The sequence below is a fragment of the Euleptes europaea genome, chromosome 1 (assembly GCF_029931775.1).
Source record: "Euleptes europaea isolate rEulEur1 chromosome 1, rEulEur1.hap1, whole genome shotgun sequence".
Classification (NCBI taxonomy): Eukaryota; Metazoa; Chordata; class Lepidosauria; order Squamata; family Sphaerodactylidae; genus Euleptes; species Euleptes europaea.
Genome location: NC_079312.1, coordinates 113,334,000 through 113,621,214, shown reverse-complemented (window position 1 = coordinate 113,621,214; position 287,215 = coordinate 113,334,000). Strand labels below are relative to the sequence as shown.

Here is a 287,215-nt window from a genome sequence, read left to right as displayed (position 1 = left end):
AGAACCTTTCCGGGACTCTGTTCCCTGTGGCTGTGCCTGGCTCTGCTGCTGCCTTTCCCCCGATAAGGCCCTATATCCGTCTCGGTTTTTATGACAGTCTGGGGTTTAGTCCAGAGCGGGTTTGTTTATTTCCTTTAAGAGACTGTTCCAGATTCAGCCTTCATGTGCACTTCCGATGCTGGGAGGACAGCTTAGGGCTGCTGGAGCTGGGGCCTGGGTACTAGGCACAGTTGATCCCCTTGTGGTTGCTGGGTCCATACACAGGTGCCAGCTGTTGCCTCCCACATCAGAGAAACTCCTCATGTAGTTGCTTCATTCCCTCACGCCCTCTGACAATCTGTGTGCAGACTGAACTTTATGAGCTAAAACTCCAGCACCCCATGCACAAGATCACACCCTTCCATTCTATGTTAATCTGATCCGTGTGGGATAACTACCACACCCTCATTCTGTGCTTACAGCTTTCCAGGCTGGGGTTCCAGAAATGTCTTTGCTGCATAGTGAGAGAAGCCCTGCCCTTTTCAATGCTGCAGACCGCAACTTCCCCAGGCCACTTTATAACTCTTTCTCAGTGGCCCAGGTCTGCTTCTGAACATCGAGTCTGGTCCTCGTTAAGAAGATTAGAATCCCCATTGCACTCGGTGTTACATTAGAAGAGCAGGGGCCTTGCTCGCCACTCGGATCAGGTGTGGTTAACAATGCCAGGTTTAGAGTGTCCAGGGAAAACTAATCGACATTAAACGATGTTGGGTATGAACCCACAGAATAGGTGTTTCCACCTCCCCATGGAAATCTACACAGAACGGAACCCTATGAAGACAATCCTAGTGGAGACGTAAATGCATCCATGGTAACAGGGATCGTAAATGGTCACATAATTAACACGTAACGGTGGACACTTGTGGCAGATCATTGAAAACAAATTTTAGAATGGACGCTCAGTAGGTAGATTTATGCAGGGTCGGCCTGTAAATATTTGACCCTGCAAAATGGTCTTATGCGTAAAATGTTCCTTTTGTAATCAATTTCTGTGGATCAAATCCACATTTATTAAGCTTAAAATACTTTCCATATCGGGAGCTGAAAAATTCAGAACGAAATACCACCTTTAAAATGGTTGAGTTTGGCCTCAGAAACGAAATGGGATTCAGTCAGTGCTTTAAACTTGGGGGGGTTAGGCTCTTAATTGTTTGGTTATTGTTGCCTATTTATGGGAATGTTTTGTGACTGAGAAAATAAATTAACACTTCTAAATGAGTTTTGATCCTAAATATCAAATATAAAGTGACATTAACTACCAGAGCCCAACCCTAGAACCTGTTTTGAAAGAATTTGATGGGGATGGGGTGTGTGGCTGGCAATGTATACAGTCAGAGCAAAGCTACTATGGTAATACCATAAATAATAACAAATTAATTTATTTTTTAGCTTTATTGATCATCTGGTGTATTGATTGCTTTTTTCCCCTTATTGTAAGAGTAAAATCAGATACAAAGTGAAAAAAATAAAAAGGTGGTACGCATGAACATGTTCAGAGTACAATTGTTGTTACATTGAATAGGCAGTGTCAGCCCTCTTACATTTAATATCAGAGGCCATTAATTTCTGTTTTCGGAAAAAAACTTTTCCCCAGGACCCATTTAAGAAAGGAAAACAAATTAAGCACTGTCAGGCTACTGATGCCAAACATTAAATATTGTTGTAGGAGATCTGTGGGTTAAAAGTTGGGGGATAAATTGTGGGAATGAATGGATAAACTACTGAATAGTAAAACATAGTAGCAAATATCCTACATGCTGTCAAATATTACATGAACACCTGAAAGTCAAATATCAGAAGTGAAATATGAAATCCTATCATTTGTCAAGTATCTAATGCAAACAGCACATGTGTGTGCAATCACCAATGTCTTAACTGGCAGGAGATTACAGATATACATATATAAATGAATATTTGCGAGGACTGTTCTCCTACAGAAAACAAATAGTAATGTTCTCTTAGAACCAAAGAGACAAAGGGTTCCAAGCAATGGCTAAAACTCTTGTGAGATTTCTTTGTGTAAAAGCAATTTCAAATATGGTGTTTTATTGGTACCTGCTATGTCTCTGGAGACAACACAGTTATCCCTATCCTAATGATTTTCCATGCTTTCTTTAAATAATTCGGTGGAGGGTGGAGGTGGGTGTTATGTTTAGTTCTTCCTAACCGATTATCCCAAAGGGCTTTCCACAGATAGGGAAGCTGAGGCTACGGTGGGGAAGTGAGTCAGCTTCACATGCTGAATCAGCAACAGGCCCAGGAATAGAACCCAAGAACCCTGACACCAAACTCTCCCCAGACCTCGCAGGCCATCTTCTCTTAACAGAGAGAAAAGCATTTTAATTCACATGTAACAAATCCTTTGTTTATGTGTGTGTGTGTGTGTTCATTAGTTTGTTTGGCAGAAGTAAATCTCAAATAAGACTACAGTCTTGTGCTGACCTATCTGGGAGCAAACCCAATACAGGGAGACTTGCTTCTGAGTAAGCATGCATAAGATTGAACTGCATAGCTGTAATCCTATATATCTTTACACAGAGCTCTGCTGAAATTAGTGTTTACACACTGCATACTTAAATCATACATTATTTCAATGGGATTTAGGCTCACTAATTTTTTTTAGATTATACTAGCTTTTAGGATTGGTAGATTATCTTTACCGGTATTTATCTCAAAGTAAGTCTTACTGAACTGAACTCAGTAGGGTCTGCTTCTGAGCCAACTAGGGTTGCCAACCTCCAGGTACTAAGGGAAAAAAACAGCACGAGGCTCAAATAAAGACAAACAGCTGAATGGGTATGTGTGTAAAGTTCCGTCAAGTCGCAGCCGACTTATGGCGACCCCTTTTGGGGTTTTCATGGCAAGAGACTAACAGAGGTGGTTTGCCAGTGCCTTCCTCTGCACAGCAACCCTGGACTTCCTTGGTGGTCTCCCATCCAAATACTAACCAGGGCTGACCCTGCTTAACTTCTGAAATCTGACAAGATCAGGCTAGCCTGGGCCATCCAGGTCAGGGCAAATAGCTAAAAAAAGCTCAATAAATTCTGTATGATATGGTTCATATAATAACCACTTTTTTACAATATAGTACAAATTCAAAGTAAATATGCAACAACAACCTAACAATTTTAGGATTGCCATCTTAGAACTCTAAACAATGCAACCATCATTTTAATTTATAAATGGGGTCAGCAGGAACTTAGGTAATTAGTACGTTGTATCATAAAGACAAAATTTAAGATTTATTAATGAGTTCGCTCCTGCTAAGGCCTTGCCACCCCCCACCCCCGCACAGAATATGGAAGGGTTGAATGTTGCCAAATAAATGGTCAGTAATTTAAATCTGATTTTGTGAAAAGCCAGAAATTGCCTGTTCAACAGCTAACTGATTGATACGGGATAGATGATTAGAAAGTTAGTCTGTTATTTTAAGCAGAATGATGAAGTTGTATTGATTGTAATGTATAGAGGCTTGAAATCCTAATGAAGAGCAATTCAGCAATGTAATGAATACTGAATAGCAGATTAGCACACAAATGATATTAACCAGGAAGCCTGCATTCAGGCCTTAGTGTTGGGAAAGTAAAAATAATTAATTCACCTTGCACATAATGGCTGCTGCCCAACTCCATTAAAAGCAGAAAATGTTTTGCCACTTGATTCAGCAGAAGAATTGCACTTTTCACTTGTAATGCTTAGAAAGGTCAATTTGCAAGCAATGTTGGACTGATATTTGATTCAGTTCAAACAGTAACTGCAGCCTTAATGATGGACAAGAAAAACAGAATAAATAATGTTCTTTCTTTGAATCACACTATTAGAAAACCTGAGGGGAAGCCAGAACATAACCCCATGCTTTCTGTTAAGCGACACAAAACACATATCCTCAGATCTATACTGGTTCCCTACTTCCTAAAATTCAACTCAGTAAGTAGGGTTGCCAACCTCCAGGTATCGGCTGGAGATCTCCTGCTATTACAACTGATCTCCAGCCGATAGAGATCAGTTCACCTGGAGAAAATGGCCGCTTTGACAATTGAACTTTATGGCATTGAAGTCCCTCCCCAAACCCCGCCCTTCTCAGGCTCCGCCCCCAAAACCTCCTGCTGGTGACGAAGAGGGACCTGGCAACCCTATCAATAAGGGAGCTCCTTCTTGCTGCTATTGACAGTGCATTTAGACTGACAGGAGCTGGCTTAGTGTACTAGTTAAAGAACTGGACTGGGATTGGGATGACCCAGGTTCAAATCCCCATTGTGCCAGTAATAGAGTTGCCAACAAGCCTGAAGAAAACCGTCCTGTCCCATTAATAGAGGCGAAATGGGATGTTATTTACCTCTAGGCCGTAAAAAGGTTCAACTGCCCATTGCTACACATCAGTAAGCCTCTATTAAAAGTACAGGGCATTTTTCTCCAGGCCTGTTGGCAAGCATAGCCATGAAGCTTGGTGGGTGAACTTGGGTCAGTCACTCATTCTCAGCCTAACCTACCTCAAAGGATTGCTGGGAGGATAAAACGGAGAACAGCAGAACCATGCATACCGCCATGAACTCCTTGGAGGAAGGGTGGTATAAAAATGTACTAAACGAATTGTAATATATATGCACGGCAAGTTGAAATAGATTTTTTTTAAGTGTCTGTTACAATTTTGATATCTTCTCCAAAAGCACAAGCATGGTTAAATAGGGTTGTTCAGATCCCTCTTCGCCACCGGTCGGAGATTTTGGGGGCGGAGCCTGAGGTGGGCGGGGTTTGGGGAGGGGGAGGGACTTCAATGCCATAGCGTCCAATTGCCCAAGCGGCCATTTTCTCCAGGTGAACTGATCTCTATCTGCTGGAGATCAGTTGTAATAGCAGGAGATCGCCTGCTACTACCTGGAGGTTGTGAGAACAAAGCAGACACCACTGTACCAATACAACAAAGGGGGTTACCACATTATGTATTCCCAGCGATGTATTAAGAGTTTGAAAATGTTATAAAAAACATCGCTTTAAAAGGGTTTTTGGATGATACAGCTAAAAAATGGTTGGAAGACTTCTTCACAGCTAAAGGGGCCAAACAAAGTGCGAACAGTATTTTTTATAACATTTCCAAACTCTTGATACATCGCTGGGAATACCTAGTGCAGTAACAGTCAAAGTTAGGAAATCGGTACAAGAGCGACACAATGTAAATTCAAGGTGCAAAAATGGTCTATTCAAAAGCTACCATATCTCAACATGTCACATAGATAAACAATCAGTACAAAAAATCCTATACAAATTCATCTCAAAATACAAAATGCTTCTTCAAAAGTGTGATGCTCCAATAATATATGTTTCAGATGAAAGGGGGATACGGCCATTTCAAAATTCTTCAGTATAAGTTCTTCTTCAGTCCCCACTAGAAACATATAATAAATATAATAATAAGAGCTCTCAAGGGGCCAGATCCGGTCCTCAGTTTGACACCCCTGGTCTAGCTAAACCGGGTCCTTCCTTTTTCCTAAGCAACAAAGTAGTTGCCTCTTGCTTGGGCTCTGGCTTTTTTTGCGTAGGAGTTTCAGCTCTTCCTGGACCCTTATCTTCCAGCTTCTATTCAGTTTCTGGCTTCCTTTGCCGTACCCGCCTCTTCACAGAGTCTGGATTGTCCAGGATGAAGGTTTACATTTAGCTATCAACTGCCTGTGTCCTGAGTTTCCTGGATCATTTTCCTCAGTCCGGTTCTGATGGGGGCTGGCTGACACAGAAGTGGATAATCCAGTCTTCCTTTCACATACATGCACCTGAGTCCTCCCTCTGCCTTCAATTCCTCCCCACAAAACCTCAAAAAACTATTTGATGTGTTCAGACTTTTTCTTTTTGTTTTTAACGGTGTCATGCTGTGGAACAATTAACAATTATGCTTTTGTCTTGTGTTTTACAAGACAGAAACTTAAACAAAAATTTAAAAAATCCCCAATCGTGCTAATGTAGTATTTTGGAAAAACTCACACTACTGCTTAAATTGTATTTGTGCTCCCCAGATCTTATGTAGTTTTAAGAAAGTGATCACCCCCCCAATACCAAGTCTTTTGATTGCTTCAGACCTGGATATAAAACGCTGAAGATGCAAATCATACATTTGCTTATCACAAACAACTGTATGGCGCAATCGTCTCCTTAAAATGCTGGAGAAGTCTAAGAAAAACTGAGCAAAGCCGAGCAAAGTATTTGAGCGCCATGCTGCAAAGGGGTAGCAATACAGGCTGCCTGATGCTGGGGAACTGGTCGGCTATTTCTGTACTTTCTTGCTAAGCTGCCCCAGACCTCCTTAGTGTACTACTTATGCTGCTGGTCTTTCCCCCACCCCCATTATGCAAACTCCCCAGAGGCTGGGTACCTTTTCCAGGCTTGCCAAGCAAGGGCGTGTTGCCTGCCGCACCCTAACCTTCACCCTCCCACATGATGCCTGGGTTTAAGCAGCCAAACAAAGACAGCGATTAAAGGGCAACACCAGAGGCTGTCACTTCCTGCTATGGTGCCAGGGAGGGCGAGATCCAGAGCTGACCGCCTTTACCGCCTGGGTTTGCCCATTCTGGCAGACAGCCCATCCGTATTGCCTCCTTTCCTCGCTTTAGATTTCCTCGCTGCATCTGCATCATTACTCTTTCTTTTTTTAAAAATGTTTAGAGCATGGGTGTCAAACATAAGGCCCGAGGACCGGATCCAGCCCCTTGAGAGCTCTTACCTGGCCCGCGAGCCAGCTGAAGCAGCCACCCACCCACCCACCCCCTCGATCTGGGCTGGCGAGGCCTGGCCTGGCCCAACCAAGTGACATTTATGTCATATCTGGCCCTCGTAACAATTGAGTTCGACACCCCTAGTTTAGAGTTTTATTTCAGTACACAAACAGAACATATAAATGTGAAACATAGGCTGTTACCGCACTAGGTATTCCCAGCGATGTATTAAGAGTTTGGAAATGTTATAAAAAATACTGTTTGCACTTTCTATGTATTCCCAGCAATGTATTAAGAGTTTGAAACTGTTATAAAAAATACTGTTCGCACTTTGTTTGTGGCCCCTTTAGCTGTGAAGACATCTTCCAACCATTTTTTAGCCGTGGCATCCAAAAACCCTTTTAAAGCGATTTTTTTTAATAACATTTCCAAACTCTTGATACATCACTGGGAATACCTAGTGCAGTAACAGCCATAAACAATCATATTCATACAGTTTTATGTGGAACTTTTAAAATTTATATTTTAATAGTTCACTTTTTTTTAGTTACATTATCTTGTCATACCCTGCCAGAAATTTTGTTAGTCTTTAAGGTTCTACTGGACTCTTGCTCTTTTTTATTCTCAATATCTAATAATACATTTATTGTGAAACATGTATTACCTAAATCTTTCGTTTTCTGTTGTGATTTAATTTTGTTCTTAATTTTCAACTATGTAATTAAAAAAGACATTCAATTTTTCCTGAAATTCTGAAATTGGTCTAATACGTATCATGTTAGTTTTGCCATAGTCGCATATTCAGTTAACTTATTCATCCATCAATTCAAATCTGGGAATTTCTCTGTCTTCCATTTTGCTGCATATATTACTCTTGCTGCTGTCACCATGTACTTGAATAATTCACTATGTATTTTTAGAATATTACTTGTTAAGATATTTAGCAGCATATATTTCAGATCCATCACAAACTTAAGTTTTAATATCTGTTGCATTTCATCATGTATCACTATCCAATATTTTCTTGTTTTCTTACATGTGAATGAAAATTGGCCATTGGCCATCATGACTTCCACACATGATAAGATGTTGCATCTGTGTTCTGACATTTCCAGCACTTCCCATTATAGTCTTTGATAGCTTTTGCTATATCATTAGGTGTGATCTACCATCTGAAAAATGTTTTATACCAATTCTCTTGTGTCATTATTCTTAATAACACAGCATCACTTGTTGTATTGTGGTTCCCTTTCCTCTGAGGTCTTCCCCCCCCCCCCCGCAATTCCCCCATGCTTTAGTTCCACACAGAAGAACCACCCCCATTTGAACAGTCTGTGCACACGACAGAGTCTGGATTTACACCAAGGTGCGATATTGTAATACAGGGACTGGAGGGAGAATTAGGGGCCCTGAGCTAGGGCAGTAGCAATAGAGCTACCAAGAGCTAAGGCAGTTTCCCTGAGGAGGCACAGGAAAGGCAACTGGAGGGCAAGGTGCATGTATATGAAGTAGGGTTGCCAGGTCCTTCTTCGCCACCGGCAGGAGGTTTGGGGGGCGGAGCCCGAGGAGGGTGGAGTTTGGGGAGGGGAGGGACTTCAATACCATAGAGTCCAATGGCCAAAGCCGCCATTTTCTACAGGGGAACTGATCTCTATCAGCTGGAGATCAGGTGTAATAGCGGGAGATCTCCAGCTAGTACCTGGAGGTTGGCAACCCTAATATGAAGTGAGCCATTAAGAGGTCTGCCAGTTTACATCCTCCCAATCTGTCGCTTTGGCCTATGTGTAAACAGTGTGGATGGACAAAGGGAAAACGGCACGGCTTTGTTTTCGTGACTTACACTTCTCTCAGGTTTCTTTATGGACTCATCTAGGCCCACAGGCCTTTCTTCCATCCCAGAGACCAGTCTTGGGATGTGTAAAATAACGAAGAAATAAGCAGGCTCACAGAGAGCCTTTTGTTCATTGCTGCGTAATTATAATTAGCTTCCACACACGGTAGGCTACAAAGGACTTCAGCCACAGCACCCCCTTAAAAATTAACCCCTGGTTAAAATATACCGAGGTGAAGCTGCCAAGAATCACCCCCCCCCCACTATGCTGTACACAACCCACCATCTCTGCCCCTCGTCATGCCACCCGGCCCAAACATCCTATGAAACAAATCACATGACCTTCCGTTGACATAAATAGGCTAATCGCTGATTATTTGTGTAACGTACCCCCCCATTCTATTCCTCATCTTTATACTGTACTTTTCCTCTGAGGATCTCAGGGACCCCCCTTTTATCCTCTCAACAACCTTTTCAGGTAAGTTAGCTTGAAAGACTGTGACTCACCCAGATCACACTTTTCTCCCTACAATAAAGGAGCAACTAAATATATGCGCTGCTCCCCGGACCCCTAGGCAGCAAGGGCCCTCTGAATTCCGTCCCCCTCCCCAGCCACTGCCATCTGAGACCCTCATCCCACCTGTTCCTTTTCTGCCCCTTGATTATGGGCCAGATATAACAGTGGTGCTTTCTTTTGTTTGCTCTGGTTGCATCGGAGGAGGCTCAAGACAGGGCGTTTGCTTTGTTTTGTTTTTTGAGCAAGAAATATCTCATTATCAAACTGTGTATGAAAATCTCTGGTCTAATGGGCTATAGTTTTTGGAGACAGAAGAAAGGCATCACTGGAGAGAGAGAACAAAAGAACACGATCTTGTTTATTAGAAACAGCTGCTGATGTTCTAGACAAAACTATTAACCATCTACCGTCTGTATTAATGGCTGAAGTGCAGCCCATTTATCACGTGCACTTGAAAGCAAGTTCCACTGAAGCCTATTTATGTAATGTATTTAGAAGTGGGATCTCAAGATCCTATCACTTGTGCTAATGTGTCCAATATTTAAAAGGTTCACTATATTTGGCTTATTGTACGTAGGGTGGAATGCTATTTGGAGCTTCCTTTCGGTGTGGTGTGGTTACATTTGAGGAGGCTCAAGCCAGTATTTCGTTGAGCAAGGAAGTCTTGTCATCACACTGCATACAAGAATCTCGTGTCTAATGGGCTATTGTTTTTGGCGACAGAAGAAAAGGATACCTTCTGCTAATGGCAGAAGAGAATCTTATGTCAGTGGAAGGAGGAAAACTCTGATATTAGCAGAATGGATCGTAGGAGCCCATCCATCTATATATAATGACCTGGCTACTGCCTCTGTCGCCAAGCCAAATAAAATAGGACTATAGGGACATTTTAAATACTAACACAATTCATTCCAGCATAAGGCAGCATGGTGTAGCCCGATCTGGGAAGCTTAGCAGAGTCTGTACTTGGAAGGGAGACCAAGGAAGACTCTGCAGAGGAAAGCAATGGCAAACCATCTCTGCTTAAGCACTTGCTTTGAAAGCCCCTTGCTGGGGTCGCCATAAGTCGGCTGTGACGTGACGGCACTTTACACACAAGCTGTCGTGAGTCACAGCTCTCTTCATCAGATCAATTGGAGCGAATATCCACTAGGTTTATGCTTTTATATTCCCAAGGTTGTGAGGGATGTTACAAGCCAGTTTAAAACAAGATCCAATGAAGAGAATAATCAGTTCACTCTGCCCTCATTCCCATTTTTTGTGTTGTGAATATAAAAGCATCCACCTAATGCACGTACACTTCAGCGCATGTGATGAAGTGAGCCCCGTCCCACGAAAGTATATTCTGGAATAAATGTTGTTAGTCTTTAAGGTGCGACTGAACTCCTGTTTTATTTTGCTGCTGCAGACTAACGCAAGTACCGATTTGGATCTGTCCTCAAGCCAGTGTGGAAATGCCTCCTGTCTCATGATTTACAAATTTATAGTTGTTGGGGCAAATCCTGGATATAATTAGTATGATCATCTCCTATTATGCCACGCGCACGCACAACCACACACCCTTTTCTCTTTATAATTCAGTCCCTCTGGAAATGTATCTGTGAATTGGTGGTGGTGGTGAATTAGAGCTCAGTTTGCTACACGTATTAGACTAAAGCAGAATAACATTTTTCTGAGGTGGAGATAGTGCATGTACATGCCCATGCGTGTATAGAAGAGCAGAAAATTTAGAACTGAATAGCATGTAATATATACTCCTGTTTGCAAAAGAGAGACCCACCCAAATCTTGTCCACTGGACTTGATTATCACTTTGCTCCTTGTACTTCTAACTGTGGGCGTATTGGGTTAGTCAGAGGAGGTATATCTGTGTTGTGCATACGAGAGTTTTCAAACTCACCTTTCCCATGAAGCCTTTAATTTAATCCCTAATTCTTACCTCTCTCAGATATAACCAGTCCTACTATGCGTAACTTAATTTGCTCACATTCATCCCTTTTTACCTGCATCTCTCTCTATTCTGTCTCCTCCCTTTCCTTCCCACTGTCAAAATTTATACTGGAAGCTCCTTGGGCAGAGAACTGCCATTTTTTGCATATGAACCTCTGTAGAGTGCCATATGCCCTGACCTGGCTGGCCCAGGCTAGCCTGATTTCATCAGATCTCAGAAACTAAGTAGGATTGGCCCTGGTTAAAATTTGGATGGGAGACCACCAAGGAAGTTCAGGGTTGCTACGCAGAGGCAAGCAATGACAAACCATGAACACATGAAGCTGCCTTATACTGAATCAGACCCTTGGTCCATCAAAGTCAGTATTGTCTACTCAGACCGACAGCGGCTCTCCAGGGTCTCTGAGTGTCTCTTGCCTTATGTAGGATAGATCTATCAGTGGCTACTAGCCATGGTGACTAAAGGGAACCACCACATTCAGAGCAGTAAACCTCTGAATACCAGTGTCAGGAGGTAACATCAGGGGAAGACTTCAGCCTCTATGCCTTTTTGTTGGACCTCCAAAACGAACTGGTTGGCCACTGTGTGAGACAGGAAGATGCTAGACTAGATGGACCACTGGTCTGATCCAGCAGGACTCTTCTTATTTTCTTATACCTTGAAAACAGCATGGGGTCGCCATAAGTCGACTGCAGCTTGAAAGCACTTTACATCATACACATACACACAGTCCCATATACATTGATGGCGCTGTGCAAATAACAACAGCATGGGCTTTTGAGTTGTGGTTGTTAACTTATTTGGTGAGATTTTCTTTGGGAATAGATTGTAGTATGCATGTCTCGCTAAAGCTGTAGATCAGTTTTATTCTGAATAGGACAGGGTATAGCTCTATGGGTTAAGTTTTAGCGTGGTATTTAAGTGTTTGTGGTTTGTACATTTAACATTTACATTTTACTTAGTGATTATTCTGTACATCTTTCTGTGATATGTATCTGCTCATGTACTTGTGTTGGGGGGGGGGGGGCGTGCATTTATATCTCCGCATTGGGTGAATTGCATAAGTTATGTAAAAAAGAGTGTTTTGTGCCCAGTGGTTAATTGCAAATTTGGAATGAGTCCTTATAAAATCTGCTTCATGTTACTAAACTTTTCTGTTTGTTAAGCACTAATGGACATGGACACTAATGGACATATACAGAAGTATAGTGTCCAGATCACGCAAAGTGATGGTATTGCTTTACTTTGCTCTGGTTAGACCTCACCTAGAGTATTGTGTTCAGTTTTGGGCACCGCAATTTAAAAAGGATGTAGACAAGCTGGAACGTGTCCAGAGGAGGGCAACAAAGATGATGAGGGATCTGCAGACCAAGTCCTATGAGGATAAGTTGAAGGAGCTGTGTATGTTTAGCCTGAAGAGGAGAAGACTGAGAGGGGATATGATAACCATCTTCAAGTACTCGAAGGGCTGTCATATTAGAGGATGGTGCCGAGTTGTTTTCCGTTGCCCCAGGTCGGACCATAACCAATGGGTTGAAATTAAATCAAAAGAGTTTCTGTGTAGACATTAGGAAGAATTTTCTAACAGTTAGAGCAGTTCCTCACTGGAACAAGCTTCCTTAGGAGGAGGTAAGTTCTCCTTCCCTGGAGTTTTTTAAGCAAAGGCTAGATGGCCATCTGTCAGCAATGCTGATTCTATGATCTTAGGCAGATGAGAGGGAGGGCATTTTAGCCATCTTCTGGGCATGGAGTAGGGGTCACTGGGAGTGTGTGGGGGGGAAGGTAGGTTGGAATTTCTTTCATTGTGCAGGGGGTTGGACTAGATGATCCTGGTGGTCCTTTCCAACTCTATGATTCTATTATTATATTCAGGGCACATGCTAATTCTTACAAAGATATGCATTCCCTGAGTTCTGGCAACAAGAAGCTCTTCTGATTCTTCAGAATCATTTGGGGCTTTAGGCGTTTATTTAATTCATTTGTATCCAACCCTTCTTCCAAGGAACTCAGGGCAGCAAAGGTGTCCCTCGATTTTATCCTCACAACAGCCTTGAAAGGTAGGTTAGTCAGTAAGGAAATTACTAGAAGGTCACCCAGCAAGTTCTACAGTGAGTAGTTTTGAACCTGGGACTCTTTAGAACATAGTCCAACATTCTGACTACTATACCCTCCCTGTGGAATGTGAAAACGACATGTATCCAACCAGGGCTGGTGCTACCATTAGGCGAACTAGGTGGTCGCCTTGGGCACAGACCTCAGAGGGGCGCAGAACTGGCCTCAGGGGCACAGTTTTAAACAGATTCGTTTCTTGAAAAAAATGCAACTGACAATTTATATATTTTTTATTTCAAGATAAGCACAACGGTGCTATGGAATATAATTAATTATGACATACCTATAAAAAGTTTTGTGGTGTTTTTTTGTACACGTTTTTGAAAATTGGTTAGCAATGGGGGGGGGCACAAGTAGTTAGCCTTGCCTAGGGCGCAAATATGATTGGCATTGGCCCTGTATCCAACCCTTTTAGGGAGCTGCCTTGATCTCTCCTATTCACTTCCGACTTTTCCTCCCCAAAAAGCCCTGGTCAGCATAAAGAGGCATCACTCCATTTCATCCTCATTCACCTGTGTTCTTGGCTGAGAGTGTCTTCCGCAAAGTCAGTTTAGGGTCTCTTTAAACCCAAAATTTCCATACCCCATCTCAACCGGCTAACTGTCAAGAACCAAGCCGGGTTATATGTTGTTGGGCATGATCCCTCCTCAACTTAATTCTACACACAGAGAGCTCTATCAACACACAGTTTCAGCCGCTGGAATCGTATATGCTAAATATTGGAAATCTAACACAATTCCTGACATCATAGAGTGGAATAATAAACTCTCTGGTTTTGCATTGATGGCCAAATTAACGCAACTGGTTAATATGAAATCAACAGATGAATTCATGTTGAAATGGCAGTTTTTTATTATTATTAGTCAGGCGGTAAACAAGCAAGTGAATAAATTAGAAAGCAACAAATAAAAGAATTTACAGTGATACATAAGATGTACACATGTCTAAGATATTTGACAGAAGTTATGGTATTAGAATTCTTTAAGTCCCGCTTACGAAATGGGAAATATACCTTTTTATTTATTTATTTTTCAAGATTATATTATAAAACATACAACATACAACCAAAGGCATACAAACTACACAACGTCACAATTCTGCTGTCAATACATCTCTAGGACAAGTGACTGCTTATGAATAACTGGAATCTTTTTTGTTCTTTTTAGTGAATCTCAAGGGGTAGCAACGTCTAGGATGAATGATAGAATATTCGGTAAAAAAAAATTTCTTTTCCTTTTGAATTTTAATTATTTTGAGGCTCGGGAGACGTAATCTGTTTTATGTTTTTTCCCTTCCCTCTTTTCCCCTTCTGTACCTTTTTTATATAATAATTTTTTTTTTTTAAAGAAGCCAGCCGAGTTTAATAAACACAGACTCAACTGGGTAGGAAAGCCTATTCGCGCGACGTTCCTGCCGTCCGCGCCGGAGTTTCCCAGCGCCCGAAGCACGCGCGAGTTTCTGCTCTGGCGCCGCGTGCGTGATTGCCGGCAGGTCCCCCCCGCTCCCTCCGCCCCACCCCGCTCCTCTGACGCGGACGCCTTACAACTCCCACCCCTCCCTTTCCCCTCCCGCGGGGCTGTTTACTGGGCCACGAGCTGCCGGGCAATGAGCTCAATTCCCCCCCCCTCCCGCTCGCGTGCGCCGCGATGGGCGGAGCCGCTCGGCCTCCCCCAGCCAATGGCGGCGCGCTTCCGGCAGCGCCGCGCGGGCGGCCGGAATAAAAGGCCCCGGGAAGCGCACGATGCAGCTAAGATAACTCAATCGGGCCGTGGCGCGCCGGAGGCTCCCGCTTGGCTGGTACGGTACCTCCTGCTTTTGCTTCTCCGGGGTGGGCTGAGAGCCGGCAGACTCGTGGTTCGGGGCCCGCCTTCGGTGGGGGGCGAGCGTGAATCATCCCCGCGAGCGGCGCTTAGGCGGGGCGGGTGGTGGAAGCTGCTGCCGCCGCCGCCGGAGAGGACGAGCGAGCGAGAGAGCGCCGAGCTTCTTTCCCGCCCCCCCTTCCTCCTCCTTCCCTGCCGCTGCGATCTGGAAGTGAAGCTTGGGGAGGGAGGCGACGCTCGACCCGCGCCCCTAAGGGCAGGCAGATCGGGAGAAGGCCTCCTCGGCGAGCCCCGGACTTGCCCAGCGCGGGTCGCCCCCGGCCCCCTCCCAGCGCGCGGCTGATGTGCACGAAGATGGAGCAGCTTTTCTACCCTGACTCCTTTCTCTCCGGCTACGGGCAGGACTACAAGACGCTGAAGCCGGGCATGGCGCTGAACCTGTCCGCCGAGCCTTTCCGCGGCCTCAAGTCCCAGCTGCCGCACCACCTCCGCGGCCAGGAGGACGGCGGCCCCGCCGGCTACTTCGCCGCCTCCCTCCCGCAGCAGCAGGCGGCGGCGGCGGCGGCCGAGGGCGGCAGCGCCTCGCTCAAGCTGGCCGCGCCGGAGCTGGAGCGCCTCATCATCCAGAACGGCAGCGGCGTGATCACCACCCCGACGCCGGGGGGGCAGTACTACTTCCCGCGGGGGGCCACCGAGGAGCAGGAGGGCTTCGCCGACGGCTTCGTCAAGGCGCTGGACGACCTGCACAAGATGAACCACATGCCGCCGCCCAACGTCTCGCTGGGGGCGGCGGGGGCGGCGGCAGGGGCCCCCTCCCCGGCCGGCTACGGCGGCGCCTCCTCGTCGCTGCCCCAGGAGCCGCCGCCCGTCTACACCAACCTGACCAGCTACAGCCCGGGCGGCGGCGGCGGCTTCCCCAGCGCCAACCTCAGCTACCTGCCGCAGCCCCACGCCGCCGCCCACCTGCCGCGGGGCTTCAAGGAGGAGCCGCAGACGGTGCCCGACGGGCAGAGCCCGCCCGTGTCGCCCATCAACATGGAGGACCAGGAGCGCATCAAGGTGGAGCGGAAGCGGCTGCGCAACCGCCTGGCCGCCACCAAGTGCCGGAAGAGGAAGCTGGAGCGCATCGCCCGCCTCGAGGACAAGGTGAAGAGCCTCAAGAGCGAGAACGCCGGCCTCGCCTCCACCGCCGGCGCCCTCCGCGACCAGGTGGCCCAGCTGAAGCACAAGGTCATGAGCCACGTCAACCGCGGCTGCCAGCTCCTGCTCACCGCCAAGATGCAGCAGTCCTTCTGAGCGGGGGGGGGGCGGGCCCGGCCCCCCCTCTCCCCAAAGACCGGGGGGGGAGGGCGGGAGCGGACTCGTCCTGACGTGCAAAGTTTACACGGAACTGGGTTCGAATGCCGAGTTTCCAGCTCTTCTAAGTTCCGAAGCCCTCGTTTTTGTTATTATTTCCCCCCTTCCTCCTCCCAAACTTATGTCTGTGACTTCAAATCTGGTAGATCCAGATCCCCGACCTGTGCTGAGTGTAAGATATATTTTTTATATATATATTTGTGCGGGTGATGTGTGCGTGTACGTGTTTTCCTTTTTTCTTCTCTCCGCTGCGTCGCTGGATGGTGCAGTGGGACTGGAGGTACTCTGGACAGAGCTCGAAACTGGCCCTCTGGTCTCTTCCTTGTGCCGGTGGGGGGAAAAGGATAAATAACCCTCCGCTTAACTTATGACTGAAACAAAAGGGACCAAGGCACGGGTTGCTAGGGAAGAGATGGACTCTTGGCACCTTTCTTCCTCCAAGGAGGCCAGTATGGACAAAAGGGTCACTGTGGAGAGGGAGGGGGGTTGTTTACTACTCCTGCTCTTATTTCTGTTCTTTTTTGAGTCCTCAAATTCATTTCCCCCCCCCAAAGATTGTATTTGTGTTTTTGACTTTTTATTGAAGCTATTTAAGTAAAAATGTTCAACTTTATCTACGTGCCTCCTTTTTATTGGGAAAAAAAATTACCCACCCTTCTTTCCTTCCCTTTTCCTGTTTGGGAGAGGGGCTTCTCTTTACCGGTCTCTATGAACAGTTTACCTCCCTAGCCTTCAAAGGAGGGGAGATATTTGTTTTTGGTCTACCTTAGCAACAACTTAATGGCTCTCCCGCCTGGTCGCTTAAGACTTCCTGGGCCTTCTCCCTTCCTGTGTTTTGATCTGACTAAGCGGCTCATTAAATTACAAGCCTCAGACAATTAAGCGACGTCATCTTTCCTGCTGCCGTTTTAACTGCGGTCTCTCCTTTTCCTTCTCCCTCCTCCCTAATTCCACACCCCTCCATATGAATCTATTGCCGGGTTGCTGCGTTCCCCCTCTGTGCCTCGCGTCATTCACTTGAGGCTTTTGGAGTTTCTCCCTCCCCTTTGATGTCAAGGGCCAGAGTCCAGTAGCACCTTCAAGACTAACAAAAATATTTTCTGATAGGGTATGAGCTTTCGTGAGCCACAGCTCATGAAAAAAGTGAGCTGTGGCTCAGGAAAGCTCATACCCTACCAGAAAATATTTTTGTTAGTCTTGAAGGTGCTACTGGACTCTGGCCCTTTTCTACTTCTGCAGACAGACTAACAGGGCTACCCACTGTGAATTACTTTGATGTCAAGATCGTGTTTATTTCTGAACTTTGATGCGAAGGGCCTTCACGCTTAGGAAACCCGCTGAACCTTTTCCCCTTCTCTAGCTAGGGGAGGGGGTGCTCAAAATCCCCGAGGGGGGGCCTCCCACACGCCCAGCTTCACTTCCTCGATCTCACAAGTTCTGACTTCAGCTCCAAGTGGGCGGAGCCTGCGGGCCCAAAAGGAGGGGGCCTTTTTTCCCCCCTCTCTGACGCAGAGGAAACAAGACCATATATGGTCAGTTTCTGCTCAGTGACGCTTGCGGGTCGGGTTCCGTTCCGGGAATCCCCGCCCACGTTGCCAGGCATCGAGACTTCGGACGATGTCGGTTTCCAGCCAAAGAAGGAAGGGGGTTGATGCCTTCGGGGCTGGGAATGTCCCTAGGGCGCCGCAAAAACGCAAACCCCAGAAAGTTATGACCCCGCAGTCCGGACAACTGAAATGTCTTGTTCGCACGCGATAGGGCAGGAAACACCAAACCCAAACCTATGTATGAGTTAACAAAACTAACCTTATAACAATGGTTACTGCCTGGAAATGAGAGAGGGTGGATTATCACTAAATCGCAGTTAACTATAGGGGGGGAGGGGAACAATCCAACCTTAACATCCTCAGTGATGGCGCTGGTGGAATAATTACTTCATTTTTCAGAGGCTTCCTGTTAGGATTTGGGTTTTTTAATCTCTTTAAAACCAGATTTCCATTCATAGAAACTTTTTGGTATTAGCTTATAATATGATGCTGCCTTTACTTCCTAAGCTCACAACAACCTTATGAAGTATGGTAGGCAGCTGAGACATTATGACTTGCCTAAGGCAAATGAGTTTCATAGCTGGATGGGGAGAAGGACTCTAGGCTTCTCTCTCCTCCTACCCACCAAAACCCCCTGGACAGTCATTTTAGCACTTTGGCTCGCAAAAAGCTGTTTTCTTCAAAGACCTTACTAGCCTTTATTTATGATGATCTGCCTAGGTTTCAATGCTTCATGCCCCAGTTGCTGGTTTGCTTCAGCCCTTCCGCAATCACTGGCTAATGGTCTATGGAGCATGGCATGAGAAGCAAGTTAAACAACTGTAATCTGAGGCAGGAGTGTGAATGATCAAATAAATGAGCTCTCTTGCTCTGTAGTACAGTTTCTCTCTGATACAGGAAAAAAAGTAGAAAGATTTTGACCCATAAAGCCCATGTCTTTCTGCTCCCAAATACTTAACTACCTCTGATAACTTTTTTTTTTTAAGTGACGCAGAAACCAAACTGGTGGTATAACACCCCATGAGCAGTCTCTGGTAGGAGCCTAAAAAGAATGTTAGGCTGCTGAAGAAATGACAAATCCTTGAAGAAGAAGAAATTTGGTTCTTATACCCTGCTTTTCTCTACCTTTAAGGAGTCTCAAAGCTGCTTGCAATCACCTTCCCTTCTCTCCCCCCCCCCACAACAGACACCTTGTGAGGTAGGTGGGGCTGAGAGTCCTGAGAGAACCGTGACTAGCCCAAGGTCATCCAGCTGGCTTCATGTAGAGGAGTGGGGAAACAAATCCAGTTCACCAGATTAGCATCCATGTGGAGGAGTGGGGAATTGGACCCAGTTCTCCAGATTAGAGTCCACTACTTCAAACCACTGCTCTTAACCACTACACCGCGCTGGCTTAAACGGAATTAGTAGGTCAGTGAGGCTATGCTGACAGATGCAAGCAGATAGAGGGTGTGCTTGGCAGTATAGGTTAACACTCTCAAGGGACTTTCAAGAGGGTTTTCCCCCTGCGTGTGTATTAATATGTGGGGGAAACTAGGGGAGCAGCAGAGTTGCCTGTGCGGCACCAAGGTACTAAAAATCACCCATCTGTAACACATTGGGTCTTGATCCTATGGTCTCATTAGCTTCTCGCTCTGTCGCTTGGCATGAACGCCCATCCCTTAGCAGTTTCTACTTTGGCCATGGCTTTTCCATACACTCTGCTCAACTAAACATTGTGATAGTTTGGAGGATTCCCACTAACTAAGCCAACAAGTAAGCAATTACGACTCTGACGGTCACTGTTACCACAGGTCTGGGGAAAGGGATGGATTCAATCAAGGCCATAAGCCTGGCTATGCCTTTGCTGACATAAAAAGGGATGTGCTATAAGGGACGCTGAGAGCGGAGGTGGATGGAAGGGCTCATAGAAACAGAGCTGGAAGGGACCCCAAGGGTCATCTACTTCAAGCCCCTGAACAATGCAGGAAGTCCACAAGCTACTCTCCCCTCCTCCCCCAATGACCCCTGACTCTATGCCCAGAGGAAAGGAAAAAGCTTCCAGGATCCCTGGGCCAATCTAGCCTGCAGGAAAGTTCGTTCCTGACCCCAAACTGGTGATAGGCATTACCCTGGGCGTATGAGAAAGGGCTACAAGAGCTGAGCACTGGCTCATCCCCTCCTACCCTCCCTCTCACCATCTGCCTAAATTCATAATGTGTCACAGAATCAGCTTTGCTGTCAGATGGCCACCTAGCCTCTGCTTTAAAACCTCCAAAGGAGTGCCTACCACCTCCCTAGGAAGTCTGTTCCACTCAGGAACTGCTCTGTTAGGACGTTCATCCTACTGTTTACCTGAAAACTCTTTTGATTGAATTTTAACCCTCTGGTTCTGATCGCACCTTTGGGGGCAACAGAAAACAACTTCACTCCATCCTCCATATGACAGCCCTTCAAATCCTTGAAGATGGCTATCATATCACTACACAATTGTTTCCTTTGGCTTAACACACCCAGCTCCTTCAGCCTTTCTTCATAGGACTTGGTCTCCAGACCCTTCACCATTTTTGTCGCTCTCCTCTGGACATGTTCCAGCTTATGAACGTCTTTCTTATGCTGTGCTGCCCAAAGCTGAATGCAACACTCCAAGTGAGGTCTAACCAGAGCACAGTAAAGTGATACTATACATCTGCTGATGCAGCCCAAAGCTGCATCACACTACTGACTCATGTTCTGTATATGATCTACTAAGACCTCTAGAACCTTTTCACGTGTGCTACTACCAAGACAAGTCTCCTCCATCCTATAATAATGCATTTGGTTTTTCCTACCTAAATACAGAACTTAATTCTCTGTTAAAATTCATGTTGTTAATTCCCATAAAGCAAGTGGCAGCATGATGTTTGGACTGGGCTCCTCAGGCCACTAGATGATGTATTTATTGTTCCCTGCCTGCAGTACACCTGTGGCCAACAGAGCTCCAACCATCTTGTATTTGGAGCATGACATTGTTAGGCATCCGGTAGATGTCCTGGACTCAACAGGTACGAGTGAAGCTGTAGGCGGGTCAAAACAAGCCCCCACCTCCCCCCCGCAGCAGAGGAATGCTGAACCTCAGATATTCAGCCACACATAAAAAAGTCTCAATGACTCAGAAGAAAGTTAGTGGGAGGAGGGGCGGGGGAGATTGTATTTATTTATTTAGTTTTTTAACCTGCCCTCAATGCCCGGCTGAGGTTGGGCTCTGGGCGGCTAACAGCAATCCTCGATACATAAAACCAATAAGACAATATAAAATACAATATAAATAAAACAATTAACATTTGGCATTAAGATTCCACCAACACACCAATTAATAAGTAGATGGCACATATTAATTAGGGAGTAATAGCCCGCCATGGGTTTGAAAGCAGTCAGGGCTCCCACCTTTAATTAGAATGATCAGTTGGTATCAATGGGGGGGGGGGTAGGGATGTCCAGTACTGATAGAAAACCATAGCTGCCTTCAACTATAGGCCTGGGAGAATAACTTTGTTTTGCAGGCCCTATGGAATTCCTTAAGGTCCCGCAGGGCCCTAGTCTCACTAGGAAGAGCATTCCCTAGAGGACAGCCAGACAAGTTTAGGGCTGGGGACCACCAGGAGCTTGTCATTTGTAGAGTGTAATGCCCTCTGGGGGATATACCAGGAGAGGTGTTCCCGTAAATACGAAGGTCCCAGGCTGTGTAAGGCTTTAAAGGTCAAAACCAGCACCTTGAACCTGATCTGGTGTTCCAACTAGAGTCAGTGCAGCTGACATAGAACTGGCTGGATATGGGCTCTCAGCAGGGTCCTGGTGGCGTTTTGTACCAGCTGGCGTTTCCGTCCCACTGGTGTCCATGGTCAGGGCAAAGTCAGACTGGAAGGGATCCAAAGCAGATGTCTCCTCCAGGAACACCTGAAGCTGTTTGGCTGCCACTTTCTCAACTACCTTGCCCCCAAAAAGATAAATTTGAAACCGTAGTTGGATAAATCCTTAGGATCTAAAGATTTTTTTTTTTCAAGAGTGGATGCACCACTGCCTCCTTCAAGCTCTCTGGGAAGTCCCCTGTACTCAGTGACAGGTTAATGATCTGTTCCAGGGGCTCATACCACATCCTGACTGACTTTCACCAGCCAGGACAGGCACAGATCCAGGAGGCATGTGGTGGGCCTCACGTCCAGCAGGATCCTGTCAACATCGTCTTGGGAGAGCCGACTGAAGAGGTTCAGTATTGGACCTAAAGATGGGCAAGGGGCCTCCAGTTCTTTTACTGTGTCAAAGTTGGCAGGGAGGTCGTGGCGGAGCAGTTACAATCAACGGCTGCTGGTAAGGTGGCAGGCGGACTGGGACACGTTCCTCCTTTGGCTTATCCTGTTCCTGGGCTAGGACTGTGGTGAAAATTCATTACAACTCAACCTTTCACTACTGCACTGATCAGTGTACTGCTCTGTGCCCAGGAGGTTCAGCCATAACATAGTGGGTGGCTCTGATAAAATGTTTTTGACCAGGGTGGGGGCTCTTTGGCATATCACTGGTGATGTCCCTAGGGAAAGAACTGACTGCCATGTAGTTGCTCAAAGGTGTGAAGCACACGTCTGAGTGAAAAACACATCCAAAGCAAAGCACGGCCTTTTGTATTTTATTTTTTCAGCTTTTGATAGGTGAGAGAGCTGTGTGAGGAAATCTTTGTTGGCTGTGAATTAAAGAATTTGGGAGTAGGGAGCCTTGAGTTGAATTTCCACCAGCAGAGGTGTGTGTGTGTGGGTTTCTCCTACATTCTGTCCCCTGCTACGAGAAAACTGCAGGAGGTAAAGGGGCCAATATAGGGCGCTGCAGTAAGAACTCATGTATTTTAAATGCCAGATCAGGGAAATAAGAGGAGGATCTAGTTCAGTAAGGGGTAGGAAATGGCAATCAGGCTTCCTGGGTTCTTACTTCTTGTATTGGTAAAGTGCAGTCTGCTTGAGATATGGGGAAAGTCGAGGACCAGCTAGCCAATGTGGAGTAACTGATTAGAGAGCTGGGCTAAGAGCCAGGGTTCAGACCCTCACCATGCCATCAAAGATGCTGGGTGACCTTGGGCCAGTCACTCTTGGCCTAACCTACCTCCCAGGATGAACATGTGAAGATGCCTTATACTGAATCAGACCCTTGGTCCATCAAAATCAATATTGTCTTCTCAGACTGGCAGCTGCTCTCCAGGGTCTCAGGCAGAGGTCTTTCAGGTCACCTACCTGCCTAGTCCCTTTAACTGGAGATGCTGGGGATTGAACTTGGGACCTTCTGCATGCCAAGCAGATGCTCTATCACTGAGCCACGGCCCCTCCCCATGTTGTTGTGACTGTAAAACAGGAGGGGAGAACATCGTAAGCCCCTTTGGATCTGCATTGAGAAAAGTGGGGGATAAATGTCTACATAAAAGACTTGTTTGTTTTTTGATATTTTCCTCTTCAGCCTTTCCTATTTCCCTGCGCATTTACCAAGAGTGACGCTACATGTTGGGAGCATCAAGGGGTGGGGCCAGGCTTCTTGCAGAACAAGCCTGAGGATATCATCAGCAGTCCGCTGTCGCCGGAAGCAAGTGGCTGACGTGGAATGGAATGTGGCCTCGGTGCATGCCATGGCTGTAGGCCTCATTAGGACACGTGTGACACGCGGCAGCACCCTGGTCTCATGCTGTCCCTTGGGGCCAAAGACAGGGGAAGAGATGAGAGTGTTGTGTCATTGCCTTCCAGTTCATGTCTAGATTTTTGAAATGAGACGGGATGCAGGTGGGATGGATAGGTAAGGCACCAGGGATCCATCTGACATTCTGACTTAAGGGAAACTTAGGGGAGGGGCTGTGGCTCGGTGGTAGAGCATCCACTTGGCATGCAGAAGGTCCCATGTTCAATCCCCAGCATCTCCAGTTAAAGGGACTAGGCAAGTAGGTGAGGTGAAAGACCTCTGCCTGAGATCCCCTGGAGAGCTGCTGCCGGTCTGAGTAGACAATGCTGACTTTGATGGACCAAGGGTCTGATTCAGTATAAGGCAGCTTCATGTGTTCAAGCTTAAAAGAAAGTGGAAGAAAAACTACCAAGTTGTCAGGGGCAAAGCCAGGACAGGAAAACACAACCCAAGTTGTAGCTAGCTAGAGATGTCAGAAAGAAAGGGGGATGGATAGAACAATATCAGTAGCCAAAGTCAGATGGTATTTATACCCTGGCTTTTCTCTCCAAGGGGAACCAGAAGCTGTTTGCATCATTATTCTCCTCCACCACAATACTGTGATACAAGTTAGGCTTTGAGGATGCCTTGCCCAAGGCCAGCCAACAAGTTTCCATGGCAGAGTGAGGATATACTGCTCAACTATGAATAAAAAGGCAGAATGATTGTTTGTGTGTGAGTGAGTGTTTCCGTCTTTACCAACAAAGGAACTGTGATGAGACATTTCACGTTTGGAAAAACAAGGATGGGTGAAGGTTAAAAAAAACATGTTTAAAATACTTGGGCAATCTGAGTGAAGTTGCATCAGTGGATCCTGGTGAGGTTCAGAGAAGGATGTTGAAGGATTTTGTTGGGCAAGTCTCACAAACCAGGCTGTGCTCTGTGAGAACACATGAACAACTGGAGCGGTTGGAGTGGTCCTAGGAAAGTATTCCTTTCTTTCAGTATCCTGGCTCCTTTCTGAGGTCTGAAGACCGGTAATCACAGTTAAAATCAAATAAAAGCAAAAATAAAACTTAAATGCTCAGTTAAATACTCACACCTACTTCAAAGGCTCAGTGCTAGAGCATCTGCTTTACATGGGGAGGGGCCGTGGCTCAGTGGTAGAGCATCTGCGTGGCATGCAGAAGGCCCCAGGTTCAATCCCTGGCATCTCTAGTTAAAGGGACTAGGCAAGTAGGTGATGTGAAAGACCCCTGTCTGAGACCCTGGAGAGCTGCTGCCGGTCTGAGAAGACAATACTGACTTAGATGAAGTGCACCTCATCGGCAATAATCCAATTTTTCCCCCTAAAGGGTAATCAGATGGTACCAGCTGCGATCTGTATTTTTAATGCTAAAGTTCTCTCTCAGCTTCTATACGGTATACCACTCTGGATTCAAGCGTTTAGCAAAGAAGTTGAGCAAATCCAAGCCACCTTCCTCTGTAAGATCCTTGGTGCACCTAAATGTACAAATTATTTAACCCTATGCGCTGAAACTGGCCAACATCTAGTGGAAACCAAAGCTTGGCTAGCCACCATCAGGGTCTGGCTAAAAGTCATCTTCAGAACAAACTCCGATTCATACCTAGTGGACATGCTGGAGGATAGTAAGCAATCTAGCTGGTCTAGAGCAATCCAAGGAAAAATCCATAGTCTGGGCATTGACCTTGATGCTCTGGCAATAAACGAAGAACGTTACATCTTTCAAACTATCCAGTGGCGACTGTATGATCATGAAAGGCAGCTCTTTCACACTCCTCCACGCGAGTGGCGGAGGCTAATCTGGTGAACTGGATTTGTTTCCCCACTCCTACACACAAAGCCAGCTGGGTGACCTTGGGCTAGTCACAGTTCTCTCAGCCTCACCCACCTCACAGGGTGTCTGTTGTGGGGAGGGGAAGGCGACTGTAAGCCGGTTTGAGTCTCCCTTAAGTGGTAGAGAAATTCGGCATATAAAAACCAACTCTTCTCCTTTTCCCCTCATTCTCCGAGAACTTGTTCCCCTGGCACTCTAGGCATCATTTCATCTTATGGCTCTTGTGCTAATTATCTTTACAATTTAGCTTTACCAACCCAGAGAAGAGCTTTCATGCTGGCAAGATTAAATGCCTTTCCATCGGCAGTGACTTCCGGCAGATTCCATCATGTTCCCCATAATGCCCGACTATGCGCCTGTGATGCCAGAATCCCCGACACGGTGGAACATATCCTATTGGACTGCTCTCTCCATAGTGGACCCTGTCATCTAATGCTTAGCCATTTGCCAGATCATTGGTGCACAAGATCAAAAAGGAATTTGACTCGTCTCCTTTTAGCAGACTAAGACCGAAACCTCACGGCTTCAGTAGCTTCCTTCCTAGCTTCATCCCTTACCGAGAGAAGCATCAAGCTCACCCGGGTTAACTTAAAATTTTAATCGATAAATATTTGTTATGAATGGAAGATTTTAACCTATTTTCGCTGACGTTTTGGCGTGTAATGTTATGATGCCAATAAAGGTGTTGTATTGTTGTTGTTGCCCTGACCTGGATGGCCCAGGCTAGCCTGATCTCTCAGATCTCAGAAGCTAAGCAGGGTCAGCCCTGGTTAGTATTTGGATGGGAGACCACCAAGGAAGACCAGGGTTGCTATACAGAGGAAGGCACTGGCAAACCACCTCTGTTAGTCTCTTGCCATGAAAACCCCAAAAGGGGTCGCCATAAGTCGGCTGCGACTTGACGGCACTTTACACACACACACACACACACACACACACACACACACACACACACACACATTGTTGTTGTTGGACTTAGATGGACCAAGGGTCTGATTCAGTATAAGGCAGCTTCATGTGTTCATGCATAAGGTTCTAGTTTCAGTCTTTGGCACCTCTAGTTAAAAGGATGAGGGAGAAGATGAAGTGGAAGACTTCTGCCTGAGACTCTGGGGTGCAGCTGCCTGTCAGAGTAGACAGTACAGACATTGCTAAACAAATGAACTAGCTCAGTATAAGGCAGCTTCATATGTTCAACCCCAATTGTTGAATGCCAGCTGAGAGAGAAAGACCGAAGTTTGGGACTGCGATGGAAGGAAAGGAAATTCCACAACTGAGGTTAGTACAAATGAAACATGTTGCTTTAGTGAAGGCATAAATTATGTTCTCTTGTTAGTACAAATAGGTGTCCAGATGGTTCCGTCAAGTAGGTGCTGAGTTGATCAGGATAGTCATAATGATACAAAGGAATTAAGGCAGCGCCAGAGAAATCTGACATCCAAGCTTTATAGGCAAAACTAGAACCATGGCCAGAGACCATAGGGAAGCAATGGAGTACACCAATAGTATTGCCTGTTTTGAAAAGGAAAGAACAAAAAAAAAAAAGGATTAACAGAACTTTTAAGCTGACTTCTGTCAACTTCCTGGTTGACCTGTGCTTGGGAATTCCTTTGAAAGTTCACAAAGAAAAAGGGGCTGTGGCTCAGTGGAAGAGCCTCTGCTTTGCAGACTCCAGCATCTCCAGTTAAAAGGACCAGGCAGTAGGTAATTTAAAAAACTTCTGCCTGAGACCCTGGAGAGCCACTGCCAGTCTGAATAAACAATACTGACCTTGCTGGACTGATGGTCTGGATTCAGTATAAGGCAGTTTAATGTGTGTTCAAAACTCAGCCATCCTTGTGCCTTTGGTAAAAGCAATTCTGTCACCAATCTTGTTTCCTTATTTGATACAGTACACGGTTTAGTAGAGGGGGAAAGGAATCCGGCTGATACAGGAAGACTTCAAGGCTTTTGACCTAGTCCTCCTAGTAAGCTTAAGCAATAAGGAGCTGAAGAAAGTGGTGTAAAGTAACCACTCACCCAAACAGGTTATTGTGGTTTCACCACATCATCCACCTTACAGCTACTCATTTAGAAGTTTGAATCATAGAATCATAGAGTTGGAAGGGACCACCAGGGTCATCTAGTCCCACCCCCTGCACAATGCAGGAAATTAAAAACTACCTCCCCCCCACACACACCCAGTGACCCCCTACTCCATGCCCAGAAGATGGCCAAGATGCCCTCCCTCTCATGAACTGCCTACCTTCACAGACTCAGCATTGCTGACAGATGGCCATCTAGCCTCTGCTTAAAAACCTCTAGGGAAGGAGCACTTACCACCTCCCGAGGAAGCCTGTTCCACTGAGGAACTGATTTATTTAATTCAGTTCCTGATTTCTTTAATTCAGTTCCTGATTTCTTTAATTCAGCTCCTGATTTCTTTAATTCAGTTCCTGATTTCTTTAATTCAGTGTAGTTGGAGGTGATGGAATGACAGCCAAGATGCTTGGGAGCTCTCCCTTGTGAAGCAATTATGACCTCCTGCCAAAAATTAAGCATGGCAGTGCATAAAGTATAAGATAGGTAGGGAAGGCAGATAAATAGGGTGCACGTGGATTAAAGTTTATGCACTACAGCCAATTTCCTTGGCCCCTAAAAAGTTACACCATGAAAATGCACATATAATAATGAGCTTATGAGGAGGCCTGCATTTCATTGTCACTTCTGCCATGCATGCAAAACAGAGCCCTCCCCCACTTTCTGCCTCCAGCCGTCTTTGTAAATTTCTCCCTCCAGCCACACTCAGGGAAGCTCAATGCATGCCAAGACAGGGTTCAAGACTGTCTGAGAATTCAGGATGCTGGTTCCTACTACGAACTGATTCACCCCTGCCTCGTGATGCAAATGTTTGTTGCAAGCTGTTTTCCTTTTCAGTTAAAAGGCATCCTCTCAGGTCCAGAGCTGCCCAACAGCACCCTCTATTGGTGTATCCATTCCCTAATTTATGCCTTCACTAAAGCAACATGTTCCATTTGTACTAACCAACCTCTACATTGTCAGAACTCCAAAGCAGATAAATTAGGTCATCGGTTGAAATAAATGCACAGTAAAGCAAGGAATATATTGTTTCTAATCAAGATATTAATGTACTGCACAAATTCTGAGTTACAAGACCAATCGATATTGGACAACTGCTTTTTTTCTGAATGGTGGTGAATTGCAGGATAAATGGATTAGATACAGGATCGAGAACTAAAAGGGACGGTTTGGAAATAACTTGCTCTGGAGAGAAAGGAGGGCAGAAAGCAAGAGGGCATCCATAATGCAGTCAAAGATGGAGATATTTTTTTCTACATTCTGTTATCGTCCATAGAAAAATAATTTTTAGAGGATAGGGAAAATAGCTTACCACTTACTTTATACAGTTCCACTTTAGGCTTTCTTGCAGGAGATCATGCCACAACCATATCTACACAGGTTGGAACACTTCAGGCCTCAAACTTAAATCACCAGGACTGCATGAGCTATGCATATAACGGCATGACTGTGGTGGCAGAACTGCCTTTTCCGGCCACTGGAAGGAGTGGCAGAAAGAATAGCTAGGCATTTTGGCAGGGTGGAAGGCATTGGAATTCCCCTGTCCAAGAGCGAAACAGCTGCAATGAGAAAGTGGGGGAGGAAATAGATACTAACACTTTTGTGCAACTCTCAATACGAGGAGGAGCACTTCTAAAACAGGCCTTTTCTAAGTCAAAACCAACAGGGGCCCTGACTGAAGTAGGCTGTGTATTTCTAGAAGCTTAGGCTTCTCCAGAAGTTCAGACAAATCAACAGGCCCTGCAAAATCGGGGTTACTCTTGTAGCATAACTGTCAGCAACATTCCAGTGTTGCTCTTTGGCCTCACTTGTATGCTTCTGAAGAAAGCAAGCACATGTAGGTTACTGAAACTACATCGGCGTTTTGTCCGCATATGCCTCTTCTTGTTAATGCAGCAGAAGCATAAACGCAGGAGTAAATGAAAAAGGTGTCAGATATGGGGCTATGGCCATGGAGGGCTCTTCCTGCATTATTAGCTCCCATTTATTTGACAGGCAACATTTCTCAAGAAGGCAAGGCTCCAGATATAAGGAAAGGCTTACGGCACTAGTCTGTGAGTAGCCGTGTGCTAAGAACTCTTCCAGATTCCAGCCAGAGTGCAAAAAACGCTGGGATAATTGACAAAAGCACAAAGCCTGTAGCATCTTCATTCGATATCAGGCCCAAGGCTTCCTCAGCTGTGGTATTTTGGCTGTCAGCTCTGATCGCCTGGCGCCTAGGGTTGCCAACCTCCACGAGGTAGCTGGAGATCTCCCGCTAATACAACTGATCTCCAGGTGAGAGAAATCAGTTCACCTGGAGAAAATGGCCGCTTTGACAATTGGACTCTATGGCATTGAAGTCCCTCCCCTCTCTCTCCAAACCCTGCCCTCCTCAGGCTCCACCCAAAATCTCCTGGTATTTCTCAACCTGGAGCTGGCACCCCTAACTGGTGCCTGCTATTTTTAGTGTTGGGCACCAAGCAAAGCTTGTTCTTTTAAGCCACTGGCAATAACTAATAAGGGAGCAGAGGAAACGGACTCCCATTACTGGTTTTACGTTTGCTTATATACAGATTTAAAACTGAATGTTGGTGTTAATGAGTCTATGCTGTTGTACTTGAAGTACAGTACAATGGGGTATGCAAACATTTTTTAAAAAATAAAACAGGCCCTTTTAAATTCCAAAAATATTCAGTTGCGTTGATCTTTACTATAGTGAATTAATTTTAAAAGGTGATAACTCCCATTATTATGATCTGCAGTTATTCTGGGTTTGACCAGAAGTGGCTCAATATAGCACTAACCATGCCACTTTCCCCCTAGCACAGGCTGTTATCAAGCCTGGTTTCAAAGAAACCACTTTCCAGCAGCAGCCAGCCTCGCTGTAGTGGGGGAGGGACGGGATACAAGTCTAAAATATAAATAAGTAATTGAATGAATGAAGCTACAGTATCCTCTAGTGGCAAAATATGGGTACTTCTCTATCAAGCGCAAGGACCAGTACTTCAATGGCACAACCAAAATGATCAGGGGGCTAGAACGACTGCCCTATGAGGAGCCGTTGAAACGCTTAAGGGTATTTAGCTTGGAAAGAAGGCGGTTAAGGGGAGACATGATAGAGGTCTATAACAATACGTATGGTATGGAGAGTGTGGACAGGGAGGAGCTTTTCTCCTCTCATACCGTATATACCCGTGTATAAGCCGACCCGCGTATAAGCCGAGGTGCCTAATTTCTCCCCAAAAATGGGGAAAAATTAGGCACCCGCGTATAAGCCGAGGGTCGGCTTATAACCCCTCCCCCCCCAGCAGGCTTACCTTATCCAGAGGCAGGAGGCAGCGGCAGGGCCCCCCCGTGGCCCGGGAGGCCCCGCAGGCCGCTCCTAGGCCGCTCCAGGCCTGGCGAAGGCTGTGCCCCCCCCCCCCCCCGCGGCCCAGGAGGCCTTCCCAGGCCGGTCCTGGCCGGGGGGAGCTGCGCACGCCTGGCGGGAGTGGCGGCGCAGCCCTGCAGCGGCCGCAGGAGGCCCTCCCAGGCCGGCGCTGGCCGGGAGGAGCGAGGCGCGCCCGGCAGCGATCGCGCCCGACCCTGCAAAGGCCCTCCCAGGCCGGCGCCGGCCAGGAGGAGCGAGGCGCGCCCGGCAGCGATCGCGCCCGGCCCTGCAGCAACCGCAGGAGGCCCTCCCAGGGCGCTCCTGGCCGGGGGAAGCCGCGCCGGCCTGGCGGTGATGGCGGCGATGGTAAGTTCCCCCCTCCCTCCTCCTCCTCCCGCCACCGTATTGACCCGCGTATAAGCCGAGGCCGACTTTTTCAGCCCTTTTTTGGGGCTGAAAAACTCGGCTTATACGCGAGTATATACGGTAATACCAGGACGCGGGGTCATCTGCTGAAGCTGGAGGGTGAGAGATTCAAAACAGACAAAAGGACGTATTTCTTCACACAACGCAAATTTGAATTGTGGAACTCCCTGCCCCAGGATGTGGTGATGGCTGCCAACTTGGAATGCTTTAAGAGGGGAGTGGACATGTTCAGGGAGGATAGGGCTATTTATGGCTACTTGTCAAAATGGATACTAGTCATGATGTATACCTATTATCTCCAGGATCAGAGGAGCATGCCTAATATACTGGGTGCTGCGGAACACAGGCAGGATAATGCTGCTGCAGTTGTCTTGTTTGTGGGCTTCCTAGAGGCACCTGGTTGGCCACTGTGTGAACAGACTGCTGGACTTGATCTTGGTCTGATCCAACATGGCCTTACTTATGTTCTTATGCTATGCAGTGAGCTGACAGCCATCCTGCAGGAAAGCATTCCTGCTTCAGACATCATTTTCCTCCTCAGCAGGCGTAACCATTTGCCCATGCCTGTGCCCTCATCAAATCTGCCTCAGAAGCAAGCATCAGAAGCTGGTCACATAACATCCCGCCAGGTCTCTTGTGCCCTCAGTGCCAACAGCAAAGTTCAACAAAACTTCATGCATCACTTAATGTCTTATACCAGGTTTCCCTTTGAGGTGTACAAGAAATTTTAACTCCCCGAAGGACTATAATCTGTGTGACTGTAAATGTATGCATGTTTCTTTTCCTTGTTTAAAATATTAATAAAATATCTTGGGGGGAAAAAAAGAAATTTTAACTCTAGAGAACCTTAAAGTTCTACTAGAATTCATCACACTGACAGCACCAACCACTAGATAACACAGGCAGAGAAGTTAAACCCAGGGCTACCCTGCACCTCAAGGTGAGCCAAACATTTAACTAGTAGTAGAAGAGTCCAGCACTGCCACAAGGCTTGTTTTGACCAATGTGTTTATTGGAGGCATGAACATCAAATTCCCTATCCAGACTTACATTCAAGCTAGTTCTACGAACTACTCGTGGGAGACTTTCGTAGCTCAGCCCCCCCAGCACGATGCTTCTTCTAGATGCTGGAGTGGAAGATTCAGTATCAAATACCCTTTTCACATTTGAACAGATTCTCTCAGTAGCTCAGTGGACAGGCAAGATAAGAGGCCTATTGCTGCTTGGCAAAGTATTCCTTGCTGTCCTTCACGGTGGGCTTGATTGTGTCACCACCAGGTTGCCAGCCAGCTGGGCACACTGTCGGAAGAGCAAAGAGGAAATGTTCAAGTGAGTGACCTAAAATCCCCAAGCTTCAGCATGCGAGAATGCAAACCTAGGGCAAGTAGACAGGACCCCCCTCCCCCCCCAGAACAGCAAGAGGAATGCATTACATCTTACAGGCTGCCTGAATTCAACCGCAATCTACGGAGCAGCCTAAGCAGAATATCTCTAGTACTTCAACCCACCAGACCAATCTCTTTCCCCAAGTGCAATGTAAGACTGTGTACTGGAGTTTCTGGCCAGTACTCCTCAGAAAACAGAAACTCTTATTAACTATTGGAATGGTTTGTTGGTCCCTACACTTGCTTAGCTGAATCCATGCCTGTCACGTGTATCCATTAACTAGTAGATATTTTATAGCAGCCACTCCGCTTTTTCATTGCTCTGCCAGACTCTGGCAACCCCCTGCATGGCAGGGGGTTGGACTGGATGGCCCTTGTGGTCTCTTCCAACCTTGTGAACTTGTGAAGTCATACTGTAATGTGCCAATGGGGTTTTTCTGGCAGCAGCCTCTGCTGAACGTTTATATCCTACTCTTCCTTCCTTCAAGGAGCTCAGGGTGAAATACACGGTTCTCCATTCTTGGTTTTATCATCGCAACCACCCTATGAGGTAGGTTACGCTGAGAGAGAGAGCGGCCCAAGGGTCACCTGGTGAGGTCTATGGATGAAGAGGGAGATCCTGAGCCTCTTTCTCCCAGATCCTGATCTAATACTAATCACTACAGCACACTAGCCAAGTTGACCAATGTCATTCAATGTTCATTATCGGTTTGGATGATAGACACTGAAGACAAATTGGCGGGGGGTGGAGCTGATTTGGCAAAAGCAAGGTCAAGCTTTACGGAAGTAGGGAAGCCAAGAGAAAATGGTGGGAAAAAAACATGAAACAGAGGAAGAAACAATGGTGGGAAAAAAACATGAAACAGAGGAAGAGACAGGCTCAAAAAAATGGCAGGGAAGACAGGAAGGAATTGAAGAGAAAGAATCTGTAGCAAAGCTTCATAGTACCCAAGGGCAGGACAAGCCATATGCTACTGATGGAGGAGAGGACGGTATAGTGGGCAGGAAGACTAGCTGAGAGATTAAGAGGCAATACATAGAAATACGTGGGTGGCAGCAACAGGAAGAATCAGATTGGCATAAGAATTCCCCAAGTACTGTGAGATGCAGAGCCCAGGAGGGATACAGGCTGGCTAGAAGCTCCTTGTACCTTGAAGAGAAGGGGAAATTCTTTAAACTAGATCTGGCAGAGTTTCCCCTTCTGTGCAGCTCTTTAGAAGTAAAAGTCCCTTCAGAGTATTTCAGTTCCTCTTAGAGGACTCTGACCCTCACCATACTTATTTTGTTGCTCGTTTTTTGGAGGCCGCAGAGAAGAGTCAAAAGGAGGTGTTTTTAGAGATGGGTCTTATTTAAGATTTATGGTTTTATTGTTCAAGACCTTGTCTAAGAACAGGGGGAAAGAAAAAGAAAGAAAATCCTGAAGGAAATAATACATTTGAACTAGCTACCAAGCACAAGACAGACTGACTCTGACAGCAGCAAAGAGTGGAGTACGCAAGAAAGGGAAAAGCAGATTATCCAGATACAGCTGAATAGGCAAATAAAGTAGCAGAATATGCAACTATGGCTAAACTAACATCTTTAGCGCTCAACTGATCAATCTCTGAGTTTTATGATAAATGGAAAAAAAATCTTTGGTCACTTAGCTGTTAATAAAAAATAGAATGTAAGAATTTAAGCAAAAATATTGTAAAATATGAAAACATAATAATCTAAAGTTTATATAATCAAATTGAAACTATAAAGTTCCAGTATAATGTAAGAATCTGATGCGTATCTCTGTATGTTTTGTTTATCCATTTGAAAAAAAAAGACAGACAGACCCTAGGCTGGGTGGGTCTAGGCAGCCCCACCTCTAAATCTTTTATCTGTTAAGAGTTAATCATGTGCAGTCATGGATGGCAAATTATCTTCAGGCTTCACTTTGCCTCCCTTCTACTGAAGGCAAAAGCACACTTGCCATGGAGGAACACCAGTGCTATGCAAGCTGTAGATTGTAGCCGAGACGGAGTAACGTGGGTCTCACCTCACTCTTTCAGCACTGTAACCTACAAAAAAAGGTTCCTCACCACCAATCTTAGGTTTGTCGTGTATTATATTGGGCTAAGCCAATTTATAGTAAAGCCTCTTTGCCCTGGAAGGTCAAGGCAATGTTGGCCATATGGCCAGGGCAAGAGGGATGTGCTGCTACACACCTTAGATCTAAGTGCTGGGTAAGTGGTGTTGAATTCTGTGCGCGCATGTCTCCCACAGGCAGAAAAAAAGGAGGATTAGGCCAAATGTTCAAATTGACCACAAACTTAAAACGCTAAGACTTATGAGTCCACAGCATTCTTCTAGAAGGATTTCAGTTGGCCATTTCATAAGGATTTTTACACAGGTATAGTATGTAGACTTGGCCTTTGTCCAATTTAGGGACTATAGTTGATGGACTTCATTCCCTTTACATATAGCCATACTTTCTCTAAATGCTACATACTGGCTCCCTAATAGCTTGTGTTTTCTTAAAATCATCTCTAGCTGCTCATAATGGTATGAGCAGAAGATAAGGGCACCACGTGTAGCTCTAAACAGAAGAAAGCAATGTTTCTGAAGACTCCCAAGAGCAATGATAAAGCAGGGCTACTTCATAGATACACACCTGACCTTCCCCTACATTGGGACTATAGAGGCCTGCCCCAAGTTATCTCAGGTCCTGCCCCTTACCTTCACCATGCTGGTCTGTGAACTGGAAGGCCTGCACCAAGCGCAGTGTCTCGTCTACCGAGCGTCCCACAGGAAGATCATTTACTGTGATCTGCCGCACAATGCCTTTGTCATCAATGATGAACAGACCCCTGGAGTAAGAGGAGAAATGACAGATAATTAATTCAGTGCTCTTCCAAGGGGACAAGAATTTGGCAAACAAGGGGGAGCCTTACACATCACTGGATCTTAGAGTCTATGCCTGGCCTCTCTCTTTTCACTGCCTTTAGCATGCCCATTGTATTAGGTGCTGTGGAACACAGGCAGGATGGTGCTGCTGCAGTCGTCTTGTTTGTGGCTTCCTAGAGGCACCTGGTTGGCCACTGTGTGAACAGACTGCTGGACTTGATGGGCCTTGGTCTGATCCAGCAGGGCTTTTCTTATGTACACCAAGGGCAAATTTAGACTGTGGAAGTTTTGAATATTGGAAGGTATGAACATTGCAAATTAAAGGACTGGGAAGAACTGGGCAAGGCTAAGGGGAGAGGCAGACTCAAGTAGGTTCTCAGAGATGACCAACTGCTTCTAGTAAAACTAAGGACAAAATTCTGCGCCAACTCAACACTGAACAGCTTCTCTTGGCCATGTTACCACTGTTTGGATTGGCTGGGATCTGCTGGATTGGCCATGCTGGTGAGAAAAAAAAAAGTTAGGCATGGAGCAACTCTGGCCAAATAAACCCTTACAAGAAGACTGTGAGATTTGCAGAATTGCAGACAAGCTTTAAACAATGATTTTGAATCAGCCAGCCTGCTCTTTTGCCACTGAAAAGAGGTTCATACCAATCAAAGCACTATTGGCCATAACCTAATCCTTCAATTAGGATTAGGCCTTAAGGCCTTCCTACCTGTATGCGATGCCATCCTCCTCCTTGAGTACTCCATAGTCCTTGGCAATACTGTGATTGATGTCAGCCACAAGTGGGATGCTTGTGGGACCCAAGCCCCCCTCCTTTCTTGGGATATTGATCCTATAAAAGAAAAATCACTGTTTAACATTGGAAGATTCCCGGATTGAAGGAGAGCTGGTACAGGTGCCAGGCAACCTTCCCTCACTAAAACGTTTGCCCAAGGCAGACAAATGGCTGTTTTCTTGATCCATTACAACTTGTTTCTCTACCCCAAGGATGAAAAGGTTATTCTCCACCCTCATTTAGTGCAGAACGTTAGTTAGGCCCCAACTGCTCTGCCTGTGACAAAAAAGACAGTTGATCAAGCACCAACAGGCAGGCTTTTCTAGATAAGATTGGTGGAGGATCTCCACGCCCTTCTAGCCACTGACTCTGGTCTCGTTGCCTCCCAGGGTTAGATCCACGGACATCACTTGTGACTGAGGCACCAACTCCAGTCTCCTGTCTAAACAGGGCCTAAACTTTCTCTGCAGAACATGCAGCTTTCAGCCATTGGTTATTCATGCTTGCCAAGTTAGGGCTTTCTAACACACATTAAGAGAATCCTTGCTTTTCAACAGTGGTTAGGTTGGGGGGGGTTACATGGAAACTAAAAGGGAGAGTCTAGTAGCAAGGTTGTTCAGAGAAGATGCTCCTCTCCCATCCGTAATGTCACACAAGATACACCCCAATGGCCAAGGAGACTGAAATCCAGCTCTAGAGTATACTATGCTTTCTTGTTTATGGATATACAAAACCAGAGGCCATATCAAATAAACGCACCTAGAGATCTTCCTGAGTCTACTAGACCAGACAACCATCCTCTTCAGGATGTGCAAGTGCTCGCAGTTTGTTCCTGACCCTCATTTTCCTAACCAGCCTTTGGCATCAGCCTCCAGCGTGATGGACACATATACCAACATTTGGTTGCTAGAAGCCTCACCAAGCCAGGTGGGTGAACTGGGAGTCGACAGAGGCAGCAATCACCTCACAGTTGATCTTGCGGAACTCTTCAACTCGGTCGCTAAAGGTTGTGATCTCCGTTGGACAGACAAAGGTGAAATCCAGTGGGTAGAAGAAGAAAACCAAGTATTTACCTGAGTGAAATCGGACATTAATCAGAAAAAGTCCCAAGTCCTTTGATCCAGAAGCCAAACCTGCCTAGCTTCTCTCAGGGAGGTATTCGTATTTACGCAGAAGGATATTCTACACGCAGTACATTCAGAAATGCCCCGACTATGGCAAATCCACTGCCTCATCTGTACCTCATCAGAACAGAACATATACATTAGACACTGTGTAAACCACGGTGATTGGAGACTAGAGATTTCTGATTGACACTTGGAATACTCTTGGTGCTCATGCGCCCCAAACCCAGAATGCAATAGGAGGCAGAGGAAAGCTCTTAGTAGCCCCAGGCTACAGATGTAGAGTTTCCAGAAATATTAAAGCGGGGAGCGGGGGGAGAAACTGGTTGTTTGGGGGATGGCGGGGGGGAATAGTTGTGCAATACTTCCCTATAAAACCTAGATGTATTTTGCTGGTCCAACTTAAAAAGGATCATTTGTAACTTAGTTACCATTTAGAATTGTATTAATTGGTATAGTAATGAAATTTAAGAGTATAAAACCCTTCATTTTATACAAAGGAAGCTGGTACACACCCAGTACTATGGCATGATTAAGCTACAAGTTGATGCACCTTATTTTGGGACATTTCACTCAACTACATGCATAGGTCCCCCCACCCCACCCTGGGCTTCCCCGAAATCTTCCAATTTGTCAATCAGAAAAAATGGGGAAAAGTCACTGGGGGGGGGAGAGGAACTTTTTTTCTGCAGGGCCTCCATATCCCTACCTCAGATTCTATTCCTTCTCTGACATGGAGGAGGGCGGCCGCTACATTTACACCCTGTCTTTCTACAAACTCAAGGCAGCTTACAATGCTGAAATGACAATTAACATGCTGTAAGACAACAGAAAACAGCAGCTTTTTACCTCTGTAGTCTGACAACTTTAATTCCTTGAAGGCTCCATCCACCACTGCTATGGCACTGAAATCTGGAGCTGACTTCCCAATGCGAGCTTTACCAGAAGACATTTTCTGAAACCGTAAACAGTGCAATGTTTAGCAGGGCTGCTACAGCCAAGAAGCAAAGAACTGCAGAGAAACAATACCATATATACATACAACATTCTTTAAGTTAAATGGGAAAACACTCTGAAACGTATTCCTGACCGCATGGATTTATCACCCCCCAAAACCTATATACATTTCAAAAGCAGAAATAGTAAGAATAGTGTACATGTATAAATACAGAATACCCCTTTATTTATAAACATGAGTAAAAGACCAAACGTGTTTCAACAACGGTCTTCCTCAGTGGTCATGAGCTACTAGAGCCAGCATGGTATAGTGATTTGAGACTCATAGTCCCCCACTCTGCTATGAAGTTCACTGGGTGACCATGGGCCAATCACGCACTCTCAGTGGGCGACAAAATATTGTTGGAACCCTCATTAAGCAAGGCCAGAAACTGAAAGATCTAATTTGGTTTGGAGAACAGGCATTGCAATATACTACTGTAATAATAAATTCTACCCTGACCTGGATGGCCCAGGCTAGCCTGATCTCGTCAGATCTCAGAAGCTAAGCAGGGTCAGCCCTGGTTAGTATTTGGATGGGAGACCACCAAGGAAGTCCAGGGTTGCTGTGCAGAGGAAGGCACTGACAAACCACCTCTGTTAATCTCTTGCCATGAAAACCCCAAAAAGGGGTCGCCATAAGTTGGCTGTGACTTGACGGCGCTTTACACACACACAATAACAAATACTACTTCACTTTAATGAGTACCAAGCTAACAGCCCCCGCAGTTTTGGTCTTTCCCTCTTGACATTTGCCTTCAACAATCATTTTTTCCCTTCTTATTGCCTGTACTGTTTGCAAAATCAATGAATTAGGCAATGTACAGGCATTGTGAGAACAGCAACAGGTCTTCACTTATGATGAAACTTCATAAAACCGAGGGAACAATTGCCTTCGTGTTTTCAAATTAGAGCTATAATGAGCAATTTATTAAAGGGAAGTGAAACATTTTCGAATTCTAAGAGGCGGTTGGTCAGTCATCTGGAACCATTGCTAAATATATTAATTGTTACCCAATTTAGATGATGCTCTACTAAAATATGCAAGAAAGTGGAAATATCTACAGGCTCCAATTGAAACAGAAGAATGGCTTGGGGATTTGAGGTTGTACCATTCCACAGTTCCTATAGGGTCGTCCCCCTACCCACAGTATCTTAGTCTTCAAACCAGCCTTTATGTATAGAACTCCCTTGGACTTTTACTGGAATTGTGGCTCCTTATCAACGTATTTATTTTATGTTTTCTGGCTATATTCCAAGGTTCAGTGTTTTTAAACAAAATGCTGCTCGGTCTGTAAGCAAAATGCAAAGTTTTTGATCTTACAGCCTGATAAAATCACAATCTAAAGAGAATTATAGGATTGGATGTGCAGCTACCATTAAATCGGCTGTAGCTGCCTACCCGATTTTCCTTTTCTTACCTTAAGGATTCACATCGGACTATCTGAGCCTACAGCTTTTTACCAACACCAGAATTAACTAGAAGTTTAAAAAGCTGATAAGTGATTTCTTCAGAGGAAAAAAACAGCCTCCACTGACCCTGCATAAATCCTCAGTCACATGAGAGTCAGTCAAATGAGATATGGAGTATAATCTGTTGAATGAAAGCAATCCATGGGAAATGCTACATCAAGTAGCCCTTTCATTTCTGTGCTGAATCATACAGCTTCTGGTTGCAAGCAGCCTTTTTTTTTTTAAACAGAACAAAAATCAGTAATGATCCTTCAGAGCATATACGGTAATTAATATCGTTGCTATTCACAATTTAAATTAGGACTTAATTGATACAGAAAAAAGAGCCTTCAGCAGAAGGTTACCGCACTTGTATTCCCAGCGATGTATTAAGTTTGAAAAGGTTATAAAAAATACTGTTCGCACTTTGTTTGGCCCCTTCAGCTGTGAAGATGTCTTCCAACCATTTATTAGCCGTGGTATCCAAAAACCCTTTTAAAGCGATGTTTTTTATAACATTTTCAAACTCTTAATACATTTCTGGGAATACAAAGTGCGGTAACCCCCACAGGCAAGCTAGCACGTTATTTTGGTGGTAGCCTGCTTTTTCCTAAAGGCTATTTCAATTAGCCTGAAAATTATAATCTTGGTTCTCATGGGGAGCATCTTAATGAGGGAGATCAGACGAAAGGTTTAGCACAATGATCCTCCACCATTTAAACGGCACTTTCCCATTTCTTTGGGCAAGATTTTGTGCCTCGTTACACACACAAGCTTTCCCACAACTGTCCCAAACCAAGGTCTGATGCAATTTCTTCCCCATCAGATTTCTTTATAGCAACTTCACACAGTTTTACCTGGGTGCCCATTCACCTAGAAGAGTTGGTTTTTATACGCTGACTTTCTCTACCACTTAAGGGAGACTCAAACCAGCTTACAATCACCTTCCCTTCCTCTCTCCACAACAGACACCCTGTGTGGTAGGTGGGGCTGACAGAGCTCTTAATAGAGCTGTGTCTAGCCCAAGGTCACCCAGCTGGCTTCATGTGGAGGAGTGGGGAAACCAACCTGGTTCTCCAGATCAGCGTCCGCCGTGCCAAACCACTGCTCTTAACCACTACACCACGCTGGCTCTAGTTCGCTAAAATTTTGCAGAAGTGAAGATACATTCACTTGAGTGCCCCCCCCACCTTTTGGCATAAGACACTGAAATGGGGAGCATGTGTGGGCACAGCGATGTAGATGCATCACTTTCTGAAATGAAAACCCAAGCTTCTTTAAAGAAAATTATTTATTTCCTTCATTTATACTACACTTTTCTTCCTCAATGAGGATCTAAACTGGCTCACATCATTCCCACCTCCTCCATTTTATCCTCACAACAATCCAGCGAGGTAGGTGAGGCCGAGAGTACGCAACCAGCCCAAGGTCACCCAGGAAGCTTCTGTGGAAGAGTGGAGATTTGAACCTGAGTGCAAATGGGGAGGTTAGTGTTGTGACACAGGCAGAACGGCAACAAACTGCCAGCAATGGAACCAGGATGCTGCAAGTTATTGCCATACCTGGATTCAGAACATCAGTGATCAACATTGATGGACATTAATCACTTAGTAGGTAGCTTCTTTCCGTTATGCTGGGGGATAAGTACACAGCTTATTTTCTATAACCAATCCCATAGCAGACAGAAAGCATTTCTAAAGCATGTGAAGGCAAATCAAGAAAATTCTTCTCGTCCACTACTTTGGGTCAACTTGACATATTCTTACATGGGAGGAACAGCCAGCAATCAAGCTGAAATTTACCATTTTTTCAAGGAGAGATATATGCCATCTTTTATATGTTCCATGGCAAGCCAGAGTAGATTGTAGCTATAGGAAAGTATTTGACTCAGTATTGACAAAATGGGCCAATTATAACAATTATTTACTCATATAATTCATTTATACCAGGCCTTTCTCCCCAACGGGGACCCAAAGCTTCTTACGCCATTCTCTTCTCCTCCATTTTTTCCTCACAACAACCCTGTGAGGTAGGTTTGGCTGAGTGTGTGACTGGCCCAGGGTCACTCAGCAAGCTTCCACGGCATAAGTAGGGATTCGAACCTGGGTCTCCCAGACACTAGTCACCACTACACCACACTGGGATGATGGTACATTTGTCGCCATCATTCTAGTGACACAGGGCACAGAAAGTAATTGCATCACCAGCAGGTATTCTTATGCATGTGTTAACCAGGCCGTAAATCTGAGGTGGCAAAGCCAAGTAGAAGAAGAGTTAGTTTTTATATACCGACTTTTTCTACCACTTAAGGGAGAATCAAACCGGCTTACAATCACCTTCCCTTCCCCTCCCCACCACAGACACCCTGTGAGGTAGGTGAGGCTGAGAGAGCTGTGACTAGCCCAATGTCACCCAGCTAGCTTCACGTGTAGGAGCTGGGAAACCAACCCAGTTCACCAGATTAGCCTCCGCTGCTCACGTGGAGGAGTGGGGAATCAAACCTGGTTCTCCAGATTAGAGTCCACCGCTCTTCACCACTACACCACGCTGGCCCAATACAGAGGTATTAAGAATGGACTGCACCACTTGAGACTGCTGGCGGTGAATTCTAACTTGGAACATCCCTTCTTCATACTAATAACCCCATGCAAATGGAAAACCAGTGCAACAGAGAAAGCACATCAAGAAAAGAGGGGGTGAAACCTGTTTTTTTTTTAATCTGCAGGGAGTTTTTAAATACAGGGAAGCATTCCAAAGTGTAATCTTCCATGATTTGTTGCCTGCAGTCTGAAATTGTGCAATTTGTTCTACCATCTTCGGTTTCATTCCCCAGCACGGGCCTAATAAGACTGTTATGGGAAACAGATGAATGACCCCAATGCTTTAATATACACAGATACAACAACACCCTGACCTCCATCTGAATCAGGGTTGTGATACTGGGGTAGTTTGTCGTCCCCCCTGGGGGAACAAACTGTCCCAGCACCACAACCCTGATTCAGATGGGGGTCACGGTGCTGTGACTGTATGTGAATATTATAGCAACAGGGGATCAGGGGCATAGTAACTTCAATGACAAATATGACACCAGGACATCTAGGATGCTCACACATCCTTAATGATGCACTTTCAATGCACTTTGCAATTGCATTTGACCATGTGAACAGCAAAATCCACTTGCAAACAATTGTTAAAGTGCATTGAAAGTGCATTATTAAGGTTGTGTGAGAGTGCCCCATGTCAGATCTCTGCACAGGACAGCTTGGTATGTTGTTCCTCATGAAGAAACAGAAATAGGGGTGGGACAGAGCCTGCCTAGAAATAGATCCAGGTAGACCCCTGAGATATGCAGGAAGATACCCAATAGTGAGATAAAGGATTTTCAGCTGTTCCAAGGGATGCTGCTGAATATCCCCTAACAGCTCAATTTTACTTCTCCTTTAAAGTTAATTCAACCCATTTCCACATCATTTTGGTTCCTCACAACAAATCCCCTCGCTCATTAAATGCACACACAATGTAGTGGGTTGTTGTTTTTTTGCTGTCAAGTCAGAGCTGACTTATAGAGACCCCAGGTGGGGTTTTCAAGGCAAGAAACATTCAGAGGTGGTTTACCATTACCTGCCTCATGTTTATACAAAACGGGGTAAAGCAACAAAATAAGCAGCAACAGCCACAATTAAAAATGGGATCTCAACAACGCTGAATCCAGAGAGAGATGAAGAATCCAGAGAGATGGGGGAAGGGGGAGAAGCAATATTCACCTTTCTCCAATACCAAGACAAGACCTAAGTATTATCAGTAACTAATTTACAGTACAGCCTCAATTAAAGCTAAGGCACAGCTGCAGATGTTAAAGCCAGGGTCCTCACCTTATTAGCTCATTTTAAGAGAATATGCTTCATTATAGAGTCTCTCATTACAGAGGGTCTTGCTTTAAAAAAAGGAAGAAAGCTGTACCACAGGTTAAATAAATATTACAAGATAGGTACCATTCCATGAACTAGGTAGGTAAGGGTTCTTTCTGACTTCAGAAATGGTCAGGTGAACTGGGTTGCATGCAGAATGGACCACACCATCACCATTTGCTTAAACCAGGTCGTTGTGCACCCCATGGGAACGGAACTAGAGGCTTGGAATTCTACTCCCCCCATTAGGCAAACTGAGCTAGAAAGGCTGAACGGCAACCCTAGTAAAATGGAGCAGGCTCTTATCATCCATTCTCAATTTTTATAGACCTCTTGGGAGTACTGAACACATGAAGCTGCCGTCTACTGAATCAGACCCACGGTCCATCAAAGTCAGTATTGACTACTCTGACCGGCAGCGGCTCTCCAGGGTCTCAGGCGGAGGTCTTTCGCATCACCTACTTGCCTGCTCCCTTTAACTGGAGATGCGGGGGGGGGGTTGAACCTGGGGCCTTCTGCCCGCCAAGCGGATGCTCTACCCGTGAGCCACAGCCCCTCCCCAGTAGAAGACTTTCACCTTGTTCCCTTTCTCCCTAGTCAGAACTGTATCAGCTGCTGCTCACCCGACCATGAATTAACTCACTTTTTTTAGTAGGCCCCCTGTGTGATTTTCAGGCAATATTACTTTTTGTTTTTTTGGCATGGTCCTGTCATGGGACCCCCGGGTTTGGAATCTCGGTTTACAGAGCTGCTTGCTTCCCCAGAAAGGATGCTCAAGCCCAGAAAATGTATGAGATGGTGCCTGGTGTTATGTAGAAGGAGAGAGAGGCCGACCACGACCCCTGGAGTTGAAAAGTAAGAAACCAACCTTGGCTGCCCCACCCCCTCCCCCAGTTGCCCATAACACAAAGGAGAGTCCTGCTGCTAAGGAGCACAGAATGGGAAGCATGCACAGCGCCTCCGGGAGAAGGAGAAAAGGCAGCTACAAACGGATCACAAGATAACCGACTAAAAGCGCTTCTTCCACCACCCGTTTTCGGTGGATTTTACAGACATTGGCCATTTGTGCATGGGAGCAGTGCCGGATTTACGTATAAGCGAAACAAGCGATAAGCTCAGGGCCCCACTCTCTTGGGCCCCCCCAAAACGTTTGTTTTTGCCAAATGCCAATGTGTTTGCATTATTAAGTTTGTTACGAATAAAAAATCATTTTAAGTTAGAGCTTTATAATTATTTCACTACTGATATACTTCTTAATTGTATTTCAGTTCAACAGTTACTTTGATGAAAATACGTATTTTGTTACGTGCAAATGGCTTTAGACACCGATTAGGTCCATAAATTGCCATATAGCATATATTCAACACAAAAAACAGCGCCAATTTGTTGTCGACAAAGGACAGCGGGACACATAAAGGGCCCCATCACCTTCCATAGCTTAGGGCCTCATCAAACCTCAATCCGGCCCCGCACGGGAGGGTTTCGCCTTGGGTCTGCCGCTCTCGAGCTGCACCATCCGGATGCTTAAAACTCAACAATAAGCCCCCGTGCGGAGTTTGGAGAATTCAGAGGGGGGAAACCCGAGGCAAAACCTCCCGCGCACAAACGGCCCTTTTGTTCTTCAAAAGGCACCAATGCGAAGACCACGGGGCCGAAATCCTTCCCGCCGCAGGAGAGCCGCCTCTTCCCAAAGCATGCATTCCCCACGAGCTGGAGCCGGCAGCAAAGCGCTCCCGGGCCCGTCCGCCACAAACCTCCCCCCGCGTGCATAAAGCCCGTCCGACCCACCCGTCCGCGCACCTTGGTCAAGCAGCGGTCCGGAGCGCAGCGGTCCCCTGGTCGAACGCGGAGGCGTGGCGCCTGCAGGGGGCGCCGCCGCGCTTTATAGGCAGCCGCCGGGGAGTGGGCGGGGCGTTGGGAGGCGCCAGGGCGGCGCGTCGACCCGGTCGTACCGCTCCGACCGGCGGCGCGTGTGCCCTGCTGCCTCGCCTCGCCTCCCTCGTTGGGGCGCGGGTGGGGACCGAGGAGCGCCGCTCCGGCGTCTCCGCGGCTCCCCGCGCGCTCGCAGGCGAGCCTCGCGCCGCCTTTTCATTCAGCCGGGGCAACCTGCGCCGTCGCTTTTCCCCCGCGCTCGCGCCGGGAGAGGCTCCCTGGCTGGATTCCCCGTCTGCCAGGAACAAAGATGGCGACCCGGTCCCAGCCTTCTTTCAACATCATGCACGTGCTGGACCCGAAGGAACGATTGCGCCGCCTTCCCTCCCACCCCCATACACTGCTCTTACCAGTTACGTAGAAAAGGGCCAGAGTCCAGTAGCACCTTCAAGACTCACAAAAACATTTTCTGGCAGGGTATGAGCTAGGAAAAGAAAATGACAAGCTTTTGTGTTTACTCCTCAAACAAGACAGTGTGGTATGAAGCACTGATAGAGAAGTTAACTTTTCTTTTACAATGCATGAAAGATTGCTCACTGTCTTAGTAAAATTCGCTAAATATAGTCAACGTTCTTGTTACATGATGATAAAAGTCCTGCTATTGTTAGACCTACTTCAGCGAAAGCTCATACCCTGCCAGAAAATGTTTTTGTGAGTCTTGAAGGTGCTACTCTTGCCCTTTTCTACTACTGCAAACAGACTAACACGGCTACCCACTGAGAAAACTGCTTTTACCAGTAACGTGACAGGCTGGGGCGGACGGTGCAGGTGGCATCTAATGTACCTGCATGCCGGGGGTGGAGGGAAGATAACGCCTGTTGGATTTTAAAGCCAGGGGAGCTTTGCTAGGGAGAACCGGCAATTCCGCATGAAAACACACGACTCCTGTATTCGCTGCTGACACGAGTAACCATCTGCCATTTATGCATGGGAGGTTTTGCCGCTTAGATGCACTTCCCCCCCCCTCCACATTCTCAAAACTCAACAATTAAGCCCCCATGCAGAGTTTTGAGAATTCGGATGGGGGGAAATGTACGTCTTTATGTTGGGTATTAAGGGGCAAACGACTTTGCTTCTTTTGTGCGTGTGTGTGACTGCACTTTACTTTCAATAAGCCATAACCACGATCCCATCCCTCTGAATGGTAGCAGTATTAATTAATAACCTAACACTGTAGAGCGGCAAATCCAAGGCAAAACTTCCCGTGCCGTTGAGTTTGGGGAATTTGGATGGGGGAAATGTGCATCTCGAGAGTGGCAAACCCTTCCACGAATAAATGGCCGTCATGATAAACCGTGTATCCTCTGAAGCGCTTTATGCTATAGCTGTAAACTCATCCGCAGCATCTCCAGTTAAAATGTACGCGAACCAGGACCTGCGCTTCGAGTTTTCTCCCAGTGCTTTTCAAGAGTCCGAAACCGAAACAGGGATATTTTCTCCTTGCCATAACATAGTATAATTAATTGATGGAATCTCCAGCAACTTTTTCTTTTCTTTTTTGTTTTACCCAATGCACGTTGATAGCTACTTATCAGGGCTGGAGCCCAGCTCTTACAGCGAACTACAATCCCCAGAAGGCTGTGCACTCAAGACTCTTGCTGCGCGCGCTTGTTTCCTGCTTCAGGTTTCTCCGGCGCTTCCCAGGGCGCGCGCGCGCCACTATGGACCTGAGCGCGTTCGAACGGGACAATGCGGCGAATCGCTTGTTGGGGTCGGCGGTGCCTCCCGCTTGCCGGACCGAGCCCTGCAGCCTCGGCATTGACGAGGCAGGCCGGGGCCCCGTGTTGGGTAGGGGCTTGATTATCCTGAGGAGAGGGGAGACTCATTGGGCCTTTAGGGGGAGGGTTGCCAGGTCCCTCTTCGCCACCGGCGGGAGGTTTTGGGGGCGGAGCCTGAGGAGGGCGGGGTTTGGGGAGGGGAGGGACTTCAGTGCCATGGAGTCCAATGGCCAAAGCGGCCATTTTTTCCCAGGTGATCTGATCTCTATCGGCTGGAGATCAGTTGAATTAGCAGATCTCCTGCTACTACCTGGCAGTTGGTGGTAGGTAAATAAAGGTTAGCCTGCTATACAGTTAGTTAGCAAATACAAAATAGCAGAAAAACAAGCATTCAATAAATGCAAAGTATGACTTTGTTCAATTTAGGCATATAGTTAACATACAATTATAATATTGCACAGACAATGATTATATAATTGTGTGTTAACTATATGCCTAAATTGAACAAAGACACACTTTGTATTTATTGAATGCTTGTTTTTCTGCTATTTTGTATTTGCTAACTACCTGGCAGTTGGCAACCCTATTTAGGGGGGTAGCAATAGTCATATATGCACGGGAGATTTTGCCTTGGACTTGCCGCTCTCTAGATGTACATTTTCCCCATCTGGATTCTCAGAACTCTGCATGGGGGCTTATTGTTGAGTTTTGAGAATTTGGATGGGGGAAAGGTGCATCTAGAGAGCGGCAAATCCAAGGCAAAACCTCCCGTGCATAAATGGCCAATATTGAATCTGGACTCCCAGAGCAGCAAAGGCATCGCACCACTTGTGAATCTTGCGCTTTCTTCTTAGGATACAGGGCACTGTATGGATCTCCCCGTGTGGTCTTGGGAGGGGTCCTCTTTCTCAGGCGATTTATTCATGGGAGGCTTTGCCTTGGATTCGCCACTCTCTAGATGCACATTTTTCCCCATCCAAATTCTCAATAAGCCCCCATTCAGAGTTTTGAGAAGCCATGGCTCAATGGTATATGTAGCCTCTGCTTGGCATGCAGAAGGCCCCAGGTTCAATCCCCAGCATCTCCAGATAAAAGGACCAGGCAATAGGTGATGTGAAAGCCCTCTGCCTGAGGCCCTGGAGAGCCGCTGCCAGTATGAGTAGACAATACTGACTTTGATGAACCAAGAGTCTGATTCAGTAGAAGGGAAAATGTGCATCTAGAGAACGGGCAAATCCAAGGCAAAACCTCGCATGCATAAATATCAAACTCAGTTCCTAATATTGTCGAAGGCTTTCACGGTCAGAGTTCATTGGTTCTTGTAGGTTATCCGGGCTGTGTAACTGTGGTCTTGGAATTTTCTTTCCTGACGTTTCGCCAGCAGCTGTGGCAGGCATCTTCAGAGGAGTAACACTGAAGGACAGTGTCTCTCAGTGTCAAGTGTGTAGGAAGAGTCAGAGATGGGTTGAGTTTGAGCTGAGTACTGTCCTGCCGAAATAATGTGCTAATCATTGTCCTGTAAGTCTTACACATTACTTAGCACATTACTTCGGCAGGACAGTACTCAGCTCAAACTCAACCCATCTCTGACTCTTCCTACACACTTGCCACTGAGAGACACTGTCCTTCAGTGTTACTCCTCTGAAGATGCCTGCCACAGCTGCTGGCGAAACGTCAGGAAAGAAAATTCCAAGACCACGGTTACACAGCCCGGATAACCTACAAGAATCAGTTCCTAATCTTTACAATGAGAGTGGCAATGAATAACCTCTCATGATGCTAGTGAGCATGAGTTAAAAAGAAATTGCAAAGAGATTAAAGATCAGGGATATAATAACTACCATGCCGGTTTTGTTCTTAATCTTGCTGTCCCAATTTTGTACCATTATGCCTGAATTATCCCACCCCCATTTCTGTTCTGTCTCTCCCTTTGTAGGCCAGCCAACAGGTTTGGAGTAAAATGTCCTGTTCCATTAAAAGCAATTTAACCTGTGGCAATAGCAACTGAAGCTTTACAAGGCAGGGAAGTGAATCACCTGGTATATATCATCCCATTAAGCCTCTGTTAAAGAGACAGGGCATCTTTTCCCCCTCTAAACCCTGTTGGCAGCTGTGTCTCTAAGCCTGCCTGGTACGTTTTTAATTTAATTAGGAGTTTCCAGATAAAACCAAGATAAAAAATAAAAAAACCTAAACACAAAAAAATGAATTCAGGCCATTTGTTACAAAGAACGCTATACCTGCAAGCCAGTAAACAGAAGTATTAACCCATCGTTAAGTAAATCATACAAAATACAACACTACGTATATAACCATAATTTTAATTAAGGGGGGAGCCTTTGAGGCACTTGATGTTTCCAGTTCCCTAGTAACAGTATCAGTGGGGGGAGGGGGGGAATCACCCTGAAGTAGGTCTAACAATACCAGGACTTTTATCATCATGTAACAAGAACGTTGACTATATTTAGCGAATTTTACTAAGACAGTGAGCAATCTTTCATGCATTGTAAAAGAAAAGTTAACTTCTCTATCAGTGCTTCATACCACACTGTCTTGTTTGAGGAATAAACACAAAGGCTTGTCATTTTCTTTTCCTAGCCAATTTCTGATCTTGCAATAAAAACAAGGGAGAGTGTCAGGTTTTTTATATAACATGTTTGCATTTTACTCTTGAAAACCCCTTAATAATGATAGATGTGGATCCGAGATGATATCCTGTCAGGTTCTCTTATTTTTATATCTTGGTTGAGTCCCAACCTCAGAATCTGTCAAAGAGGGTGGCTCAGTGGGAGACGCTGAGATCACTGCTGGAGGAGAGTCTTTGCTGAAAGAATCCCTGTTGAAAGGCCACCTTTGTGCTATGGCTATCATAATCCCTGTCAATTTTTTGTGCATTGAGAGTGTTTAAGGCGACTCGTATATATTATCTAGTGAGTTTATAGCAAACCTGTGAGATAGGCCTGTATTATCTGTATTCTGTAGTAGGAGAAATGAAGAGTGCGTGGGCTGTGTGGACTTCTCTTTTCTTCCCAGGTCCCATGGTGTACGGAATATGTTACTGTCCTGTGACCCGGCAAGGGGATCTAGAGACCCTGAAAGTAGCAGGTAAAGAAGGGAACGCATGGCTGGGATTGTAATGTAATGATAGCAAAGCGTGACGTGGGATCTGGACAGGAATTGCCTCCACTTCCACTGCGAAAGAGTTTCCACTGAACACTGCCCTATGGCACTTCTTTGTTTTTAAATGTTTTTATTTTATATTAAAATAATACATAAACATACTATGTCACTAACATACATAGCAGACATTACAGAACATACAATCAAGTGTGCCTTGTTTAAATCTAAGTTTGCTGTCAATTACATTTTAAAATATCTTGTCACCCCATCAAAACTATATTTTCTTATTGTATATTTTCTTATTGGGGAGGGGCCGTGGCTCAGAGGTAGAGAATCTGCTTGGCATGCAGAAGGTCCCAGGTTCAATCCTGGACCTCTGCCTGAGACATGCCCCCCCCCCCCCGAAGAGCTCTGCTGGTCTGAATAGACAATACTGAATTTGATGGACCAAGGGTCTGATTCAGTATAAGGCAGCTTCATGTGTTCATGTGTATTCATCTGTATTTTAAATCTTTTCAAAGTGTTAACTATGTTAATATACTCAATGATAAAATCAAGCATCTAATAGGCCCTGTGGCACCTCTTTAGAGTCTGCATCTCTCTGAGTTGGTTTTCCCCTTGCTTCTTTCTCCCTTTCAGACTCCAAGACCCTGACTGAGGTTCAGCGGGAGCAGCTCTTTGAGCAACTGAATGCAGCCAAGGATTTTGTAGGTTGGGCCCTGCATATTCTCTCCCCCAACTTCATCTCAACTAGCATGCAGCAGCGGTGAGCAGGGCGGGGATAAAGCCGTCTGGCCATTTGATGGAGTAACAAGCCACTGTGTGTCATTCCATGAACGTTTCCCCCCAAGAAACAGAAGGCTGGGCCAGTTTAGCATCTTCCTGGAAATGGATCTCATGTAGATCAGATTCCAGAACAGATGACTGCAACGGTCAATTAGCATGAGTCATATTTAATGACAAACCATCATAATTTGTTCGGGGAACAAGGGGAGAAGATTGTTGGGCTCGTGCTTCCTCTCCCCTCATGGACAATTTGATAATGAAACTTGTCTGCTTTCACAGGAAACCATCCTATGCGGTCACATCCAAATCACAGACTATAGTTTGTTCTCTTCCTTACAAACGAGCTTGAAATACAGGTTGGTAGGGAAGAAAAGAAACTACATGAAAGTCTTTTTCAGTTAAGCAGTGTGTGAAGAGAGCATGCAAGACTGACGATCCTGCAGGCTCGTTCCCCTAATCAGAAAACATGTCACTGTGTTGGGAGCCACTTTGCTAGCTTTACAGCACAGTCCTAAGCAGAGTTGCAACCTTCTAAAAGCCATTGATGTTAATGGTCTTTGACAGGGATGATGCTGTTTAGGATTACACTGCAATGATCTGCCCTTTTGGGCCGTTGTGAAATACTGCCAAAGCTGTGTGTGTTGTGAGCAGTCTATATCTGGGAATAGAAGGAAGCTACTGTTGAGGCCTCCCATCATATTCTGGTGATTATCAGAAAGGCTAGGTGGCCGTCAAGGCTGAACTTCCTTAAATGAGAGGCAGCTTTGCCGTGTGTTTCCCTTCTACCCCTTCCCTCCTTCATTCCCCTTCATCCTTCAGACCTGTGCTTACTCATGTGTGTTCTCTTTTCCTCTATTAACTGTCTGTGGCACATTACAGACCTCCAAACATCATTGCCAAGTAATTTGAATTCCTGGTGCTTCACTGTGCAAACAGTAAAGCTATTGTTGTTGTTTTTGAAGTTTTTTATTTTCCAAATGAATATTACAAAACACCAACATATGAACATACACATCAAATTCTTACATTATAAAGGAACTTACTCTATAACTTCTGTTCTATTATACCTTCTTTGAGTGTTATTATTGCATATTCAATTATGTATTTCTTTAAATTTTAACATTCTATTATTGTTATCAGTTAACACCTATATATTCAAGAAACACTTTCCATTTTTCATAAAAGTCAGAGGTTGATCTGTTATTCACTAAAGATGTTAACTTAGCCATGGTTGCATATTCTGCTACTTTATTTGTCCATTCAGTTACATCTGGGTCATCTTCTGCTTTCCACTTTCTTGCATACTCCACTCTTGCTGCTGTCACCATATATTTAAATAATTCATTAATATATTTTTGGCATATTGTCTGGCAAAATATTTAATAACGTACTTCTTGAATCTAGGACAAATCTTGATTTTCAATATTTTTTGCATGTAAAGCTACTGCTGATAGTAGTCTGGGAAAGGTGGCTTCCGCTTTCTCCTGCCTGGGACAACCAGGTCCTGATAAAAGTCCCCTCTCCTTTTCCAGCATCCCTTTTTCACAGTTAAAATCTTTTTGAGTTAGCACCACTCCTTTCTCCTTGCAGAGCGAAGTACAACCTGAACGCGCTTTCACACGACACAGCCATCGGCCTGATCCAGCATGCCTTGGACTCAGGGGTTCAGGTTGCAGAGGTGAGCCACCCCAGCACCTACGCGCCTGTGGAAAGTCACAAGAATATTTCCTCTTCCAAACTCAACATGTTTCCCTTCCTCCTTCAGGTCTTTGTGGATACAGTGGGGCCAGCAGAAAAATACCAAGAGAAACTAAAACGCCAGTTCCCGGGACTGGAGGTCACTGTGAGAGCCAAGGCAGACTCCCTCTTCCCCGTTGTCAGCGCTGCCAGCATCTGTGCCAAAGTGAGTGCCTGGCTTGGAATCCCTTTGTTCCTCAGAATCAGAGTTGGAAGGAGTCAAAGAGGCCATCTAGTCCAATACTCCTGCTCAATGCAGGATCAGCCGAGAGCATCCCTGACAAGTGCTTGTCCAGTCTCTGCTTAAAGACCGCCAGTGAGGGGGAGCTCACCACCTCCCTAGGTAGCAGATTCCACTGTCGAACAACTCTTACTGTAAAAAATTTCCCCCTAATATCCAGCCATTACCTTTCTTCCCGCAATTTAAACCCATTATTGCAAGTCCTACCCTCTGCTGCCAACAGGAACAGCTGCCTGCCCTCCTTGCTCTCTGAGTGCTTGGGGATCTGTAGGGGTGCTCCATCTGATTATGAAACTGCCATTGCTCAGTTAGCTGTTACATCTAAGTGGAACCTCCATGCTCAGAGGGTAAATGCCTCTGATTTACCAGATGCTAGAGGATGGCTGCCCTGACCTGGATGGCCCAGGCTAGCCTGATCTCATCAGATCTCAGAAGCTAAGCAGGGTCGGCCCTGGTTAGTATTTGGATGGGAGACCACCAAGGAAGTCCAGGGTTGCTATGCAGAGGAAGGCACTGGCAAACCACCTCTGTTAGTCTCTTGCCTTGAAAACCCCATAAGGGGTCGCCATAAGTCGGCTGCGACTTGACGGCACTTTACACGCACACACACACACACGATGGCTATCACCACCAAAATCCAAGGGTATCTAGAGGCTAGCCCCTGATGGAGACAGAATGCTGGACTGAGGAGGTCGGATTTCAGGATGATAATTCTTATGTTCTTATTTCTCATGCTCTATAGGTGGCCAGGGACAGGGCTGTAAAAAACTGGAAATTTGTGGAGGATCTGGAAGATGCTGCATTGGATTATGGCTCTGGCTATCCCAATGGTAACCTTCAGCCTTTCTGTTTAGCTGCTGGGGGGTGGGTTAAATGACCCCACAGAGGCGGTGTTTCATTTAAATGAACAAGCTCAAATGTTATCTTGGTAGTAGCTTACTATGTTTTGTTATATTTTTATTCTTGGGTTAAGGGGTTCCCTGCCCCCACATAATATGGGCCTTTCCGCTACAACAGTGTGGTGTTGAGAGTCAGGGTGGTGTAGTGGTTAAGAGCAGTGGTTTGGAGTGGTGGACTCTGATCTGGAGAACGGGTTTGATTCCTCACTCCTCCACATGAGTGGCGGACTCTAATCTGGAGAACTGGGTTTGATTCCCCACTCCTCCACATGAGCGGCAGACACTAATCTGGAAAACTGGGTTGGTTTCCCCACTCCTCCACATGCAGCCAGCTGGGTGACCTTGGGCCAGTCACAGCTCTCTTAGAGCTCTCTCAGCCCCACCTACCTCACAGGGTGTCTGTTGTGGGGAGGGGAAGGGGAGGTGAGTGTAAGCCGGTTTGATTCTTCCTTAAGTGGTAGAGAAAGTCGGCATATAAAAAACAACTGTTCTTCTTTATCCTATCAGCTGTTAAATGTTCTCTGCTTTGTCTCTCAGCCCTGTTAGTGTGGGTGGCTCTTCTGTCCGCTGCTCACAAAATGCCCTGGGGTGGCCTTGACACCTCCATCTCAGCACAGCACCTCCTGTCCCTGAAATTTAGATGACGCTCTAAATTGATGTGTAAGAAATTGATGTGTAAAATTGATGTGTAAGAAATGCAAACAGCAAATGCAAGAACTTGGGGACAAACTTCGAGATAGCCTGGTTTGCCATCTGCTATCCCCATTGCGCTTTTTCCCTCCCAGAGGTGGCACAAGGAACCCGAGAGTCCTGCCTGAGACCTGTTCTTGGCAGCAAGGGGACCCTTGAATGCTCGTGTCCCAGGAATCCTGGCCATCCATCTTTTCTTCCCGCCCTTTAGATCCCAAGACTAAAGAGTGGCTTGCACAAAATCTGGACCCTGTCTTTGGTTACCCACAATTTGTACGATTCAGCTGGAGTACCGCTCAGACCATCCTGGAGAGCAAAGCTGTGCCTGTCTGCTGGTAGGTTGATCTGAGAGTTACGGGCAGGAAGTATATGGCACAGTGGTGTCCTCAGTGTGATTGGCAGTGACCTTGGGCTAGTCACAGTTCTCTCAGCCCCACGTACCTCACAAGGTGTCTGTTGTGGAGAGGGGAAGGAAAGGTGATTGTAAGCTGCTCTGAGACTCTTAAAGGTAGAGAAAAGCGGGGTATAAAAACCAACTCTTCTTGGAGGAGCTGTGGGGAGGGGTAATGATTTAAGACACACAGCAGACCTGCTCACCTGTGAGGTTATTTTTCTTCAATCAAGTCAGCATGGTGTAGTGGTTAAAACTTCAGCCTAGGATCTGGGAGACCCTGGTTTGAATCCATGGAAGCTGGTTGGGTGACCTTGGGCACACACTCAGTCTAACCTCCCTCACAGGGTGGTTGTGAAGAGAAAATGGAGAAGAGAATGATGTTAAGCTACTTTGGGTCCCTAGTTGGGGAGAAAGACGAGATATAAATGAAGTAAATCAATAATAAATATTTATTTGCTCTGAGTAGGAAGGGCTTTGGTCTCACCATATTACCCATCTGATGGGGTGGTTTGCCTTGCTAGGCCCCTCTGTGCCTTGCTGTCTAGCCACTGATGACCTGGCATGGGTCAAGTCCCACAGAGTCCAGGCTTAGTGCCAGAGGACAGTCCTGACTCTCCTCCCTGGTTCCCACTGCTCTTGGGAAGGCCAGCGCCTTCATCCAGGCAGCTCCCCCACTTGCGCTAAAAAGCTGCAAGCCGCATCACCCCCTTCTTTTCAGACTGACCTTGGCAGGCATGCGAGCGGCCCTGAAAAGAGCTTGAGGGGGCAGCCATGCTACTTTCCCTTGACTTAGGGGGTGGGGAGCAGAAACCCAGTGGTATCTCCTTGAGGCGAGAAGGGCTGGATGCCAAAGCACCTGTTTCCTATCTTGGCTATCAGTGAAGGTCAGTGGCTGAGGCAAGCGGGAGAGGTTGGAATCCCCGATAAGTCAGTGCGGTTCTCCACTGGAGCCAAGGTGGGATGTGGCACAATAATGACAGGAGCGTGAGAGATTACTGAACCCGGGTCCCTCATTTCCCACCACCGCTTTGCCTTCCTCTCCAGGGATGACAGTGAAGATGACCCGTCCCAGAGAAGCGCCCAGTCCCTGCTGAGCTTCTTTGCCCGGAAAGATGCTCCTATCAAGCGCCCTCTCCATCGCTTCTTTCACGAACGCAAGCTAGAGACAGCGACCAGCCTCTGAGGGAGAGCAGAGACCCCTTCCCTTCTTGCTGGGATCTGCTACGTACATGCCAAGGGCCATTATTTGTGAAGCGTGATGGATTTGGCTTCACGAGAAACTTTTCTCATTAACTTGTTTAAACCGAGGTTATAACTCCTTTGAGAGACAGTTTAGGGTGGCAACATGGGAGCAGAAGCATCCCCAACAAGGTGTAGAATCTCTCTCACGCTAAACATTTGGGTTTTGTATGTTTTTTACTTAGTTTTAGTTAATAGTTTTTTTTAAATGCATGTTTTCAGTACTGGTTTGTGTCAATTGACCAGTGGGGTGTAAGAAAAGCAGACCGGAAAGAGACCGAGGTGCTTCAATGCCCGAGACACCTGTAACTGAAGGAATACTTTTTTAAAAAATATATGAGATTAGCTTTGAAAACTCACAGCAATTGCATCAAATTTAGTAAGGCCAAACCCCACCCAAGACTTTTGCTTGAGGGGAGAAGGTTGTTTCCTCCTCCAAAAGAGGAGCCACAGTGAACCGGAAGACAGGAAAGGGGATCTCTTTGCTTTTGCAGGGGTGGAATGGCCTCTGGTCTGTGTGGGTGGGTGTCTGAGGCAAAAGTATTAGTACCTGTAATGAATGTGTAAGTGAAACCACTATCAATAAAGCCTTCTTAGATGAGAATTTTCTGCAGTTTCGGTACTGGTCGACACTGTTCCGTGTTCCACCTCTACTTGTAAGCCCTTTTTGATGCTGTCGAGAAAAATGGGGGCGGGGGAATTTCCCTAACTTCACATCAAGGCCAGAAGCATATATAGTAATTCATAATGGCTGAGAGAGGAAAGTCCCTGATTTGAGTCTGCTAGTCACAAAGTCACTAGAAAAAATGTCCTGTTCCTTTAATAGGGGCTTAATGTGTGGAAATGTGCTGCTGGAGCTTTTCATGGCATGGAGGGAAATAACATCCCCTGCTAAATAGCATCCCATTAAGTGTCTGTTAAAGGGACAGGATATTTTTCTCCAGGCCTTTTGTCAACCTTGGAAGTCAGTAGGTGCTTTAAACTCTGCTCCCCATCTGCAGTATGGAAAACATAAGTCTTTACCTCAGTAATCCTTTCAACGACTGTAATGTATGTGAGACGATTTGAATAATTGTAAACATTAGAGATGCTCAAAAGAAAGGTGGGTATATAAATATTTTAAATAAATATCTACACATTAAGTAGGGATATTGGCTGAAGGATTATCTTCTCCCTTGTGAAATTGCCCATTATTACCTGAAGCCCTACCTCGATTCTCCCTCCTTCTGAGGTGACAGGATGACAGGGCCTCTTTAGTGGTGGCATGGAATATGACGTTCAACCATCCTGTCTGACATTTAGGCACCAGGTTAAACCTGTTTGCCAAGCCTTCTCAGGAGTGCTACTGATTTTTGTTCACCTTTATTGCTTATACCGTTTTACTTTGTTTAACAATTACCTGTTTACATATTGGTTCTTTTAATGTGATTTTTTTTGGTAGGCTGCTTGGAATATTTTCCCCAAAAAACTGATATAAAAATGTTTTCATAATTATTCCTCCTAATAGTAAACTTCCCATGCTTAACAGGCCCATCCAGAGACAAAGCAGAGGGTTCTGTATACTTGGAGGAATCCCTAGGTATGTCCAAAAATATTAATTTTGTACATTTTTAAAAAGAAAACAAAATACTTTCAAATGCGCCCTGATGGAGACCCGTCATGCTGATTGGCCTCCCACATCTATGGAATACTGATGGTCAGATGCAAATAAGCGTGTGGGATGTGGGGGGAGGGGCTGGCACGGTTTAGCCCCTAACAGTTTGCAGTGTTCTTTCGAGGGAAGGATTAGGGCTGAGAGACGTGTGCTTTGAGCCATGGTTCTGCCAAACCTAATCCCCCACCCCCAACACACTATAAGATATATAGCTGCTGTAGGTGAACCTAGGAGTTGTGGCAAGGAAGGATTCCATCATGCTGGAGGGAACACACTTTATTTAATCTTAGCTGGCTGTCCTTTCCATGACCCTTTTGTGAAGGGAGCAGAACCCCTAAGCAGCTTAACCCTAAGAGCCAGTGTGGTGTAGTGGTCAAGAGCGGTGGTTTGGAGCGGTGGAGTGTGATCTGGAGAACCAGGTTTGATTCCCCCACTCCTCCACATGAGTGGCAGAGGCTAATCTGGTGAACTGGATTTGTTTCCCCACTCCTACACATGAAGCCAGCTGGGTGACCTTGGGCTAGTCACAGCTCTCTCAGCCCCACCTACCTCACAGGGTGTTTGTTGTGGGGAAGGGAAGGCGATTGTAAACCGGTTTGATTCTCCCTTAAGTGGTAGAGAAAGTCAGCATATAAAAAACAACTCTTAAAATGGGGAGAAATTAGACAAGTATCTCCCAAAGCGGAGAAGGGAATTACCCAAAATCAAAACCTCGTCCTTCCCCATACTGGTCTCAGGTTTTGAGCTAGATGAGTCACTTTGTGCTTACCTAGATTAAAGCCAAAGCAAGATCATTGGGCAATTTGAAGTTAAGGTCTAGTCCAGCTGCTGTTCTAGCCCTGGCTTCAGCAATTCCACCATGGTGGGAGAGGGGGTTTCCTATCATGTATCTTCCCACTCCGATTCCTTTCATTATTATTGCAGGCCAGTGAGAGGAAGCTGCTTCTTCCAAAGAAAGTCTATTTATTTTCACCAAGCTCTTGCCCTTAAAGCTGGCATGCAAGCTCTCTCCCTCTGCCTCAGCTCTATCCCCGCGTTTTCCTTTCATTACACCCTTCCTTGTTTTGCATAGGCTGTGATACTACCCATTCTCTCCATGTTCTTTGCTGGCTTCTCCTGTGGCTTCCTCTGCTGGGAGCAGCCTCCCTTGCTCTGTCTCTTGAGCTGCTTTCCACTTCCTTCAAGGCCTTCCTCGAGAGAGGCTTCTTTATCAACGCCTTTCCTCAGCCAGCCCACCTTTATCCACTTCCCCAGGCTCATCCTCATGACTTATCTGTCAAACAATAAAACTGCCTCTCCCAGCTCTTTGCCCGTTGGGTGGATGAGGGACCGGTTTCTTTTGCTATATCAGCGTTCACCCATAAGGGAGAGTTGCCTGATCAGGAGCACATGAATCTCTTGGATACTTTGGCAACTGAATCTTGCACAGGGGATGGTTAGGTTGGGTACATGGGGGAGGGGGCAATCCAGAAGAAGAGTTGGTTTTTATATGCTGACTTCCTCTACCTTTTAAGGAGAATCAAACTGGCTTACAATCACCTTACCCTTTCCCTCCCCACAACAGACACCTTGTGAAGTAGGTGAGGCTGAGAGAGTTCTGAGAGAACTGTGACTAGCCCAAGGTCACCCAGCTGGCTTCATGTGGAGGAGTGGGGAATCAAACCAGGTTCTCCAGATCAGAGTCCACTGCTCCAAACCACCGCTCTTAACCACTACACCACACTGGCTCCCTTCATAGTCATAAATGTGAAGCGTGATTTGCCATACAGCATCCGTAGCACCATGATGCATACAAGCCACCTTCTGTGATTACTGGGAAACAAGTCTCACTTCTCCCCTGGTATCTCTTCTATGCCATTCAAATTGGCATGGAGAAAGTGGCCTGAGGCCTGAAGAGGGTGCCTTCCTAATTGGGTCTGTTTGAAAGAGGATCCAAACCTAGCCAATAATTTTTTTAAAAAAACCTTTTGCTGCACATAACACTTGTATAGATATAGATTTAATACCCATCCCCAATACACACACAAGTACCGATAGGTTTGAACCAATACAGAATGTACATTTTGCAACAAATGTGACCAAGAAAGGGCATGAAAATGCAGCTCATAAGGTGTTTTGGGCAAGCGGGAATACGTCGTTCCAACAGGAATTTGCAGTGCTTCTACTGGAGCCTATTCAGAGGTTGAGTTTGGGGGAAATTCAGCAACTGTCTCATGAAGATGTAGAGGGTGCTGCTCAAGGTTGGACGTTCTCTTTGCTTACAGCCTCCGTTGCTAATTAGAACAAACACCACGTGATGCTGATCACTTCTAATTGGATGCTGTGCATTTTATACAGAGCACTTGCAGCTTTTCTTTTTCCTGACTCAAATGCTGCACAGAAATAGCTACTAGTAATCTACGATTGTACACTCTTCCCCCTGCCCACACTTAAGTTGCATGAAAGCTGTAACTACTCCTAGGCTGGAGCCTCTATGTCCTGCTACAGCAGCTCTTGCTCCGCTAGGGCTCCACTCACCCAGCTACGCAGTCCTCTGGCTCCACCTACTGGCCAGAGGTTTCTCTAGTGCCTGCTGCCTCCATGTTGCGCTCAAGTTGTGAAGGCTCTTCCATTTTGGCTCAGCCTCAACAGTACCTGAAGCTGTATAAGCAGTTGGGCCTAACTCCTCCTGCCCAGCGTCAGTTACCTCACCTGTTGATTTCAGCCTATACAATCTCTGCATTCTTAAATCTGTTCCACGCCTTAGGGTTGCCAACTTCCAGGTGGTGGCTGGAGATCTCCCGTCGTTACAACTGATCTCCAGATGATAGAGATCAGTTCACCTGGAGAAAATGGCCGCTTTGGAAGATGGACTCTATGGCATTATACTCCATCGAAGTCCCTGCCCTCCCCAAACCCCGCCCCTCCTCAGGCTCCACCTCCAAAATTTCCAGGTGTTTTCCCAACCTGGAGCTGGCAACCCTATCCATGCAGGAGCCTTTGATGGACATACATCTCCCTTGTCCTTTTCTGTACCAGAGGGGAATCTCCCCCTGGGCCAGCTCTCTGAGGCACCTGGGGACAGCAGTAAGACAGGAAAGGTGCTGGGAGTGAGGTTGTCACCAGCAAATGTCTCTCTAACCGTCTTTCAAGCTAGATAAAACGAAGAAAGCTTGGGGGACTACACTGGTCACGGGCAGGCTTACAGGGAGATGAAGGTGCTCTTTTAGGACAAAAAACTGTACTTCTAGAGCATAAGACTCAGAGCCCAGCTACACAGCCAGATCTGCTTCCTACTCCATGACCACACCAAGTTGCACAGAGCTAGACAAGATGGCAAGAAACTGGTAAAGGTGGGACATGACAGATTTGCATAGATCACAAGCGATCCCCCCAAGCCCCAGGCGATCACAGGGGAGGGGGCTGTTGTCCCCTGGAAGGGTGGCTTCGTTGGATCAGAACCCACTCCCGCTCCCCTCCACGTCTTCCATGAAGACGGAACGCTTCCGCAGGTTCTTTTTCAGACGGCGCAGCAAGGGGCTGCCAGGACAAAGCCCCCTGCGGCCGGATCTTCGGCTGTCCTCCTTTGCGGTTTCGGGTTCCTCAGCGCTGTCGCTGTCTTCGTGGCGGGAACGAGGGACTGAGAAGCCTGTGTCGGACGCAGTCAGTGTCAGGCAATCACAGGGATCGGTGCTTACTGTGAAGGAATCATCCCAGATGGTCTCACAGAGCTCCTTCCCATCCTTGTACATCTGAGGAAGGTGAAAGAACAATGTAAGCCAAGAGGCAGAGCTTTGACGCAGCTTTAAGTTGGGAGTCTGGCTAGTAGAGGTCCAAGGAAGAACAGGAAGAAGAAGAGTTGGTTTTCATATACTGACTTTCTCTACCACTTAAGGGAGAATCGAACCGGCTTACAATCACCTTCCCCTCCCACCACCTACCCCTGTGAGGTAGGTGAGGCTGAGAGAGTGTGACTAGCCCAAGGTCACCCAGCTGGCTTCATGAGTAGGAATGGGGAAGCAAATCTAGTTCACCAGATTAGTGTCTACTACTCATGTGGAGGAGTGGGGAATCAAACCCAGTTCTTCAGATCAGAGTCCACAGCTCCAAACCACTGCTCTTAACCACTACACCACGTTTTTCTCTATTCACAGGAGTGAAACGAAAGGCTGAGGAGCCTCTTTGGTAGTGAAAACATGGATTAGAATAGGTGTCGAGGGGACGTGGAAATCTTCATGATCTTGTGGGTGCTGATGGCTTTTACTGAATTTGAGAATGTCAGCATTTCTCTACCCCGCCAGCCAATTCTCATAGCTTTCAATATCTCATTGATGCAAATAGCAATATTCTAAAAAATGTTCATTCTCACAGATGATCTGGTTACACTTATAGAATAGCTGCAGTTCTAATACCATCAGCAACATTTGAGTGTGTAAAGTGTCGTTGAGTCGCAACCGACTTATGGCAACCCCCTCGTGGGGTTTTCAAGGCAAGAGGCTAACAGAGGTGGTTTGCCAGTGCCTTCCTCTGAACACCAACCCTGGTATTCCTTGCTGGTCTCCCATCCAAATACTAACCAGGGTTGACCCTGCTTAGCTTCTGAGATTGGGCTAAACCATGCTGCCTTCCCTCTCCGGTAACATTTACTATCAGAATAAATAGGGAAGGGCTGTGGTCAAAGGACAGAGCATCTGTTTTGTATGCAAATGGTCTTAGGTAAGACTCAGCTTCTGGCATCTCCAGGATCATGGAGCAGGTGTGAAAGACCTGAAACTGAAAACGTGCAGAGCGGGCTGACCGTGATATACCAACAGTTTGCCTTTTAGGGACACCAACACTCAGATTTAAAACTGGCATACAGTAACATGTAAACAGAAGTCAGAGCACATTCCTCAGTCACAGTATGACCCTCGCTTCACAAGTAACATGATAAAATAGAGGCGGCATCCAGTGGCACCTTGAATACTTAAAAACAGTGTGGTGCATCTGATGAAAGGAGCCCTGCAATTAAAGGTATTTGTCTTGAAGGTGCCAGCAGACTTCTGTTTTATTTTGTAGCTACAGACTGACATGGCTACCCATCTGGCCTTTGTAGGACCAGCAAATCACATGACGGTTCAGCTGTCAGTGTTGATCCTCCTCCACCCCATATTTCATGAGGCCTGTCAACTTTAGTTAGCACATGTTTTCTTTATTCCTTCATAGCTTCCTCCATTCTCCCCCCTTCCACTTCTGCCCTATCCGCAGCCGGCATTACATCATTCAAAACCTGCAAAAAATAAATCTACTGAATAGGGCATCATTAACTATGTCAGCATTGTAACTTTTTGTTCCTAAAGCCTTCACAATTGGTATTATAGAAGTGTTTGTTTTCATTTTTCCAGGCCTGTGGGAAGATAGCATGATGTAGTGGTGAGATGGTAAGACTAAGATCTGGGAGACTCATAGGGTTGCCAACTTCCAGGTGCTGCCTGGAGATCTTCCACTATTACAACTGATCCCTAGATGACAGAGATCAGTTCCCCTGGGGAAAATGGCTGCTTTTGAGGGGAGACTCTGGCATTATATACCAACGAGGTCCCTCCCCTCCCCAAGCTCCACCCCCAAATTCTCTAGGTGTTTCCCAACCCAGAGCTGGCACCACTAGCCAGGTTGCTGAACCAATTGCTCTCTTTCTCAGCCAAACAGGGTTGTTGTCGTGAGGATAAAATGGGTGAGGGAAGAACAATGATGTAAGCCCTTTTGGGTCCTTACATGGGACAAAAGGGATCGATATTTACATAAACAAAATAAGGTTGTTGCACCCCCCAGAGATTTAATTATAAGTGAGTCATCACATGCACCACAGGCTCTATTCATTTAGGAGAGGGGGGAAGAGTGTTGTGCGTATGTAGACGTGCGGAGGCTTGGTATAACCCCTTCTCTTTTTTCTTAAATGTTTAGATTTTGTTAAAATGTGTGCCTTTTTATGAGGGCTTGAAAGCATCATGCTGTAAAAGACTGGAATGTTCTAGAAAGCCCCATGACTTGAGATAACAATAGCTAAGTTGCCAGTCAAGCACTTCCATGCCACTTAACTGAGTCCAGGAACATCTGTTCTTTGGGCTGTCTGAATTGTAATTGGTGACTGCCTTCCTGTGGGGAGGGGAGTCCTGAGCCTTGTTCATCCCCTACCTCAGCTTCAAACCATTTGCCCCTCCCTCCCAAGCAGAGCTGCCCACAGAATCAGCCCAGAAGCCACCGGGGCTGTTGGCGCTGAGGAGGTGGCGGCAGCAGTGCGTCTGTTGTTAATTATCATTTTTGCTGCCCTCACCTGGCCATACGAAATGCACTCCTGACTGCAGTTGTTCCCATCAGGCCCCCAATGCCAGTCAGTCAGCCAATTGCGAGCGCAGGTCAGGTCTTCCTTGCAAGCATCGTACCTGTGAGGCGAGAGGAGATGGGGAAGTAAGGAAGGCAGCTGGAGAATTTAATGGGAGAATGCAAAGTTGTGGCCCCTTAAGCTGCTAGGCTGTTCCCAGTCAGGTACAGTAGCTATATGGTACACCTGTTCCCCTTTCCTTAGAAATGTAACAGTAGCCCACAGGTTGCCTTTGAATTGGAAAAGCTGCTTCCTGTGGGGCTGGTCAGAAATAGAAAAGTGACAGGGAGGGTGAGCTCAAAACCCTTTCCCACACTAGGTAAGAAGGGTGGTTTGGAACAGGGATGAACATTCCACCCTTTATTACCTCTCCATTCCTGATTGTGTCTATCAGAAGCGGTTTTTCCATTTTCCTTCTAGTCTTGCTCTGATGCTGGAAGTCAGTTGGTCTGGGAGAAAACTGCTTCAGGCACCACAGTGGGACAAGGTAAGGGGGGGGGGAAGAGCATTTTGTTCTCCTCACCCAAGGATCCATGTTAAGGAGGAAAACTCCACATCGTCGTTGATACACCTACCTGAACCCACTTTGCGATTCAGAATTTTAATTACCTATTAAATGGGGATGTTATCTCCTAGCTGTTGATAGGGAGGATTCCTTTGGCTGTGGGGTACCATCCCCAAGAATTATGTATCAAGTGTCTGGGAGAAAAGATTTACAGCCGTTAATATGTTTCTTAAGGAGCCCCGTGGCGCAGAGTGGTAAAGCTGCAGTACTGCAGTCAAAAGCTCTGCTCATGACCTGAGTTCGATCAGGACTGAAGTCTGGTTTCAGGTAGCCGGCTCAAGGTTGACTCAGCCTTCCATCCTTTCAAGGTGGGTAAAATGAGTACCCAGCTTGCTGGGGGTAAAGGGAAGATGACTGGGGAAGGCACTGGAAAACCACCCCGTAAACAAAGTCTGCCTAGTAAAAGTCGGGATGTGACATCACCCCATGGGTCAGTAATGACCCGGTACTTGCACAGGGGACTACTTTTACCTTTAATATGTTTACTACAGAAAGTAAAAGGACTGAAAACAGAATTCCACCAGTTCCTTTAACTGCATTCATAAAGAATCTAAATTGCAATTTTTGAAACAAAAACAGAAAATGAAAAACCTGTGCACAGTCGTCTCAACATCTTGACACGTACATCAATATATCTAACAGGAAGGGGACCTGCAAGGACTTGCAAAGGGGGGCATCTCATTTCCCTCTCCCCCACCATTTCATCTTTCCCTTCCTTGAAAGCCCCCATTGCCTCTCCCCTTTTCCTGCCACCTCCTCCCCTTCCCACCCACAAGCCAATTTACCTTTATTTGCCCTCCTGCCTTCAGTTTTCCCTCTTTCCCTACACTGTGGCAGCCTCTCCCCAGGGAAACTATGTCCCAGTTGTACGATGCCAGCTGAGCTGGGCCTGTTTGCACTGAAGGGAACCTGTAAGGATTTGAGGGGGTCACCTCACTTTCTCCTACATCGCCTCCCAACGCACTCTTTTTCCCTCCTCCTAGCAACTCCCATACGTGGCAGAGTGGTTAAGAGTGGTGGACTCTAATCTGGTGAACCAGGTTAGTTTCCCCACTCCTCTACATGAAGCCAGCTGGGTGCCCTTGGGCTAGTCACAGTTCTCTCTGAACTCTCTCAGCCCGATCTACCTCACAAGGGAGGAGAGGAAGGGAAGGAGATTCTAAGCCGGTTTAATTCTCCTTAAAAGGTAGAGGAAGTCAGCATATAAAAACCAACTCTGCTTCTTCGTTCCCTACTTCCTCCTCTCTTTCACAACCACCAACCAATCCACCTTTTATCTGCCCCCCCCATCTTATTTATTTACTTCACTTATATCCTGCCTTTCCCCACAGTACAGCTTACATCATTCTCCTCTCTTCCATTTTATCCTCACAACAACCCTGAGAATGTGTAACTGGCCCAAGGTCACCTAGTTAATTTCCACAGCAGAATGAGGGTTTGAAGCACCAGTCTATAACTCTAACCACAACATAACACTGCCTTTATTGGGGTGGTTGTTGCTGAACAGTAGCAAGCAGCCAGGCCTCGGTGAGTCAAGCAATTCGGGTGATGTCGTTGCCTAGAGATTGCTGCCAGGTCTGGCTGCAATGAGTTCTCCCTTAAAGGCCAAAACTGCCCCTTCTCCTGCCCTTTACTGACAGGGGGAAAAAAAGATATCGAGTCTGGAATGCTGGCCAAACTGTTGCAGTTGCCTAGCAACAACCCCTGAGGGCCACTGTTTATTAAAACTGTTTATCATTTGTGGGTTTTTTAAACTGCCCAACTTTTTTTTTTAGATTTCATAATTGTATGCAAACCTGCACATTATGAGAAGGCAAGAGTCACTAGAAAAGACAGTCATGCTAAGAAAAGCTGAGGGCAGCAGGAAAAGAGGAAGACCCAACAAGCGATGGAGTGACTCAATAAAGGAAGCCACAGCCCTCAATTTGCAAGATCTGAGCAAGGCTGTCAAAGACAGGACTTTTTGGAGGACTCTGATTCATAGGGTCGGCAAGAGTCGGAAGCGACTTGACGGCACTTAACGCACACACATGCAAACCTGAGGCACTTTTCAGGTTTGTTAGAAGATCCACCTTGTCTGTTTACTGCTCCAGTCTCTGGATTTAAGTATCCTCAAATATGGCCAACTTTGGGATTAGAATATACAAGTGGGGACCCACAAGAAACTTGCAGAGAAGGTGTATCCCTTCCCTACCTTTGCTTCTTTCCCTCTTCCCCCTTCTCTAACAATCTTTTCCCTCTTTCTCTCCCTCTTATCTGTCAACCTACCTCCATCGTTTTTGCCACCCTCTCCTTCTCTGTCAATCTACTCCTCCTTCTGTCAACATACCCCCTATTTCTCCCCTTTCTTCCAATCCCCTTACCTGTCAACCTACCCTCCACTTCTTTTGCCCCCCATTCCTCCATCAATTTACCCCTCCCCTTTTCTGTCAACCTACCCCCTATTTCCCTTTCTCCCATATCCCTTATCTGTCAACCTACCCCCCATTATTGCCCCTACCTTTTCTCCAACAATCTACCCCACCCTTGCTGCTCTCCTCACCTACCACCAACCCTTGGCACTCTTCTCACCCCCTACCATCGCTGCTCTCCCCACCTACCTTCAAGCAGGCAGGTGGCGGGCTTGTTGGCTTGGCGGGGGGAGCGAGCGAAGACTTCCTTCCTGGCTCAGTGGGGTGGGGGCTGCAAAACTCACAGGAGGGGGAATCCCATTTCTCCCCCCCCCTTTCTCACTGGGCCTGCCACGGTTCCCAGCCTGTACCACCTGAGGTAGGTGCATTCTCTGACCTTGAGCAGAGAATGCTATTTTATTTGGGGGGAGAATTTAAATCCCTTTTTTAATGTCAGATTTTTTTTGCAAACCTAGGGGGTACCCCATGTTTGCAAAGAAATCTGTTTAGTGCAAGCGTGGCCCCGATCCACAGATTTAGATATCCGCAGATGGGGGGAACACTTGGGAAATAGTATATAGATACAAGTGGGAACCCGCAAGAACTTGCGGGAGGCATCTCCCTGCAACTTGCCTTGGCCCACCTGCAGCCTCAGCACAACTTGTGCTACTTTGGCAGGCCTGGCACTGGCCACTACACAGCTCACCTGAGTGACTTGCTTCTGCATGACTTCTGCTACTGGGCCAGACTTTTCCCAGGGTGAGGGTGCCAGTGGGTGGGAAGGAGGGAAAGCTAAGAGCCAGTGTGGTGTAGTGATTAGATAAGGATCTGGGGGACCCAGGTTCAAATCCATGCACTGCCATGGAAGCTTGCTGGGTGACCTTGGGCAAGTCACTCTCTTTCAGCCTGATCTACCTCACAGGGTTGTTGTGAAGATGAAATGGAGAAAGAGGAATGATGTAAACTGCTTTGGGCTCTACTGGGGGGAAAGGTGGGGTATAAATGAATTTAAAAAATAATAAAGCTGAAGACTGGGAGAGGCCGGAAAAAAAGGTTGGTGAGTGAGAAGGATAAGGAAGCAGAGGAAAGGGAGAGGTAGGGAAAAGCAATAGCGTGGAGAAGCGAATTCAGGGGATAATGAAGTGACCCACACAAGTCCTTGCAGGTTCCCCACTTAGAAATAAATAAATGCTAATGTTCCACTGTCTTAAACCATTCTTTCCAATATTCCTTTATATCCCGCATGGTGTTTCCCCTGTGGACTTAACTCACCATTGGTCACAGAAGTTCTGGCAAAGAGGCACAGCCAGTACAGCTGTGGGTCGCTGAGGATGAGGCCACTGGGCAGCAATGGGGGAGCAACGATAAAAACATTCCACTTGCTGAAGATACTCCTCACATCTATAGGGGAGAGGTAAACATAGGTATCAAGAAGACAGTAACTTCCTAAAAGATGGGTCAAGAGTACGGTTGCCGACCTCCAGGTACTAGCTGGAGATCTCCCGCCATTACAACTGATCTCCAGCCGACAGAGACCAGTTCACCTGGAGAAAATGGCCGCTTCGGCAATTGGACTCTATGGCATAGAAGTCCCTCCCCAAACCCTCCCCTCCTCAGGCTCCTCCCCACAAATCTCCAGATAGTTCCCAACCCGGAGCTCGCAACCCTAGTCCAGAGTCACCTATTTAGTACATCATTCTTGAGAGCGAGTCTCCAGAAGATAGTGAACCACAGACTAAAAATGGGAGGGAAAAGTAGGGCCTAAGTGCAACAAACCCAACAAGGCCCTGTAAACTACCAATGGGAGTTTCATAAGGAAGGCCACCTCCTGCCACCCAGATGTTACAACCCTATGGCTGCAGGTCTATGAAAAAAGGAGTGCAAATAGCTATAGTAGGCAGCTCCCTTTTCCTCTGGAGGGTTGAGGCTATGCCTGACCTGCTGCTGAGGCCCCCACAGCGATTCCAGTAGATGTCGTTGGCTTTGGAAAGGTCCTGGATGACATCTGGCGAGCAGCAGGCATCTGTGAAAAGAGTCATCCTGTCAGTACCTTCGGGATCGAGATGACCCGTTTGCATTCTGACTACCTTATCTCTTATTAATTAGCACAGGAAGCTGCCTTCTAGTGACTCAGACCATTGGTCTATCAAGCTTAGTACTGAACGACTCTGCCTGGCACCGGTTCTCCAGGATTGCAGGTCCTTCTCATCACCTGATCCTCTTAAACCAGAGAGACTGCAAATGCAACTTGAGACTTCCTGCAACGACGGCTGTTTTCACTTGATAAGCTAAATGTGTGAAATTGCCATCAGTTATATGGTGAATTACCATATACACTATTCTCAACAGGCAGCTAACAGAATACCCTGGTACTAAATTTGTATTTCCACTGCCTGCATTCCCCTCTCTCTGTAGCATCTGCACAAGAACCCACATTTAAAAAAAATCTCACACAGACACAGGGAGCACTGCCCTAAAATGTTATCCTCCATTCAGTTCCCTCTGTATCTTGCCCCAGTTGAGGCCCTGCTAATTCCACAGGTGTATTCATCATTTGTGCATTTTCAAGGCTGCCGAGAGGCGAGAATGGGGGCACAAGATTCTGTGGGGCCATGAAATTGGGCGCGTAATGTGATGTACTTTCATATGATTTTTGAATTTGGGCAGGGAGATATAAGAGAGTCACAGAGGAACCCTTTTTTTTCTGGAGGCCCCACATGTCCTACAGTCAAATTTTGATCAGAGTTTCTGTCATAATTTCAGCCTTCAAAGGAGAATGTGTGTTCTTCCCATTAGCATTTTTCCCCTGAAGAAGTGCTCATGCTGAACACATGTCAGAAGTATTTGCTTCCTTTAAAAAAATATTTGACTGCCTGTGGCTATTTAAGCTGTTTTTCCTACTTTGTTTAGGGTGTCAGCTTCTTGATCTGGAATCCTGAACCATGTAAGAGAAAATTCAGTTATTGAAAGTCTGTAGTGAAACTTCTGGAGGCCACTAAATTTAGAGGGACAGTTGGAAGAAAATGACGTGATCTGTCTGTCTCAATTAACTCTATCTGGTACGCAGTTCTTTATCAGTTCTGCACAGGAGACCAGGGAAGAGGGGTAGCTATTATCATCTGTGAGTCCATCAGTTTTCTCAGACTCCTGGTACACCCTATAGCTGGCACTGACTGTATGCTCCTAACATTGGGGACTAAGAATAGATTAGGCATTCTGGTTGTTCCTTGGCCACCTGGTTTTCCAGTGGACACCCCCTCTGAGTTGGCAGAGGTGCTCTCAGACATGGTGCCAGAGACACCTGGGCTGATTTTTCTGGATGATATCAACATTCATGCTGAGAACTCCTAACCAGGGCCAAGACAGGATTTTATAGTCGCTTTGGGTGCTCTCTGCCTCTCTCAAATCATGATGGGCCCAACACAGACAGGAGGTGCCCCCTTTGATTTAATCTTTTGCATACAGCCTTTCAGGAGAGGTCTTGTTTTGGGGTTGAAGATTTGGCCTGAACCATGGCAAGGGTGAATGTGGACCCAACACCCTGCTAAAGGGGGCAGGTAAAATAGCCCACCCACACAGGCCTACTGTACTCCAGAATGCTCTAGGGGGTGAGGTTTAGGATTCCAAACACATGCTCTGTTGAGGCTGTGGTGGTGGGAGCTTGGAATATGAAGATTTTTGTAACCATTTACATGATTGCTCCTTGTCAACCTCTCCTGCCGTTGAGGCAGAAGCCAGCCTTGTGGTTTACCACAGAGCTGGATGACCTGAAGAGGGCTAGAAGGTGGACTTCTGCTAGGGCAGCTGAGCGAAGCACTCGTCTCCCCGGGGGCTCCCGGAGGGGAACCAAGAAACGTCTTAAATAGGGGTGTCAATGCGCCCCTCCCGATTCCTAAATAGTGGAACGGGTATCAGGAAATCTCCTGCAGCCGATGAAGAGCGGTTTGACTCCTGAACTCTGAGTTTTACGACTTCAGAGATTCAGTAGTAGTCCCGCCAGCGTGAGGAGTAATAAATCGCCGCAGACGCCTCTTTGGAATTTAGGCTTTGCTCTCCCCTATCTATTACCATCTAGCAACTATACAGAAGCAAGAATACTTACTCTCCTAAAATCTGAGTAAGTTTAAAAGAACTCTTTTGTTTTACCTGGATTTGGAAGTCCAAGGAGACTGCTAAATACATCAGTCGAATCCGTATCTCCCCACTCAATGTTTAAATGACTCTTTAAAAACAAGAAAAGATCTGATAACCCGGCAGGGATCTTATCAATTTGATCAGTGGGAAGACATAACAACTACGATTTTTGAAAGACGCTTCAGTTGCCAATCACGAACTACTACATATAAAGGGGAGGGAGAAGTGGAAACCCCACCCCCACCCTGAAGAGTAGTCTTTCTAACTAAACAAGCCTTCCTGCCACGTCCTTCCCGGAAACAATCTATCATCGCGAGAGAGTCAGAAACTTGGAATCGGAAGTGTGGTATTAGTGTGTAACTGGAAAATATTTCCCAAGTTCCTGACCACAAAGAAGACAGAAGGTCTATGACTCTGATTCCTGCAGCACCTCCTTGTTATTTACTACACTGGAATTTGCCTGGATCTTAACTGAGCCTTAACAGAAATTTTCAGAAGTAGCAACCATGGAATATCTGATTACACAGATGGAACAACTCTCTGCTTTGATGAGCACTTCATTTCAATTTATTAATCAAAAACTGGACATCATCTCAGACGATCTTAAAGATATAAAAACCCAAATTATCACAATGAGATCAGAGGAGATACTAGAGGGCCCTCTAGCTGACAAGAGAGATGAAGAACAGAAGAACCCTGGAAAGGAAACGAGGAATTACAATAAACAATCTGCAATAGCCCATTTGACAACAATGGATTTGAATGTGAGTGATTTTGACTTCTGTCCCCTTAATCTGCTTGATGAACTTTTCAACACCTGCTTGGAGGATTTAATGAGTAGAAAAACTGGGGCTGTCAGGATCTTTTTCTTTTAATTTGGGATGGAAGATATTGCAACATGGATTTACTATGGAAATTATCTATCTGCAGAAGAGACTTTACCAACAATCTCCAAGGATGCTCTTAGACGATTACTGCTAATGTGGGAAAGAAAGAAATGCTGGAAATTCCGGATAAAGGGACTAATTTAAAAGAGTCTAGTGTCTCTTCTGGCTAAGATCGAAAAGGAACTGGTTAAAAGGATTGGTTATAATGGAAATAGAACTATATATGATATCAATTTACTAGAAAAACAATATGTATTAAATGAGTGTTAGGGAGAAATGGAGGACTTACAAAATAATTAATTTTTAAATGGAAATAATTACATGCTTTTTATTATACTAATCCATTTATTATTAGTAAGATTTATTATTTCTCTTCTTCTTCCTTCTATTCTTATTTTCTTTTTTCTTTCCTTTATATGATATTATTAACTATAAATCTTTTTTTCCTTGAAAAATATATTTGTCAAAGAGATTAATAAATATTAACAATAGTATTAGGATTAGAATTTTGTGCAAAAGAGATTACTAATTTATCACAAGATGAAGGGAGGTGTAGGGGAAGTCAACAACTCTTTATTATATATAATTTTTTTAACAATGTTACCTATTTGTTTTTACTTTTTATTGTTTATGTCATTGTTAAACTATGTGATTAATAATTTTGGAAAAATAATTAAAAAATTATTTTAAAAAAGAGGGCTAGAAGGTGTCTAGAAAGACTGTGGCAGAAAACTTATACTGTATCCAGCAGAGCATGCTATACAGCCCATCCCAACTGTTTAGCTTAACTTGGCCAATCCTACCACTTGCATCCATGACAAAGTAACATCAAGACTAGACTACTGTAATGCATTCCATATAGGTTTTCCTAAAGTCAGCTCAGAGACTCCAGTTAGTTACAGAATGCCGCAGCTTGGTAATTATTGGGAGCTAGACAGAGCATGCATATTAGCCCCATTTTGTAATCACTCCACTGGGTAGCAATCTAACTACCAACCCCAGTTCAAGGTATTGGCTATCACATACCAAGACCTTCATGGCAGACCCTCATATCTGCAAGATCACCTCTCCACCTAAGTCTCATCACAATAGTGTTGCTCATTTTAGCTGGGCCTTCTACAGATGCCATCCAGCAGAAGGGCACAATCAACAGCTGCCCATACATGTGCCTTCTCTCTAATGGTCCCAACCCTGTGGAATGTTCTACCTGATGAGCGTTTTGCAAACTATGTAAAACAAAATTGTTCAGGAGGCCATTTTTAATAAAGGAAACAGGGCTCCATCACAACAGATTGATCCAGGAAAATGCACTGTGCTTCTGCTTATGTAATACCATGTTCTACATTGTTTAATGTGTGTGTGTGTTAAGTGCCATCAAGTCGCTTCCGACTCCTGGCAACCCTATGAATGAAAGTCCTCCAAAATGTCCTATCTTTGACAGCCTTGCTCAGATCTTGCAAATTGAAGGCTGTGGCTTCCTCTTCCGGAATATTGCTTAGATTGTATTTTGGTGCTATGAATGTTTTGGTGTTTTTCTTAAGCTTTATCTTGATTTTCGATATTACCAATTCATGATCTGTACCGCAGTCGGCTCCTGGTCTTGTTTTGGCCGAGAGAATAGAGCTTCTCCATCTTCTGCTTCCAATTATATAATCTATTTGATTTCTATACTGGCAGTCTGGTGATGTCGTGGTACAGGCGAGGAGCGAGGGCTGTAAGCGTAGTCTGGGGAACAGTCCAAGGTCATTCACAGTGAAGGTAGAGTCCGAGATATCAATACAGGCAAGGGAAGTCCAAAGCGTTAGTCAGAGCCAGTCCAGGAAGTCAGGATACCAGGAATCCAAAGGATAGCAGGTAAACAAGGCAGGTACTCAAGGAGGTTGGTGACAAGTTGCTTGCACAACAGCCAAGCCTAACTGATGGCTTAAATCCCTTCCCCTGCTGCTGTAGCAGCCAGCTGATGCTGATGAGGCTGAGTTCACAGGTGGTGCTTCAGCCCTGCTCTTCCTCATCACTGCTACTGGGGAGGTTCCTCTGTAAAGCCTTCTGCCTAGCACTTTGCCGTCTCTGCTGCATTGCCAGACGGACCTGTTTTCTTCTCTGCTCCAGTGGTCCTGGCGAGGCCTCTGGAGACACTGCATGTTGCAAGGTGTCAGGTCCAACTGGAGTCCTTGAGCTGGCTGGCTGCAGACATGGTGAGTCATCTCCTGACCTTGGCTGATCCTCCACTCCGGCAAGCTGTAGGCCCTGTGGTTGTTCCTGTGGGACTTCTGCCTGAGGATGTCCCTCTTCGTCAGAGGAGGTCTCTGCAGGCTGACTCATGACAGGTGATCTCCATGTATACAATCGTCTATTTGGTTGCCTGAAACATGTGTTTGCAATGAACAGATTGTTGTCTTCACAGAATTCTATGAGGCGTTCTCCTGCTTCATTCCGTGCTCCTAGCCCAAATCTGCCAACAACATTTGATTCTGCTTTGTTTCCTACGTTTGCGTTCCAATCACCTATGATTATCAGCATATCTTGTTTAGGTGTGTGATCAATTTCTTCCTGAACACTGGCATAAAAACTTTCAATTTCTTCCTCATCAGCATCTGTAGTTGGGGCATAAACTTGAAGGATGCTTATGTTGATAGGCTTTCCCTGAAGTCTGATTGATATTATTCGGTCAGACTTTGCATTATAGCTCCTGACTGCCTTTGCTACATCTTGCCTCACTATTAAAGTAACTCCGTTTCTTCTCTTTTTGTCATTCCCTGAATAAAACACTTTGTAATTTTCTGACTGAAAATGTCCTAATCCAGTCCACTTTAATTCACTTACTCCCAGGACTGAAATGTCCATGCGTTCCATTTCTTGTTTAACAATTTCAAGCTTACCCTGATTCATGCTTCTCACATTCCATGTTCCTATTATATGCGTTGTACAGCTTCGGACTTTCCTTTTGCATCTATTCATGTCAACCACTGAACGTCCTTTCGGCTTTAGTCCAATCGCATCATTAAGAACAGCGCTACTCGTACTTGTCCTCTGCTCTACCCCAGTAGCAGATTGAGTGCCATCCGACCTGGGGGTCCCATCTTCCAGCACTATATCTTTTTTCATTTTGGATTGTCTCATCATAGGGTTTTCAAGGTAAAGGTTGGTCAGAAGTGGTTTACCAGTGCCTTCTTCTGCGCAGTACTAACCAGAGTTAGCCGTAGTGGCACTGCCGTTGTCTATGAAAGATCTTCCGCCAGTGTCACCTTCCACTACTGCTGCTGCCCAGTAGCTAACCTTCAGGGATTCCTCTACCCCCATCCCCATTGGAACTGCCTGTTCTCTTCTGCGGATGTGGCCATTGATCCCTTAAGGGGGTGGATGCATCTTCGTCTGGTGTCTCAGCTGTGACATTCCATCTTGAGTGACTCTGCTAGGAGTTTAGTCTCTTGATAGAGTCTAGACCCCTTACGGTATTGCTCTCAGCTTCCCTGACACTCACAAACCCCTTCACCACGTTAAGGTGTGCATCCAGAAGGGCCATTGTTTAATACATCATGTTTAATACTTATGCTCTGTTCAGAAGCAGCTTCATTTCACATTTCTGCAATCCTATCACATTGCTTATTCGATGTATCATACTTTTGATCGTACTGCTTTACAGTGTGTAATCTGTAACCCACCTTGGTCTCAGTGAGAAAGGTGGGGAGGGGAAGAGAAGGTGATTATAAGCCACTTTGAGACTCCTTGAAGGTAGAGAAAAGCAGAGTATAAAAACCAACTCTTCTTCTATAAATAATGTAGAATAAAAGCTAAAATAAAAAATATAGGGCTTTTTCAGCAGAAGTGCCAAGGTTCTGGAAGAGGCTACCAACAGAATATGGACTATTGCCTCCCTACCTTCTTTTCATAGGATGTTAGCCATGGTTCTGTTTAAGCAAGCTCTCTGTTGAGTTCTATGCTGCTGATAGGGTTGCCAACCTCTAGGTATTAGCTGGAGATCTCCCGCTATTACAACTGATCTCCCGGCAACAGAGATCAGTTCCCCTGGAGAAAAGGGCCGCTTTGGCAACTGAATGCTATGGCATAGAAGTCCCTCCCCTGCCTAAACCCCGCCCTCCTCAGGCTCCACCCCCAAAATCTCCAGGTATTTCCCAACTTGGAGCTGGAATCCCTAGCTGCTGATCAGTATGCCCACTTTTGGAAGTCATCTTTTTGTCTGTACTTAATTCCTTGTTGCAGAGGAAAGCAGTCTTAAAAACAATCTTTTAACAACTAAGCAATCTATACTTACTCTCTCTATAGAGATGGCAGGTGCCCAGGTGTCCTTCTGGGCTTGGACTTGCTTTGTGCTTCCCTCCAGGCAAGCAGCGATCCTCCATGCCCATGGCACCTGCCCACAGCACCACCAAGGCCCAAGCCATACCCATCATCCAAACGGGGCCACCAAAACCACTTCTCATGGCTACCTGAGAAGAAAAGACAGGGGTGGGGAATGACCGAGTCGGTTCAGTCAGAATATCTCTTTGTTTATTCTCCTTGGCACTGCTTGAAGGAAAGACATACTCAGGGACATGCGAGGGCAAGTCCCTCAGCCTTTCATCTCTATCCCGTTTCGACAACCCTCCCAGAGCCTCTCTCTGGCCCATGATAAGCCACAGCGGAGTCCTGTCTGAAGCCTTTCCCTTTGTCCATTGTTTTAACTTCAGAGGGAAAAATCTCCCACAGCTGCTGCTAACTCCCTCCAGGTCATTCAAGGCAATGCCAGCTGCAGATGACTCTTCAACCACCAGATTCGGGCTAGCTGGCCTAGGCAGCACCAGATGCTCCTTCCCTCTCCCATGAAAGTTGGTCAAGGCCTTAATAACAATAGCTCACAAACTGTACAATGTCAATCTATATTTATTACACAGAAATGTACAAATCTGTAACCCATTTTTTTTTATATAAGCAAGAATGGTCTCTGGTAAAGGTTTAGCTGGCAGGTAAGATTTGTGTTCTGGGATGCTAACATTTAAGCTGGCCTCTGTGTCCATGTTTTTTTTAAGTGGCTCGATCTGAGGCAATGAGCAGGTGATAAATGTTTATTTCCATACTGTAAAAAAGCTTCATCTGCTAATTCTTGCATATCATGCCACTGCTGAAGGCACAGCTGCAGAAGACAGCTGAAGAACTGACACCCCCCAGGATCTTCCCATGATTTATTTACTGCTACTGCTTCTTCTTCTCCTCTGCACGATGAAGAAATGAAAATACGGTAGCCTGAAAGTTATCAATGATCCTAAACTGTCCCATGAAGTCATAACGCTTTGCCTAGGACTTCATCTCTTAGTTGATATCTAAGGGAGATAAATAGCACAGAGGCAGATAAAGTGGCACATGGAGTATGGAGTGAATCCTAGACATCAGGTCTACCAGACTGTCCTACATCAGCGTTGCTGAGCCACTATCTAGGACTAACTGTGCTGCTTTGGACAAGTTCCTGTATGTGTCGGCTATCTTCTGGAATTCTCATCCATGAGAAGAATGTAGTGTTTAAAAATACTCAAAAAATCATACAGTCACAGGAAAAGTCAAGGCCTAGAAAGGAAGTAAGGATTCTAAACAATGTTTAGAGAATTGGTTTCTACTAGGGTTGCCAACCTCCAGATGGCACCTGGAGATCTCCCGCTATTACAAGTGATCTCCAGACGACAGAGATCAGTTCCCCTGGAGAAAATGGCAGCTTTGGAGGGTGGACTGTATGGCATCATATCACTGCTGAGGTCTCTCCCCTCCCCCAAACCCTGCCCTCTCCAGGCTCCACCCCCAAAACCTCCACGTATTTCCCAACTCAGAGCTGGCAACCCTAATTTCCACTCCCTGCTAAACTGCTCTAGGTCAATTCTCAGATCATCATATGTTTCTCCTCCTCAAATCACACACTTTCTACAATCTGAACCCTTCAGCCACTGAAGGGGATTAAATCACACAACACTATGGAAATAAGGAGACCTCAATTTCCCATCTTAGCTGTAAATACAAAGATTCTCTGCCCTTGATTTCCTGGCAGTGCAAGAGTATATATCGGATTTCTCTTGAAAAAGGAAGCACGTGAAAGTGAAATACATTTAATCCACTCTCACTGCTGCTTTCTGCTGTGTCTTGGAGAAAAATGTGCCAAGGGGCAAAAATATCACCATAGCAAGAACTTTCTGGGCAAAGTGACCTCATCTTTCCTTTTACTATGGCTGTTACTGCACCAAGTGCTTACAGCTGAATTTTGTCTTTGGTCCCAAGGGGGAAATCAAGGCTATGCCCTCTGGCTTCCTGGCAAAGCCTGTGCCACAGAGAAAGTGGGCTCTGGTTGACTTGCAGGTGGTAAAGAGCACATTCCTTGGGGATATCTACTTCAGTGAAGATAAACAGGAGTCTGGAGGCAACTTCAAGACCAACAAAAAATTATTCCAGCATTAACTTTTATGGGCATGGGCTACAGCCCACTTCTTTACACACAATGAGTGGCTCCTTACTAGGCAGAATTTTTCTGCAGAAAATATAAAAAAATTAACAAATAGCAAGGTTACAAGGCTATTAAAATGCAGAATAAAAAGCAGTGTAAAATTCAAATCTAAAAATAAAATTGTTTAAATTGTTTTTATGTTTCTGTATGCGTATTTAAGCTTGGTTTTAATGGGCATGTTCTGTTTGGTTTTAATGGGCTTTTAAGATGTCTTTTTATTATTGTAGATCTTTAAACTGTTAGCTGCCTTGGTGGCCCTGATGAGGGCAGAAAGGAAAGGTATCAGTTTTGTAAATAAATAAAATGTGGTCTTGATTAGATTTGAATAGGTTTTGGGGAAGGGAAGGTGATTGTAAGCTGGTTTGATTCTCCCTTAAGTGGTAGAGAAAGTCAGCATATAAAAACCAACTCTTCTTCCTCCTCCTGTCCTTGGCACCTTGATCTTGTTCTTCATCTATTGTTTTAATACCCCTACATAAAATGACTGTATAGTGTGGATCCCATTCACTGCATCTGAAGAGGCTGCATCTCTAGCCCATAGATGACATTTGGTTAGCCTTTACAATGCCATGCGACTCCTGTTTATATTTGCTGAAACTGACTACTGTGGCTAATTTCAGCAAGTTGGCCTAATCTTTAACAATAGGAGGTGAAACACCAGCTTTAGAGATCACAAGCTCCATAGGGAAAGGGGTAACCTTGGATGCTGGGAAACAGACTGTCAAGCGGAATCTGAGAGCAAGCCTTCTTTCAAAAAATTTTTTAAGGCCAACAGGTAAAGCCCAATTCCTTAGGGGTTTCCAGTCTGGGCCACAAAGAACATGTTTGTACTTGGATATAGGGACTCCACACATACGTGGAGGTATGTGGAGTCCCTATATCCAATTACAGGTACAATTTATAAGGGGATAGAGAAAGGACCCAGTCATATCACAGGACCTTTGATCTCCGAAACGTGTAAGCAGAATCCCATATCAAACCTTTTCTGCCAATCTATATGTCATTTATTAATGTGTGACCATTTAGAACAAGTCTTCAAACCAATTATTAATAGAGAGTGTGGCATCTTTGCCTCAGTTTACACATTCAAAATCTTCCCACATGGATTTGCCCCATCAGTGCAGCCTCATGGTGGAAGAAATGCTGATCCTCAATAGCATAGAGCAGGGATGTCAAACATAAGGCCCGTGGGCTGGATCCGGCCCCTTGAGAGCTCTTATCCGGCCCGCAAGCCAGCCGAGGCAGCCACCCCCTCCAGGCCCGATCTGGGCTGGCGAGGCATGGCCCGGCCCAACCAAGTGACATTTATGTCATACCCGGCCCAGAAACAGAATCTGATGCCAGACTCCTGGATTGTTAGGCGATTATATGCTCCAGTCCTTGAGACGTAAAGGTGGCTGACATTGAACTGTGGCCCTCAGGTGGCCTCACTCTGATTCATCCTTCTTATTCCCTGGCTAGGTGCCTGGAAAATACTTGTGACCTCAATCCCAGCGAAGATTAGAGGAAGGCCTCCAAGAAGTTGGCTTCTAGTCCTAAACAACCCCCCATCTCTCCCTCCTTCCTCTTTGGCTGACTGTAGTCAGGGAAAGAAGACGGCAACTGTGTAAAGTTGTCAATGCGTTCCATCCAACAAAGCCCCCCCCCCCCATGGAAGGTGCTTGCGGACGCGGATCTTTCTCACCTCCTTCCTCTTTCTCCAACACTCCCCTGAAGCATTCAAAAAGCTAATGCTGGAGGCACTGGGAGAGAGGGGAGTTGGGAAAAAAAACCCATCTTGCTGTAGTGGAGAGGAGAGTTGGGCAAAAAAACCCCATCTTGCTCTTGTGACAGCAGAAGCTCTACTGGCAGAAGAAAAAAAGAGGAGCAATTTTGCCCACTTCCCTTCCCTCACTGCAGCTGTTGGGCCATTTTAATACTGGGTTGGGGCTCCCCCCCCCCAAAAAAAGGTGCCTTTTTGATGATTTATTTAGAACATTTTTATGCAGCCTCTCCAGGAACCTGTCCAAGGTAGCTTACAAAACCAAACCAAACATTAGAAGATATAAATGAAAACCCAACATAAAGTCCCAACCCAGTATTAAAATGTAGACCACAAGAACAGACCACAGAGAGCTCAAAACAACAGTAAACAGACTAAAATAGTGTTTTAAAAAACCAATCTCTCAATTAAAAGCTTTGGTGAACAGAATCATTTTGGCCTGGTGCCTAAAAGAAAGCAACGTAGGCTCCTCCCATTCCACGAGCAAGGTGCCATTACTGAAAAGGCCCTGTCTCTGGTTACCACCTGCCTCAGCTTTATTTATTTATATTATTTATAATCCGCCTTTCTCACTTGAACTCAAGGCAGAGACTCTGAAGGTGGAGGCACAGAGAACAAGGCGTGTGAGCTGGATCTTAACTGGTAGGCTGGACAATGTTTTCCCCCATGTGAGCTCTGTAATCTCCAGCACCAGCATCCTGGATGTTTCAGGAGTTAGTGGGGGGAAGGGGAAGGGCAGGAAAGATCCAAAAGTATCCTTGTAGTCATGATTCACTGAATGCAAACCTGAATAAACCCTCAACCAATCAACATGCACCTAACATTACAGAAAAGGTTTTCAGAGCCCCAGCAACTTTGCTTTGGCCCTGTCTTTATCCTCCCCCTTTCTTCTAGCACAAAAAAACAAAAACAAAATATAATGGCTTTAACAATTTCCTCCCACTGCTTCACAATCTAATAATGAACTTGTACAAATGAAACCATAAATTATGCTCGATGCGATTCCTTTTTTAAACTCTACGTACCATACAGGGATATGTATCAATTTGTACATGTGATAACAAATGATCGTTCACACACGGAGACATCCCATTTACTCATAGCAAAGGAACAGAAAAGAATATGCTTTCATGAACCAGCACATGTAATTTTAAATTTACAGAATATGCAAATATGTGGAATTAATAATGAGCTCTGTGTTACTTGGAAGCTTTTACACTCTTTACACTAACAGAAGTCGCTCCAGTCAATTATCAATTTCCTCATTTTGTTTCTCTTATTCTTTGGGTACCAATTAATGGTCCGTGCTTAACTTAGGATAGGGCTGTCCAACACATTCATTCAAATAATTAGACTTGTACTAAGAATTCCTCCCCCTCCTGTTATTTGAGTAGGACCGGGGTGGATATTCTCAGTACGACCAGGGTGGTGGTTTTCAGTACAAGTCTGATTATTAAGTAGCTTGGGCATGTAGACTTGGGCAAGCACCCAATATGTTTTAAAATATACTGAATTGTGGAAAATTGATTTTCATCACCCTTCTTCCCTCTCTTCTTCTACTCCTAGGTCATCTCATTGCAGAAGCATCTTCCCCTTCTCTAGCCCTGGTTGTCGATTCTGGCTTCTTCCCTGACAACCCCCTCTCTGTTTGTAACTGGTACAACTAAGACTAGTGAAGCTCATTCAGGAAATTGGTAACTCTACAGTGCAATCCTAAACATGGTTAAAAAGTAAATGCCATTTATCTCGATGGGGTTACTCCCTAGTAAGAAAGTTCAAGATTGTAATCCCAATCAATGAATCAGGTGAGTTTTAGCCACTTAATTATCTAAAGCCTTATATGCAAAAGGCACCTCTGAAGAGGCATTCCTGGGTGAGTGAGAAGTGGAGGGGGGCATATCATCTAAAATGGTGCGTTCTTGCTGTCTGTCTACAGCCTCTGGAAATCCTTGTATTAAAACAATTAGCAATGTGGGGGAGTCTATTGTCTGATTCATTTGAGGCATCTTTTTAGTTGATCTAAAGGATGACAAAACAGCTAATCTATCCTATTAAACGATTAAACCCTGCAGCCCTTGACTAATTTATAGTCTAGATCCCACATTAGTATTTGCTGAATTGAACACCTTCCTGCAACCCTCACAACAGTAGGCTTCTTGCCACTCAGGAATAGTCGTTGGCATACTGGGCTGTAACTCCCTTGAAGGTAAAGAATGAACTCTGCAGGATTCTCCATCCTACAATCAAAGCTGGCCAGGGGAAAGACTATGGCCATTCATGCACGGGAGGTTTTCCCTTGGATTTGCCACTCTTTAGATGCACATTTTCCCCATCCAAATTCTCAAGGCTCAACCATAAGCCCCCATGCAGAGTTCTGAGAATTCGGATGGGGAAAACGTGCATCTAGAGAGCGGCAAGTCCAAGGCAAAACCTCCCGTGCATGAATGGTCTATGACACTTCCCCACACCGCATGGTGGAAAAAAACACCAAAAAACAAAACAGGAATCTAATGAACACTCAACATCTTTATAGGCTACAAAATCCCGCATGCAAGGGGATAATATAAATAATATATAATAATAAAGAATAACTGAACCTGAAAACTCGCACCCCGTTCCTACACCCCCCCCAACCCCCAGATCGAAACTCCCCGACACAACCCGCTTTAAAACGACCCGCATTTTGACCGCTCCAAATTGCAAGCGCAGCGCGTGGAAGGCGAACTACTCCACGGGGAGCGCTCGTCCCGATCCGGGCTCACCCCGCTTCTGCACGGGGCTCGTTTGGGTCGCAAGGTGCCGCGCCAGCCCCAAGCGGAAGCCTTTGCGCACGAGCCGGGCTCGCCGGCCCCGACCGACCTACCTGGGAGGGAGGTCTGGCAGGGCGACGGGGTCCCCTCGAGTCCTCTTCTTTCCTCAGCCAGACGAGCCCGGCTCTCTGCTCAAGGGTGTGTGAGTGTTGTGTGTATAGGGAGGGGAGGGTGGGGTGTCTCGGCGGTGCTCCCGCTGCTTGCTTATCCCCGCGCAGGAATAGAGCCGAGCCGCCGCCTGCTGCAGTAGACGCCAGCCCCCCCCCCTTCTCCTTGCAAGACGCCCGTCGGCTCTCAGGTCTTCTGCTGGGGGGAAGACAGGCAGGCGAAGCTCGACGGCCAGGAGCCAAAGAGCCGCTTCCCGCCGCGTGTGTCCGCGCGCGTGGCGGCCGCCGGCTGCGTCGCTCCTCCCCCCAATGACCGCTCTTTCGCACGGAGGGTGCCAGGCGCGGGCCGGGGCGATGCATGGCCCTCTGAAGGCCCCAGAGGGGGCGGGGCCTCGCCGGCTACCCTCCAAACGCTGGACCGCGCCCTCCGCTTTTAGAGTTCTCGGCAGTGGCGGGCTGGCCGGCGGGTCAGCTGGCCCGAGGGCAAGTGGGCCCCTGATGAAGCGGGGCCCCTTAAACATTCGCCAATCTGTTCAAAACGTTCATGACCTTTTAGTGGCTTGCAAATATAATAGATAGGTCCAATACTAGGACTGTATACAACCAACATTTTAATTTTAATGACCTTTTAGCGGCTTGCAAATATAATAGGTAGGTCCAATACTAGGACTGTATGCAACCAAAATTTTAATTTTAATGACCTTTTAGCGGCTTGCAAATATAATAGATAGGTCCAATACTAGGACTGTATGCAACCAAAATTTTAATTTTAATGACCTTTTAGCGGCTTGCAAATATAATAGATAGGTCCAATACGAGGCCTGTATGCAACCAAAATTTTAATTTTAATGACCTTTTAGCGGCTTGCAAATATAATAGGTAGGTCCAATACTAGGACTGTATGCAACCAAAATTTTAATTTTAATGGCCTTTTAGCGGCTTGCAAATATAATAGGTAGGTCCAATACTAGGACTGTATGCAACCAAAATTTTAATTTTAATGACTTTTTAGCGGCTTGCAAATATAATAGGTAGGTCCAATACTAGGACTGTATGCAACCAAAATTTTAATTTTAATGACCTTTTAGCGGCTTGCAAATATAATAGGTAGGTCCAATACTAGGACTGTATGCAACCAAAATTTTAATTTTAATGACCTTTTAGTGGCTTGCAAATATAATAGATAGGTCCAATACTAGGACTGTATGCAACCAAATTTTTAACTGTACCTTTTCCCCCACGTATGTATTTTATTTATTTCTTATAAAAATTAAGTGATCGCCTTATGGTTGTGGGTGAGCCCCCCCCCCCCCGCTTCCGACTCATGGCGACCCTATGAATGAAAGTCCTCCGAAACGTCCTATCTTTGACAGCCTTGCTCAGATCTTGCAAATCGAAGGCCGTGGCTTCCTTTATTGAGTCAATCCATCTCTTGTTGGGTCTTCCTCTTTTCCTGCTGCCCTCAACCTTTCCTAGCATGACTGTTTTTTCCAGTGACTCTTGTCGTCTTGTGACGTGACCAAAATACGACAGCCTCAGTTTAGTCATTTTAGCTTCTAGGGTCAGTTCAGGCCTGATTTGATCTATAACCCACTGATTTTTTTTTTGGCAGTCAGCGGTATCCGTAACACTCTTCTCCAACACCACATTTCAAAGGAATCTATTTTCTTCCTATCAGCTTTCTTCACTGTCCAGCTTTCACACCCATATATAGTAATAGGGAATACGATGGTATGAATTAATCTAGTCTTGGTGGCCAGTGACACATCCTTACCCTTCAAAATATTTTCTAGCTCCTAGCAACCAGTATTTTCAGACCCAGTCCACCACTGGTTCTCAGGATAGTCCCGGGGCTCCTGAAGCAGATTTTGCACCCGCAGAATAGCAGCGCGCTGTCCCTGAATACAGGGGGCTCCACAACCTAATAGCAGTGAATTTGGGTAATCCTTAAAAACAACCAAAACAAAAACTAAGCCCCATTGCTAATGGCAATGTGGTGTAGTGGTTAAGACTGTCCGAGTAGAAGACCCGGCTCTGAATCCCACTCCTGCCATGGAAGCTTAATGGCTGACCTTGGACCAGTTCTCAGCATACCTCAGAGTTGGGTTGCCAACCTCCAGGTAGTAGCTGGAGATCTCCCGCTATTACAACTGATCTCCAGCCAATAAAGATCAGTTCACCTAGATAAAATGGCCGCCTTGGCAATTGGACTCTATGGCATCGCAGTCCCTTCCCTCCCCAACCCCCGCCCTTCTCAGGCTCCACCCCCAAAATCTCCAGGTATTTTCCAACCTGGAGCTGGCAACCCTACTCATGGGTGCCGTGAGGATACAATGGAGGTGAGGAGAATGATGTAAGCCACTTTGGGTCCCCGCTGGGGAGAAAGGCAGGGTAAATGGGGTGGGGCTGAGCATCTGCTTGGCATGCAGAAGGTCCCAGGTTCAAGTAGGTGATGTGAAAGACCTCTGCCTGAGACCCTGGACAGCAGCGCTGAGTAGACGATACTGACTCTGATGGACCAAGGGTCTGATTCAGTAGAAGGCAGCTGCATATGCTCATAAATAAATAAATCTTGTGACAATATATTCTACAAAACAAATTATACCTTAGGTGAAAACTTTCCCCCCTTTTGTTTCTACTGTACAGCATTGTGGGAGCACACCTAAGCAAGTCTACTTGGAAGTAAATCTAGGGTTGCCAACTTCCAGGTACTAAGTACAGCAAGGGCTAGTAGTATAAATCAAGTACAAAAATATATACTAACAAAGTGTATTAAGTGCAGTGAGTGACATACAAAACAAGAATATATACACACAATCCTATATAAACTGTCCCATAAGGGTACAATTATCAAAATTGTATGGGACAGTTTATATAGGATTGTGTGTATATATTCTTGTTTTGTATGTCACTCACTGCACTTAATACACTTTGTTAGTATATATTTTTGTACTTGATTTATACTACTAGCCCTTGCTGTACTTATTTCCTTACCTGTGGTATCAGTACAGAGGTGTTTATTTTGGTTGCTCAACCTCCAGGTACTAGCAGGAGCTCTCCTGCTATTACAACTTATCTTCAGCCAATAGAGATCGGTTCACCTGGAGAAAATGGCTGCTTTGGCAATCTAGACTCTATGGCATTGAAGTCCCTCCCCAAACCCCCACCCTCCTCAGGCTCCACCCCAAAAAGCTTCCCACTGGTGGCGAAGAGGGACCTGGCAATATTTTCAATGAGACTTACACCCAGGAAAGTCCTTAGCCTATCAGGGGTCCTCAATGTGATGCCTGCGGGTGCTACGGTGCCTGCCAACAGCTTTTCTGGTGCCCGCCAAGGGTTTTTATAGAAAGTGGGCAGGACCAGGTGGAGCTTGTACCTAACAGTGCTTCTGAATGGCTGCATGCATTAAACAGATCTTCTGGGGGTGAATGAGGGCAGGGTTAGACGAGGGACTTCAGTGCCCTAGAGTCCAATTGCCAAAGCAGCCATTTTCTCCAGGTGAACTGATCTCTATTGGCTGGGGATCAATTGTAATAGCAGGAGATCTCCAACTGGTACCTGGAGGTTGGCAACCCTATTGCTCCCTGATACTTTGTGGTTGGCTCTACATCCTGCAGCAGCTATTTTGTGATTGTGCCCTCCACTCTGTGTCAGAATTTCAAATGTGCCCAGACATACAAAAAGGTTGGGGACCCCTGGCCCATATCATGCTCCTTCTTCTGTAGAATAGATAGTTGGTACAGGAGGGACAGGTTGTAGCTGAGTGAGGGGCTGGTTATTGGAAAAGTCCTCTGTCTCTCACATTCTGTTAAGCTGCAGAGTTAGGGTTGCCAGGTCCCTCTTCGCCACCGGCGGGAGGTTTTGGGGGCAGAGCCTGAGGAGGGCGGGGTTTGGGAAGGGGAGGGACTTCAATGCCATAGAGTCCAATTGCCAAAGCATCCATTTTCTCCAGGTGAACTGATTTCTATCAACTGGAGATCAGTTGTAATAGCAGGAGATCTCCAGCTAGTACCTGGAGGTTACAATGATAGATAGGTAACAACTGTGCCAGTATTAACGTAGTTAAAGTACCTGGAGGTTGGCAACCCTATGCAGAGTTAGAAGAGCATGCAAGGAACCCCTGGTTTGTGCCTAGGAGGCATTCATCCTAACGTGGGAGTCCAAGATGTATGTATGTTAACTGTGGTAGTGAAGAAAATGTGTTCAGCGGCTCCGTCTTCTACATTTACAAAAAAATTAAACCCTGCTTACCCCACCATCCATGGTGGCTCAAATTGTCAACAATCCACATGTTCTCTAGCCTTGACACCAGCCGTCAAGAACCATTGCAAATATAAACTCCGATTCAGATTAAGCCTTGAGGACCCCAGGAAAACTGTTTAGCTTCCTGGATATGACAACCCAGGTTATGAGACATGCTGTTATTTGGGGGTTGGGAGCCCACTTCCAGTCGGTCTCTGTGACGGAAATGTTATAATTTATTCATAGCTGCATGTGCCAGTAAGATTCGAGTTTTATGAGAGGGGAAGGCAGTTGAGCAGCTTGGCTGGAAGGTTAGAGAGTGATGGGGGCCATTACCAGGTTTAGATTATAAAGCTTTTAATAGATTTCTTTAGACTGAGAAAGAATGGTTATAGAAACAGGATGAGCATTTTCTCTATGTGCAGCCAGGGATTAGGTAGGGAATTAGATTCTTTGTGTCGTTTCAACAATTTATGTATCGGGCCTGCCTGAATGCTAAATATAGCCTTTACCTGCAGAGTATTTGTGTGTGGAGGCTTAGCCCATGCTGAGGCCTGAGTCTTCTTTTGAGGGCAGGCTACAGAACATGAGCATATTCTAGACGTTAAATAGCGTATCAGATATTCCTAGGATGTGTGTGGGGGGTCTAATTAAGAAGGTGACCCTGGCCTCAAAGTAGGATAAACGTTTCCTGGGGACCTCCCCAATTAGTAGGGATGCCAACCTCCAGGTGGGGCATGGGGATCTTCCAGGATTACAGGTCATCTCCAGACCATAGAGATCAGTTCCCCTTAGGGTTGCCAACCTCCTGGTGGCTGGAGATCTCCCGCTATTACAATTGATCTCCAGCTGATAGAGATTGGTTCACCTGGAGAAAATGGCCACTTTGGCAATTGGACTCTATGGCATTGAAGTCCCTCCCCTCTCCAAACCCTGCCCTCCTCAGGCTCCGCCCCCTCAAAACTCCAGGTATTTCCCAACTTGGAGCTGGCAACCCTAGTTCCTCTCGAGAAAATGGATGCTTTCGAGGGTGGACTTGATGGCATTGTACCCCACCGATCTACCCCCAAATCTCCAGGAGTTGCCAACCTGGACTTGGCAACCCTACACACACACACACACACCCCGGTGGCCAGGGGTGACCTGGCAACCCTACCAATTAGGTCACAATCTTATTAAAGATTATTTAAATAATCACCAGGAAGTAAGAGAAAAATTGTCTTATGACTATTTCCTCAAAAGGAGTAGCTCTGCAGCTCAGTTGTATTCTGACAACAAAGCTCGAATCTCTAAGGCAGAACAAGTCAAGGGTGATTTAAAATGCAGTTAAAAATGAAATAATGTGTAAAGAAAATAGCTAAAACCAGTGTGGTTCAGATGGATTCGTATCTGGGGTTTGTGTCCTTTCTCTACCAGGGCTCACTGCGGTCTTGGTCATTACCCATTGCTATGGCTCCATTCCCAATCTACAACATGGTAACAGCAGTGGCCTACCTCCCAGGGTTGTTATGAAACATAGCAAAGATTGTACAGAATTTTTAAAGTACAAAATAAATAGTCGGGAAGTAGATTCTTAAAGCATCACATTCTATGGTCAGCCACCTTTAATGGTCCTATCATAGATAACTACAATAGAGTGGCTGGCATTAAATCCACTTATTTTGTTTGATTATAAATGGAGTAAAGGCATCCTTGCTCTTTCCTATTACATTTTCAAAGGGTATTCACTGTGCTACTGCTGCTACTATTCTAGCCTAGGGTGACAGCTTCTTACTGCTTTGATGGCTGATTTGCAAAGAGCCTGCGTCTGGGTTCAAGGAGTCAACAGGGATCAGGAAAAACAAGACCTAAAGATATGGGCAGATCCTTCCATCCTCCATGCCACGTGCAAAGCCTGTCTTAAGCCAAAGAGGCAGTCTTCTAAAAATAACAATTGCATAAAGTGCAATGAGTTGTTATTGCACAGTTGAAACCGGGCAGATAAAAGGGCAAGGACCCCTGAATTTGCCTCCCCTCCCAGAAATGAAAGTGGGTGTAGAAGGATCTGGAAAAGAGAGAAGAAGCAAGGACCCCTGGATTTTCCTGCTCATTTCTGGGAGGGGAGGCAAAGGGAAATAGGTTATAATAACTGGTGACTTAATCGGTCTGGGAAGCTGGGACTTTTGAATGTGTGTCCAAATTTCATATAACAGTAGGGTTGCCAGGTCTCTCCTCACCACCAGTGGAAGGTTTTTGGGGCAGAGCCTGAGGAGGGCAGGGTTTGGGGAGGGACTTCAATGCCATAGAGTCCAATTGTCAAAGCGGCCATTTTCTCCAAGTGAACTGATCTGTATTGGCTGGAGATCAGTTGTAATAGCAGGAGATCTCCAGCTAGTACTTGGAGGTTGGCAAGGGAATAGTTAGAAAACCTTCCCTGGAGGTTTTTAAGAGGAGGTTAGATGGCCATCTGTCAGCAATGCTGATTCTGTGACCGTAGGCAGATGATGAGAGGGAAGGCATCTTAGCCATCTTCCGGTCGCTGGGGGTGTGGGGGTTGGACTAGGGGGTGTGGGGGCTGGACTGCATTGTGCAGGGGGTTGGACTAGATGACCCTGGTGGTCCCTTCCAACTCTATGATTCTAATCTATGAAAAGAAGGGAAGGTGTGGCAAGGGAAGAGTTAGAAGGGAAGGTATGGGGAAAGGGTAAGTAAGAAAAACCTCTGGCCTTTGATTTATTTGGTTCTTATTCTGGTTCCTGTTTTTATGTACAATCAATTTGTGACCTTTTAGCATCTACATGCACGACTCACATAATTTGGGCTTTCATCATAGCCCCTGCCCTGTTAAAATTCAATTTAGTGCTATACTTCACAAGTCCCATTAAACCCGAGGAGCCAGATTAATGGGATAGGTATATATCTAAAGAGCTTTTCCAGACAATTTGTTTATAGTGCTATATTACTCATTTCTTGTGTGGGTTTCTCTAAGTACCACTTACATTGCAAGATATTGCCTTTCCTCAGCACAGAGCACAGCGCTAGCTTGGAAGCCACTGCTGGTGTCAATACGGCAAGAGGGTGGGAGGAGCTATCAGAGTGAGAAACGCTCACGGCACCGGAATTAGCCTAGAACATAGGATTTGCTCCATAATCCATCCTACGGCATCATGAAACAGTTGTTTACCTCCTATACAATCAGCGAAGACATTTGTGGAAACCTGCCATGAAGGGAACCATTCAGTGATAATTTATTGGCATTATATGGAACATCAGGTTTAAGGACAGACTTTTAAGGTATTAGCTAGAAACTTTGCATAAACCATTAAATAGGCTTCATTATTTGGTATTTTTTATCCACTATATATCCTAGATAATTTCTGGTCTTTTCATTAGCCAGTCATAGGGAATGCTCACTCTCTCTTTGCCTTATCTCCAAAGATGAAATATGATTTATCTTCACTACTATTTGACATGCACCTTAATAGTCTGAGAAAACATCGTTCCTGTATTTGGGGGAGAGAAGCAGAAAGTGTCTGACTCTCCTCTGTCACATTGATTATGATGTTTACAATGCTTTAAATAGCTAAAGAGGCAGGGGGAAAGGCAAGCTTGTTAACTGAGCTGCAGTTCTTGCTAATCTTCAGGATATTGGCTATGCTGACTGTTCTTTCACCTACACTGTTCTGCCTTCCTTTGCAATCAGCAGGAATCACCTTTGAAAAAGAGTTCTCGTGAATTCCTCTATGGAAGAGCTTGGACCAGAATGACAGAGGATGCAGACTGCTCTTTCTCTGACTAGATCTTAAATCTAGCAACTGTAGCTGATGCCAGTCTATGGTTGTGCTGGAGCATAAATGACCTTCAATTACAGCTTGGGGCCAGGTGTGTGTGTGTGTGAGTCCTGAAGTTCTTGGTTCAATATGCCATAAACTCGCAGCAGCAGTTCCAGGCAAACTACTCTTTCTTATGCTCCCATCCGTATTAAGAGAATAACAATACTAGCCTATGTCACAGGGATGTTGTGAGAATAACAGGAATAATTGAGGTGTAGATTTGTATGATTTTCTATTAAACTCATAATGATGATAAGAACATAAGAAAAGCCATGCTGGATCAAACCAAGGCCCAATCAAATCCTGCAGTCTGTTCACACAGTGGCCAACCTGGTGCTTCTAGGAAGCCCACAAGCAAGATGACTGCAGCAGCATTATCCTGCCTGTGTTCCATAGCACCTAATATAATAGGCATGCCCCTCTGATACTGGAGAGGATAGGTATGCATCATGACTGGTATCCACTTTGACTGGTAGCCATGGATAGCCTTATCCTCCACGAACATGTTGACTCCCCTCTTAAAGCCTTCCAAGTTGGCAGCCATCACTACATCCTGGGGCAGGGAGTTCCACAATTCAACTATGCGTTGTGTGAAGAAATACATACTTCCTTTTGTCTGTCTTGAGTCTATCACCCTTCAGCTTCAGCAGATGACCCTGCATTCTAGTATTATGAGAGAGGGAGGAAAGGTTCTCCCTGTCCACTGTCTCCACACCATGCATAATTTTATAGACCTCTATCATGTCTCTGCTTACTCACCTTTTTTTAAAGCTACACAGCCCTAAGCATTTTAACCGCTCCTCATAGGGCAGTTGCTCTAGCCCCCAGATCATTTTGGTTGCTCTTTTCTGCATGATGTAGGATGGAGTCTGTTTTTAGCGCTTGGATCTTTCTGCTGTTGATGCTCTCCCATGCAAGGCTTTAGACAGTGATTGCTTTCATGTCCTTGGTCGCCTATTAAGTTCCAAAAGAAAAGTCCTCAGGCTGCAACCTGTGTTCTCAAATATCATTGGCTAAAATGTACTGGCCCAGGCTAGCCTGATCTTGTCAGATCTCAAAAGCTAAGCAGGGTCAGCCCTGGTTAGTATTTGGATGGGAGACCACCACGGAATACCAGGGTTGCTGTGCAGAGGAAGGCACTGGCAAACCACCTGTTCGTCTCTTGCCATGAAAACCCCAAAATGGTAGGGTTGCCAGGTCCCTCTTCGCAACCGGCGGGAGATTTTGGGGGCGGAGCCTTAGGAGGGTGGAGTTTGGGGAGGGGAGGGACTTCAATGCCATAGAGTTCCATTGCCAAAGCGGCCACTTTTCTCCAGGTGATCTGATCTCTATCGGCTGGAGATCAGTTGAATTAGCAGGAGATCTCCTGCTACTACCTGGCAGTTGGCAACCCAACAAAAGGGGTCGCCATGAGTCGGCTGCGACTTGAAGGCACTTTACACACACAAAATGATTGTCATGCTTTTCCGGTGGGAACTATTGTATCGAAAAGCCTTAGCAAGGGTCCTCAGTGTGGTGTCTGTAGGTGCCCTGATGCCCACTGACACCTTTCCTGGTGCCTGACAAGTATTTTAAGAAAGTGGTCAGGGCCATGTGGGGCTTTTGCCCAGCAGGGCTTCTGGCTGGCTGTGCCGATTTTTAAAGAGCAGCTGCCACCACAGCATAAGGATTTTCATTGCATGACTGAAGGAAAGCTTTCTGTATTCAAGGAAGTATTTTAAAATATATTAATTTTAAAATTCATCCTGGTAAAGAGCTTCTGCTGAAAATGTTGAAGTTACTATTAGACTTATGCATGACCTCACTCCCTAATATTTTGTGATTGGCTCCACCTCCTGTGACAGCCATTTTATGGTTGCTCCCACCACCCTGTGTCAGAACTCCAAAGGCACCTGCTAGTTCTAAAAGGTTGGGGACCCCTGCCTTAGAGGAAGATAATGTCAGACATATTTTAATATCTGGGTCCATAAAATTGTATTTTAAACAGATAGGAGCTGGAATTGTTTATGAATTAAAAATTGCTTTCCAGAAACTTCTCAGGATTCAGTCTGCTGGGATTTACACATAGTGGTAATACATTTCATGAATATGTAACATGACCTTGCCTCATGCTACCTTTGAAGAATAACAATCACTGTCAGGGAAATGCTAAAATTCCAGAACTTGTGGGGAAATAACAATTTTTGGTTTACACACCACTCTAAAGTAGTCCAGATAGTAGGTGATTATGTAGTATTTCTTAAAGATAATTTCGTTCTTCATTTGAAAGTGCTTTAAAGATATGTGTGTGTGTATGTATAATTCAATGACTATTTTATTTGGTTTTCTAGGGGAGTAAACTGCCCAAAATTAAAATGATGAGAGCCTTTTAATAGAATCCAAGCAACCAATATGTCGTTTATTCCATTTTCTAGAATCTGTGGTTTATCTAAGGGAACCCTCTGCACAACACCCTTAGGATGATCAGTTCAAGAGATGAGTTGGAACTTGTGAATGGTTTCATCTTACAGAGGGAAATTGAACTCGATGGTAATATTTTTTAATGATTGCAGATATCCCCCCTCCATTAGCCTTATGGCGTTGATCAAACAGTCCTTGAAGGTCTGATACACATCTGCCTAAAAAGAAAGATGCCCATATGGAGAGTAGAGACAGACTGCTGTAAACAGGCCAAAGCACCTGGTAGGTTCAAGATCCCTCTCTCTCTCTCTGGGAATTTTAGGTAGGTTGTGCATAGGATTGCTAATTGCCAGGAGGGGGAAAAAAGTCTGGTCCTTTTTTAGAGGCTTAATAGGATGTTATTTACCTCCATGCCTTGAAAAGCTTCAGCTGCCAATTTCCTCACATTAAGCTATTAAAGGGATAGGACTTGTTTTCCCAGGTCTATTGGGAATCTTACACAGAATGGACTAGAATCCATACCTAGTGTACTTCTGACTGGTTCCAAGGCAGTCCAGACTGTGCAGCTGTGGAGGTAGCCATTCTGGATACACGATGAGCCCCTACTTCTCCTCCCTCTGTTGGATGCTTTGTTGACTGGACATTTGTACCCTTGCCTTCAGAACAATGCCTTTGCCTGGCTCTGCTCACATAGATAGCAATAGCCCTGCTTTAATCTCTCACTATCCCTGACCTGGATGGTCCAGGCTAGCCTGATCTCGTCAGATCTCAGAAGCTAAGCAGGGTCAGCCCTGGTATTTGGATGGGAGACCACCAAGGAATATCAGGGTTGCTGTGCAGAGAAAAGCACTGGCAAACCACCTGTTAGTCTCTTGCCATGAAAACCCCAAAAAGGGGTCGCCATAAGTTGGCTGCGACTCGACGGCACTTTACACACGCACAGAATCTCTATCTTTGGCATCTTGGCCAGTGTTTGGATGATTTGGCCTTCTAGTACTATGTTTTATATTGAATACTCTTGTGTGTGCTAATTCTGCAGCTCAGATATTTGTATTACTCCCCTCAATAAATTTTGTTTCTATTTTCACTCTCTCTGGTTTCTTGTTGTTCCTTCCAAGCTTGCAGAGCTGCCTTGCCACTTTGTCAGAGATCCCTTATAGCGGTTTGTGTGGGTCACTGCCCAGATTGGGAGCGTTCCATTAAATTGTGCAGACCCCAACCCAAAAGCTCTTAGGAGAAAAGGGTTTTCGTTCTTGTGCTCCATATACTTAGTCTGAATTTGGGCTCCATGTGGAAGGTAAAACACATCCACACTGGCATGCATCAAGAGTACTGTCTGCTCTTCAGCAATGATAACACAGATGCCATTTCATTTTTTGGTCCTTTTCCCCTCAAAACTGAGAGTTTATTGATACAATCCTGAAAGCAGCCAAGGACTTGTACAGATAACTGTCCATGGGTTCTGTGTGTGTGTTAAGTGCCGTCAAGTCGCTTCTGACTCATGGTGACCCTATGAATGAAAGTCCTCCAAAATGTCCTATCATTGACAGCCTTGCTCAGATCTTGCAAACTGAAGGCTGTGGCTTGCTTTATTGAGTCAATCCATCTCTTGTTGGTTCTTCCTCTTTTCCTGCTGCCCTCAACTTTTCCTAGCATGACTGTCTTTTCCAGTGACTCTTGTCGTCTCATGACGTGACCAAAATATGAAAGCCTCAGTTTAGTCATTTTAGCTTCTAGGGTCAGTTCAGGCTTGATTTGATCTATAACCCACTGATTTGTTTTTTTTGGCAGTCCACGGAATCCGTAACACTCTCCTCCAACACCACATTTCAAAGGAATCTATTTTCTTCCTATCAGCTTTCTTCTCTGTCCAGCTTTCACACCCATACATAGTAATAGGGAATACGATGGCATGAATTAATCTAGTCTTGGTGGCCAGTGACACATCCTTACACTTCAAAATCTTTTCTAGCTCCTTCATGGCTGCCCTTCCCAGTCTCAATCTCCTGATTTCTGGGCTGCAGTCTCCCTTTTGGTTGATGGTGGAGCCAAGGAATAGAAAGTCTGGAACAATTTCGATTTCCTCATGGTCAACCTCGAAGTTGTGTAATTCTCCCGTAGTCGTTACTTTTGTTTTCCTGATGTTCAGCTGCAGTCCTGCTTTGGCACTTCCTCTTTTAACTTTGGGCAGCAGTCGTTTCAAATCTTCACTATTTTCTGCCAATAATGAAGTGTCGTCAGCATATCTCAAATTATTAATGTCCTACTATTAATGGGTTCTACTGCGGGTGAGAAGGGCTCAACCCAGAGATTCTGTCTTTAAGCTGAAGAAGTCGCCCAGTTTATTCGCCCAGCCTCGCTCCACCTTAGCCCGCTCGCAGAAGCCAACAGCAGTCCCTTTGCTAGCGTGAAACGTAGGCGGGTCTCCGTCCGAAGACGAGGGGGTGACGTCACGCCGGTCCCGTTGCCCCAGGCAACTTCGCTCCGGCCCCCTCATCGCCCGGAGGCGCAGCCAGTCATCAGCTTGGCAGACGAAGTCGGAAGTGACGTCCGGGTCAGTGAGCGACAGACGCAGCATCCGGAAGCAGTTCAGGTGAAAGGAACGGAGTCTGAGTCGTGGGTAAGGTTGGTGTTCTAAGCGGAGGGGCCCAATAAGGGCGGCCTTAAAAAACAAAAGCACTCGTAGGCTCGTCTGTGGGAATGTGGAAGGCTCAATAGGTGCTGCGGAAGGAGGGGGTTTTGCTGGCCTAGGGAAGGTTTAGTTGCTCTTTATTCGGCATTGATAGCGAACTGGAGAAAAGTCTGACACAGCTGAAGATTTTTCAAAAAGGGCAAGAGTCCAGTAGCACCTTAAAGACTAACAAAAATATTTTCTGGTAGGGTATGAGCTTTCGTGAGCCACAGCTCACTTCTTCAGATACAGTTGTATCTGAAGAAGTGAGCTGTGGCTCACGAAAGCTCATACCCTACCAGAAAATATTTTTGTTAGTCTTTAAGGTGCTACTGGACTCTGGCCCTGTTTGACTACTGCAAACAGACTAACACGGCTACCTACTGTGAATTATCTGAAGATTTTTGTGCGTGTGCTTTTAATAGTAGTTATTAAGCACCTCGTTTATAGGTCTAGCGGCATGAGTGGATGTAAAAGGTGATGGGTTCAGTTCCCCAGAGAGTAGTTCGTCCTGGGAGGAAGGGTGTGCGTGCTCACCTTTAGTAAATGCTATATGTGGAAGCTATAGTTCATGGGAAGAGCATCAGTTGGTTCTTGTAGGTTATCCGGGCTGTGTGACCGTGGCCTTGGTATTTTCTTTCCTGACATTTCGCCCACAGCTGTATCAAAGGTAATGTGCTAATCATTGTCCTGTAAGTATCAAGATAATGTGCTAATGAGGGTGTGGTATGTTAATATGGAACCATTGTATCACAATGGTTCCATATTAACATACCACACACTCAGCACATTATCTTGATACTTACAGGACAATGATTAGCACATTACCTTTGATACTGTTTGCAGGACAATGATTCAGCTCAAACCCAACCCCTTTCTGACTATATATTACTCTTCCTACACACTTGACACTGAGAGACATTGTCCTTCAGTGTTACTCCTCTGAAGATGCCTGCCACAGCTGCTGGCGAAACGTCAGGAAAGAAAATACCAAGACCACGGTTACACAGCCCGGATAACCTACAAGAACCAATGAACTCTGACCGTGAAAGCCTTCGACAATATTCAGGTAGAGCATCAGCTTTGCACAAATTCAGTTCTGGGCCTGTGCAGTTAAAATCATCTGCAGAACAGGAAAAGTCTGCCTGCGATCCTGCAGAGTTGTCTGCCAGCCAAGGTAGAATGTACAGGGATAGATGGGCTAGTGGGTTGGGTTGGTATGAAGATGATTAATCATCTTCAATAATGTATTCGTATCATGCTTCTGTTAAAGATTCAGGATGACTTTTCAAAGCCAGTATTTCCTAGCTTGGGAAGGGAGTGACAGGTTTTGTCCTGAGCATGATAATACTTTGTGTTGGGAATTCTGCTTTGTCAGAGTGAACTGCAAGCATGCATTAGTCATGAAGATGGATGGGAATTGTTGATAACCAATACTGTGGCTAATATTTAGTTGTTTCGACCCTGGTTGTTAGTTGTTGCAGTGTGAAAAGCTGCCATAATTATGATAGTATGAGGGGAAGTTTGTACAAAAATTCATCTTATAGACGTAACTGAGAATTTAGCTTGTTTCACAGAGCACTAGTATGGAAACTCTGAAATACAGTTGAGGGTTTCCTGAATGAGACTGAAAAAATTGAAGATCCATAGGTACAAGTATTTGTCTTTAGGTGTCGCTTGTGGTTAGGTGTCTGACACTTTATTAGCCTTGTTTAAAGCTTTCATGATATTAATAATTGTCTACAATGTTTATTTCCTAGTCTCAACCTTTTGATTAAATTTGCAGGTTTGAGATGGAGTCTGAAGATGCTGTTCCTTCTGAAAAACTAGTTGAGGGTTTGAAACTCTCCGAAGACCAAAGCTTCCCCTCACAAACTGAGTGTGATAATGTGCACACCCCCAGAGTCTGTGAAGGAGATACTCCATTGGCTGACTTGGAAGCCAGAGATGATAATGACCTCTTTCATGACTGTAATGACTCATTTGAATCAAGAGTGACAGAAGAGAATCATAACTGTGAGGTAGATTCTTCAGAGAATCAAACAGAGGTAGATGAAAAATACCTATTAGAACTGGAGAAAGATATGACAGAGGAAGAAAAGCAGGTATGCTTTAATAAAATTCCATATTTCTGAAAACATTATTCTGGCTGGTACACCTAATAATATTTATGTAGACTCCAGTCCAGCTGAGGAATGTGTTTCAACTTCAACACTTGTTGAAGTGTAGCTGAAGATTTCTAATGTTAGTTTTGTTAAATTTTCTTGCAGTCTAGTTCTTTTTTGTATTAATACCAGAATAAGTTAAGTTGATTTCAAAAGTGCTTCTATGTAATGATGCACAGCACTGCAGTTGTGCAGGTCAATCCTCTGCATATTCACTTGGAGGAAAGTCCCATCAAGTTCAGCAAGACTTACTGCTAAGAAAATGGGCATAGGATTGCAGCCTGATTGTCAGGGGAAATGTTGACAAATTATGTGTTGTGTAGGAAATCTAGGTTTGGATATCTCAGACTTTTAAAAAATGAAATGTCATTGTAGGATGTTGCCAGATTGATCAGAATAATAATATGGAACACGGGGCAATCCTTTCCCCCATGTCTTTCCCCCCTCTGTAGCTGCTGCTTTCTCCAGTGGGGAAAATACCTTCTGGCATGTATGTCCAAAACTTAATTGGAAAACAGTGCATGTGGTGGAAGGGTACTTGACTGCATTTTTGATCAAACTAGCCTCCCACCACTGTGTTTCATGAAAACAAGCAAGCATAGGGCAACCTAGTCACAGATCTCCTACACTAATGGTTCCCAGTATACCTCCTGTGGTCATCATGGCCCCTGCAGCTGTGTTTCCCAGTGCACCCTTCTCAGTATTGTAAATGTCCCACTTGTTGGTATGCTGCGATAGTTGTAGGTATAGGAATCTATGGCCAAGACTGCTTTTACTTTGTGAGATTTCAACCAGTGTTGCTATTTGTTCATTTCCCCATCCATGTTCTGTATTTGGCATCCATGCTTTTTCTTTTTACCACTTTTTTGACTGTTCCTAATTTGTTCCTATTCTGCTTTTCATGCCCTGTTTTCATAAAGCAGAAATGGGCAATGCATGCGGCAGCCTACCAGGTACTTGTATGCAGACTTGTTTGGTTTTCTTGGATTCCTGAGACCAGTAATCTCTTTTGGACAGTTAGTTTTAGTACAGTTTTGTCATGATCCGATTTTGGTTTAAAACAAGATTTAAAAAACACAGAATCTAATACTGAAACCACAAGCTGCAATGGCTGATAGGCAAGCATTTCCTATGCAGACAAGCCTGCTCCCACAAGGAGATTATGCCCCGTGGCAAAAGTGCTTGTCGAACAGCCTACAAGAGACATAACCTCTCTTGCTCTGTACTTGATTGTCTGCTCTCAGGTTCTTGGTCATTATCATAAAGGGCTGTATGAGGAATGTCCTTCTGAAACATCCTTCTGAAACATAAATGAATGCTGAAGTGTGTTGTTATCCTTTCTGTTTGTCAGAAGCAGCAGAGTTTGCGTCGGGCAGCTTTAAAATGCCGTGTATGATGAGAGATGAATTCTGCAACTGAAGCAACTGTTTTATGTAGCAATGTTAAAATGTAGACCAAACTTAGCTGCTTTAGAGTCTCCGGGCCAGATCAGTCTCCTTGCTATGTGTAAAGTGCAGTTTTTCTTTTTTATTCATTTGAGAGAAAGGTAGATGCAGCAATGACTCAGCAAAATATACTTATATGCGTTTTTTCTGTGTATTGCACTTGAACAAAATCTAGGCTAAGGTAACCCACAGTCTGTGTAGTTAAGTCAAACCCTGTGACCTTTGTAAATGTTCAAAATACATTTATACATACTTGTAGACTTTACATAATTCTCTTCTAATCATTGAGAAGCTACCCAAGAAATTGAAGCACTCACCACTGGGAATCTTCTTTATGCTGTATCTTGTTTAAATTTCCCTGAGAATCTTTCCCCCTATTCTTAAATTTCTCCTTGAAAGAGTAGCCCTGTTACCTGGAAAAGCAACAGGCCTGCCATTGGCTGCACTTTTATGATGTCACAGAGCCGGAGAAGTGGAGGAGAGGAGCAGGGAGCTGGCGGTCATGGATGTGGGTGTAAAAGGGGGAGTGGAAGAGGGGCTAGAACCTGAGAAAGTAGAGAAGAGAGTAGACTAAGGGGAACGTTTTCCCATTAGGGGAGTGGGAAGCAAGAAGCCAGGGGATGCCTGAGAGAAGTAAAATGCTTCTTGTCTTATCAAAAAGAGCTATTTGTAGGCATCAGTAAGCATTTTTTACAAAAAAAAAAAAATCTTGGGGGAAAAAACACCAGAAAAAAGGGGAAAACTTAAAATCCAGCAACTAAATGTTAGAAAAAACAATATACATAAAGTGGAGACAAAAACAACAGTGGTGGCAGATCTACACATACATTTCCATAAACGGTTTTCAAATATCTGAAAATAAGTCCATATGCAATTGTTGTCTATGTGCCATGCATTCAAAAATTGATTGAATTCTAAGATCCTTAATCCACTGATTTACTAGAGGTGGGCGTTTATGTTTCTAGTTTTGTAATACAAGTCTTAGGTTTTAGCATGGAAGGGTCCATTTTTGTTGACCATTGGTTAACCTCCAATCGACAGGCAGATAGTTTAAAGGTAGATAAGCATTGGTAAATGTGTTGATGAAAATTAAAGTTGTGATACCCTCTTGCCATGTAATCCGTGGGGGGAGAGGCAAAGCTCCATAGGAGCCGGTGTGACCCTTACGCCGGTGTCCGTGCCACTTGTGGCATGCAAACTGGGATGGATGCTGGCGTAGGGCAACTTATGCCGGTGGCAGGGGGCAATGCGGCAGCGAGGTGTTGGGATGCCGGCATATCTTCCCGTGCTGGCGTCCTGGGAGGCGTTCCTGGGGTATTCCTCGGGGTGGAGCTGCCTGTAGTCAGCTTCCTAACCCCTTTTGCCCCTTTATGCTACAGCAGGGCTATGACAGCAAAATAGCTGGCATAGCCTCGCTATTCTCTATGGGCCATTTTTCGATTTTCTAATATTTAAATGTTTTTTTTTTCTTTTTTCTGGCTGGGAAGCCTATGTGGCAGTGGCATGGCTGCGCTGCTCCCGGCCGCCAACTATCTACCTCCCCGCTTTGGATTAGGCTGCCCGTGTCTTGAATCAGAGCTTTGTTCATATCCTTCCTAGTCGATGAAGAGACTTTGTGGTCTTGGGCTTGGAAGGGAAGACCCTCACTGGAATCTTTGCTCCTATCTGTATTAGGGCAAGTGGCCTACTGCACAGGAACGAGCAAGACAAATGACATTGCAAAAGATTGGGCAAATTAAATTAAATTTAAAAAATAGGATTGAAAATTCTTTAAAAAGTAGCTACAGCTTTCTTGTGCATGGTGGATATACCGACTTACAAACAATCCAGGAAAGTTAAAATTGGTGTGGTTACTGCTCTTCTGCAGGTGACAGTATGACATATTCACCCTCCTCCCCAATTTTAAAGGTCAGGAAAGGTAGGGAGAGGCCATGCTGAAACATTGTTCATCAGAAATTAGCAGTAACAACAAACAATATTTGCAAAGCTGGGAAATGGACTTACTTGGTGAATAAATGTGGCTCTGCAACCAGATATTAAAGAATAAACACTTTTTGAGAGCTATTGCTGTACTCTAGATTACAGTTCATTCTAATTGTTCATTGGTGGTTTTACCAAATGGCATCTATTGTTATTGCTACGGCAGACAAATGCTGTATGACTCTGCTGTATTCTGTGTCTTGCAGAAGAGAAGAAATGAGAGCATAAAGCTGAAAGAAGAAGGAAACGAGCAGTTTAAGAGAAGAGGTAGGCAAACTTCTGATTATAACGACCTTATACTTAGTCCTTTTCCATCCCCATCTTAGGTGTTGTCTTGAGACTGGGCCTATTGAGTACAATTCTTGTGAAGTTTTATTTGGACTAGGATTTGACCAAGCATTTTTGGAATATATCCCTCTTAATTATTTTATTTGATTGAGGCCTTTGGTTACTTATTCGTTTATTCCATTAGTTTAGAATAATATTTTATATGCTATTCATGGTAGCTTACAAAGTAAAGCATGGAAGATTTTTTTAAAAAGAGCATGACATGGTTAGAATTAATAAATATTAGCAACTCAGCCAGAGCATAAAAGCAACACAAATGATTTAGCAACATAAAATGGTTCTCATAAAACAGTCCTCAGCCTAGATGCAGACTGTAAAAACAGCTTGAAAAGATCAACTCCTTAATTAAAAGCCTGGGTAAGAATACATGTTTTGGCCAGACTCTTGGAAGAAGAAGAGTTGGTTTTTGTACCCCACTTTTCTCTACCGAAAGGAGTCTTAAAGCGGCTTACAATCATCTTCCCTTCCCCCCTCACAATAGGCACCTTGTGAGGCTGGTGGGGCTGAGAGAGTTCTGAGAGAACTGTGACTAGCTCAAGGAAACCCAGTAAGCCTATGTGGAGGAGAGGGGAATCAAACCCAGTTCTCCAGATTAGAGTCTGCTGCTGTTAACCACTACACCACGCTGGAGTGGGGTAGGTTCCAGGTGACCCTCAAGAGGAAGGACTTTCCAGAGGTGAGGGGCACCACTGAAAAAGCTCAGTGTCTGGTGGGGCTGCAGAGAGTGGGGCTTATTAGAAGGATCTTAACTGACAGGCTGGCCATGATGGAATTCAAAGCAGCACATAGGATTTTCCCATCCAGGTGCTGACCCAATCGTAGACAACAGGGACAGGTTGCTGTATCATGTGCCTTCCAGCCATATTCTGCATGGTTCTGTAACAAACTATCCTCTGTGAATTTAGGGCTTTAAACTTACATTTACTGAGAATAAATCTTTTTTTAAAAAAACACCACCACGGAAAACAGTAATTCAGTGTATCTTCATCATCTGTGGAATTCTTCCCTAGATCATGCTTGGTTTTGGGCAAGACTCCTTCTTTTGGAAGGCATCATGCACTCTTCTGTGATCTTGCCTTTGGTAGAAGTATCAAATGCTGTCTGTGGATGGTTACCGTTTTTAAATATTGTGGTTCACCTTGAAGTCTTTTGAGAAGCTGTGATTCTGAACATATGGTAATTCTAATTTTTTTTTTACTGTCTCTGATGACCGCTGCTGGAACTGGAACATTTTCTATTGGTTTGGCCTCATGACCTAGATAAATATTTCTCATCTCATGAAATCATATTGTTTTTTATTTCTATCCCACTCCACTGCTAATTCTGGGTTTCAGGGGTGTTAAAATTACAGGCCGGCTGAAACATTTTGAAGGAGAAGTCTGAATAATTCTGGAAACAACCCTGAGGAAGCCAGAGGGTTTTTCAGCAACCCTAAGAGTTGCTGACAGTTCTGATGTAGGTTTCACTGAAGGGGAAGAGCACAAGCTTCCAGCAACTGCCAGTCCTGTAGCAAACTGACAGGGCTAGTGCAGTGAGACAGCTCTGTAGGGACTGGAAACAGGTGGGTTTGTAGGGTTGCCAGGCCCTTCTTCGCCACCGGCGGGAGGTTTTTTGGGGCGGAGCCTGAGGAAGGCGGGATTTGGGAAGGGACTTCAGTGCCATAGAGTCCAATTGCCAAAGCGGCCATTTTCTCCAGGTGAATTGATCTCCATCGGCTGGAGGTCAGTTGTAATAGCAGGAGATCTCCAGCTAGTACCCAGAGGTTGACAACTCTATGGATTTGGGCCCTGAATGGTAGCTCTGCAGGGACCGGAAACAGATGGATTTTGAGCCCTGATTGGTACCTCTGTAGGGACTGTAAACAGATGGATTTGGGCCCTGAATGGTACCTCTGTAGGGACTGTAAACAGATGGATTTTGGGCCCTGATTGGTACCTCTGTAGGGACTGGAAACCAATGGATTTGGGCCCTGAATTGTAGCTCTCTATCCATTGCTGACTTGCAAAACTAGGCAACAGTTCTTCAGCTAATAGCACTTCCAGTTTTGTAAGGTGAGCAAATACAGACTCTTCACACATGCAGGACATCCATATCACTAGCAGGATCTCGTCTCTGAGGAGGACAAGTCTGTCCCTCTTTCTGTCCCGCCCACTGCCTGGCAGCTTCCCCCACAACCCTGCTCTACTGCCGCCTTGCTTTAGCATTCTTTCGTCCAGGTGGGGAAAAAAGACTGCCGAGCTTTGCCAGTTCACTCTCTTGGACTTATTGTCAGCGAAGACATCCAGTAACCCCGGATGAACAAGATGGTCCCTCGCCAGAACAGAATGGAGTGTAGGCGAGCTCAGTTCCCCCCACCCCCCGTTTTCGTCCAGCCATATTCACGGGTTAATTTCAAATGTAGGGGTCTCAAGGGGGAATTACCAACTGACACTTTCTTGACTGTAACCCTGTTTCCAACAGCTCTTCTGCACCTCGTTCTTTGTGTTATGCTCTGAATGTAACCGGTGTCTCACTGTATGTACCCTATAAATCAGGGGTGGGGAACCTTTTTCCTGCCGAGGGCCATTTTCACATTTATAACATCGTTCGGGGGCCATACCAGGCATAGATCTCCCGGTGTGGGGGAGGGGGGGAAAGAGGCTAGGGTTGCAAGATCTCCAGCCACCACCTGGAGGTTTGCAAGAGAGAGAGAGGGGGGGGGGAGGAAGGAAGGAAGGAAGGAAAGAAAAGAAGGGAAGAAAGAAAAGAAGGAAAGAAGGAAAGAAAGAAAAGAAAGAAGGGGGAGGGAAGGAAGGAAGCAAGGAAAGAAAAGAAGGGAAGGAAGGAAAGTAAGGGAAGGGAAGAAAGAAGGGAAGAAGCAAGGAAGGAGGGAAGGGAGGAAAGTAAGAAGGGAAGGAAGGAAAGAAAGAAAAAAAGGAAGGAAGGAAAGAGAGGGTGGGAGGCTTCTCCTCCACACACACACAAGCACTCACCAGCTGCCTGGGGATCTCCGCACACACGCACATACACGAGGAGGGCTGGGGGGGGACCCTCCCGCGGCAGCGCAGCAAGCGCGCAGGCTGGGGGAATGAAGCACAGGGAGGGCTGGACCCTTTGGCGGCGGCGGGAAGGGAAAGAAAGAAAGAGGGAGGGGAGGGAAGGAAGGAAGGAAAGAAAAGAAGGGAGGGAAAGAAAGAAAGAGGGCGGAGGGGAAGGAAAAAAAAGAAGGGAAGGAAGGAGGGGGGAAGGAAGGAGGGAAGGGAAGGGAGGAAAGTAAGAAGGGAAGGAAGGAAGGGAAGAAAGAAAAAAAGGAAGGAAGGAAAGAGGGTGGGAGGCTTCTCCCCCCCCCCCACACAAGCACTCACCAGCAGCCCAGGGATCTCCGCACACACGCACATACACGGGGAGGGCTGGGGAGGGGACCCTCCGGCGGCAGCGCAGCAAGCGCGCAGGCCGGGGGAATGAAGCACAGGGAGGAATGAAGAACTCGAGGTAAGCCACTCACTCGCCTGGAAAAAGCCGGTAGGGCACGGGCGAAGGGGAGGGGGCCAAGGAAACACAGTTGGGCTGCTGAGAGAGCTGGCCAGGCACGTGTTTTCTTGAGCGCAAGGAACAGGAACAGGGAGACTTGGAGGAAACGCCCCCACAATCACCCAATCAACCTTCCGCTTTGTGTGCACGCGCTTCGGCTTCCCAGTGAAGCCCGAAGTGCTGTGATGAGGGCCTGGCTAGCGACAGCTAGCTCCGTGGAGCTCCCCGGCCTCGGCAGGTGGGTCGTGGAGCTCCCGGCCTTGGCAGGTGGGCCGGGGGCTGGACAAAATGATCTCGCGGGCCGGATCCGGCCCGGGAGCCGGAGGTTCCCCACCCCTGCTATAAATGTAACCAATGTATCACATACCTGTATTCTGGCCTTAAGTTTCTATGGACCTACCGAACTCACTGGCTTTCTTAATAAAACTTTTACTTGAGGCTACGTCTGGAGAGAAGTTTCCTAATAAAGAAACGCAACGAAGTACTGAGGTCTGACAGTAGGCCAGAATACTTTTTTTAAAAAATTATTTTTTATTTTTCATAGTAGTAAGTAATTACAAATAGTATGTCTACTCGATCCACAAACCCGTTCCTCATGGATGAGGACCTCCGCCAGAACTACTGGCAGGGGGCAACCCCCCTCCCTGGAGGGGGCCGGGGAGAAGCGACCCCGGGACAGCGCCCGTTAGTTTGCCAGTTTTCCTGGGCTGCTGACGTGCTGCGAGGGAGGATCGGGACCTGCCGACGGCGCTCTCGAAGGGGTAGAACAACGGCCGAGGACGGGACCTGTCGTCCTTTACTCAAATTAGAACCAGCTGTTTGAAAAGATAGGTGAGCGTCGCTGCTCTCTTGGCAGCGTCTCGAGCGCATAGGCAGATAACAGATGGAAAAATCAGCATAAGAATGGGCCCTCCAATTAAGTTCCCTTTGCCTTGTTCACTCTGCTGCGGTTTGGTTCGAAACAACAAACATGGAGAATTTTATATGAAGCGATACAGCTGCATCGTCAAAAGATGCTTTTAAATACCAACATCAGGCTGCACAAGCAAAGAGGCACTGGATAATATACACTAAGGTCAGTGTGTGAGTATTCTGTTACAAAGACCTCTGATAAATACTCATGAAGCCTTAGGTATCCTTAGGTGGGGAAGGGCCGTGGCTCAGTGGTAGAGCATCTGCTTGGCATGCAGAAGGCCCCAGGGTCAATACCCGGCATCTCCAGTTAAAGGGACTAGGCAAGTAGGTGATGTGAAAGACCCCTGCCTGAGACCCTGGAGAGCCGCTGCCGGTCTGAGTAGACAATACTGACTTTGATGGACCGAGGGTCTGATTCAGTATAAGGCAGCTTCATGTGTTCATGTTTTCATGTGTGTCCTGTAAATATTTCATTCTGATGTTGGTTGGAAAGTTTTAGTCAGAAAAAGGCAAGCAAGCAGGGACTTCCAGTGCTTCAGATAGTCTGGTAAATTCAATCAAAAGTGGTATGCTGTGGAGAACAGTAGAATGAATTGACGTGTTTTTGTAGTGCCTGGTTGGAAATACATGAATTAGCTTTTATGGGCACACAGGACCAATCACACTATACAGCAACTAGCATAAGTTCTTGGTTAAAAAGAAGAGTTGGTTTTTATACCCCGCTTTTCTCTACCTTTAAGGAGTCTCAAAGTGGCTTATAATCTCCTTCCCTTCCTCTCTCCACAACAGACAGAGTTCAGAGAGAAAAGTGACTAGCCCAAGGTCAACCAGCAGGCTTCATGTGGAGGAGTGGGGAATCAAGCCCGGTTCTACAGATTAGAGTCCACTGCTCTTAACCACTATACCATGCTGGCTACTCTTGAGCAAGAAATGTACACATACTGTGTTTAACACATGAACGTACCTTATACTGAGTCAAGCCCTTGGTCTTCCAAGGTGTACTCTGTATATTCTGACTGGCAGTGGCTGTCCGGGGTCTCGGGCAGAGATTTCACATTACCTGCTATGAAGATCCTTTAATTGGAGGTGCCGTATCTTCTGAATGCGAAACAAATGTTCTGCCATTGAGCCGTGGCCCCCTCCCCTTTGAAATCCTCTTTAAACTCAAACAGTTCAAAAATTGAGAAAAACATTTTCCCGCACAGTCTTAATCCTATAAGTAGCAATTTCTGAGTTCTGTGGTTTTTCAAGAAATGTTCCCAGGATAATACGGTTTCTGGAAGCCATAAGATAATCTCTCTTAACTGTGTCTCCAACTTTGATTATACAGACAATAAGATCTTTGTGTGTGTGTGTGATAGAAACTACTACTTCAGCATTCTGTATACCTTCTCTGACTGGTTAGCATTAATTTTTTAAAGTTTGATTCAGGCTGTCCTTATCAGGAGGTCACACAGGCTTTAATCTAAAATGAAGCAGGGGAATATAAATTCAAATCCCACACCACAGATTGTTCTCTTTTACCAGCTAGCTCTTGACATCATGTACGTTTCCTTTGTATAGCACCTACTGTCTGACTAGAAATAATGATTCCGTGTTGTACATTTAATTTGTCTTGCATATGATTTGCTTACTGACTAAAGTTGTAAACTGCCTGGGTAAACAGCCAGAAACTTTCTGAGGAAAAGTACAGGGTTGGGGGAGACAGTGTACACCATTTTCGCCCATTTTCAACAGAAAAATTGGCGATTTGTGGGAGCAGTAAAAACTGCCTCCTATAAAATGTCTTTTCTTTTGCAATGACTGACATGTTTTTAAGACAAGGCTTTATTCACTCAGAATGTATAGTATGGGGATTTTCATGTAAAATCCACAGCACTAGATAATTCCTATCTATATAGTCTACAGTATAATTTCAAGGGCCCTGACCTGGATGGCCCAGGCTAGCCTGATCTCGTCAGATCTCAGAAGCTAAGCAGGGTCAGCCCTGGTTAGTATTCGGATTGGAGACCTCCAAGCAATACAAGAGGCATGTTGCTGAGGCTGGCAGTGGCAAACCACCTCTTGCCATGAAACCCCCCCCAAAAGGGGTAGCCATAAGTCGGCTGTGACTTGATGGCACTTTACACACACATAATTTCAAGGATATGTTGTTTAAACATATTGTTTAGTTAATATATTGTTTAACTATTTTAATTTACTATATATTGGTTAATTTCACTCATATATTAATTAATTTACTATATATTGGTTAATTGCACTCAAATATTGATTAATTTACAGTATATTGGTTAATTTCACTATGCTGTGCATAATAATTCAGTGTTGAAGAGCTCATTGTTGTAATTGCCGTAACAGTTCAACTAGGTGTTCAAATATGTTGTTAGACCTCCTGTGATTGTCTGAGATGCTGTCTGTTGATATTACACTTTCTTTTGTTTAGTACAAAATGTGTCTCTTCTGTTTTCAGTTTCTGGTTTTCCTTCCTCTCAGATGGCAAACATTAAGATACATGCACTAAGATAACGTAGAGTGCAGCAGTTCACAGATCACTGTAATACTGGGTTATAAAAAACCAAGGCATTTATGCTTTAAAGTTTAATAAGTATGCCAAGTTGTACAGCTGTATATGCCGACTAAATGAAAAAACACATCGTGTTGAAGTAGTAAACATAACTTTAAGGTTAATATTAAAATATATATGTTTAAGCCTCTCCAGAAATTTTATGTTTCCAATGCTGCCATACTTTGCTTTAAAAAAATGGAAAGCAACGCTTTTCGAATCATGCTGAGGAAAACACAGATATTTATACTGTAGTGCTAAAAAAAAGTAACATTTCTGGTTGTTCCTGCATTGTTACTCCCCCACCCCCAATCATTACACATTGTAGAGAACAGTTCTAATTTGGAGGGAGGAATTGATGCTAAGGATTTTTATAGTATGAATTTTTGGACATCACTTGAGTATCCTTCATTACAACTCTTCATTTAACCTTCAGAATATGAGGAAGCTGAAGACTCTTACACCAAAGCCCTGAACATCTGTCCAGCCTGCTACAGCACCGATAGATCTGTTTTGTATTCGAACAGAGCTGCAGCCAGAATGAAACAGGTAAAACTCATTCCAAGGATGCTGAAGTGGCAAGAACCGCTGTATTGACTGTTGCATTTATTTTCTCCAAGCTAGTCTACATGTATGTGTATTTTACAACTCTGGTTCCATTTTATCTTCCATGGATGGTTTTGCTCAGTAGGGTGGGAGGTCTTGTGGGAGAATATAGGACAAATGTTGAATTGAGGAAATGACGCCCACTGTTTTGGGTAAATAAAAGCAGGCCTGTCACCAGTACAGTATTAACAGCAATCCAGAGGATGATGAAGTATCAACACTGTCTGTTGTCAGCAAGGTTAGTGTTGATAAAAGGTGCTGGTTAGTTTTGCTCCTTCGCTTTCCTTGTGGCTCTGAGGAAAAGACCACCAGAAAGTATTGCCTCTTGCTCGAGCCTTTCTGAAATATGTTCCCTAGCAATTCACGACAAGGTAGATCTACAGATTGCATCAGTTTCCTTCAAGTCTGGTAGTCTGTTCTTGTGCTGTGAATCTCTCAGGTTTGATCAGGTTTCAGATCCCTAAAGATGTATAAATGCCAAATGGTAAATGTCATCTCTTCTTTTGAAGGACAAGAAAGAAGCTGCCATAGGTGACTGCAGCAAAGGTACTATTTTCCTGTTTTTGTGTGTGTGCGTGTTGAGTTGGTCTTGTCAGGAATGTGTTCTGCGTCCTTGCGTCTGCTTCTGGTCACCACAGGGCAGGTGACACAGATAAATGGGAGATTGTGATCTGGTACGGTCAGGGGCAACATTCTTTTCCCCCATAGGTCATGGAATGGGCATGGGCACTGCTAAAATGTCACACACACCCCCGTGCATCCCCAGAATATTTGCTCTAGAATGCTTTGGTGGTCAACACTAAGTCTTGTGAGGCAGGTGAGACCATTACAGAGAACTCACCTGAACGTTGACACTTGTTACAGTTCCAACTTTGTAAAAATATGTTTTTTATTATTTTGTAATAGATATAGAAAGATACAAAGAAATGTATAAGATACAAAGCTTACAAAGAATATAAAAATGATTTAAAAAACCTATAAATGAAATCAAATTGAGGTTGCAACATACAGTTAATCCAGCATATTATTATTACTACTACATGTTCAGTTAAGTTAACCTATTAAACTCACATTATTTAACCACCACCATCTATACAATCTTTAATAGATCCAACTTTAAATTTTATATATCTAGGATGGAATTACATTATGTGTACAATCCTCTACATTTTTTCTACATTACCTTCACTTCAAGTTTGTCTGTAATATCTTGTTTACAATTTCTAAGCAGTATTTGTGACATTGATCTTAATTGTTTTAGAATTTCAGCAAATAATTTACACTTCTCTTAAGACTCATCTTTGCCTTCAAATCAAATTTTGTGAGGATTATAGATAGTAAGATTTCCATTTATCTTGGAATTCTTTACCTGGCCTTTCATTTACATAGTTTGTCAATTTCGCCATCATTCCATATTCTGCTAATTTACTCTTCCAATCCTCTACACCTGGGCATCCCTCTAATTTCCATTTTGTAGCCAACACAACTCTTGCTGCTGTTACAACGCTAACTTTGACTACCAGTCTGATCCAGGAGCAAGAACTTTGAACATACAATGCATTGAAATGAGCTGGCTAAGGTAGCCTTATAAAACAGAATGTGGGAAGAATTTGGAGGTTGGCTGGGTAGGATAGGGAGGTGGTATGTCTGAGAACGAGGAGTTCTCCCTGTTACTGAATGTTCCTCTTGGGAGCAGAGTGCAGTTATTTTGGCTAGCAAGATTTTCCTAGCTGCAAAAATAGTGTAGAGTTGGAAGAAGTTGCCCCCAAAATACACTGTTGTTGTGGATTAGGCTATCTTCTTTTTATTTTTTAAAGTAATATATAATATTCTGTTACAGTTTGGAAGAGAAAAATAATTATCACATTATCCAAAAATTCATCATTCCAGTACATTACAAGCAGTAACCCTCTTGCAACAATCATGTTATATTCTTTGTTCTGTTATTACAGCATGTTAGTTTAGTCCCTGTAATAGTTACCCATATTTGTCTTGAACCACACAGAGACTATTGGGTTTTCTAATCTTTTTCTTTATGCAGCTATGCACATTTTAGCTGAATTAAGTAAATGTATTAAATCTAAATTCAGTATTTAAACTGAACCTTTCAAATAATTTAATGAAATTATCTTTTTATACTTGGATTGCTGAGCCAATCCCAAAACATATCCTTAAAGTCCAGTGAATTCATTTGACAATTACATATCATTTGACTATTCATAACAGTTTACTATTCTATCACAGGGACAAATTAATGTTTGGTCAAGGTGTTAACTTAAATTGGAACATTTCATAGCTGACATCAATCAGGCTGTCAGTTGGTGGCTCAGTTATTTTCAAAATACATTCGTGAGTGTGCGCACACAATAAATGATCTTTATTACTACTATCTAGACTGTCAGTTTTGTATGTGTGGCTTGGGTGTGTGTTTACTTAAACTGACTGAGTTAGTACCCATAGGATTGTTAGTGAACTAGTGCCCATAGATCTGTATATTACCTTTCATTTTCAGTTTGGAGATTCTTAGCTAAATGTAGATTGTATGTTTGGTATTAAGAACCATCCTGCAGAAGTAAAGATGTTGTTGATTGGGATTCCAGATAGATGAGGCAGGAAACTACATAATGATCTCAGCTCAGGAATCTATCAGTTTATCATCTCCTTTCTAGGCAAGGCTGGTTTCTATGCCAGGGCATTGGCAGAATGTTTAGCCCTTACATCAGAAAGCTTAAAATGTCCTGGTGATTAAGGCCAATTGAGGAGGATGTTACAGCAACAGCCTTTAGGAGCCAGCAACTTTTGCCCGCCAAGGTGGAGCTTTGGGTTCCAAAGGGAACCCTGAGATGCTTGGGCCAATATGCCTGTCAGCCGTAGATGAACAGGCCACCCTATGTAAACAAATCTAAAGCCTAGAGTGCTTGAAATTCCCAGAATCACTTGCAGACAAGGAATGGTGCTGGCTTCTTCGGGTGGATAGGTGTATTTTCCTGTTGTGTGTAGAATTAGCTGTGCTGCAAAGTAATAGTATGAATCTATTCAGGTAGAGTTACCAGATGATACTGTAAGTGCCAGCACTATTGTATGTCTTGGAGCTTTTTGAGGAGAGCCTCGCTTAGGGAGTTGCTGGAAATGTTCTTGGTAGACACTGTTCCACCTTAGTGTTACATGGTTTCTTTTCTTCTGGTTTTTTTTAAGCCCTTGAATTGAATCCAGACTATATCAAGGCACTATTGAGGAGAGCAGAACTGTATGAAAAAACCGAAAAATTAGACGAAGCCTTAGAAGATTACAAAAATGTGTTGGAAAAGGATCCCTCAATACATCAAGCAAGAGAAGCTTGTATGGTAAGTCTTTGTCTAATGAAGTCCTTTTTTGCACTGTGTAAAAAAGGAGGGGCTTTACATCATGACACCCTTCGAAAATGTTGGACATTTGTCTCTTAAGTTTCCAACCATCCATTTAATGTCTTGCACATGGTTTTCTGCTGGAAGTTGTTTCTGTCCTCTTGAACTGAAAGGTATGGGTGTAATTCAGGCTGCAATCACTGTAAAGATTACTCTGGGGAAGATCAAAAGAACAGCCCTGCTTTTGAGAATGTTCTGTGGGTTTTCAAGGATTGTTCACTTGAGATCCTTCAGACAAACGTTACGCTTTTTAAAAAAGAAGTATTTTTTTCATGGCTGTGTTAATTGGTATGAAAATGAATATACTGGAACTGAGCCTATGTTGGGTTCACTATAACATGCACGTGGCTGAGGTTCATGCAGAGAGTGACATTTGATCTCTAAAGCTCTGTAGGTTTTTCCATAGTCTGATCTGCTGTTTGAGTCAAAGGACCATGTTAAAACTGTTTCCTTTAAATACTCAGAAACAGTCAAAGCATCACAGAAATTGGGATATGTTTTTATAATCCCAGTAATCTTTCCCACTACTTTGTAAAAAGTTTACTGTTTACCAGTTTCTTTTATAGGAGCCCTGTGGCGCAGAGTGGTAAGTTGCAGTACTGCACAATAAAGCTCTGTTCACGACCTGAGTTAGATCCTGATGGGAGTCAGTTTCAGGTAGCCGGCTCAAGGTTGACTCAGCCTTCCATCCTTCTGAGGTCGGTAAAATGAATACCCAGCTTGCTGGGGGTAAAGGGAAGATGACTGGGGAAGGCAATGGCAAACCACCCCATAAACAAAGTCTGCCTAGTAAACATCGGGATGTGACGTCAGCCAATGGGTCAGTAATGACCCGGTGCTTGCACAGGGGACTACCTTTACTTTTTTTTACTACTTTCTTTTATAAGTGACTTTGAAGTTTTAAAATGGAGCCCTCTCTCTTTCACAAAATGTTGCATCTTGAAAGAAACTGGAAAATCATTTGTGCCAAAATATCCGTAAGTATCCTCCAAGCAGTGCTGGCCCAATCTGTCCTTTTCCATTTATGGGCCTCCCATTTCAGATAATGGTCAGGGGCACTGAGGGGCATTGTGCGCATCCAGCAAAGTACTAGTGATAATCATGTCCTCTGGAGTTCCTTTTTTGTAATAAGTGGTGAACAATACAGTGTATCACGAGTAAATAGTTCTGGCAACATTATCTTGATCCTCTGTTTGCTTTTCTAGCGATTGCCGAGGCAAATCGAAGATCGAAATGAAAAACTTAAGAAAGAGATGTTGGGTAAGTAGTTCTGGTATCCAGCGTGCTTGTGCGGGGTCGGCCTAAAACACAGTGCTGTTCCCGTACAACTTTCTTTGCTATTGAAGTAGGTTTAGCTAGATTTTTTCTTTCTTAACAGAAGGGTTTCCCAATGTCCTTATCTAGAACATAACAGAGGTTTCATTCACTTGGAGCATCCTAGCTCCACGAACTTTACAGCTTACTTTTAAGCTGTTGATGTGCAAATTGTGCTATTCTTGTTTGCTTTAATTCAGGTGTAAGGATTGTGTGCAAATGGAAGACCAAATAATCAGATACATTCACCCTGGTCTCAAGATGTATGGGGTAGAGGTAGTGTGCGTTGATATCCCTCACGGGAGAGCCAGCATGGTGTAGTGATTAAGAGCGGTGGTTTGGAGCGGTGGACTCTAATCTGGAGAACTGGGTTGGTTTCCCCACTCCTACACATGAAGGCAGCTGGGTGACCTTGGGCTAGTCACAGCTCTCTTAGAGCTCTCTCAACCTCACCTGCCTCACAGGGTGTCTGTTGTGGGGAGGGGAAGGTGATGGTAAGCTGCTTTGATTCTTCCTTAAGTGGTAGAGAAAGTCAGCATATAAAAAGCAACTCTTCTTTCTGCAAAACAGATGATCAAGGGGGGAGGGAATGCCAGCACTGGGACTTCATGGCCCCAACAAGGCAAGGAATAGGGGCTGCTTCATAAATTCATCCACAGGGATGCAGCTTGAAGGTGTATTGGCAGAAATCTGTGTGTTATCTAAGAAGCTGACTGCTTGTGAGAAGTTAGTTTGTGTAGAGACATGTTTTTGTGGATGATTCACGCTTTGTTGGAACCAATATGCACATTCACAGACAGACAACTGGGATGTAATATTATTTAAAGTATTTTGGATAGTCTTCGCTTTGTTACTTCTAAAAAGAAAGCCAGTCTTGTTACTAATGCGGTGAAATTTAGGTTCTGCAAGTTCCTTCTTGCAATGTGAAGGTGTATAAAGAGAAAAATGAAAGCACGGTGGTTTCAGGTTGTTTTTGTTGTTGCTAACATCCGTTTAGTTCCATTTCTTACTGGTCTTCTACTAGGTACTTCTAAAAGGGAAATCTGAAGACAATAGCAGTACGTTCCAGTGGTGCTTCCCCTTTGCAAACTTCTAATGTTTATATATTTTTAAATATTTATTTATGGGAGCTTCCAAAACCTGTGTGAAAAGCAAACTGATAAATTAGCGCGTACACCCCTCTGGATTGTACTTGGTGATAATTCAGAATGTAAAAAGCAATTAACCCAACTTTCCTCAAGTACGTACAGCTTAGCATTAGCCTCAGTTGATACTTGCTGTCGCTTCTTGTGGTGTTGAAGAGCATGGGCAACCAACCAAGAAGTTCTCCGTCTTTGACTTCCTGGGTGTCACCTGAATTTAACCAACTATGCAGTTCTGTCGAGGCACTTTCACGTGGTCATGATCTTTTCTGTGTTTAATGAGACACTGTCTCAACGCCAACGTGATGCGGGATGTCACATTCCGCATTCTGAAACCATACAAGCTTACAAGCCCAAAATACCTAGTCGGGAGACACTGCAGTTAATGATATGTGGTGTAAGGCTGAGGGCAAGCAGAAACATGGCCCGTTTAATTGCGGAGGCTTGCTTTTGCTTCAGTAACTGGAGCCCAACAGTTAAAAAGCAAGTCCATGAACATATTGACCCCACTAAATACCCAAGCTCCTTCTGGGCTTAGTGAATTGTTCTGCACTATACATAATCTTTGCTTCTGAGGAACAGCATGTACCATGAGCAAGCACTATTTTGAACTGGATTGGATAAAGGAGCCTTGAGGGCATGTCTGCGAGGAGTGGGGAATTTGTTAGTTGTAGGTATCCTAATATAATGATTCAGTCAAGTCTTGTGGCTCTTTTGTTGAACAGCAGAAACCACAAAGCCTCAGTTGCAGTAATGGTTGTTCCTTCAAGCCCATTCTTAAGCATCTGATCCCAGGCCAGTGCTGATTTCAGTGTATACAAGCTTTGTTTGCTTTACATGGAGCAGCGAACACTTGTCTTATTTAATATCCAGATCTTGTTCCAGTACCTTACTGAGAGCCAGTGTGGTTAAGAGCGGTGGACTCTAATCTGGAGAACCGGGTTTGATTCTCTGCTCCTCCACAGGTTTTTGACTAAAAACAACATTTAAAGAGGGCATTGCCCATTATTTTCAGCATGGGGAGGGGTAGATTTTACTAATAGCTACTTGTTTGTTTGAGAGTAAATCAGCTACAAATAAAACATTCTGAAAGATGACTTACCTATTGCAAGCAGAAAGCAACTGTGTTCACAGTGGGAAGACATGCCTATGTGTGTGTATTGGGCAAGGAATGGTAAGCTCTTCAAAACATACAGCACTGGCGTTAATCAAGTTTTCAACATGGCAGCAAACAGGTTTTTAAGCATGTGGCACCTTTTCCGTAGGAACCTATTTCTAACCATTTACTGCTGTTCAGTGCTAACTGTGGAAGAGGTGAAGACAGTAGAGAAAATAAGTCTCCGTCTTAACACCCTCTTGAATGACAAAAATAATTTAGGACCATTTTCGGCCGAATTGCATCTGGGCAGCAATGAATAAATTCTTCCCATCTCTGTGGTGTTGAGCAGATCAAGACGCATACTTGTCTTATTTATTTGCAGGGAAACTGAAAGACCTCGGGAACTTTGTTCTCCGCCCATTTGGCTTGTCAACAGATAACTTCCAGGTGAAGCAGGATTCAGCCACTGGCTCGTACTCCGTCAACTTTGTTCAAAACAACAACCGATAACGCAAGCCCAGCCTTGAAGCCTGGTGATGGAAGGCATGTTTCCAGTGAATGCAAAACGGATTGAGTAACCTCTTAATTCACAACATCTTTATCCAGATATAAAGATTTGACTACACTGCTATGCATTTTTTCCCTTCTGTGGGGTGCTTTAGTAGCCATGGGCAACTGTGGGAAGTAGTCTGATCAAAAGGGATCTGACCATATGCACTTTATTTCTATTCTTCCCAGTGAGGAAATAAGGAGAACTTGGCTTTGCTAAATGGAAGAATCCCAGTGGTCCCATACCTGTTAACAAAGTGCTGCCATTTCATGTTTTGTGAAGTTTGCAAACCTTAGTCATGATTGGTGTGAGAGAGCTGATGTTTTTATCTTCAAGTGGAATTAAATATTGATGGTACTCCAGGCTCCACTTATTCAATCCTTTCCCCAGATTTCCATAAATATTGCATAAAATAGTGAATGTTAACTTACACTCCTATGGAAATGCTTTTTGTTGCTTAGCTGCAACAAATCACTCTGTCTCAGTTTGTAGAACTATCTAGCTGACAGTGACAAATTAAATATGACCAGCTGATTTAAACAATTGGCTTTAGTACTGGCTAACCAACATGCTGCTGTTCGAAAAACTGGTCAGAGCCTTTTGAATGTGTTTGCGATGCAGTGACCCTGCTGTCTAATGACTGTTATTGGATAATAATGTTAAAAATAGCTGACTTTTTAAATCCTAGTTTTCAGACCTTTACCATAAAGTACCATGTCTTAAGATATGTTCTTATATAATTAAGACAAAGACATACTATACACCATGTTCAGTGTAGCATAGATGTTATGACTGGAGAGGTCAACGTTCACAACCCTGCTTTGCCATCAAGTTCAGTGAATGACTTTGACCAGATGATGGGGGTTGGACTCCACTGGAACACTTTTGTAGGCACCAGGATTTCTCACCACAGCAAGGGGACTTCCATGAACAGGATTTGGAAGGGGGAGGCATTTTGGGCTGCTGCAGCAGAGAAAAAGCCTTGATACAGTGGTAGAAACCCTTATGCCTGTGGAACTGGATGCAACATGCTGTCTTTCAACCTAGTCTACTTTGCGGTGATGTTATGAAGCTAAGATGTGGGTAAATAGCTGTCCAGTTCTCGATTGTCCATGACTGCTGTTAAAAGAATACATCAACAAATATCAAAGGAATGATCCTGCCATGTGATTGTAAAGAGGGAAAGGTGGCTTGTTGGACTTCATCGTAGTGACATAGGGCTAGAAGAAGCATATTGGCAATTGTCAGCACAATGCTATTGAGAATTGCTCCAATCTACACGTTACGTTCAGTGGGCTTAGACTGGAGTAACCTGTGTAGGGCTGCACTGTAATTCGGACTTTCTACAGAATGACTACTGTGCAAAGCTTTTTTTAAAAAGTGCAGAGGGGAAAAAAACACAAAGCTTTATTTGAAATAGATGGTACACAACATTCTTAAACATTTAGTTTCAAGCAAACCTTCAAAGGTAAATCAGTTGTCCTCATTCAAGCCTACCAGCTGAAGGAGGCATAGTGAAATATAGTAAACAGACAAAAGCATGGAGCAAAGCTTAAATATTAAGCAACTAAAGCAAAAAGGTAAAAAGCAGTTCGTTACTTCTACCACTAACATTTCCCTGACAATATCATTTCAAAATGAAAAAAAAAATAAGATGGCTCCAGTTTACCTTGATTCTTCATAACAAGTATAAACTAGCCATCTTGTATATTTTTCAAACGTCCCCTCCTTTTACTTCATCTTTCAGTAGAAACCTGCATCTTTCCCATGTGACACAGTGGTGTTAAGTGTAAAATGGGGCAACGCCGGTGCTCTTGAAGAAGAAGAGCACTGGATTGAAGTATGTTGTCTATGCAGGCACTACTGGCTCCACCCACTCTCAGGCCAGATAGGTACCCTTGTTAGTACAGACCGACACAATTTTCCTGAGTAGAAACTATCACTTTGTGCCATTGTTACCACCCAAGTTTTATGTACCTTCGCTACGGAAGGACACCCCTCCCCCCCTTACATAAAGAGAATGCTCTAAAACCAGCATGTTGTTTCTACAGGCAAAATATTCTGCACGGATGACTCACTGCAGTGGTTTTTCTACCTTCCCTCAAATTTTATTTCTAATTGTAGTGAAAAACCACAGTGTTTTACTTTGCTTTACCTACATGGGAGCGCTACATGGTATTTGCGTGAGTTTTAAAAATCACCTGCAGTGCTTTATGAAAAGTTGGCACAGTTGAGGTGACTGTTAAAGACGACCATGTAGGTAAGTTTTAAAAGTAGCTGCTACAGACTCTCCCTTTCATAAATAATTTAAAAGGTTTTCATTTAAATACTAATTTTTAATATAGAATTGCATTGTAATATATAATTAATACATCTTTCCTGTATTTAGAATGCTATTTAAAAATATAAATCTGTTACCAAGAGGAAGATTGGTATAATTACTTCAACATGCATGGGAATTATGAAGCAGTAAACTTCAGTTTGTATTTGCTGGTATGGGTAACTTTGGAAAAGTGATCTGTTCTGTTTAGTCTGCAATAGCTAATGCCATACAAGACCCATAACAAGTTTGTTATGTAAAAGTACTTGGCATTATCAGTCTTTCGATTGTGCATATATTTTATTTCAGAGCTTGTGACTCTGTCAGGCTACCTACTGAATCTTGGTCTGCCTTTTAGAAAATTAATTAGAAATAAAACTGAGCAGTAGATTTGGGGGAAAAAAGGAAGAAGCTATTTTGACAGTGGTCACAATCCAGTGAAAATTAAGTATACCTTACTTCCATTGAAATAAGTGGAACTAAATTGCACAGTTAAATATTAAAGGCTCACTGATAAAGAGTTATCTTAGGGGGGGTCAGTGTAAACCAAGCATCTTTAAGAAATGCACAAGACCTAATCTGGTTGAAATTAGTAATGAGGAAATGTTATTGAAATGACAGAACAAAATAGGTTGTGATTAAGCCTCAAACCATTGTTTTCAGTAGGCACTACTAACAGAATTGAGTAACTTTAACTGGATTGGAGCCCTAAGGGTTGTATAGTGTCTTGTGTGCAGTATGTCCCTATACTAGGAAAGAGTCCTTATACTAGGAAAGACTCCATGACTTTGCACATCAGTTACCACCCCCATGTCAGCAGTTCCTGCTTGTCAGATACTGCCAGAGAATCACAAGCAGGTACCCTCTTCTAAAACTTTTTTAAAAAGTGATCCCCAGTTTTGGCCATAGGCATTTTAAAAAAAAGTTGCACAAGGGAGGATCTTCACCATAACCACTCAAGAACTACATTGGAGTTTAATAATACCACCATCACTAGCATCTCAATGGGGAACCTTGGTCTCAAAACAGGACTCTCAGACCTTGACATCACAGCTGAATTAGGACATGCTTCCAGTAATAGGTTACAGCTCTGCTTACACTTGCACTAAAGATTAAAGTTTGTTAAGATGTAAAACATAAAACACAAGTTAAGAAGAAAAGTAAATATCCAGAAGTTTACAGCCAAATTTCCAGGTATCTTGACTCCATTGTTGGGGCCTATTCAGACATCACATTTGAAGAGTAAGAGTACACTTAGTGATACTTCGTACAAGTAATTCAAGTGGTTCCTTCCGTGTTCATTTGGAACAGGCTTCTTGGCTCATGCCTTATTTATTGCAAAACAGTTTATAAAATATTCCCTAACACTTCAAAATTACAAAGTAAATTTACAGTAAGTACAGGCGTCCTGGAAAAGGGGGTGGTGTCTTTTCTTTCTAGAAACGAAGTTCTCTCCCAGTGTATTACTCAAACGTAGGTTGCAGAAGAAAATAACATTTCAGATGTATGTCATTTCTTGTGAGGTGACCCTCTTCATGCCAGCATCCACACAAACAGGTGACTAATGTCTCTGAGCTGGAGAGAAAGGGGAGGGAGGGAGAAAGGGTAAGAGTAAGATTTTCACTTCTGCTTTCTCATTTTCATACCACCTTGGAAGTTTCAAGAACATTCTGTAGTTCCAGCAGGCACAGGCTTACTAAGTGTGAGTAGCTGGGGGAGAAAATACTATTAAGCACATACAAAAAAATTAGAAGGGTGTAACTGCTTAAGATAGTACTGATAGTAATGCTACGTAAAACCCCGTTTCCACCTACAAAGAAGGAGGGAGAGCAGTAGTGTTGATCAGAGGGATGACTGTCCACTCAAGGTAGAACCAGACACAGTATTCCCAGGATCAAAGGTCTCCACTTAAAAAATTACGTAAGTGTAACTTCATTCCAACATATGTGATTAATTTGCCAGGAAGATGCCATGCACAACAGATTTACAGCCTGATCTCCATTATTTCTGTCGGAATTTTTGCTCGGAATGTTAACATGACATTCCTATAACATCATGCTTTTTAAACACTGTGCTGATAATGGGCTGTTGTGACCCATCCTAAGCATTGTGCTGACACAGCAAGACTGGGATGGGGCTATTGTCAGTCCTGAAACAAACAGTAAGCCTTGGAGTCATACAGCATGAAGTAACGAGATTCCAAAACTTTATACTCAAATGAGCCACAGCCAGTGACCTACCAAACTAAAATAGAACTGGCAGTCAGAAAAGAGTAGGCTGAAGACTGAAACAGATTCATAAGAACATAAGAAAGGCCCTGCTGGATCAGACCAAGGCCCATCAAGTCCAGCAGTCTGTTCACACAGAGGCCAACCAGGTGCCTCTAGGAAGCCCCCAAATAAGACGACTGCAGCAGCACTGTCCTGCTTGTGTTCCGCAGCACCTAAGATAATAGGCATGCTCCTCTGATCCTGGAGAGAACAGGCATGCATCATGACTGTATCATGACTACATTCACACTGTAAGGCAGAGACTGCCAAGGGTCTTAGTTTGGAGGAACAACAGACATCTGCATGCAATGCAGAGGGATTTCCAAATACTATGCTCAAGAGCAAGGAAAGTATGTCCTTGCACTTCTTCAGCATGCTCAACAATATAACCATGCTATTCAGAGGCAGCTACACCTAGAGAGTTCTGTTTAGTCCCAGTAAGAGGCCAGCCAAACACGGTGAACAGAAACAGAGCTCTGGATTACGTACGGCATCACAAATACGAGTAGAGGCTCTCTTCGCCTTTTGGAAGCATCAAAGCAAGAGGGCTCCAGCCAGAAAACCCAAGGCTATAAACAAGAGGGTACTAGACCACCCCTGATCTGGATGGCCCAGGCTAGCCTGATCTCGTCAGATCTCAGAAGCTAAGCAGGGTCAGCCCTGGTTAGTATTTGGATGGGAGACCACCAAGGAATACCAGGGTTGCTGTGCAGAGGAAGGCACTGGCAAACCACCTCTGTTAGTCTCTTGCCATGAAAACCCCAAAAGGGGTCGCCATAAGTCGGCTGCGACTTGACGGCAGTTTACACACACACACACACAAGACCACCAGCCCATAGGATGGAGACACCTACTCGGAGGCAAGCTTGTGGAATACCTTGTCCAACAAATGGTGGTGAAAGGAAACCTCTGGGGCCACCACTGACTCACTCCACTTACTGATGAGAAAGGGGTGTGTGGATCCAGGTCTGAAAAAGGGCATATGACCCCCCCCCCAATTCTTTGATGCTTTTAACTCACCTCTGCCAGCCTCTAGGGTTCTAATGTTCTTTCAGTGATCTCATCTATCATGATTCATGCAACTCATCTTTCTAAGAGGGCATTTACTGTTTAAAAATAACTAGCGATTCTCTGGGCCTTTGATTTTCATCAGTCTTGGGGAGTTCCACCTAGCCTCCTCTGACAGTTTAGATTCCCTGAGTCAAACAGTAATTTATGCACAGTATAATGCAATCCAGGCCAAGGATTCAGCCCTCAAAATTGTGTTCTGGAATGTTGTATTTCAAAGGCAGCGGCAGCAGCTTGCTCATGGCAACTTACAATGTAATCAGACTGACAAGAAAGACAAGTCAGTATGTATGCGTAATGCGCAGTAAATGTGCTTTACAATAAAGTCAAACTAATCTACTTCCCTTCTGATATTCTTGTTTACAACAGTATTTAGTACCATGAATGTATAAAAAACAACAGGAAAACACTCTCAGATATCAGCCCTTAGCAGAAAAGTTAGTGCTGACTTCTTATGAGTAAGTGCAGAGATAAAAGCAGCATCTTTATTACCATATGTGTAAACCTAAACAAGAAACTATCAGTATTACATCACATTGACATCACTTACAGCTAAGTCCCATTCAAGTTGTTATTGTTGTTTTGCAATTTAACTTTTGATACATGTGTGCCTATCATGGCCAAGATCCATATAACTACCCCGAAGGGCTATTTTTTCTTTAACAGCAACCCTACCCCCCCCAAGTCGAAATGGTAAATTGCTTTTCAACCTGAGGATACATTTCAAAGCAATTTGCAATGCAGCATAACAGTATGGCTCAAAAGAAAAAAAATCAAAAATCCCACTGGGCATGGCTGGGCTCTGGGCCCTACAACTGAATCACAGACATTACACAGAGGACAACTCTTAAGCCTTATAAGGAGGCTCTCCGGAGAATTCTGGCTTTTAGTAGCTCAGGAGAGCCCAATTTCCTATACAATGCTACAATTGGAGCAGGGTAATTAATAAACGAGTCCACACATTAAAAGCAAGAAATATGGCTTGAACAGCAGGGAGAACCCGAATTCCAGGAACAGAAACGGAAGATGAACCTAACGGTTAAAGCATCCAGAAATCATTTGCAATTGTGATATAACACCATTTTTAGAAGACTGAGAGAACAGTGTAACTTATTAAGGTAAGATGTCACCCTGAGCTATTACTTCTGCGCAGCTATACTTGGTACGTATACATGTGGACAAAAAATTAAATCTTTCCTATCAACACTCACCTTGTAGGCTGCTATCAAATTCTGGTTCAAAGGTGATGGTGGTTGTTTTAAAAAAATTACACCTTGTTTTTCTTTCCTCACAATTAAAGCAAGAACAGGTTTTAGGGCCAAGGGTTTCTTTTAGAGTAAAAACTAGGGGCTAGACCCAACGTTTCTGTTCTGCTAACTGTGGAGCCTTCCTCCAACCCAATGAGTTGTTCCGCTCACGCAACTGGCTTCACTTGTCTGCAGAACGGAAGTGGTGGATCCAACCCCAAGAGTTTAGATAAATAACCATTTATTTAAATCTCCGTTCCATGATGCTGTCACTGCTGTAGAACAGACCTACAAATGTACAGAGAGCCAGTGGGGTGTAGTGGTTCATAGGATCTGGGAGACCCGGGTTCGAATCCCCACATGCCACAGAAGCTTGCAGGGAGACCTTGGGCCAGTCATACTCTCTCAGCCTAGCCTATCTCACAGGGTTGTTGCGAGGATAAAATAGAGGAGAATGATATGCCATTTTGGGTCCCCATTAAGCCGGGGTATAAATGAATAAATAAATAACGCAGGAAACTGATTATTCTAGTCTCATGAAACTGGGTAACATGAACACCAAAAACCATGTAGGAAAGGAAGTTATCCAGTTTTCATTTGAGTTATACCTTGCAAGAAATGTGATTTCACTGGTTACGTGTAACTTATGAAGCAGACCACCGACCATCAATATAAGAAAAAGATGGTATCCGTATGGGGATGACTGTAGATGTATAACATTTATGAGAAACATGTTCATAACTTTCATGTGTCTGGCGATTTCATTACTTTCTCCTGTAGTGGGGTAATACTCCACACATGTATGGTGTTCTACCCTGTCTACACGCAGAATATTTGCTTACAGAAGTGGGAAACCCCTGTGCCTGGACAACTTAGCAAGTTGAGTATACTTTCCATACCGGTGCTGTAAATAATCCTCCACATTGTTGCATTTCAAAGATATATGAAAATTCATAGCTTATCTGGAAATAGGATCCTCGCATTTAAAAAATCATCTCTGTAATCTGTCGTGTATACAGAAAGTTATATAGGGTTGTATTCAGCAATCCATGTGCACAAGGATCTTTCCTTTCTCCAGCAGTCCGTTCTGACCCCAGGAAAGTTGAGTCCCAGGGTCATATGACAGATGTGGACCAACAACCACATGGCTCAGAGGTTGCACTAAGGAACTGAAAGGGGGCAAAACTGGTCCTCCCACCTATTTCATCAGGGAGGAGGGGAAGACAGGGCAATCTTGACCCCTTCCTACAGCACCCCCCCATGAGAGTCCCACATCACTGGGAATCAACTTTGCTGGAGATGGAAATGACAACTATGAGGGAAAACAAAGGTCCATAAGCTAAAACCAAGGAAAATTGATATTTTTAGGAATCTATCAGACAGCTGCCCTGATCTGCATGCCCCAGGCTAGCCAGATCTCGGAAGCTAAGCAAGGTCCGCCCTGCTTAGTATTTGGATGGGAGATCACCAAGGAGTACCAGGGTTGCTATGGAACGCAACGGCAAACCACCTCTGCTAGTCCCTTGCCTTGAAAACCTCACAAGGGGTTGCCAGACGTTGGCTGCGACTTGATGGCACTTCACCCAGACACACACACATATCAGACAACTGCTTTGCAATTAAGGTAAATTAGACACGGTGCCAGCAAAGATATAGCATGTGTGTGTATATGTAAAAGAGAATCCTTTTTGCCTCTTGTGAGTTTATATTTTATCTCTATTATAAAAAATTATAATAATAATTACATTATATAATAAATAAATTATATAATTAAACCAGAGGGCACCTAGTTAAATCAGTGTGCAGTAGGTCAACGTTAACACAATAGATCATCAGCATATAATTTCTTTGGAACTGGTTTGCCACATAACAATATGTAGATATAAGAAGATATAAGGGGCTGTTATTTAAGAGAGGAAATCATGATGGTGGGAGAGGCACATGTAGAGGGAGAATTTGTTTACTACAAGGACTGCTGGGGTGTGCAGGGCATTTCTGCACCAAGGCACACATCCCCCTCCATCCTCAGTGAGGGCCAGGCTTACCCCACTGTCAAGCATGGACAGCAGGTCATTCACCTAACCCACTGAGGCTTTTCTGAGTTCCCTACCAAAAATTCAGACTTGCACTGTATCTCCTTTCCAAAGTATTTCCTCTTAGACATTTTTTAAATAGCCACATTAACTCCGCAGCCAGCATGACTAATAACTCCAACAACTGTTACCCTTCCTGCATGAAGACAAATTCAGTGCGCGTTCCAATTTTATTTCGAATCCAGCATTACCCACACGTTCCACAGACAGTTTAGTATTGTGGAACAAGAGGTATGCATTTGGCTCAGCCTTTATCTTTACCAGATTCAGCAGCCTCATTGTACTATGCCATTTCTCACTGAACTGTTTCCCTGCTTTTCAGCTGCTCAGGAATCCGTCAACTGACCGGCTTACTCGCACACAGACCATTTACATTTGCAGGATATGATTTCCAAGAGAACAAGACACTGAAAAGGAAGTAGAAATGCCTCATTTCCTTCAGAAGCGAATCCTGTTATGCTTCATGCTGCCAGTCATTCTTAACGACACACATCTGGCTTTTCCCAAGCAGGCCTTTGGCCCATTACCAAACTGTAGGGGGAACGGTCTATAAAACAGGTTATCACTTATTTAAAAATGTCATTTTAACTTACTGATCAATTCTTGTTGCATAGCCAATACTTGTATGGATAAATTACCACGGCTGCAATATAGAGGAACAAACACAAATTCCACGGGCACCTCTTTATTTTTAACCTCTGAAATTATAACGAACAATTTGGGGATTAGTCAGGAGCATGCTATTGTGCCTGTCTTTCGCAAAAGCTCTTATGGCCAGATTTCCAAACTGCAGTTTATAACCAACTGCACTGGCATGCAGGTAATACAGCTGAGCTACACCTTATGCCCCTTGAGCTACAGCTTATGCATCTGTGTGTCATGTGATGTCACAGCTGTAACGGTTCAAGCCACACAGATTTGTGCATTGGAGTTCCACGGAGCACATAACTTGCCCAGGACTGTGATCGCGGTGTTTCTTGCAATTACAAGACACAGAAGTAGACAGCAACAAGGTGCAAAAGCTCTATAACAAGCTGACTGACTGCAGTTGTGTTGCTTATGGTAACAAGCCATCTGTCCTATCAGTAATTTCATTCCATTTCAGAACACCCTGTATCCCCATAGTTCCACAGTACAAAACAGAGAACACTAAAATAGAAGATATTTTTTAAGTCCTTCATCCAGTTTGAAACCACAAGGGCTTAGGTTCCTCTCAGGTTTACAAGGACACATTCAATGATGCCTACACTACAAAAACACAAACAGTGTAAGCAGATAATAAGCCCAGATTGCCTGCAACCTAAGACAAATTATACAAAACAAAAGGCTGCACCCAAACAACAAGGTGCTGTTTTCAAAATAGGGGCAGAACTTTTTAACAATTTAATTGTGCATTTTATCCAAAATAAGTCAATGGTTTTGGAGCCAAAGATTCTGCTTGCTGGGGAGTCAGGAGTCATCCCGCCTCGGCAGCCCTCTGCAAATGGGGTGCAGACAAGCTGAAAATCAGTTTCCCTGCCCTGCCACCAGGTCTTTGGAGCCAAGCTCATACAGGTTGAGTATCCCTTATCTGGACTGCTTGGGACCGGAAGTGTTCCGTATTTCAGATCTTCCTGTATTTTGGAATATCTGCATATACATAATGAGACATTTTTGGAATGGGACCCAAGTCTAAACAAAATTCATTTGTTTTATATATGTTGTATATATACTTTATACACATAGCCTGGATGTAATTTTAAACAATATTTTTAAAAATTTTGTGACACTGAACCATCCATGGCACTGTGAGGGACGCCTGCATGCCGGCTCAAAACATCTGGTTTTCAGATCAGTCCGGATATCGGATGTCCGGATAAGGGATACTCAATCTGTATTTGTTTTGAAGCCACTTTGGTGCCCTCATTCAAATAGCTGCTTTTGCTGGCAAAAACACCCCCCCCCAGTATAGGTCTGTACAGCCAATTCAATATCTTGCAGTAAATAAATAAACCTGCCCTGTGCCAGCTGTGGCCAGGGAGGGCAGGTTAGAAATGCAAAAATAATAAAAAATTGACATTACCTAACGTCGGATGGAAAAACCAAACCACGCAAGTTAATAAAATGACATTAAGTCATCATGGATGACATTATCACTAAAGAACTCCACAATTTAAACAACTAACGGGGGGGAGGGAGAAACACGCACATATTTTGAAAAAAGCACAGCATGTTGGGAAAAGTGAAAACAAAATTTTAAGACAGCACTTTCTGCTCAGCACTAGTATATCAGGCACAACCTCTCAGACCGCAACCTACAGTCTGAACGGTAAATATTGCAGTGTTAAGGCACTGTGCAGAGCGTTAACTGTGAGGGCAAGGTTCCATTTATTCCCGTCTGTCTTTCTAAACCAAGCCTCTGGAAACTGATCAGACCCTTGACAGTAAGTCTAATGTGTTAGGTGGCGTATATTCAAAAGGAGAAGTACTTGCACAATTGGGTATTAACATAATCTTTGATGATGTGCTGTCGTTGAGGAAGGGCTGGCTCACATCTTACAAAAGCAGCCGGTAACCTGTGTAAACCCCTCTGACCTCGTAACGTGTGGCCTTGAGTCTAGCTTGCATTTTCAAGCCTCCATTCAGGCATTAAAAGCTGTCAGCTACATTGTGCATTTTTAAAAATTAAGCACAGCCTCCCTTAAAAAAGTAAAAATAAAATCACACATGACATTTGTTTCTGTTTGCAGGAAAGAGAATACACTATACAGGAGCGAAACAGATTGCATAGATTGCATACTATTAAGGCATTAATTTTGTGTGTTTTCTAAGTTCAAAAAGCATTGACTGGATGACTTTGGAACTTAATTTCTCTGTAGATTAGGAAATTTATCACCTAACGTCAACATAATGATTTCTTCGCTACAGCAGATTTCAAAACTATATACACGGCATGAGAGTAACCAGGTTAATGTCTTGGAATGAAATTATAACTAAAGCTTCAATATTAAGTAAAAACACATATCTTACCATCAAACTGTCACAACAGAGCCTTTGGGATGATTAAATCTTTATATTGTGCATTTGGGTTATACAATCTGAATTTAGTTTTTTTTGTTTTGTTAATCCTTTCCCTTTTAAAGAACCTACTCATGTAAAATAGCTGTGTGAATTTCTTAGGGATGAAATTAGGCACTTTTTAACAAGTGTATAAAGAAGGAAAACGTACCAAACCGAGCCCATTAGAGAGTCCAGTGTTTAAGTCAGCTGCATACAAATGCCCAACACTGATGCAGAAGACACTAATATATGTGTGGCCACTAATATCTAGTAACATGGAATGGTGGAAAAAGTTACCCCTGCAAAGACACTATTTTTGTAGAACATCTGAAGTGTTTACACAGGGCAAACAAATAACTGAATAATTTATATAAAAATTAAAACCATATTTATATTTATCCACATCGAGAATGTTTTATATGCAAAAAGTAAACCTAATTTAAATGGTGTTGAACAAGAATTATTCCCATTTTTTAAATGTCTCTTAAGTACTGCGTGAACAGAATCAGCTTTGTTTCCTGATTTTTTTCAAAGCTTTTTGAGAAACACACACGAATAATTAGATTTAGTCAATTTTATTTACAATTTTTGTACATTTCAGAGCATTACACAATTACATTTTCCATATTTTCTGACCTGCAAACAGATACCTTAAATGGAAATATTTTTAAAAATGCAGTTCGGTACATCCAAATGCAACAATTACACATCTGACAGTTCACAAAGTGTAATTTACTAGGACGTATCCTAAGAATTTAAGAACAAGAAGTCAGGAAAAAAATCTGACCCAAATTATTTACACAACACAAAAACTCTCAAGCTAACCCCCTCAAGACAATTGTCCTAGGAAACCCCCTCCCCACCCTAGGAAGTTATGATTCACACCTATGCAGCATTAACAGCCCTTGATCCCAAACGCTGAGGGACTTTTCAGACAAGCCTATGAGCAACAGGTTTCCTCTTAACTTGCCAAACCCTGAAGTTTATACTTGTATCCCTGGGTGCATAGCACAGACTGAGTGTCTAGAAAGAAGTGACCACCGAGACCCACCTGCTAATGGGTAAGCTTGTCTAACAGCGTTCAGCTAACACTGGTTTCTAAAAGGATTAAAAATGAACCGTATAAAATAAAAAGTATTTGGGGCATATTTCTTAATGCTTTTGGGCCCACCCACACTGGCAGGCTCAGCCTATTAGAATACATTTTGAGTAAAAAATATTTAAATAAAAGTTCAAAGGCTTAGACAGGGCCAAGGGTTCTGCATTTAAGGTAGAGTATTTTGGGTCATGTCTGTAACTTCCATTTCTTGTATTTACCTCCCACCCACCACCCTCCACACACTGACATGGTATATATAGTGGGTAGAAATTAGTAAAAATTCCCTGCAAATAAACTGCTCTTCAGCTGAGGTTATGGCTCCTGTGCATGGGTGGTCAGAGGAATTTTCAACTTTTACAAAAAAAATTTTTTTTTCTTCTTGAAAAATACTGAGATCTCACTTTATGTTAATCTGATTGCATGTACAATTTGTTAAGTATAACTTTCAGTCAAGACATTGCTACAAATTGAAATTTCAGTATAAAAAAAAAAGCAGCCAACTGAGTGCAATTTTTGTTTTTTTAATTGGCCAAGTCCTTCATGGTATTAAGCTAGGCTATACATTTCATGGAGCCTCCACATTTTTTTATTTTTCTTTTGCCTACCTTACTTTTCATGTTCATGTTTCAAACTGTGTCAGCAGGGCCCGGACTTCAGGAGTTAGCTGCTTAGCAGCTTTGGCTGCTTCTGTAATGGCCTTGCGGTAAAGACCTTTTCTCTTCTTATTAAATCGCGACTGAAAGTTTTCTAAAAAAGGGGAGAGCTGTGAAAGAGCAAGGAAAGATGTTGTTGGGGACCCAAACCATGAAATACGAGCTTCCTGCCGTACTAAAAGGCCATTATCTTTCCGGCTCACAGTAATGGTGAGAATACGGGCCGGCCACCAGGGGAAGCCATAGATCTTGGCCCAAACAATGTCTCCTACACATATGGTCCTGCCATCTGGTGTGACACACTTAGAGACATTTTTTGAAAAGACTTTCATTTTCAAGGAATTACTGAGCTTTTTCTCTTCCTTTGAAGAGGACGAGGAGGAAGAGGAGGAGGAGGAAGGTGCATGCATGCTGCCTGGAGGAAAATCAAAGCTTTCAGTAGAACTACACTCAGAGTTGGTGGACTTCAAGTCATCTGTGCTATCGCTACTACACACTGATGCACTGGAAGAGTCAGATTTCTTTTTATTAAGGGTCATGTAAACGGTTATATTGCTTTTGCTGCCTCTCTTGCCCAGGGTCTGCTGTTCATCCTGATCAACAGGTACATGCACTTCACTTGTGTCCTGAACCTCAACGTTAGCCTCTTCAGGGCCTTCTGAGGGGCTCTGATTTTCTGAAGGGGCCTCACCTGCTGAGCGGGTAGAGGAGCAGCGAGACTGGGGCTTGCCACTCCGCAATTTCTCAAGCCCTGTCTTGAGAGAAGAGTCGTTTTCTTCGTTTCGGTACCTTTGGGGCTTGAGGCGCAACCGCGGGGGCAGGGAACCTGAGCTGGTGTTCTGAAGACGCCTTGTGAAATGGACCTTTGAATGTGCATTTTTGGAAGTGGAGGTTGCACTTTGTTTCTTTTGTGCCTTCTCTTTGGCTATTTTCAAGACTTCCCGAGCTTTTGCATGATCCATGTTTTTGCTCTGGAGAACTTTCTTAGTATTTAATTGCGTTTTTGATGTGTTTGCTTGAGTGGAAACTTTGACTACTTTGCTCCGGCTGTGGGCAATATTAGCAACTTTGACCACAGAATTCCTTTTCTGGCTTTCGTTTTGGCTTTTCCCATCAACTTTATGATCAGTTTTAATTTTTTTATTCACAGTAGTTACACTCTCGTTTCTTCGCTTTCTACTATCCTCATATTTTGAGGAGTCACTTGCATTGTTGCCCTTTTTAATTTCTTTTTTTTCTGCAACAATACTGTTCTTACACTTGTCACACAAGACCTGTCTAGGTCGTAGTTTGATAGCATTCATAATTGAAGTGGGTTCCTCCCTGTACATTTTCCGCTTGGGCCGTTTAATTTTCCGAGGCGGAGGCTGAGGTATTGACTGGTTATATGTGTCCCTGATAAACAAAGGAGGAGGATAGGGTGCTCCCTCGTGGAAAAGGGGAGGTGGTTTGGAAGTCCATAGGTTTTTAGCCAGGTTAGGTTCTGACGGCTGGATGGGAGAAGAGTCCGTGACTACACCGTTGGCTTCACACTTCACCTGGGTCTCCTCTTGGAATGATTTACTTTGGAGCTGCATCGCCTCAGGTTTATCCTTATACTCCCTCTTAGGAAAGATGGTCACAGGGATTCCATGGGGTCCAAACCTTAAAGAGAGAGACATACACAAGAGTTAACTGCTTATCCCTAGTCCTCATACTCATCTTTTACCAGTCTGTAAGAGGATAGTATTGGATGTGATCATTATTGCTTAACAATCCACACATTATCATAGAACACACCATTACCACACTAGACGAGAAACACTCCATCTTGACCAGAATGCCTCATCCGCCTCCAGTTTTCCCCGAAGAAGTGTAAGGGTCTCAATTCATGCCACGCAGGAGAGACTAACCCCACTCTCCCAGAGTTCTTAGAAGTGAAGGCAAATAACAACTTGGATGCCAAGGCAGAAACTACTAGTAAGTGGAAAGGATGTCAAATTTCAGTGACAGCATGGCTATAGTGTGCTGTGCTACATCATGCAATGCTAACAGCCATACCTTTGGATGCTTTCAGCAGCAAGTCTTGTTCTATGCTAGTGTTACACTGATAGGTACGGATGGGACTTGGTCATAGGGCTATACACAATGACACAGCCTCAGCCACAAAAATCTTTTTCTTTCCCTCGTAACCCTCAGACTGCACTTTCTGCTCCTTGGACACACATTCTCTAGTATCCACACTAGCTATTTCTTTGTATTTTATACACTACAAGCATAGACAACAAATTGCTGGTTGGAGTTTTCCTGCGCGAAGATGATTAGCAGTATCTGAGCTCAGTTATGGCTAAATGCCTCTATTCTGTGGCAAAACTGGAAAAATGAAGTAGAAACAAATAAGAGCACTCATACCAATCACTATCAAGTTGCGGAGCTACCTTTTATACAAGGCTTCTCCCAGCCTTCAATACACTCACAGACCAAACTTTCAGAAAACGTTTGACTGTGTTTGTGATGTTCCTCGGTTTCCCCCAGTTCCTCGGTTTCCCCCAATTCCTACTTCATATCTACCAATGCACACTTGATAAAAACGGTAAGCTTGTGCACTTGGTTTCAAGGTAGCTGAAGTCAAACAATTTTCTCCTGGCGTTCAAGAACACACATCTAACTTCAGAAATTACTATGAACATTCTGCATAACATCCAACCAAAAAGGTAAGCATTTTAATGTTTCATTAATTTCAACATCAGAGATATTAAGCATGTGCTTCACTGCTTTTCTGCAATGAAAGGGATGAAATGAGTTGATCTCTGGTTATACAACATCAGCCTTCAGCATAGGTACTCAGCAAATTTCTGGTTGAAACATCTGAATTCAGTTCTATTTTTTTTAACTGACCACAAGAAACTCCCACTGTTCAATGTACAAACTTGACCGCTACCCCACTGAGCTCGGTAGGAACTGCACTATGTCCTTATTCACTGCAACATGGGAAAAATTTGACCTGCTATCCTTGGGCCAGTCACAGTTCTCTCAGAACTCTCTCGGCCCACCCAGAGGAAGGCAATGGCAAAGCACCTCCTACTGTCTCTTGACTTGACAAACCCTATGGGGTCATCATAAGTCAGCTGTGACTTGACAGTACTTGCCACCACCACCTTCTTGTACTACAATCAGACTAAAGATTAGGACCAAAGAGTGAGTCACTCTATAGACTGATCTTATTGCATTAAGAACCACCACCACAAACTCATCAACCATCTTAAGTCTCAAACAGCTGCATATGGCCCTCAACTGTGGTCTCATCTGCTACCAGAAAGACTATATTTACCAAGCGGAGCTCTTAAACTACCCCAAACCCATCTTTTAATAACAGTTATGACAGCAATATTACTACCACCTTAACCCTGATATTAAAAACAGAGAAATGAACAAGTCATGTAATTTTATGTACGTTTGACACAATTTTAACCAGCATCAGAAATACGTACGCCCTCATAATCATGTGACCTGTGGAGAATGTTATGCAGCATACACTTAGTATTTTTCAAAATGAAAACTGTTTATGGTACAACATAAGGCCATAATGCCATGCTGGATCAGACCAAGGTCCATCAAGTCCAGCAGTCTGTTCACGCAGTGGCCCAACCAGGTGTAATAAGCACACATTTTAGTTCTGCCACTAGAATTCTACCATATGTTACCATCTATAATCAACAATAGCTTTTAACTAACATTCTTACGTGCATCTGAAGAATCTATTCAGGGTTGATAACTAGGAGTATGAAATATTTAACAAGCCCTGAGTACTCTAGATTCCTACAGGTTGGAACACTTCAAAGAAGCTAAGCACATGCAGCAAATAACTTATTTTCTAATTCAGGTGGTACCAGTAAGGAACTCAGTCAGAAATCACAAAACCATGGCTTACGGATGTTATTTGAAGTGCTGTTTCTGCAAAATCATCGTAACTGTCAAGGTAGTAACAGTACAGCCTTTAAGAATTACACCCTTCTAAGCTCATTAACTTCAATGGACTTGGAAGAGGGTAAAACTGTTTAAGATTGTACTGCATACCCTCATTAAAGGATAAGTCTTGTGTCACAGATTTCTAAATAGTGAGTCAGGAGAACTGGTGGAAACATGCTGAAAATAACATAAAATTCTTACATGTGCATAATTCAGTTGAGAGGGCATGCTGCAGACCAAAGCAGCACTATCCATAAGAGGTTCATAGCTACCAGTTATTGCACACAGGATAGAGTTAACCTGCGGACACAATGTTCTATCAAAAGATAAGCCAGCTATATAGGATAACCAGCTATATTTGCCATATATCTGCCTGGGAAGTGCTATTTTCTTCAGCACTAGGTACTTAAAGTCACACAAGACCAATATCTTTCAAATAGCTCAAAAGTGCCTAGCATTAGAGGAATGCAGACTGCAGGGTAGGACTACCTCCACAACAGACCAAAAGGGACGCAAGAGGAAACAAAGCTTAGGATCCAAGCTAATATTTAATTTGTATTCCACCCTCTGAAAAACTAAAAGATGATTGAATTTTTCAACCACCCTGTGAGATGCAAAGTGCTCTAACATATATTCTTACAAGGAACAAACCTCCAGCTTAGAGAAACCACTAGGTGAGGTATTACCAAGCTCAATCAGTGAGTTCTGAGCCCGACCTTCGGGTTGGGGAGAGTGGGGTAGAAATGCAATAAAACCAATAAACATGAAAACAGCAAGGATCTGAACCTATGATTCCCACATTCAAGCCTAACTGTCAAGTCCTGCGCAATTCACAAATATGGCTTGTTAAAGATTTACTCTCAGACAGAATGAACCGTTGCATTAAAGAAGTCATTCCATGAGGGCACCTTAGCCATATAGCAAGCAGAAGAACAGCAAGCAACTAAAGAAATTTTCACACATGACAAATGCTGGCTGAGAATGTGCCAATTAATGAACCGATCACCATTAAGGCATGATAGAAAGCCAAATGCTTGAATGTACCTTCTAAGCTTTATTTATTTAGGGTGTTTGTATGTTGCCTCTGCAGAGCCATGCTCGAGGCAGTTATCACAAAAAATCTGTGCAGTTATCAAAAATAATCACAGCTCTGTAAATGTCAAGGTATGGAAATATTAAAAATCAATTTAGCATTACTTGGAAAAATGGCATTAAGGCTCAAAGTCCTCTAAAGAGAAAAAACAAGACAAGAGATAAATAGCTCTAAAACATGTAGTTATGTATAACTTTGTACTGTACTCCCCACAATTTCAATTGTGCGTAAGCTTCCGCAACAGAAGACCATATTCCTATCAATTTGACTGATTAAGCCCCACTGCAATACCACATGTTGAAGTATCAAAAACCTTTTTGAATATTAAGTGACTACCCATTTTTCTCCCAAGCTTCTAGCCAATTTCTCTAATGTAGTTGTTCCCAAACTGTGCTCCACTGAGCACTTGGTGCTCTGTGAAACATATCCTATTGCTCCGTGAAGACACTAGAAAGAAAAACACTGGCTGTTACCGCACTAGGTATTCCCAGCGATGTATTAAGAGTTTGAAAATGTTATAAAAAATACTGTTCGCACCTTGTTTGGCCCCTTTAGCTGTGAAGACGTCTTCCAACCATTTTTTAGCAGTGGCATCCAAAAACCCTTTTAAAGCGATGTTTTTTATAACATTTCCAAACTCTTGATACATCGCTGGGAATACCTAGTGCGGTAACAGCCACTGTCATTCAGTTTAGTATATAGGTGCTAGGTGAAAATTAGTGCTCCATGACTAATTTATCTCCTGAAAAGTGCTCCATGACTCAAGAAGTTTGGGAACCGCTGCTCTAGTGGAACCAAATTAAATTAAACCTCAAACTCTGAGGCAGATGGCTTAGAAATGTAGAAAAATCAGCAACATGTATGCCATGACAGTGGGCTTGAAAGAAAGATGGGTGTTATTTCAGGGGCTGGAGGGTTGACCACTACATTTAGAAGCATTCTCTCACCTGATGAATTTTCTTTTAGCAGAGGTTGGGCTGCCTAATATGGAAGAAGAGGTACAATGGGTTTTATCACCACCAAAACAAGAGTCCCCAAGTGCAGCACTTTATATTTTCTTAAGAGGAACCAACTGGAGCCATTTATTCATATGGGGGGAAAGTAAAGAGAGGCACTTATGTACACCCATGTATAAGAGAACATCCCACCCCCTACATGATTTGTATCTACAGTCTATATTTACTTTCTCCATAGAACTCAGCATACCAACATAATAGACAGACAACACAATCTGGCTTCCACCCATAATAGTGGTGACTCCAGCGTCAGCTACTCTCAAGAGCAATGGTTTACTTCTCCACCCCGGCTTAAAACAATCGGCCAATGAAAGGCGTCTGAGTTTTGCCCATGCAACTCTAAAGGATTCCTTGATGTGCAAAAATAGTTTGAGTATTTCTTCCCGCTATATTTCTGTAGCTATTGCTTGTCATTTGCGTAGTATTCAAAACAAGGTCTGCAGAAGTTCTGAGACTCCTGCAAAGAATAAGCCCAGCTTGACACAGCGAGACTTGCTGAGTAGCACTGTGCAGCAGTTATTTTTCTTGCAGCCACACCCATTCAAGACCTGCTGCATGCAAGCGTGCTTGGTATCTGATATGACGCCACCTACTGGATTGGCTTTACTTCATACACAAGTGGGTATTACTGTGCTTGACCCCATTAGGCCATACATGACAAGTTCCTGATTTGGCACATCCGTTCAGCTTGCATCCATTTTAAGCTGCAACAATCTGCAGTGATCCAATGTCTCCACAAAATGATACCATATATACTCGGGTATAAGCCAACCCGAGTATAAGCCGAGGTGCCTAATTTCACCCCCAAAATGGGGAAAAATTAGGCCCCCACGTATAAGCCGAGGGGGAAATGCACCCCCTCCCCCCCACAGGCTTACCTGACCTAGCTCCAGGCGCGCAGGCAGGCGGTGGCGGCCCCCTCCCTGTGCGCAGGAGGCCCCGCAGGATCAGCTGGCAAGCGGGAGGAACGGCCCGGGGGTGGTGGGGGAAGAAACCGCCACCGCCCAGCAGAAGGCGGGGTGGGGTGGGGTGTGAAGAAACCGCCGCCACAGCGCAGAAGGCGCGATTGGGTGGGGAAGAAGCTGCCACCGCCACCGCGCAGAAGGCGCGATCGGGTGGGGTGGGGGGGAGAAGGCAGGACAGCCCGCCCATCAGCTGGCCGGCGGGAGCGCGCTGGGAGAGGGCCCGGCAGGCGAATTACCGTATTGACCCGAGTATAAGCCGAGGTGAGTTTTTTAAGCCAAAAATAATGGCTAAAAAATTCGGCTTATACTCGAGTATATACAGTAAATTGCCATTATTGATAGTCGCTTATGAGGCAACTCGTTATTTTGAACAACAGTGGTCTGCTTGTAAGTAGACTCGCCTTTATGACCTTCTGGGGAAAAACACTGCCAGACAACTAGAACATTCTTCCCCCTGCATTTTTCTGGACAATGGTTTACACATATGATCAAAAAAACACGTAAGAACAGGTGCAGAAAAGGGCAACTAAAATATTCAAGGGGATGGAATTCCTCCCCTAAAAGGGTAGGCCACCGTTTTTTTACTCTGGAAAAAACAACCGAGAACAGCAAGCTTCTCTGCCACTTGCAGTGGTGGAATTTTTCTCGCCTGTCATGCCTCACAAGAGCAAAGCAGCATGGTCCAGCTGGCTGAGCAGAGTGTCCTCCCCCAGCCTTGGTACTGGCTGGGGGCTCTCAAGAGAATGGGCTGAGACCCTCTGGGTGCAGGATGTGCTGCGGCTCCCTGACGCCTCACAAGCTGAAGAAGTGAGAAGGAAGAGGAGGAAAAAATGAGAAGCCACACTCTTGGGGCTTAAATTGCCCCCCCAATTCAACAGTCCAGAAAGGACTTGCTGATGAACCCTGCTCTCACGTGGAAACTGCACTGGACGAGGGGGCATTTAGAGGCTGAGAGGGGCCATCCAGAGACTTAGAGAAGACTGCTTTTGACTACCTGTTCAAGGACATCCTCCACTGACAGAACTAATTCTTCAACCAATGTAAAATTAATTTATGGAATTCACCACCACAATGTAATGATGGAAATAAGCTTCAAGGGCTTTAAAGAAAAGTTTGGCAATGTTGTGGAGGTTAGGGCCATTAAGATAGCCAAAAGGGCCTTCACATCCAGGGGCATATCTTTGAATACCAGTTTCTGGGGGACAAACAGAGGATGACTGTTGCTTACAAGTCTTGCTTGTGGGATTTTCTGAAAACTATCACAGAATCATAGAGTTGGAAGGGGCCATACAGGCCATCTAGTCCACCCCCCTGCTCAATGCTTAAAGGCTGCCAGTGATACTCCCTCCTTTCCGATTTATCCCTACTGGAATTCACATGACCCCACAAAGCTGTGCTGCTCTTTCACTAGCTTCAACAAGTTCAGCCGGCCTTTGGACCTGTTCCTTGCCTTCGGCTCCTCCATACACTTGCCCTTCAACAATGTCTTCCTCAAGCAAAGAAAACCGAAATCTGAAGGTCTGAGGAAGATACAGAAAAAAATGGGTGGAAATTAGCACCACTTCAGAGGAAAGCCTCCACAGTGGCCTCAGAGCGATGCGAGAACAATGTCATAGGAGCAGAGCCCAAGACATTTTGGAAAGCTCTGAAAAAAGTTCCCAGGATTTTGTTGTTGTTGTTTCAGAATGAGTGAAATCCTTTAGGACAAGATTTTAATCAAAACGTTTAGCACGAGAATTTTCATGTTAAGGCAATATACAGCATTAGATAATGATGCTTGTGCATATTGTAGACACACTTACATTTAAACAATGTGTAATTGAAAATGTGATGTAACTGTTGCAACAATATGTTATTGCATATTTGTCAATACATATTAAAGCATTCAGAGTTTTCAGTGTTATAAAGTTTAAACTGATATCCAAAAATTGTGACTACACGAGTCACAGGGCTTTTTCAATAGTGGCTCCTCACCTCAACCCCCTTGACATTTGCCTGGTACCTATGTTGTTACTTTCTTTCAGGCACCACCAAAAAGATAACCTTACCCATCTTTATATAGGGTTTTAGTCTGAAAACTGATATTCATTTTAAGCTGCCCAATAATTGTGTTTCTATTAAGTAGGGGACCTCCAAGGTCTCGTGGGGGGAACCTCATTCCCCTCCCCACTATTTCCTCTTCCCCTTCCCTGAAAGCCCCCGCATAAGACTCACATTTTCTTGCTTCTTTCTGTCTTTCCCACCAAGCAACCAACCTACCTTTACCTGCCCCCATCATCAACTTTCCTTCCTTCCCTCTCTGGCACCCTCTACTCAGGAAAACTATGGCCCAGTTTCCCAGTATGGGCCACTAGGCCCAGCTGAGCAACAGGAAATCCAAAAGCACTTCTGGAGGGGAGCATCTTACTTTCCCCTGCATCCCCCTCCTCATGCTATTTCCTTTTTGCTTCCTCCTGGCAACCCCCTTAACCATACCCTGCTCTGCTTCTTTCCTTCCCATTCACCAACTTTTTAATTGTCTCCATCTTCAACTATATTCACTATTTACTTTATTTATACCCCACCTTTCTCCATAGTGGCTCCTGCTGTTCTCATTTAATCCTAAAAACAACCCTGTGAGGCACCTGAGGCTGAGAGGGTATGACTGGACCAAGGTCACTCAGTGAGCTTCTATGGCAGAGTGGGGAATCGCAGCTGGGTTTCCCAGATCCTAGTCTGAAATGCTTCAGCCCTATATCACATTGGTCTTTGTGGCATGGCTACTGTTGAACAGTAACAAGCTGCTAGTCCTTGGTTAGTCATGTAAGTCACATGACAGCAAGTTGCCTGGCAGTTACGGTCCTGATCAGTCCTCTGTCAAAGGCCAAAACAGCCATGAAAAGGGCCCTGCTCCCTCCCTCTGCCTTTTACTAACAGAAATCTAGGCTTGATAACTACACACAATCACAGAGAAGGCATTCATTTCTTAAAGCTACGGGCACTGCTTCTATTGGCAGGGTTTAACCCCCCAACCAATGTTATTTCTTTTTAGATTTCATATTTTTCTCCAAACCTGGAGCTTTGCAGGTTTCTGAAAAGATCGGTCTTGTCTGTTTATAGCTCAAGTCGTTGGATTTAAGAATCAGCAGACACGTCCATGCTGAGAATCGGATGTATTGATGATGCCCTGGCTGGGTTTTAACAACTTTTAAATAAAATCTTAATAAATGTTCACGTTATGCGACCTTCTGTCCAAATAATATACAGTTTTCTTTCCTGCAAAATTCGTTTTTTAATTGCAATTTTTAGTTTTTCCTACCTCCCCGGCAGCAATATTAAGATACTTGTGCCAAGACAGCACAGGGCGCAGGAGTGTGCAGCTCACTCTCTCCATTATGGGTGCACTTGCCATTTTGCTTGTGGAAAACTAAAGCGTTCGTATTTTAAATTCCATAAATATGACAAATGGTATACTCCTATATGCTAACCAAGCTATAAATGGTGCATTTTACATGGATAATGCAGTAAAATATGTTTATTTTTTATAGGAAAATATTGCATATATTCCACTTCCCCCATAGTTTTTCCATGGCTTCAAATTTTTGGGAAATTTTCACCAAAGTGTGACGTACGGTTTTAGTCAGATACTGCCCTGTAACTGCAAGAGTATGATCCTTACTACATTCCCCCCCTTCAACCATACAGCACAATTTACACTGTGCTAAGGGACTGGCTGCCACTGGTGAAGAATGGATGGGGGATATACTACTACAACCAGTAATTTACACCCTGTCATGAGGTGCCCCATAGAGAAAACTTCACCAGGGCTACTGAAAGATAGTAAGCAAAGGTTCCTGATGTAGCAGAGTACACATACGTGGGATATAACAGACCTAGTGATGTGAAGGCCTGGAAAAAAACAGAAAATTTTGGAAAACCTATTTTTGAAGGACGTTTCCCCCCCCCCCCCATTTTTTCCCCAGAGGAGAAACTGGTTGAACACTAGAAAACCCGCTTATACTGGAGACATATTAATGTTTTCAAGAACGGTTTTGTTTAAATGTAAGCCGTTTTGGCAATAATATGCTATGTATTTAACGATAAATTAAAGACTTTAGCTTAATGTCCAAACATGCTAACAGTCCTACTTATTGTGACCGTTTGTCCAAATAATATCCCTTTTGTTTACCACCAAATTTGTTTTCTACCTACAACTTTTTATTTTATTCCTGCCTCTCAAATGGCAATAATTAAAGGTACATGTGCTCCATGTGGCACAACAGCTGGCAACTCTTCTTAAGCACTGGGTATACTTGTAATTTCTTATAGAAAACAAAGATATTTCATAAGTATGCCAAACAGTATATAAATATCATGCTTTCTAAATGCCACATTCAGAGTCTTCTTCATAGCTCAGGAAGAAAGTGATCTTATGGATCCATCCAATGCTCCATGTGCTCACCACAGTCAAAATGGGCAAACTTCAGCCTGATGGTCACTTAGATATATGGATGGGTATATCTGATTTCTGTGTGTGCTATTACTAAGCTCAAATGATATAACCACAGTTGCCACTGATCAAATAAACGGCCTGTTCAGAGCGCAATACTTTTTTCAACATTAACTCAACATTCTCAATGCAATATAATGACATGCATTAATATTCTTCTCTGCACTGAACAGCCAGCCACCTGCAGTCAAGAAGGGAGGAGAAATCCAAACCCATTAATTCCCAAATGGATCACTGACAGTGCAGTCTTTTGCATACTTAAATCAAAGGCCACTGATTGCAATGGGCTTATACTGAAGTAACTGCACTGGGTTGCTCTGAAAATCTACCATCTTGAACACACATGAACACATGAAGCTGCCTTATACTGAATCAGACCCTTGGTCCATCTGTATTTTCTACTCAGACTGGCAGCGGCTCTCCAGGGTCTCAGGCAGAGGTCTTTCACATCACCTACTTGCCCAGTCCCTTTAACTGGAGATGCTGGGGATTGAACCTAGGACCTTCTGCATGCCAAGTAGATGCTCTACCACTAAGACATGGCCCCTCTATTTATTTTAATTGTGACCTGTAACTGTAAGCCAGGAGGTCATCCTACATAACATGTTTAAGCAAGCAATGGGTATTTTAAAATTACGTTTCTTTCTACCGGGTTTTTAGATCTCAAACCTAGAAAAGCAACGACACGTCAGCTAAAGCTACGAAGTGCTATGCATCGAAGTTACCAAAGTGTTCTAGACTGAGGAGTAAACAACACTAAGCATTACGAGCAGCTTCCCTTCAGCACACCACCTCAGCTTGCTGTCTGTCGTAACACTTTTGAAGCCAATGGGTTTTAGAAGCAGATCAGAACAACCCCACTCTGCACTTTGCTTCCCACCCATCACAATTTCACAAGGCTTATGCCATCATGATGAAACCAACACAGCTGTCCAATAAGAGATCTCAGAAAGTGTTGACGTAGTTGCAGAAATGCTCCAGAGCGGATAAACTAGCAATACAACACTGTGTGAACATAAGATTAACATTATACACCTCAAGAACTAGTGTACAATGTCTGAGTAAAGTAACTTGCTTGCTCAACTGATGTTCCTTGCTTTTATGGGTTTGAGTTTTTGCTTTTCCCATTCAAGCTAACAACAATGGTGTTACTTTGTTCTCCAACCCTACTTGACTCCTCCTGCATATCTGGCCTTCATACCTGCAAAAGAAAATGTATGGTAAGACATTTGATCACATCCCTGAAGGTCATGAATAAAAACCCACTAGGTCTTAGGAGATGGCCACTTCTAACTACTTATTATGAACAATTACACGTATTTGTACTGAGGAACACTGGGTAAAGATGACTGTTTACAAGCAAGTGCTATGTGGCAAGCTTCCTGTGGAGCCTATCTAGCTGCTTCTAGAGCTGCCACCTATAGCAAAGCAAATTTCAACAGGCGGGAATTTTTTTTACTGATTTCTATTACCCCCTAGAAATAGAGGTAATAGAACCAAGATTTACCATGCCTCATAGTGATTCAAATCAAGCTTCCACAGGGCTTCGTAAGTTCTGGATGGTTTATGAACAGCTACCATGAAGCAAACCTTTATATCCACTCGAAAGAGCAATAAGAAACAGCTCATGTCTAATTTATCATTTGATTCTATAACAGCAAAAAAATCCATAAAATCTACTGTCATATGGCTGTTTTTATGCAAGGGCCAACGTGTTGCAGGAGGCAGAGATAGACAAAGAACAGGACCCAGGTTCAAATCCTTGGACAGCAATGAAGCATATAAGGTAACTGAACAAGCCGTACACCAAAATTTACCTCATGTCACAGCATTACTAAAAATTACGCAGCCCTCCCTACACTGAAAAACAAGTTACAAAGTAATGGTTCTCAAAGCAAGACATGGAATTTACACAGGTAGTGGCACACCTTTGGATGAGAAGTACCAGCTTCTCATGCTATTCCAGAGTCCCTTCCCTCCAATGGCTAAGAATCCTAGCCACTGCGGGAACAGACAATGTTGCAATTAACAAGGTGTTCCTCAGGTCTGCTCATTTACTAAATCCCAAATATCCTTAAAAGTATGTTGTGGGCCACTGAGACTCTTCTGTCTTCCACAAGGGACCACGTTTATGCCTTAAGCTTAACCTTGAATGTAGGCCCCTGTAGAAGGTACGAAAGGTGCCAGGAAGTGCTTGCCCTACAAAAAAGTATAAGACATGTGCAAGCCTTATTATTTTTGTTATTAACACTTGAGACATAAACTCACTCATTGTGACAGAATTCCTAGAACCCCTGCTACAGAAACACAGGTTGATTCTGAACCATATCCTTAATGCAGAGCACATCTAAGGGACAGTGTGCACTGAATGCTTCTCTCTGCATACACCAAACTTCTGGCATTACAACACAGATTCATATGTGCTTTCCAACAGCATGTTTTTTTTACAGAACTGGAGATGCATCAATGCACTGCCAGACTGGAAATCTGCCTCATATGGACAGAGAAAGAATACTGATTCCATGCATACGTGTACTCCAAAATGGAACATTCAGATCCAAATTTCTCAGTTTGGGGTTCCTTCATTCAACTTCCCCCCACCCCAACAGGGAGATTAGTATCTGCATTGGGGAAAAGTGGGCACTTTGTAATGTATGAGTGACAGGACGAATAGTTTTCACCTGGGATGTGTACACAGGAAAAGCAACATGGAGGGCAACGTCCCAGCATGAGAACCTATGGCAAAAAAGCACCACCATTCTCACATTAGGGCGGTGATTTTTTTTTTTTTGCTGTGTTAGTTCCACTTTTTTCTGGCACAAAATCAGAAGATGGAGCAGCCTAATAAACAGCAGTCGACTACCATACCTAACTAAAGCATTATGATAATTCACAGTGGGTAGCCGTGTTAGTCTGCCTGCAGTAGTAGAAAAGAGCAAAAGTCCAGTAGCACCTTAAAGACTAACAAAAATATTTTCTGGCAGGATATGAGCTTTACCCTGCCAGAAAATATTTTTGTTAGTCTTTAAGGTGCTATTGGACTCTTGCTCTTTTCTACTAAAGCATTAAGGTGAACTCCAAAAAAGGATATATATGCCTATACCATTTTGCCTATCCCTTCTGTTGATATAAAAATAAACAGCAGCTGACTACCAAACCTCACTAAAGGATTAAGATGAACTCTAAAAAAGGATATATATATATGCCTATACCATTTTGCCTATCCCTTCTGTTGATATAAAAAGTCATTGATATAAAAATAAGCAGCCGACTACCAAACCTCACTAAAGGATTAAGATGAACTCCGAAAAAGTGTGTGTGTATGTGTGTGTGTGTATATATATATATATATATATATATATATATATATATATGCCTATACCATTTTGCCTATCCCTTCTGTTGATATAAAAATAAACAGCAGCCGACTACCAAACCTCACTAAAGGATTAAGACGAACTCCCAAAAAGTGTGTGTGTGTGTGTGTATATATATATGCCTATACCATTTTGCCTATCCCTTCTGTTGATATAAAAATAAGCAGCAGCAGCCGACTACCAAACCTCAATAAAGGATTAAGATGAACTCCAAAAAAGTATATATGTATGTGTGTGTGTATATATATATATATATGCCTATACCATTTTGCCTATCCCTTCTTTTGATATAAAAACTCGTCGTTTTTATGCAGCTACTCGAGAACGACTTGTTCTGCTTTTTGGAGGCGTCCCCAAGATGCAACAGTGGTATCGATTTTGGGCTGTTGTTTTTGTGTGTGTGTGTGTTAAGTTCAGACACTATGGGATGCGACGCGGGCGGCCGCCTGCCTCCTCCTGGCACGGGCTCAACGCCACTCCCGCGGGAACCCTCTCCTCCTTCCCAGGCCAACCCTTGCCCACTTGGGCAGAAGGCGAAGGGAAGGCGAGGGGAAAGCGCGACGGCACCGGTCCCATCCGCCGCCTCCTCCGCTCCGGCGGGCCAAGGGGGCCGGGCCGCCGACCACGAGGCCGCTCGCGACAGGGCGCGGCCAGGCGGCGCTCACCTCTTGGAGAGATCCATGAGGACCCCGGAGAAGAGCTTCTCCCCGAAGCGGAACGACACCACCAGCGCGTCCTCGATGATGTGGTCCAGGGTGACCCGCACCTCCGAGCCCGGCAGCAGCAGCACCCCCGCCGCCGCCGCCGCCTCCTCCTCCTCCTCCGCCGCCGCCTCCCCGCTTGCTGCCACGGGCTCCCCCGCCGGCCCCACAGCCCCCGAGGGCTGCGGCTCCTCCTCCTCCGGCCGGGGCGGCTCCTCCCCGGGCTCCGGCCCCGCGGGGCCCCCGGCTGCAGGCGGCGGCGGCGGCGAGCGGGGCTGCGGCTCGTCGTGCGGGTGGGGGCAGCCGGCCGTGAGCGGGCAGGGCTGCGGCGTGCCGGCGACGCGCTCCGGGCTGGGCTGGGCCTGTGGCGGGTCTTGGGTCCCCGCCGGGCTCCCGGGCGGCGGCGGCGGGGGCTCCTCGGCCTCGCCGCCCGGAGCGGGCTCGGGCTCCTCCCGGGCGTCGAGCACCGCCGACTCGACGGCGGCCGGAGTGCCGGCAGGGAGCGCGTCTGCGCCGGCCTCCGTGCCCGGAATGGGCTCGGCCTCGCCGGCTCCCCCGTCACCCGGCACCGCCGCAGTCGCAGCCACGGCCGCCATTTTCTCCGCGGTCGCTTCCTCCTCCCTCGACCAGCAGCGGGATCGATAGCCGCGGCCTTCCTCGCCCGCCTGGGAAGGGAGCGGGGCACCGCCTACCGAGGGGGGGGGAGAAGGCAAGTACCCTGGCGGCGGCTTCTGCGCTTCTATTGGGAGGCGGGCGGATCCATCAAGCAAGGGGGAACTTCCTATTGGCCGGGAGAGGGGACGTTGATCCCGAGGGCAGGAAGAGGAAAACAGGGGCGGGGTTAGCGGTATCTGTGTCGACAAAGATCAAAAGGGGCAGGTTAATGAGCGCCCCTGGTTTCATTCGTGGAAGGGAAGTAGGCCCGCCCTCCTTTCTGCTGCTGCTCATTGGCTCCGCAGGACGTCCGTCGCCAAGCTGTTGCCCCTTATCAGGCGTTCTGCCTCTTACTCCAGGTTCCTGGAAGCTTTTCCCCAATGAAGATGATTCATAGTGGGTAGCCGTGTTAGTCTGTCTGCAGTAGTAGAAAAGGGCAAGAGTCCAGTAGCACCTTCAAGACTAACAAAAATATTTTCTGGCAGGGTACCCTGCCAGAAAATATTTTTGTTAGTCTTGAAGGTGCTACTGGACTCTGGCCCTTTTCTACTACTGCAGACAGACTAACACGGCTACCCACTATGAGCTCATACCCTGCCAGAAAATATTTTGGTTAGTCTTTAAGGTGCTACTGGACTCTGGCCCTTTTCTACTTTCCCCAGTGAGTTTCCCGAAGGGGTTGGAGGAGGGAGTCCTCTCGCAATGAGCATAAACCTATCTGTGATAACACCTCTCTCTGTATGAACTCACAATGCGGTAAGGTTGAGCAGGAGGGGCCAAGGGAAGCCCTAAAGCCAGGAAGCTGCCATTTGTATTGTTGGTCGTGGGCAGTAATATAATCAACAGCCCAACAAACGAACGGTGCTTTTAACGTCTCGATCACATGTTGGTTGGAAAGCGCGAGAAGGCTGAAACACTGCCTTGTCGGTTAAGAAGCCTAATGCAATAGCATTGAAAACGGCCTTTGTAGTTCTCACACATGGACCAACATCGAGAGAAGAGCGAAAAATGGCTTTAAGTAGCATTTAGATTTAGATGCCAAAGGCAAAATGCTGGCTTTTCTATAGACAAATGCCAGTTAGGGATGCCTGCCTTGCGCTTGATAGCTGTGGCCTCATGGAAAAGGGAATACAGTTGCAATTATGGGCTTGTTTAACTCGTAGTGAGTTCAGTTGACCTTAATGGACTTACTCCTGAGTAAGACTGCACAAGTAGAGTGGGAGAGAAACCAGATTTAGGATAGCTGTAAGCTCCGAATGTGGAAAGTGTGTAGTTGCTTTACCTTTGATTGCCCCCTGTTTTGTCGAACTTTTAACGCCAAAACATTCTGAAAGGGACTGAAAAATCTGCCTTGTTTCCCTATAAAATGGATGAGGGTAAATAATGTATATTTATGAAGGACTGATGCCTTTGAAAGCATACTCCAAATTGAATGGAATTTTAAGTGTTAAATACCAATAGTGATTAAAAAAATTAATTTGGCATTGTGGGCCATGCTTTCAAGCTTTTCTCAGATACTACAATGAGCAGGTGAATTAAAGATGGCTACAAGAATTGCTGGATTTGATTGAACTAAGAGTCTACTTGGATGCCTCAGTTTTTACACATCAGTTCCAGATAAACACATGAACACATGAAGTTGCCTTAAACTGAACCTCAGACCCTTGGTCCATCAAAGTCAGTACTGTCTACTCAGATGGGAAGCAGCTCTCCAAGGGTCTCAAGCAGAGGTTTTTCACATCACTTACTTGCCTAGTCCCTTTAACTGGAGATGCTGGGGATTGAACCTGGGACCTTCTGCAGCCAAGCAGATGCTCTACCACTAAGCCACGGCCCCTCACCAATAACACTATGTCCAATAACAGTATCCCTGACTATACCAGCTACTCCCTCCTGCATAAAGGGATTACATGAATTTCAGAAGTAGACACTTCTCCATGTTGAACGAAATCCTACGGCAATACGCCCTGCAGTTATGATGAAAATACTGGTCTATAAGGTACTGTGAAACACAAAGCAATAAAACTCCCAGCATGTAGAACAGAACCCACATTTATTATGAGCAAGGCTTTACATAAGGTATATGCCATCTGTATATAAAAGCTGGCATGAGACAGAGGTTGAAGAAAAATAAACATCAATAAACCTGTTCTGGCAGCTGCTGCCAAAAAAGAGCAGTTGCTTAAAATGCCCCCCCCCCTTGTGCCTGAATCAGGCTAAAGAGTAGGAGGTCTGAGCAGGGAAGGTGTAAAGTAATTTCTGAAAATGATGGCTGAGTGTACATTTCTAGAACGATCCAGATGTGATGTTACTCAGAAACTAAACTAGTGCAGCTATACTTTTGTTCTTGATCCTGCATTGGCTCCTATTCATCCCTTTTTACCCTTCATTCTGCCATTCCTCTCATCTTTGTTTCTTGTGACAACTTCTGTTCCTGCCATTCCTTTCCTCCCTCCTTTGTTTTCCTTCACCCACTGTTGAAATTTAGATTCTACACTGGCAGAAGGAACATGTCTTATTTAGCTGATGTTACTCTGTAAATCGCAGTGGCGGTGCTATATGAACACTGCTGGTGCTATATGAACGGCAGCCTTGTTTTCCTAGCACAACAGCAGTCTGCAAAGAGACACCAGCATGAAATGAGGGATCGAGCACCAATGACAACTATCAGAGCTTGCTCATTAATTCCAAGGACTTTTTCACACATTCAGGGAAAGAACCTGTGGGAGCCAGTCTTAAACAACTGGGATTAAAATCCATATAGAGTGCAATCTGTACATGTAAGAGAAACAGAACAGAGGCCCCACAGTATACTAAAGGCAGTGACTTCATGCTGATCCAGGTTGCTTACCCAGAGGCAAAATGGTTCTTCCAGCTGTCTAGAATCAGATGAACCCAACACCAGCAGTGTTGCCCTTTGAGATATTCGTTCTTATGTCATGCAAAAACAAAGTATACAAATACAAGAAGGTATATAAAAATAGGGGTGTATTGGTGGAAATAGAAAATACCATGTGAAATTATACTGTATTTTTCTGTATATTTACACACATTATTTTTCTGTATATTTACACACATTATTGGTATATTGAATATTGTTTACTATTGTATGCTGGTGACATTTGTTCAGGTGGTGTTTTCAATTTGTAGTTTACAACACACCCCTTTTTTCGATATATCTTCTTGTGTCCTTTGTTTTTGCATTCCCTGAAGGTGTTCCTTTTTGTTTCCTCAGTATTTATTTATTGAATTTCTGACCTGCTCTATCCTGGCCAAGGCTGGGCGCTGAACGGCTTACAATGTTAAAACATTGATACAGACATCAGTGCGTTAATACAAATATAATTGACAATTAAAACCTAAATCGTAATTCTAAAATCCAGTGGGTGCATAATTTGCAACACGCAGGGCGGCAGCCAGCCCAGGGGAGAATAGTCAGGGCCCCCAATCAATCCATTCTATCAAATGAAGGAAGAAGGGGGGAAGGAAGGGAGGCCAGCTATGATGGAAACGCTGCCCTCAACCATAGGCCTGGTGGAATATCTCAGTCTTACAGGACCTGCAGAACTGCATCAAATCCTGCAGGACCCTGGTCTCACTAGATAGAGAGTTCCACCAGGCCGGGGCCAGGACAGAAAAGGCCCTGGCCCTGGTGGAGGACAACCTGACACTTTTAGGTTGTTATTTGCGGAGTGCAGCGCTCTTTGAGGGGCATACCAGGAGAGATGGTCCCAAAGATATATCATGGCATTACGTGAAGACATTACACATGATGGACAGTTGCAGATGCTGCCCTAAAAAAATAACAAAAAATAGAGCGATCAGGGGATCAGGACTCTTACATGAACACGTGAAGCTGCTTTATACTGAATCAGACCTTTGGTCCATCAAAGTCTGTCAGACCGGCAGTGGCTGTCCAGGTCTTTCACATCACCTACTCACCTAGTCCCTTTAACGGGAGATGCTGGGGATTGAACCTGGGACCTTCTGCATGCCAAGCAGATGCTCTACCACTGAGCCACAAACCCCTCCCCCTGAGTATGGATGAGAATGGTCATGGAATCATATTTATCCACTATGGGAAATAGTATATACAGAGATGCAGTCCTTCCTACCTTCATGTTGCAGAGGTGGGGGGGGGCGTGGATAATGTGCTGACATTAGCCCCCTTCTGTATCTAGATCCAGGGCCAGGAGTTAAGGATGCATTGTTATTCTGTTAGCAATAGAATGTTTATTGTTTTTCTATAGCTTTTATTAATTTGTGTACTTTAATACATTTTTATCCCATCCTACTAAGGAATTTGAGGTAGCCCACATAATTCTTTTAGCACCCCCTCTTTTATTGTCACGTCAAAAATAAGAGAGTCTAGTGGCATCTTCAAGACTAGTAAATTTATTGTGGTCTATCCTGAGTGTGTAATTTGAGATTTCGCAACCGATGAAGTGGGTTCTGGCTCATGAAAGAAGAAGAGCTGGTTTGTATATGCCGGCTTTCTCTACCTTTTAAAGTAGTTTACAATCCAACCCAGTTTACAATCACAATCCCTTCCTCTCCCCACAACAGACACCTTGTGAGGTAGGTGGGGCTGAGAGAATTCGTAGAGAACTGTGACTAGCCCAAGGTCACCCATCAGGCTTTACGTGGAGGAGTGGGGAAACAATCCGGTTCACCAGATTAGAGTCCGCCACTCATGTGGAAGAGAGGGGAATCAAAGCCAGTTCTCCAGATTGGAGTCCACTGCTCTTAACCACTATACCACGCTGGCTTTGGCTACAATTACTTTGATAATCTTTCAGGTGCCATAAGACTCTTTGTCATTATTTTGGCTGCAGCTGACAAACAGGGTGACCTTGCTGGAACCTGAGTGTGACATAATAAGTACATAGTGCGTGGTAACCAAATTCCAGGAAGAGAGATCCAGCAAGTTCAGACAAGCAAAACTGAGCTTTAACTTGCTGGTGCTGGTGGGCAAATGGACAAAAGGGGGTGGGGAGATGATGTCATTTTCTTTGCTGTCCAAAAATAAAATAATGAGAATTAGCTTTCAAAGTATTGTCTGTATTGTGTTTGAATATGCAATGTGTGTGTCCCCCTTCACTGCCAAGTCAGCCACTTGAGTCAGTCACGTGAACGGAAAGAGTGATTCAGGATTTCAAAAGGCCAGTTGCGCAAGACTGGCCTTTTTGCAACTACCATGGCCCTATGTATCCACCTGGCCTTTAAACGGGGACCATACAGGAGATAGATAGTCCATGGAGAAGTCTGAATGTAAAACAGCAGGTTTGAATTTTAAGAACACATTTATATACCAGGAAAATATGCTTGATTTTTGCACCAACATAACATGTAGGAAATTATCTATTAATTGGATTGCTGGTTGGGTATGTTTAGGGATCCAGTATGCTCTGAGTGCAATTGTATTAAGTGCAATTGAATGTCTACCAAGGCTGATAGGATTCCATCCAGCATTTCCCCCACATGGGAGTAGAATGATTTGTGTGTGTTAAGTGCCGACTCATGGCGACCCTATGAATCAATGTCCTCCAAAATGCCCTGTCTTTGACAGCCTTGCTCAGATCTTGCAATGATTTGCATACCTCTTAACTTCAGCCCCCCTCCCCCACTGCTGTCTTGAAGGATATAAGCATAGATGCGGGGTGTGCTGTTAGACTGGTGTTCTGTAACAATTCTGTGTCTAGTGGGCCCTTTTTACTTGCACATATTCCTTGATCAGATTTGTTCAGTCTGATAACACCCACCTGTGACAGTACCCTGAAGGCTCTTCACTGATATTAGAACTGATCTTCGGATAAGAGATCCTATTGTATGCACTGGGTTCAATACAACAAAAAAATGACAGAAATGCAGTTAGGATCAGAAATAGTGCTTTGAGAATTGCTTCCATTGCCTGCAAGGAAGGTCATCCATTTGGAGTCTGCTTTGGAACTCTGTTAGAAAGGCTCACTGCATATCTACTGAGTTAATGGGTATTGTGCTTCTACAGCTTAGCTCAGCACGCTCCCTTTTGTTTTCCTCTTTACTTCTTTGTAATCAATGAGCATTGAAATTTAACCATTCGCCTCCTGAAAGTCTATAAGTTTTAGGCCTTCTTATGACTATTAAAGCTTGCTAAATATATGTTTACATTCTGTTCTCCCCAAAAAAAGTATTGCAAGTTTTTCAAATTATACTATGAATTGAGTCCTTTCAATCACAATTGAGCCCTGGCTAATTCTTTTCAATGGTTGTTTCTGCCACAAAAGATTCTAATAGGCTATTAATGACCCATAGATCCAGATATAACATTCACATTTAGCATCACAACTGGCAAGATTTTGTATTAATCTTTATAGCCAAAGTGCTCTGTTGGTGAAGTCTCTTCATTTTTTTCTTTAAAGGGACAAACATTTGCAAGGTTACTTACCTTCCTCCCCTGCAGCAATGCCTTGCAATTTCAGAACATTTTTTTCTCCCTGTTCCCCCTTTCCCCTTAGTTATTTAAATTCTTTAATTCTTAGTTATTTAAACAGCCAGGACTGTTTCCTTTCTCTAGCCATACCTTGAGGCCTTTCCCTTATATATAAAAACAAGAGCACCAAACAGTGATTATCCCCTGCAGCAATATTTATCTCATGTTTATCATGCTTTCCCCAAGTATATCTCAGGATGGCTTAAATGGAATGATCACCTTTTGATGGTGCTTGTAAGGTTAACATATGGCCGCTTGTGCATGGGAGGTTTAACCTTGGATTTGCTGCTCTCTAGATGCACATTTTCCTCATCTGAATTCTCAAAACTCTGCATGGAAGCTTATTCTTGACTTTTGAGAATTCTGATGGGGAAAATGTGCATCTAGAGAGTGGCAATTCCAAGGCAAAACCTTAGGATGTGTGAGACAGTCATTTGCTCAAGGCCATCCAATGAGAATATATGAACGTAAGATCCTGCTGGATCAGATCGGAGGTCCATCTAGTCCAGCATCCTGTGGCCAAACCAACTGCCCAAGCGAACGGGGCATAGAGGCTAAGCCCAGCACTGGTATTACTAGGTTTGCTGTCTCCATAGATGGAGGCTCCCTTCAGTCACCATGACTAGTAGTATCTGTCTGAACCCCTTTTGAAGCTATCTGTGCTTGTGGCCACCACTGCCTCCACTGGCAGTGAATTCTGCCATTTTCATTACTCATTGAGTAAAGAAGTATTTTGTTTTGTCTGTCCTGAACCTATTTCCTAACAATTTAATTGGGCAACCCGAGTTCTAGTATTATAGGAGAGGGACAAAAAACTTCCCTTTATCTACCCCATGCAGAATTTTATAAACCTCTATCATGTCTCCCCTTAGTCGTCTTTTTTCTAGACTGAAAAGTCCCAGGCTGTCCAACCTTTCCCAAGATCTGGTCAATCTCAGTCTGTCATCTCAGACCCTATACTTAAACCATATATTTAAAATTAGGGTGTTTTTTTTCCAGTGTGCATCACCTTATACATAACCACGTTGAACTTCCATTTGTCACATTGTTGCCCACTCACTCAATTTAGAGAGATCCTCCAGTAGCTCTTCACAATCCAACTTCGTTTTCTCCATCCTGAATAACCGAATATCATCTGCAAACTTGGCTACTATGCTGGTGACCCCCAATTCCCAATCACGTTTGGGCAAATTAAATAGCACCAGTCCCAATACCGATTCTTGTGGGATCCCACTGCCCTCTGCTGCAAAGAACTATTCATTTATTAAAATTCTCAATTTCCTGCCATTTAACAAACTTTTCATCTTATCCCGTCACTGCTAAGCTTGTGAGCTTCCTGGCTAAGGGGTGGAACTTAATCCAGCACTCCCCAGCCCAAGTCTATCCCTGATACCACACTAGTTAGGTTATCCCCTCTTCCAGCCATGCTTGCAGCAATACTACATTCCATATATTTTGTGAATATTGCTCTGAATCAGGGCTAGGATGGATTTCACAGTAAGGAGGTTTGTTTTTTGTTTCTTTAATTGTAGATAAAATCTTGACAAGATTCTTTTTTAAAATTATTTTTTATTTTTTTTGTAGAACACATACAAATTATACACAACCCCCCCTAAACTTCATATCCATGACACGATCCTCCTCGAATAACAGAGCAGAGCTAGTACATTCTATATCAGTTAGTGTCTTTTTTATTAGTCTGGTCTTACACTGTATTCTTTACTAAAACAAATACATCAACACTTATTCTCTAATTTACATTTAATCTAGATTGTTTATTTTCATTTGTAATTATGTTTGCTTAAAACGTTAATACTCCTCGCTAAAGCTAATAATATTTTAAAACTGAATATTTTTCCGTACTAAGAAGCCTGACAAGATTCTTGTGTGTGTGTGTAAAGTGCTGTCAAGTCACATCAGGTTTATGGTGACCCCTTAGGGTTTTCAAGGCAAAAGATGTTCAGAGGTGGTTTGCCATTGCCTGCCTCTATGTACCAACCCTGGACTTCCTTGGTGGTCTCCCATGCAAGTACTAACCAGGGCTGACCCTGCTTATCTTCCAAGTTCTGATGAGATTGGGCCAGACTTCCAGCAAGTTGGGAACAGTTCAAGAAAGCACTTTGTGTTTCCAGAAACCTACCAAAATTCATGGGAGCAGTTTAAACTTAAACAAAAAGACCTAGATCTTAATTAGACTCTGCAAGTTGCCACAGTGGTCAGTAAATACACTGGATGTTCTGCTTGATAAGACTACAAATGATTCTTGAAAGAATTTGTAAAGTTTGTAAAACATCCGGAACTTGAAAAGTTGTATAGCTAAAGGATTGTCATGACCAGGATGTAATTAGTTCCACACGCTGGAGGAGCTTTTCTGATTCTAATACTGTGGACCCTCATGGGACAAAGCACTTTTGATACTGAGGCATGATGGTTAAAAAGCAGGTGGAACCAGGAACCAGGACACACCAGCCTCCGGTTTGGAAGGGTGGAAAGGCCAGAAATCTTATCCCATGTGCAAAACTATTGTCCTCATCTAAAATAACTCTTTAGATGCTGGCCAGTAGTGAGAATGAATAGAGTTGTGATGTAGGCTTCATTCATATTGAATGGGTTGACCTTTTTTTTTTCCATTCCATGACAACCACAGATTGCTAGGAAAATGTACAAATGTCAAATAAGCAGTCTGGGCCAAATGTCTTTATTCGCTTGTGCATTGATTTCTCCTGAGCTTTTAAATACATAGAGCAGATTGGGGCCTGGCTCTTCTTCCTTCCTTGTTTGGAAATCCATCTGGCTTCATTTAGAAATGGACACATTTTCAGATCGCTACATAGCTCATGTTTAGGATGTGTCATTATGCGGAGGGCATTTCTTTAACACCCTGAATGGCAGTGTTACTACAACACTAGTTGTTTTCTTACTGTAAGGAAGGTCTAACTTTGGATTCCTGACCTGTGGAAAATTAAAGTTTATGTATTCTTCCAACACCCTTTCCTGGATGGCCCAGGCTAGCCTGATCTCGTCAGATCTCAGAAGCTAAGCAGGGCCAGCCCTGGTTAGTATTTGGATGGGAGACCACCAAGGAATACCAGGGTTGCTGTGCAGAGGAAGGCACTGGCAAACCACCTCTGTTAGTCTCTTGCCATGAAAACCCCATAAGGGGTCACCATAAGTTGGGTGCGACTTGATGGCCCTTCACACACACACACATTCTTCCAACAGATAGAAAAATTAACTTGGATCAAACAGATCTGCTTTGAAGCCCTGCCTTTACTGAGTGATCTTCTCATTGGGTGATCTTCTGCAATTCTTGTATTTATTTATTTAAAATATTTGTATCCTACCTCTCAAATGGGCCTCAAATGTTGTTGATTTATTTAAATCATTTTTACAGTGCCTCTCCCAAACATATATGCGTAGGGTTGCCAACCTCCAGGTACTGCTGAGAAAACTATACACAAATATGCCCCAGGGCTGTTTATAACTGAAAAAGCCCCATGGCCACTCATCTCATGTCTGATGGTGGCTGGATATAAAGCAGAGCTCAATAAGAGGGTCATAAAACTCTGACAGGTTCATATGGGAACCATGGTCCTCAACCTTAAGGTAACCTGGAAATGTAGGGTCCTAATTAGCCAAACTGAGGTTTAAAAACAAATTTTAAGAAGTAGTGAGATGTGTTGGCTGTAATGAGTGTATGACAGCTGCCTCAAGCGGGGCGTATTGGTTAAGAACAGTGGACTCTAATCTGGAGAACTGGGTTTGATTCCCCACTCCTCCTCATGAAGCCATCTGGGTGACCTTGGGCTAGTCACAGTTCTCTCTGAACTCTCTCAGCCCCACCTAACTCACAAAGTGTCTATTGTGGGGAGAGGAAGGGAAGGAGATTGTACGCTGGCTTGATTCTCCTTAAAAGGTAGAGAAAATCGGCATATAAAACCCAAATCTTCTTCTTCTTATGTGACATGACCATAGCATTACCCTGGCCTGATTTTGCTTTTAGTGGAAACATGCTAGTAAACAAGCCCAAGCTGGTAAGTAGCACTGTGTACCACAGATAAAACTGGTTATCGGTGGGTCCTGCAGAATGGTGACATGGCAAATGGAATGTGACCTACTGTCTGTGAGGTAAATCTTGTAGCAAATGGCTGGCGAATATGTAGAGGCACCGCAATATGTAGAGAAATGAAAATTATCAGCTTGCCTTGTAAATGATTTAGATGCTGTTCTAGACCTTTGCAGCTGCGAAATGGGGTAATTGCCAACTTTCCAACCAGTGATTGTAGCTGAGCTTCCACCTTGATGCAGAGACTTCGGTGATCTTTTTGGCAAGCTGCGTAAAGTAACACGTGCTGATTGCTACACAGCAAGCCGGTCAGGTGGCAACTCTACAGGCAGGAGAATAACTCTGGTCTAAATAAAATCTGGGAAAACTCTCAAGTGTGGGAGGCAGAACATTATGCAAATCAATGAGGCAGAAAGAATGTCTTCAATAAGCACAAAAACCATTACATAGCTCCATGAAAGAGAAGATGTCTAGGATATCCAACGCCAGTCACAGGGGCTCCTATGACATTAACACAAGCCTGGGAAACTTGTAACCCACCAAGCCACATGTAGCTTAACAGCCATGTATGGTAGCCCAGCAGAGTACCACCTACCCGGAATGGAGTAAAAATTGTGTGAGTAGGACAGAGGAGAATGAGAAGAATGAATGAAAAAACTGCTTTTTCACTCAGGCAGGCCACAATTAATGGCTGTTGGTAGGGTTGCCAGTTCCCTGTTTGCCACCATCGGGATGTTTTTGGTGTGGAGCCTGAGGATGGCGGGGTTTGGGGAGTGGAGGGACCTCAATGCCATAGTCGAGTTGCCAAAGTGGCCATTTTCTCCAGGTAAACTGATCTCTATTGGCTGGAGATCAGTTGTAATAGCAGGAGATCTCCAGCTAGTACCTGGAGGTTGGCAACCCTAGGTGTTGGGCTGTACAGGGTTACCAACTCTGCTTAAGTAATTCCTTGAGATCTGGGGTAGAAACTGGGGAGGGCAGAATTTAGAGCACAGAGGGAGTTCAGTGGGGATGTGATAGCATGTCCCATGATTTTACATCCTGTTATGCAGTCCAGGTCAAACGTCAACTTCTTCAACTCCTGCCCTTCTTATGAAGTCACTTCCATCAACATTCACATTGCAAAATTAAATTTCCCTGCCCATATCACTTCCCTCAACCTTTTCCTCCCACCTTACATCACGTGTAGGCTTCTGTATGCATGTGTTCTGTATGTCATACTAACCTTTTGACCCTTTGCAGGGTGGACTTTGGCATTGTACCCCACTGAGGCCCCTATCCTCCCCAGGCTCCATTCCCAAATCTCCAGGTATTTTCTAAACTGAATCTAGCAATCCAACCTCCCACTCCCCCACCAGAGGCCAAGGGGACCTTGCAACCCTGCTCTCAAAACTGACCTTTGACCTCTGTTGTCTTTACAAGGCACAGTCAATCATTTTCTCCTAATCTGTATAGTATACCATTGAGACTATACAGTATATCATAGAAGAAGCAGAAGTCCTACAGTGTCAACCTTCTGTGGCCACTCTAGGACTTCTGTTTCTTCTAGTCTCTATGGTATATCATACTAAAGCTGTCATTTCCTTCAGGGGATCTGATCGCTGTAGTCTGGAGATCAATTGTAATTCCAAAAGGGCTCCAGGTCCCACCCTGGGTATGCAACATGTTGGGTCACAAGTTGTGTAGGCCCTGCAAAGCTTAACATGTACAGTTTCTCCCACTACAGAACATCGCATGACCTTTAAGCCCACATTTTACGTTGCTAGCATCCCTTTTGTTGGGCCTGTTATGAGTTGAGAATCCTAGATATGTAACTCCTAGAGAGATTGTGAAAACCCAAGCAAGTGAGGATTTGAACTCCAAGGACTCCTCCAACACTCTCACCACTGCTCCAAACTGGCAGTAATGAGATTATACTTGTAAAAATGCCCCATTGCCTGTAGAACAGCAGAAGTTGAATGACTTTTAAGGATCAGATATTTGCCCTGGGCAATAGGTATTGGATTACAAAGTTTGGGAGACCAGTGCAGAGCACATTATGATGGTTGGGAAACTCAGTACATTATAGTCCGGTACACATGACAGCCCCTTGAGTTTACTGAACACATGGGGAATAGGATTGCCAACTCTGGGTTGGGAAATATCTGGAGATTTTGGGGGTGGAGCCTGCGGAGGGCAGGGTTTGTGAAGGGGAGGGACCAGAGCTGGCAACTCTATCCCCAACCGTTGCTGATAATGGGGGGAGAGAGCTTGCCACTTACTCCATGCGGTTTCCCTGCAGAGAGCCGGGTAATTCCATGGAGGCTTGGGGCACGGCCAGCATGCTCATACCCAATCTCTCACCACATGTTCCGTTAGGGTTGCCAGGTCCTTCTTCGCCACCGGTGGGAGGTTTTTGGGATGGAGCCTAAGGAGGGCGGGGTTTGGAGAGGGGAGGGACTTCATTGTCCAATTGGCAAAGTGGCCATTTTCTCCTGGTGAACTGAACTCTTATCGGCTGGAGATCAGTTGTAATAGCAGGAGATCTCCAGCTATTACCTGGAGGTTGGCAACTCTATGTTCTGTGAACTCATGGGGCTGACACTTGCACCAGACTAGTGAGAGGGAAGGGAGGGGTAATGAGGGAAGAGCAGGAGCCTGAATATTGGGAACTCAATTGGCCAGAGAAGAGTTTGTTTGGAAAGTACCTAATTCTAGGTCAGTCTGTGCCATTCAGGGAAATGCCAGTTCTTGTCCTGCCCGTGCAGCAGTGACCTGGCAGATAAATATGGGTGTTTTTCACATGGTGCGTTATACTTTGAAACATTTCCCTGTGCAAGAGGTCAGGTGAGTCAGATACAACAGGGTAGATCTAACCCCACCTAACAGGCTAAACCTTGTTCAAAATCTCACTTTCTTTGATACAAACAGAGTTATAATGCAATTAAGGAGGCATGCAGTGTAGGAGAGTGTTTCCCACAACAAAACAGACTGTTTTTTTGGACAGTAATTTTTTACTGTACGTCAGTTGCTCCCACATTAACTAGTGGCAACTCAAGACAGTAATATATCTGACAGTCCAACAGAACACAAGCCCATTTTGAGGATGGCATTACTTAGGGTTGCCAGGTCTCTCTGGCCACCAGCGGGGGGTGGGGGGTAGAGTTGCCAGATCCAGGTTGAGAAATGCCTAGAGATTTGAGGGTGGATCCTGGAGGACAGGGACCTCAGTGGGGTACAATGCCATAGAGTCCACCCTCCAAAACATCTGTTTTCTCCAGGGGAACTGATCTCTGTAGTCTGGCAATGTGCTTTAATCCCTGGAGATCCCCAGGTCACACCTGGAGGCTGGTACCCCTCACATTTCTGAATGTTTACGTGTTCATTTTTAATGCAGAGAACAGCACAGTTTAGGCTGAATAACAGGAGACAGAAAGTAAAGGCAGAGTATCAGGGAGAAATTCTCACAGGTATAGGGTTGCCAACCAGGTACTAGCTGGAGATAGAATCATAGTGTTGGAAGGGACCACCAGGGTCATCTAGTCCAACCCCCTGCACAATGCAGGGACCTCACAACTACCTCCCTCACACACACCCAGTGCCCAGAAGATGACCAAGATGCCCCCCCTCCCATGATCTGCCTGAGATCATAGAATCAGCATTGCTGACAGATGGCCATCTAGCCTGTGCTTAAAAACCTCCAGGGAAGGAGAGCTTACCACCTCCCGAGAAAGCCTGTTCCATTGAGGAACGGCTCTAACTGTTAGAAAATTCTTCCTAATGTCTAGATGGAAACTCTTCTGATTTAATTTTAACCCATTGGTTCTGGTCCGACCTTCTGGGGCAACAGAAAACAACTCGGCACCCTCCTCTATGTGACAGCCCTTCAAGTACTTGAACAAGTACAACTGATCTCCTGCTGATAGAGATCAGTTCACCTGGAGCAAATGGCTGCTTTGGCAATTGGACTCTATGGCATTGAAGTCCCTCCCCTCCCCAAACCCTCCCCTCCTGAGGCTCCGCCCCCAAAACCTGCCGGTTGCGAAGAGGGACCTGGCAGCCCTACACAGAGAATAGGGATGGATATCAAGGACACAATGTACCATCACAAGCAAAGGGATATGGGGACCCCTCCAGCACAAGGAGGAGGATGTAAGGTTGCCATGGTGACAGTCACCACTCCCTGGCCTACCCTATTATTTTGCAAATAGCTGCCTCTCCCTTGTAGTTCTGAAATGTTTGCTGTTTCCTCTCTGCTAATTGCTGAGTAATGTAGTCCAGGGGAGAGGTGTCAGACTGACAGGGGGAAGGGAGCTTCTCTGTTTATCCTCGCAAAGCAGGCAGGCAGAGAGAGAGCGAGAAAAGAGAGGGCGCTTTGCTCCTTGGCAGAAAACTGGCACCATTAAGCCCCCACTGAGGGTGGAATGCTGCAGTTCTACCTTCTGGGTCAGGCCGCCCTTGGTTGCTTGAGTAGCGAAATAGTGTAATAACAAAGCATTACCTATGCGGGCTTTTAGCTGACCGTCAACTCCAGGCAAGAGTCAAGAGTGCAGAGGAATGTATCTATAACTGGAAATAAAACCCTTTAAAAATCTAGTCTTGGTGACCACTGAATGGAGCTAGATAAAGACAGTATCATTGCTACAGTAGGAGATGGATAGTCCCATCGCAGTGAGGTCCCGTCACCGGCCAACTCAAGTGTATTCCGAAGTTAAAGGAAGGAAGACCTGATGTGGTGCCCAGTAACTCGGGGTGCCAACTTTATTTTTCTTGAATGGCTCAACAGTTCAATGTAGGAAGAAATTCGGCCGACTTATTTATTTTCTTCATTTGTAGTCTGCTTTCTTGCTGAGACTCAAGGTGGATTACATCTAATGACAACGCAGTAAAAACAGAATGATACACATCACCCAATAAGCTTCGTACACAGGTTACAGTGAACGCATATACAGATTGCATTTATTTGTAAGAAAGAAGAAGAAGAAGAGCTGGTTTTTATATGCCTATAACAATTTAATTGAACTAAAAGAAACAGGAGGCCTGGGTCTACCCAACTTGAGAATGTATTATGAAGCAGCTTGTTTTATTTGGTTAAAGAATTGGATTTTACTAGAGAATCCCACATTATTGGAAATGGAAGGATTTAATTTACGTTTTGGATGGCATGCATATTTATGGTATGAGAAGGAGAAAGTAAATAAAGAATTTAATTCTCATATCATTAGATTTGGTTTATTTCAAACTTGGAAAAAATATAAAGGGTTTTTGGAAAGTAAAACTCCAGGTTGGATTAATCCGGTAGAAGGTTTTATGAAGAGAGGTATATAATTAAATTTGGATATGGATATTTATAGAGAGATTACAGAGTGTAGGGAAGGGGTCTGGTCGTTAAAGAGTAGAGAAGAGCTTAAAATTAAAGACTGGTTTATGTATTATAAATTAAAAGATATATTTAATAAAAATAAGGTGAAGGGGTTTAATAAAAATAAATCTAAATTAGAAATTATATTAAATAAGGGAAACAAAGGATTGATAGGAAGGATTTATAAATTATTAATTGAAATGAATCTAGAACAAGAAAGGATTAAACCAGTGATGGTGAAATGGATGAAGGAGTTAGGATATAATATTGATTTGGAAATATGGGAAAATTTGTGGAAAAAAGAATAGAAATTTACAATTACTAATGAAATAAGAGAGAACCTATATAAAATGTTTTATAGATGGTATATAACCCCTGTCATGATAAGTAAAATGAAAAAAGGCGATACAGAGCTATGTTGGAAATGTGGAAATGAAAAAGGAACATTTATGCATGCATGGTGGATGTGTAAAAAAATTAAAAGATTTTGGAGAAAAGTATTAAATGAAACTAATAATTTGATTAACTTCAAAGTAAAAAAGGATCCTGCCTTTTGCTTATTGGGAATTCCTAAAGATAAAATGGACAGAAGTGATAGAATCATATGTCAATATAGTTTTGCAGCAGCAAGAATTACAATAGCTAAAACCTGGAACAAGTAAATAAACCTTCAATTAATGACTGGAGAAATTATGGATGTATATGCAGATGGCCAAATTAACAGATTCCTTACAGGGAAAGGATATGGAAGAATTTAAGAAAACATGGTCAAAGGCTGCCACATTTTGGGACAAACTGGAGAAAATGAATTTTACTAATTTAGTTACTGAGTTATAGAGAAATTGTTAATATTTCTTATAATATTGTTAGTATACTAATTTTAAAACTGTTATAACACTTCTCCGGAAGTTCACCGTAAGGATGGGACACTGTATCAAGGTGGGTGGTGGTTTTTTAGGGCACTGTGAACTTTGTAATTTCTATTATATTATGTACTTTTAATTAATTTGTAAGTGCTCTTTTGTATTTTCTTTTTCATTTGTATTTGTTTGTTTGTTTTTCATTATAAAAATAATAAAAATTATATTAAAAAAAAAGGCCTGCTAGAAAACAGAAACTGTAAAAAGCTCCTGGTAGCAACAGGAGGCAGAAAGGAAGAGAAGCCTCGAATGAGTGCTGAAAAGCTAATGCCTGGATAACTGCTCAGAGCATCAAGCTCTCTTTGGTATTGAATATCCCACATTTCTTTCATCATTAGGGTTGCCAGGTCTGAATTGGGAAATACCTGAAGATTTTGGGTGCGGAGCCTAAGGAAGGTGGGGTTTGGGAAAGAGAGGGACTACAATGGGATATAATGCCATAGAATCCATCTCCCAAAGCAGCCATTTTCTCCAGGTGAACAAATCTCTATTGGCGGGAGATAAGTTGTAATCCCAGGAGATCTCCAGCTAGTACCTGGAGGTTGGAAACCCTATGCCAACAACAAAAGGGGTGGTGGAAACCTAACCCTAAAAAACTAGAATAAGGTATCCAAAATCAACATGAAACATGGGGCTAATATTAATACAAGTAATCCTGTAAATGATGTATAACAAATTTAATACAAACAAAAATAAACAACTTATATATATTGGTTCTTGTAGGTTATCCAGGCTGTGTAACCGTGGTCTTGGTATTTTCTTTCCAGGTTACACAGCCCGGATAACCTACAAGAACCAATGAACTCTGACCGTGAAAGCCTTCGACAATAACTTATATATAGCCCTGTTTTAGCCTCTATGTATCTATTATAAATATACCAAATAAACAAAAAAAAACAGCCAAACAATTCCAAAGCTAAGACCAAACGCATTTTGGCTGTACAGCCTTCTTCAGTGGTCTGTATATATACAATTTTGAATACACCTATGCCATTATACAAGAACGTAAGTATATATGAATATTACAGTCTTGGTGACTGAGTAGAATGACGTTTGTAAAATAAAAATGTATTTATATATATATACTCCATCCAGGGTTGCCTTTTTAGTCTTAGGCTCCTATAGATCTACTGTTCAAAGTCTCTCAGTCATCAAGATGTATCAAGTCAAAATGGGTCACCCTATTCATGATGGGACTCAAGGCAGCAAAACAGGGTTCCTAAAAAGTATCCTATCCAACACTGTCCAGATCTAGACCACCAATGTGGTTAGCAGGCATGTGATGAATAGTCCAATATGAAATTTCAGAGAAATGAGAGATGTACTGAACCTATAACCTTGATTCTCCATAGATCATAGAGTCAGGGATAAAATATATGGCTGTCTCTGGGTTTAAAAGCATACAACACCCCTAATTTCCTAATTTCCCACAGATCCTAGAGACTGGCATATCTTCTATACCTGTATCTATAGGCTTGCCAACCCCGGGTTGGGAAGTATCTGGAGATTTTGGGGGCGGAGTCTGAGGAGGGCAGGGTTTGGAGAGGAGAGGGACATCAGTGCCATAGAGTCCAATTGCCAAAGCGGCCATTTTCTCCAGGGGAACTGATTTATATCACCTGGAGATCAGTTGTAATAGAGGGAGATGTCCAGTCACCACCTGGAGGTTGGCAACCCTATGTATGTGGCATCTATGGTAAATATTTATTTCATTTATACCCCGCCTTTCTCCCCAGTTGGAACCCCAAGTGGTTCATATTGTTCTCCTGTCTTCCATTTTATCCTTACAACAACCTGTGAACGTTAGGCTGAAAGTGTATGAGACTATTAAGTTTCTGTGGCAGTGTGAGAATTCTAACCTGGATCTCTTGAGATTATAAGGGTTATATATGCTTAGGTTCACTATTCTTCAGCATATTTTTGTTTCTGGTCCTTTAACAGTTATAGCCCTTGCACTATATAGCAAATGGATAGAGGAAGGCTTCTAAGACTTGCACACCCAGTACTTCCTTCTCACGAGTGGCGGACTCTAATCTGGAGAACCGGGTTGGTTTCCCCGCTCCTCCACATGCAGCCTGCTGGGTGACCTTGGGCTAGTCACAGTTCTCTTAGAGCTCTCTCAGCCCCACCTACCTCACAAGGTATCTGTTGTAGGGAGAGGAAGGGAAGGCGATTGTAAGCCGGTTTGATTCTCCTTAAAAGATAGAGAAAGTTGGCATATAAAAACCAACTCTCTTTCTTCTTTAAGAGAACTTCCTTCCACTCCCTTGTTTATAAGTGTACTCTTCTAGTCCTTTGCATGTTTTTATTAGCAGAGTTATTTCCTGCACTCTGGTCTCATTTGCATGACCAGAAAATGCACAACTTTAGGTGGCCACTTTTGATCCCTCGGCCAAGCAGCTGTGCTTTTAACTATTGGCAGAGTAATTAACACAGCTCAGAAAAGTTTGCACCGCTGGCTTCCGTTATGCATTTATTAAGAGTAGAGGAGCCCTTCCTGGGGGGAAATTTGGCAGCCCTTCCAAACTGGTAAAAGCCAGCGTCATCCAGTGCCTTATTGCTATATTTAAACCATCGATATGTGAAGTCTCAGCTACTCTCAGGATTTTGCAGCCTCCACTTTTCCCATCTGTAAAGTGTGAAAATAGTGGCAAATCTGCATCACCAGGCTGTTGTGAAAGGTGAGTGAGAAGCATAGGTTTGCCAGGTCCCTCATCGCCACTGGCAGGAGGTTTTTGAGGCGGAGCCTGAGGAGGGCTGGGTTTAGGGAGGGAATTCAATGCCATAGAGTCCAATGGCCAAAGTGTCCATTTTCTCCAGGGGAACTGATTTCTATTGGCTGGAGATCAGTTGTAATAGCAGGAGATCTCCAGCTAATCTCTGGAGGTTAGAAAATCAGCACAGGATAAATTAATTCAAAATTGCAAAAATCTTATTAATGCTACACATATATAACAACACAACATAGTATACATAACAAACAACAGTACTAAGTCACTATACTACTACTAATATATACACTGTGTACAATATATTCACAGTGCTGTCTCTATGCTACAATACAATCTTCTTGGAAATTGAGTAACACAGTTCTCAGAACGATCCAATGATTGGTATCATCCAAAATAATCCCATCTGTAAGATAAATGGGGGGAGGGGGAATGGCCATTTCACAGTCTTTTCTTCAGCCCTGTTTCCAATCAGAGTTTTATTTTCAAGTTGATCATGTAATTCTATTGCATTTTTTTGTCCAATTCGTTATCAGGATAGTTCCCTGAAGGATACTTAGGTGTGGCAGGGGATTGAACCTGGGGCCTTTTGTATGCAAAGCAGATGCTCATCCTCTGACCCACAGCCTCTCTGGTTTGCTTTGATTGTCGTGGCTGCAGATCTGACTGCAGAACATCGAGAGTGACCTTGGTTTTCAATGTGATTTCTTATATAGTTGTAATGACGTTTGTTCCATTACCCCCATGGCAGAACCTGATATCCCCAGGATCTCAAATGAGGGAGAAGAGTCCCTCAGTGTTATTTCTTATTGCAAGTCCTTTTCCCGTCCCATAAGTCAAAGGAGCAAGCACACTCGATTGACTTGTATCATACAGCCTTTGTGGCTGTTTGAATAAGTACGTGGTGGCTGCCGTTGAGATATCACGTTTTCAATAAGCTCCTTCTCCGTTCAACAACCCTTATTTTTTCTTGCAGGACAAGTGTGATCCTCAGTCTTCTCTCTATCTGTACGACAGCAAACACCGTTTCTGTTTTCTAATGTCCTCCCCCATCAGTTCGATGTTTTAAATTGTTCTGATGTTATTCTTTAGATAAACATCTCACACTTCTGCCACCTGAATCTCTGTAGGAAGGACTAAAATGGAGGCCAGCGAAGCTCTGAAAATTACCTTAAAACACTAATACCATATGAAAAAGCATAAAAAGAGGTTAGCTTGGATTATCCCTGTATGTAAGTCACAGCCACCTAAAGCGGAGCAGCATAGGAATGCCTAAGCAAAAGGAAGCCTTTCCAAAAATGTTGACTATAAAACCCAGGTGTTAATTTTTACCACAAAATAGTTCCTTTCTCTTACTGTTAGAGTCCCGGTCATGAGGAACAGAACAGACAAGAGAGAAGGGAATCTCTGCAAAACGCACATTTTGTTGTTACAGTCACAGTCTGAAAACACCCAGAACCCATTTTTTGGCACCAGTGGTACACAGTGCTAGAACACCCCCTTCCCCCCCGGCGACAAGGGGAACTTGTTTGACTAGCCACTGAAAACTGTTAAGATTGATGATGAAATCATGACTGTCGAAAACCCTTTGTTTGTGGATTTCAGGAAGACTGGTTAGACCTCAGGTCTTTGCTCTTCCTGGCTCAGCCCAGCCTCCGCTCCTCCATCACAAAATACCCTCATTCATCACATGCAGAGAGAGCTTGACATTGTGTACAAAAGGCTCCTCTTCCTGGCTTCCTAGACTTGGCTACCTTCCACGCTGCTAAAACCCAGCTCTGTGGGGGTAGAAAGAAAATCTCTCGGAGCCAGCTTCAGCTGCTGATTTCACCAGGCACTCATTATATTTATGTATCAACATCCATTCTTCCGGGGTTATTTCATTACCCTTCATCCATATTCTCCCGGTACATCACTCTGAAACCATCTCTGGCTGTGCTAGACAGAAAGAGCCAGCGCTTCTAAATCTGGTGGTTTATCAGAAACCCTTTGATCACGATACAGCCAGGCTCTTGCATCAGTGCTGTGATCCTGCGAAAGCCTTTGCTTTCATCTACGTGGAGGGGTGTGTGTGTGAGAGCTGTCCAGGATCCAAACAGAGAAGATTCAAAGTGAAAAACTCTAACCAGCGACTTAATTTCAGGGGGAGTTGGGAAACAAAGCAAGCATTAAGTTAGGTTGGGTTGCTCCGCCCCAAAAACCTCCCACCGGTGGTGGAGAGGGACCTGGCAACCTTAAAATGTGTGTGTGTGTGTGTGAAGTGCCCTCAAGTCGCAGCCGACTTATGGCGACCCCTTTTGGGGTTTTCATGGCAAGAAACTAAGAGAGGTGGTTTGCCAGTGCCTTCCTCTGCACAGCAACCCTGGTATTCCTCGGTGGTCCCCCATCCAAATACTAACCAGGGCTGACCCTGCTTAGCTTCTGAGATCTGACGAGATCAGGCTAGCCTGGGCCATCCAGGTCAGGGCAACCTTAAAATAAGGCTCATTTAATCAGGAATAGGAGAAGGAAACGGGACCAACAGAGGAAGCTGCCTTATACTGAGTGAGGCTAGAAGTCCCTCTAGCTCACCAGTGTTCTCCAGGGTCTCAGTTGGAGAAAGGTCTTTCCTTCCTCCTAGCTGAGATGCCAGAGTCTGAAGCTGGGGAACTTCAGCATACAAAGCCGGTGCCCCAATCACTAAACTGTACTCTTCTACCAAAGGGATTAACCAGGGCTAGAATGGCAATCTGGACAAGGGTGTTAAGTAAATTAATTTATGAGTGCCAGTTCAGTCTGAGCCATAACTAAAGGCTGTAGTCTCAAGGGCACGGGGCCTATCAGTGTGGGCGGAACGCCTGCATTCCATGAAGCTTCCATCTCAAAAAGGAAGGATTTTGAGGAAACATGTAGTTGTGTGTACAGCTACACAACCATGTCACATAATGTGTGTGCCACTGGGTGCATATGCAGTGCAGGGCCACACGCTTCCACATGCCAGGTAGTCTTAATCGACCCATCTGCAATACTCTACCTAATTACCATTGCATGTAGAGTTGCCAGGTCCCTCTTTGCCACCAGCAGGTTTTTGGGGCAGAACCTGAGGAGGGTGGGGTTTGGGGAGGGGAGGAGTTTCAATGCCATAGAGTTCAATTACTAAAGCAGCCATTTTCTCCAGGTGAACTGATCTCTATCGGCTGGAGATCAGTTGTAATAGCAGGAAATCTCCAGCTAGTACCTGGAGGTTGGCAACCCTAACTGCATTCCTAATTGATTTCTGTGGAATTGTGTGTGTGTGTGTATTGAGGGGGGATAGCTATGTACAGAGTGGCCATTGAAGTTCATTAATTATGGGACCATGAGGTAGTGTTTAAAAGCCAGTCCTCCGTTTTGTAGTTTACTACTTCCTTTAAGAATCAAAAGTGACATGCATGTCTGAGTGGCTTATATGGAAAATTCATCCATGTCTGACTTTCACTTGGCAAAATAACTAGCACAATCATGGGATTGCCAACCTCCAGGTGGGGGGCTGGAGATCTCCCAGAATTTCAAGTGATCTGACAGAGATCAGTTCTCCTGGAGAAAATGGCTGCTTTGGAAAATGGACTCTGTGGCATTATAACCCACTGAGGTCCCTCCCCAGGCTCCATCCCCAAAACTCCAGGTATTTCTCAAGTAGGAGTTGGCAACCCTGCACAATCAGCCACTTGCTTGAAATTGACTTCTATGCTAAGACAGAACTGAAGGAAGCCTGTTTTCAAAAACCTTACAATTCAGTTTTTGGTCTTTCCCACCAGGTGGCAGCATTTCATGCAGCATCCACAGTCATGTACACTGCAATCCTAAAGAGAGTTTACTCCCACCTAAGCCCATTTGTTTTAGCGAGCTTAGACTGGAGTAACTCTCTTTAGGATTGCTATTCCAGTCTAAACCCATTCATTTCAATGAGTTTAGGCTGGAGTAACTCTGCTTAGAATTGCATTGGGATACTGCTAAAAATGCTACCAGCTCCATCTGTTATGGAAATGGGAATTAATATTTGAAATTCCAGGTGTGGCAAATGTGGTGAATTCTTCCTAAACATTTAAATAGTTTTTATAGTTACTGGCCTTGCAAAAAAACAGGCTAGATCATTCTTGAAACTGGTTTTGTTTTCGAATCTGAAGTAATTTCAAAAAGTGTGTCTGCAATAAACGGCTCTTCTTGAGAGCGAGTGTGCTTGCCTGTGGGTTTGATGTACCACAAAAATGAAGTTGCTTTAAGTGATCAGGCAATACCACTTTGATCAGAAGACATATATTATCAGGCAGTAAGATTCGGGTTGCCAGGTCCCTTTGCCACCTGCAGGAGGTTTTTGGGGCGGATCCTGAGGAGGGTGGGGTTTGGGGAGGGGGAGGGACTTCAATGCTATAGAGTCCAATGGCCAAAGCAGCCATTTTCTCCAGGTGAACTGATCTCTACCGGCTGGTCTAATTCACTCATCTCTACTTAGGTATAGATGGAATCACATTCTAGCTGTATCTGAAGAAGTGAGCTGTGGCTCACGAAAGCTCATACCCTGCCAGAAATTTTGTTCATCTTTAAGGTGCTACTGGACTTTTGCTCTTTCCTAGGCCTGTTCTAAACACAAAACTGAATGAGTTATTAATGAGATGGCAGTTTGCGGAGGTGTTTCAGATTGTGGGTGAGAGACTACATTTTTCAAAATTCTTCCAGATGAATAGTAACTCCCTGTAAGAGGGAAATTGGTACAACATCTAAAAGTCTAAGATAGTGTCCTTTTATCCTCATGTGCTACTTTAATTTGCAGGGTTTTTTAATATATGGAGGAAGCATTGTAATCTCCCTCCTCCATAGTCTGAAGTGGTTCAGCCCATTCTACTGTCCCAGAAAAAGAGGAGGAAGAAGAAGAGTTGGTTTTTATACGTCGACTTTCTCTACCACTCAAGGGAGACTCAGACTGGCTTACAATCACCTTCCCTTCCCCTGCCCACAACAGACACCCTGTGAGGTAGGTGGGGCTGAGAGAGTTCAGAGAGAGCTGCGACTAGCCCAAGGTCACCCAGCTGGCTTCATGTGCAGGAGTGGGGAAACCAACCCGGTTTACCAGATTAGCGTCCGCTGCTCATGTGGAGGAGCGGGGAATCAAACCCGGTTCATCAGATTAGAGTCCACCACTCCAAACCACCGCTCTTAACCACTACACCACACTGGCTCTCAGATGTCTACCACCTCATTCCACCCTCTGGAATGGGTTTCCCGTTGGATTGTCCCACGCTCCTTCTGTACTCCATTGAAGCCTGCATAAAAAACTGCAGCCCTGTCCTGGAAATAAGCAAAGATGGACACAAATTATCTCTCGCCAAACACGGTAATTTATTGGCATAAATTGGCCGTCTTTCTGAAAATGGCAAAAACTCCCCAAGAATCCCAAAGCTTTATCTTAAAAATAGCTGAATATGTTTAAAAAGTCTATGGAGATTAAACTTCTATTCATGGGCATGGGAAAGCAATACAGCAACAAGCCGATCAGGTCATAAAGTAATCAACATGATAATAAAAAAGTGGAAAAGATGGCTATCATTTCTTATTTATGGCAGCAGGAGAATTTACAGTCCTTTCTTGTAAAGAACCTTAGCCAACATTTCTCTACTAATGTTAATTTTTAACACTGACAAAGCATTCTGATTCTGGTCAAGGATGGTTTTATTTAGCTATCAAAAGACATTTATCTGCCTTTCATGTGGAATGTTTTAAAAGCACTTTTGCTTACAGACTCCTGCTGGGTATTTTATTTCAACAGCAGCCAAAGCTTTCCCATGTCTCGATTGACATTTAGAAATAGGCAAATGGCTCTATCGGGCAGTAGTTTACAAACTGCACTCTGGACCCCTTGGCTTCCTGGATAATGGTTTAATCGCAGACAAGCTTCCCTGAAAGAATGCTTGCCTGACATTGTCTCTCTTCCTCTACAGTGTCGCCAAAGCAGAAAACCGGTTGCTGGGTTCCTCTAAGGCACACTCTCAGTTCATATAGAGGAATGATGAGGCCTGGCAGGTTGGTTAGTGTCCTGCATGAACTGAATGTGCAGCCTGGAATACTCTCCTCAAATCCTGTACAACTGTCCCTATTTAACAGGGACAGCTCCTATTTTCTTGTCCCTCTAGGGATGGATGCATCATTGTTTCCAATGCACATACATGTAATTGCATAGACATGAATGTTAAGATGCATTTCACATGCTGGTGAGGCTAATTTTTAACCTCTTGATAACAGATTATAGGATAATTATATTTTCCTAGCATACCTTTAATTTAAATGACATCTTGATTCAAAAGACAGTGTAGGATAAGCCGTTATATAAATATAGCATATAGAAGACAGCCGTCAGTATTGTGTAGGCCATGGGGCTTGGGCAATAATCCTTCATATGAGAACAGGGATGTTGCATGCGCTTCTCTGTATTCATCTGTGAAATGCTGGAAGGTATGAAATTCTCAGCAATATACTGAGATGGCCTGCAAATGTTCCCCAAAGGTAGAAAGACTGAAAATCACTGCTATAGTCTACTTCATCATACACTGGGAGCCAAGCTGTGTGTGTGTGTGTGTGTGTGTGTGTTAAGTGCCGTCAAGTCGCTTCCGACTCACGGCGACCCTATGAATCAATGTCCTCCAAAGTGTCCTGTCCTTAAAAGCCTTGCTCAGATCTTGCAAATTGAGGGCTGTGGCCTCCTTTATAGAGTCGATCCATCTCCTCTTTTCCTGCTGCCTTCAACGTTTCCTAGCGTGATTGTCTTTTCCAGTGACTCTTGTCTTCTCATAATGTGTCCAAAGTACAACAGCCTCAGTTTAGTCATTTTAGCTTCTAGGGTCAGTCCAGGCTTGATTTGATCTATAACCCACTGATTTGTTTTTTTGGCAGTCCACGGTATCCATAACACTCTCCTCCAACACTGCATTTCAAAGGAGTCTACTTTCTTCATATCCGCTTTCTTCAATGTCTAGCTTTCACACCCATACATAGTAATAGGGAATATGATGGCATGAACTTAACTTAATCTTGGTGCTTCTTGCTCACCTAGCTCCAAAGCACAGTAGTCTGCACTAGCAACCTGTATTGCACTATAAAACTAGATTGCCGGGGTTCAGGACCAAGAAAGAGAGAAGCTATCCCATTTGTTCTGGAGCCCCAGATTGTCACCCTATTATGCTGGCTGAGGGAGAGATTTCTCAGGCCCCCATGGTTCCTTGAAAGATGCCAACTTTTCTAAACCATGAGCACATTGTTTGGCATGCCCCATTGCCCAGGCAATTAAGTAGAATGCGTCATGAACAGAAGATTCAAAGCCAAGAACTCTATTGGATATATAGATGTGCTGATGGGTTGGAGCAAATGAACAATATAATTTGATTGCTGCCGAGCGAGACATGCGTGAAAACGAGGCCCCTAAATGCATCGTCTGGTATCTGGTTCTCAGCAGGCCTGTGGCAACTTTTTATCCCCTGCCAGGTGCAGCGATGACTTTCAAGGTTGTTTGCATTATTATAGAAAGAACAAGTGCAAGTTCAGCGCAAATTAGAAAAGATCAGGGCTCAGGTTCATTCACCTCCTTTGTTAGTTCCTGGAGGTGGGATTTCCATCTGCTGTGGATTACTGGTGGCAAGACAGTGGGTTAAACATACAGCTGTTTCTCCCAAGAATATCATGTTAACAGATGTGAATATATGACCTGTCTGGAAACTCATCTAAGCTTTTAAGGCTTGATGCTAACTGTATTTATTTGCCATCATCTGCTTTCCCCAGTCACACGTTAAACATGCCGATGGAACAGTGATGTCGGAAGATGATCCAGAAGCTTAGCTAGTGAACCCTGAATTTTGTTCAGATCCCTACCCCCATAAAACAGGGTCATGATAAAGCTTTATAAAATTATGAATGGTATGATCAGTTCAGCTGGAGAAAATGGCTGCTCTGGAAGGAGGGTTCTTTTGCATTCTACCCCATTGAAGTCCCTCCCCTCCCCAAAACCCTCTCTCCTCAGGCTCCACTCCTACAATCCCCAGGTATTTCCCAACCCAGACCTGGCAACCCTAATAATGAAATGGAGCCTCTATATACAGTACACGTCTGAATATCAGTAGCTGGAGATACACTTTTGGGCAAGGCCATCACCTTCATGCCTTACCTTTGAGTGCCCCAAAGTGTCTGGTTGGCCACTGTTGGAAACTGAATACTGGGCGTGATCAGTTCAGAGCTCACCTAGCTAGGCAATTCTTATTTTATGTTCTCTTCCTCTCAGAAGGTTTCAGAGATGTTGAGGGGTTCTGCGTAAAGAACCACAAATGGAACCTGCAGAATAGATCTTTTGGCTCCTCTTATCTCTGCAATCTGCTGCATCCCTAGAAAGCTTTTCCTGAGGATGAGAAACCCTTGATAACAGCATGGGATGCAATGGGGGTGGCTGCAGTGTTACCGCACCCCCACAAGCTCATGAACATGCATTCAGATTAACAATGAAAATTAGCTTGCGTGTTTGTGCAGGGCACAGAAAACTGGGATCTTTTACCTAAAGAGTTGGCTGTGAGCAGGTCTTTAGTAGGAAAAGGATGACAGAGATCAATTTAAAAGGAATACAGAATGTATTGAAGGATTTGGTACAATAGTGTCGGGGGGGACTTACCTAAGCAAATACTAAACTAAGGCACAAACACAGTCCTTATCCCAATTGATATAGCAACAACTTACATTCAGCAGAGCTCCTCCAGTTTGGAGCAGGAGTTAATACTTGAGCTAAAGGTATAGAAAACGGGGAATAGTGGTTTGGAAAATAGGGGGGATAGAACAGGAAAAGAGCAAAGATTACCTGTCCTATTCTGCAAAGAAATCAGATGAAGGAGAGGGATGCAGTATGTGTTGGGAGTCTGTTGTGGTTGAGCTGGTATCCAGGATCGGACTGTCTTTCCTGGTTCTAAAGCCAGGTTAGTTATACTGTTTTTGGCCCATGGCATCAGGAAGGGCAGTTTTTGATTGGTTTATGATTACAAATGCTGGAGATGTTAAGGGGAGTCATGTATTGGGCAGGAGCCTTGGGGTCAATGGGAAGCTTTGAGTCGGAGGTTCCAGACTGTCACAAGGCCCGTAACTTCCTAATTGTGTTAATGGTCAGTGATCACATCTCCTGTAAAAGACAATATAGGGAGAGGCATCTTTCTCTTCTTGTCTGGTGTGGCTTGATTGCTGTTGGCACACCTTCCAAGAAGGATTCCTCGGAAGGATTGCTGTGGTCTTTGTCCCAGGATCCTCTGCTGTGTTCGCCACTGCATGTAGGGTTGCCAACCTCCAGGTACTAGCTGGCGATCTCCTGCTATTACAACAGATCTCTAGCCGATAGAGTTCAGTTCACCTGGAGAAAATGGCCACTTTGGCAATTGGACTCCCTCCCCTGGCATTGAAGTCCCTCCCCTCTCCAAACCCTGCCCTCCTCAGGCTCCGCCCCAAAAACTTCCCGCCAGTGGCGAAGAGGGACCTGGCAACCCTAGCTTCATGGTTTCCTGTTGGACACAAAACATGGCCATTCTCCTCATGTTCTGCTGTGTGCCTTGTGGGACCTGCTCATGGTGTCACTCTGGCAGTACATCCATTCAGGCTGGGAGGAAGGGTGTGCAGATGGAATGGGGGCTGGCAACAGCAGATCGTTGGAGAAATCCATGGACTTTGTAGACCCCCCACAAACCAAGCACAAGCAGAAGTGCTGTCCTCCCATGTGTGGCTTATTTTGGATCCAACCCACAGTCTGGTCCACACTAAACACATACATATGCTTACAAGTAGTCCTTCATGACCTAAATATGGACATAGTCATTGTGGCAATGAAGACATATTTTTATTCAACCTAAATCCGGTTCCCATTAATTTAACTGAGTTAAACCAGTGTGTGTGCGTGGGGGTGGGGAGTCCCCTGTGATACATTTGATAAACATTTAGCATAACCCTCACTTAGGCATATTTTTCTAAATGGAAAGAGTCTCAAATACTGTCACATTTCCTTGTAGGGAAGCTGCCTTTTTTTCAACTTTTCCAGGTCTATGATTTCCTTGCTGACTGCAGTTACCAGAAATAGAGCTATTATTCCAAATGTGGCTATGCCATAGACTTTAAATCCCACTTCTCTCACCCTGCTGCTTTATTGAGAGCTGGCAACAGGTCAAGTTCTGCACGTCTGCTATCCTCACCCCTCGTCGTGCTGTTCATTAATCCCTATTTTTGAAAGCCAGTTTGGAGAAACCTTGATTGATGTGCGTTGGTTTATATGTGAACAGTGGGGTCTTTATTTCATTTTTATCCGACGTCTCCACCAAGGTTGTGAAGCATATTTGTCTCTTTCAGCGGAACCGTCTCCTTTGGCCTTGCAAACCACTGTAAGTGGGAGGTGGTGTTTAAAAAGTCACTGGCGGCTCAGCATCATGGGATGACTGGCATAGTTAAATTGTGGAACTCTCTGCCCCAGGATGTCGTGATGGCTGCCAACTTGGAAGACTTCAAGAGGGGAGTGGACATGTTCATGGAGGATAGGGCTATCCATGGCTAATAGTCAAAATGGATACTACTAGTCATGATGCCTACCTATTCTCTCCAGGATCAGAGGAGCATGCCTATTATATTAGGTGCTGTGAAACACAGGCAGGATAATGCTGCTGCAGTCGTCTTGTTTGTGGGCTTCCTAGAGGCACCTGGCTGGCCGCTGTATGAACAGATTGCTGGACTTGATGGACCTTGGTCTGATCCAGCATGGCTTTTCTTATGTTCTTATGACTCCCATTTGGGAAAAATAATAAAGTAGATTAGGGTTGCCAACCCCTTGGTACTAGCTGGAGATCTCCTGCTATTAAACTGATCGCCAGCCGATAGAGATCAGTTCCCCTGGAGAAAATGGCTGCTTTGGCCATTGGACTCTATGGCATTGAAGTCCCTCCTCTCCTCAAACCCCGCCCTCCTCAGGCTCCACCCCCAAAACCTCCTGCCAGTGGCGAAGAGGGACCTGGCAACCCTACTGTAGATTAATGTGAAGCTGGTTCCATAAATAGTTGAGATCATAAAACAACATACATTGTTTTTTTCCCAATCAAATTGGTTTATTCTGTTTATTTTTTTTAAATTAATAGTATTTAATTTGAAAACGACAACAACGCCCTTCAAAATATTTTTCAGGGGGAAATCCCAGGTCTTTCTTAAAATGAGACATGCCAGAATTGTAGAAGTCCCCTTTTGCAAGGGTCAATAGCATCAGTGTTAGTGATCCAAGGAAAAGTGTACTCATGTTGTAAAAAAATAAACCTTCCTTAGAAGGCATGATGAAGAAGTGCAATGTGTTTTGGGTGGATGACCTAAGCAAGAAAAGGTTTATATAGCTCCTGAGCCCAGCCCAGCTTCTTCATAAGCGCAGCTGCTCTCTTGTGCAGACTGACTCTTGGGGCCATTGAACTCAGCATGGCCTTTTCTGGCAAATACGAAGTGGAAAATGAGGAAAACTATGATGATTTTATGAAGCGCATTGGTATGTGTACACACAGTATTTTTTCTGTTTCATTACTTAGATAACATTGCTAGGCTGGGGAATAACATTTTGGATGTAAGGAGTTATTGTTGTCCGTTTCAGGGGGGAAAGCCTGAAAATGGGAAAGGTGTTATTTTTAACTGAAATGCACACGCTGGTGAAAGAGTATGCAAGAGTGTGGTGTAGTGGTTAAGAGTGGTGGACTCTAATCTGGAGAACCAGGTTTGATTCCCCACTCCTCCACATGAGCGGTGGACTCTAATGTGGTGAACTGGGTTGGTTTCTCCACTCCTACACATGAAGCCTGCTGGGTGACCTTGGTCTAGTCACACTTCTCTCTGAACTCTCTCGGTCCTATCTACCTCACAAGGTGCCTGTAGAGGAGAGGGGAAGGCAATTGTAAGCCGCTTTGAGACGCCTTACGGCAGAGAAAAGCAGGGTATAAAAACCAACTCTTCTTTCTTATTCAGAATTCTATAAACCAGAAGAAGAGTTGGTTTTCATATGCTGACTTTCTCTACCACTTAAGGAAGAATCAAACTGGCTTACAATCGCCTCCCCTTCCCCTCCCCACAACAGACATCCTGTGAAGTAGGTGGGGCTGAGAGAGTTCTAAGACAGCTGTGACTAGCCCAAGGTCACCCAGCTGGCTTCCTGTGCAGGAGTGGGGAAACAAATCCAGAGGTGCCTGACAGAGGTATTTTTTTAAACTCATTCTTATTTTGTTTTACCTCTGATAATTTCACAAGATGCAGTAAGGAGATAGCTTCCAATTATACACATGTGAGACTGGGATGGATCCTGCAAATCCATTCTGCTAGCAGTGGTGTGGCCCTCCTGCCGCAGAGTTCCTTCCTCTGATACAAGAGGCCCAGAAGATGTTGTTGTTTATACAAGAGTCTATATATCAGTGATTGTCAACTGCAATTTTAAATAAACCCCAAATTATAAAGAGAAATATACATCAAAAATATCAATATCAAATTTGTCCTCACACCCATTTTTTTTTTCATAAACCTTGTTCTATATTTGAAAAGTCACTTCTTAATTAATGTTTGCGCCCAAATTTCATTTTGAACTTGAAGCCAAGACTAGACCTGGCCCCTCCCCTAAGTTCCTTTTCCATTTCTAGAAAGGAAAGGGTACCACACAACACAACCACTTTGCTGGCATCTGAGAATCCACAACTGGCAGAATCACTGGGGAAAAACTAATTTGTATTTCCATTGTACTAGGACTTCCTGCTGATGTAATTGAAAAAGGAAGGAATTACAAGATTGTTACAGAGGTGATACAAAATGGAGATGAATTCACCTGGTCCCAAATTTACCCAGGAGGAAAGTCTATGTCTAATGTGTTTGTTATTGGCAAGGAATCAGAAATGGAGACAATGGGTGGCAAAAAATTCAAGGTAAGTGAACATAGCTATTGTTTTTAAAGGATTTGGGCTGGGGTGTATCCAGTGGAACTTTAAACATTTTTCTTTTAATATCAACCCCCCCTTGCCATAATCACAAATTCTACACTTCCCTGCCCCCCTCCAGGTTCATAAAGCTCCTTCCTATGTGGCACTGGGAGAGGGGTTTCCATTCAAGAAACACCAAGACTGCTTGGGAATGTGGACCGAGAGGAATACTTCTTTGGATGTTAGTCTTGGTTTCTGCTTGTGCATACCTCTGCCACACTTACCTTCAAATTAGCTGTATCAAATTCTACTTCCAGAGTAATTTTATCCATGATAGCTATGGTGTTCCAGTAGAAGAGGGCATTAGCAGCATACTGATGGCCCTTTACTTCAGTCTCGTAATCACCTCTCCCAGTGATTTAATATAGATGTTAAATGCATGGGGAAAAGATAGAAACTTGCAACATCCATAGGGCCATGAAGTGATTAGAGGCCAGGATCAGCCCTTCCATTAATTAAGTATTATAAACCTCCTGGATCCTGTCAGTTACCCGCCAACCACTCCAGTAAGGAAGCTAGGGAAGGCAAGGGTGGATTACCCCTCCAGACACTCTGTTAGTAACATCAAGCTATAACAACTGAAATTCATCCAAAACAACAAATAGGCTCCGAGGTGATGTCTGGTATTTGTACAGTATCCAATATGGAGTATGAATGGGCATAATTTAACTTTCCCATGTTTTCTGACTTTTAAAATTGAAAGTGAAATATATGTTCACCTACGCAAGGTTGCTCAGGCACAGTCATACAATTTTTGTCTAGATGTTAACCCTCATTTTCTTCTGCCAGTATGAAAACTAATGCATGCCTATCTGTTACAGGCAACGGTTAAAATGGAAGGTGGGAAAATGGTTGCGGACTTCCCCAACTATCATCATACTGCAGAAATTGTTGGGGGCAAACTAGTAGAGGTAAGTCCTTGCAAATCTTTCTTGAGAGATTTACGGTGTCGTGCCAAACCAACTAGTAAGGAAGAGACCGTAATAGTAAAAGAGGGTGATTTGAAGGGTTAAGTTTGTTCAGCATCGGGTAGTATCTTCAACATCTTCATCAGCATGAAGAAAAGAAGAAAGTAAACTTGTTTGTTGAAAAACAAACAAAAATAAACTATTAATGGGGATGGTAAAACTTGAGGGCATAATTGGTAATGCTCTTTATTTGCAACTCAATACTTGTGCTGTGGATACAGTGAATATTCAAGAACTGTTATCTCAGGGTTGATATCACCTTGCGGTTTAAATTTAAATGAAGGACCTAGACCAGGATGTTTTCTGGATCTGGTGTAAATGTGTAAGCCCCCCACCCCCGGCCATCATTTGCACAATCCTACCCAAAGATTACTTTCTCACGCATCATGAAAGAAAGGGAGGGCAGGGTTGGGAAGGGGAAGGACTTCAACGAGGTATAATGTCATAGAGTCCTCTTTGTAAGCGGGTATGATTCTTCCTTAAGTGGTTGAGAAAGTCAGCATATAAAAACCAACCCTTCTCCTTCTCTTTCTCCGAAGCAGCCATTTTCTCCAGGGGAATTGATCTCTGTCATCTGGAGATCAGCTGTAATTCCAGCAGATCTCCAGGCCCCACTTAGAGGTTGGCAACCCTATCTTGATTCCAGGCTCTGATAAAACTACCTATTCCCCCCCCCCCCCATGCCTGGACCCTGTTTCCATGACCAAGGACATTCAGGATGTATAAGCAGCAACTGCTTTGCCTTGATTAACTCATAGGCCCGTTTTCATGTGAATGTCAGAAACACTTGTAAGAACACAATTATAATTTTTTATTCATCCTTAAACGTAAGCAGTGGGACTGACTCCATGGCTCATTGCGATGGTTCTTGTAGATAAGGCAGAGTAACACAAAAAGCAATAGTAGTATGGAAGGTGAGTATGAACACATGAAGCTGCCTTATACTGAATGAGACCCTTGGTCCATCAAAGTCAGTATTTACTCAGACCAGCAGTGGCTCTCCGGCAGGGGTCTTTCACATCACCTACTTGCCTAGTCCCGTTAACTGGAGATGCCAGGGATTGAACCTGGGACCTTCTGGATGCCAAGCAGATGCTCTACCACTGAGCCACACCTCTCCCCATGAAGCTGTCTCACTATGAGCATGGCTGAACTTATGGCAAAGAGAACCTAAGTCAGATGACCCATGACTTCCAATCAGCATTGTTACCAAGATGTCTCCAGATGGTTCAAACAGCTTTAGGCCAGAATACAGGTCTCAGGAGTAAGGAGTGAAATCATTCTCTCACCTCCCAACTTCCCACAGATGAGTCGAGTTCCCCAATTAGGCTGGTATGCTGTCCTGTACTTGAACAGGCTATATCTGCTTGGTATCAGGCTGCAGGTGTATCTTGTTAGCCACAAGCTCTGCTGGGCCTTTGTGAACTACTAAGCAAAATTCTAGGCACACAAAATGGAGAATACTGAAGCTAAGCTAATGCTAAGAACAAAATGGCCTTTCTGTCTTTCACAGTAGCAATGGCAGAGAAGGGAGGGAAATTAGCAGCACATCCCAGGACGAAAGGCTATGCGGTTGCAGGCTTCCTGGTTCACAATAATCGGTTTACTTTGTTGCAGATTTCTACAGTCGCTGGTGTAACCTTCAAGAGAATCAGCAAGAGGCTGGCATGAAAAATGTTGGGGATGGAATAATACCTCAGCAACAATGGAAAACAAGGAATAAAGTCTGATATAAGTAAAATACTCCTTGTCTATTTCTGTAACTTTCTTGTAAGCAAATGTGAGGGAGATTCAACTCATTTCCCATCTTCAGCTACACCTATTTCTTTATCTGTGTATCTCCTCGCTGGAAGCCTTAGCCATTCAAATAGTGCTCGGGCAAATTTAGGATAGCGTTATGGTGAAAACCCAGTGTCAAGGAGCTATGGTGATGGTGGAAAGTACCATCAAGTCACGTCTGACTTATGGCCACCCTGTAGGGTTTTCAAGGCAAAGGTCGTTCAGAGGTGGTTTGCCATTGCCTGTCTCCACCATGTCACAACCCTAGTATTCCTTGGAGGTCTCCCATCCCAATTCTAGCCAGGGCCGACCCTGCTTAGTTTCCAAGATCTGATGAGATCGGGCTATCCTGGGCTTTCCAGGGCAGGGTGTGACGGAGCTGTACAACTTCATAATCTGAAATCAGCAGGTACACAATGCAGTGTGAGACTGTGCTATACTCCTCCCCCCTCCCTGAATAAACCATGTGGATACTGTAGTCCAATCATAGCTGTTTCACAGGGTAAAACAAGGAACACCACACCCATATGGTACAAGGTACAGTATAAAACAACAATCCAGTGGCAGCTTACTGACTAACCACATTTATTCTGTCCTACGTTTTCATGGATCAGAACTCACTTCCCATTAGATGCACGGAAATATACATCCGTCTGATGAAGTCAGTTCTGACTAACAAAAGCTTATGATGGAATAAATGCTGGTAGTCTATAAGGTGCCACTGGAAATGTTTTATTTTGCTGCTAGACTAGCACAGGGCTACACATCTAGAATTAAAGCACACCACACAGGTGCATTCAAGTTTATTTGATAACATCTAAAACTGAACTGCTACAGTGGTGGCATTTGATATATTCAAGAATAATATTTGTTGCTATAGGTCTATTTCCTAAACTCATGGCCTGGTTTGATCTAATCTAATACATGATTTAGATGGAGAGGAGAATGATGTAAGCCGCCTTGGGCCCCCACTGAGGAGAAAGGTGGGATATAAATAAATTAAATAAATACATAAAACCTGCTATGGATGTCATTTGGCATCAAGTCCTGCCTTTGTACAGCCAAGGCAACAATAGCATGAGGAAAGATGCAAATGGTTAGATATTTTTTCCTACAGAAAAGGGAAGATAATTTTGGCAACAGCCTTTACTACTGTACTGTATCATCGGCTCCGCTCTCCCATTTTCACTGCACAATACTGCAAACAGGGAACATGATTAGATGTGATACCGGTTTCCAATATATTGTATGAACTTCCAACTCCCTGTAAGAGTAACATCCTGATGTCCTGTGATTGAGTCTTTTCAGCATGTTGATCGCTGTGTGGGGTACCAGAACTGTGCTCACAAACCTGCCTAAGCTATGCATGACCTGAATTATTCAGACTGCATATCGTTTCTCCCCAAACTGCAGAAGTAACTCCACAGAGGGCGAGGGAGCACAAGAGAAGCTTATTCCTAAGAAGGATCAGGCTACAATACTCTGATTATCAAGCTTTTTCAGAAGAAAAACCAGAGTATATCCAAATGCTGCCCTGTCTGTTTCAAGAAAGCCATGTGCTGGGGGGGCTCAGTCTTGGACTGTCACTTAGCAACCAACCCTGAGCATGTGTTCCAGTGAATAGCTCACAATGCCCAAATCCTTTACGGCTCCTTCTCGCTGACAAGAGTTCGCAGTCTCATTTCCATCTGATATCCTGGCTCTAACTTCCATCCTACAAAACTTGAGCTCAGAGATTCCCCCCCCCCCTTTTTGCCCTCTTGTTGGAGATGGTGTCTGAATTTCAGACACCCGCTGCTTAGAAACGGCTTATGAACAGGGAGCTCCCTAAGGAACACGGCACAAAAACAGCCTGTAGAAGCCAAGACAAATGTACCCAAAACGCCAGCTGATATATTCCTCCTCCCTTCCAATTTTGTGTTGTTTCTATTCTATGGACTGGTGTTTTTTTTTTTGTATTGCACTCAAAGGCTGCATTGCAGTCAAAAACTCAACTTGAGATTAATCTGAAGCCACAATCACTATTTCTTGGCATTCTGAAAACAAAATTATTTAACTTCTACTAGCAGCAGAGAGAAAGGGGACTTTGACACTCCTGTTGCTTCTCTTCCAAGGATTAATTAGATTATTTGAAGGCCAAAGCACTGGTCAGAATGTTTAGGTGGCCTATCTGTTAGCCAAAATGCTTGGTTAAGAATTATTATATGGGGGAATTAGCATTCAATAACCAGCACTGGACATAACCTGAAGATCTAACCTGTGTCTACGGGAGTCCAAACCGTGATTCAAAGAATAAGCCGAGTCAATGGTTTTAGTTTCAAAGATTTACTTATTACTCGTATGTACACAGACACTCAAATAACATGTACACAACAACACACAGAGCCTAGGAATCAAAGAGAGTAGGATAGAGACATTTGCCAATGTGGCAGGCCCTCTGAAGACGGGTAATACTGCACCTGGTCCAGAAGCGGAGACGTCCGGGGTTCCGTGGGCTAAGATACTGGAAAGCGGGGAGAGGAAGAGGGGTTCCCGGGACTCGACCAGCGAGGCAGGAGGGGAGCGTGGTCAGGCTGCGCAAGACCCAAACCAACAGAGCGACAGCAAGTATGCAAGGGGAAAACCTAAGGTAAGGTATGGACTACGGAGACCCCAGTCATACCTTTTCCTGGGGGCGGGGTGATGAGATTACCCCTTCGTGGTTCCTGTGGTGAAACAAAAAGTTGACAATACTACTAATGGTCGGCTGCCGGGGTGGGGCAAAAGGGCAATTGAAGCAAACTATTCTAATCCTACTGATTTGCACAATTCCGGGAGGACCGGGAGTCATTTGTAGATGGGATTAACGAGCTGGAACAAAAACACGTGCAGCTGAGTACGGGGCGCGTCGCTTTGCATAGTCGGGAGAGCGATCCTCCGTTACTGCTATCTCGATGCTTTCTGATGGGGGGATTAACGAGCTGGAACAAAAACACGTGCAGGTGGGTACGGGGCGCATCGCTTTGCATAGTTGGGAGAGCGATTCTCCGTTACTGCTATCTCGATGCTTTCTGATGGGCCTTCAATCATGCAGATGATGCGGGGAGAGGGGGGGATTGGTGACGATTATGTGCTTGACAATTCCCTGCGAGATGGCTTCTGCTGGAACGGGCGCACAGGAAAATGGATTCCCTCTGGTTCACAGGAGGGGTTGACCTGGCCGTGATTCCTTGGCTGCCTGTTTCACGCGACGGGATAGGAGCCCTTTCAGTGGCGGTTTGGGCTGGCAGTCATGTCTGGAAAGGTGGTGGCACACATCTGTTGGGGTCGCCATGACCAGGCCGGGAGATTGGCAACCCGTTTGCTTACATATCCTCTAACCAACAGCAGTGAAAATGGCACCCATCATTTCAGGATAAGCATTAGGGAGCAGAGGAAAGTAATTCCAGCCTGCTGGAAAAGATTTCATTCCTCAGCTTGTTGGTATGCAAAAGAGACCTCAACTAGTATGGCTTAGATCCAGACCAGCACTTTTTGGGGTGCCTGTGCAGTATCTCATCTCCCCTCTCCCTTGTGTAGACCCAAAAATTTCCAGTGGCAGCAGCACTGGGCGGTTGGGGGGGGGGGCGGGCAGTGAGAAAGTCATGCTTCTTGAACAGAAATCCTTCTGCTCATGGAAACTCTGTGCTGGATCCAAGCTGGGAGCAAAAGTCAATGAATAAAATCAGTTTTACCACTGAACCAACATGTTTACATTCAGACTGTGAACATTATTTAACTTATACTAGCCATGGGGAGAAAGGGGACTTCGAAATACTTCATACCATCAGTGTTTTTAGGTGTGCTTAGACAGGATGTCTCAGCGTTAGTAAAGTTCACCTTGGGTTTTGTGCACCTGCATATAACTTTTGAAGTGTAATACTAAAATCCCTAAAAAAGCATTTATATTTTGGGGGTGTGAACAGATGTGAGCAGATCCTCTCTCTTGGGAGCAGACAAAGAAACTCAACAAGCCCATTAGCTTTTTTATTGAATAACCATCCGAAAGATGGAAAGATGACCAGAAATGCAAGACAAAAAGGCTCCTCAGGAGGAATTAATAAGAACATACTGGCCTCCTCAGCCAGAGCTTCCCAGGTGATATTTTACACAATTACATGGTTATAAAGTCTGCTTAAACACACAGGATCTTGTAGAAATATAGTTACATATAAATACAAAAAAACACCACAGTCCCCAAAACACAAACCTCCAGATACTACTCTAATTTTTGTTTAACAAAAAAATCCATTAAAAGATAAAAAGTCCAACTCTATCTTGTTACATGTTTTTTATTTTATTTTAAAGTGTATCATGCTTGGACTGAAACACATTTTAGGGACATTGTCAATCCCTGAACAGCAAGCTTCATCCAAAACGGGAATAGTTATCCCTCACCCTAAAAACCAACTCATCGCTCCATCTTAAAAACTATCTCCTCTAAAAAAACACATATAAGTTAAAGCAAAATATCCTATTGCTACACTCACGGGACACTAGACAGAATAAAAGTATATTGCACGTAGTCTGGTCTGCAGTTCTGAGAACCTTATTCACAAACAATACTGGCTTTCAGCAACTGCAGAACAATAGCTGCATATCAAGTGAGCATTTCACACTCTGGCAGATACGTTCCCAATGTTTTGTGAAGCTTAATCACACCAGAATGGTCAAGGCCATGATCCAATGGGGAACTATGCTCCAGTGAATCCACAGGACTTCGGGAGGAACTACATGTTAGCTTGGAACAAGGACACTCTCAAATCTGCATTTGGGAAGACGAGGCCAATATTCAGGTGGAGGGGGCCATTCATGGGGAGACTTGACCCTCCCTATATTCACTGATTTCTTTCTGCAGATGCTGCTCTCCCCCTCCCCCAGCCACACTCGTTTCCAGCTTTGGAGTCCAGCTCGCTTCATAGTGGGGAGAAATTTAAGAACAGCCCTGGGAGGCAACTGCTGAGAAAAACTGGAAGGTGAGCAAGTGTTCAGGGGCCCTCTCCTCGCCTGAGGATCAACCTCTTGGAACAATGTGGGGAACCCTTTGCTACTCTTGCAACGGGCAGCTCCACCCTCAGGTCCATCTAATGTGTTTAGAATAGGAATCATACGAGAAATCAACCTTTGGAGAGATAATACCAGAAGGTGGTCTTTCTGAGTTGACCAGATAATTCAAGCTTTTATTAGTAGATCTGCTATGAATGGTGGTGCTTAAACTAAGCTGTGGTCTACTGTAGCCTACGAAAGGCAATGGGATGTCTCCGCCAGGATCGCTGGATGTCTAGAGAGTTAACCCAGAGTCAGTGGTTTAATGACTGCAAACGCGAGTAAATCCAACCAGTTGTTACCTTAGACATTTTTACCAGTGAAGCTTAAAAAGTTTTCTTCAAAATACATTTGTGCCCATCTTTACCCCTTACTAACTCATGCTAACCATACTACTCTAAAAGGATAAAAGGCAGCAGTTTCCTCAACACACATCACTTCAGCCCCCAAGACTTCTTTTCAAGTAAGCATTAATCCCTGATATAAATTGTAAACCAAGTTCCTCCAACAAATGATACTTTGTAACTTAAGGCAAGCAGCATCTTAAATATTCAGAGGTAACTTAAGATTGCATTTTAAAGAAAAAAAATACTATCAACATCTGACCCAGTTGGGTTTTTGTCTACTAATGCCACATCTCAAGAGAAAAGTTAAGGCCCAAATGACTGACAATTCTTCATATTTATGTTACACTAATGTCTCAATCTGTGAAACATCTGGTCAGAGAAAGAAAAAGAACATTCTTCATGAAAATTTCACAGACTGAAGACAATTTGAGAGGTATCTATAAAATGTTCCAGTGTTAAGAACAGCCACCATCTTATAACAAGAACGTTGGATGATAATCAGAAATTTCCCCATGTTTCCTTATTAAAAAGAACCATTTAAAAACTCATAGTTCTTCCTAGTTCACAGAAGCCTCTTGTATGGAAGAATCATAACAGGAAAATTATGTTATCCGTCCACCCACCACCATCTATTTAAATTAAGCCATATTGAAAAAATAGTGAGGTATAGTGTTGCATTTCTGTTTACATAAGGATTGCTTCTGCTAAGCTAATTCTTGCAGGACAGGCATCCACATGTTGAACTTTAAAAGCAAAAACTAGCTTCACTGATAGATTGGTTTAGCTCCAGCAAAGCAACTTCAGGATGGAACTCTTTTTGTCATAAGGTAGGTACAACCTGGCACAGCCGGCAAGTGGTACGCATTACTAATTCCTCTTGCCACCTTTTCAGCTGTCAAAACAACCTGCCGTGTACGAGTGATGCCTACTGAAATAACTGCTGCCGTATGTCAGAGAGAGGCAGTGCCTCGGCTCGGTCGAAATGGCGACCTGCACCTTAATGGGCCCATGAATAGACACAGTTTGCATAACGGGCGGGAAGCTGGCCGGCAGGGCGGAGTAGGAGTGCAGTGAATCGTTGCTGCTCCCCGAAGCAAGGCCACTGGGTTGCGGAGCTTGCAAAGAGTCCCGGTAAGCAGAGCACAGATCCTGTATCGGAGAGTGGAAATGCGAGAGGAACGCTGAGTGCTGTGCCACAGGGTGATACCTTGACTGCTGAAAGAGGACTTGAGTGGGGGTCTGCAGGGCGAGGCGTTCCGCAATTTGCTGCTGCTGCTGCAGGACTGTCATTTGATCCTTACTGGCTTCTTTGATGTCCTTGTCGTGAGTTCTGTTTGGACAAAAAGCGGCAAAGACCCCCCAACTAAGGCCAGGTTCCAGAACAAGAAAGTAAAATCTCTTGCTACCCCTGCTATCATCTAAGGCAGGGCTTCTTAAACTTTTCCCACTTGCGACCCATTTTCGCCCGAGAAATTTTTACGTGACCCCGGGTATATAGGTATATAAAATAGGTATACAAATCAAACATTTACTGATAATAAATCATAAAGAAACCTTTTGCTGCTGCCAAATTTTTGCGACCCCCACATTCAGTTACACGACCTCATATGATGTCACGACCCACAGTTTAAGAAGCTTTGATCTAAGGCAGTGGTTCCTAACCCTTTTTTTTTTTAGTATGAGGACCATCCTGCATGATAGCAGTTGTACTACTAGTATCTGTTGACTGAGAAAATGACAAAAAGATCAAAATGACACTGCTTAGTGTGCATATGGATTTGTGGACCCTTTGCCATAACTCTGTGGCACCCTGGGGGCCACAGCCCCCAGTTAGGAAACCACTGTTCTGAGGAGTTCAAGATGGTTTACGTGGTTCTCCCTTCCATTATCCTTATAAACAAGCATATGGTAGCTCAGAGTGAAAAAAAGGGCTGGTTCCAAGATCACCTAGAGAGCCCCAGGACTGAACATGGATCTTAGGGTCTTTCCAACCCTAGCCATAACAATCACATCCCACAGGCTCTGAAATAATAGTAAACTGAAGTTAAAATCAGTTTTAACTGAACCTCCCTGCCTTTTACTGGAGTGTGCAGGCAGATCTACCATTGCTCCTGCTTTCTTGCCACTTCTACCCCATTTTAGCACACTGTTTCCCAAAGTCAATCTGAGATCCGCAGAATTTACAATGAACATTACTGAAAAGGATTATTGCGACTAAATGTCAGTTCCAGTCTCTTCTGAAGGACATAAATTAGAGTCTGGTACCAGAGTTGGGGTCAGGACTGTCGGATCTCTTCACACGGACCACCAGTTCAACCAAGACAAAAAACTGCAGCTGTGATTGTAGGAAGGGTAACTATTGCATGGCTCTTCCTGCCACTGCTGCAACTTTTTGAATATTTGTGAAAACAAATTACTCTTCTGCCCTAAACACATATTTGCCCATCATCTTAGCATAAACTAATGGTTATGAACCATGTAATACTCATGTTATATTTTATGGTCTAGAACAGGGGTGTCAAACATAAGGCCCGTGGGATGGATCCGGCCCCTTAAAAGCTCTTATCCGGCCCGCAAGCCAGCTGAGGTGGCCACTTCCCCCACCAAGTGACATTTATGTCATATCTGGGCCACGTACCAAATGAATGTTACACTCCTGGTCTAGAACCATTCTCTGTATACCCCACCCAAAGCAGTTATTTGCTAGAGATGCAAATCTGTGGATCCCCATCTGCCCCACATGTTTTCCTTTAGACTGAAAGTACGAGTCACTCTCATGACGAACTTAAACAGCAAAATGAATACATGCGGGCTGTTTCATAAGAACATAAGAAAGGCCCTGCTGGATCAGACCAAGGCCCATCAAGTCCAGCAGTCTGTTCACACAGTGGCCAACCAGGTGCCTCTAGGAAGCCACTAACAAGACGAGTGCAGCAGCACCATCCTGCCTGTGTTCCACCGCACCCAAAATAATAGGCATGCTCCTCTGATACTAGAGAAAATAGGTATGCAGCATGACCAGTATCCATTCTAACTAATAACCATGAATACCCCTCTCCTCCATGAATATGTCCACTCCCCTCTTAAAGCCCCCCTAGCTGGCAGCCATCACCACATCCTGGGGCAGGGAGTTCCACAATTTAACTATGCGTTGTGTGAAAAAATATTTCTTTTTATCTGTTTTGAATCTCTTGCTCTCCAGCTTTAGCAGATGACCCTGTGTTCTAGTATTATGGGAGAGGGAGAAAAACTTCTCCCTGTCCACTCTCTCCAAACCATGCATAATGTTATAGACCTCTATCAATTCTCCCCTTAGCCGCCTTCTTTCCAAGCTAAACAGCCCTAAGCGTCCTAACCGCTCCCCATAGGACAGTTGCTCTAGTCCCTTAATCATTTTGGTTGCTCTTTTCTGCACCTTCTCAAGCTCTGTAATATCCTTTTTTAGGTGTGGTGACCAGAACTGTACACAGTTTATGGTTCCTGTGAAGCTGTGATTTAGACCCAGTCAGGCTAATAAAGAATATTCAACACACACGAAACCACCAATGAAGGTAATATTTGTAATGTCCCATTGGGAGGAACCAAGCAACATATCAGTCAAGGTATTTGGTCTTAATACTACATGGCTAAGGCTAAAACATGACAAACAGAAGCCCACAAAGGGAACGGGGGGGATATGCTGTACTTCCAGTGCTACTTGTGTGACGGATGGGCAAAGGTCCTGCCCCTTTCTGTCAGTCACCAATCCCCTGTATGTCTGTTGTGCGGGCAGAGCAGATAACAGCCAACCAGGGCTTATGGATGGCTGAAAAAGCCAGATGGGAGAGGGAGAGAGAGAGAAAAAAATCTGTTACACTGCCAGATCAGTTCAGACAGGGCTTGCACTTACAAAGGGGGAGGCTGAAAATACTTTCTCAGGAGACTTTAGACATCTCTGAGTCTGTTTTTTTTTGTGGGAAAGCAGGCTAGCAGACCAAATGCTTTCGGAGGCTGTCTTTGGAACCAGTTTCTGGGGAAGAGTGACTGAAGATTTGTGGATTCTGGGAAGAGCTCACATTTACACTGTAGGAGTCCTGAGGGTGATGGAAGCCCAATATGCTCCTCAAGAACAAACAGCATGGTTATAAAGCAAAAAGATAGTCGTAACACCCCTTTACTGAACATCCTTATTTCCCTTATCCCTGATAATTTATTCATTATCAATTAGTGTTTTTTTTAAATGCTGTTTCCCTGATGTCTCATATGAAATAACTTTATGTAGAGGGCCACTTGGGTTCAGTCTGTCAGGAGAAGGTGAAGGTAGAGACCACTCTGGTTGATGCATACCTATTCTCTCCAGGATCAGAGGAGCATGCGTATTATCTTAGGTGCTGTGGAACACAGGCAGGATGCTGCTGCAGTCATCTTGTTTGGGGGCTTCCTAGAGGCACCTGGTTGGCCACTGTGTGAACAGACTGCTGGACTTGATGGGCCTTGGTCTGATCCAGCAGGGCCTTATGTTCTTAACAACACAGGTGGCTACCACTGTGTAAACGGCATTTAAAACCCTGACCCTCATAACCTGATACTAAAAAGGCTAATATTACATGAATCCTCTTGCTTATTCCCCACACTATCCAGGTCCACGCTGCCAGCTTCCTTTCCCACACTATCTTAGAACTATTTTTTGAAGAAGCTCAACACTGGAAAACTGCTCTAATTCCACTTTCCTTGAAGCTCTATGCCTAACAGCTATAATACAACCACACAGAGTAGGCTCAGGGGTGGTACTTCCTCCTTTCTTACGCCAGGCTACCTATCTTTACTAAGTGCTTTACTGCAGGCTTCCATCTTGGTGCTGCTTCCCAGCCTTTGAAAAGGGCAGAGCAGAGAAGCTTCAATAAAACCCAACATCTGTATCCACATTAGTATTTTATTAACTTAATCATATTGTATTTTGTATTTTATTAACTAATAGTACTGTTATCTGTTTATGCTAGACTGAATGCTAACCCCTCTATGGTTATGCAGGGCAGGATTTTGAATATACCATACCCAGACAGGACCTGTCCTTGCTCTTCTGGCTCTATCGATTCATTAGCTCATGCCCTCTTGGAATGCTGTTTTTATGAGGAACTTCGATCACGTTATAGCTCTCCCCTTTTAACATATAAATCTAATGCCTCTGTCTCTGACATAATGCCATTTTTATTAAGTGACAGGGATCCCAAGGCTACACTGTCAGTGGCAAGATTTATTTCAGTCCTTATATCCCTCAAACATTAGATTTATGCTGCTCAAGTTCAATGGATCAAGAAGCTTCTAAGGGAGAAAGGAAAGGAAAGGTTATAAACAGATCTTTGTATTCAAACATGTATTCAATGTTTGTCGTTTGGTTTTTCCTCCTTCGTTTTCCAAGTTGTGTTTCTCTCTTTTGAATTCGCGTCATGAAACCTGCTTCCATTCATAACAGAAATTGTCCTTAACGGACCTTTACTTAACTCAACTTTGGCTTAGATCCACATGCGCTGCTCTATCAGTGCAGGAACAGGCTCCTCTGACAGAATGGCTTTTCCATCTGCAGAGGAGGGCAGGGAGATTTTTTTGGCTGATTCTCCTCTCTTGTTCTAGACTCCCTGTCTGCTCTCCGCGTTGTTCTTTCTGGTGCGCTGATGCCCAGGGACACATTTTTAAGGGGGCACAGAAGACAGAGAAGACTGCAGCGAGGAAGGAGGTGGGGAAGTTGCCCTCCCCTAGTGGAACTTTGCTCAGGATTAATTCCCTTTCCCACGGGTTGGATCCTACGAACCACAAGCACAACAGATCTTTTCCTGCCATCCTCCAGCAGCCCTCTAACTGTGGAAAAGCCGATGCTGGAGGTCAAAACACCCTTGTTGCCAAAAAGCTATCAAGCATGGCAGGCTGCAGTTTAGAGGAAGAAATAAAAGAAATTGCTTCACCTCCCACTCAGTGAAACGGACACCTTGCTCTGCCGTGGTACCTCCTCCAGCAAAAGGAGAGAGGTGAGGCTCTTTCACCAGGTCCCCCATCCTCATTGCAGCTCTTAAGAGCCTTGTGATATTTGGGGAGCAAGGTTCCCTCAGTGCCTGCACTGGCTCTTAGGGGAGAAGGGGGAAGGCAGGGAAAGATCCACTTTCATGTGCTTTATGCTCGTGGGTTTTAGGGGCCAAATGAACGCACGCCAGTCTGTGTATTGATTTGCTACATTTGTTATGGTTCATAGTACACACACTGGCTCCACAACTAATTTAAAAAAACACTGGGGGTAGTGGTATTTCATATCCTATTCCAGTAAGGGCAGGGTGGGGAGAAGAGGAGGAAAAAACAAGAGTCAGCCGTTGGCAGGTAGCCCCATTTTCATTATAATGAAAAGTACAACCAGTGTATATCGGGTGGCCTGTTTTTTTGTTCAAAAAACTTACATGAGCATCATTTCTATGCATGTGGCGAGATGCTCCCAGGAATAACACGTCAGCAGCTCGAGCTGTGTGGTCCAAGAGGGAGATAACTCAAGGCAGGTGCGGGAGGCGCCCACACAAGCAGCAGCAACCAGAGAAGGCCGGAAGGAGAGGAAAACGTGATCTGGAAGACACAAAAGGAAAGATCAGCACCTCATGCAACCAACCTTGATCAACTTCTCTCTGTAGACTTAACTGCCAACTGAAGCGATGAGAGTATTCTGTGCTGAACAGCAGGGCAGAAATATTTTAATGCATCAAATGTACACAAACGTTATAACAGTAAACAAAGATATCAGAACGGATCCATGGAAAATTAGCTTAGGGTTGTTGTTTGCAGCCAATACTGTTAAGTCTACTGCACCACTATAGAAAGCAGACTTTATGGGAAATAATTCAGGCTTGGAGGGGTATTCTTAACTAGGCATTTAATACATACTGCCATCAAATCCCAGGTTATAAACTGTTTGTGGATGCAATTCTAAGTACAATTACTATGAAGAAAAGTTTGTTTTTATATGCTGACTTTCTCTACTTTTAAGGAGTCTCAAACCTGCTTACAATCTCCTTCCCTTCCTCTCCCCACAACAGGCACCTTGTGAGGTAGGTGGGGCTGAGAGAGTTCGGAAAGAACTGTAACTAGCCCAAGGTCACCCAGCAGGCTTCAAGTGGAGGTGTGGGGAAACCAACCCGGTTCTCCAGATTAGAGTCCACCGCTCTTAACCCCGACACCATGCTGGCTTTAAGCAAGTAAATTCCATTGAAATCAGTGTAATTTACTTCCAAATAATTACACACAAAGTCACAACGCATTATCAAGTTTTGAGGAAGAAAGATTTCATGTCTTGGTTTTTGACTCTTGCTCAATTCTGTCCGTACGACAGCAAATTTCAACGTTTCTACTTGAAGAGACAGCAGGAGCCTCAGACCATGAGACCTGGAAACTCTGACTGCTGAACTTTGCATGCACTTGCTTTTTTCAGCTTGCAGGGAGAGAAAAACCCTGGTCTCAGCCACAGGCAATTACACTCAGCCTACATTCTGGCTTCTATAACCAGGTGCTGCCCCAACACTTTCAAAACCTGCCATCACAGCCTAAAGCGCCACAGGAGAAAGTGAGAACGTGACAGATTTTCAGGTTGCGGCATTCAGCACTGATTTCTGTGTTCACTTAGCAGCCCCTGTCTATAGAAGCCCTAAATGGGACTACATTTCAGGCGCTGGACAATCTGACCCATTAGATGTAAACCATCAGCCAGCAAGCACGGTTCCAGCCACCCAGTCTTAAATCCACGTTTATCAGAGGCGTTCATGTTTGCTGGAAGCCAGTAGCAGAAACACAGGCTTTGAACCGGGGATGGGAGCATCCTTGATGCAGGGCCCTCCTTGCTTCAAACCACGACCTCTGGAAGCAGAAGCTTCTGCCTCTTTCTTCCACCAGCACTGCAGCCTGCCTTTCGGACAGCATTTAATGGGTACAACCTCCAGGGGGGTTTATTCATTACACTAGACATTTACCCTGTTCCCCAGTATTTGCGACAGTCCAAGGCAGATCCAGTCCATGATCAGAGGAGCATGCCGAATAATATATTGGGTGCTGTGGAACACAGGCAAGATGGTGCTGCTGCAGTTGTCTTGTTTATGGGCTTCCTAGAGGCACCTGGTTGGCTACTGTGTGAGCAGACTGCTGGACTTGATGGGCCTTGGTCTGATCCAGCATGGCTTTTCTTATGTTCTTATGCCTTGGAATGACACAGCCTCTCCACAGAACCGGACCAAGGACACATGAATCAGACCTTTGGTCCATCAAAGTCTGTATTGTCTACTCAGACCGGCAGCGGCTCTCCAGGGTCCCAGGCAAGGGTCTTTAACATCACCTACTTGCCTAGTCCCTTTAACTGGAGGTGCTGGGGATTGAACCTGGGACCTTCTGCATGCCAAGCAGATGCTCTACCACTGAGCCACAGCCCCTCCCCCAAATTACCTTGCAGCGAGGCTTTCAGGAAATAGTGAGCGTATTTCGCCATGAAAGCCCTGACTTTGGTCACAGACGTGATAGGCCAGCCATTGTGCAGGTCAGTCTCGCTAACAGAGGCCAAGAGGTAGTAGTCAATGTAGTGCGCTGGGGTCGGCAGGCAAAGGTTCCAGTTGAAGCTTTCCAAGAGCAGCAGCTCCATCTTCAGCAGGTCTTTCTTCGTAAGCACCAGGTTGAGGCGGCACATGTAGGCAAAGCTGTTCAGCTGCTCCAGCTTGGGCACTCTATCCTCCTTCTCTTCAAATTTACCTGTTGAGAGCAAACAATATTCTTTGGAATGAAACTATAATCTCTGCTTTTTCTTTATACTTTTTACATAGAAAATTATTTTTTTAATTTTTTTATTGTTTTTTCATACATTCGATACAATCAATTAACATTGCCTTTCAATCTTTTCTAATTCTCAATTAAAACTAACATCTATATAACAATTATCTTCCCCTACTTTGACTTCCCCCCTTCCTTCTTCTATCTCTAACTTATCTTCGTAATCCTCTTAGCAATTATTTTCTAATTCTTTATAAAAAAAATTTTTTTATAAAACCTTTTACAGTTATTAAAAAAGAAAGGAAAGTAGAAACAAGAAAATTAACCTAGTCTAAATTATAACCTTTAACATTTTGCACATTAAGTTCATTTTTGCAATAAACAATCCACGCCTTCCTCTCCTTAACAAATTTATCATTATCTTTTTGATTTACTAACTCAGTCAATTTTGCCATTTCTGCTAGTTCAAACATTTTATGAATCCAATCAGTTTTGTCCGGTATTTCAGTCATTTTCCATTTAGCTGCATAGACCATTCTCGCAGCTGTGGTGGCATAGAGTAAAAAGGTCCGTTGTGTTATAATATAGTCCAGTATAATGCTTAACATCATCATCTCTGAAGTTTTAGGGATATTTTGTTGTAGAATTAACCTTAGCTCATTGTATAACATATCCCAAAAGTTTTTAGCTTTATCACAAAGCCACCAAACATGATGAAAAGAGCCAACTTTATCCTGACATTTCCAGCAGTTTGGTGACATTGTACTTACATAGAAAATTATCAGCCATGCCTTTCACAGGGAGGGAAACAAACAGAGAAAGTGCTCAAGCCAGAATTTGCCATGACGAGCAAAGCTTCACTGATGACCGTAGGCTGAATCCTGGTTTCATGAACTAGGCACAGTTAACGTAAGCTGCGGTTTTGCATTAACTGTGCAATCCTTAAGGGGGGGCTGGAGCTGCACAGGAACCGGCGTGACCCCTACGCTGGCGCCCATGCCACTTGCGCCCTGCAAACTGGCATGGATGCTGGTGCCGGATGACTGACGCCAGCCACGGGGCACCACGCGGCAATGTGAGCCTCCTACGCCCGCGCTGCCTTCCCGGCAGCGTATGTTTGGTTTGAGTGCTCGCGCCAGCGTCCCAGGGATGTTCCCTGGGGAGGAGCTGCCTTTTGGCAGCTTCCTAACCCCTGTTGGACTGGAAAGAAGCTATTTTGGAGAGTTCCACGGGGGTTTTCTCCAAAAATCCTTTTTCTTTTCTTTTTCGGCTTGCTGCCCTGGCAGCAAGCTACTCTGGAGGCGGTGCAGCCATGCCGCCTCCACCGTCTGTCTGCCCTCCCCTCAGGAATGGGCTGCCCGTCTAAACCAATCCAGTGTCTTTTTACGGTTGTTTGTTCCTGGCTTCAGCCAAAACAGGGACCTGACTACACTCGAGCTTCAACGACTTGCAGATGTCACTGTTCAATTTCCATGGTATTTCAGCTGAGATTTGACTATAGAAGTAAAACTCCCAAAGCCAAGTTGTACCTTTTAAAGCGGAAGAAAAAGCAATCCTATTTATTTGATTATAGTTGACATCCAGCTCTTTCTCTCTGGGTTACCTTGCAAAGTGCACAATTTTGCATATCTAGTTTGATTCCTCCCCCACTCTATATTGCTGATTGCCCTGACCTGGATGGCCCAGGCTAGCCTGATCTCGTCTGATCTCAGAAGCTAAGCAGGGTCAGCCCTAGTTAGTATTTGGATGGGAGACCACCAAGGAATATCAGGGTTGCTGTGCAGAGGAAGGCACTGGCAAACCACCTCTGTTAGTCTCTTGCCATGAAAACCCCCAAAAGGGGTCGCCATAAGTCGGCTGCGACTTGACGGCACTTCACACACACACACACACACACACACACACACACACACTGCTGATTAGATTTTATCTGTATCTGCATTTTTCTGTGAATTACATGATCAAGTATACTTTAACATTAGATTTAGTACATAGGTTATTTATATAGTCCTCTTTTGGAATTTATTTTGGAAAACACCTCCCCCTATCCACACTTCTTCCAGATTCGACTGTGATACCTGCCATTCTTTGCCTCTACCAGCTTTTTTCCATTTACTATCGACACTTTTTCAGCCTTGCTGGATTTAAATTAACATGTACAACATCCTTTTTGTGAGGACAGAAAACAAAGGGCCAATAATGGAGGAAAGCTACGAGACACGCCACGTCGAACAGCTTCTGTTGCTTTTGTTGTTTTACGAGGGGTGCTCCCTTCTCCCCTGTCTAGATTGCTCCATGGAATTGAGCTGCGCCAGAAACCATTACGGCTGCCCTCATCAAGGACTTGCCCAATGAGTCTCCATAAGCATCTTTTTACTGCCATGGCAGCTCCCCAGGGGGAAATAATGCTGAGCCTTAACAACCAGACAGCGTCTATGTCCTTGAAGGTTGGGGGCAGGAAAAGCACAATTGCCCAGGAAGCTCAGTAGAGGTTAGATACCATACAGGAGACACAAGATGTGCTGATGGCCACCAGCTGAGATGGCTTCAAACAAGCACTCGTCAAGTTCATGGAGGAGACTTTGTCTGTCAACAGCTATTCCCTACAATGGCTAAATGGGACCTTCCAAGCTCAGAGGCCGTCCCTCTCAGACTGCCAGTTGCTGGGGGAGAGGGGGAAGGACAGTGATGCTGGAAGGTTTCTTCGTGCCCTGCTTGTGCATCTGGTTGGCCACTGTGAAAAATACGATACCAGACTAAATGGGACCCTGGTCTGATACAGCAGAGCTCTGACCATGGGTGTCAAACATAAGGCCCGAAGGCTGGACCCGGCCCCTTGAGAGCTCTTATCTGGCCCGCAAGCCAGCCACCCCCCCACTCTCAATCTGACCTGGCAAGGCATATGTCATATCCAGCCCTCGTAACAATTGAGTTCAACATCCCTGCAGTAGATCCTACTTGAGGACTAGATTGGCCAAGTTAATTCAAACTTGGATTGTTTTCTAAACTATTGTTAAAATGTTAACCTTACCTCGAAAAACTCTGTGGCTCTCATGTGATGTTACCCACTAGAATTTTCTCCCTCGTGTGAAGTTGCACGTGTTGGGACAGAAGTGCTTGGAAGGCACCTTTTTTTTCCACTCCCTCAACTGTTGTAGAATCAGAGTTGGTAAGGGACCACCAGGGTCATCTAGTCCAACCCCCGTATTAGTCTGGTAAGGCAATCCTATGGACACAGCTATCGGTGGCTCATTTAGACCAATGCACAGAAAAAGCCACAACCTCCTAGTATTCATGCAGCTACCGGATTCAAAGACGCACGTCGTCACGTTGTATGTGAAGTCCTGTTGAGTCACCACTTACGGTAACCCCAGAAGAAGCTTTCACGGCAAAAGAGAAGACCATTGCCTTCCTCTGCAGAGTCTTTCCTGGTGGCCTCCCTTCCAAGCACTGACCCTGCTTAGCTTCCAAGATCGGGCTATACCCTGCTGCCTTTCATCCCATATCATCACACTGCCGGAGCCCTAAGGTGCGCTTTACATGTTTCAGGGCAATGCAGGATGTACTTTTCAGACTGTTGGCAGTCTTAGGGGTTCACCCTTCCTAACACCAAACAGTCCATTAACTGGTCCTACCAACATGCCAGTAGGCCTTTAACAGTTACAATGGCATGTGAGGTGAAATTAAGGGAGAAGCACCTCCTGTGGTGCTAGCTAGTGAACATTGCAAGGGCGCCGCTTATAACCTTAAACTGCTGTCTAGGTACATTTCTGTGTAATAAACTACCACACCACCTGTATGTACAACGTACTGCAATCACAAATATAATTCACTTGAATGAGCCAACCTCATGAAATAACATTCACAAAATCATGATGCATGTATGCCACAATATAAAATATCCAACCAATACATACAACAATCATACAATAAACACATACACTAACATCAACTATGAGCCTAAATAACTATCTGCTATACAAGGAACCCCGTGGCGCAGAGTGGTAAGCTGTAGTACTGCAGTCCAAGCTCTGCTCATGACCGGAGTTCGATCCCGACGGAAGTTGGTTTCAGGTAGCCAGCTCAAGGATGACTCAGCCTTCCATCCTTCTGAGGTCGGTCAAATGAGTACCCAGCTTGCTGGGGGTAAAGGGAAGATGACTGGGGAAGGCACTGGCAAACCACCCTGTAAACAAAGTCTGCCTAGGAAACGTCGGGATGTGACGTCACCCCATGAATCAGGAATGACCCGGTGCTTCCACAGGGGACCTTTACCTTTTACTTATACAATGAAAATCTTAAAGTTACAGAACAATTCCACATAAAGTCAGCTCAGTGCAGCTGTAGTGACTTGAATTCACCCTAAAGTTACAGAACAATTCAATTCAAGTCACTATAGCTGCACTGAGCTGACTTTATGAGGAATTGTTTTGTAACTTTAAGATTTTCATTGTACAGCAGATAGTTATTTAGGATCATAGTTGTTATTTAGGATCATAGTTGATATTAGTGTATGTGTTTATTGTATGACTGTTATATGTATTGGATATATTATATTTTGGCATACATACATCCTGATTTTGTGAATGTTATTTCATGTGGTTGGCTCATCTATGTAAATTATATTTGTAGGTGCATTTCTGGGTATGTCATTTCTCTGGAACACAACGCAATAAGGAATTCTCACGGACAGGTTCTCGGCATTTTTACCCAAAGCTACTTCTTCTTCTTTTTTTTTGTTTAATGCACATCATATACAGAGCTTCCATCTGTTTTCTCAGCACACTCCATAGGCCAGAGCTATTATTATTTGCCAGGAAAAGACCAATCGTGCTGATGCATCAACATTCACGTACTTGCAAGGAGGAGGCAAGCGATCGAGATAACGCACAGCTGTTTGACGGCAACGTCATAGCGGTCCATAAAAAGGTCCAGCAAGTAGATGGCGAGGTGCCGAGCCGTGGGACAGAGTTGGCAGCGGCTGCTGAGGATAGTCAAGAGGTCAGCCAAGTAGCGCCGCATCCCCATTTGTGAAGAATGGGCCTTGTACACAGGGAGTTTCAGCTCCTATGGCAACACAAAGAAGGTGGGGGGGAAAGGAGGGGTATTAAAATGAATATCCATTTAGTAGTCAGAACGCCCAGTTCAGCATCTGCCACCTGTTTCGATGAACGCTTAGCAACTAAAGCAATAAAAACTTAGCCGCTCTCTTTCAGAATAAACATACAACATCCTTTGAAAGGCAATTCACTTTGCTTTGGTCATTCACAGCCTCAGGAGGGTCACCCACTTAGTGATGGGGCCACAAATACTAAAGAGATCCAGTCCACCAAAAACTAGTGCATTCTGCATGAAGACAATATTATCATGGCATAGATTAATAGCCAGCATCAGTTATTATCATGGCATAGATTAATAGTCAACATCAGAATAGTTTTAGAAGAGATGTTGACAGGGTTATGCACCAACTGCCCATCATATGCTTAGGATAAAACTTTTAGTTATTTTATACCATTAGCTACCTTGAGTTTGGAGATTAAGAGAAAAGCAGAATGTATCTAAAAATAAAATATGCAAAAATAGACTTTGCACGACAGCTGGTTCATGTAAAGTTATTACAAACATAAAGCCATAAAAAAAAGAAACCACGCAGGCAGGCAAAATAAATTCCTTAAGGACTTACTTGTGGTGGGGTGGTGGGTACAGAGAGAGAATTCAACATTTTCTGTAACCAGAATGAAATGAAACGCACCAATACCAAGCTTTAAGGGCCAGAGTTAAGAACCTATCTTCCATTTTGTTCTTTCAATAATCAAATTAAACATGGCCTTTGTGAGGCTTGGCAATTACAGCAGAATTAAAATTGAAACACAGCCTCATTTTTATCCATAGACAATAATGTTCAGAATCATATGCAATAATTTTTAACACACACATTTGTAAAAAAGATACTAAATTTTAATCCACCTGCTGATTTAGGACCCAGAAGTTTGTTACTGAAAGAAACCTGGAGATTCCAGAAGAAAGATAAAGGGACATGGTAAAGTGTTTCGATAAAGTCCATTTAAAACAATTGCAATACTTTTTGATGAGCTACGATAATTATTTTGAATGGTATTTAATCAGAGCGCTTAAAATGACATTGCTGTCTAATCATTAAGTCTACACATAGCACCTTCGTAGGCTCACTATGACAGAGTCCCTGAATACAAGGAAAGCCAGTTTATGAAGGAAGCACCTTCTACACCACTGCAAGATAAGAGCCTTAAAATAAGGGCTCCAGTGCAAATATTTATGTGATGGTCAGGAGGACCCATTTCCTCAGGTAAATACACATCTATCTAGGCACTGGACTCAAGTAACATGTCAATTACATGGCACCGCCCAGTCTTGCCTTCAGAGGCACCACTCTTCTGCTTGACCTCAGCAGCCTCTACATGGAAGTGTTTAAAAGTCCAGCAATCCAGACAGAGATAGAGTACCTCACAACTTTTGCCACAGATGTATTAGGGAAAAAATGGATTTGAAAGATTTTATGGAGATCCAAAACCAAGGAAAAACCCCAATGCGTTAACTTTTTATTAGGACCAACCAAAAGGACAAAACACCATTTACAAATGTCTGTTGTGTGTGTGTTAAGTGATTATTTTAACCTCACTTTTAATTTTTTATTCAGAGCTGATCTTGTATCGAAATAAAGATGTGATTAGTGTTGAGGGCCGTCATGTCGCTTCTGACTCATGGCGACCCTGTGAATCAGTGTCCTCCCAAACGTCCTGTCTTTAACATCCTTGCTCATCTGAGTTCACCAGAATCCTTCATCAGGCTGGGTGTACCTGAAGAAGAGTGCTCTGACCAATGAAAGCTTACACTGGAATACGTGCCTTAGGGAACTAATTCCACAGAGGAAGTCTGCCTAAACAACATTTGCTTAGAATTTGGATTTGTAGCCAAGAATACATGAACATTCAAATGTTCAACAATTAGAAAATAGATACATTCCAGGAATTTAATTCCCCTCCAAAGTTTTACTCTGAGTGCAAAGCGTAGCAAATGCATTAAGTAGCTATTGCCCCATCATATTCTAATAGTATACACCTAATGCCAAGCAAGAATAATGTTGGAAACGCCTCCTGTCAAATAAGGCTCTGTCCACAATCCATTTCAAAGCTGTGAAATGTGTGCCTGATGGGGAAAAAAAAGCTTGAGAAGTAACGGATATGGCAAGATTCACGAAAAAAAGAAGAGACCCTCCCCCACACGTGATATTATACGAATTGGTAATCGGTTTATTGGATACAAAAAAGGTAGAAGGCACAAGAGCAGATTTACAATCCGGTGCAAATGAGCTCCACGTCCTGCTGACTGCATGGGGGAGAAATGATATTTGCTCACAGGAAAAGCTTGCACAAATGCTGCTTGCAGATATCTCCCCTCGCCGTTCCACCTGGCCTGGAACGACCACCAGACTACTTGGGTGGTGGTGGGGGGAGAGGGGAGAGGAATTAAGTTACAATGCAAACGTTAACAATCCCTACCTAATTCAAGTGTTCTGAAACTCAACCCAGCTGCTACTTGCCTTATGGGACATGAACAAAGGATAAGAAACAAAGTGCCTCCCTCAAAGAAGCTGGACGCGGCCAGAAACGACGAAGGGGCAAGGGAGAAAGAACGTCTCGCTAGACAAAACATAGCCGTCATTTGGAAAGCTGTTTCAAGTTCTTGTCCAGTGTGAAACATGCCCAATGAGACAATGGAACGTTAAGCATCTGTTTCACCCAAACTTTAGGGTCAGTTCATGTGCGGCGTTTTTCAGCATATTATCTGTACCGTGCATGCAAAAGGAAACCAATTCAGACCATCCGCACAACACCACAGGATATCTGTGACTGGCTGACCAATGTCTGAGGTATTCACCCAACATGGAAAAATACTGAAACTGCACAAGGGAAAGGATTGCATCCACCAGCCCTTCGCTGCCAGATCTCTGGAGCCAACCCACCGGTTGGAACAACAGGTGCATCAGATCATAGCAAGATTTACTTGTAAAATCCATTTAGTTTTAATTCCACCTCGGTGCTTAGCATTATATTTGGATTGTATTCGGTTAATCATGCTTAAGATAGTATATAATGTATTGTACACTATTTGTGCTGGTCCATTTTGATCTCCTTTTTGGGATTTAATAACTTTTATTCTGTACATGTGACAGATATTTTACTGGTCATGGACTGTTTTAATAAAACTGAACTGAACTTGTAAAACATTTAACCACTGAAGCAAAAAAACAAAACAAAAACCACCCTCATCTTGACAACACTCAAGATCTAACTATATGCAACACTGCAGCTCTGTGCCTGGATCCTCTAAACCTTATTTTATGGCGTTAAAAAAACAAAGTAACCAAACTAGGAATGGGGGTGGTGGGGTGGCGAGAGATGGATTAGGGCTGCTGTGTTCAGGAAAGGGGAGACAAATGCTTCCTTCTGCAGTTTCCTCAACTGAGAATGCCTCCCCTTGCTTTTAGACCCAGTAAAGGGGGTGGGGGGGGGGGAGGATAGAGACTGTTGAAATCCGATCGGTCATAAATTCACTCTTTTCCAGCACCATAACCCAGATAAACTTTTTCCATTAGGTGCTTTCATCTCAATCATATACATCTCCATGACGACAGAACAGCTATCATATTATGCCCCCCCATCTCAATTGATGCAGAGCAACGCCAGCTTACTTCTCCCTTTGCAAATTTCACTCTGCGGAGGCTAAGCATATTCTCATTGTCACCGTTAACACAATGAACAATGGAAAAACACAAGTCAAAGGAAGACATAAAAGGGGCGGGTAATATATGGCTTGTGGCCATATGCTATTCTCGGGCACATCTGTGGAGAAGGATTTTTTTTTAAAGAGAGAAACACAAGCCAACTTTTATTTTAAACCCAAGTAGTTTTCTAACTTAAAAAATAAAAAACATGACAAAAATATCACTGAACGGCTTGATCGAGAAAGAAAATGCGACACACTGCCAAAATGTGATCCCCGCCCCACATGTTATGACTTTGAAGGGGCCAGCTCGAGTTAGCCAGACAAGAAGGAGTTGGTTTTTATATGCCGACTTTCTCTACCACTTAAGGGAGACTCAAACCGGCTCACAATCACCTTCCCTTCCCCTGCCCACAACAGACACCCTGTGAGGTAGGTGGGGCTGAGAGAGCTCTGAGAGCACTGTGACTAGCCCAAGGTCACCCAGCTGGCTTCGTGTGTAGGAGTGGGGAAACCAACTTGGTTCACCAGATTAGAGTCCTCTGCTCATGTGGAGGACCGGGGAATCAAACCTGGTTCTCCAGATCAGAGTCCACCACTCCAAACCATGGCTCTTAACCACTGCACAAGCTGGCTCTCAGCTAACAGATCAGAACTTGCCATACTTTCCAAAGTTCCTGCAACGCACCCAGCATCCAGGTTCCTGGTTTACATGGAACAACTTGCGGATGGAACGTCAGGTTGAGACAGGACTGCTGGCGGCCCTGTTCACTCAGAACTCTGCTTGAGAATACAAACCGCAGCGATGGGCAGCTGTGACCTCCACCCTTGTGACTTGCACACAACATCGTGGAAGGGGGCTGCTTCACACATTATGTAGAAGGCAAGTCCCCTTCTGTACACAGCAAATGCGGGAGCGCGCAAAAGGCAGGCACACACTTTACAAACTTGTGCCCTTAATCAAGTCCAGGGGATGATTGTGTGCTTTTAGACCAACTCTGTGATGCGCCTTCCTTCCCCACACTGCAGAGGTTAATGGAGACACTCAGTACAACAATGGGAACTAGCCTTTTCCTTAACATGTGAATCAGCCCAGAGATGATTCTGGTGCTAATCTTATCTCCTGTCAGGAGTAGCTCAAGCTAGAATGAATGGCATGTTTAAAAAGATAATGGCATCTTTATACAGAAACCAGCCCCACAGCTGAATTACAACTAATGATGAAGCTCAAGACTACGCATTCTCCGGGACTTAATAGAGATCTGGGATTCCTGTCTCATTACCAATGCTGATTTCTCCATGCATACTATCTCTCTGCATATCACATCGAATCCAAACACACCTGCTAATGTCATGTACTTGCTTTTGGCATTTACATTGCCATTATGTGTCTAATTCACATTCTAGCTGTATCTGAAGAAGTGAGCTGTGGCTCAGAAAAGCTCATACCCTGCCAGAAAATTTATTAGTCTTTAAGGTGCTACTGGACTCTTGCTCTTTTCTACAGCCCCACAGTGTTTAGTATCCTAGGCTAAGTGGCCTTGTGTCACTGCAAGAGGTCACTAGGCTTCCACTCCCCCCACCCCCAGCTACTACAAAATCCTAAGGAGATGAGCACAGCCCTTAAAGCCTAAGTGAGGACCAACAAGGAATGGTGCCGGAAGGACATGGGAATGGCGAGGCTGATCAGCATCCTTTCCACAGGAGGGGCTGGCGATTCACCTGTGCAAGGCTGGCTTCCAAAAACAAGAGTGTTAAAACACACAACTAACAGCAGCACTTTACCTTTACCTTAACAGCAGCGCACGGATTTCGAGGACAACCAGCACCCATGCTCATGTAAATATATGCAAAATGAAGAGTATGACCCCCCCAAAAGGTTAAGGTGGTCCCCTGAGCAAGCACCGGGTCATTACTGACCCATGGGGTGACGTCACATCCTGACGTTTACGAGGCAGACTGTGTATTTACGGGGTGGTTTGCCAGTGCCTTCCCCAGTCATCTTCCCTTTACCCCCAGCAAGCTGGGTACTCATTTTACCGACCTCGGAAGGATGGAAGGCTGAGTCAACCTTGAGCCGGCTACCTGAAACTGACTCCCATTGGGATCGAACTCAGGTCGTGAGCAGAGCTTAGACTGCAGTACTGCAGCGTACCACTCTGCGCCACGGGGCTCCTATGAACCCAAAACCAAGACAAAATATTCCCAGACACACATACTATATATAACTGCCCCCCCTCCATTCTATGAATTCTTCGTGAGCCAGAAGATAGGGTACGGCACCCCGAACAGGATGAGGCAGCAAGCACCTCCCACTGAAAAGACAAACAGATGCTAGTCTTGCCTCAGCACAGAGGGCTCACAGAAGTAGAAGTGGAAGACAGGAGGGTGGCTTGTCACGCTGGAGGCAGGGTACCAAACGGAGGCAGGGTACCAAACGGCTTGGGCAGGCCAGAACACAGTGGCAGCCCTTTTAGATCAAGCAGAGAACTGGGCTACTAATGACGTCCCAGAGCAGCCAGTCCATTGCTATGTCTAGCTGCGGCATGGATCCTCAATCCCATCCCAAGTTCACATTATAGCAACAGCACATATGCGACGACAGCTGCCATTTCAGTGACGAGAGGGCTCTGTGAACTTTGAACACACAAACACATGAAGCTGCCCTTATACTGAATCAGACCCTTGGTCCATCAAAGTCAGTGCTGCCTACTCAGACCGGCAGCGGCCCTCTAGGGCTGTGTTGGCGAACCTATAGCACGCGTGCCACTTCCGGCACGCGTAGCCCTCTCTGCCGGCACGCACGGTTCCTCCAAGCCGCTGGCCTTTTCAGCTCTGCCCCGCCCCGGATGGGGGAGGCTGTAGTCCAGGGGTGGGGAACCTCTGACATCATTGGCGGTGGCCCCCGGACTCTCCCACAGAAGCCGCCGCTGGAGCGTGCGTGGCCAGCCAGGAGGGTGGGAGAACAGGGAACAGAAGGCAAGCGCCCGCACTCGGCATGGCCGGCAGCTTCTCCGGCGCCCTCTGGGCCTGAGCGGGTGGAGGGGCGTGGCTGGCCGGTGGGTGCGAAGGAGGCGCCCTCTGCCCCACCCTGCTCGCCTCTCACAAGCCTGCCGCCGCCGCGCCCCACCGCTGCATCCCCCCCTCGGGGCCGGCCGGCCGGCCGAATGGGAGATCCCCTCCGGGCGGGGGGCTTAGGGACCTGGGCAAGCCAGGCAGGCAGAGAGGGGCGCTGAGCTAGGCTGGGCTCCCTCCCTCCTTCCCTCCCTCCGCGCCAGACGGGCCTCTTTTCCGCCGGAGCTCCACTCTGAAATGGGTGGGTGGCGGTGAGGCCCAGCCGGGCGGGGGATCCTCCTCCTGCTCCTGCTCACCCCAGGCACGTGGGAGGCGGCGGAACCCAGCCCCGTCCATAGGCAAAGGGCGCAGCAGCAGGGCTGGTGAGCCACAGGGCGGCAAGTCAGGCGGAGGCTCTGGGGTGCCTCCCTCCCCTCCCTCCCTGGCGGCCGGCCCGGCTGGGTGGGGGCAGCTGTCAGCGGGGCAGGATTTTTTTTCTTTTCCCCTTCTTGTCCCCCTTCACAGCTGGTGCCTGATTGGGGAAGGCTTCTGGGCCCTTGTCCATTCCCCCCTTTCCCCCCTTGCATGCCTTCCTGCTTGCCGCCCAGCTGGCTGGTGGGCCTGAGCCACACCACCACATTGTTGGCCTTCCTTGGGCTGCTCTGCCTCTCCTGCCCCTTCACCCTTCCTCTCCCAGCTCCTTCTCCCTCACCCAGGACCTGCCCCAGCCCTCCATGGGTGTGTAGGAGCGGGGCAGGACACCGAGCCTTCGCGGGAAGGGAAGGGTCTCCCGCCTGCCCCCCTTGCGCTGCGGGCTGTTCTGCGTACGCGCCCCCCACTTCTCTGCTGAGGGAGGAGGCGGGGGCCGTGTGTGTGTGTGTGTGTGTGTATGAGAGAGAGAGAGAGAGAAAGCAGGAAGGCTTTTCTGTCTCTGGCCACTCAAGCATGGGAGGTTTTGCCTTGGATTTGCTGCTCTGTAGATGCACATTTTCCCCATCCAAATTCTCAAAACTCATCAGTAAGTCCCCATGCAGAGTTTTGAGAATCCGGATGGGGAAAATGTGCATCTGGAGAGTGGCAAATCCAAGGCAAAACCTCCCATGCATAAATGGCCTCTTTCTTTCTCTCTCTCCCTCCGTCCTTTTCTTTCCCTACTTTTCTTTCTCTTCCTCGCTCCATTTCTTTCTCCCTTTCTCTTTTTCTTTCTTTCTTTCTCTCCCTCCCTTCCCTTTCTCCCTCTCTTCCCTTCCTTCCTTCCTTCCTTCTTTTCCTCCAGCGGCTTCTCCGGCGCCCTCTGGGTCTGTGCGGGTGGAGGGGCATGCAGTCCTGTTCCACCTTTGAAGGGCCCACAAGCCATCCTCCAAACACCTTTCCATTTGTCTTGATATGTAGAGAGAAAACACTAAGGAACAGGTTGCCAATCTCCAGGTACTAGCTGGAGATCTCCTGCTATTACAAGTGATCTCCAACCAATAGAGATCAGTTCCCCTGGAAAAAATTGCCACTTTGGCAATTGGACTCTATGGCACTGAAGTCCTTCCCCAAACCCCGCCCTCCTCAGGCGCCACCCCAAAAACCTCCCACTCATGGCAAAGAGGAACTTGGCAACCCTAGCCTCTCCCTCTGGGCCCCCTCTGGGGGTGGTATTCAGGTTAAATTGCCGCATTGGCACTCGGTGATAAATAAGTGGGTTTTGGGTTGCAGTTTGGGCATTCGGTCTCTAAAAGGTTCGCCATCACTGCTCTAGGGTCTCAGGTACCGTAGAGGTCTTTCACAACACCTACTTGCCTGGTCCCTTTAACTGGAGATTCAACCTGGGACCTTCTGCATGTCAAGCAGATGCTCTACCACTGAGCCACAGCCCCTCCCCAACTTTGATGCTATCCCCACCCCCCACTGGTACTACATCTCCAAGTAAATGTACCTTGTTTGGCAGAAAAACCCACACATCACCGAGAAGGAAAGATGGAAGGGGAGAGGGCAAGGCAAAGAACGACAGCAGTATTGCCTCAATTCATTCCCCACTCCGCAAAGCCAAGCCTTTATCCATTTGAGTTCTAGCTTGCACGGAACCCAAGGCAGGTTTCCAATCCAGACTCTGAACAGACCTTCCAGCCTTACTGAATTTAAGCAAGTTTGCAGCCATCAGGCAACTTCAGACCACACCTGGGGATCTCTCACTGCATTCCCTTTTCAGCAAGTAAGTAGACCCAGCACAGCCAATGTGAAAGAACTGCTTTCACACTGCCCTCCCCCTTGCATGTCTTTTCAAGGAATGTTGCCAAAAGAATACAGCCCAAACCTGAACATACATTCACTTTTCTCCCTCTCTCATAATACTAGAACATGGGGCCATCTGCTGAAGCTGGAAGGTGACAGATTCAAAACAGATAAAAGTATTTCTTCACACAATGCACAGTTAAATTGTGGAACTCCCTGCCCCAGGATGTGGTGGGGCTGATAACTTTGAAGGCCTTAAGAGGAAAGTGGACATGTTCATGGAGGAGAGGGCTATTCATGGCTATTAGTAAAAATGGATGCTAGTCATGATGCGTACCTATTCTCTCCAGGATCAGAGGAGCATGCCTATTATCTTAGGTGCTGTGGAACACAGGCAGGATTCTGCTGCTGCAGTCGTCTTGTTTGGGGGCTTCCTAGAGGCACCCGGTTGGCCACTGTGCGAACAGACTGCTGGACGATGGGCCTTGATCTGATCCAGCACGGCCTTTCTTATGCTTTTATGTACTTGCGAAGTAAATGCCCATTGACAGGGGCATTCATTCTGTGCCTGCTGATTTTCTTAGGGCACCACAAGCAACTGTATTAACACACTGTTATTTATTTTTGGTTTTTCTATTTTTTAAATCCAGTCTATATTAAAGAAAAGACCATCTGAATGATGGACTGTTTAATACCATGCCCACTGTAAATTTTATATGGCTTTCTTGCAGAGAAGAAGAAATTTGCAGCTCACCACCATTACAAGAAATGCTGATCATTGCAATGCAGGCAAGAGAGAGGAAAGACAGCTAATTTAATCAAACCTTCAGCCTCAGAGTGTGATGAATCTCTGCTGCAAGGTCTCCTTTCCACCATGGCTCCTCCATCTTGATGCTTCCCATCCAAATAATCGTTCCTGGGGGAAAGGCAACACCTGGGGCAGGAAACAAATGAAGAAGAGGTGCTTAATCTGTTTTTTTTAAAGACCCACAACTTCACAAAACCCGACTTGCCTCACTATGTTTTACATTTGATTCGCCCCCCAAAATGTTTTTTTTTTAAAGGCGATATAAAGAAACAGATCCTATCGACAGCATAAGGCTTCTTGGAGTGGTCAAAATCGGGGCACTGAACTCCCAGACACCTGCAAAGTTCTTTCAGTAGTACAAAGCATCACTACAACGCCATTCCCAAAATCTGTAAAAAGGCACCCAAGGAACCGCGAACAAATTAAACGTTTTATCATGTTACCTGCAGTATTACCCCCGCCCCGCCAACCATTCAAGCAACAATTATTCCCCGCTTCTCTCCGATTTTTACAAACTCCCTCCCTTCACTTTTCAACAGAAGGCTTTTTTTTTTGGGGGGGGGGGAGGCGGAGAAGAGATATCCAGCGGGCAAGATCTCCCTGGCTACAGATCTGAACTCTAATACAAGTGAATCCGGACACCGCACATTTAAAGCGACCTTCCCCACGGCCGATTTGCGCCGGCAGCCCTAGGGAGGAGACGCTTACAAAAAAGTTGCACAAAACTTTTTCAGACGCGGCAACGGCACATTTTTTTTATGCTCCACGAAACCAACTCCCACGGCGGTTACCTTTGCCGACGACTCCCAAACGGTGACCTCCAGCCTTTGTCTTACATCAGGGATTCTCCGGCTCCTGGTGGAAAAAGCCCTCCAGCACAGGACACAAGATCAAAGCAACCCCCCAGCCTCTAATTGTAGAGGCTGGAGGGGAGGGCGGAAGCCGGACGCATGCCCCCAGGGCGCGCGCCGAGCAGGGCGAAAAGGTGGCCGAGCCCACCTCTCTTCTCCACCCCGCCCCAATCCAATTCCCAAACGGAATGAAAGGAGCGCTCGTGGACTCGAGGGGTTACACGCCGGTCTCACGCCACGCACGCGCAGAGCCTCCGCCTGGGAGGCTTCTGGGTGTTGTAGTTCTCGTCTCTTGCGCCGTGTTTCGGCCTGAGTGGCGGCGGCTCCCGCAGTTTATGCCCCACAGCCAGGACCAGTCATTTTTTGCGCCCTGGGCAAGGCTCACTACTGTCCCCACCCCCACCCCATTGCTAGCCAGTTTTGAAAAACAGAGGTCTGGTAGAAAAAATAAAAGCACAACACGTTTTATATGATGTTATAATTAATTCTGTTCCATAGCACTGTTGTGGTACTTATCTTATATATATATATATATATATATATATATATATATATATATATATATATATATATATATATATATATATATTATTTATATATATATAAATAATAAATTAAAATAAATATTAAAATATAAATATATACATATACATACACACACACACACACACACATATATATTCATTCGCCTAATGGGAGCACCGGCCCTGTCCACAGCCTCATTTGCTGGCCCATCTCTGCTGTGTGCTGAATCGGTTGACGGATGGGTTAAGCCTTATGCACAGTTTGCTGCCTCGTAATGATATTTTGTGTGTGTGTAAAGTGCCGCCAAGTCGCAGCCGACTTATGGCGACCCCTTTTTTGGGGTTTTCATGGCAAGAGACTAGCAGAGGTGGTTTGCCAGTGCCTTCCTCTGAACAGCAGCCCTGGACTTCCTTGGTGGTCTCCCATCCAAATACTAACCAGGGCCGACCCTGCTTAGCTTCTGAGATCTGACGAGATCAGGCTAGCCTGGGCCATCCAGCAGCCCTGAAATCCTAGCGCCCGGGACTCACGCCCTGTATTAGGCACACAGAATCTCCATTGTGCACACACACAAACACCCAGGAGGCAGCAGGCCCAGACGAGGGGACAATTATGGGTAGGAGCACAGTCAGCAACCTTCAGGTACTGGCTGGAGATCTCCTGCTATTACAACTGATCTCCAACCGACAGAGATCAGTTCACCAGGAGAAAATGGCTGCTTTGGCAATTGGACCCTATGGCATTGAAGTCCCTCCCCTCCCCAAACCCCGTCCTCCTCAGGCTCCACCCCAAAATCCTCCCACTGGTGGCGAAGAGGGACCTGGCAACCCTAATGATAGTGAGCCTGGATGGTGAGTTAGAAAACTTGTATGCCGCCTGGAGGCAGCTCACAGTAGTAGTAATGATAATAACAGTAATAAACAACAAACAACAATGACAACTCTATTCATAATGCAAACATGGCCAACTGACCATCTCATCTGTGTCCCTTAAAATAATTTCTGAACACTTACAACAATACTGCTGCACTGGAATTTTCTAAGGTTGTCAACCTCCAGGTGAGTCCTGGAGTTCTCCCAGAATTACAACTGATCTTCAGACAACAGAGATCAGTTCCTCTGGAGAAAATGACCATTTTAGAGGGTTGACTATAAAGAATTATAGCCGGCTGCGGTCACTCCCCTCCCCAAATCCTGCCCTCCCCAATCTCCACTCTCAACTCTTCAGGAATTTCGTAACCTGGAGTTGGCAGCCCTAGAATTCTCCTATACCTCTACTACTGCAACCAGATTTTATTTTTGCTGTCGAGTCACAGCTGATTTATGTTGACTCTGTAGGGTTTTCAAGGCAAGAGACTGGATCGCTGAATGATTAAATCTGATCCCAATGAAGCCCAGAACGGATATGCCCTAAAACACAATCCCAATAAAGCACATAGCACATAATGTGTCCCACATCTACTCAGGTGTTTTGCCATGAAAAAACAACAAGCAAAACAAGAGTTTAATTACTGTTAGCTACATTTTGTGAGATTGTGCATCTCAAGTTTTTTTGCACCTTGCAGTATGAATTTGAAGTAGGGTTGCCAACCTCCAGGTGGCGGCTGGAGATCTCCTGCTATTACAACTGATCTCCAGGCGACAGAGATCAGTTCCCCTAGAGAAAATGGCTGCTTGGGCAATTGGACTCTATGGTAGTGGTTCTCAACCTTTTTCCGTGGCCCCCTTCCGACCTTGTTTCCTTCCTGTGGCCCCCCTGTCCTTTCTTAGAAAAGTAGCTATTTAAATGTTTTGTTTGTAAATAGCCAAGGAACTAAGACGCATAAACAGCCACAAAATGCACACATGCAGTTCTTATTGAGAAACTGAAATTTACAACAAATACCCCACAAAAAGGGAACACAACACGCTAATAAACAAAAATGTTCACATACAAGGGAGAACAAAGCCTCTACAACTGTTTTCTATTTTCTTCACTTTTCTGTTTTCTTTTCTCGGTCACTTCTCTGTTTTCTTCCCTTCTCACTTCCCTCTGTGGCCCCCTAGTCTCGTGCCGTGGCCCCCCATTTATGCAATTTTCACCCCCTTGTAATATCCTGGGGGCCCCCGGGGGGCCATATGGCCCCAGGTTGAGAACCACTGCTCTATGGCATTGAAGTCCCTCCCCTCTCCAACCCCCCCTCCTCAGGCTCCCCCCCCCAAATCTCCAGGTATTTCACAACTTGGAGCTGGCAACCCTAACCTGAAGACACTTTTTATGACAGTTTTTCAGTTCTACCTTTACGCTAAGCTGTAACCAGAGCAAATTCACTCTATGATATATCTGCATCACTTACATTGGTGGTGTATCAGCTTAACTGTCAAGGGTTTCTAGAAGAATCCTGAGATTTGAAGATTGACAAGGATGCTGAGTAATATTTAATACAGCTGTTCTCAAACTTTAACTACTCAAGGGCCTCCATTTCGATTTAAACTCATATGCTGACACCCACCAAGCCCCAGGTAGCTCTCTTTAAAGTACATGGGAAGCCACACGTCTCCCACAGAGGTCTCCTCCTCCTCCGGCGCCCTCAGAACAATACAGTGAGAAACACATCAGTTTAAAAGCAAGTTTAAGTAAAATGTCTGTATCGTCTATACCTGCCCTACACAGTTGGCTCTTACAGGGTAGATGGTTCTAGAGGGACACAACCCCACCAGAATGAATCTCAGCCCTTGATTGGGAGGGACTCTGCACTGGAGACAACAAGAAACTTCCTTTTTGGTTAATGACCTCCAGCGCCAGTGTAAGGGACCTGGGAAAACTTTCAGAGCTCCTGAGAAAGAGAAAAAGACCAGCATCAGACAAAACCTGACCAGCTAGGGTTGCCAACCTCCAGGTGGTGGCTGGAGATCTCCAACTATTACAGCTGATCTCCAGGCCACAGAGATCAGTTCATCTGGAGAAAATGGCCACTTTGAAAGGTGGACTCTATGGCATTATACATCATTGAAGTCCTTCCTCTTCCCCAAATCATGCCCTCCTCAGCTCCACCCCCAAAATCTCCAGACCAGAGCTGGCAACCATTGCTGGTATTCCGCTGAAAACAGCTATTGGCCATTATCGTCTACGAACACAGAGTAGCGCCTCTCTGGTTTTATACTGAAACTCTATGCTTTTAGAAAATAGAGTGAAAACCCCTTCAGCTTTAAGCCTGAAGTAACCAGGATGGATGCCTGTGTTAGGCAGGGTTGCTAACCCCCAGGTGAGGTCTGGAGATCTGTAATTATAACTGATCTCCAGACTCCAGAAATCATTTCCCCTGGATAAAATGGCTGTTTTGGAGGTTAGTCTCTATGGCATTACATCTTGCTGGGGTTCCTCCCCTCCCCAAACCCCACACTCACCAGGTGCCATCCCCAGATCTCCAGGAATTTCCAAACCTGGAGTTGGCAACCCTATTTAGGACTGCACCTCAGTGTTTATTCAACCTATTAGATTTCCTAGGGACTTCAGGGTGCTGGTTAGAGCATGAGATTAGGTCCCAGAAGACCCAAGTTCGAATTCTCACTGCTATGGAAGTTCTCTAGGTGGGGAGGGTGTGTGGCTCAGTGGTAGAGCCTCTGCTTGGCATGCAAAAGATCCCAGGTTCAATTCCTGGCATCTCCAGTTAAAGGGATTAGGCAGGTAGGCAATGTGAAAGGCCTGAGACTCTGGAGAGCCGCTGCCAGTCTGAGTAGACAATACTGACTTTGATGGACCACAGGTCTGATTCAGTATAAGGCAGCTTCACGTGTTCATGAGTTCACCCTGGGCCAGTCACTCTTTCTCAGCTTAACCTACCTACAGGATTGTTGTGCGATTGAAATGGAGGAACGGATAATGATGTTGTAAGTCACTTTGAGCTCCACTAAAGAGAAAAGTGGGATAGAAATGGATAAATAAATACAAGCCTGGAAAGCAATCAGCACATTTTCTGTCTATTGTTCTGAAGTGACCTGGTAGTTCACTCACTGGGGGTGGGGGGGTTGGCTCTATGAGCTCCTGCTCTTAAAAAAGTCTGATTTCAGCCCCTTGCCTTAAGACAGATATTCCCTGCCCCCATTTCTAAAAAACAAAGAGGGCTTCATTTCTATGTTATCCAGATGGGCTTGGAATGGGCTCACCTACCATTATACACAGACCCCCTAGAGTATTCTCACAGATACCCAGGGGTCTTCTCAGCCTTGAGAAATGCTGTTTGCCATGCTTCTTCGCAAACCTCAGAAGTATACCAGAGAAGCACAGTGACCATTCACACCAGCAGTAATTGGTGAGAACACCATCTACCTAGTTCTGCTATGCAAATTAACTCCTGCAGTGACTAAGAAAGGTGCCAGACTTGATTCAGTCTTGGTTAATATAATTAAACTAATTGATCAATACTAATTCAGCAGTTTCTTCAGGGGGAAATTCCAGGGAAGTGGGACCTAGCTCAAGTGGGACTTGTGCTTCAATAAAGCATTTAATCTTTAAAGCAGCAGAAGACTCCTGTTTATGTTAATTATTCTTATCGTGTCACTTTGATATACTCAGTTGTTATTAGCCAAGCTGAAATGCTCAGGGTTTGTACATAAACATTCATGGGATGCTGATCATGGTCACAGCCAACCTCTTTTAGGAACAATGGCTATGGAATTGCTCTGACTTGGTGCTTCAGGCAGTAAATTCAGCCTAGGTTGGCAGATGCAAGAATCAGACATCATTTGCTGACTTTTTATGACTGATAAGAATGTTTAGCCTGATCTCATCAGATCTCAGAAGCTAAGCAGGGTGGATCCTGGCTCGTACTTGGATGGGAGACCAACAAGGAATACCACGGTCACTATGCAGAGGAAGGCAATGGCAAACCACCTCTGTTGGTCTCTCGTCTAGAAAATCCTACTGGGTTACCATAAGTCAGATGTGACTTGACGGCACTTTACACACACAAGAATGCTACTAAGCAGAAGCATAATTACATATCTTTCAAGTTACTCTTACTGTGAGGAACATTCTTCACTCAACGAAGTCTTACTTGCTTTCCAACTGTTGAAAGACTGTGAAGATTGGAAAATATGAACAGGTGGGATTTTGCAGAGTGAGCGAAACATGATGGGAAAGATTTAAAAAGATAAAAACAAATGTGTAAATGCCCCTCAAAGCAAGGAAAAATGGGAGGATTTGGGAACAGATAGCTAGCCTGTCCCCAGAAGGTGGCTATGTGATAGATTTAGGAATGATCAGAGAGGCAAACACAATGGCGACAAATATCTTTATCATTACAAACTTAAAAACAAGACATTCACTGAAGCAGGGAAAAACATGGAACTAGTTTGTTGCCTTGTATGTCAGCCTATATAGAAACTGAGGTAGATTAGACAGATGAACCTGGGGCAAATTAGTCTTCCGATTGAAATAAAATAGGATCAATCAACATGCAGGGAACAGCATTTGTTTCTAATTTTGTTCGCCAATGTTTCTTAATTTGTCCAGATGTTGTGCTTGAGAAGAAAGTAATTTCAACAATTAGATAAACCATTTGGTACCAATTATAGCACCAGAACTTGGATAAAACATGTAGCTCTCTAAGGCTTTCTGCCAAGTAAGCTTGATGGCACATAGAACTGAATCACACTTCTACTTCCTGCAACAGTGTTAAGCATAATTTCCATTAAAACTGGAGTCATCCAATCTTCATTGTAAAACATATTTATTTAGTGTACTTGTAGACTGCCTTTTGATCATATCTGATCTCTAAAGCAGTCCGCTATAGAATTTAATAACTTCCTCCCCATCAATGGTGACATATAGTAGAGGCTACCATCACACCCCCTGAGTTTGAATGGAAGGCCCTCTGTAACAAATCAGGCCTCCAGGAATGCTGTCTCTCTCAGTTCCTGGAGAATGGCATTCCATGGGCAGGGAGCAGCAGAAAAAAAGTCCTCCCATGGTTTCAGCAAACTTAATGTTACTTAAAGCCAGGTCCTTAAGGAAAGCCTCTTGTGTAGATCTCAAGTCCTGGGTCAGACAATATAGGTGAAGAAGGTTCTTTAGGTACTCAGGAACCCAGCAATATAGGATTTTAAAGGGCCAGGGAATAAATACCTTGTATTGGGCCAGGGAATAAATTGGAAGCTAGTGTAGATGACTTAACAGTTAATCAGCAGGATCACGGTGGTATATCCCAGTAAGGACCCCAGCTAGGGTTGCCAACTGCCAGGTAGTTACAATCCAAAACAACAAGGCACCTCCGGGCTAATACCAAATGGTTAGGAAAAACTGCAACGGAGTCTTCAAATACAAAAGTAGCAAGTCTTATAAGTGCTTACACATACATGACATTACCAAAACACAGTGAAAGACATAGACAAGAACTCTTGGAAATATATACAATATATACAGCACAGGTTTGATGCAGTCTCTATGCAACATAGCAATCAAATTCCGTTTATTGTCTTAGATGTCCCTGTGGATTATTGTACATTGGGTCCAGTATTAGACCTATTAAGAACAGAATATTAGAACATAGGGCGCGAATACGCGCAAGAATTTCCAGCTCTCCGGTTGTGGATCACTTCCTGGAAGCCTGCCATTCGGAGAATGATCTCCGTTTTTTTGTAATATGGAATTTGAAGGGCAAACGTTTTGATAGAAGGGACACAGAAAGAATCTTAAAGCAGAAAGAGACATTCTTCATACATCTTTTTGATACAATAAAACCTAAGGGCATGAACTTAGATAATGATTTCTCATGTTATATATAACTTGAAGGGTATACGGTAACTCTGTTAACTGGCTCCTATAGTAGGCAACATACGGTACTGCAACTGAGCAGCGCTTAGAGTCTTTCGCTGACACCTGCTTTAAATTTAGCACACAGTAGGGTAGCTTAGTATTCGGCTGCACTTTGTAGTATCCTTTGGGGAACTGTGAACTGAGTGAAATACATAATAACTGACTCCATTTTTGGAAACATAACTTTGTAAGTATGTATTTAGTGACCATTGCTTGATGGGTATGCTTTTCTGTTATTTGTATTAGCAATGACAATATATGTTATATTTAATATAGGATTGGGGCTGAAGAAAATACCTTGAAACGGCCGTCCCCCATCGCCTCCCAAAAAGTGGTTCTTTTTGGACTTTTGTACCAATTATTGGACTTACTGAAGATTGCTTAAAGAAATATATACCTAGAAGATCTGATTGCTATGTTGCATAGAGACTGCATCAAACCTGTGCTGTATATATTGTATATATTTCCAAGAGTTCTTGTCTATGTCTTTCACTGTGTTTTGGTAATGTCATATATGTGTAAGCACTAATAAGACTTTTGCTACTTTTGTATTTGAAGACTCCATTGCAGTTTTTCCTAACTGCCAGGTAGTAGCAGGAGATCTCCTGCTAATTCAACTGATCTCCAGCTGATAGAGATCAGATCACCTGGAGAAAAATGGCCGCTTTGGCAATTGAACTCTGTGGCATTGAAGTCCCTCCCCTCCCCAAACCCTGCCCTCTTCAGGCTCCACCCCCAAAATCTCCCGCCGGTTGTGAAGAGGGACCTGGCAACCCTAACCCCAGCTGCCGCCATGTGTACCTATTGTTGTTTCTGAGCCATCTTCAACAGCAGCTCTACGCAGAACAAGTTACAGTAGTCAAATTGGGATGCTATTATGGCATGGGCCAGCATGCTGTAGTGGTTAAGAACGGTGGTTTGGAGCAATGGATTCTAATCTGGAGACCCAGGTTTGATTCCCCGTTCTTCCATGTGAGTGGCGGATGCTAATCTGGTGAACTGGGTTGGTTTCCCCTCTCCTGCACATGAAGCCAGCTGGGTGACCTTGGGCTAATCACAGTTCTCTCAGAACTCTCTCAGCCCCACCTATATCACAGGGTGTCTGTTGTGGGGAAGGGAAGGTGATTGTAAGCCGCTTTTTATTCTCCCTTAAGTGATAAAGTTGGCATATAAACCTCCTTCTCCTCCTTCAAGGTTAGCTTCCTCCAGTGTGTGCAGCTGGTGAACAAGCCACAGTTGGTAAAAGGCACCTGGGAAACTTCTTGCACTTGTTTGTCTAAGAACAATGTAGGGTTGGTAGGATTGTTCAAGGACAATCAGAGAAGCCACAGCCATGACAGGTCCAAGCAGAGCCCTTGGTGTTGATGGGCAGGAGAAGAAGGTGGTGCCCCTGGGGATTGGAGAGTAGTTGCAGGGGCGGGCGTTTGGGTGGACCTGGCTCAGAGTTGGGCAGCTCAGCCGACATCCAAGCAAAGGGAGCCAGCAGTGGCAGCACGCACATACATACAGCTGCCTGGGCAGAGGGTTGAAGGACTTGGAGGAGAGGCAGCGGGCAGGCCGCTGCACTGGGCGATGCTGTGCCCTGCTTGCACAGACAAGGGCCAGGCTGTGCTGGTGGCGAAAGTCTTACTCAGGTGCTTGTCCTCCCTGACCTAGCCATCCATCTGTCCCAGCCATGTACGCACCTTACCAGTGCAACAAGTAATTTATTTAGGAGCAGTTGACAGTAGGAAGGGGAAGGGAACCCGTCAGCCAGGCGACTACTCTGGATGGTCAAGCGACTGCCAGCCAGCAAGCCTGTGGTGGACAGGTGGTGCTGGCACCCAGGCAGCAGCCCCAGTAAAGTGAGAGCGTACCCATGAGTGCAGGCACTGGAAGGGATGGGGCTGGCAGCACCATGACAGTGAGATAGGGTTGCCAGCTTTGGGTTGGGAAATACCTAGAGATTTTAGGGGAGGAGTCTGAGGAGGGCTGGGTTTGGGGAGGGGAGGGACTTCAATGCCATAGAGTCCAATTGCCAAAGTGGTCATTTTCTCCAGGGGAACTGATTTCTCTTGCCTGGAGATCAGCTGTAATAGCGGGAGATCTCCAGGTAGTACCTGGAGGTTGGCAACTAGGCTTGCCAGCTGCAGGTTGGGCAGTACCTGGAGATTTGGGGGCAAAGCCTGAGGAGGGTGGGATTTGGAGAAGGCAGGGATGTAGGGTGCTTTTTACCAAAGAGGCTAAGAGGGGCAAATTCTACATCATTGCTTTTTGGCAGATATTTTTACTCCTGCTGCCTTGAAAGCCGGGAGGTTCAAAGTGGGGGATCTCCTGCTGGGAGCAGGAAAATGGCAGCCCTAAGTTTGGCCGTTAGAATGCCATGGGCTCAGATAAAAAGAAATTATTGCTCAAATAAGCCTCCATTAGAATTCAGACCCTGGACACTTTTTTTGGATGGAATCGAGAGCTGGGAGTGGATGAGTGGAGGAATCACAGAAAATGGCAACATCGTCTTGATGAACATACAAACTGACCTAAATAATGAAGTACTAGAACATAGTACATTCCTGTGGGGCCACTCACCTGAGGTGTATTATCACATTTAGTTATCAACATTTTCTGCTGGGATTCCTTCTTGTCCCAGACACTTTACTTCCAAAGCTGGTAGTGTGGGACCAAGAGTAATGACCGTATTGTCATCCCTAGTACATCCCCAGAGAATCAGTTTTACAGGGCACAACATTCACTCAGAAAATGTGCAGGAATGAACCGATAAAGAGTATCAATAAAACAGTTTTTCTTCGTGTGTCTGTCTGAGCATGGGGCCAAATCAGCTGGAAGTTCCACATATAGAGGTCCCAGCATATATTTTTTCAATAGGTGGTATGTGGGACCCCAATTCAGACCAGGGCAATAGGGAGAGAACCTAAGCTTTTTCCTATGTTAAAGTTTCCCAACAAACAGAATTGTGCTCATGGGACGACATGGGATGACAATTTGCATTGTTGGATAAAATACAGGTCCTGAAAGAGAGTCTGTATATATTGGTTCTTGTAGGCTATCCGGGCTGTGTAACCGTGGTCTTGGTATTTTCTGACGTTTCGCCAGCAGCTGTGGCAGCCATCTTCAGAGCAGTAACACTGAAGGACAATGACACTGTCCTTCAGTGTTACTGCTCTGAAGATGCCTGCCACAGCTGCTGGGGAAACGTCAGAAAATACCAAGACCACGGTTACACAGCCCGGATAACCTACAAGAACCAATGAACTCTGACCGTGAAAGCCTTCGACAATAGTCTGTATATATCAGTGATGGCGAACCTTTTAGAGACCGAGTGCCCAAACTGCAACCCAAAACCCTCTTATTTATCGCCGAGTGCCAATGCGGCAATTTAACCTGAATACTGAGGTTTTAGTTTAGAACAGGGGTGGGGAACCTTTTTTCTGCCAAGGGCCATTTGCATATTTATAACATCGTTCGGGGGCCATACCGGGCGTAGATCTCCTGGTGTGTGTGTGTGGGGGGAAGCTAGGGTTGCCAGGTCCTCTTCACCACTGGCGGGAGGTTTTGGGGGTGAAGCCTGAGGAGGGCGGGGTTTGGGGAGGAAGACTGCACAGCCATAGAGCCTAATGGCCAAAGTGGCCATTTTCTCCAGGGGAACTGATCTCTATTGGCTGGAGATCAGTTGTAATAGCAGGAAATCTCCAGCCACCACCTGCAGATTGGCAACCTTAGGGGAGGCTATGCAGAGAAGGCTTGGAGGGTGCCTCAGCTCTCCCAGGTCTTCCCCCTCCTCCCAGGTGGGAAGGCAGCCAGCGGTGGGCCCAGGCAACCAAGGTGCCAGGGGGGCGCAGCTTGCAGCCTGCGGTCGATCCGCAGGGAAGGGAAGAAGGAAGGAAGGAAGGAAGGAAGGAAAGAATGAAGGACAGAAAGAAGGAAGGAAGCAGGGAAAGAAGGAAGGAAAGAAGGAAGGAAGGAAAGAATGAAGGACAGAAAGAAGGAAGGAAGCAGGGAAAGAAGGAAGGAAAGAAGGAAAGGAAGGAAGGAAAGAAAGTAGCAAGGAAGGAAGGAAGGACAGAAAGAAGGAAAGAAAGGGAAGAAGGAAGGAAAGAAGCAAGGAAAGAAGGAAGGAAGGAAGGACAGAAAGAAGGAAGGAATGAAGGACAGAAAGAAGGAAGGAAGGAATGAAGGACAGAAAGAAGGAAGGAAAGAAGGACAGAAAGAAGGAAAGGAGGAAGGAAGGGAAGAAAGGAGGACAGAAAGAAGGAAAGAAGGAAGGAAGGAAAGAATGAAGGACAGAAAGAAGGCAGAAAGGAAGCATGGAAAGGGGAGGGAGAGAGAGGGGGGGAGAGGGGGAGAAAGAGAAAGAGAGAGAGGGAAAGAGAGAGAGAGGGAAAGAGAGAGAGAGAGAGAAAGAGAGGGGGAAAGAGACAGAAAAAGAGGAGAGAAAGAATAGGAGAGTGACAGAAAAAGGAAGAAAAGAGAGAAAAGCCTTCACACACACACACAGCCGGCTCCCTGCGACCGGGCTTCAGCCTTCCCACCTCTCCCCCCCACACCCCCAAGTCCACAAAAGTCCTCCACCTGATCAGCGTGCAGGGACGCTTCTCCTTCCCGGCTTGGGGGAAGCGTCTTCCTCCCTCCCGCCTCCCGCCTCCTCTTGCCGATGGCGAGAGGGGGTTTAAAGGGGCCGCAGCGTTCCTGCACGCTGCGGCTTCAGAGAGGGCCGTGCTGCGCTGCGTTTCTCTGGCAGCTGCAGCGGAGCCCAGGCTGGGCCAGGAGCCTTCTTCTCCTCCCAGAGGCTCCGGGGGCTGCTTGGGCGCAAGTCCCGCCGGCTGCCACCGCAGCACGCCCCCCTCCCCACCACATGGGCCGCTCCCGCTCCCCGGCGCCGTTTCGCAGGCCGCTCGGCTGGGCTGCGCGCTGGGCAGAACCGGGGCGACGGCTCCTCTTGGCCGAGCGGGGGAGGCGCCGCAGGTGGCGGCCCGGCCTTCAGGGGCCTTTTGCAGCGGGCGGGCGGGCAGGCGGGCCCTGAGGGCGACCGCTGCCGGGTCGCCCACTGTCCCCGCCCCCGTTCTGAAGCGCCTCCCAGTCCGACCTCGGGCGTGAGGAGCCAATACGGAGTCGCTGCGGACCGCCTGTGGCGCGGGGCCAGGCAAAGCCGCGCCTCGACCCCTCGCCTCCAGCCGGGGAAGGGAAGGGGAAGGAAGGCTGCTTCCCCGGGGGGTGAGTGGAGGCGGCCGGGCGCGTGCCGGCAGAGAGGGCTACGCGTGCCAGAGTCAGCACGCGTGCCATAGGTTCGCCAACACGGGTATATATGTTTCCCCAATGGTAAATACCAGCCCTGAGGGATAATTTTGAGTTGGAAAAACAGCACAGGGATAAATCCTCCCTGTGTGCCTTAGCCCCAATCTGAATCATGATCCTGCACATCATCACTTAAAAAGGGAAAAAATAAGTTGGGAGCTCCATACCTGGTACTTCCATTGCCTCCTCATGGGAGTTATGAAAAAAAAAATTCTGTCTTTCATTTCTGGGCTCATCGCACTCTCTCCCCCTCAGAAAGAGCTGCCACTCTACAAATGTTAATAATGAGTGTAATAATGGGGAGTACAGGTACCAAATACGCTGAAGGTAAACGACAAAACAGGTACTACTATTTTGTACACTACAAATGTTGACAGGATGACCGCAGCTTTCACACATTACTAACATTTCTCAGGCATTCCACGATGTGACACAAAACATGTGAACAGACCACAGAAGATCACCACCATCCACATCCAAGAACTATTCTAGCCAACAGATACGAAGAATGTGATAGATGGCCAATAATGCGCCGGTGTGACAAGACCCCCAAAGTGTGTCTGGGCTCATATTTCCCCCACATCCTAGAGCTTCACTATATTGACCACATCCCATCTTTATACAGATTATATCCTGTGTTACGTTCCCTGCAGGGCTTTAGACCAGGTTCCTTGACCCCTCCAGCTGGCACAGGTCAGGGCCTCTAACGGTTCTTCCTTGGCCCTTTTGCAAAACCCGTTTCTTTTCCTTGGTTTCTGTTGCTTCCTTCGGTTCTGTTCTGGCCTCTCTGTGCGACCGCCTACAGAAGTGTGCCCATGTCTTCCCAGCAGGTAAGTGAAGGTTCCCCAGCTCTGCCTCCTTTTTAAATCCTGGCCTCCTTTCCCCTGCCTCGGGGCTCCCCTTGGCCTCGGGGTCTCTTCTGCTGCTTCCTTTCACTGGCAGTCCTTCCGCCAGCTGTGGCCCCTTGCCTAGGCCCCCATCCGTCAATCAGGCACTCCCTTTGGCCGAGCAAGTGGCTGAGACAGGCCCGCTCCACTCTCCCGCCACGTCATGCCACTTCTGGCCCAGCCATGTTTACTTACAGTGGGTGGGATTCATTTGGCTGTCTGCCACCCCCACCCCACCCCACCCCTGCTTTTCTTCCTTGACTGGCACCCAAAGAGGCTTACTACGTCATCGCCTCTTCCATTTTATCTTCCTAACAACAACCCTGTGAAGTAGGTTTGGCTGAGTGAGACTGGCTGGCCCAAGGTTAGGGCTGCAGCTCTGGGTTGGGAAATACCTGGAGATTTCAGGGGTGGAGCCTGAGGAGGGCGGGGTTTGGAGAGGGGAGGGACTTCAATGCCACAGAGTCCAATCACCAAAGTGGCCATTTTCTCCAGGGGAACTGATCTCTATAGCCCGGAGATCAGTTGTAATAGCGGGAGATCTCCAGCCACCACCTGGAGGTTGGCAACCCTACCCAAGGTCACCCAGTGGGCCTTCCATGGCAGAATGGGGATTCACACCTGGGTCTCCCAGATCCTAATCCAACACTCTGACCACAACATGTCATTGCCTCTTCTTCCCCTACAAAGTTGACCCATAATATCTCAAAGTGGAGAGCTTAGTAGCAGCCATTTTCCAGAGGTGGTCTGCCTCAACAGACTTCCTGGGTATTAACAGTTTTACATTAAATCCTCATAAGAGAATCATCCTTAATTATTGGGGGAGATATTAATTTAAATAGTTACCAAATATATGAGATCTGTAGAAGGGGCTAACTCCATCCAGCTTCGTCTCAGAACTCCTAACAACTGCCTAACTGTCAAAACAAAGGAATCTTGGAATACCCATCCGATGCCTCTGCCATTGCTTAAAGGTATGCTGTCACCATACCTGTGGGGGCTGTAGCTCAGTGGCAGAGCATCTGCTTGGCATGCAGAAGTTCCCAGGTTCAATCCCCAGCATCTCCAGTTAAAGGGACTAGGCAAGTAGGTGATGTGAAAGACCCCTGCCTGAGACCCTGGAGAGCCGCTGCTGGTCTGAGTAGACAATACTGACTTTGATGGACCAAAGGTCTGATTCAGTATAAGGCAGCTTCATGTGTTCAATATGCCAGGGACAACCACCTTTGATGTTCTATGATTGCCCAGGCTACTTTTCTTAGAACGGAGAGCATCCACATGCTTGAAAGACTGCAGGAGCAAAATTAAGTGAACAACAGGGAAGGTTATGAACACCATTTCTCATTTGCCGAGGCAGACGATTACAGCTCATGAATACGATCTTGAACACCGAGTTTCTTAACTTTGGAATTTAAGCCCCATTTTGAGACTTCCGTGTCTGAAATCTCAAAATAGCAGCTTGGGTATGTGAAGAAGACATGCAGTCTTGATTATTAATCTGTAAAAGAAAGAAGGCATTTTCTGAAGTGACATAAAAGTCACTTCAGTTATTACCCCTACTTGTATAATGAAATAACCCTGGCTTCAGTTGATTCTCATCATTACTCTGGGTACCGTCATACTTTATTCATCCGGGATTGTATAGTTCTATGATAATGGTAGATGGGGCGCCAGCTATGACATCAGGTAATTGATACAAAAGTAATAATGATTTTCAGTTGTTTGTAGAAGATACAAAGCATTCATAAAAGTCAAAAAGCGTTCTTACTGCACATCAACGTCAAATGATTGAAACACTGCATCGCAATACAAGGTGCGCATAGGTAGCATGCTAAAATGTACTTCTGTTGTAACTTGTGGAAACACCCAGGGACATTGTTGCAAAATCCATTTACTGGGACAGTGGCAGGTATCCTTACTTAAGTTGCTTTTTTTTTGGAAGAAGGCTTCAAACTTTAATCAGTGGAGTAGTAAAATACGTGACAGTAGTACTTTTGCAGCTAAATAGCATTATATGTTTAGTCACTAGATGGCATTGTACTTATGGCACTGCTGTGAATCCTCAATGGTTTACTACAATCGTGGATAAAATTCCAGTGGGTAAGATGTGTATTGTGGCAAAAAATAAAAATAAAAATTTTGTGCCCCCTTGAAGACTCGCAGGTTTATTGAGTCCACTTCATCAGATGGATGGTGAATTCTTAGTCAGAAATATTTATATACACAGAGACAAGGCAAAATTAGAACAGGCCTAGTTATATGTCCATGCAAAACTCAGAAGTGTACACATAAGCACACTGCGCATTCATAAATCACCACAGTTGTAATAGGTAGGGTTGCCAGCTCCAGGTTGGGAAATAACTGGAGTTTTTTGGGGCGGAGCCTGAGGAGGACGGGGTTTGAGGAGGGGAGGGACTTCAATCCCATAGAGTCCAATTGCCAAAGCGGCCATTTTCTCCAGGTGAACTGATCTCTATCGGCTGGAGATCAGTTGTAATAGCAGGAGATCTCCGGCCAGTACCTAGAGGTTGGCAACCCTAATGTTATCCCCAATTACAGCTGTTGTAAATGATCGGGCTATGCTTTTCAGTTCTGCATAGAAACATCACCTGGGCCTAGTTTTAACCCATTGCTTACCTTTCCCCTCTCCCTATGCATATAAATCTTGCTGATTAAAAATGTACTTTATGCATCTGATAAAGTGAGCTCAAGTCCACGAAAGCTTATGCTACAATTTATCTGTTAGCCTTTCTGTGCCACAGGATTCTGCTTTTGTTTTAATTGTAATTGCGAGTTTCTGTGGCTGTCATCCCTCTAAAACTTAATGAAGCTGGGTACTATTAGAGAAAAAATGGTGTATTTTATGGATTCTGACTTAAAACCAACTAAACCTCTCAACGAAAACCTGTCAATCAGTAGGGAAAATAAGGTTTAAGTATACAATTTCTGTACTGATTGACTGATTTCAGCTGAGATTTTCAGTAGATTTAAGATTGAAATTGTGGGAGTGAATTGCAACTGTCTGACTCATGCTGGCAAAGTGTTTTCCCAAAGTTGTTTTTTAGCTCCAGTTCGAGGAATCTCATCTGTTCTAGTTAGTCTTTTGAGGATAATGAGGCAAGGAATTATGGTTATTTGCCGCTTCTATGAAGGCTTCCGTGGGTTGGATTCACACACTGATGCTTAAAGGTTTAGAATGTGGCACTACTAGCTACATGGGAAGGTTGTCCTCTGCATCCTCCAGGTGATGCCTCATTGCTCCAGAGCTGATAAAGCAGCAGTCCTGGGTCTGGATCGAGTCTGGCAGCTATCCTAAATACATTTCTTGAGATCACTGAACATGGGTTACGGTAGTTACCTCAGCATGAACTTTAATGTCCTTTAATATTGGCAGTCAGGGCAGTTAAAGCTCCCCCCGCCCCGTTCATTCTTATGGGTAGAGGGATGATTTTATAATTCAATTTGTGATTATGAACACAGAACATTAAAAAAAAATAATTACTCTCGAATAAACTGGCATCTCTCTGCCTTGCCCATCAATATATGTATTTCCAAACTGTAGCATAAAGAATATAATCAATACAGCTACAAAATGGAGCTAGGGAAGGAAGTCCCTGAAGGAAGTCCCAGGGTTGTAGAAAAAATCTGAAAGGGGGGGAGGGGAATCTGGGGATTACACCCCACCGACAGAAACAACATGTGTAGCTTTAAGAAAGCCTATGGAACTCAGAGGCTGTTGGGGGTTGCTAGGCAATCACAACAATATTGCTAAGCCTTTCCAGTCTTGATTTCTGTAAAGCAAAGGAGAAGGAGGGAGAAGTGGATTGGGAGGCTCTAGAAAGGGTCCTAGTGTCCTCCATTGTCATGCCTCCTGATGGAGGAGGCTAGGGTTGCCAATTCCAGCTTGGGAAATTCCTGGAGATTTGGGGGGGGGGAGCCTGGGGAGTGCAGCAAAGAAGGTGATAGCATACGGGCAGCCTAAATCTCCCGGACTGGACCTGGCAACCCGCTATGCAGGCACACGACTACTGTTCCAGCCGCGCGCCCTCCCCAAATGCTACGGGACGGCCGCTGCGCGCTCCGTTAAAACTGACACTGCCGCTCCTGAGAGCTCCGTGCAGCCAGCAGCTAGGAAACCGATGTAAGGGCAAACTCCAGTGAACCTGAGAGACTCCATGTTCCTGTGCAATCACTGTTCCAGCTGCAGCCATGTCGTGGAAAGCAGACCGTCACGTAGTCAGTGCCAACACTCCCCCTTCCCCATTGCAACATCAGCAGCTTAATGGGCAGTCAGCAGCGATCCTGATAACAGCGATGAGTCGTTCCTCCAGCTATGCAGCAGCGATCCCCGGACGTTTGCAGAGATCGCACCTATTGTTCCAGAACGTTAATCATTTCAGCAAAGATCTCCCGGTTCCTCCTGGGTTGCAAAAGCCATTGGAATTAGAATAGATTTCCAAATTCTCACTACCCCACCCCGGTAGCTACAGATTAATCCTTTTGTCACCTTTTGTCACCTGGGAACCTAGGAGGGGTAAACCCCCTCTCCCTGCCCCCAGAAAAATAGTATATCTGGGGTACCCCCAGCCCATTATGCCACCTTAGGTCTTTCCTGGCACCTTTGCCATTACTCTGTTGGTTTGGGTTTTGCACAGCCTGACCACGCACCCTCTCGCCTTGCTGGTCAAGTCCACAGGAACCCCTTGCCCCATCTTGCTCATTTTTCCACTCTGTCTTAGTCTACGTGAACTTGGACAACACCGCTTCAAGAAGGTAGATATCACCCCACCAACGATCCCTGCCACGTTGGCATCTGTGCTTGTACTCCTCTCTTTGAATTTCTTAGATTTCTCTGTATGTGTGTATGCAACACTGATTTGATTGAAAACTACATAAACTCTTTTTAATCTGGAATCCATTGCTTCTGTCTTTATTTAAAGGTCACAGTTATCGACTCTGGTATACAAAGGTTGCAATACCGCTATAGAAATAAATATTGTAATTTGCCATCTTGCTTGATAATTCCCCAAGTTAAAGGGCAATTTGGCTAACAAAGGGATGCCATAGAGGCCACTTAGGGTTGCCAGCTCCATGTTGGGAAACATCTGGAGACTTTGGGGGCGGAGCCTGAGGAGGGTGGGGTTTGGAGAGGGGAGGGACTTCAATGCCATAGAGTCCAATTGCCAAAGCGGCCATTTTCTCCAGGGGGACTGATCTTTGTCACCTGGAGATCAGTTGTAATAGCAGGAGATCTCCATCCACCACCTGGAGGCTGGCAACCCTAAGGCAACTAGGGTGGTAAACATTCAGGTGGGGCAGGGAGTTCTCCAGAGATCAACTGCGCTGTAGTAACTAGATTGTCAGGATTTAGAGCTAGCTGTGCCAGTGCGGTCCCTGAGTTTATCTGTCTTTTACTATTGCACTGTCAGAAAAGGGAAATCTCCCAATTTTTCATCTCCCCACCTCTGAAAGTGCTTGCAGACCTCCAGCTTGTTAAATATAAATGGTAAAATCTCTGGTCAGAGACCTTTTCTGTGTCCTGTATGGTTTCAGCATGTTATTGACATCATAAAAATGTGAAATAGCACAAGTGATAAATAGTGATTACTTTGTATAGAGGTACCGGTACACAGAGCTCAGCATAAAAAGAGACATGAAGATAACTGTCCTGTTTCCTGCTCAGCAAAGTCTGAAGTCTTTCTCTGGACTATAGATTCCTTAATAAGGCTTCAAACTTTTCTGAGTGATATAGCAGGATACAAGCCACAAGGAGTACCCCTCATTTTTTTTAAGTCACATGGGACCATGCAAATATTCCCCTTCAGAAAATGGAGCGGTGTTGATTGATAAACTCTTCTCTTTCTCTCGCCCTTCTCGGCTGTAAATTATTTGAATATTCAGAGTTTATTGACAAGGATTATTCTTCCAGGGGCTGAACACACTGAGATGAAAAGACGTGTAAATTTACTCGCAATTCAGATGTCATATAAAACCAGGGTTTAATCAACCATCATGTATCCTCTGAGAGAAAACCTTTTCCATTTGCAGAAGAGGTTGTGGCAATTTCTACCGACTCCTTTCTCCCAATGCAGACCCCCACTTTGCCCCTTAAGCTGCTCCTAAGGGTCCAAATGGTCTCAAGAACAAAATGGGTGGGGGGACAGTCGGCTGCAGCCAGAGGAGAAAGCCATCATTGGATGAATGGATACTAGGGTTGCTAGGAGGCTGGTTTTGGCGGGCAATTGCCCGCCAATCCACCCAGCTGCTCCAGAGTGGCAGTAGTGCTTGCGCGCAGCTGTGCGCACACAATGACATCACTTCAGGGTTTACCCCTGGAAGCGCCACATCGCCGCAGCTCCTTTAGCACTCAAATTTGGGAGGTTGAGTGCTAAAGCTGCCGCAGCGATGTGGTGCTTCCGGTGGTAAACCTGGAAGTAACGTCATCATGCACACGCTCACCCCATCCTCACCACCTAAAACCTCCCATCTATCGAGAGGGGGGACCTGGCAACCCTAATGGATACAGGTCTCTATGGTTAGTGTGGCTGTTGGAACACAGGCCGCTCCGCTATCTATGCTCACTTATCAAACTGGTATCCGAAACCATGGTCAAAGTTGGTTTATTAACCACAATTAGTCTTAACTATGATTTTGTGAGACATTAAGATGTGACTAACCTGTAGGGTTGCCAGTTTTGGGTTAGGAAATACCAGGAGATTTTGAGGATGGAGCCTGGGGAGGACAGGCATGGGGAGAGGAGGGGGTTCAGCCTCCAAAGCAGCCATTTTCTCTAGGGGAACTGATCTCTATAGTCTGGAGATCAGTTGTAATAGTGGGAGATCTCGAGGCTCCGCCTGAAGGTCGGCAACCAGAGTGGCTTTTCTTGGTTTGTTCCCAGTGCAGACTGGGGTGCCAGCCATGTCTCTGCAGGGGAGGAGGGGGAAAGAACGGAGGCAATAAAACCAAAATTTGAATGGTTGATGCAAACCAGCATTTGAGTGGCCTTCTGTAAGCCAAATCTTGGTTTCAACAAACTAACTGTAGTTAATATATCTGGGATCTGCGTTATGTCTGGACTGAGCCTTAGACTATTTATCTGGCTATCAGTATTGTAGGACCGACTTTGGGACACAGTCCATATTAATCTGGCCTGCCACTGCAGAAAGAGGGCTATTTCACAGCTGTATGTACATTGTAGCTATAACTTTTCCCACGCGCAGTTTCCTATTAGGATTTATTGGCAATGGAGTCTCTCATATTTCATTGATGTAATCCTGGTCGGCATATATCAGAAAGCCAGTAAAAAGGCTGTCTGTCCAGTAGGGATCGTAAAAGAGTCCATTCTGTTCTGAGTAGAAGATCTGCAGCCAGACCTCATCATCTTGTTTCAGAGAAAGAATAGTTGATCCGGAAGCTATGTCGTGGTTACCAGTGTTGGCATCAAACGTTTTTATCCGGTACTGTCCATTATGCACCAGCCCGATAGCCAAATGTTTATTGGCCAAAGTGATGTCATAGGTAAAGTAGTAGATGCCGGGGATACGGCATACAAATTTCCCACTGGAAGCGTTGTAATGTTCGCCTTCATTCATCAGGATCTTGTCAAACTTTATGGGCAGTCTTTCCCTTGGGTAGCTTTTGGTCACCGCAACGGAGAAGGCTGACTTGGCTTTACTGGCCCCACAGCTGCAGGGCCCTGGCAGCCCAATGTCCCCCCGCACTCCTTTGGGGCCTTTCTTTCCTGGTGCCCCATTTTTCCCAGGGTTTCCTTTGAGACCCTTTGGACCACGAGGACCAGCTTTGCCAATGGCTCCGGCTTGTCCCTTTGACCCTGGTTTGCCTGAGTTTCCTGCTTTGCCTTCTGGACCTAAGAGACAAATCAGCTTCAGTGAGTCTTCATATGAGTGATTTGGATGCAATATGTAATCATCTTTATACCTTTAGGGTGTTCTCTGGGTATCACTATGATGAAACATCACTGGACATTTTTCGTGATGGTAGACAGGAAGTACCCCAAAGAACAGATGCTTCCTATTGTGTTTTGAGCTATTGTCAACACTGGTTGTGCTGCCTGTGCTCATCCTAAATTGCCATCTCCAGCTTGGGAGTCCTGGAGATTTGGGGGTAGGTTTGCCAACCTCCAGGTGGTAGCTGGAGATCTCCTGCTACTGCAACTGATCTCCAGCCGACAGAGATCAGTTCACCTGGAGAAAACGGCCGCTTTGGCAATTGGACTGTATGGCTTTGAAGTCCTTCCCCTCTCCAAACCCTGCCCTCCTCAGGCTCCGCCCCCAAAATCACCAGGTATTTCCCAACCTGGAGCTGGCCACCTTATTTGGGGGTGGTGCACAGGGAGGGCAGAGTCTGAGGAGGGAAGGGAGCTCAAACATGATGCTATTCAATAGAATTGGCCCCCTGAAGCTGCTGTTTCCTCGAGGGGAACTGATCTGGATACCACTTGTAATTCTGGGAGAACTCCAGGCCCAACCTGGAGGCTGGTAACCCTAGCTCATCCTGCTAGAAAATCAGAATACATCAACATCCTGTACACAGAGAATGGAACCTTTTAAAGAAGGCAAAGAATGTTTACATTAGGATAAGGAATGCCACTACTAGCAGAACGGATCTGCAGGATCCAACCCAATAAATTCCCTCCCAATAAAACCACAATTGAAAACAAACAAGTCAAATTACAAAGAAGCAAATAATCTTCTGAAGCCATTTCCCCCTCCTTATCCAAAAGAATGCCTAAACAAAACTGTTTTACCTCCCATGGGAAAGGAGAGAGGGGGCCAGGTGAGGGTTGCCAACCTCCAGGTGGTGGCTGGAGATCTCCTGCTATTACAACTGATCTCCAGCCGACAGAGATCAGTTCACCTGGAGAAAATGGCTGCTTTGGCAATTGGACTCTATGGCATTGAAGTCCCTCCCCTCCCCAAACCCCTCCCTCCTCAGGCTCCGCCCCAAAAACCTCCCACCGGTGGTGAAGAGAGACCTGGAAACTCTAGGCCAGCTGGACTTCTCTGGGGAAGGTATGCTAATGTGTAATAGTAACTGCAGACAAGTTCCTATCCCACTTTACCACCTGCCTCCGTTTGGATTGTTATGGTACTTGGAAGAGGACTCCCAATGGTTATTTTAGCAGGTGGATGGTGGTGGTGTTCTTTAGAATTTGGTGGTGCAGATGCTTCTTTTTTTAAAAGCCCCCTATTTCGTTCTTCATTTGGCGGATGCAGGTTTCCCTGCAGTTTGTAAATTCCGGCTGTGATAAAGAGAGAGATGTAAAAGGGCGCAGTCACTTACCTTCTTCTCCCACCTCTCCTTTCTCCCCATCCTTTCCATCCTGTCCATCTCTTCCTGGGAAGCCCATCCTTCCCATAGTCCCAGGAGAACCAGGAGGTCCTGACGGTCCCGGAAGGCCTTGTGGCCCTGGCATGCTGCAGACAAGTTGCCGGGAGCCTTTCTGGTTTTCTGCTTTGACAAAGCTACTGAGAAGATGATCAGCGATGCAAGGCACAGTCCAGACAAACAGAACCAGGAAGATCATGATGGAGCCTGTAAAAAAATAAAGAGGAGGGGGGGCTGTTATAACAGCAGACGTGTATGGCACCTTTAGGTCACATATGGTTACCAGCTTCAGGTTGGTAAATACCTGGAGATTTTTGGGGTAGAGCCTGAGGGGGAAGGGGTTTGGGGAGGGGAGAGACTTCAAGGTCATAGAGTCCAATTGCCAAAGTGGTAGGGTTGCCAACTGCCAGGCTGTAGCAGGAGATCTCCTGCTAATTCAACTGATCAGCCGATAGAGATCAGTTCACCTGGAGAAAAAGGCTTGATTGAGTTATGTTGGGGAGAGGGGGAGGTTTGCCCAAGTTGGGAGGCTCCTTTATTGTCCTGCACACCTGGGCCTTTTCTGATAGTCAAAAAGGTGTGGGGCAGCTTTGGAGTCTGAATAGGGCTTTGATGAATGTTTCTGTGGGCTACTCCCTGCCGGGGTGCCCTGGGACAACCTCTGTCTAGTACCAGGCCTTTGGCAGCCATGTCAGAGAGGTTTCTGGAGAGGGCATATATAAGGGTCCCTGTGGGGAAATTTGTTTGCTGGGTATCAGTGGCAGATATCCAAATGAAAGGGAACATGGAATGTGGGACAGAATCGGGTTTCAGTTGGGACACCAAAGCATATAGCAGGTGCATATAGCAGACCTGCCGCTTTGGGGGAGACAGACACTCCAATCCATGCGTTTAACACCTGCCTACTGGGCAGAAATCAACAGGTGCAGCTTTTCCTCATATTGCATCTCCATCATGGGAAATAAGGTTCTTTTGTTGATTTCTGCCCATTAAGCCGCTTCTTAGTCCATAAAACAGAGCACACTTTTTCTGCTCTTCATTTTTGGGTTCTTTCCTTGGGCGTTTCTTCATCTTGAAATTTAAGAACTGCCTTGATGGTAAGTTCATATCTGGAAATAAACGTGAGGGTTTGGAGGGGTCCGTGCACTATAACTCATAGTGCATGCGTTTAAAATCCCTTGTTTTTAAATGCATTCTCTGAGCTGTAGAGAAGGGAGGAGGGTTAGCTCCAGTAATATAACATTAGAAAACAAACTGTCATCACTTCCCAAGCCTGCCCTCAGATCTGGGGAAACCGGGACTCTATGGAATGACGTGTGCATGGTATATGGGATGGGGATAAAGCAAACGCAGTCAGCGCATCATTTGATGTGGGACTTCAGATCACTTACTGGAGAAATGTGTTGTAAATTATTGCTGTTCAAAGAGCCCATCTGTTTGGGAATGTACATGATTAAGAACATGGAAAAGGAAAAGAGAGTGAGGAAGAGAAATAAATCTCTGACAACCTCCGATTATAGCCTATTTTTTTGGTCCCCTCTTTGTATTCATATTGAATGACTGCTGTCCAAAGTAGGACACTGGATACCAAACCCCCTGACTGGAGAGGGTTCAATGTTATGGTTGCCAACCTCCAGATGGTAGCTGGAGATCTCCCGCTATTACAACTGATTTATGCTGGCCAATGGCCGTAAAAATAAATGGAAATTACAACTGATCTCCAGGAGACAGAGATCAGTTCCCCTGGAGAAAATGGCCGCTTTGGAAGGTAGACTCTATATGGCATTATCCCCGTTGAAGACCCTCCCGTCACCAATCCTGCCCTCCTCAGGGTCCGGTCCACCCTCAAAATCTCCAGGTATTTCCCAAACTGGAGCTGTCAACCCTATTCAATATCCATCTCTGTCATAATCTTAATGAGGGAAATCTGGGTTCTGATCAATCTCAGCAAATTCACATCTGGCTCTTTTCAGAGGGAAGGCTTTGCTTCAGCCAAGGCTCACAATTGGGCCTCAGCCCCCAAATCTGGTTCAAATACGAGAGCTGAAAGCTGTAAATAAGAATACAGCTCCTCTGGGCAGGTGCAAAGTATCTCCCTCCCCCTTCACTGCTGAGCAACTGCAGCCAGGCCTCACAGATTCATGACCAGGATGTCTGGGTCAGAGGATATGAATTCCAGACCCGGCTCCCTTTTTAAAGTGTTGTTACCAGAATAAATGAGCTCCAGATCTATTCCCTCTACAGTACCTTCCACATTTACAACTTCCACATTTATAATACACAGAGCCATGCAATTAATCCCTGGCTATGGTACCATCTGCTGTTCCCCAAAGGAGTTTTCTTTCCTATGCCAGACAAACAAAAAGGATCAGATTTCACCCAGAAGCAGGGTTGCTTAGAGCCATCAAGGGCCCCCAAACAAAGACCACCCCCTCCAGATCTAACTCAAACACCATAGGAGTAATTTGCCAAGAGCTTTGAGCCCCAAGGTGACTACAGACTCTTTATTTTTGTCTGCCAAGTCCCTTTCTCTTGGCAGCTCTGTCCAGGATTGCTTATGAGTAGTAGTATGACATCCTCTCTTTGGTCTCAGAACACCAAAATAACTTTTGGGCGATTAATCGGCACACTGCAGATTCAAACACCATTAAAATCTTATTCCTGAACTGGGGATTGGGCAGGTCCCCTTTCCCCCCAGGATTATCAACCTCAAGTGGGGGTTGGAATTATCCTGGACTTACAACTGTCTCCAGGAGGAAAAGGCAGCTTTGAAGGATGGGCTGCATGGCATCTCGCCTCTGCTGAGCTCTTTCCTCTTCCCAAATGCCGTCCTTCCCAGGCACCGTCCCCAAATCTCCAGCAATTTCCCAAGGGGGATGTTGTCAACCCTGCACCCCACAGCTCAAAATGTAACATAGGTATTTCACAAGGGCACCTATACTTATGGAGAGCTGAACTGGGCAGTCTCTTCTCTTTAAAGAAAAGAACTGGGCCATGTGGTTTTATGTGTAGGGTTGCCAGCCTCCAGGTAGTGTATAACACAGTGATTTACTTATTACATGCTACATAACAACAACCAACACAGAAAGTGTACAGTGCAAATCACAAACATATTCTCAACATTACAAAATGACAAGCAAGACAGAATACAAAAGTCCTTGTATAGAGGTAAGTCTAAAGTAAAAAATCACTGCAAAATTCAGTATATTCTTTCTGTAATTCTTTCTTGTTTTTGCTTTTTTGCAGGTATCTTCATATATTCAACTGAATCATATTGGAACACCAAAATCAGCCCAATGGGACTCTGTGACATGGAAACATAGTCCAGATTAACTATCACGCTTTCACCACATAAAGTGGCGTCTTCAGCCAATACTTCAAGCTTGGTTTTTCAAAGAATGATTTTATAAAGATCATAGGGTGCTTCTCCTACGGTAAATTACCTTCAGCAGAGGCGCCCTAAGATTGGACTGATTTTGGTGTTCCAATATGATTCAGTTGAATATATGAAGATACTTGCAAAACAGCAAAAACAAGAAAGAATTACAGAAAGAATATACTGAATTTTGCAGTGATTTTGTACTTTAGACTTACCTCTATACAAGGACTTTTGTATTCTGTCTTGCTTGTCATTTTGTAATGTTGAGAATATGTTTGTGATTTGCACTGTACACTTTCTGTGTTGGTTGTTGTTATGTAGCATGTAATAAGTAAACCATTGTGTTCTGTCTTGCTTGTCATTTTGTAATGTTGAGAATACACATAATACACATAAATTGTCAGTTGCATTTTTTCCAAGAAACGAATCTGTTTAAAACGGTGCCCCTGAGGCCAGTTCTGCGCCCCTCTGAGGTCTGCGCCCCTAGGCGACCGCCCGGTTCGCCTAATGGGAGCGCCGGCCTTGTGTGCAGCCTTTGAGACTGGAAAGGAAGTCACTGTCTGGTGGAATTCAGCAGGAGACTAGTGCACAGCCATACCAAGAAGGAACTTGGCCTCTTGTCCCTCGATCCAGTTCAAAACCTCGGAACTCAGCCGCAGGGCTTCCGTTGCCATTGAGCCTGCTGAGATTCTCTGAGGCTGTTCTGATTAAAACTTTCTCTGCATTGCATCAGCAGTAAGAGAAAACGCTTTGCCCGGTTTGCACAGGCAGCTCTCTTAGATGGACCTCAGCAGTGCCTCCCCTGCTTGTTTAACTTGCTATGGTCCCACTGAAAGTTTCTATACAACCTTTACCAGTTTGACCTTGCACATTTTGCTTAGAAGAAGAAGAGTTGGTTTTTATATGCCAACTTTCTCTGCCACTTAAGGAAGAATCAAACCGGCTTACAATCGCCTTCTCTTCCCCTCCCCACAACAGACACCCTGTGAGGTAGGTGAGGCTGAGAGAGCTGTGACTAGCCCAAGATCACCCAGCTGGCTTCCTGTGTAGGAGTGGGGAAACAAATCCAGTTCACCAGATTAGCGTCCGTCACTCATTTGGAGGAGTGGGGAATCAAACTCGGTTCTCCAGATCAGATTCCACCGCTCCAAACCACCGCTCTTAGCCACTACACCACACTGGCTCTTAGGAATAAGTCCCACTGAACTTACTGGAAGTTACTTGCAAGTAAATTTGCTTAGAATCATGGCTACAAACCCCAAGTTTTTTTTTAATAAAGAAGGTATTACTCACAAGCACAAATCCCTTCAACGGGATCTGACAGCCAGCAGGGAAACCGGTGACTCTCAGACAGATGATTCCCTGCAGAGCATCGTCTTTGTCCAGTTGAGTGCCGTTCCTAGCTGCAAAGCACTCCCTTGAAACAGGCTGGAAACATTCTGGAAGGTCTCAGTCAAGTTTGTGAAAGTGGGTGCCTTTCATTTGCGTTCCCCCTTCCTTGCAACAGCTTCAGATTTTGGCTCAGCTTGGCCTGAGGCATATTTTGATTATTGCGTAATGTGTTTGAGCTTCTGCCTCACGTCACGTGAGATAGGGAAGAAAACTTCACGCACATGTGGCCCGAATGCTTGGAAAGCTCCAGATACTTGGCAAAAATCCCTCCCCTCCTTTGTGGAGCTCAAAAGGCTTAAAGAGATCAGGCTTTATTCAGCATCTGCCACAAAGTACGGCTGAGCTGATGTTAGCTTGATGGCTGACCTGGTGTCCTGAGGGCTGGATCTGGCCCTTGACAACCGTGCCAAATGTTAATCAGGGTGTGGTAAAGAGTTTGCTTACAGTTCTACTCCCAAGGAAAGGGAAACATATTTTCAAATTGAGCTGTTCTACATTTCTAACTCGTATAGTTTTTCGATGCAACGTCCCAGCTATACCCCAGTATGTATGCTTTAAATGAATTGCTGTAAACTGATCCTGAATACAAGTGAGGCAAGATGGAGCCTATACCCAGGGAATGTGCTCTTTACCACCTGCAAGTCAACCAGGGCCTGCTCTCTGTGTGGCACAGGGAAGCCAGAAGGCATAGCCTTGATTTCCCCCTTATCTACCACTCTGCTAGGTACAGAATCAGTCAGCATGACTAGTGGCTGTCACTTAGAGGAGGGCAGGGAGCTGTTCCCGTTGGCAGCAGAGGATAGGACTTACAATAATGGGTTTACTTTATGGGCAGAAAGATACCAGCTGGATATTAGGATTATTTTTTTTTTACAGTAAGAGTAGTTTAGCAGTTGAATCGGCTGCCGAGAGGTGGTGAGCAACCCCTCACTGGCAGTCTTCAAGCAGCGGTTGGATGAACATTTCTCAGGGATGCCTTAGGCTGATCCTGCATTGAGCAAGGGGGGGTTGGACTAGATGGCCTGTAGGGCCCCTCCCAACTCTATGGTTCTAGGTAGCAAATGCAACACAGACATATACAGGTAACGTTGTTGCTTGATGTGTTCCTAAGCAGCACATCTGTCTGCACACACATTTCCTTTCCTTCTAACCTCGATTCATAACTCTTGAGCTTAATTCTAAATCTATTGTTTAAGGGATAAAAGGACTGAGATAAATTTTGCCACTGCCAATGTAACCTTAGGATTGCTGTCACTTAATAAATAAGGTATTAGCTCAGACACAGAGTTATTAGTCCGATCTGTTAGAAGAGTAATAATGTATTTTAGATCCTCATAAAAACAACATTCCATGCCCACATATGCTAGAGAATCAATAGAACCAGAAGAACTTGGGCAGGTCCTTTCTGAATATGGTAGGTTCATGTACCTCCCTTGCATAACCATAGACCTTTTGTAAAAGTCAAGAATCCATTCCCAGAATAGAATCATTGAGTTGGAAGGGACCATCAGGGTCATCTAGTCCAACCCCCTTCACAATGCAGGAAATTCACAGCGACCTCCTCCCACACCCCCAGTGATCCCTACTCCACGCCCAGAATATGGCAACCCCCCCTCCAGGATCCCTGGCCAATCCGGCCTGGAGGAAAATTGCTTCCTGACCCCAAAGTGGCAATCGGTGCCACCCTGGGCATGCAAGAAAGGGCCAAGGGAGCAAAACACTGATGCAAACCTTCCTGCCCTCCCTCTCATGCTCTGCCTAAGGTCATAGAATCAGCATTGCCAACAGATGGCCATCTAGCCTCTGCTTAAAAACCTCCAGGGAAGGAGAACCCACCACCTCCCGAGGAAGCCTGTTCCACTGAGGAACCACCCTGTCAGAAAGTCTCCCTAATGTTTAGCTGGAATAAAAAAGGTACCTTGATATCTGGGAAGCGATATGATCTATATCCTGCTGCATTGACTTTGACCTAGCATTTTTATAATGGGAAGGTAGAAAACACGGGAAAATGTTACGTGGTGAGCAGTTCCAGGAGCAGTGCTGCTGGGGATGGTTTCATTTGGGAGAGTGAGCAAACACTGGAGACCCTTGGTATTGCTTTATTTACAAACATACAGGTAAAGCATAGCTTTGAAAATGTAATCCTAGTACAAAAAGCCGCCTTGAGTCATGTTAACTACGGTAAGTTGTTTGAAGCCCAAAGCATCTCATGGATACTTGCATAATTCACACGGGGCTAATAATTGCTCATTTCACACACAGAGACAGTGTTGCCCATCATTGGCTGACACCCATTAGTAATAGAGCTACTAGATTGGCATCCAGTAGCAGCTTAGATATGAACAAGGTTTTTGAGGTTTGAGCTTTCAAGAGACAAAGCTCCCTTTGTCAGATATGAGCTGGAATAGAAACCTCTGAGTTGTTATGGCAGTCAATTGGGAGGGGGGTTGCAAAGAAGGGACTTGGGATTTATGGATACCATGTGTATCATAATCAGTTTGATTAGAGCTGAAATACTTGGAGGCAGAAAATTAGCAACCTTAGTGAGATAAGGATCCGATGTCCCTATTCAGCCCTGGGGTTCCCCCCCATTGTTCTGAACTTGTGAATTAAGTTAAAACTAGAAATCTCACGTTGTAATCTCCCTTTGAAGCTTCTATTTAAAGTCAACAATGGAATGACCTGGAAGATTAAAATATTCTCCCAGTGGTTTTTGAGTGCTGCGGTTTTGTAACATCAGATTTATGTTTTTGGTTTTTTTTTGTAGGGACTGACCTGTTTGTCAGATGTAGAGAATGGAAGGGCAATGCTGACATTTGAAGGCATATATAATGTTGCAAGATAACAAGCGAATGAACCTGAGATGGTATGGTAGTAGTATTACTAATTACAATTACCAATTACGAAGAACTATTTTGCCACTTACATGTGAAGGAAAAACAGTGAATTCCTGGACAATTGATCAAAGCCAGTATAGATAAGAGGCACTTAGCATTGCACTGAGAAACAAACAGGATGAAGCAAAAGGAAAGCATTTGTTAAAAGTTAACTTTGTAGTACAGCTCCAGATGCATTTTCCAGAAATTAACCAAAACCAAGTATTATGAGATATAAAACCACAAAATAATGACCACAACGAACATTAGCTTTTTTAAAAATAAAAAGGACTTAGAACCATAACTTTCAAGATAGCAGAGGGTTTTGCAGAGAACAATAAATATTTGTAATATTATGCAGAAGGAGGGACTGATCCAAAGTTTAGATGTAGGACAATGGAACCTGTGAATCTGGGTAGGTCAAATGCTTATTTGGGAATGCAGCTTCTTCCATTTCTGCATGTGCATTTGCCCTGGAAGCATCTCACTTTGGAGCAGATGGCACAAGAACTGGGCTTGGACCAGGAAACAGCATATATCCCTTTGGAGGGCAGTCCCTGAATTTGGGGTCATACAATTTGTGGTGGGTCCAAACCTGATTTTGGGGTTCAGAGCTTTTAAATTATCCTGAGTATTTGTAATTGGATTCACACATTTGGAACTGGGAACCAACTTCAGCCTCCTGTGTGCTTCTCTCTCTTTCACCCCCTCTTCCTGCTTACCTGGGGGGGGGGGGCACCTTCTCCAGCACAGTTGTGTCTCCATTGAGAAAATATCCATAGTCATTAAAGAACATTAACATCCCTTTGTCAAAGGCTCCAGACCCCTTAGGCCAAACACATTTACAACATATTCCTGGAGGAGGGAGGGGTGATGCTTAAGAGACAGGAAAGTTGACATAACTTTGTTTAGAAGAATGTTAGTGAATCCTGCATGTTTTTCTCTCTCTCTGTGTAAATGCTGCCCCCACTTTCATGTTGGCTACTTCCTTCTTCTCTTTTACATTTTTCCATCTGTTTTTATAGCCTGTATTGTTGGGTCTTGGTGAACCTGCCCAACTACTCCTGCAGCTGGCAGTACTGTTTCTCCGCAGTACAGGGTTATTGTTCTTTGTAGAAAGGAGAATATGTGAATGTTGAATCGCTGTTTGCTTATTGTGTGCTCCAGGACATGAAGGAGCAGGGGCTTGTTTGCACTTAAAATGTCATGCTAAACCACATGTTGTAAAGCTCCTTTAATCTACCGGCTGTACTAAACAAGCCTTAATTTGTGCATAATCCCCATCAGTTTGCTTCTTGCCTCCTCCTCTGCCTCACAGCAGCATCCTGGGATGCGATCTGACATGCCCTTGCATTGCCGAGCTGCTTTCAAAGTGTCACTTTGTAGACCATTGAGTTGCAGGCTCAAATTCAGGTGCATGCCTGGACTCACTCAGATGCTGCAAGGGGAGGAGAAGACGCTTCTGGTTTCTCTCCTGCCCCACTTTTGCCAGTAGAAACAATGGGGGGGGGGGGGAGGGCTGCTGCCATTTCTACTATTGAAAGGGAAACCCAGCTCTTCCTCCCTTTCGCTGAGTCTGGTCATGCACTAGGGTTGCCAACCTCCAGGTACTAGCTGGAGATGTCCTGCTACTACAATTGCTCTCCAGCCGATAGAGATCATTTCACCTGGAGAAAATGGCTGCTTTGGCAATTGGACTCTATGGCATCGAAGTCCCTCCCCTCTCAACCCCACCTTCTTCAGGCTCCACTCCCAAATCCCCAGGTATTTCCCAACCCAGAGCTGGCAACCCTATCGCACACCCATGACCAACATATGTCAGGTGTATTTAGTATTTGAGTCCTTAGTATTGGTCAGCCACAGTAAGGGGGAGGGAGAAGAGAACCAAAACAAAGTGGATTTACATAGGGGTTTGGCTTTCTGTTGACCGGCTCTCTTCTCAAACTCCTAGCTTCTTTGGTCTCAGAACCCACAAATCTCTTGTGCAATACCAGCTATATTTGTTACTTGAATACTGTACATTCTATGCTTGTCCTTGTTTGTTTGCGCAGCATCCCTAGAGAGAATGGATTGAGAACGGTTTTTATTAGCAAAACAGTATTGTACACTTAGACTGCATTTGGTTGGGAAGCCAGATTCTGGCTGCTCCATTTGGACCAACTTTACAGCTAAAACGCTGTGTATCAAACAGACAAGGACTAAATTATGATTTAAAAAAAAACACTGAAAAAGGATAAAGCTCGTATAATGCCCAACAACCCTTAAAGGGATAGCCTAGAACATAGATATTTATTGATACGGTCTATTTGACCAGGCAAAGGTTAATATATAAAATTATCTGACTTAATAAAACAGCCTAGAATGGAATTAGGGACTCATTTTTTAACTGCCATTTGCCGACAATGTTATGTACCAATACGTTGTGCAGTACATAAGGACAGACCGTGCTCAACTCCTGCTGCCATTTTTATTTTTAAAAAGGATGTTAGGAAACAAAACTTAAATGTCGATATCCACGTTAGCCAGTGGAATAGATCTGCACAAGGAGCTAAGTGGGAGGAGTGAGTGAGGGAAGTATAGAATTTTAATGTTTTTGATTTAATAAGAGCACAAAAATATATATAAAGGTATACGTTTATTATTTGTTAATTAATATTTGTAGGCTGTAGTTACCTATATAAGCCAGTAGGGAACAGTAGATCCTAAAGTTTGTCTCAGTGCATGATACAAGGTGTTAGAGTGAGCTCATATTGTGTAATGGGGCGTTTACAATCTATGTAAAATGAAATTTAATCAAACAAAGAATTCTAGAAGTGTATAAATATCTCTCCATTTTGTATAATAATTCAGAAGTGTGGTTTCAGGTCAGGAGACCCATATTCTCTCTTATGTTGGCATAAATAAATAAATATACCTCTTGCTTCTAAAGAAAAAACCTAAGTCGTCCCTTGTTCTCGGCGGATCTGTGCCAGGGAATAGGGGAATGCTTTTGCATCTAACAGGAGGGGCAAGCAGTAAAAATGAAAGCGAAACCTTTTGAGCAGAATATTCCACAAGTCTTGGGATCTTTGTGTGTATAGCCTGAGGTTTATCATGTTATTCTCTCCCTGGAGGAGAAAACCTATAATGGCAGCAGGCCGTAAAAGAGTGTAGAAAATATGATTTAAATGTAGTCTTACTGACAAGTTTTTTTAAATATTTACATTGATTTGATTTAAATCAAATTTACCCTGGAAGTGGGCTTTAGAGAATGAACAGTTGCGCCACAATAATTCTGCAAGGCTAAGATAATTCTGCAAGACAGATAATTCTGTATCTGTCCATAAAAGCAAAGGAATTGCAGCTCTCAAACATTTTTTTTTAAATCTCAGGATTCTAAAAAACATACCACAATGCTGTAGGCAGGTATTACTTTAGGATACATGGCAACTTTGATGATATGCTGAATGCAAGTCCACTTTAAGCCCCAAAAGAAGTCAGGAAATTTCCCAAGGAAAGAATGTAATTGGCAAAAAAATTGCTGATAGCTGAGCCTTGGAATCTCAAGAAAAAGCAAGGTCAGAATATAATTTGGTACAGTACCCTATCACATGTCTTGGGACTCTAGCCCAGCTACAGTATAGCAATATTAGACAGCACATTTCATAGCTGTAACTAAAGACCACATGTCAATTTGCTCCCCCCCACAGTGTACATGCACAGCCTGCACATGGGCAGTGTGTATGTGGGAATTGCTTGGGAATGTCCTTTTATGCCCTGCTTTGTGCATAGCGGTGGATAGATGCAGTGAAAGACTGGATCATCTTAAATGTGTTGCAGGATGTTTTGGGAGAGGATAATAGTGTGACAGTTATCATTTTTAGAAAAAGAACAGCTCTTTGAACTATAAGTTTCGAACGATAAGTACAATTCTGATGAGTTTTAATTTACAGTGAGCATAGGAGGTGGTGTCAAGCTCCAAACCACTGTTTCAGAAGGGGAAAAAAAATCAGAATTCTAGTGTTAGACTGGCTCTTCACAACATTTCTCCCCATTCAATAACTTTAAGGGCTTTGTATTAAACTCTGTAAAATCTATAAGTGAAAGGACATATTACTACACAGTTCTGTACTTGCATCAAAGCAACAAATCCCTTGCTGTCTTAAAGAGTCTGATTTAGTTAAATCAGAATTTGTTAAATCGGAACGCTGAACTTGTTTAAACAAGTGACATCCACTGACCCTATGGAATATGCTGCCAGCTGATTTTTGGCCTTTTGTGGTCCCAATTTCCAGTTCCTTCTGACCCCTGGAAAGATTATTCTGGGAGTGGCAGGACCTGTGTTGGCAAACAGTCGCAATCCTCCTCTATTTCTTCCCCTCCTCACTGCAGCTCCTTAACCTGTGTATGCTGTTAAGTTCACATGGGTCTTGTAATTCCAGGAATCATTTGTCTAGAAAGGAAATGCTCAGGGGAGTAGAATGCAGGAAAAATCCACGTCTCCCAACATCTTTTGCTGGTGGTTGGCTGGATCTGAACCTGGGTATCGTCAGCTGAAAAACCTGCAGAAAACTCTTTTAGCAGAATAATATATACACAATGCAGAAAACTCATAGAGGTTTGTCCACTTAGTAACAGAGTATAAACACATAGCCCGAGTCCTGTGGGCTTGTGAGTTCTTCTCACAGCTACTACTGCCCCAAGAAAGAGGCCATAGGATCATCTGGTCGCTGGCGCTTCATCTGATAAGCCTCCATTTCCTCTTCTGTCGGCTCCCGGCTTTCGTACATGCTGTTATAGGGCCTCTTTCTCTCATCTAACTGCATGATCTCTTTCACATGGAGGAGACGGGCTTCTTCTGCGTTTAGGGCCTGAAAAGAAACCACCAGCCATAAAAACCTTACGACTGAGCCCAGAGCTACAACAGAGTAGCCAGTGAACAGGTGGAAAGGACCAATACAGACTTGCTCACTTCTCAGTAAAGAAAGGAGACCGAAAACAGAAAGGGTTATGGTCAGTAGGGAACTAATGGCTCCTTCTGAGGTAGATTTCGCCCTAGGAATGTAAATTGCTGGCCTCTCCTCTCTATGCCAAGCCTTGTGAGTGAAACTAAAAAGGGAAATCACTCAAGATAAAAGTAGGATGTGAACAGGATGTGGACAGAATGGAGTGGGTGCAGAGGAGAGCGACGAGTATGATCAGGGGCCTGGGGGCCAATCCCTATGAGGAAAGGCTGAGAGAGTTGGGAATGTTTAATCTGGAGAAAGGAGGCTGAGAGGGGACATGATTACTCTCTTTAAGTATTTGAAGGGCTGTCACTTAGAGGAGGGCAGGGAGCTGTTCCTGTCGGCAGCAGAGGATAGGACCCATACTAATGGGTTTAAATTACAGACAGGAAGGTACTGGCTAGATATTAGGAACATTTTTTTTACAGTGAAATCGGCTAGCTAGGGAGGTGGTGAACTCCCCCTCACTGGCAGTCATTAAGATCGACTGGACAAACATTTGTCGGGGATGCGCTAGGTTGACCCTGTATTGAGCAGGGGGTTGGACTAGAAGATGGCCTGTATGGCCCCTTCCAAGTCTGTGATTCTAATATATTATCTCACTGTCCCTGCCCATTACACAAGAGAAGCTGTGGTTTAAAGCAGCGTTTTTCAAAAGTTTCTGAACTCTGGGACTCTCTGCTAAGCCTACGTTACCTTCTGGGGCCAGCAAAACCCAGCACCAATAACCTGCCCCATCTTTGCACTCACTCACGGGCATATAGCCTGCTGTTATGTGCACAGATCTGTGGAACGGAGCAGTAATCCTGCAGGGGCATTAGAAGAATAGAGCGAGATACTCCAAGCCCTTTTCTAAAACCACACACAAGGAAACAGAGAACAAACTAGTAGATCTTTCTTTCTAGTCTCCAAAGCACACTGGGATGACGAGGCAGTGAAGGAACAGCCAGCCCCCAAATCTGGTGTGGATCAATAAGGGTCTGCTGCAGGGGCATTCGGTCTACACAGGCCTTGGCTGGTTGGACAGGAAGACACCATCTGCCTTTGAACCTTATCTTTCCCTGGAACTTTGCGTCCTCCCTGTCCCCCAATCCCCCAGTGAAGGATTCCTGCTCTACAGTTTGTGAATCGCTTGTGTGTGGGACAAAAACAATTCTTCCTTCAAGCATACCTTTTTAAGTTTTTCCTGTTTCCTTCGGTCTTCACCATCACTATCAGAACTAGTACTCTTCTTATGCTTTTTCTTCTTTTTCTTCTTTTCTTCTCTCTGTTTTTCTTGATGCATCTGTAGAAGACAGGAAAAAATAGTATTAAAAAAGGACCTGCAAAAGATAATTTGCCCAAGTCAATCGGCCCTCTACATACATGAAAGCCATAATGCTGACCCAATCTAGCCATGACGGGAACAGCTTCACATTCATACCTCTATTAAAAAAAGGTAAAGGTCCCCTGTGCAAGCACTGGGTCATCCTGACCCATGGGGTGATGTCACATCCTGATGTTTCCTAGGCAGACTTTGTTTTACAGGGTGGTTTGCCAGTGCCTTCCCCAGTCATCTTCCCTTTACCCCCAGCAAGCTGAGTAGTCATTCCACCGACCTCGGAATGATGGAAGGCTGAGTCAACCCTGAGCCGGCTACCTGAAACCAACTTCTGTTGGGATCGAACTTAGGTCGTGAGCAGAACTTGGACTGCAGTACTGCAGCTTACCACTCTGCGCCACAGGGCTCTTGTCATACCTCTATTATGGGTGTGCACACTAGCTAAAGCCCCGACCTGGATGGCCCAGGCTAGCCTGATCTTGTCAGATCTCAGAAGCTAAGCAGGGTCAGCCCTGGTTAGTATCTGGATGGGAGACCACCAAGGAAGTCCAGGGTTGCTGTACAGAGGAAGGCACTGGCATCCACCTCTGTTAGTCTCTTACCATGAAAACCCCATAAGGGGTCGCCTTAAGTCGGCTGCGACTTGAGGGCACTTTACACACACACACACTAGCAAAAAACGTCAGAGTACCCAGAGAGCTCAGTACTTGTGTTGGGTTTGGAAGAGGAGATCACAGAACAAACACCATGAGATAAGGCATTAGGAAGAAGGTAAGTACGTTGGTTGAGTCATGAAGCTAATGGAATAAATGCATTTATAGGGATGGTAATTTCTGCTAATGGAAGGGATTTCCTTCAGCAGGAGCGCTTTATTGCCTTTCCCATCTCACTGCAGCTCGAAATGTTTCCCAAAATGATGCCCCTAGAACCGTGTTGGCGAACCTATGGCACGGGTGCCACTTCCGGCACGCGTAGCCCTTTCTGCCGGCACTCACGGTTCCTCCAAGCCGCTGGCCTTTCCGGCTCTGCCCCACCCCGGATGGGGGAGGCTGTAGCCCAGGGGTGGGGAACCTCCGACATCATTGGCAGTGGCCCCCGGACTCTCCCACAGAAGCTGCCGTCATTGCCGCCGCTGGAGCGTGCGCGGCCAGCCAGGCGGGTGGGAGAGCGGGGAACAGAAGCTGAGCGCTCACACTCGGCATGGCCGGCGGCTTCTCCGGCGCCCTCTGGGCCTGTGCGGGCGGAGGGGCATGGCTGGTCGGTGGGTGTGAAGGAGGCGCCCTCTGCCCCACCCTGCTCGCCTCTCACAAGCCTGCCGCCGCGCCCCACCGAGTGGCAAATCCAAGGCAAAACCTTCCATGTATAAATGGCCTCTTTCTTTTTCTGTCTCCCTTTGTCCTTTTCTTTCTCTCCCTTGCTCCATTTCTTTCTCCCTTTCTCTCTCTTTTTCTTTCTTTCTCTCCCTCCCTTCCCTTTCCCCCTCCCTTCCCTTCTTTCCTTCCTTCCTTCCTTCCTTCCTTCCTTCCTTCCCTCCAGCAGCTTCTCCGGCACCCTCTGGGTCTGTGCGGGCGGAGGGGCGTGCAGTCCTATTCCACCTTTGAAGTGCCCACAAGCTATCCTCCAAACAGCTTTCCATTTGTCTTGATATGTAGAGAGAAAACACTAAGGAACTAGTTGCCAATCTCCAGGTACTAGCTGGAGATCTGCTATTACAGGTGATCTCCAACCAATAGAGATCAGTTCCCCTGGAAAAAATTGCCACTTTGGCAATTGGACTCTATGGCACTGAAGTCCTTCCCCAAACCCCGCCCTCCTCAGGCGCCACCCCAAAAACCTCCCACTCATGGCGAAGAGGAACTTGGTAACCCTAGCCTCTCCCTCTGGGCCCCCTCTGGGGGTGGTATTCAGGTTACATTGCCGCATTGGCACTCGGCGATAAATAAGTGGGGTTTTGGTTGCAGTTTTGGCACTCGGTCTCTAAAAGGTTCGCCATCACTGCCCTAGAACCATCTACCCTGTAAGAGCCAACTGTGTACGGCAGGTACAGACGATACAGACATTTTACTTAAACTTGCTTTTAAACTGATGTGTTTCTCACTGTATTGTTCTGAGGTCGCCAGAGGAGGAGGAGGAGGAGACCTCTGTGGGAGACGTGTGGCTTCCCATGTACTTTAAAGAGAGCTACCTGGGGCTTGGTGGGTGTCAGCATATGAGTTTAAATCGAAATGGAGGCCCTTGAGTTGTTAAAGTTTGAGAACAGCTGTATTAAATATTACTCAGCATCCTTGAAATCTTCAAATCTCAGGATTCCTCTAGAAACCCTTGACAGTTAAGCTGATACACCACCAATGTAAGTGATGCAGATATATCATAGAGTGAATTTGCTCTGGTTACAGCTTAGCGTAAAGGTAGAACTGAAAAACGGTCATAAAAAGTGTCTTCAAGTTAGGGTTGCCAGCTCCAAGTTGTGAAATACCTGGAGATTTGGGGGTGGGGAGCCTGAGGAGGGGGGGTTGGAGAGGGGAGGGACTTCAATGCCATAGAGCAGTGGTTCTCAACCTGGGGCCATATGGCCCCCCGGGCCCCCCCAGGATATTACAAGGGGGTGAAAATTGCATAAATGGGGGGCCACGGCACGAGACTAGGGGGCCACAGAGGGAAGTGAGAAGGGAAGAAAACAGAGAAGTGACCGAGAAAAGAAAACAGAAAAGTGAAGAAAATAGAAAACAGTTGTAGAGGCTTTGTTCTCCCTTGTATGTGAACATTTTTGTTTATTAGCGTGTTGCGTTCCCTTTTTGTGGGGTATTTGTTGTAAATTTCAGTTTCTCAATAAGAACTGCATGTGTGCATTTTGTGGCTGTTTATGCGTCTTAGTTCCTTGGCTATTTACAAACAAAACATTTAAATAGCTACTTTTCTAAGAAAGGACAGGGGGACCACAGGAAGGAAACAAGGTCGGAAGGGGGCCACAGTCGGAAAAAGGTTGAGAACCACTATCCTAGAGAGAGAGGGGACCTCCAGGAACAGAACAAGGGGTGAGTCAGAGGTCCATAGCAGGATGGAGGAATCAGCAAAGATTTTCCCTTTCAGTTACCAGAAGTCTACCACTGGATCCAACTCATACCTTGCATCAGATTTAGGAGTACCAAGCACTGGTGAATTTAGAGATACAAATGTTTAAAAAAATCAAAGCAATATTTGAGCTGTGCTTTCTTATCTTCAATTTTTAAAATCGATCTTGAAGTTAAGCAGGTACATGCTCTAGAACCCTTAACTTTCTGTCATCCCCCCCCCCCATGACACAGACAGAAGAAAGGGCAACCTACCTCTACAAGAGTTTTGGGAGCAGTCATATACTCTTCCTCATTGGATTCTCCAGCAGGCAGTCCTTCATCAGCATTCTACATATGGAAGGAAGAGGTAAAAGAATCAGATTTCTAAAAGAGGGAACCATTAGGCTAGGTTTAAAAATGTAAAGGTGTTGTTGTCAATGGCGATAGTAAAGAACATGGGGTTTCTTACAGCAATTTCTTTTCCAGCTTCTCCTGTGCAATACGAATACTTGACAAATGAGTAGCAGCATTTATAGCCCCATCTGCCATCCTTCCAATAGGAACCCCAAATACACTGCAGGAGAAAAAAAGATATAATAGTGTGCTTACCAAAAAGACTGCAGAGTTCTCATTCAAGACACGATAGCAGACATAGAAGAGTGTGGAAGCATTACTTTCCCTGAAAACACAGAATTCCCATCTATCAGTGGCGCAGCTGCATTTGCAATATTGTGTACAGTTCTTGTCGATGTATCCTAAAAAGGGTATCTAGTTGATGCCAGATGGGCTATTCTAAATGGAGAAACAACTAGCAGGTGGCAACCTGAGGACTGCAGCTGGCATTTGAGAGACGGCATGGAGGTTTGGTGCCAGCTGGTTGGCTGCTGTATGAAAGAGGATGCCGAACCAGATGTGCCTATGGTCTGATCCGACAAACCTGATCGTATGTATGTTCCTTGGTCAAGGTGCTTACTGTGTGATTGTTGATCGTAACGTCTTCCTCATATTTAGAACGAGCAACAGCCTTTTCCTGGCCTTTAATAACTGTTCCATGTCTAGAATATTCCACGTAATCTTCCGTTTGAGCAAGCAGTAATTCGTTTGGTGGGGCATCCAGATGTTCTTGCCCTCCATACTACAAGGAGAAAAAAAAAACAATTTGAAAACCTTCAGAGGGGGGCTCACTTTTAATGATATAGTTTTCACTCAGCCAGAACTGCTTCACATACAACCACCATGATATTCATATTTACAGTTTCTTACGCTAGTGCTCCTTTTAAGAGAACACACTTCATATTCCCAAGAACATTGGTGAGATTCTCACACTTCTGTTAATGTGAGAAAGCAGCCATCCATTACGAGTACTTGATACATTTTTTTCATGTTTTCAGAACACTTTATACAAAAAGGCAAAACAATTAAAATATTAAAATGAACAATATATTAGAGAAATCTTTATGAGCGGAGTCCAGGCAAGACAAAGTGGTGCCTCACTCCTGCCTTGTCTCCCTCTGCTGATCTTTTAACAATTTAAACTATCCTCACCTACTCCTAAAATCAGTCTGGCTAGTTAGCTAAAGCACATACTCTTTCCCTATGGGTTTGTGGCCTTGCCTCCATGTCTCATAACGAGTTTTTCCTATGCTGCGACCATCTGGTTTTAGAATTTTTGTGAGTGATATTAATTCTCCCAAGAGCCAGACCCAATGCCCTTTCAAACATTCAAGTGAAGTTACATTATTTTGATAACGATCTCTACTGTATTTGTTTTAAAACCACAATATTAAAGAGATTTTAAAAGGATAAAGTAATAACCCCCAAAGTGCTTGAATGGTAGCTCCTGCTGCCATTGCCATCTCTCAGGGGAGCATGCAACCTCTCTGAGGAAGACAGCACAGAATATAAAAGTTCCAATAAACATTATTTACCCTCTCCAGGATGCTCTCTTTCTGCTGTTCCTTGAAGTCCTCTTTTTTCACTTTGAAGGATTTGTACAAGAGTTCAAGTTTTGTAGGATCTGCTTGGAGATGTACTTCAGAGCCTTTTTCATAAGCCTCCCAAGCAAATACTTGATAGAGATTTAAAAGAAAAAGGAAGAATGTTATCAATTTATTCTGATCAAAACTAATTTCAAAATATTAACCATCGCTCTATAAAAATTTCACGGGGGAGGGGGGGAAGACAGATCTCTTATTCTCCCTCTTCACTCCCCACCAGTGTTTCCCAGCTCCATGCTGCCAATGCTATAGACATTCCTCTGTTCCATTTCAGATGTACCTGGTTGGAGACCAGGGACTGCTGCAGGTATCCCTGGATTTAGGGCCACGGAGACAGCTGCTGCCCCTCTGTGCATACTAGGAAAAGGCAGCCTTGAGCGAATGAACTGGCTCTGGTCTCTTACGGGGATAGGCCTCTGTGGGAGTATATTCTGAGGTCAACACACATCAGGTATCCTTTGGGCTGGAAGGGGGAAAATGACTCCTCTCCGTTTGAGGAATCCTTGGGTGGGTAGAGATTGGGAGCTCAGAGGTATGTGTCACACCAATCAGGCCTCAGACTGGAGACTAGGGTCTCCTCCGATTGCTGGCAGGTTCCCCTTTTTGGCTCCGCCTTGGCCTGTGCTCCCCCACTAATTCCCCTTATTTTCTTACAGGAGCTGTATCTCCAGTGCTCCCTCACCCACATGCATCAGCGTCTCAAGGTACCGTATTTTTCGCTGTATAAGACACACCTGACCATAAGATGCACCTAGTTTTTAAGGGAGGAAAAAGAAGGCAGGCAGGGCAGAGCAGTTTAACCTCGGCACACACACTCCGCGCTTCCCGGTCCGAGGACCCGCCCAACAGCTGAGCCTCGGGACCGGGAAGCGCAGGGGGAGGTTAAACTGCTCTGCCCTGCACTGGGTGGCTGGGAGGGGCCTCCTGGCCCCAGCTGGCGGCATCCCAGCCGGCTCCCGGGGCGGCCGGCTCCGCGCCCTGCTGCCGCTGCATTTACTCCATAAGACGCACTGACATTTCTCCTCACTTTTGAGGAGGAAAAAAGTGCATCTTATAGAGCAAAAAATACGGTAAGTGTTATGGGTGGGCCCAGTGTATCCTCCCTCCAGTGCTGGCCTCTCCCAATCTCCCCTGGGATCCTGAGGGCTCCTTCCCCCTCCAGAGGTCCTCCATACTTCTGCTTAGTGCTCTTCCCCTTCCTTTAGTACTCCTCCCTCCTTTATCCGATAGGCTGAAGGCCTGATCCCTACCCCTCCGCCAGCATTGGGCTTACCCGGCCATGTTCACTTCTGGCCAGGCTGGGTAGAGTGTCCTGCCAGAGTGTGTCTCACAGTAGGGTTCAGAGGAGTATGCCCTAAGCCCCGTTCTTTCCCCCACTCCTTAGGCCCTATGCTGAAGGGAGGCAAGTGATGCTTTCAGCCTGCTGAAAGTTTACACCTGCAGCTGCATGAGGGAACGGGGATTCCCTCCCCCATCCTTTTAGAGGCCCCACTCGCACCTGCCTCCTTCACTTGGTTTAGGCACTCAGCCTGTCCAGGTGTGACATACCCATCTTTTTATTGGAGGAAGTAATTTCCCCCCAAATAAATCATATTTAATATGTTCTATTCAGAACAGACGGATGACATTATTACAGCAAAATCAGATTACCAAATATAATACTTACACTGCGTTTGTGCCATTGAAATGGTATCCCCAGTGTAACGAACAAAGTTATCACCTGCATAACTGACCCTATAAGAAAAAAATAGGATTTGACCTTGTAATTGTTGCAACGACTACCTCTCCCCCTCAGCAACAGATTCATTTATGACATCACAATACTGTCTCCTCCTCAACTGTTGATCCTGGGGCTCAGCGGTGGTTCTCAATCCGTATTTGAAAACTCAGAGTGATTCTCAAGAGCCATTCCCATGTATGCAAAGCCATTAATGCCAGCCATTAGCACAACCTGTCAACAGCAGTGCTGCTTTTGATGTTTGTGCGAAACCAGCTGTGCACGCCATCTGTTCGGGCATGAGAACGACTGTCACACTGTAGCCTGTCTTCAGGAAAGTAATCTTTGAAACCAGACATGAAGCAGCCACAGGTTGCTACCCTCCTGCATCACAGCTGATCGCCCAAAGATTCTCGTACAGGCTAGGATTGTTCCCTGTTGAGTTGAATGCTTTAATACGCTTGCAACTTCCACTGCTGGGTTCAATGGCAGCAAAATATCTAAGTCTGTAATAATACATAAGGTAACTGTTGCTAGGAGGGCACCCCTTCCCTGGGATAAGCCCGCCAGGAGGCCCCTTCCCTTGGAATCTTGCACCTCTGATGTATTAGACAAAGGAAAGCAGCCATGAGGGTCCCTCCCCAGTTTCAGAAAGCAGATTGTCTGTCATTAAAGGTAACTTTAAAGCTAGCCAGAAAATAAAACGCCAAGCAAGCCCAGAAGATCCCCCAAGGCTCCTATTGTTAAGGGCCTGACTTGGATGCCAGGTAATTACTCCACCCGGCCAATATCTGTGAATGATGCACTCCCTCCCTCCTCCACTCCAGAGTAGTAAACGAATCAATTGCACCCAAGATGAAAGCAGATACCCTGCCTTGCCTACAGAAACAGGACTCAGGCTTAAAGGTCCCCAAAGAAACACAGACAGCTTTAGATGCACTTAGGAAAGGTTGTACACATGTACAGGGAGCACTTTGTGTAATGTAATGTACTTCAGTGATGGAAGCAAGCTAGTTTCAGACTTACTCATCTGGATTCTTTCCTGCGTTGGCATATGGATTTTCCCTCATTGCTCTGGTCTTGGGATCATAGTATGCTGAATTGGGATCTAGATTCCGCAAGTACTGAAGAGAGACAAGAACACTGGCTCTGAAATGTGGATCTCCTGCGCAGACAATTTGCTAACAAGCCACTAAAGTAACAAAGCTATGCAGAAATGTTAAAGCAAGGCCCTCTCCCAAAATGTTGGCAAATCTGCGTTGGTCCAAACTACTTGGGATGCCCTCCAGCCCCCCCGGCCACTCCTTTCTATGCCATCACCAGCCCCACATCCACAGCCCTTTGTCAGGCATGTGGTGCTACAGAAAGAGAGAACAGCTGCAATTCTGTGTTCCAACTTCCTTGAGAAGGCAACGTGGCTTATGACTAACAGATGTGCGTTTACAAAGACGAAGAGAGCCACACATGCCGTCCTCATAGAGCATCCCCCTGTAACTACAAGGCTGTCATATGGCGTCCAGATGTGCATCCCTATCTCCACCCACCTGGAGATATTTTAACTCACTGAAGGTAGCCAGATGTATAACTAACTCAACTGTTAATAAAAAAACCCCACTATCTCCTCAGCAATCCAAAAATTTGAATAATTTCATCATCGTTTTCGGGCAGACAAAAAAGCAACCCCCCATTTTCTTGTCTGCGTTAAAACCATTTTCACATAGATGACTTTACAAGAAGTGTTTGTACCTTACTAGAATTTTTTTGAGTCTATGCGTTAAGAGGGGCATATTGGTCACACAAGATGATCACTAGAGCCTGGAATGAAAAGCAGGAGAAGACAGAGTTCTGCTTCTTCCTTTGGCTACTAGAAGAAGAGCAGCAGCTATACAATACTTTGCGCATCTGCTTACTTTGGCAATATCTTCTCGAATACGCAGGTTCCGGACGGTAATGCGCCGCTTGGAGTCAAAATTCTGCCCAGGCATGTCAATGTCGTCTGCGTATTTGTCTTCATCCTCATCTTCACTGTTGTGATCTCTCTCCTGGAAAAAGAAAGAAGGGGAAAATAGACCAGCGAACCAGTGAAAGCTACTAAAGACCACCAGCAAAGGCAAGAACTCACTGGGACAATTAGCCGAACAAGTTTGCTTGGTCAAACCTTTGAAGAAAATAACAACAAGATATCAATAAAATCTTATTAGTAGTGAACTAAATTTGGCCTTCTCACCACTTCATTATCAGAATACAACTGTTTAAACATGCATTTATCAGGGTACTGGAGAGCCAGTGTAGTGCAGCCGTTAGCGTCAGACTAAGATCTCAAATCCCTACTTGTGCTATAAAGTTTTAATTAATTCATTTTGATGCAATTAGACAATGCTTTAAAAATGCACTAACAAGCAAAGAAATCCCATAAGTATCTTCCGCCCTATGAGATCCACTAACAGAGCTTGTGAAACTGACCCCTCTTGCTGCTCCTACCCGTTGAGCTCCCTGAAATTCTGTTCCTGGGGGACGGAAGACTCTCATGCACTGCACGCAGGGCAAAGCAAGGGTTTGCCGTGGGAGGGGAGATTTGGTGGAAGCCCCCCTCTGCCACTTAATAAAAGCTCATATCCATGTCAATCTTTTCTGAATGAGACCAATTCCTTCACTCCTTCATTCTGCAACATGTGCCTTGGTGGTGGAAAGTGCCTTCAAGTGGCAGCCAACTTAAAGCAACCCTGTAGGATTTTCAAGACAAGAGATGTTCAGAGGTGGTTTGCCATTGCCTGACTCTGTGTTGCAACTCTAGACTTGTTTGGTGTTCTCCCATCCAAGCAATAACCAGGGCTGACCACGCTTAGCTTCCAGGATCTGACAAGATCAGGCTAGCCTGGGCTATCCAGGTCAGAGCGACATGTAGCTTACCGTTTGAGAATTTAGTTCCTCTTCACCCCAATGATGCCTTGGAGAGCTCTATGGCAAACAGAAAGGCATATCAGCATTGTGTACAAAACTGCAAAGGAAAGATGTGACTTGGGGCAACAAAAAAACATGTGGCTTGAGAAGAATCAATGGAGAACCTTAAAAAGTAGGTACAATGGAAACCAAATGCGAAAGCCATGGAACAAAACAGGCTACTAGCTTGCAAGTCTTTTTACTCATAAGATACTCCAAAGAACAATTTTGTGTCATGTTGATGAGCTTTTCAAGGCACAGCAGAAACCAATGAATGAAACCTTTAAAAAAAACCTCATGCATGCTGTTCTCTTATCATGCCTCCCCAGTCAAATTTACTTATTTAATTCATTTCTGCCATGCGTGGATCACTTTGAAGCACCCCTTGCCCGCCTTCTCAGGAGTCCTGGGAAGGCAGGTGGAGGGGCGTTTCATTAAGATCCATGCTGCCAGCTTTGGCAGCATGGATTTTAAGGAAGCTCTCCCCTCCCGGGCGGGAAATAACCGATTCCCGAATATTTTAGGCTTATTCAAGAATTGGCTATTTTGGCTTGGCTTTTCCCCACTTTTTTGCATTCAGTAAAAGCCGAACCGGAAAAAGGCGAAATGGCATTTTCCCACCTTTTTTCCGGTTCAGGTTTTACCGAATGCACAGCCCTAACAGTAAGCCACTTTGAGACTCCTTAAGGTACAGAAAAGCGGGGCATAAAAGACACCACACGCAATATTTTCCAAAAGAATAATGAAAAGGCATGTGATTGAGTCCCTGGGTCTTGGCAGCTCAAACCTAATGAAATAGTCATCCCAGCCAGAAAGGGTTCTGGTTTCAGAGGAAGCTTCGGAGTAAGAGGCAGAGTTTACACTGCCACCTAGTGAAGAAATTCAAAATTTCTTTATGGAATGGAAGAGGCAAGTCTCACCTCCTCACAGAGCATTTCTTAACTGGTTGTTTAACAGCACTACATTTTAAGGAAGCCCTGTCCAGCATTTGTAATATTATTAGAAGATGCACGACTTGCGGGCAAGTTATAGGTTTGTTTCCAGTGGACCTACCTGAAATGTTTTTTTGGTGTATGGCTTATGGGCTGCTAAACCTGAATAAAGTACATTGCACTTACCACCTGCTCTGTCAGTTTTCCCGAAGCCAACTCTTCCTGCAGTTTCTGTGCTTTCAGTGTGCGCTTTGCCTACGTGTCAGAGGAAAGCAGGATTACTGCTGACAATATACTAACCATTTCTACAACAATTATGTTAGTCATCAGACTGGTTTTTACGCACAAAATTACACTTAGTACCAATAACCCAAAATTGTCGCCAACTGTTAGGAAATTTATCATCTCACTAACGCGCCAAGTGCTTGTGGAAAAACACCAGAGTGGATCCAACACCTTGTTTATGTGGGCAAGAGGATTTCTGCCTGCAGAGCATGACTTTTTCAGCTCCCCACTCCTGTTGCAAACTGAAATGTCCTCTGAAATCCTGCATTTGTAGGTGGAAATTCTTGTGCCTGTTGAAACCTGGCACTGGATCTACCCCACCCGTGGCCCCATCACGCAGACATTTTTGATCCACTCTCTCAGGCAATTGTTGAGAATTAAATATAATAAAGATAAACAAACTGCCTATGTATTTTTTGTACAAAGGTTGTAATGAGGATGATCAGGAGCCTGGAGACCAAGCCGTATGAGGAAAGGCTGAGGGACTTGGGAAGGTTTAGTCTGGAGAAGAAGAGGTTGGGGAGGGCAGGCATGATTGCTCTCTTTAAGTATTTGAAGGGCTCTCACTTAGAGGTGGGCAAGGAGCTGTTCCTGTTGGCAGCAGTGGATAGAACTCGCAATAATGGGTTATATCATAAGCAGAAAGATATTAGGATTTTTTTTACAGAATGAGTTGTTCAATAGTGGAACCAGCTGCCTAGGGAGATGGTGAGCTTCCCCCTCTGGCAGTCTTCAAGCAGCAGCTCGACAAACACTTGTCAGGGATGCTCTAGGCTGATCCTGCATTGAGCAGAGGGTTGGACTAGATGGCCTGTATGGCCCCTTCCAACTCTATGATTCTATCCCCAAAGTGTCTGTTTGTTTTTTTCCTCAGTTAAAAACTAACAAACCCTACTTACTAAATCAACTTTGGAATATTCCTCTACAATCTTCATGTGCTCTTCTGGATTGTAGCCATTCCAACGGTCTCTTTTTCCATCATAGTCAAACTTCAGTTGAGGCTGTGCGTGCTCATCAGGTGCAATGTTTGTTCCTGTGAATTTTGCTCCGACTTTTCTAGGTCTCTGATGGGAAGAAAGCACAGTACTTCTTCATTATCCCGATCCTTTGGGAGACCAATGACCACGTTATTTATTCACGCTTCCTTAATTTCACTGCTACAAATCAATACACACCATGATCAAATTAGCACACAGTGCAGAAAGTTATGGCTGCCTTATTGCTGTTGTCCACTTTTCCCTGCCTGTAAGAGAGGAGACTGAACATATGAAGATGCCTTATACTGAATCAGACCATTGGTCCATCAAGGTCAGTATTGTCTAGTCAGACTGGAAGCAGCTCTCCAGGGTCTCAGGTCTTTCACATCACCTGGTCCTCTCGACTGCAGATGCCAGGGACTGAACCTGGGACCTTCTGCATGCCAAGCAGATACCCAGCCACTGAGTCATGCCCCTCTCTGGCGATGACTCTTACATCAGCTGTGCAATTGCTACTCTATGGGCCTCATGATGCACAACTAAAATGTGCCGCCAGACAAATATCTCCCACACTGCCCCCTCAGCAGCCTCTTTTAACCCCAGAAATGCTGATGCCGGAGACTGGAGGATCGATGGGCATAGAAAAGGGAGAAGGGGGCCAATTCTGCCCCATTCCCCTGCCTCACTGCAACCCTCCTAACCTGTGTGGCTTTTTGTTCATGCAGGTCCCATGATCCCTAGCATAAGCTTTTGAAGAGGTCAAGAGGACACAGAGGACAGCTCACAGAAAAGCTGCATCAGCCAGTGTGTAGCACTGGGGAAATCTGTATTTCACAAACCAAGCCAGGCTATTTCTTTGAAGACTTAATTTCAGTTGTCTTCTCCATCATGCTGTTTTTGAGATGGGCAGTTAATTCAGCCGAAGCCCAATTTGGACGACGACAACAACAAAGGTAATGATTACCTCCAGGCAATCTTTCTTCTTATGTGTTAATGAACCACAGTTTTCACAGGCTCCTTTGCGGTATTTTGTTGCAACAATATTCTAAACAGAAAAAAAAGATATTAAATTGCCTTCTGCCAAATCAAACCATTGGTCCACTTAGCCCAGTACTAAATATTCTGACGGTCAGTGGCTCTCCATGATCTCAGCCACTGTTCCCAGCATCCGCTACCAGAAATTCTAATAACTTGACATGCCAAGAATGGAACCTTCTACGGGAAAAATCATGCTCTACCACTGAGACATGGCTCTTCCCCTAAATTGAAAACGTCAACAGAATTATCACTTTCCCCATGGGGAGAGGAGATGCTGCAGCAGCATTTGAGCCAGCATTAGAGAGCATGAGGGAACTTCTCAAATGCCACCCCACCTGCTGCAATATTGGTTATCAACAGCACATGCACTTTCTCCCTTTTACGAACCAGATTACAGCAAGGTCAGTTTGGTTTTGCAAAAAAAAATTCTTACGAATTCTATCAGCCCTTTAACATTTGGTACTGAGAAAGCAGGCCCAAGCCATGGAATTCTGGCTTTTGAGTGCCTGTGAAAAGAAAAGAGCAAAACAAAGCAAACTTGTAAGGATTTGCTCCATGATTCCCTGTTGAATCACTGGAGGCAGTAACATAATTTGTAAGGTATTTTAATTACGTTACCTACCTCTTTGACCCCTCTCTTATACCACTCTCCTTGTGCTGTAAATTCTTCCTGCTTCTCTGGCTGGGGTCTCTGATGCTTTAGTGTAGGCCGTTTTGAAGGGTCTATATACCACGGCACGGAGGAAATATACTGAGGAATATGAGGATTGATGTCTCTGTAATAAAGTCAAAAAGCTGTTAAAACACAGAGTGACTGCAGAGGTGAGTGGTGAAGTATATATGGGCGGGTACATAAATATTTTACAACCTGCTGTTTTACAGTTTGTTTTCCAAATGGATTGACAAACTTCAGAAAGGAGAGTAAAGCCTCAGCTACCAAAATAAACCAACCATATTGGGTTTGTATGTGTGGCAAAGAAGAATATCTTCAGAAAAGAACCCACACCAGTCAAGCTGGTTTTAAGCTGAAAGTTTAAGAGAACAGGATAACCAAGACATTATATGGGGTTCCACTCTTTGGAAAAACCACAAATAAAGTGCAGAGTTACTCCAGGATTACAGTGTTAATACAGGATTACAATGTTAATACAGGAAGACAACACCCTCTTTTAAATGTATCAACAGACAATGTCTAAACATGGCAATCCTATGGTTGTTAATTAGGGAGTATATCTTGTAAACATTATTTGGATTCGACTGCAAATAATCATACATAAAGTGAAAAACAACTCATGACCTAAAACCCCCAACCCACAGTATTTTATCATCATTACTATTTTGTTTAACAAAGTCTACATTTCAAGATTTCCATTCGTCCCAAGCGTTTTGATTTTAGAGACTGAAAAGGGGGAAAGCATTCAATTCAGCAACTGACTGATTTAATCGGTCATATCAATACCAAATATTCAAGAGATTCAACGAGTTCTTTCTAAATATATCAGCTATTAAAAAATTAAACAGCATCCACACAAGAAAACATGGGGGGGGGGAGCAGCCATGGCTCCGTTAGCAGCCATGAAAAAAAGTACACATCCACAGTTGTATGCAAGACTTACTTTCCTTCTTCATCCACTTCAGCTGGTGCATTGCCCAATTTTCTCTGCTCTTCCAATTCTTTCTTCTTCCTCCAGTCCTCCCTCGTCATTTTTTTAGGCTCTTCTAAGCCATTTGACCCTCCAGCAGGGTTAGAAACTATTGCTTCCATGTTCCCAGATGGCAGAGTCTACTCCTTGCTGACAAAGACTGGGTGAGTGAGAGAGAGAAAGAAAGAGAAGTACAGATTAAGTTGTTATATAAAACCCTGAAGTCATTAGGAATATCTAAAATAATGTTAATTAACTATATTCAACATTTCTGAACTTCCTGTCTTCACCCAGCTTTGTATTCACACCACTGTTGTCAGAACAAATATCCACTGTGTTATGAACTAAAACATTAGGAAGAATTTTCTGTTAGAGCGGTTCCTCAGTGGAACAGGCTTCCTCAGGAGGTGGAAAGCTCTCCTTCCCTGGAGGTTTTTAAGAAGAGGCTAGATGGCCATCTGTCAGCAATGCTGATTCTATGACCGTAGGCAGATCATAAGAGGGAGGGCATCTTGGCCATCTTCTGGGCATAGAGTGGGTGTCACTGTGTGTGTGTGGGGGGAGGTAGTTGTGAACTTCCTGCATTGTGCAGGGGGTTGGACTAGATGACCCTGGTGGTACCTTCCAAGTCTATGATTCTAAGAAGCATCCTAAAACCACCATGGATATCTGTGCATCTGGAATGTCCAGGATTGATCATTGAGGTGTGCTCTACATGGGGCAGCCCTTAGTAGTACAGAAAGGAACTCCTCAACTCCTAACAGGAGCTGGGAGGAAAGAGAACATTTCAGCATGATCTGCACCAGTTATATTGGATACCTATTTAATTCTGGGACCACTTCAAGGTGCTGGTGCTAATCTTTAAAGGTCTACCTGGCCTAAGATTCTCGTGTATTAAAGATTGCCCAAGGTCAGCGTCAACACAGCCAGGCACCTGCTACAGCTCTGGTGCAACCAAAACAAAATTACTACTAGTTGTGCTGAAATAGTTCGATACAATATACAACAACAGGCTCAATACTAATCAAACAGTATCAAACATATTCAAAGCAACAATCCACAAACAAGGACTATACACATAAATAATGGTGCTGAACAACAAACGTGTACTATATACAATATTTACAACAAATAGTCACCACCAGATACATCCATCAAGCTATTCAGCTTACAGATACTAATAGTGTCTGTAGACTCAAAATTAAGCGCCCAGCTTCATCTGTTTCTTGAAATTCCCTTAAAAGGGTAATGCCAAATGTCCGTTGGGGACCACAACTGAATCCAAATTGTTCAGAACCGGATCAAGGGGAGGAAAGCAGATCCATGGTATTCATTGCGTTTCACCTAAGGCTTCATCAGCCTCAAATAGTTTCTCTAGTCGCCTGGTTTGCATCAGTGAATTTTCAAAAGTATATGCTCAGAAGAGCTGAGTTGGTTTTCCAAGGTTTATGCTCAGATCCAGAACGTAGCAAAGAAATCCAAAGCAAGTCGATAACGAAGTCGTATACACGGGTAGTAGCCCAATCCACATTAACAAGACTTTATAAGCAAACAAAATATTTAACAAGGACTCCAGGAACAACCCCCCCCCCACACCCAACTCCGGCATAAAAAGACCTCCCCAAGCTCACCTAAATACGAGGCATCAGTTCTGCGCCACCAAACTCCCTTCACTTCCGTCTCCCATAATGGAACGACGAACTGACGTCATTAATAGTGAACATCCGGTGAGGCTTCTGAAAGCTTCCGTTGTTCAGGATTAGTAGCTTGTCGTCGCTCTAGGCAGCTAGGTGTCTATGCTGTAAACGGGATAGCTTGGATTGGACGTTAAAGCGGACAATTGGGCCAGGTTTAAACCGGAAGTGTTCTTAATCCCGTCGAGGATTTGTAACTCTAGCCATTGACGTCTCAATGTCAGCTACCTCTTCTTAAAGGGCCACCGTCCTCTTTTCAACGATGTCCTGTCATCTGATCAACAGGCATCCACTTTGTTTATCCTCCGGTCTTGCGCTATCCTGGACTACAATTCTCGCAGATTCACAGTAATAATACTTTGCCTGCAGTCATGAGCTGGTCGTGATGCCTAGAGAACAGTTCGCTTGTAAAGCGAGCTGTATTCGAATAGACTCGAGTCGCCCGACCCTAAATCCCCCTAAACAGACAGCCTGATCCTATATACACTTAGTAGTATCACCGGTTTCAATGGAAACGTCTTGGGACGTCTAGTCACTAACGCGGCACAAAGCGTTCATGATTCGCAGTCCACTGCATTAGATGCACGAAGTTTTACAACCCTAAAGCTACAAAGAGCAAAAGGGAGGGGCTGGAAAGTGTCAATATCAATTGAAAACAATCTGATGAAGTGGATTTATGCCACAAACGATCTGTCCATCTAAAGTGCCACACTTTTTTTTACAAAGTTGTTTTTGCAGCTACAGACGAACAGGCTACATATATGTACACGACGTCCTTGAAACGAGTTCTGAAAAGCGTAGGACGCTTTGGGGTTTTGTGTGTGTGTGTGAAGTGCCGTCAATGGCGACCCTATGAATGAAAGTCCTCCAAAATGTCCTGTCTTTGACAGCCTTGCTCAGATCTTGCAAATCGAAGGCTGTGGCTTCCTTTATTGAGTCCATCCACCACGCTTTGGGGTTACATGGGATATAGTAGCGTCCCTCCATTCGTCGCAGCGCACACTGGGCGAGAAAGTCGTCGCTGCGTTTGACGGCTAACTTGGTTCACCTGGTCTGATCTTTTGCAATGGGGCTTTCCCTCCCCGAGAACCCGATCCCTCGCCGCCCTCCCTCCCCATTGGTTTGGAAGCGTCCAACTGGCATCTGCAGAGTTCCATGCGGACAAAACCAGCCAATGAGAGGCGAGCTGCCGAATTCAAAAAACGGTCTCGCGAAGACGGTTTGCTTCGTAACGTGAGGCTGTTGTCTTTTTATTCGGGAGGTGCATACGGTTCAAAGGGTGGTGTTGGCTTGTTTTTCGTGGTTGCTGCGGTGTTGTGAAGTATTTCGTGGTTTCGTTGTGTTGGTTTTAGTACTTTTGGTGACAGGGAAGGGAGGGGGGAGTATTGCTAATAAGCTGTTTTAGCAGCAGTGTTTACAGCAGTGTGGAAGGGGTTGAGTAGACTGGCATTGCTTTCTTTCTTCAGGTCTCTGTTATTCTCCACAGACTGGAATAGTTTCCTTCTGCTCTCAAATTTCCTTGTTATTACTACAGTTGGTGTCCTAAGGACCTCCTCCTGGGTAAGTATTGGGGGGGGGGTTTCTGGGTAAGCAAAGTACGGGTTGTAGTACTTGCAGCATCTTCTGTAGTGATAACCATCGTCTTTGCATATTGATCTGGGAATAAACTACACCAAACCTGAATTTCTTTCTGAGTATAAATACATAAGATTTAGCTGTCTATCAGGGAGGCTGTAAGCAGAAATGTAGACTCTTCCGTTCCCTGTAGGGGCTGGGAAAAGTCTTTCTAGCCCTTTAGTCTGAACCCACTAAATAGAGGACTAAAACCCAAAAGCTATCCAAAGCTCAGTCACTTTGCTTTGAGAGAGGTGTGTCTGTAGCTTGCCTTCTGATCGGGTTTCAAGGCTTTGAAAGGCATCCCCTAGCATAGTTTTCTCATCAGTGCAAATTTAATAGTAAGGCTGTTGATGTAAAAGTGGGCGAATGGGGGTGGGTTTGCCTAGGGACCAGTTGTGAACTCCACAAAGTAGATCCAGTGGGTCTACAGTTTAACACCTTTTGGTCAGTAAAATCAAGGATACAGTTGGATTCTGAGAATCCACACAAATTAACTTGATTAAAAGAAGTTAACCGCATACTGCACACATTTGGGCTTCAGACACAGGTGAATATAATGATATGGTTATAAACTGAAAGCAATCCAGTATGCTGTTACAGAAATGCTGGGCTTTTAATTCTGATGTTCAAGTTATAAGCACAGCCTCAGAAGTATTCTAATGTTTTCAAGTAAGCAAGCATAGGTCACAGTAGGTAGCCATGTTAGTCTGTCACTAGCAATAGACAAGAGCAAGAGACCAGTAGCACCTTATAGACTTAACACAATTTCTGGCAGGGTATAAGCTTTCGTGAGCCACAGCTCACTTCTTTAGATACTTCTTCACATAGTGAAGCCTCGCATAGTGAAAGCACACAGTGAACCTGCTGATAATGTGTGCCAGCCCAAGGTGGTGCATGGCATTCTCTCTGTGGGAAATCTTGTTGGGGGTTTGAGCCTCACTCTTCTCCCTCATATTTATGCCTATGTCTACAAGACAGTGTTTGAGAAGTAGGTACAAGCTGTAGTTTGTAAAAGTCCAGTTTTGTCCAGTAAAACTATAATCAAGTAAAGCTAAAACTGATAGATTTGGATGTAGTGTTTTGGTTCTTGCACCAGTGCTATTGATGGTGGCTGTTTTGCTTCTTAGAAACTCTGTTTTTTTCTGTTCTTCCATTTAGCAAGAAGCTCCTATCTGGGGTTAAAGTTGCAGGAGCAGCTGGTAAATTCAGCCAGGAGTTTATCGTCCTGTATGTCTACCAATATACTGAGTGCTCCAAACAGTCAAGAAAAGCTGCACACATCCTCCATGTGAATTAGGTGTAAAAACAGTGGTCTTTTGATAGGGTTCTCTGAGTTTCTAAAAATAGCTGTTCAGCTGCTACAAAAATGTCTCTTGCTTCTTTATAGAATGAATAAAAGAACACACTAGAAACTTGAAGTAGTAATCATTTATTTTATTAGGCTTTTGATACCAAGGATGGCCACCCCTATCTTCATAGATAAAGAAAATGGTAACATTGGCACCACTGCTGCTTCAAAGGCTCGTCTGAGACTGCTATCAGCACCTTGTAAGTCTATACTAATCTGAACTTTCATTGGTTCCAGTGAACTAAAATGCCTGTTGAACATAAAGTTTACTTGGAATATTGATGCATTTTAAGTACTGATCATTCTGGATGGTTATGAAGCTACTAAGCAACTTTGGGCTGTGTATCTATTTATAGCCTTGCCCCATTTGGAAATTCCCTGTTGGTAGCAGCATACAAAACAAGGATTTATGGATAGAGATGTGGAGAATTCTAATGGAAGGCAAAGAACAGGATAAATAAGGTGCTAATGAGGCTACTGGACAGAATGTTGCAGTGAGTGGAGGTTGAAGTTAAGCGGTACTACATTATGAAGCCCATGTGATCAGAGGATGCCTCGTGGAAAAGCTGATATCAGGGACTGATGAATTCTGTTGTAAATCATTCAGTTATCCCAGGTCTCTCTCTCTCCCGCAAGTCCACCTCTTTCCTTTTCTCCTTGTAAACTAGATGATAAAGGTGTCTGAATAATGGTTATGAACTCCATGCATCTGAAGAACTGAGGTCTATGCCGTAATCATTAGCTTTTAAGATGCCACTTGACTTCTGCTTTATTCTGCTGCAGCAGACTTCCACTGCTACCCTCTTGGAATGATTATAAATGCCTTAATTTTGTTTAAACAAAATTAGAAATATGCCCAATGTGAAAGAGATGCAAGCTGCTGCACTGTATGCTACTAACTGTGTATTCCTAAGGAGAGTTACTCCAGTCTAAGCCCATTGAAATGAATGGGATTATACTGGAGTAACTCCTTAGGAATGCACTGTAAGCACATGCCTTAACTTCTTCCATTGGAGAAGCAGAAAAAAATAAGTTGTCAGGAACACTACACTTTTATAGTAATGTTAAATAGCCACAATATTAAGGATCCTCATCTGATTTGGGTATTATACAAAGAAATTATCATCTAATGCTGTAACTTGTCCTGTATAAAAATCTTCATACTACACAGTTATTGGAAAGCATTTTAAATGAGTAAAACCTTAAAGGACTTGTTACAAAAGAGAATATATCATAGAGTGTTCCTTAATGTGTAATTTCCTGGTGTATGCTTTTTTTTTAGTGCTATTACACTTCTTGTCCTACTTAAGACACTATTTTTACAGTGCAAACCTATGCTCTGTCTCTGCAGACAAAGCCCATTGATGATAGTGGGCCCAGGCTGCAGTAACTCTGCATAGGTTTGTACTGTGAAATACTTTATAAAGGTTTGGGTATTCTGGGTCTCAAGTAAGCCGTCTCAGTGAATTTCTTCTCACAGCGAAGGCCTGTGTTGAAAAATCTCACCCAAAGACGCCGCTTGCTGGAAGGACAGCTAATATAAATTCAGCAACTGTCTGTTGCGTCAAGAAGGCTCTAGGAAACCTGAGCAGGACTGTAACATCCACAAAGCACCAAATCCCAAAAGGAAAGAAGTTCATATCTGCAAAAAAGGTAAGTAGAGGAGTAGCAAATTAGTATTGTTAGGAATATACATCATTGGTGAGCCTGCAAGCACTTCTGGAATGCTGAGAAATAGTAGTAGGTGCCACCACAACATTGTTGCCATGGGGGAAGGTCCACTTCAGTAATATTGTTTATCTAGAGGGCAGTGTGCCCTGACCAGGATAATCCCAGGCTAGCCTGATCTCGTCAGGTCTCAGAAGCTAAGCAGGGTCAGCCCTGGCTAGTATTTGGATGGGAGACCTCCAAGGAATACCAGGGTCGTGATGCAGAGGCAGGCAGAGGCAAACCACCTCTGTTTAGTCTCTTGCCTTGAAAACCCTACGGGGTTGCCATAAGTCAGCTGTGACTTGACAGCAAAAAAGAAGAAGAGGGTGCTGAGTTTGGGGGAAGGGGGAGTTCTCCTATATTTAAAAAACTACAGTTAAATGAGAAATGTGGAATATTGCAATTCCTGCTCCATACAGGGGTGGGAAAAGCCACCCCTGCTGAGAAAGCAACTGTGTGCAAGATAGAAGCTTGTGGTAATGGCATTCGTTTGCCCCATCAGCACACTGCTTGCTGCTGGTGCCGCCAAGCCTTCTTATTCCATGTCACCTTGGCACAATAGGGCTGATGCAATGAGAATCTTGCTGTCTCAATACCTGTGGTTTAGCAACCCTATCTTTCCCAGCTGGTAAGTTGGTTTTTAAAAAGCCCTGATAAAGCACTAAAAAGATGGGGGGAATGTCAGAGCTCCTTTGAAGGCAGTGCTAAGCTTCCTCCCTACCCTGGTTGGCTGTCAAATGCAAGCTATACCTGCAGCTGGCTCCCCATTTAAGTCAGAGTAAAGGAAGTTCCTTTGCTCTGGCTTAAAAGGGAAATCCCCGGGATCCCACCAAGTCATACTGAGAAAGAACATAACATTGTGTTGAATCTCCCCAATAGAGCAGGGGCTTGCCTTAAGGAAAGCTTGCTAGCAAATCTTACATCCTGGCTACAGTGGAAATCCCAGCTAGCATTAACTGTAGTTGGCGCATAACGGCCACAGTTAAGGCTGGCCACGATGGAAGAATGTATCCTGGGAGAGTTGCATGTGGGCTGGGTAGGTGGGTGGGAGCCCTCTCCCTTAATGCTCCAGAGATTAGAAGCATCCAGTCTGCATTGTCTCTACCTGATGCTGCAATATAAAGTGCTTTGCTGGATCGCTTGATGATGACACGTAGAACCTTTTTGCCTCCAAGCAAGAGTAAAAGTCCATGTCAAAATCTGGTATGAGGAACATGATGTACTGCCAACAAGTGTTCTGTTTTTTCTTAAAGGTTGCTGAGAACACAGGTAGGATTGGAGGCTGCAGCATGGCCACTGAAGACTGTCCAGAAAAGGAGAATTTCTTTCCCTGTAATCCTCTAGGTAATGTCCGATGTGGGTTACTTTGAAGTTCTTGGCAAAACTGTTCATGGTGGTGGAGGTGGGTGGGTATGTATTTGATGCTTCTCGCTGGTATAATCAGTGCAGAAATATAAAAATTGTTATCCAAGCAACAAAATATCTCCAATCTTATGGTTTCTGGAATGTCTCTAAACAGACTTTGAGAGTTTTGAGGTTCCTGAGGAGCACAGACTGAGCCATTTATCACTGACTGGTGTTCCTCTTATGACATTTGAAAATGCATCTGAGAGGTTCCAAAGCATGATCCATATAACTGGAAAGCCACCTTCAGTTTCTTGGGACTTTGGTAAGTAACGTTTTGCTCTGTATTCAGTGAACTGTCTCAGTTCTCTACTGAAAAGGTGTGTGGCTTGTTTGGGAGCGCTAGCTTCTTTGTGGCACTTCAACAGCAGTCTAAAACAGGGGTCTTCGATGTCTTTGCGCCTGCGCTCATCTTTGGATTCGACTAATGGATATCTAATTACAAAATGAGTTGACTCTTCTCCCAAGACATTATAAATCATTAAAGAGCTGGGAAGGTTTGTCCAGCTCTCCTTTTTTAACATCCATTACATTTTCTAGTTTTCGATGGGCCTTTTCAAGAGCCCAATTTAATGCCTTTCCATCAGCTATGATCAGTGGAAGGTTTCAGCATATATTTGTAGTGGCCAGATTAAGCCCCTGTAATTTTAATTCAGTTGAGTCAATTATACATATTTTATTACACTGTGAATTTTATCGGGAGGTTAGAAATAAGCTGATTTTACCTGTGTTGTCTAGAAATTTTAGAAATGTTAGCCACTCGGATTATTTCATTTCTAATTTTTTATTAGAAGATAAAGATGCTTTTATCTTATTCAGTGGCAAAGTTCTGTTATGTAGCCAGTAAGATACGGAAGTCCTCAGTTGGGGTTTTAAAATTGTAAATTTGGTACTGATACTTGCTGGTCACAGTGTTATTTTAATCTGCATAGCCAATTGGAAGCCCTGCTGGGCAGGAGTCCTACCCACTTCCTAAAAACACCTGGCGGGTGCCATGGTGCCCATGGGTACCATGTTGGGGGACCCCTGGTCTAAAACAGGTGACTAGAAAATATAGAGTTTGTCATAATATTGTCGAAGGCTTTCACGGTCAGAGTTCATTGGTTCCTGTAGGTTATCCGGGCTGTGTGACCGTGAAGGACAGTGTCCTTCAGTGTTACTCCTCTGAAGATGCCTGCCACAGCTGCTGGCAAAACGTCAGGAAAGAAAATACCAAGAACACGGTCACACAGCCTGGATAACCTACAGGAACCAATAGAGTTTGTCACTTACCAACAGTTAATCCATACTGAAGTGACTTTTTTGTTTTTACACTTTTCAGATACTCTTCAGTCAACTACAGACTTCCTACCTACTTTGGATGAAATAGTAATTGACTTGCCCTTTCCTCTGTAACATATAGACAATCTTTTAAACTGTATCCTGAATACATTTTATTCCTTGAAATAATAAAGAATTGATGCTCTGTACACCAACACTACTTTGAGGTTAAAATTTACTAGAGTCTAGAGCAGGGGTGGGGAACCTTTTTTCTGCCAAGGGCCATTTGGATATTTATGACATCATTCACGGGCCATACAAAATTATCAACTTAAAAATTAGCTGGCTATATTTGGTCAAACATTTAGCCAAGAGGCACGGCCGGAGAGGGCTCGAAGTGTCTACCACGTAGAGCGACTCGCTTTTGAGCTCTGCTGTCCCCAGCTGGGCCCAAGAGATTCAGGCAGGGCAGCATCCTTCTGAGCTAGAGATAAGCCAGGACCCATGGAGGGTCAGAGCAAATGATTTCGCGGGCCTTATACGGCCCCAGGCCTGACGTTCCCCACCCCTGGTCTAGAAGTAGGGGAAAGGGGGAACAACTGAGGAAAAACTAAGGTTTAGTCAGCTGATGGACGAGTAGCTGCTGCTGTCGTCTATATACAACCTTCAGAATGGGAACTCCTGGGAATTTTCATGAGAAGCTTCAGTTTAGGTTAGTGAGTTAAGAATACAAATTGCTCAGCTGTTTGTTAAATCCAGACTGAAAAGTGCCTGCCAATGAGGCTAGACGGGTAACTGTTATACAGATTTGCACAGTCTAACAGTGTTGATGCAATTAGACATCTTTGCTGCAAAAAACCCCCCCCACACACGTGGTATCATGGGAGCTGCAGCTTCATGACTTCAATAGATATTCTTAAAACTGCTTAAAGTAGTGTGGCTGGCTTTAGCTGGGCAGTCCATGTAATTGGGGGCTATGCAATTCTAAGCCTGCTGTTGTCTTGTGGCTGTGAATTTGGAAGGGGTGGGTAGGAAGGAACCTTAACATTAAAATTCTTTCTAAAAACCACACTGCCTCCTTTATGGCAAATGGGCGATAGCTCATAATCAGCATTTCCTTGGAAGGGTATTTCCAAGTAACTAACCATGTCTTTATTACTCACCTGCTGAAGCGTGAGTCAAATATAATCTTTCCTTAATGGCCCATCTGACCTTGACAAGTATAATTCTGTAGGCTCAGATCCAGCTTTATAAGGCACTGCAGCTGGGGAGTCTCTTTAGCATATTAAATTGAGACTGGTTTTAAAAGAATCTGACTAGAATCCTCTGAACATTGGCTGGGAGTAAAGTTAAGCATCTTTTAAAATATTTATTTATTGTAAACAAATACAGAAGGTGAAAAAAGATAACATTATAGATATCTCAGTAATCACACCGGCTTATATCCTACTTAGGGTTGCCAGGTCCCTCTTCGTCACTGGTAGGAGGTTTTGGAGGCGGAGCCTGAGGAGGGCAGGGTTTGGAGAGGGCAGGGACTTCAATGCCATAGAGTCCAATTGTCAAAGCAGTCATTTTCTCCAGGGGATCTGATCCCTCTCTGCTGGAGATCAGTTGGAATAACAGGAGATCTCCAGCTAGTGCCTGGAGGTGGGCAACCCTAATCCTAAATTTTGAGAAAGTGCCCTGGGTAAAAGGGAATTCCAAATCCCTTTCATGAATGGTCTCCCTGAATCTCATGACTCACAGGCATGTTGTGATTTATAACCACCTGCAGTTACATTTGAGTGCCAGGCTTAAGGTTTGGAATGGAGTGGTAGCAGCAGGCTAAGGCCAGGGTTCCCGGTACTGGGGTCGCGAAGTTAATGCTTTATATCATTTGGCAAGCAACAATTATATCATTTTAGCAAGCCTTTTTGTATTGTTACACAGAGCCATCATGTGGTCAACTTGATGCTTTACATCTTTCAGGTGTTTACGAAGGCTTGTCGTAGTTAACATAAGCTGATACAGAGATGGGGCTAGTTTCTTTGGGATGGGGGGGTTAGTAAAATGAGTATGGAGGAAAAGAGATAAGGGCTGCTAAATACCTGAGAGGTTGTGAAAATGGTCAGGGTTGTAGCCAGGCACTTTCTCACATAAATGAGAATGGAAAGGTTGCTTTAAAAGGAGATGTGATTTAGGGGTACTTAATTAGGGTAATTTACTTTAATGACTGGCTGGGTTTTGCTGCATAACAGCAAAGAGCATTCCACCTGGCTGAAAGGGCAATGTGCATATGCATGTATTACTAAGCTGGAGTCATGGTTGCAAGGAGCAAAATCTTAATAGATGCATACAATAGTATATTGAAAGCTTCTGCAAAGCCTATTGCTTCACAAATGGCTGAGGTCATAGACTTATTCATTTCTGCTGTTCAGAAGTGCACAAGCATAATTGAATGTACTTAAAGTTTATTACCTAGATCATGTTTTACTGTGCAACCAGCTGGAAGTAATGTGCTGGTGATGGACGTAACCTACTCTTGCAAAGGAGCAAAAAAACCCTTTTCTTACAACGTGGACATTGGCAAGCATATGGGAAACTTTTATCCAAAGCATCCTTTAAATCTGTTTCCCATTGTATAGAGTGGAACAGAAGTAGGCAACTAATTACAGTTCACAACTGGGCTTTGAATGAAAAATTATCATGGGCAAAAAGCTGGCAGCAGGAGACCACTGAGAATACTTATGATTACTAGGCATGGCTGTAAAACCTCAATTTATGGTATGGATTAAAGGTATTTCACAAAACAGGTAAATACTATATAATGTGAAAATAAGTTGTGCCCTGAAGAGATGTGAATTATGCTGTAACAGTACACCTTAAAGTACTGTGTACTGCAAGAGAATTTTTTAGCAAGGACTAAAAATAAAGTTCTGTGCTGCTGTTGTGAACTAGTCATTTGTTGTGAACTGGTCACAACGTCATGCCACATCACGTCACACCACCTGTTACCACATGTTGTTGACCATGTTTGCCACCCGTTTGCCAATATAATGGAGATGATTCAAGGAAAGGCAACATTACTCCAGCTTTAGTACAACAAGAACACAACCATAACAGGAAAAGTTGCAAGTGTGCCTGTTACCCGAAATGCTCTTTAAATGGGGAATTAGCTGAGCAGATCGGGAACTTTAATATTTATATAGCGAGATTTCAGCCAACTATACCAGAGCCCATTAACTGTGACCTTAAGAATAAAGACAGACAAGGGATTTCAAATTAAGAGAGTTTATGTCGTTTCTTTCACTCAATGATGCAACATAAACATACAGAGATTCTAAGAAATAAAAGGTAGTAGAATAAGGACGGATGCCAACGTGGCAGGAGGTCGTTGATTGGGAAATACTGCACCTTTTTCCAGATGAGTTGTCCAAGTTCCAGTTTGGGGATCGCTGCTGCATAGCTGGAGGAACGACTCATCGCTGATATCAGGATCGCTTCTGATTGCCCATTAAGCTGCTGATGTTGCAATGTGAAAAGGGGGGTGTTGGCACTGACTCCGTGACTGTCTGCTTTCCATGACATGGCTGCGGCTGGAACAGAGTGTGCACAGGGACATGGAGTCTCTCAAGTTCACTGGAGGTTGCCCTTGCTTCTGTTTCCTAGCTGCGGGCGGCACTTAGCTTGCAGGAGCAGCTGTGTCAGTTTCAACGGAACGCGCAGCGGCCATCCCAGTAGCGTTTGGGGCGGGCGCACGGCTGGAACAGTAGTCGTGTGTCTGCATATCGGGTTGCCAGGTCCAGTCCGGGAGTTTAGGCGGCCCGTATGCTATCATGCCTGAGCTCATGAATCACTGATGTGTACATATGCTAACCTTCCGTACACAAATCCTTAGGAGAAGAGCATTCATTTTCAGGAACTGCCTGAAAGAAGAACAGAGCCACAATATTTACATGGACTGGTATCCAAGAAGCAGCTTCAGCTCACACTCCCTCAGTTTTAAAGGAATTTGCCATGAGTAATTGGAGAATTTCACCTATTAAAAACATTTTATGCTCCAAGAACTACTAGGCATGCATAGCGCTCACAGAAGTTACAGAAATGTGAGAAGTTACAGAAAATGCACAGTCTTAGAAGCAAGCCCCATTAAATCCATAGGACTTACTCATCAGTAAACAGGAATAGAATGAGGTAGTATGTCTGTTGAGGTAGTAAGTGACTTGCTCTGTGCATTTGAATAAGTTTCCCATACACTTACAGCAAACCAGATACAGTGTTGTGTAGTGGTTAAGAGCGGCAGACTCTAATCTGGTGAACTAGGTTTGTTTCCCTGCATGAAGCCTGCTGGGTGACCTTGGGCCAATTTGAGGATTAAGTGTGAATCTATTTGCTAAAGTCATCAGGTAGATTATGAGAGATAATTAAAATGTATAACTTTTCTTTTTCTACCGGTGATATCCAGGACTAACAAGGTAAACACTCAAGCAGAAAAAAAAGAAAGAAGCAGGAGCGGATTGTTCTTTTTTCCTCCCTTGCTCTCTCTTGCACTCTCATGCACCCATTTGCAGTCGCTGCCGTTCATTTTAACAAGAAGGAATCAAATGACGTTCTGGCTAGATTAAAACAACACCAACACCCCAGCAGCAATATTCTAGAGACCCCGAGGGACTTTTTAGCTCTGTAATAAGATGCAGAACCACTTGCCTCTAGGGCACTGATGCCAGCTCAGCTCTCATGAGATGGATTAGCAGGAATTCATTATTGTTTGGTGGCTTGAGTGCTTGCAACGGAGGCTGTAGGGATTAGGCTTCAAGGAAACAAAGAGAAAACATGCACCAGATTTCTTTTTTTGGGACCAATATTACCATTGCATTGGAAGGACATGGAGGAAGATGAACTTGCCCTGGAATTCTTGTTTAAAGGAGGGAAGAGCAGGAGCCGTCGTGTCCACTCTGCCATGGACTAATTTGAGTGCTTTAGAATTCAGCACTATCAGTCTTGTTCCTTTACCTTTGTATGTGTGTAAAGGGCTGTCAGCCCTGACCTGGATGGCCCAGGCTAGCCTGATCTCGTCAGATCTCAGAAGCTAAGCAGGGTCAGCCCTGGTTAGTATTTGGATGGGAGACCACCAAGGAATACCAGGCTTGCTGTGCAGAGGAAGGCACTGGCAAACCACCTCTGTTAGCCTCTTGCCATGAAAACCCCCCAAAAGGGGTCGCCATAAGTCGGCTGCGACTTGAAGGCACTTTACACACACACAAAGGGCTGTCAAGTCACAGCTGATTTACAGCAACCCCTTATGGGGTCTTCAAGGCAAGGGACATTCAGAGGTGGGTTGCCATTGTCTTCCTCTGCATAGCAATCCTGGTATTCCTTGTTGGTCTCCCATCCAAATACTAACCAGGGCTTACCCGGCTTAGCTTCCAAGATCTGACGAAATCAGGCTAGCCTGGGTCATCCAGGTCAGGGCTCTTTTAACTTTAATGTAAGAAAAAAGAGAACAACAGAAGAGAATACTGAGGTGCATGTAGCTGGGAATCAGCTACAGAAGCTATCAGTGAGCCATGTCATCTTCAGTGCGTTCCTGAGGGGTAGAACAAACAAAGTTGTTTACTTGGATCTACCTGTAAATATTTATCCTGCCCTTCCTCGAAGGGGCTTAGGGACATGTACATGGTTCTCCCCTCTGTTTTGTCCTCACAACAACTCTGTGAAGTAAGTCAGGTTGACAGGGAGTGACGGCCATAATTGGCTTCAATCCCCTACATCATTGGCATCAGGTTCTTACATATGCACAAATCCTTCATGTGCATGACAGCTCCCAAAGGCAGAGCTTCCTCCAAACCAAATGATCCTCAAGCAAGGAGCATGTTCTGTGGCCCCTACCATTTATTCAATGTTTGAATAACTTCTTAGTTTATTACGTGACTTTGATAGACAATTCACAAGCACAATTGATTCCCCTCGTATGGGATGATACAGTTCCATGCTCGGATCTGTAAATCTGAATTGATTCATGACATACAGAAGCAAATAACACTTTGGCCATTTATACTTTGTCATTAGCCGCGCGTTCCATGCTGAAGTGGCCAGCTTTTTAAAAGAGTTCTGCATGATTAATCCTCTGTTCAGAAGTCACCTCGAAGCAAGGGCTCACAAGATCTATCACAATTATTTGTGTTGAACTGATGATTGGAAAGCTTTGATGTCAGTTGCTTAACTCCTGATCTCTCCTGTTTTTCTGCCCTGTCTCCTTGAGCTCTAAATTAGTTAATTTCCCCACTGTTAGAAGAAAAGCAGCTTGGGGATAGGGATGCCAGCTCCAGGTTGGGAGATTTTGGAGGTGGAGTGGATGGCAGGGTGTGGAGACGGGAGGAACTTCAATGCCATAGAGTCCAATTGCCAAAGCAACCATTTTCTCCAGGGGAACTGATTTCCATCACCTGAAGATCAGCTGTAATAGCGGGAGATCTCCATCCACCACCTGGAGATTGGTAATCCTAGTTGGGGAGGATGGGATGGGAAAAAGTTAAGCAGCCCCTCCATTCCTCCACTGCACTGGGCAAGATTTTGCAGCTGCTTTTCAGTGAAGAAATCACTTTATCATGTTATCATTCTGAAGAGATGAGAACATTTGCTGCTAACAAAATCTCCTCTTCCACAGCTTATTAAAAGCATATGACTGCTGTCATGTGTTGTATCTAGTCAATGCACACCTGTGGCCTTTAACCCCTTGCATATGAATGTGCTTCCTCTGTGTGGGTCTGAGAGCTGCTGTTTAAATAGATAAAGCCAGATCCATAGTGGAAAACAAATGTATAGTCTCCAACATGGCTTCTCACTCAGCCACAATGTTAATCAATCAGCAGTTTAAAATGTACTTAGGCTTGTTTAACATTTGCAAATAAGCAATGATTGGCAATTTTCTTCAGGAGTTGATTTGCAGACTTTCTTTACGAAATGTTTCCTCTGTCTCATATTTAAGATTTTTTGTGTGTGTAGCAATCAGTTATTACAAAGCTATTGCCAAAGGTTTAGACGAATGCAAATGCCTTATGGTTTATATAATCTCTGTTTTGTGGTTCAAATGTGTGGATTTGAATATCCTTCCTAACAAGGTAGCACTTCTGTTGCATGTCATAAGAAGCTGGTGCTGATTCATATACAGTGACATCTGGGGGCATAAGAATAAATCACGCGTAATTCAGAAGCTGTGCTCATGCATCTGAAAGATGCAGGGTTGCTGAGCAGAAATAGCTTGTCTGTAAATGACTGAGCTGTCAGATGGCAGCTGTTTTGTATTTGGGGATGCTCCTATTATTTTTGATAAGTATATATTTAAAACGTTGAACAAAAGCTGCAGTTTTCCTCCAGATGTGTTGTGGTAAAACAACAATCAGATCTCCCCTCTCTTCATTTCTGTTGTCCTATGCCATTAAGTTGAATTTCACTTGCTAATAAGGAACTGTATTTCAGGACAAAACAAGGCTTCTCTAACCTGTCCCTACCCCACCTCCTAATTCCAATCAGAGCTCGTTACATCAATATTTGTAGTCAGTGGAGCAGGATCTCGATAGATAATAATTTCTACACGAAGAGCCACACACGGCAGTATTTATTGCAGAGAAAGTCCTTCACAATGAATGACTTCCTTCCTCCCCCAATACTTGGACTATTTCAGAAGGACACATTTTCAGCGATTCAATTTAATTGCTGACTTATCTGGAAGCATTCTGAAAACCTCATTTATCTTTTTGAATATCTCAAGGTCCAGCTGTTCCATTTATTAGTCTTAGGAAGCGTGAGGTTTTCACTATGTAAATATTTTGTGTGTACTTTATTTCTGTTTCAACGTGGAGTTTTATATGTATGTGGCTGTGGTTTAAAATGCAGGCCGGTAGAATAAGAGAGAGGTGGGCTGAATGAAGAAGAAGAAAAGTTGGTTTTTATATGCCAACTTTCTCTATCTCTTAAGGGAGACTCAAACCGGCTTACAATCACCTTTCCTTCCTCTCCCCACAACAAACACCCTGAGAGGTAGGTGAGGCTGAGAGAGCTCTAACAGAGCTGTAACTTGCCCAAGGTCACCCAGCTGGCTTTGTGTGGAGGAGTGGGGAAACCAACCCAGTTCACCAGATTAACCTCCGCCACTCATGTGGAGGAGTGGGGAATCAAACCTGGTTCTCCAGATCAGACTCCACTGCTCCAAACCACCGCTCTTAACCACTACACCATGCTGGTGTGGTGTGATTGAAGTGCATTATGATTGGATGGTAGCTGTATCCTAGGGGCCAGAGTTTTTTTTTCCAACAGGGCTAAAAGCCCCTTTGAAAACAGCGAGGCTAAAAAGCAGGCGCAGCAACCCCATTCTGGCGGCTGGCTGCCAGCGGCAAGGGCCGAAAGGGCATAGGTAGCTGCCTAATGGCAACTCTGTCCCCGCCCCGTCACAGGAACGCCCCCCCCACGCCGGTGCGGCAATTCTACGCCGTGGCCTGTGCCACGGAGAGGCCGCACCGACGGAAGGGAGAGGCGTGGCTCCGCGGTGCTCGGGCGCCGGCAGAACTACCCTGGCTGCCAGCGTGTGTCCTAATGTGTGATTAGACGCACTTATGCTGGCGGCAAGGTCACGACGCCTCCTATGATGACTCGCCCCTCTCTCAGGAATGCGCGGTCTATTGACTACAGGCCCTACAAGTTTGAAGCAATTTGGACCAAAGGGGTCTAATTCTATGGACCCCTGAACAAGGTACTTCCAGTCATCCTACTTGTCTCCATTGTTTCTTATGGGGAAAAAATTCAAAGAAGCCAATAACCAAACACCCCAAAGCAACCACTGGCAAAAAGCCTCTAAATGCAAATAGAATCAACAAGCCCAACAAGTTAGTGTCAAACCAGAGAATCTCAGCAGAACCAACTTAAGCGAGCCACAGAAAGAGCCAAGCCCTCCTTTTATCCGTCTGTTCAATTGTACGTTTAGTTACCATGTTTGCTGTCAGTATCCCTCCCAGGCATTGTTTGCATAGTGGCGCCTTATGTCACAGCAGTTTCTTTGATCGATAGTTTGAGCAGCTTTCAGTTGGACAAGAGGATACAAGCAACAAAAGGAGAAACAAAGACCCAGCAGGAAGACATCACTTTAAAACTGTACAGCTTCCTGGGAAAACAGTCTTGATCAAACACATTACTGAATGCTCTCTTCTAGGCTACAGCGAGGTTCTGTAAATTGGCACAGGAATTTCTCCTCTATGCCAGTGAGTCTGTTCTTCTATGACATCTCACGCCCCCTGCCCACTCCTGTCCTAAGCCCTTCTCCCTGTCCAGACCCATTGTGGAATCTCATCAGCTCAGTGGTAGCCAGTGACCATTAGGATCAGAGCAGCTCAACCCATATAGCCAGAGACCTTTTGCCTTCCTTGGTGTTCTGTGACATTAACTCATCTCAGCCAATCACAGCCAGAGGCTTCATCTCCACTACTCACCTTGTGTCAGTCATTTCTTTCTCAGCCTAACCCTCCTCACAGGGTTGTTGTGGAGTAAGATGCAGGGAAGAAGAACCATGTGTGCTGCTCTGAGCTCCTTGGAGGAAAGATGGGATAAAATACCACTTATTATGCAAAATCCTTTGGGAAAATGGTATTGGGGGGGGGGGGAGAAGGAACCCCCTCTGTGTTGCTCAGAAGGAAGTAATCAATACAGGTAGACAAACTGTAAGTCTGATTGAAACAAGTTTGATGTCTTCTTTTAACCTTGAAATGGCTCATGGCGTGCTTCCTTACAAATCCCAGTTCTCTCCCGAATAGCTATTATTATAATTTAGCATTTCTATCGCATTTTAGCAGTACTGCAAGATAGAAAGACTTTCTTTTCACAACAGACCTGTGAGGCAGGTCATAGTTATTCACATTTTTCAAGATGGCCAAAGTTGTGAGTCTGGTGAACCAATGGTGCTTTCTCATAGCATTTAACTAGTGCTGCTAGCATTATCAAGCTGTATTATTTAGCTACAGCTTGGTGACCCAGCTATAGGTCCAGGAGGAACATGCGTTAAGTGGAAGTGGCTTCTGGAATTAAACAACCAAACTTAATAAACGTGGCATATTTATATTCTGCAGACAATCTTTGTGTTCTAATGATGCATGCCCCTCTGACGGCCAGGGCTTGCAGAGTCAGCAGAACAAGAATAGCAATTAGGAGCAGGTAAGGTTGCCAACCTCCAGGGGGTAGCTGGAGATCTCCCGCTATTACAACTGATCCCCAGGTGACAGAGATCAGTTCCCCTGGGGAAAATGGCTGGTTTCGAAGGTGGAAGCATTCTACCCTATTGAAGTCCCTCTCCAAACCCCACCCTCCTCAGGCTCCACCCACCAAACCTCCAGGTATTTCCCAACCTGGAACTGGCAACCTTAGGAGCAGGGGTGTGGAAACCCATTTGGTGATGGTGTGTCATGTGTGGGATACTCTTAGATATTATGACAGGGAAAGGAAGAATTCCCCCCAGGGATGTCATTTGGAATTGTGTCCCTGTAGAGGGCACGATGTGCAGCCTGATACCAAGATGCAGGGTGAAACATAGTAATAATTTTGATGGAAGGAATTGGTGGATATACCAATCTTATGTATATCTTTCATATTTACAGGGCTAGATAACTTCCCTCCTTAGTGGTATCTCTACAAAATTATGGAAGGAGGTCGGTTGCTTGGATCTGATGCCTCCTTTTGATTAAAATATTGTCCCAATTTGGTATTCACTCATCCCAGATTCATAGTTTCGCTAACATTTTCATTCCAGAGTATTCACTTATTTAGCTGCTGGTTCCCTGCCAAGTTCAAAAAGAAAAATCCTTTTTATGTTGGAGTTGAATTAAAGCAATGTATAACCATAAATTAAATTTATGCTTAAATTTAGACTAGCAGCATGGAAATCTTTGCTCCTTTAATTTAGATTGTATTAATAAAGAGTCATACATAGTTGCATAACTATGATGTTTCAATGCAAAAGCTGATAAGCACAGAGGGGCAGCTTTGGGGTGAAGTATTTTATATGATTAGGGTTGCCAACCTCCAGGTGCTAGCTGGAGATCTCCCGCCATTACAACTGATCTCACCTGGAGAAAATGTCCACTTTGGCAATTGGATTCTATGGCACTGAAGTCCCTCCCCTCCCCAAACCCCGCCCTCCTCAGGCTCCGCCCCAAAAACCTCTCACTGATGGCGAAGAGGGACCTGGCAACCCTATGCTCCAAGCTTGCCCCTTCTTTTACATTAGGAGCAGCCATCAGATCTGTGATACCCATCTACATTGCATAGCGCTATAAGGTACGGTTGCCAACCTCCAGGTGGTTCTGCAAAGGAATAGTAACAAGCTCTTGCAATATATGCAAAATAGTGATGTTATTCAAAAAGTGCAAAAACATGCAAAGTTACAATGATATGATGAACTCACACTTATATACATAAGTCTTCCAAAGGGAAGTTAATCTTGATAGGCACAAGCTTTACAAGGTAAGTACAAAAACTTATTTCTCTTAACATTTGTTCTTTTTGCAGGTAGAAATGTTGAAGTGCTGTGAAGGCTGAAATGGATCGAGAGCATCCTTCCGGATGAAATCTACGCTTTCGCTGTTACACGACAGCTTCTTCAGCCAAGAGCCTCACTCATACACTTGTCTTCATCCAGCAATAATTTTTCACAGCTTATTCAGTCCCAGGCAGTAATATTTCACAGCTTATCCAGTCTCATCCTCCTCTGCGCCCAATAGGCTGCTTGAGAACTGTTGCCTGTTCTACAACAACTCTTCCCCCACAGGCAAATAATGAGTCGTTTCCAATTGGGATTTTGATTCCTAAGTACTTAACACTTTTTTTCGGAATTGGACATTGCAAAAGTTCTAAGAGTTCCGATTTTTCTTTATTTGACAAGTTAAAAGGAATCATATCAGTTTTTTGTTGGTTTAATTTGTATCCCGAAAAGTAACTGAACCGGTTGATTTGATGTTTAATTTCTGCCACTGAAGATTTTGGGTCTTGACATATCAGCACCACATCATCTGCATAGCTCTTGATTTTGTACTCTTGTAATACATGGGTTGAAATCAGATTATCAACCATCAAATAACTTGACAAAATTTGAACAATTAATAACAAAATCACAAGATCATTTACTATCCAAAATTTACAAAATGATACTAGACATGGAGACTGCGGAAGAACAAGTAAAGACATGTATGGTCAAATGGATGCAAAATTTTGGCGAAATGATTCCAATGAATGAATGGGAGAAAATGTGGAAATCCGGAATAAAATTTTCAAGATCTCAAGATGTTCGAGAAAACTGGTATAAAATGTTCTACAGATGGTATTTCGCACCTAAGGACTTACAAAAAATATACAAATCTAACCAGGCAAACTGTTGGAAATGTTCAGAGACTTAAGGGACCTTTTCCCATCAATGGTGGACTTGTAAAAAGGCTCAGAGATATTGGAAGCAAATTCATAAAGAGATTATGGCAATACTTCAGATAGAATTTGACTAAAATCCAAAATTCATGCTTTTGGGGATGATCCCAACTCAACTACAAACAATGCAAAAAGAATTATTTCAGTACACAGTACACAGCTACAGCGGCAAGGATTATTTATGCAAGATATTGGAAAAATAAAGAGACACCCGGTTTGACTGAATGGATTACAAAAATGATGGAATTTGCTGCCATGGCAAAGCTCACTAATCAATTACAGGGAAAACAAATCAAAGAGCACCAATATAGATGGCAATCTTTTTATAACAAGTATGGTTGACATTGTTTATACTTCAGATTGGTTTATAAAGTATTATGTAGTGCATGGCATTTGAATTACAACTAAGTATAGAAATATAGTATTAGATATAATGCAATATGAAGTTAGTAGAGTTTCAGTGATATAATGGTTTATGATATAATGGTTTATGAAATGACAATGACAAAGATAATATTTGACTTCAAAAACAGTTTTATTTAGTTCGATTATGGGTTATAAGGTACGCAAAAATGTCAAACCATTTTTTTGTTCCCCTTTTTCCTTTTTATCCTTTTATTCTGTACCCTGAAAATTAAGAAAAAATTATTTTAAAAAAATCAGCAACAATATTCAACCTTACAAATGGGGTGGGGGTGGGGGAAAGCTAGCTGCTAGTCACTGCTGTTGCATTTGGTCACCCTCCTGAGAGGGATTAACTGTAGTACCAGTGTGCCAAGAGGGAAATAACTACTGTAAAAAGAAGAGTAATTATTGTATTTTGTTAGAAGGAGAAAGGGGTGGCAAGAGAAAGTTGCAGTTAACAGACAGATCAATTAAAAACATGGCTTGACAATAAATTATAATACAACATAGGATTAATGAGATTATTGACATTTGAAACACTCCACTCTTTCTTAAATGAATATAATTTAATTATTCAGTGTGTTACAGTTCTTGGTGCAGTCAGCACAACAAACTACAGGGCTTTTCATCATGCAGTTAAACTTTAGACGGTGTTTATTCTCAAACAGATTGCTAGCAACTAATTTTGTACACGCAGCCTCTTTCTTTCAAGGCTGTTCCCAAGTCCCCCTTTGCATTCCGCTCACTCCTTAACTCCTTGCTGCCTTCTCTAACCCCAATTTTCTTGCTCTGTTTCCTTATATCCTCAGTTTAATTAAGAGCTGGGAGAAATTTGGTGTTCATCCTTCCTTGACCCCCCAAGTTCCCTTTGCAAATATGCGCGTTCTATAGCACTGCAGTGAGTGGCATTGTGGGGGAAGAGTTGTTGTAGAAATACACAGTTCAGACTTGTGTAATTTGGCAATGGAATGGAAA

At 44.6% G+C, this 287,215-nt stretch overlaps 11 protein-coding genes across 13 annotated transcripts; 5 read left to right on the top strand and 6 right to left on the bottom strand.

Moving 5' to 3' along the window:
* The first annotated feature begins 14,796 nt into the window (after window positions 1-14,796).
* Window positions 14,797-16,266, top strand: JUNB (JunB proto-oncogene, AP-1 transcription factor subunit). Its single transcript, XM_056860529.1, is given in 3 exon segments — window positions 14,797-14,814; window positions 14,816-14,947; window positions 15,373-16,266. Coding segments are annotated over 3 exon segments (1,044 nt in total).
* A 16,091-nt stretch (window positions 16,267-32,357) lies between these two features.
* Window positions 32,358-38,368, bottom strand: PRDX2 (peroxiredoxin 2). The gene is made up of 5 exons (XM_056851230.1): window positions 38,252-38,368; window positions 37,198-37,351; window positions 36,213-36,335; window positions 35,327-35,457; window positions 32,358-32,534 (listed from the first exon to the last, which is right to left on the bottom strand). The coding sequence occupies exons 1-5, from the start codon at window positions 38,352-38,354 to the stop codon at window positions 32,449-32,451; spliced, it is 597 nt and encodes a 198-aa protein (XP_056707208.1). The 5' UTR covers window positions 38,355-38,368; the 3' UTR covers window positions 32,358-32,448.
* An 8,983-nt stretch (window positions 38,369-47,351) lies between these two features.
* On the top strand, window positions 47,352-56,458 carry RNASEH2A (ribonuclease H2 subunit A). The gene is made up of 8 exons (XM_056862358.1): window positions 47,352-47,478; window positions 50,442-50,513; window positions 51,168-51,294; window positions 52,905-52,992; window positions 53,080-53,217; window positions 54,035-54,122; window positions 55,093-55,216; window positions 56,320-56,458. Exons 1-8 carry the CDS (start codon window positions 47,352-47,354, stop codon window positions 56,456-56,458), a joined length of 903 nt encoding a protein of 300 aa, XP_056718336.1.
* Window positions 56,459-61,360: 4,902 nt separating this feature from the next.
* Window positions 61,361-189,375, bottom strand: RTBDN (retbindin). Its single transcript, XM_056867294.1, has 6 exons — window positions 189,368-189,375; window positions 76,758-76,932; window positions 69,402-69,486; window positions 68,736-68,864; window positions 64,461-64,569; window positions 61,361-61,899 (listed from the first exon to the last, which is right to left on the bottom strand). Exons 2-6 carry the CDS (start codon window positions 76,924-76,926, stop codon window positions 61,603-61,605), a joined length of 789 nt encoding a protein of 262 aa, XP_056723272.1. The 5' UTR covers window positions 76,927-76,932; window positions 189,368-189,375; the 3' UTR covers window positions 61,361-61,602.
* TTC1 (tetratricopeptide repeat domain 1) lies at window positions 98,561-117,896 on the top strand. Its single transcript, XM_056867296.1, has 7 exons — window positions 98,561-98,874; window positions 102,566-102,626; window positions 110,132-110,244; window positions 110,811-110,847; window positions 113,497-113,645; window positions 114,911-114,965; window positions 117,643-117,896. Exons 1-7 carry the CDS (start codon window positions 98,563-98,565, stop codon window positions 117,768-117,770), a joined length of 855 nt encoding a protein of 284 aa, XP_056723274.1. The 5' UTR covers window positions 98,561-98,562; the 3' UTR covers window positions 117,771-117,896.
* Window positions 121,140-147,799, bottom strand: PWWP2A (PWWP domain containing 2A). 3 transcript variants are annotated; one of them, XM_056867292.1, is made up of 3 exons: window positions 147,153-147,799; window positions 131,552-133,243; window positions 121,140-121,705 (listed from the first exon to the last, which is right to left on the bottom strand). In XM_056867292.1, exons 1-2 carry the CDS (start codon window positions 147,782-147,784, stop codon window positions 131,566-131,568), a joined length of 2,310 nt encoding a protein of 769 aa, XP_056723270.1. In that variant the 5' UTR covers window positions 147,785-147,799; the 3' UTR covers window positions 121,140-121,705; window positions 131,552-131,565. The 3 variants fall into 3 exon arrangements, with proteins under 3 accessions (XP_056723270.1, XP_056723271.1, XP_056723269.1); XM_056867293.1 differs by having other exon boundaries at window positions 132,291-133,243; window positions 147,153-147,290; XM_056867291.1 differs by lacking the exon at window positions 121,140-121,705 and having other exon boundaries at window positions 131,174-133,243.
* FABP6 (fatty acid binding protein 6) lies at window positions 178,840-183,010 on the top strand. Its single transcript, XM_056867295.1, has 4 exons — window positions 178,840-178,906; window positions 180,142-180,317; window positions 181,193-181,282; window positions 182,957-183,010. Exons 1-4 carry the CDS (start codon window positions 178,840-178,842, stop codon window positions 183,008-183,010), a joined length of 387 nt encoding a protein of 128 aa, XP_056723273.1.
* Window positions 189,376-189,417: 42 nt separating the features above from the next.
* On the bottom strand, window positions 189,418-212,256 carry CCNJL (cyclin J like). The gene is made up of 5 exons (XM_056863674.1): window positions 212,151-212,256; window positions 202,146-202,356; window positions 196,972-197,271; window positions 194,952-195,111; window positions 189,418-189,859 (listed from the first exon to the last, which is right to left on the bottom strand). Exons 1-5 carry the CDS (start codon window positions 212,226-212,228, stop codon window positions 189,418-189,420), a joined length of 1,191 nt encoding a protein of 396 aa, XP_056719652.1. The 5' UTR covers window positions 212,229-212,256.
* Window positions 212,257-233,734: 21,478 nt separating this feature from the next.
* C1QTNF2 (C1q and TNF related 2) lies at window positions 233,735-236,028 on the bottom strand. Its single transcript, XM_056865016.1, has 2 exons — window positions 235,785-236,028; window positions 233,735-234,348 (listed from the first exon to the last, which is right to left on the bottom strand). The coding sequence occupies exons 1-2, from the start codon at window positions 236,026-236,028 to the stop codon at window positions 233,735-233,737; spliced, it is 858 nt and encodes a 285-aa protein (XP_056720994.1).
* Window positions 236,029-248,114: 12,086 nt separating this feature from the next.
* SLU7 (SLU7 homolog, splicing factor) lies at window positions 248,115-264,495 on the bottom strand. Its single transcript, XM_056853233.1, has 15 exons — window positions 264,338-264,495; window positions 263,344-263,497; window positions 262,648-262,728; window positions 261,606-261,770; window positions 260,608-260,676; window positions 259,460-259,507; window positions 258,460-258,591; window positions 257,576-257,673; window positions 256,499-256,566; window positions 254,764-254,903; window positions 253,809-253,970; window positions 253,305-253,409; window positions 253,109-253,183; window positions 249,633-249,746; window positions 248,115-248,326 (listed from the first exon to the last, which is right to left on the bottom strand). Exons 1-15 carry the CDS (start codon window positions 264,484-264,486, stop codon window positions 248,147-248,149), a joined length of 1,740 nt encoding a protein of 579 aa, XP_056709211.1. The 5' UTR covers window positions 264,487-264,495; the 3' UTR covers window positions 248,115-248,146.
* A 4,626-nt stretch (window positions 264,496-269,121) lies between these two features.
* PTTG1 (PTTG1 regulator of sister chromatid separation, securin) lies at window positions 269,122-273,532 on the top strand. Its single transcript, XM_056866955.1, has 5 exons — window positions 269,122-269,223; window positions 270,504-270,676; window positions 271,987-272,077; window positions 272,253-272,402; window positions 273,459-273,532. The coding sequence occupies exons 1-5, from the start codon at window positions 269,133-269,135 to the stop codon at window positions 273,530-273,532; spliced, it is 579 nt and encodes a 192-aa protein (XP_056722933.1). The 5' UTR covers window positions 269,122-269,132.
* The last annotated feature ends 13,683 nt before the right edge of the window (window positions 273,533-287,215 follow it).

Coding starts and splice junctions, on each gene's coding strand:
- CCNJL (XM_056863674.1), bottom strand. CDS start 212,228: ATGGGAAGCATCAAGATGGAGGAGCCATGGTGGAAAGGAGACCTTGCA. Junction 197,272..202,145: donor CGCTTGCCTCCTCCTTGCAA/GTACGTGAATGT, acceptor TGCTCTCAACAG/GTAAATTTGAAGAGAAGGAG. Junction 189,860..194,951: donor TGCATAGAAATGATGCTCAT/GTAAGTTTTTTG, acceptor TTGTCCAAACAG/AACTCACGACAAGGACATCA.
- PWWP2A (XM_056867292.1), bottom strand. CDS start 147,784: ATGGCGGCCGTGGCTGCGACTGCGGCGGTGCCGGGTGACGGGGGAGCC. Junction 133,244..147,152: donor CTCATGGATCTCTCCAAGAG/GTGAGCGCCGCC, acceptor TCTCTCTTTAAG/GTTTGGACCCCATGGAATCC.
- TTC1 (XM_056867296.1), top strand. CDS start 98,563: ATGGAGTCTGAAGATGCTGTTCCTTCTGAAAAACTAGTTGAGGGTTTG. Junction 98,875..102,565: donor TGACAGAGGAAGAAAAGCAG/GTATGCTTTAAT, acceptor TGTGTCTTGCAG/AAGAGAAGAAATGAGAGCAT. Junction 113,646..114,910: donor AAGCAAGAGAAGCTTGTATG/GTAAGTCTTTGT, acceptor TTGCTTTTCTAG/CGATTGCCGAGGCAAATCGA.
- C1QTNF2 (XM_056865016.1), bottom strand. CDS start 236,028: ATGATCTTCCTGGTTCTGTTTGTCTGGACTGTGCCTTGCATCGCTGAT. Junction 234,349..235,784: donor AGGAGAGGTGGGAGAAGAAG/GTAAGTGACTGC, acceptor TTTGTCTCTTAG/GTCCAGAAGGCAAAGCAGGA.
- PTTG1 (XM_056866955.1), top strand. CDS start 269,133: ATGGCCACCCCTATCTTCATAGATAAAGAAAATGGTAACATTGGCACC. Junction 269,224..270,503: donor GAGACTGCTATCAGCACCTT/GTAAGTCTATAC, acceptor TTCTTCTCACAG/CGAAGGCCTGTGTTGAAAAA. Junction 270,677..271,986: donor AGTTCATATCTGCAAAAAAG/GTAAGTAGAGGA, acceptor TTTTTCTTAAAG/GTTGCTGAGAACACAGGTAG.
- FABP6 (XM_056867295.1), top strand. CDS start 178,840: ATGGCCTTTTCTGGCAAATACGAAGTGGAAAATGAGGAAAACTATGAT. Junction 180,318..181,192: donor TGGGTGGCAAAAAATTCAAG/GTAAGTGAACAT, acceptor TATCTGTTACAG/GCAACGGTTAAAATGGAAGG. Junction 181,283..182,956: donor TTGGGGGCAAACTAGTAGAG/GTAAGTCCTTGC, acceptor ACTTTGTTGCAG/ATTTCTACAGTCGCTGGTGT.
- PRDX2 (XM_056851230.1), bottom strand. CDS start 38,354: ATGTCTTCTGGTAAAGCTCGCATTGGGAAGTCAGCTCCAGATTTCAGT. Junction 36,336..37,197: donor CAGTTCACCCACCTGGCTTG/GTGAGGCTTCTA, acceptor TTTCTTTTATAG/GATCAATATCCCAAGAAAGG. Junction 35,458..36,212: donor GAGGATGGCATCGCATACAG/GTAGGAAGGCCT, acceptor CTCTTACTCCAG/GGGTCTGTTCATCATTGATG.
- RTBDN (XM_056867294.1), bottom strand. CDS start 76,926: ATGAGAAGTGGTTTTGGTGGCCCCGTTTGGATGATGGGTATGGCTTGG. Junction 69,487..76,757: donor CTGCCATCTCTATAGAGAGA/GTAAGTATAGAT, acceptor CTCTTTTCACAG/ATGCCTGCTGCTCGCCAGAT. Junction 68,865..69,401: donor TGTGGGGGCCTCAGCAGCAG/GTCAGGCATAGC, acceptor TCTCCCCTATAG/ATGTGAGGAGTATCTTCAGC.
- RNASEH2A (XM_056862358.1), top strand. CDS start 47,352: ATGGACCTGAGCGCGTTCGAACGGGACAATGCGGCGAATCGCTTGTTG. Junction 47,479..50,441: donor AGGCCGGGGCCCCGTGTTGG/GTAGGGGCTTGA, acceptor TTTTCTTCCCAG/GTCCCATGGTGTACGGAATA. Junction 50,514..51,167: donor AGAGACCCTGAAAGTAGCAG/GTAAAGAAGGGA, acceptor TCTCCCTTTCAG/ACTCCAAGACCCTGACTGAG.
- SLU7 (XM_056853233.1), bottom strand. CDS start 264,486: ATGGAAGCAATAGTTTCTAACCCTGCTGGAGGGTCAAATGGCTTAGAA. Junction 263,498..264,337: donor GAAGTGGATGAAGAAGGAAA/GTAAGTCTTGCA, acceptor ACTTTATTACAG/AGACATCAATCCTCATATTC. Junction 261,771..262,647: donor AGAAGAAAGATTGCCTGGAG/GTAATCATTACC, acceptor TCTTCCCATCAG/AGACCTAGAAAAGTCGGAGC.